Source organism: Peromyscus leucopus, chromosome 22 (genome assembly GCF_004664715.2).
Source record: "Peromyscus leucopus breed LL Stock chromosome 22, UCI_PerLeu_2.1, whole genome shotgun sequence".
In the NCBI taxonomy this organism is placed as follows: domain Eukaryota; kingdom Metazoa; phylum Chordata; class Mammalia; order Rodentia; family Cricetidae; genus Peromyscus; species Peromyscus leucopus.
In genome coordinates this window covers 26,490,775-26,773,295 of record NC_051081.1, presented here as the reverse complement: position 1 = coordinate 26,773,295, position 282,521 = coordinate 26,490,775, and the positions used below count along the sequence as shown (strand labels likewise).

General features: G+C 42.5%; 6 protein-coding genes, 2 long non-coding RNA genes and 1 pseudogene across 13 annotated transcripts in view; 6 read left to right on the top strand and 3 right to left on the bottom strand.

Annotated features, from left to right (window-relative positions):
• The window catches only part of LOC114683570 (sulfotransferase 6B1-like), a 25,023-nt gene extending 2,344 nt beyond the window's left edge, over nucleotides 1–22,679 (bottom strand). Inside the window, 8 exon segments of the mRNA XM_037198006.1 lie at nucleotides 1,184–1,325; nucleotides 5,095–5,205; nucleotides 5,208–5,250; nucleotides 6,288–6,382; nucleotides 10,322–10,448; nucleotides 13,775–13,864; nucleotides 21,055–21,167; nucleotides 22,481–22,679. Of these exon segments, the coding sequence (XP_037053901.1) occupies nucleotides 1,184–1,325; nucleotides 5,095–5,205; nucleotides 5,208–5,250; nucleotides 6,288–6,382; nucleotides 10,322–10,448; nucleotides 13,775–13,864; nucleotides 21,055–21,167; nucleotides 22,481–22,679 (920 nt within the window).
• Nucleotides 22,680–39,628: 16,949 nt separating this feature from the next.
• On the top strand, nucleotides 39,629–45,105 carry Cebpzos (CEBPZ opposite strand). 5 transcript variants are annotated; one of them, XM_037198035.1, is made up of 6 exons: nucleotides 39,646–39,690; nucleotides 42,003–42,090; nucleotides 42,307–42,422; nucleotides 43,153–43,197; nucleotides 43,791–43,875; nucleotides 44,882–45,105. In XM_037198035.1, exons 3-5 carry the CDS (start codon nucleotides 42,308–42,310, stop codon nucleotides 43,871–43,873), a joined length of 243 nt encoding a protein of 80 aa, XP_037053930.1. In that variant the 5' UTR covers nucleotides 39,646–39,690; nucleotides 42,003–42,090; nucleotide 42,307; the 3' UTR covers nucleotides 43,874–43,875; nucleotides 44,882–45,105. The 5 variants fall into 5 exon arrangements, with proteins under 5 accessions (XP_028713733.1, XP_037053931.1, XP_037053930.1 ...); XM_037198034.1 differs by lacking the exon at nucleotides 39,646–39,690 and adding an exon at nucleotides 40,285–40,446 and having other exon boundaries at nucleotides 42,003–42,092; XM_028857900.2 differs by lacking the exon at nucleotides 42,003–42,090 and having other exon boundaries at nucleotides 39,629–39,690.
• On the bottom strand, nucleotides 43,836–60,180 carry Cebpz (CCAAT enhancer binding protein zeta). The gene is made up of 16 exons (XM_028857898.2): nucleotides 59,981–60,180; nucleotides 57,605–59,097; nucleotides 55,001–55,232; nucleotides 54,303–54,489; nucleotides 52,356–52,444; nucleotides 50,329–50,382; nucleotides 49,747–49,849; nucleotides 49,580–49,648; nucleotides 48,904–48,970; nucleotides 47,682–47,782; nucleotides 47,006–47,063; nucleotides 46,661–46,845; nucleotides 45,673–45,759; nucleotides 44,760–44,818; nucleotides 44,572–44,653; nucleotides 43,836–44,043 (listed from the first exon to the last, which is right to left on the bottom strand). The coding sequence occupies exons 1-16, from the start codon at nucleotides 60,134–60,136 to the stop codon at nucleotides 43,907–43,909; spliced, it is 3,159 nt and encodes a 1,052-aa protein (XP_028713731.1). The 5' UTR covers nucleotides 60,137–60,180; the 3' UTR covers nucleotides 43,836–43,906.
• Nucleotides 60,181–60,202: 22 nt separating this feature from the next.
• Nucleotides 60,203–69,943, top strand: Ndufaf7 (NADH:ubiquinone oxidoreductase complex assembly factor 7). The gene is made up of 10 exons (XM_028857901.2): nucleotides 60,203–60,308; nucleotides 60,584–60,747; nucleotides 62,107–62,187; nucleotides 62,459–62,569; nucleotides 63,834–64,047; nucleotides 65,066–65,124; nucleotides 65,598–65,708; nucleotides 67,695–67,838; nucleotides 68,800–68,973; nucleotides 69,574–69,943. The coding sequence occupies exons 1-10, from the start codon at nucleotides 60,272–60,274 to the stop codon at nucleotides 69,787–69,789; spliced, it is 1,311 nt and encodes a 436-aa protein (XP_028713734.1). The 5' UTR covers nucleotides 60,203–60,271; the 3' UTR covers nucleotides 69,790–69,943.
• A 2,097-nt stretch (nucleotides 69,944–72,040) lies between these two features.
• LOC114683572 (serine/threonine-protein kinase D3-like) lies at nucleotides 72,041–143,795 on the bottom strand. The gene is given in 20 exon segments (XM_028857892.2): nucleotides 72,041–74,638; nucleotides 75,406–75,491; nucleotides 77,917–78,184; nucleotides 79,681–79,779; nucleotides 80,325–80,486; nucleotides 83,359–83,465; nucleotides 85,283–85,355; nucleotides 87,330–87,382; nucleotides 90,973–91,249; nucleotides 92,871–92,948; nucleotides 96,218–96,341; nucleotides 97,321–97,504; nucleotides 99,895–99,972; nucleotides 100,716–100,908; nucleotides 106,212–106,369; nucleotides 107,970–108,101; nucleotides 110,109–110,247; nucleotides 135,450–135,506; nucleotides 135,508–136,364; nucleotides 143,684–143,795. Coding segments are annotated over 19 exon segments (2,676 nt in total). The 5' UTR covers nucleotides 135,742–136,364; nucleotides 143,684–143,795; the 3' UTR covers nucleotides 72,041–74,464.
• Nucleotides 143,796–144,051: 256 nt separating this feature from the next.
• Nucleotides 144,052–146,038, top strand: LOC114683580. Its single transcript, XR_003733175.2, has 3 exons — nucleotides 144,052–144,562; nucleotides 144,954–145,049; nucleotides 145,495–146,038. It is a non-coding gene; the product is annotated as an uncharacterized LOC114683580 (long non-coding RNA).
• Nucleotides 146,039–147,142: 1,104 nt separating this feature from the next.
• LOC119086459 lies at nucleotides 147,143–151,985 on the top strand. 2 transcript variants are annotated; one of them, XR_005089738.1, is made up of 5 exons: nucleotides 147,143–147,453; nucleotides 147,563–147,701; nucleotides 149,046–149,150; nucleotides 150,583–150,637; nucleotides 151,693–151,985. It is a non-coding gene; the product is annotated as an uncharacterized LOC119086459 (long non-coding RNA). The 2 variants fall into 2 exon arrangements; XR_005089737.1 differs by having other exon boundaries at nucleotides 149,046–150,637.
• Nucleotides 151,986–161,887: 9,902 nt separating this feature from the next.
• Nucleotides 161,888–163,164, top strand: LOC114683581 (annotated as a pseudogene).
• Nucleotides 163,165–166,124: 2,960 nt separating this feature from the next.
• Nucleotides 166,125–193,272, top strand: Qpct (glutaminyl-peptide cyclotransferase). Its single transcript, XM_028857903.2, has 7 exons — nucleotides 166,125–166,331; nucleotides 173,554–173,700; nucleotides 178,948–179,226; nucleotides 185,410–185,586; nucleotides 187,345–187,444; nucleotides 189,073–189,189; nucleotides 192,634–193,272. The coding sequence occupies exons 1-7, from the start codon at nucleotides 166,197–166,199 to the stop codon at nucleotides 192,777–192,779; spliced, it is 1,101 nt and encodes a 366-aa protein (XP_028713736.1). The 5' UTR covers nucleotides 166,125–166,196; the 3' UTR covers nucleotides 192,780–193,272.
• The last annotated feature ends 89,249 nt before the right edge of the window (nucleotides 193,273–282,521 follow it).

Sequence of the window (282,521 nt, the reverse complement as noted above, 5' to 3'; positions counted from 1 at the left end):
TTGCTCTCATTCTTGTTATACATCTTCTCTTCATATACTTGGAAAATCCTGATTGGATGGCAGACATGGTGCTGAGGGCTTTATTTTGATCTTTTCATTTTGGAAACATTGAGGATTTTTGGTCTTACTTTGTTTTCCCTGGGATCATAGAAGAGCCATCATGCCTGACTGGCAATTTTGCTTTGTTTCTGTTTTTCTCAACTGGCAAAGAGTACATTACTTTCCTTCATTTTGAACCTAAGGCTTGCTTTGGATCTTTGTTATGGTAGAATCTAGGCTAGTTTATTTAGAGCTAATTGAGGTCTGACCATTCTGAGGGTTCGAGACCACGCCCTACTCTGGGGGGAGGGGGGATGCAAACTCTTCCCACCCCTGGGTGACGTCCAGGAAGAGTCTCTGGCTCACCGTATCCCAGCAGTCTGTTTTCTGTTGGCTTTGTCTGACGGTTTGAGTCAGGGTCTGACGGGAGCCCCGGCTGCCTAGAACTTGTCTGGACTAGACCAACAACACTTGTAGTGAGCCTCCTGCCTCTACCTCCCAAGTACTAGGATGATTGAGAAGTGCCAGATAGGATGATCTTTCTAGAATATTCTCTACATTCTCCTGTTAGTTGCACATGACTATTTTATGGCCCCGCAGCAGAAAAATCTGTATGGAACAAAAAACATAAACTTAGCTTTGACTTAAAGAGTGTATTAAGTAGAACTATAAAGACCCTTGAGGGAAGCACTTCCAGAAACCTATAGACATGGAATGCCCACAGTAGATGAAGATGCATTTACCTTGAGTCAATTTCAAGTTTACTAACCTTACATCACTGTGGAGTCAGAATTGAATATCACCCACCAGAACATCTGAGATAACTAAACAAAATATTTGATCTTGGGGAGAAGTGTCCTAAGAGAAAAGCTTAAGAAACTGTAGAGCATTTGGAAGCCCATTTTGTGTGAGTTCAACTCTAGTATAACACATTGACAACAGTGTTCCATTCTTCACAAAGAGGAAAACTTTAATTTGAGCTCAAAAATGACAGCTGTTACCATCTGCACTTTTCAGAATTACATGTTACCTGATTTCCGTTATGTGACTATTTGATTGAATTATTATATAATTATATGAATTATTATCTAATTATATAAACCCAGTTATTATTAGGAAAAAGAAAGTGTGTAGGCCAGCCGACCTGACCAGAGAATCAAGCCAGCAATGTGATTCATACTTCAGCTTGGCCCCGAGGGACGTGCCTGCTAAACACTCTTTGAATCTTTCATCCATTTCCTGGTTCTGAGTTTCATTAAACAAATTTTTCCAGTCACCAACTTCACCTACAACACAGAGAACACAAAAGACTCAGATATCTGTTAGGATAATTTTTTAATTTTATCCTGTATTCTACCCGATTCTGCCTTTTTTTTTTGTAACTACAGTGCTTCACTTTGAAAGGCTAAAACAACATAGTTGTGGTGATTTGAATAAGAATAGCCCCCATAGGTTTATATATGTGACTGCTTAGGGAGTGGCACTAGTTGAAAGGAGAGGAGGTGTGGCCTTGTTGGAGTGGGTGTGGCCTTGTTGGGGTGGGTGTGGCCTTGTTGGGGTGGGTGTGGCCTTGTTGGAGTGGGTGTGGCCTTGTTGGAGTGGGTGTGGCCTTGTTGGAGTGGGTGTGGTCTTGTTGGAGTGGGTGTGGTCTTGTTGGAGGGAATGTGTCACTGGTGGTGGGCTTTCAGGTTTCAGAAGCCCAAGCCAGGCTCAGCGGCTCTCTCTACCTGCTGCCTGCAGATCCAGATGTAGAACTCTCAGCTACCACGTCTGCCTGCATGCCACCATGCTTCCTACCTTGCTGATAATAGACTAAACCTCTGGAACTGTAAGCAAGTCCCAATTAAATGCTTTATTTTATGACTTGCCATGGTCATGATATCTCTTCACAGCAATTGAACACACTGACTAAAACAATAATATTAAAAAAAAAAAAAAAAAAAAAAAAAAAAAAGAGCTGCCGGGCAGTGGTGGCACACGCCTTTAGTCCCAGCACTCGGGAGGCAGAGCCAGGTGGATCTCTGTGAGTTCAAGGCCAGCCTGGTCTACAGAGCGAGATCCAGGACACCAAAACAACACAGAGAAACGCTGTCCCGAAGGAAGAAAAAAAAAACTAACATAACAAACACACTTTTAAAAGTTAACATTTTACCTCAGGTTTTTGTTAAAATGTCAGACATTGAACACTTTTTAGAAATTTACTACTTTGGCTAGTTGTAATCCCAGCACTCAGGAGGTCGAGGCAGGAAGATCATACTTTTGAGTTAATCCTGGGCCACATAGCAAGTTCCAGGTCAGCCCGGGCTACATGGTAAAACTTTGCCTCAATAAAATTTTAAATGTTTTCTTGACATATAGTAAATTATTTCATTGGCTGGTGAGATGGTTCAGCACATTAATGTGCCATATCGCTTGATCTCTGGGTAGTGTTGATCTTACAAAAAAAAAATCATGTTATTTCTTTTTTCAATTCTATTGTTTTAGTCAGTGTATTCAATTGCTGTGAAGAGACATCATAATCATGACAACTCTTATAAAATAAAGCATTTAATTGGGACTGGCTTACAGTTCCATGTTATCAGCGTGGTAGGAAGCATGGTGGCATGCAGGCAGACGTGGTAGCTGAGAGTTCTACATCTGGATCTGCAGGCAGCAGGAAGAGAGAGCCACGGGACCTGGTGTGGGCTTCTGACACCTGAAAGCTCGCCACCAGTGACACACTCCTCCAACAAGACCACACCCACTCCAACAAGACCACACCCACTCCAACAAGGCCACACCCACTCCAACAAGACCACACCCACTCCAACAAGGCCACACCCACCCCAACAAGGCCACACCCACCCCAACAAGGCCACACCCACTCCAACAAGGCCACACCTACTCCAACACGATGCACCCTTAATGACCTCCTCATGTACACCTTGATATGCACATGTGATATGATGTACCACATACACACACACAGAAATGTACATACACACACGTACATACACAGAGGATAAATAAATGCATAAAAAAATAAATTATTTCTTTCTGTGGGATTTTTGAATGCTCTTTAGGTGAAACTGCCAGTTCTGCTGCACAACCATCGAAACACGGGCTGACGAAACGAAACGGGCTGACCAGCGAGAGAAAATAGTTAACAATGAATTAAGGAAATGAAATAAGACGTAAAACTGTCCCCAAATGTCATCAACTATACCAAACAGAAAATGGCTAGGAGGAAACACGTCAAAAAGTAAAATCTGCCGGGCAGTGGTGGCGCACGCCTTTAATCTCAGCACTTGGGAGGCAGAGGCAGGCGGATCTCTGTGAGTTCGAGGCCAGCCTGGACTACCAAGTGAGTCCCAGGAAAGGCGCAAAGCTACACAGAGAAACCCTGTCTCGAAAAACCAAAATAAAATAAAATAAAATAAAATAAATTTAAAAAAGTAAAATCTGACTTAGGTGAGAGAAATTTAATTTTTTTTTTCTGGAGCTGAGGACCGATCCCAGGGCCTTGCACTTGCCTATAGCAAGTGCTCTAGCACTGAGCTAAATTCCCAACCCCTTGAAATTTATATTTTTTGATGACATCTATAAATGACTTGTGTTATCTTTCCATATTTTCTGCCTTCTGGACTTTCTACAAGGAACATCAGATTTACATTATTGTAGGAGTTTTCTATTCTGAATAACACTTGATGAACAATGTGTAGAGAGGTTCTAGTCTCTCCTCCTTAAAGCTAATGAGATCAAGCATAAGAATCAGGGTTTTTGCAGGAATCTAGCTACAACCAGGTTCCTATTCCACCTTGCATTCATACTGGATATTTTAAATAGGTAAGTTGAAAAATTAGCAGGAGAAAATAGACTCAGCTCAAACCCTGAACTTCGACAATGAAAATGCAAGATCCTGGGCTTCAGCTGTTTTCCCCACACACACACATTGCAAAATTAAATCTGTTGTGTCCTTTTGTTAGAAACATTGACCCCAACACAATATTCCAGTCAGGACACAATCAGTTCCCATGTTAGCTGTGGTCATCCTCGCTGTTCTGTACACTGCTTGAAATTTTGTTACAGGGCTGATGAGAAGATGACTTGGTGGATCCAGGTGCTAGCCGCACGCCTAAGAGCCTGAGTTCTAGCCCCAGGTCCACATGGTGGAAGAGGGAACTGACTTCCATAATTTGTCCTTTAACTGCCTCATACATTTCATCACACACACACACACACACACACACACACACACACACACAGAGTAATAAATATTTTAAACATTGTTATATTTTCATTAAATATGCAACAAAATGAAAGTGGAGAGCCCTAACCTACCGAATTGTAAATTTGATAAGAACTTAGAATACTTCAATGAAATTAAGTAAAATCTTCTGTGAAGTACCTGATTACCTACCTAAGGACGGTTTTTCTCTTTTGTTCTGTATTGACAAATTCTGATTTGAAGTAACAGTGCACCTAGCTTGGATAAGAAAACTACATTTCCTGTTGGTGGCGCACGCCTTTAATCCAGCACTCGGGAGGCAGAGCCAGGCGGATCTCTGTGAGTTCGAGGCCAGCCTGGGCTACCAAGTGAGCTCCAGGAAGGCACAAAGCTACACAGAGAAACCCTGTCTCGAAAAACCAAAAAAAAAAAAAAAAAAAAAAAAAAAAAAAAAAAAAAAAAAAGAAAAGAAAAAGAAAGCTACATTTCCAAGTCCTGCTACATAGAGAGACGACGAACGGATGCAGGCAGCCACTGAATGGGGCTTGCGGGAAAGCTCTAGAAGGGCCAGGTGAGCTAATGTGCAGGATTCCTTCCTTTGCTGTTTCCCTCTTCCTACCGGGACTAGAATATTGGAGCTCCGGCTGCTCTTCTGCGGTCACTGGGCGCTTGTCGCATAAGGACAGTGCGCAGCTGCCAATTACAGGCTCCAGGCTCCCTGAATTCACATTAAAGGGGGGAAAAGGCTAAAACCCTGTGGCGTTTCAGACTCAGTGGTTTGACTTTCCTGCTAAGTGCAAAGTCACTGTGAGGCGGATCCAGCATCCCACACATGAAGGCCGCTTTACCTTTGCGGAACAGGAAGGGGCCAATAGCGCCATGGCTCTCCTGAGAATTTTCCCGCATGGCTTGGAAGGTGCTCTGGGCTGAGATCGCTCGGATTTGTTCATCAGCTAAGAGAAGCCAAGGAATTCAGAGATCTCTTTTATCCCAACAACCAGATTCTGAAAAAAAATTTTTTTGAAAGATAAACACCTTTCAGTGGGATTTGCTGAGGCAACAGTTTTCTTTAAATCAGCTTTCTTTCTTTCTTTCTTTCTTCTTTCTTCTTTCTTTCTTTCTTTCTTTCTTTCTTTCTTTTCTCTTTTTCTTCCTTCCTTCTTCTTCTTCTCTTTTTTCTTTCTTTCTTTCTTTCTTTCTTTTCTTTTTTTTTCTTTCTTTCTTTCTTTCTTTCTTTCTTTCCTCATTTAGTTTTTGAGAAAGGGGTATTATGTAACACCAACTGGCTTTGAAGTCTGATCCTTTTACTCCTTCCTGGGCTGACCAAACTTCTCCTCCAGCCTGAATGAAGGAAGTAGGTCTCCCTACTTATGTTCACAATCAATACACGTTCAGTTAAATTAACTGAGACCTACTAACATGAACTGTCCATCACAAATGGGAAAAAGGCAGTTATTAAGCTTCAATCATTATTTTATTTGCTAATCAAACAAACTAAGCTTTATGTATTGCTGTGGGATGGTCTGTATGTCAATTGCTCTGATTGGTCAATAAACACTGATTGGCCAGTGGCCAGGCAGGAGTAGGTGGGACAAAGAGAGAGGAGAATTCTGGGAAGCGGAAGGCTGAGGCAGAGAGACACTGCCAGCTGCCCCCATGACAGCAGCATGTGAAGATGCCGTAACCACCAGCCACATGGCAAGGTATAGATTTATGGAAATGGATTAATTTAAGCTATAAGAACAGTTAGCAAGAAGCCTGCCATGGCATACAGTTTGTAAGCATATAAGTCTCTGTGTTACTTGGTTGGGTCTGAGCGACTGTGGGACTGGCAGGTGAGAGAGATTTGTCCTGACTGTGGGCAGGCAGGAAAACTCTAGCTACAATGTATAGCAGGCTTTTTCTAGTTTTGTATTACGTATCCAGAATTTTTAAAAATTGAATAATCTATCTGTTCACACAATCAGACATCCCAAGTATGTGCTCTGTGTTGTAGTCACTAATAAATATTGCCCTTGAATATCGATGACCACAATCTTACCTCTTTCAGGTCTTCATATAATATGAACTTAACATTTTCATTATCAATATACTTGTTCCAGTTAATTGCAAAATCAAAATAGCTTCCCCAAGAAACTAAAAAACACAGGAGGAAAAAAAATTTGTAAGTAACTACATCACCGAGGAAAACAGATACACACATATGGGTGTATGTGAGAGAGATTGCGCCTATTACAAATCTGGTGGCATACACCTGTCTCACCGTCCATTTCCATCCATGTCTTCCTTTCTTGAACTTTTCTGTTAATAATACAACTGTGAAAATGATCTGGTCAGAGCTATAAGACATTCACGAGAACGGGGGAACAAGATAATTCAGAAACAGTGCATGTGCCTGAGATTTTTTTTCTGTTGCTGTGATAAAATACTCCAACCAAAGCAACTTATGCAAACAACAACAACAACAAAGTTTACTTCAGCTTGCAGTTCAAGATTCCAGTCCATCATTGCCAGAAGTTACAGTGGAGAGGAGCTGGGACAGTCCATCACATTGCATCCACAGTACGCTCAGCTGCCTCTAGAAGTGGAAGAGCTCTGCAGAGAAGAAATCCTGTCCAAGTTATCTCTGCCACATCTATTGCCAGTCGACTAAGCAGGCAGAAAGAATGGATGCAGTGGAGAAGATTCTTGATATTGTCCCACGAACAACAAACATCGTCATCGAATGTTCCCTCATATGATGTACGTATGGAGCAGTATGGTGGATTTACCGCACCGGACTCCACACAGTCTCCATGAAGTGTTTCTAGATAAACAGAGGCATGCTTTGTGGTGCTTCACGAGCGTCTCCTAATGAGTTTCCCTTGCTGTTATGACTCAATCCGATACTAATCTTTTCTAGAGAACCAGTACAGTATGTTGATGGGAGCATTCCCGCCGAGCTATACCTGGTCTGGCTCCAGAGTGCGAGCACCCAGCCTTAACTTTCGTTTCTCGGTTACCTTTGTTTCTCTTAGGTCCTCTGTGTGAATCTTGCCTGAGACTTTCCCAAGGTTACAAAGCCTATGCAAAACTTGGTTGGGAAAAATCCGGCACACGGTGATATTCCTTAATCGAGGATTTGCACTTGGCATTGTCCCTTTGGAAGCTTCCTCACGATGTTTTGGGGATATGAATCAACTTGCTAAAAGTGTAAACTGGAGAACAATAAAAATGCCCTTGGCTAATGGGGGGTGTTTCAGTCAACCAGAGGTTGAGTCCCCCTGCAGCTGGAAAGGCTAAGACATTCTTTTTAAGATTTATTTATTTATTATGTATACAGAAGAGGGCACCAGATCTCATTACAGATGGTTGTGCACCACCATGTGGTTGCTGGGAATTGAACTCAGGACCTCTGGAGAGCAGTTGGTGCTCTTAACCTCTGAATCATCTCTCCAGCCCCGGCTAAGACATTCTTAAGTGTGCTGTTTCTTCTTCCCAGGGACCCACTAGATCACAAGACTCCTAGATCTAGTGCAGCATAAGGACTGTAGTTATGAATACTGGATTATATAATGAAATACTGTTTGCTAAGGGAACAGCAAATGTATGTGATTCTTTATACACAGAGAAGCAGCTGGGTGACATGATAGATATGTTTGACTTTAGTAATCATTTCACTATGCCTATAGGTAGCAAAACATGGTGTCCACCTTAAATACAACAATTTAAAAAAAATCGATTTTTGTGTAACAAAACTTTTCCTGGAGAGATACAACACATATGTCTCCTCATCCCAGATAGGGAGCCCACGACAGACCAAAGTACGGATACCACCAAAGTCCAACTTGGTGAACCAATGAGTTTTATTGGGGTCACTTACAGAAGTATGGGTGAGAGGTCACTTACAGGAGCAGAAATGACTCAAAGACAGCTGCGTCACCCAGGCCCACCCCAGCATGGGTGACAGTTCACGAAAGCTGGGAACCTGGAGCTCACTGCACAGCCTGCAGGCAGCTCAACAGGTTGGAGAGTGTCCTTTCCCAGTGACTGTGGTCTAAACCTCTCGCGGGCAGCGCCGCTGGCTTCTGCTTCCTCTAGGCAGCTGGTAAGGTCTCGGGGTCTTTGCAGCTCAGCTTTACTCCCTCTGAGAGGGACTCTCAGATCTATTATTTTAATCTCAGAGGAAATGGTTACACAACTTGTTCTCTTAGAGAAAAGAGACAATATCGTCCCCTCTAGGGTCATTTAACCACTATTAAAAATGGGTACTTGAAGGCCTCTGGCCATTGTCCTCGTGGATTTAGACTCACCGATACTTAAACAAGGGGAGCAGTTGGCAATAGACAGAACAGTTTGTTAGTGTTCTTAGCCATACAGTAGGGCCTTACTCCGGTTGGTCTGAGTCTTAAAGGAAAGCATGCCAATTACAACCCCTAGTTTAGTATCTGAAAAAGCAGTAGCAGTTAGACATTAATAGTTATTATTTTGTCATGAAAGGAGGAAGGGCTTACAAGACCCCAAAACTCAGCAAGGGATTTAACAGTTAATGGTGGGTGGGGGGTGAAGAGTCACTTTCTTCTGTGGTATAACCACCCACGCTCCAGTATATAACCACCCACACTCCGGTATATAACCACCCACCTATGCTCATGTAAGTAACTGGTGGTTTGAATGAAATGTTCTCCATAGGCTCAGATATTTGGATACTTGGTCCCAGGTCAGTGGCACTGTTTGGGTAGATTTAGGAGGTGTGGCCTTTTGCTGAGGAAGTGTGTCACTGGGGGCGGGCCTTGAGGTTTCAAAGCCACAGGCCATTTCCTGTTTTCTTTCTCTACTTGCACTTGACGTTTTAGGTGTGAGCTCTCGGGGTTGGGGATTTAGCTCAGTGGTAGAAGCCAGGCCCTGGGTTCGATCCTCAGCTTCCAAAAAAAAAAAAGGATGTGAGACGTGAGCTCTCAGCTCCAGCCACCATGCTGCTGCTTTGCCGTCACGAACTCTTCCGGAACTGTAAGCCCAAATCAACTCCTTTATGTATTTGTTTGTTTGTTTTTTGAGACAGGGTTTCTTTGTGTAGTCCCAGCTGTCCTGGAACTCACTCTGTAGATCAGACTGGCCTCGAACTCCCAGATATCCATCTGCCTCCAGAGTGCTGAGATTAAAGGCGTGTACCACCACCACCATCTGATTTAAACTCCTTCTTCCATAAACTGTCCTGGCCATGGTGTTTTATCACAGCAACAGAAAAGAAACTAACACAGCCACCCTGTTTAAACCAGTGAGTCACACATAAATAAAAAGACAGGGAATAGGAAGGGCAATTGTTGGGGAAAGAAAGTTTCAATGGGAAAAGCAGGGGGATATGACAGAGTAATGGGGGAGAAAAGGCTAAAATTTATCATAAACATATATTAAATTATCAAAGGACAAGAATACATAAATAATTTAAAATAGTTACCGATAGAGATGCGTAAACAGTCTAACAAAAATGTCTTAGGTGTAGTTACACAACTTTATGGGTTTTTCTTTTTAACCTTCGTTGGTTTTTTGACACTGTGTAATACAGTGACTTAAGGGAACTGACTAGAAATACTTTTCTACATGACTCTTAAAAAACATCTCTCTTCTTTCTCTTCCATGACCACTCAGTGTCCACGGTCAGTAATTGAACTCTCCAGAGCAGTGTTTCTCAACCTGTGGGTTGTGGCCCATTTGGAAGTCGAAAGATCCTTTCACAGGGCTTACCTAAGACCATTCGGAAATATCAGATATGTACATTAGGATTCATAACAGTAGCAAAATTACAGTTATGAAGTAGCAATGAAAATAATTTTATGGTTGGGGGTCCCCACAACATGAGGAACTGTATTGAGGGGTCGCTGCATTAGGAAGCTGAGAACCAGTGGTCTAGAGTGTCTTTGAAACCCAAGGTGCATTGCAATTACTCGATGCATGGAACTGGTGGTGGTCCTGCTGTAACACCTCATTTAAATGCCATCTTTTGGTTCCAAATCTTCCTAAGCCTTCTTTACATTTACATTTTCATATTTGTGCGTTCACCTGTCGAAGGAAGATTTCTTTTATTAACAGCCATACCTTGTCCCTTCATGAACTGTCTGAAGAATTCATCCCAAGAGGCATAGCTTGGAATATCAGGGACATCGTTATGAAAACGGAAAAAAGACACCGCCGTATCCTTAGGGTTTCGAAATATCACCAATATCTGGGGGAGCAAAAACGAAGTTAATTCATGCAGCTTTGTATTTTGCACTTTGGAAAAGTGAAAGGGTGAACAGTGCCATCATTGTGTCAACCCGAGAGGAAGAGGGACGGTAGTAAATCACAGCTGCGGAAGTCCGGGGAAAGGGGAAGAGAACCGAAGCGTGACACTTCAGAGGACCTTTGCTAATAACGAGTTTAGACCATAAAAAGGCAGGTGTAGAAGATCCTAAGAGGCACAGCAGAGCTATTGGACTAGCAGACTCTCGGAGAGTGAAAGGTAAAACCCCAAATCATCGTAAACGATCTTCAGGCTCCTGAACACGAGGTGCAGAGGCGGGGGTGTGTCTGTGGGAATGCGGACGGAGTGGGTCCTCTCAGCCCCTCATCTCTCTTCTCCAAGGACAGTAGCAGCCTTTGGATGAAAAGTGTGAAATGAGCACTGGAAAGAGCAAACTGAATCCCAAGAGGACCGAGGGATTGTGGGAGAGTGCGCGGCTGCTCCGCGTGTGTATTCAAGACTTCAGACGCTTTCTGTTTCATTTCTAAGACACAACTGAGCTTGTGGCTGGGCATTCTAAGACCACACAGCACGAAGGGACACTAGCCCACTCGAGCCTGTGGCTCTGACATCCAGACCCCCACCCCATTCCCGACCCACCACCCCCGTTTCCTCCCTAAACCATTAAATTACATTCCTAAAGCTAGCCAGGATGGTCCATTCCCTTATTTGGTCACTTCCTCCTCCTGTGGCTGCCTACTTAAGATCCAGCTATAGGAGTATTCAAGTCCAGCAATCAAAAATCCCCTTTGTTCCACCTAATTAACACGCCCAATCAAAATATACCACTGCTACAATCTTTTTAGACTCCCCTCCTGAAAGTATGGCCAGCGTTTTCTTTCATCAGCTTGATACAGTACGAATTCTTATCCTAATAGTGAAACGTTTCACTAAAGCTTGCCCAGTGATTGGGCAAAACCAAAACTTATTATAAGCCACAGTCATCTTAGGGTCCCCCCCCACGCTCCCCCTTCGGAGGCAGGGGTTGGGTTGGATTGGGTTCAAGGTCCTCCCTGCAGAAGGTGGAAAAGGTGACTTTCTGGAAAATGGGGAAGGTGATCCTCCGCTGAGGAATTTCGTGACTAAATAGATCGGAAGCCCCAACCAGCAGGGGGCCACAGCGCGCCTCAAGGGCTTTTGAACCGTTTCCAGGGATTTTTTTCCGGGTGGGTGGGTGGGGGTCTGGTTTTCTGTGAAAATTGGATGGCTGCAGGCTGACAGCGGTAGCTCGGGTCCTCACAGGCAAAGGGACTGACTGACTCATGGAAACACGGGGGGGGGGGGGGGGGGGGCGCGAGGGCCCAACTAACCATTAGAGAGGCTGGGGAGGGCAGAGTTCCGGGTTTTATTTCATCAGATTATAGTTCTATCCCAGACGTCATCAGAGCCACCCTATGATCTCTCCAGTCAAAAGGGAGAAAATAAATAAATGGTTTCTTAGCAGCTTTTAAGATGTAAATAGTATATTTACACTATACTATATACCATATATAGTATATATGTGTATATATTAGCTATACACACACATATACTATATATGGTTTATATAGCTAATTCTAAAATACTTGGGCTCCCTCTTGAGGCAGTGCTGCACTTGGGAACATCTTATTGCCTATGGCTCTTTGAGAATCAAAATCCTACACTCATTACTCTTGGGTGTGTTTTTTCTTCCCTTCTTGAGGGTTTTTCTTTGTTGTTGTTATTGCTGCGTTGTTTTGTTTTGTTGTTTTGTTTTGCTTTGTTTTGGGGGAGCTGGTTTTGAGACAGGTTTCACTGTGTAACAGCCTCGGCTGTGCTGAAACTCGCTCTGTAGACCAGACTGGCCTTGAACTCACAGAGATCTGCCCGCCTCTGCCCTTCCTGGTGCTGGGATTAAAGGCATGCGCCATCACCGCTGGACATTGTTGTTCTTGTTTAACATGGGGCTTCACTGTTGCCTGGCCTGGAACTGCTGTGTCCTCTAATCTGCCTCTGCTTCCTGTGTGCTCTGATTTAAAGGTGCGTGCCACCATACTAAAGCATCTTTAATAAAATCTTCAACTTTGCTTCATACTGACCAATCCTAAAATACTTGACTGCATCAAAGTCACAAATCCTGGCTGCTGAAGGTGGCAGGATGGAGCAGGGTTGCTGTCCCCTTACCACTGGCAAACATACCACAGAGATATACCCGAGCATTACGGAACTGTTCACAATAGCCAAGAAATGAATGCAGCCTGGATGACCATCAACAGCCGAACGGATAGAGCACACGTGGATCAGATACACAAAGGAATTTCATTCAGTTGTAAAGAGAACTGAAATCATGGACATTTGCAGAAAAAAATAGGTGCTACTGGAAACATTATGTTAAGCAAAATAAGCCAGGCTCAGGGAATGCATGTGATATGAAGGCGGAGGAGTGCAGAAAATGGATGAATCAGAGCAAAGTATGACTTACAACCTCCTGCCCCCAGGCTCCTGAGTGGTCTACCTTGCCACTCCTGGGGCTGGATTTTTAAGCAAATGATAAGAGTAGTCAATGTAACAATCATTCTGTCACCAGACGAAATGATTGTTATTATATGGGAAATTCAGAAATAACACAGTTGCAGATGTCACCAGAAAAAAACAATGACAAATTTTTGTTCATTTTATGAGGCTATATTCTTTTGAAGCAGTGAGATTCTGAGATCTATCAGTTGTAAAACTGATGATAAGGCATTGGACTTGAATGCAGCCATAGCAAAAACATCTAAAGAAAGAAACGACAAAGGCCGGGCGGTGGTGGCGCACGCCTTTAATCCCAGCACTCGGGAGGCAGAGCCAGGTGGATCTCTGTGAGTTCGAGGCCAGCCTGGACTACCGAGTGAGTTCCAGGAAAGGCGCAAAGCTACACAGAGAAACCCTGTCTCGAAAAAAAAAAAAAAAGAAAAAGAAAAAGAAAGAAAGAAACGACAAAATACTACATCATGTGTTTCCCATACTCAAATTCCATGATTGTGAGCAAACTCATCACACCAAAAGCCAGTAACTATGGGGCTTGAATATGTAGCTCAGTGGTAGGGTTCTTGCTTAGCACGTGGGGGGCTCTGGGTTTGATCCCTAACACTACCAAAAAGCAAGGTTGAAACAAAATAAGCAAACAAACCCCCAGAGAGATAAAAGGATGGCCTGTATGAATACTTGAAAGTTTTAAATCAGCACACACATGATATACATACATACATGCAGGCAAAAGACTCATATACATGAAAATAAATCTCTTTATGTGTTTCAAATTCACTCACCTTGGCTTTGTTCTTGAAGACAGACTGAGGTAGTTTGTCATAGTGGAGGTGAGTTGTCAAAATCCTTGGTGAGGGAAACAGTTTCATTCTCTACAAAATACACACAATAAAGTGAGTGTGTGTGTGTGTCTGTGTGTGCACATGCATGTAAGACGGTGTGTGAGAAAGTATGTGAAAATGATGCACGAGAGAATGTGAGAGTATTCCGAGGGTGTGTGAATGTGTATGACCGTATGTTTGTAAGTGTGCTTATGAGAAAGTACGTGAGAGAGAATGTGTGTGTGAGAGTGTATGACTGTGTGTTTGTAAGAATGTGTATGAGTGTGTGTGAGGGTGTGTATAAGAGAATGTGTGTGTTTGTGTGTATGGGAGAAAATATATGTGAGAGTATTAAGAATGTATGTCTGAGAGTGTGTGAATGTGTGTGTGAATGTGTGGGTGCGCGTGTACGTGCATGTGTGTGTGTGTGTGTGTGTGTGTGTGTGTGTGTGTGTGTTCAGGTGCCTAGAAGTATGGTATCCAAGTGGTGGCTTCAAGCACATGTATTATTACTTTCTCTTCTGCTCCCCTACATTTTTTTTATGAAGAATCATAAGCAAGTCATTAATCTCACCTAAACTATTTTATTGGATCTTACTTTCCACACTCAATCTTTGTCACTTAACTTAATTTTTACCTTTTATAGCAATCATATATTTCCTTTTTGTTCAAGAACATTGAGAACCTGTATTTTGCTGTTTTATTTATTTATACCTCTTCTATATATAATAGAAATATCCAAGCCTTCCACAGCTCCTAAAAATTCATTTTTAGCAGTTAGATCTATTTTTAAACTTTTCTTCATGTGTGTGTGTGTGTGTGTGTGTGTGTGTCCTCTCATGCAAGCACATGTATGTCTGTAAACGTGGAATATGCATGTTTATATGCATGTGCTTGTGCATGTACTCTCAGAGGCCGGAGGGAGGCACTGGGTGGCCTGCTGTAGGAATGTTCACATTATTCCTTGGAGACAGTCTCTGGCTGAACATGGAGCTAGGTTGACAGCCCAAAACCCCCAGCAGCTCTCCTGTTCCCATCCCAACAGCAACGGAATTACGGGAGCACATGGCTTTTATGTGGAATCTGAGCTCTAAACTCAGATCCTTGTTCTTGCACAGCAAGTGCTCTTACCCACCGAGATATATTTCTAGCCTCTAGATATATTTTTTCTTTTTCTTGTTTTTTTTTTTTAAGATAGAGTTTCTCTGTGTAGCTCTGATGCTGGGGATGTCTTTCTGCATACTGTGAATGTGTTGCTCTGATTGATTGATTGATTGATTGATAAATAAAACGTTGATTGGCTAGTAGCCAGGCAGGAAGTATAGTATAGGCAGGATAAGCAGAAAAGAGAATTCTGGGAAGTGGAAGGTTGAGTCAGGAGACGCTGCCAGCCACTGCCATGAGAAGTAAGATGTAAAGTACCGGTAAGCCACAAGCCACGTGGCAACTTATAGATTAATAGAAATGGGTTAATTTAAGATGTAAGAGCTAGCTAGCAAGAAGCCTGCCACGGCCATACAGTTTATAAGTAATATAAGTCTCTGTGTGTTTACTTTGGTCTGAGCGGGACTGGAGAAAGCTCCAGTTACACTCTGGCTATCTGGGAACCTGCTTTGTAGACCAGGCTGACCTGGAACTCAGCAATCGGCCTGCCTCTGCCTCCCAAGTGTTGGGATTGAATATCCCAACAGAATCTGAAGTCCTGGGTTACCTAAATATATGAGAAATAACTTATGAAATGTTTGTCCACTTGAGGAACATAGAATAATTGGTTATTTTTCTGTTATCTATTTCTACTGGTGACTAAAAACAACAAAGTTTTATGGGTGTGGTTGTGTCTGACTATAATCAGCACTAGGAAGGATGAGGCAGGAGGGACATGAATTCAACTAACCTATGCATGTAGTGAATTCTATGTCACAGGAGACCCTGTCTAAAAAACAAATACTCTTAAGTAGTGAAGGAATTTTTAGCTAATTCTATAAAAAAAAAAAAAAAAGTTATGGAGACATTGACTCAAACAAGAGAACAAAAATCAAGTCTTTAAAAAATTTAATGGGTGGTGGTGGTGGTGGCGGCGGCGGCGGTGGTGGTGGCGGCGACGGCGGCGGTACATGCCTTTAATTCCAGCACTTTGGAGGCAGAGTCAGGCAAATATCTGTGAGTTCGAGGCCAGCCTGGTCTGCAGAGCGAGTTCCAGGACAGGCTCCAAAGCCACACAGAGAAACCCTGTCTCAAAAAAACCAAACCAAACCAAAACAACAACAAAAAACAAACAAACAAATTAATCAACCATGAGTCCAAGGGGTGACTAGTGGTGATGATGGCCGAGGTACACTAAACTGCCTTTCTTGGTGTTGGAAATAACTTCACATCCATTCTCAGCAACATCTTCAGGCAGATACTGAAGCCTTCGTTTAGGGATGAAAGTTAGACTTTGAGGTTTCAGATGCTTTGTAAATGGTCACTTTCAGATGAAGTGATACAGGAACAGATGACTGTTCCTCCTGCACCCCATGGCCCCAGGTCACACAATGACTCATATGGAATGAGATGGTTACTAGAAGGATTAGAGGCAGAGCCAAGAGTAAAACGAAATTCACTGTCTCAGAGCTAGATATACAATATTTTATTCAAACAAATGAGGACGGTAGCTGAAGTGCACGTAATATGAGGACTGACCTCACCCAGGGCTTCTTCTTCTTCTTTTTCTTTTTTCTTTTTTTTTTTTTTTTGAGACAGGGTTTCTCTGTGTATCTTTGCACCTTTCCTGGATCTCACTCTGTAGCCCAGGCTGGCCTCGAACTCACAGAGATCTGCCTGGCTCTGCCTCCCGAGTGCTGAGATTAAAGGCATGTGCCACCACCGCCAGGCTCACCCAGGGCTTCTAAGAGAAGTTTGTATGTGTCTTACAGGCAAGAAGTCTGTAAACTGAGTCACAATTAACTTAAACTTACCTTCTCACTGATTTCTGTTTAAAATAAAAGGCATATTGCATTAAAAAAAAAAAAAAAAGCAGACATAGTTGGAGGCTGGAGAGATGACTCAGAGGTTAAGAGCATTGGCTACTCTTCTAGAGGACCCAGGTTCAATCCCCAGCACCCACATGGCAGCTCACAACTGTCTGTGGCTCCAGTGCCAGAGGATCCGGCATTCTCGCAGACATATATCAGGCAAAACACCAATGCATATAAAATAAATATAAATAAATCTTTAAAAATAAAATTATGGGGGGGTTGGAGGAAAGAGGGGGTGGGATCTGTGGGTGGTATGTAGAGTGAGTAGAAAATTTCTTAATAAAGAAAAGTGAGGGGCTGGAGAGATGGCTCAGAGGTTAAGAGCACTGGCTGCTCTTCCAAAGGTTCTGAGTTCAATTCCCAGCAATCACATGGTGGCTCACTACCATCTGTAATGAGATCTGGTGTCCTCTTCTGGCCTGCAGTGATATGTGCAGGCAGAACACTATATACATGATAAATAAATAAATCTTAAAAAAAAAGAAAGAAAGAAAAATGAAAAAAAATTAAAATAAAAAAGTAGACACAATTAAATTACAGTTGAAATAGAAATTTGCCTCTAAAATATCTGAATTAAAAAATAAGCATTTCTGATACACTGAAGACATGAAAACCCAAAAGGTTATACAGAGATAAAACATTTTCTGACAATTCTGGAGCTAGTCCGTGATCTCTATATTACAAGAACACAACTATGCTTCATTCTGCAGGAAGAAATCTACGCACGTACATGCTCTCTCTCTCTCTCTCTCTCTCTCTCTCTCTCTCTCTCTCTCTCTCTCTCTCCCTCCCCCAACACACCCTCAACCTAGATGTCATCCAAACAGAGGCTCCAGAAGACCCGCTAAATCTAGGTGGCCCTGACGTTCACCAGCTCTCCCTGTGCTGCCGAGGGGAGACAAGCATCGATAAACCTCAGAGACAAGACCGAGCACCTGCCCAGGGGGACGAGACTTAACCTTGAAATGACTGACAGCCCCCCCCCCCCGTATTATCTTCAGGCTGCCGTTGAGAGGAAGGGCAGACCATTAGGATGCTAACCCACCGTCTTCTCAGATTAACGGTTCTCTTGATGAAAGCAGAGTTTAAAGATTTAAAACGGTTTTGGCTATTGTTAGGCAGCAGAGGCCTCGTACATTGGGTACTTATGCCCGATTCACTTTACTGAATTGTTTCAAATGTTATTTTATGGGACTGGGGAGATGGCTCCGTGTTTAGGGCACTTCTTGCTCTTGTGGAGGAAACAGGTTCAATTTCCAGCCCCTACATGGTGGCTTACAGCCATCCATAATTTCAGTTCCAGGGGATCTGATGCCCCCTTCTGGCTTCCACAGGCACAAGGCATGTACATGGTGCATGTATATCTGTGCACGCAAAGGACTCATACACGTAAATAAAATTAATTAATTAGAAACAAAGTGTTTACTTAATGTGTGTGAGTGTCTTGCCTGCACGTATGTACGTGCAGGCATTCACGTGTCTGGTGCCTACAGAGGCGGAAGAGGGTGTCAGATGCCCTGGAATGGTTGTGAACTACCATGTGAGTGCTGGGAACCAAACTCAGGTCCCCTTAAATAGCAGCAAGTGCCTTTAACCTCTGAGCCAATTCTCCAGCCCCACTTCAGCGGATACTTGAAAGTGAAGTTAAGATTCTTCCAGAATGCCTTGGCTGCAAAAGCCATTTAGATCCTTTCACCACAGCTAGGGTTTTCTTTAACAAGAAAGTGCAACTTTCATTTCTCAACTGACACTAAGATCGAAAAGGGACAGTCCTAGAAAGAGCCAGGAACGCACGTGGCTTTACATTCACGCTAGTGTGTGTGTTGGTGGGGGTGGGGGGTGGGGAGCAGAAAGACCAGGCTGAAGAACAGGAATACCTCACCTTCCAGGTGAGGCAGGGGGGTCCCAAGGACACTCAAGTTCAGAGTCAAGTTCTGACATGTAAAAAAATCTTGATTGGCAGCTGGGCATAGTGAGACATACATGGAAGCCCAGCACCTGGAGGGCAGAGGCAAGTGGCCGGGAGCTTAGTCTCAGCCTTGGCTACAGTGAGAATTTAAGGCAAGCTTGGGCTACGTGAGGTCCTGCTTTAACAAAAAAGCTTGACAAAGAATAAAAGGTCTGTGCAGGGGGCTGGTGAGGTGGCTCAGAGGTTAAGAGCATGTTCTTCCAGAGGTCCTGAGTTTAATTCCCAGCAACACATGGTGGTGGCTCACAACCATCTGTAATGCGATCTGAGGCCTTCCTCTGGAGTGCATGCATGCATGCAGATAGAATACTGTATACGTAATAAGTAAATAAATATTTTTTTAAAAAGCTCTGTGTAGTATCACAAGGCATTCCCCACTTACAAATGGTATCTGCTATATACTTTTACTTGTGATAATTTGTTTGCAATTAAAATATATTTTCATAGAGAAACAATCCCATATGTAATGGGAAAACATACAAGTCAACAATCCAAACCCTATTTCAAACATAAAACAGGCTTGTTTGTACCAGAGGTAGGTAATAACATAGGCAAATAAAGTAAAAGAGATCCTGGCCTGTGATGTAATAGGTTTTAAAAGTACAGGTTAGCACTCGGGAGGCAGAGCCAGGCGGATCTCTGTGAGTTCAAGGCCAGCCTGGGCTCCCAAGTGAGTTCCAGGAAAGGCGCAAAGCTACACAGGAAAACCCTGTCTCGAAAAACAAAAACAAAAACAAACAAACAAACAAAAAGTACAGGTTAGAAGGCTAGGCACATGTTAGTATCACTTCTCATTAGGAGCAAGGCTATGTGGCAGCGGCTGGCTTTTCTCTAGGTGTCCCGTCTCTTCCCTCAGCAAAATCTTTTGATGTCCATTCTTCTGGCCCCGAAGCCTTAGCCTGTTCTGTCTGAGCCTCCATCAGACATACTCAAGCACTGACAACCCTCCCCAGTGTGGGATCCTGAGTCTTAATATGGCTCCCGAGCCCTCTTTTGCCTCTCAAGGTGCCCTGGATGCCAGCCTGGACCTCCCGCTCAGCATCAAGTCCTCAAACAACTGTCCCGCAAGCTCCGTTTTTCTGCTACTTTCCCGGTCCAGGGAAACGGGCTCCTCCCTTCTTTCTGCCTACGGAACTTTTAAGTTTCTATCTGTCAATCATGTGGACCGTGTGGTCAGTTCCTAGAAGGTGTTCCCGAAAGTCCCCATCCAGTGGGGTTCTTCCGTCTGCTCCGGGAGAGGCTTGGTGGTGAATACTTCCGGAAGTTTTCCTGAAATGGTGGGTCCCCTGGGGCCAGCCTCCCTTCCTTTCTGCATTCTGGCATATTTAGGGGTCAGGGGAGGACGGTCCATCTTCTTCCTGCTGTCTAAGCACAAGGCCCCAAGGCAGAGCCTCCCTCTTGCCCCTTACTCCTGGGCAGAAAGCGGAACTTCCTGAGAACTGGCGTCCCAGCCAGTTTGGCTGGGAAAGTGAGTAAGGCTAACAGCGTGCCCTGTTGGGGCTTTGAACCCTCATTCAGACTTGACCATCTTAACTACTGCTTGGCTATTCCTCGTTGCTCACATACACAGCAGCCAAAATTAAGATAAGGAATTTTAAAATGTTTTATTAGCAAAGACAGGGGACTCTGCCTTGCATCCTACCCATGACTGTATCTTTTGGCTTTAGTTCATTTCCTGGGTGTTCTCGGATTACTTGCCCCGCAAGATAAAAATATTGTTACTGCTAGTAAGGATAGCTGTACGCTAAATTCTTTCGGAGCTTGAATCAGAAAGCTTGGATCCAAATTTTGTCTCTGCCACTTACTATCTCCTCAATCTTGGGCAAGGCTGGCAGGCTCATCTTTGGTGAAACGGTAATAAGGTTACTTTGTAAAAAAAAAAAAAAAATGAGATAATACCAGACAAGGGGCTGGAGAGCTGGCTCAGAGGTTAAGAGCCCTGGCTGTTCTTCCAAAGGTCCAGAGTTCAATTCCCAGCAACCACAAGGTGGCTCACAACCATCTGTAATGAGATCTGGTGCTATCTTCTGGCCTGCAGGCATACATGCAGGCAAAACACTGTATACATAATAAATTATGTATACCAGATAAGGACTGAGGATGTGGTAAGTAAGCAATGACTGGCAATCAGGAACATTATCAGGAATATAATCAGCATTATATTAATACTTTTTGAACTCAGAAGTGAAGACTCCAGAACGGAAGACATCTCGCTGTCCTCATTCGCTGGTAGTTGAAAGACTGTTTTTACTAACCTGATATTTCTCTGCGTCACCACATTCAAGAACTGGAAATTCTGGACACGTGTATTTCTTTTTAGAAACAGCAAATACTAATTCGCTGACAATGTGGAGAATCCAGTTTGAACCTGTAAGAAAAGACAGAAGATAGAACCTCACTAAGGGGTCATAATAACAAGGATGTATGTATCACTTTAGCACATAGAAGAGGAAATTTCAAATTTTCAACCATCTCATGATATGTACATTTACTTCTTTGAAGTTTGAAAGAAATCTGACTGTGGAAAGAAATAATTTTGGAGAAAAGAGCATCTATGTATATTAACATGGAATTTAATTTTTGTTGTTGTTTTGTTTTGTTTTTCTTTTTGAGACAGGGTTTTTCTGTGTAATAGCTTTGGCTGTCCTGGAACTCACTCTGTAGACCAGGCTGACCTCAAACTCACATAGATCTGTCTGCCTCTGCCTCCCAAGTGCTGGGAAAATTTAATGTATTTTAAAATTCAAATTTTATCCTCTTTGCTCCCTCCCTTCTTTCCTCTCTTTCCTCCTTTTTGAGGTCTTGCAACGTGCCTCACATCGGCTTCTAACTCATGAACCACCTGCCTCAGCCTCCTGACTGTTCAGATTACAGATGTTTGCCACCACATCAGGCTCAGATGTCTCCTTGACATGATTTGAACATAGAATGCGCTCCTTGAAGAAGAATATCATGTTAGGGAAATATCAGTTTTATATAATAGGTTTCACCCTGAATTCATCTACAGGAGTATATAGTCTTGATTTTATGAAAGCCCAGCATTGAATAAGAGAACGGAAAGTGTTAAATCAAATGGGCTTTAATAAGCAGGAGTTGAAAGAATCAAAAGTAGACGAGTTAGCTCACACTTGCAACCCAAGCATGCTAGAATCTGAAGCGATTATTAAGTTCTAGGCCAGCCTGAACCTCAAAATTAAAACAAACCACAAAAATCCAAACAACAACAACAAAAAAGTAGATGATGTGAAAGACAGTAAGTTAGATTCCTGATCTCGTATGCTCCACTGATGATGGACCTTATAAAACTGATCTGAGGAACCGGAGGATTGATTCTGAAGAGAAGCCCAGCACATGGAAATCATTACATGCATGACAGAAATGGCATGCTTCTGTTGTCTGTCAAAAATATCCACGTTTCCTTATTCCGGCCCTGCCGATCCTCCCACCGCCCATCACTCGCCATGACTCCTTCCTCCAGGATGCTGTTTTTTGTTTGTTTGTTTCTCAAGCTGTTTCAGTGGTTGACTTGATAACCTACGTGCTTTGCTGTCTTGGTCCCCCCTCCTCGCTGATCTCCAGCGAGTTCCATGTGGAGATGAGCCTCCTCCTTCCCGCCTTCACCCTGCACCCTCCCCTGCCTGATAAATACAGAATGCATTCGTAGGAAAAGACGTTCTTTACCACACTTCGGGTAGGATGCCAGCACGACGTCATCAGCTCTGGCTTCAAAGGCATCCAAAGCTCGGAAAGTTTCGGAAGCGCACATGGTAACCGGGTAAGGAATCCCTTGGTAGGTGAAAAATAACTGGGAAAGCGCCGTTTCTTTCGATTTTTCTAAGGCGTCGTCAATGTACTCAATGAACTTGGACTGGTCGGCCATGCTGGCTCCCTGCTAACGAAGCCACTCGGTGTCACCCAGGGGCAGCGATGGTCTTTAATAGTCTTTCCCAGTCACAAGGGAAACAATCACCCACTTCTCACCGGCTCCTTCATCCTCTGTGTACCCCGCCCTGACAAAAGGTGAACTGCAGGTGCGGACAGACTTGGGATCAGGGACTGTTATCCCAGAGGCTGATTATGTTACCAGCGAGGCATCCCCCCTAGTGAAAAGAAGAACAAAATCTCCTAACAGAAGATTAATGGAATTAAATATCTAACAAATAGATATTTAATAAAACCAGGCATTCAATTTTCCTATGAGAAATTCTCAGAACGGGACTTCTGGTTTGCTTTTGATTGGCAGTTTTCCAAACATATCCCACTTAGTGTGACAGTGAAATCACAGGGTAATTTAGTTAAGTAGTTAAAGGCCCAGTTTAGGGACCATCCTGGAGACTGGCCTTGGTTTTGTTATTTGTTAATGGAAATGATTTGCTAGCTTCACCTTTACCCATTTGGCAATTCAGCGATGGTTCATAAAAGGGGGAGAACTTTGTGGGGGAGAACTCAGTGCCCAGCTATCTCCTGGCACATCTCCTCTTGATGGGCTTTATTGACTATCTTCAGACACTTCGTTTGTCCAGTGGTCTCTGAGATGCTGTCCTGGTCAGACGCACCAAGCAGGAGCCATCTGGGACTTGGTTCATTTCTGGGAAGACACAAGCACAACCTCACCCTGATGTTAGAGGAACGTCTGGCCCTTTCCAGTGATTAGTTTCTAGGTCTTTCCATTAAACACACACTTTGGGCTGTGTCTCCTTTAGTGCAAAATGCTTTTGGGCAGCAGAGGTGGCATTATCCTTTAATGTGAAAAAAAAGTTGTTTTTTTTTTTTTTTTTGTTTTTCGAGACAGGGTTTCTCTGTGTAGCTTTGCACCTTTCCTGGGCCTCGAACTCACAGAGATCCGCCTGGCTCTGCCTCCCGAGTGCTGGGATTAAAGGCATGCGCCACCACCGCCCGGCTTGTGAAAAAACAGTTTTTAAAGTTAGCAAAGCTAAATGTAGCCCAGCATGAGGGGTGTGGGTGGGTGTACACACCCCCTTTTTATTCTTAAAATTTGTCGTTTAAGTATTTAATGATGCTGTTTCACCGTAGCTTGACCCTGTGGATTGTAAAGGATTCCGGTAACACAATTAATATCCTACAAATTGCAAATTTTCCTTAAAGCCTTTGCTAGTATAAACAGGACTGTTGGGGCTGGAGAGATGGCTCAGAGGTTCAGAGCACTGACTGCTCTTCCAGAGGTCCTGAGTTCAATTCCCAGCAGCCACACGGTGGCTCACAACCATCCACAATGAGATTTGGTGCTCTCTTCTGGCCTGCAGGCCGAACACTCACTGTATACATAATAAATAAATAAATCTTTAAGCTGGGCAGTGGTGGCACATGCCTTTAATCCCAGCACTTGGGAGGCAGAGGCAGGCGGAGCTCTGTGAGTTCGAGGCCAGCCTGGTCTACAGAGCAAGATCCAGGAAAGGCGCAAAACTACACAGAGAAACCCTGTCTCAAAAAAACAAAAACATAAATAAATCTTTTAAAAAATAAAATAAACAAGACTGTTATCAGTTTTCAGTCGTAATGAGAGTCCTCAACAGGAGAAGGTGTATAATAATGGCAACCGAGGTTATTTCTCTCCTGCCAGCAGAAGCAGACCGTCATATTAGAAAATGTATCCACCTTTACATGAACATACTTTAATTGCCCCAATTCTGAGACATGAGTAATGTCTGCTTGCTGGTTGGTGTTAGATTTTGACCCTCAGTGATTACTTCTGTCAGCTAACGGCAGCAGGGTGAGGGATGAGCAAGGAGGGCGGGGCCAGAAGATTTGTCAGGTGAAGGGAAGGGCGCTTGTAACGATTTTGCATCTTTTTTTTTTTTTTTTGCTTTTCAAGACAGGGGTTTTCCGTGTAGTTTTGGTGCCTGTCCTCGATCTCACTCTGTGGACCAGGCTGGCCTCGAACTCACAGAGATCCTCCTGCCTCTGCCTCCCGAGTGCTGGGATTAAAAGCGTACACCACCACTGCCCGGCACAATTTTGCATCTTGATGAAGAAGTCCATGAGATTTTTGAGTGGTCCAAAAAGCAAGTATTAAGGGCGAGGAGTAGCCCAGCCGCTCACCTGAGCATTAGCAGATATCGACGGACCTGGCGAGTCAGAATGAGCACAAATATGTGTTGTGAAAATGTTGAGTTTGTTGTCATAGAGACGTCTGAAGGGAGGAAAACAACTATAAAATAGCATTAGTAGTGGGGTTGGGCTTGACTTTTGCAGTCCCTGAAAGAGAAACGGTTGAAGCACAATATGCTCAAGATCTCAATATGAATTAAAAAATTCAATGCTGAGAAACATCTAATAGCAGCTGGTTGGTTATGATGGTTCAGACTATTGAGTTATACAACTAGGGGTGGGGTCAGTCTTCTCTGTGGAGAAAGTGGAATTTGTATATAAAACATAAGCTCCATGCCAGGCAGCAGGGGCACACGCCTTTAATCCCAGCACTCGGGAGGCAGAGCCAGGCAGATCTCTGTGAGTTTGAGGCCAGCCTGGTCTACAGAGCTAGTCCAGGACAGGCACCAAAACTACACAGAGAAACCCTGTCTCAAAACAAAACAAAACAAAAGAACATAAGCTCCTTGTTCTTTTAAAAAGTCATCTGTAAAAGCATTAAAAGTAATCTCCATGGGATTTTAAAATGTAATTTAAGGTAGTATCCATGGGATATTTTCAAAAAAATCTTGAAAAGGGATATTTAGAATAAGGATTATCAACAGATCCCAACTAACATGCTAATGCTACCTGCCAGTCATTATCCATGTGGAATAAACAATCAACCTACATCTTATTTAACGGTGCAATGAGTTATGTAGGCTCTTTACCAGTTAAGTTGTTTAGTATGTGTCCTTCCCATTGTTATCAAGTCCATAATTTCTTGTAAATAAGGAGTTTTGTGATTGTTGTGGAACATTATGGCATACACAAATTTCTATAATACCATGTGTCTTAGTTAGGGTTTCTTTTGCTGTGAAGAGACACCATGACCACAGTAACTCTTATAAAGAAAACATTTAATTGAGGGAGCTTGCTTACAGTTTCAGAGGTTTAGTCCATTATCATCATGACAGGGAGCATGGTGGCCTGCAGGCAGACATGGTGCTGTCCTAGCTGAGAATGCTACATCTTGACCAGAAGACAATAGGAAGTCAACTGACTCACTTTGAAACCTCAAAGCCCGCCCCCACAGTGACACACTTCCTCCAACAAGGCCATACCCACTCCAACAAAGCCACACCTCCTAATAGTGCTACACCCTATGATATTTTGGGGGCCAATTACATTCAAACTATCACAATCCATTCCCTGGCCCCCATGAGCTTGTAACAATATCATAATGCAAAATATATTTAGTTCAAGTTCAAAAGTCCCAATAGTCTATCACAGTCTCAACAATGTTTAAAAGTCCAAAGTTTAAAGTCTCTTCTGAGATTCATGCAATCTCTTAACTGTAATCCCCTATGAAATCAAAATCATAAAGCAGATTACATACTTCCAACATATAATGACACAAGATATACATTACCATTCCAAAACGTAGGGAAGGGAACATAGCGAGGAAATACTGGACCAAAGCAAGACTGAAAACCAGCTGGGCAAACTCCAAACTCTGCATTTTCATGTCTGATGTCAAAACACTCTCCACATCTCTAATTCTGTTCAGCTTTGTTGACCTCAACACACTTCTTTCTGTTGGGCTGGTTCCACTCCCTGTTAGCAGCAATCCTCAGCAGGTATCCTGTGGTTCTGGCATCTCTAACATCTTGGAGTCTCCAAGGCAGTCCAGGCATCAACCTCACAGCTTCACACAATGGCCTCTCTACTAGGCCTCCATTCAGGGACAACCCTGACACATGCCTGGGCTCAGTAGCTTTATTCCATAACTCCTTTCTTCTATCCTTAACTCTAAAGGCAGAACCACATGGCTGAAGCTGCAAGTTCTGCTGCCTACTGGACCTGGAACATGGTTCCCTCATCAATTACATCTTCACCAGCTTTCTGTCTTTCACCGCCTAAGCCTGTCTGTCCTGAAACTTGCTCTGTAGACCAGGCTGGCCACAAACTCAGGGGTCCACCAGTCTCTGCCTTCCCAGTGCTGGGATTAAAGGTATGCCCCACCACACCTGGCTCTAAGTTTTTCTTTAGTTCCTTTTCACAAGTTAGAAACTTAGCTGGGTGGGATCTTGACCTGAGGTCACCACTCCTTATATTTTCTGTTTATAGCCTTGAACACAGGATCCATTCCACTTCCTGGTGTTCCTGTTCTCAAAATTTACATTTTGTAATTTACCCTGTTCAATTTTCTCCTTTTCATTATGAATCTTTATAAGTATAAACACTACTAACCACATGACAGGTTCCATACTAGGCTGTTTGAGATTTCCTCTGCCAATGAAATTAATCTAAAACTCTTCACTTTAGCCTCAAGCACACTCTTTGGACAAGGGCAAAAGGCAGCCACTTTCTTGACCAAAATATCACAAGAACAATCTCTAAGCAACATAATAAAAATTTTCTCCTCTGAAAACTTTTGAGTGAGCCCCCAACAGTTCAAATAACTCTTAGTGTTATGAATTTACACAGGGGACCCTGAGGGTATCCTGTGTGTGTAGGGAAACATGCTGGATTGCTGGGCAGATGCAGCGGCGGACGAGGCACAGTCACTCACATGAGACACAGTCACTCACACCCAAGAGCTGCATCCATGTGGAGAGAGTTCATTAGAGAGACAGAAAGAGGAAGAGAGGAAGAGAAAAAGAAGAGAAGGAAATCGGAGGTGAGCACACCTCATGTTGGGGAAAGGGGGAAAGGTGGAAGAGAGAGAGGAAAGGGAGGAGTTTTTTCTTAAAATGAGGCTTTTACGTCAGGATGCAGGGCGGTGCCAAGGAGTGGGTCAGAATACTAACACTTAGCGCCTCTGCCTTCCATGCTCCTACCAGTATGGCCCATTAAGCAGTACTTAAAGCATTCCAACGCTTTTCTAACCCAAAGTCACAAAGTCCACATTACTCCAAACAAAAGCATGATCAGGCCTATCACAGCAATACCCCAGTCCCTGGTACCAACTTCTGTCTTAATTAGGTTTTTATTGCTATGAAGAGACATCATGACCACAGCAACTCTTATGAAGGAATACATTTAATTGAGGGGGCTCTCTTATAGTTTCAGTGGTTTAGTCCATTATCATCATGGCTGGGAGCCTGGTAGCAGGTGCGTGGCGGCAAGCAGGCAGACATGGTGTTGGAGCTAAGAGTCCTTACATCTTGATAGGCTGGCAACAAGAAGTTGACTGACTCACTGGGCAGTATCCTGAGCATGGGAAACCTTAAAACCTGCCCCCACAGAGACACACTTTCTCCAAAAGGCCACACCCACTCCAACAAAGCCCCACCTCCTAATAGTGCCACACACCCCCATGAGATTATGGGGACCAATTACATTCAAACTACCACAACCTGGTTGATACATAATTCCAGTAGGTGATGAAGGATAAGTAATTAATAAGGAAGTAAGGGATTAATTCTGAGATACTGCTTTAGCAGCAACATTATTTAATAAACTAATAACTCGATCCACCTCAGGTACAGTGTTTCTTATAGAGTTTAACCAAGAGTCTCCAGAAAGCAACTTAAAGAGCAGAGCCAAATCCTTAGCAGTAATAGACAGATAAGGATGTACCCGATTGACATGGCCTACCATTGTTTGTAAGTAACTGAGGGTACATTGTTTGAAAAGTTTTAAACTTAGAGGATGATAGTGAATTCATTGTTGAGTAATAATGTATCTAAATAATTATAAGGTCACTGATTTTGTATTTTATCCAGAGCTATATTTAAATTTTGCCTTTTTAGTTTATTTACCTTGAAAGGTAAACACTCATTTAAGTATTGATTAGATGAGCAGGAGAGGAGAATATCATCTATTTTACAAAGGGCAAAGAACTGACCTCAAAGAATTCCTAGCTAGGAATGGGGACTCTGGGTTTGATAACATTTCTGAGTTTATTTTAGAAGTTTGTGAGAAGGTACAATCAGAGTTATGAGTATCTCAGTGTTCTTACATTTTTTCCTATGTGATTGCCACTTGAAGTCATTATATTACCTAATAACAGGATGAGTTTTCACTGTGGTTGGGAAAGTGTAATTGAGAATCTGTCTCTCAAGAAGGAAAAGAGGAACTGGCTGAATGCCCTACCCATCTGCTCAGTGGGATTAGCCCTCACATTACAAACAATCTTTGTTCCCCGTGGGTTAGAATTTAAGAGTGACTTAAACATGGTCTCATTTGCTTGTTTCTTGGTAAATAAGACACGTAGGGAGACAATGGTCCTGAGCCCACTGACACTAATATGTGTGGTTACGGGAGGATTGGAGTGTGTAGGAGGGGGGATGGGGGAAGGGTGGGCCTCAGGCAGGCAATGTGTAAAGTAAGCTAATTCTTAATTCTTAGTTTCTCCAGGCTCAGGTTAACCTGAGAATCCTACATGCTCAGCTCTGAATTTCCAGGCGTGTGGTAGGAAGGGGAACAGTATATGTAACTGTAGACTGAATTTTTTTTTCTTTTTTTTTTCTGGAGCTGAGGACCGAACCCAGGGCCTTGTGCTTGCTAGGCAAGCGCTCTACCGCTGAGCTACATCCCCAACCCCTAAAATTTATTTCTTTATTTGCATTGGTCTTTTGCCTGTATGTGTGTCTGTGTGAGGGTGTCAGAGCTTGGAGTTAGAGACAGTTGTGAGCTGCCACGTGGATGCTGGGAGTTGAACCCGGTTCCTCTGGAAGAGTAGTCAGCGCTCTTACCACTGAGCCATCCATCTCTCCAGCCCTGAGACCAACCTATTTTGTATGACCCCTTGTCACTGTCAAGAGGCAGGGCTGTGTGTGTCCCTGTGTGTATTTCATGTTTTGTGAAATACCACCTTCTCATTCAGCTTCTTGTATCTTATCAGTGTCAGGGGTTGGTGGCCACAGACCCCCCTGGACTGTCTCTTGTATCTGGACTCAGGTTCTGGAACATAGATACACTGATGACATATTGAAAGGTCCCTCTTGTTTTCCAAAAACATTCCCTGTTGCTTCCAACTTCTCTTTCTTGTCTTCATCTAGACTATAGACGTATATTCCCCAAGTGAGAAAAATGAGAAAAGAATAGGTGATTGAAATAAGGGTGAATAAGTAAAGCAGGGATGGAATAGTATGGGGCTGTTGCAAGCAGGCTGGCCTCATGGCTGTCTTTTAAGACAGGTATCCTGTGGGATGTTCTGTATGTCCTGTGGGAGCCCATTCTCAGGTTCTTCGTGGCTTTACCCAGGAAGTCCGCATAGAGGATGATTAGGACCACCGGCCTGAGTGCAGGTGTCTGAGATGGTGTGCACTTGGCTGTGCTGGGGGATGGTCTGTATGGCAAATGTTGCTCTGATTGTTCAATAAATAAAACACTGGCCCGTGGCTAGGCAGGAAGTATAGGCGGGACTAACAGAGAGGAGAAAAGAAAGAACAGGAAGACAGAAGGAGTCACTGCCAGCCGCCGCCAGGACAAGCAGCATGTGAAAATGCCGGTAAGCCATGAGCCACGTGGCAGGGTATATATTTATAGAAATGGATTAATTTAAGCTATAAGAACAGTTAGCAAGAAGCCTGCCACGGTCATACAGTTTGTAAGCAATATAAGTCTCTGTGTTTACTTGGTTGGGTCTGAGCGGCTGTCGGACTGGCGGGTGACAAAGATTTGTCCTGACTGTGGGCAAGGCAGGAAAACTCTAGCTACACAGGTAAGTAGGACTCACCTCTTCTCTTGTCCTTTCTAAGACTAGGGCTGCTTTCTGATGAAGGATTTTTAGTTTGTTACTGTTACTTCTTTTCCTTTCTTTATTTTGCAAGGGAAGAACTATTTTCTGATGTAGTCTAGGCTTGAATCTCAAATTGAGACTCTTGATGTCCATCTTCCATTTGTAGAGTTCGCTAAGAGTTGGCCCACCCTTTAGAGCAGGGGTGTGCCCATTCTTTAGAGTAGGAATGTCTAATCCTTTGGCTTCTCTGGGTCACATTAGACAAATAATTGTCACGGGCCACACGAATAGGCAAACACTAATGAAAGCTAGTGAGCTTTAAACAATTATTGTGTATAATTTTCATGGTATCGGTCGCCACAGATAATCAATATCCTCGTAAAATGATTCGAATTATGTTCAGAGAGTCTCAAAATTGTTTGGTAGGAACCATATGTGATCACCAATAAAGGAAATGAACATATCTAAGTAATAAAATATCATTGATTTTTTTAAAAAATTATAATTAAAGAGGGTGACACAGAGCAGTCAGATATCGGGCCATCTGATGCTGCTTTTGGGATCCTCTGGCATGGCTATGTGTGGACGGAAGTGGTTACAATGCTCAGTGAGTTCTCAAAGTGCTCCTTCGCTGTTTCACAATCTCACTGAGTTGTTTCGTTTTTGAAAACAGTTGCTCACAGTTGTAGGTGTGGTAAAAGCGAAGAGAAGAGTGCGGTGTGACTAGGAAGTGAGAGATCCTTGTTTCTTGGAAGACAAGACCTGTAAAAATCTAGGCAAGAAACAATCAAAATTTTCATTAAGTTGGATGTCTGCCTGCAGATCTAGCATATCTACATTGACTGAAAATAGAGTCGGAAATTGACCAAAGTATTATTTTCCTGGGAATCTTGAAATCTACTTCACGTTCTTGACTTTTTTGGATTTATTTTACTTAGTGTGTGTGAATGCTTTGACAGCCTGCATCCATGTGCACCTCGTGTGTGCCTGGTGCCCTTGGAGGTCAGAAGAGAGCAGAGGGTCACCTGGAAATAGAGTTACAGATGGTTGTGAGCTACCATGTGGGTGCTGGGAATTGAACCCAGGTCCTCCACAAGAAAAACAAGTACTTCTAAACTGCTTAGCCTTCTCTCCAGCCCCTCAAATTCTTCTATGAAATAAATAAGCTACATAGTTTCTGCGGTTCCCAAAGGCCATGTTAAGTCAATGTCTCAAAAGGCACAAAATTGCTTGCCTTAATTTGAAGGCGCCATAATTGCACTACCATTTGAAATCTTGTTATGATTTGAAACATTGTATTAATAAGTTGGTCTTTACTTTAAAGACAATATAACCCATTTAAGTGATGGGTGAAATTCACTAAGAATACTATATCTGCATGGTAGCTTCCATCATCGAGTTCTGGCATAAATTCCATTTCCAGACCATAAACAACTTGATAACATGTCTCAAGTAATAAAATACTGTTTATCATTTGGCCTTAACTTAGTTATCTTAGTTCTGAAAAGTAAATGATGTTGCTCTGGTCAGCACCCATGATTTAAAAGAATTCCCTGGACTGGTAGTGATTTTAATTCCCCATCCCGTATAAAACCCATGGTTTTGATGATCTGCATAGCATACATTTGTAATGCCTTTCTACAAACAATTTCTTGATGTGCTGCCTAATGAGACTTCATTAAATGTGAATTCAGAGTGGCATTTGCAATGCCTTCTATTAATGTTAAAAATATGCCTTTGTCTTTTACCTCCCATTAATGGGGAGTCAGCTATAACATATATGTTGACAATGGACAAAGAAAATGGGTTTAATATATGTCTTACTGGGGGCTGGAGAGATGGCTCAGAGGTTAAGAGCACTGCCTTCTCTTCCAGAGGTCCTGAATTAAATTCCCAGCAACCACATGGTGGCTCACAACCATCTGTAATGAGATCTGCTGCCCTCTTCTGGCCTGCAGGGATACATGCAGGCAGAACACTGTATACATAATAATAAATAAATCTTAAAATATATATGTTTTACTGCTTCATGTAAGGTTCTTGATTTAGTTGTGCCTTTTTAGGACACCAAATAAGCTATTTTTTGAATGACATTGCATTTTTTCATCAAGGCCACTAATAAAAATGGCAAGTTGAGCCATGTCTTAGTCACTGAAGAGACACCATGACCAAAGCAACTCTTATCAAAGAGAGCATTTAATTGGGGGCTGGTTTACAGTTTCAGAACTTAGTCCATTATTATCATGGCGGGGAGCGTGGTGGCACACAGACGGAGATGGTGTTGGGCAAGCAGCCGAGAGTTCCACATCCTGATCCATAGGTAGACAGAAAGAGACTGGGCCTGGTGTAGGCTTTTGAAACCTCAAATCCCACCCCCGTGACACACTTCCTCCAGCAAGGGCACACCTCTGAATCCTTGTAGTCCTTTCAGACAATTCCACTCCCTGATGACTAAGCATACAAATATATGAGCCTATGGAGGCCATTCTCCCCCCCACCCCACCCCCAGACAGAGTTTCTCTGTGTAGCTTTAGTGCCTGTCCTGGATCTTTCTCTGTAGACCAGGCTGGCTTCGAACTCACAGAGATCTGCCTGGCTCTGCCTCCGGAGTGCTGGGATTAAAGGCATGTGCCACCGCAGCCTGGTTTATGGGGGCCATTCTTATTCAAACCACCACAAACACACTTGTAGCATCAGCAATGTTGTCCATTGCCAAAGATTAAATTTAAAACCAGCATCTCTATTCTTCAGACTTCCTCGGATAGATTTTCCAATTTCTTTAACTTGCCTGACTGTATTCTAGGGAGACAAACAGGTTTTAGAAACATCACCCCCCACTCTCAGGGTGTGTATTTGCAGCATTCTGCAAACATTGCTCAAGAAATTATTGTGAGGAAGTGGTTTTTTGCTATATGTCATTACACTATTAGATTTTTACTATAGAATCTGAGTCGTAACTTTTAAAAACATTTCTTGTTGAGAAAGCAGACCATTTCCAGTGATGCTCTTGGTCCTCATGCCATTGTCCTTGATACACACTAAATGTGGGAGCATTTGTTGATGCATGATGCCTTTTCCAATGGTCACCATGGAAACCGTAACATGTTCTCTACAAATGAAGCAGGAAGCTTTTCTTCTTTTCATGGAACACTCTTCCTTCATAATTTTTGTTTAGGTTGTTTTCTTTTGAGATATTGTAGAAGCCACGCTGGAGTTTAAAATAATAATGGGAGCTGGAGAGGTGGCTCAGTGGTTAAGAGTGATTGCCGCTCTTCTGGAGGATACAAGTTCAGTTCTCAGTACCTATGTTTGGCCTCCGTGGGTACTGGCCACTGGCCACTTACATACACATACACACACACACACACACACAAATGAAAATAATCCTTATTTTTTATTTACTATTACATGAAGTGTGTGTGTGTGTGTGTGTGTGTGTGTGTGTGTGTGTATGTGTGTGTGCGCGCGCGAGTGTATGTGTGAATGCAGGTGTCTGCAGTGGCCAGAAGAGAGCTACAGATCTCCTGGAGCTAGAGTTACAGGTGGTTGTGAGAATCCTTATGCATGTGCCAAGAACCAAATTCCAACCCTCTGGAAGAGCTGGCGGCACTCTTTTTTAAGACAGGGTTTCTTGTTAGGCGGTGGCACACACCTTTAATCACAGCACTCGGGAGCATCTCTGTGAGTTCAAGGCCAGCCTGGTCTACAGAGTGAGATCCAGGACAGACACAAATACTACATAGAGAAACCCTGTCTCGAAAAACCAAAAAAAAAAAAAAAAAAAAAGGACAAGGTTTCTGTGTATAACAGCCCTGGTTGTTTGGGAATTCAATTCAGAGATCTGCCTGCCTCTGCCTCCCAAGTGCTGTGACTAAAGGCATGCACCACCACTACCTGGCAGCTGGGGGTGCTCTTAACCACAAAATCATCTCTCCATCACAATCAATAATATTAATAATAACAATAATAGCAGCTAAGGGACTATATTTACTTTTTTTTTTTTTTAAAAAATTGAAAGTAGGTTCTTCTCTCAGACAATACATCCCGATCACGGTCTCCTTTCCCTCCACCCTCCCAGCTCCTTCTCCTCCTCACCTCCCCCCTCCCCTTGATCCACTCCCCCCAAGTCTCTTTCCAGAAAAGAGCAGACCTCCAAGAGACAGCAACCAAACACAACAAAACAAAACACAATAAGACAGTGCAAAATCCTTCACACCAAGGCTGGACATGGCAACCCAACAGGAGGAAAAGAGACCCAAGAGCAGGCAACAGAGTCAAGGAGGCACCTGCCCCCACTGTTAGGAGTTCCACAAGAACACTGAGCTAACAGTCACAACACCCCTGCAGGCCTCCATGTTTGCTACTTTGGTCTCTGTGAGCCCGTGTGAGCCCTGCTGAGCTGACTCAGTGGACCACTTCTCCTGGTGTCCTCCATCCCCTCTGCCTGCCACAATCTTTCCTCCCTCTCTTCCCCGAGGTTCCCCGATCGCTGAGAGGAGGAACCCAATAGAGACCACCAATTTAGATTCCCTCTCCACATAATGGCTGGCTCTTATGCATCCCCTCCTATCTGCTACTTAAGGAAGCCTTGCTAATGACTACGGGACAAAGCAGTGATCTATAAGTATAGAATAATATCATTATGAATCATTTCATTGATTTTTTTTTTTTTTGGCCAATCATGTTTGGTTTGACTCTAGGTCTCTGGGGTACCCATTCTCTGGTTCCTGACCATCCAAGTCATGTCAGTCATGGTTTCCCTCTTGTGGAGTGGGTCTTAAGTTAAATCAAATGTTGGTTGCTTACTCCCACAAGTTCTGCACCTCAATTGCCCCGGCACATCTTATAGGTAGGATAGATTGTAGGTCAAAGGTTTTTGTGGCTGCATTGGTGTCCATGTTTCTCTTTTGGTAACCTGCAGAGTACTTTCCCACACTAAAGAGACTAGGACGCAATAATAATGGCTAAAGGACTATATTTACTTTTATTATGAAAGTTGGCAAAAAAAAAAAAAGAAAAAGAAAGCAAAGTTTGGATTTATCTACATTTCAGACGTCTATGTAGAGAGGAAAGAGCTGAATAAGGCACTATGGGTGATGAATGAGGTGTCTCTGAGGTATGGGGGTACTTAAAAATTAATTAAGAATACTACCTAGGAGTGGAAAGATGGCTCAGAGGTTAAGATCACTGGCTGCTCTTCCAGAGGTGCTGAGTTTAATTCCCAATAACCACATGGTGGCTCACAAACATCTGTAATGAGATCTGGTGCCCTCTTCTGGTGGGTAGGGATACATGCAGGCAGAACACTGCATACATAACAAATAAATAAATCTTTTTTTTTTTTTGTGATATATATTTTTTATTTTACAATACCATTCAATTCTACATATCAGCCATGGGTTCCCCTATTCTCCCCCCTCCCACGCCCTCCCTTACCCCAGCCCACCCTCCATTCCCACCTCCTCCAGGACAAGTCCTCCCCGAGGACTGTGATCAACTTGGTAGACTCAGTCCAGGGAGGTCCAGTCCCTTCCTCCCAGACTAAGCAAGTGTCCCTGCATAAGTTCCTGGTTTCAAACAGCCAATTCATGCATTGAGCACAGGACTTGGTCCCACTGCCTAGATGCCTCCCAAACTGATCAAGCCAATCAACTGTCTCACCTATTCAGAGGGCCTGATCCAGCTGGGAGCCCCTCAGCCTTTGGTTCATAGTTCATGTGTTTCTATTCATTTGGCTATTTTTTTTCAATAATTGAGTAAAACTGAAATTTATTATAAGCCACAGTCGTCCTAGGGACCTCCATGCTATATATATATATATATATATATATATATATATATATATATATAGCCTTTATGGTTCTATGGGTTGTGGTCTGATTGTTCATTTTATATCTAGAATCCACCAATAAGTGAGTACATACCATAACTGTCTTTCTGGGTTTGGGTTACCTCACTCAGGATGATTTTTTCTAGTTCCATCCATTTGCCTGCAAATTTCATGCTTTCATTGTTTTTCTCTGCTGAGTAGTACTCCATTGTGTATATGTACCACATTTTTTCCATCCATTCTTCCGTTGATGGGCATCTAGGCTGTTTCCAGGTTCTGGCTATTACAAATAGTGCTGCTATGAACATAGATGAGCATGTATCTTTATGGTATGTATCAGCATTCCTTGGGTGTATGCGCAAGAGTGGGATGGCTGGGTCTTGAGGTAGTTCGATTCCTAATTTTCTGAGAAACCGCCATACTGATTTCCACAGTGGTTGTACAAGTTTACATTCCCACCAACAGTGGAGGAGTGTTCCCTTTGCTCCACATCCTCTCCAACATTGGTTGTCATTGGTGTTTTTGATCTTAGCCATTCTAACAGGTGTAAGGTGGTATCTCAGAGTCGTTTTGATTTGCATTTCTCTGATGATTAAGGATGTTGAGCATTTCTTTAAATGTCTTTCAGCCATTTGTGGTTCTTGTTTTGTGAATTCTCTGTTTAGCTCTTTAGCCCATTTTTTAATTGGACTGTTCAGTGCTTTGATGTCTAGTTTCTTGAGTTCTTTATATATTGTGGAGATCAATCCTCTGTCAGATGTGGGATTGGTGAAGATCTTTTCCCAATCTGTTGGCTGTCTTTTGTCTTATTGACTGTGTCTTTTGCCCTGCAAAAGCTTCTCAGTTTTGAGAGGTCCCATTTATTAATGGTTGTGCTCAGGGTCTGTGCTGTCGGTGTTTTATTTAGGAAATGGTCTCCAGTGCCAATGCGTTCAAGAGTGCTTCCTATTTTCTTTTCTATTAAGTTTAGTGTAACTGGATTTATGTTTAGGTCTTTGATCCACTTGGACTTGAGTTTTGTGCATGGTGACAGATATGGATCTATTTGTAATCTTTTACATGTTGACATCCAGTTATGCCAGCACCATTTGTTGAAGATACTTTCTTTGTTCCATTGTATAGTTTTGGCTCCTTTGTCAAAAACCAGGTGTTCATATGTGCATGGATTAATGTCAGGGTCTTCAATTCGATTCCATTGGTCCGTATGTCTGTTTTTATACCAGTACCAAGCTGTTTTTATTACTATGGCTCTATAGTAGAGTTTGAGGTCTGGGATGGTGATGCCTCCAAGGTTGCTTTATCATATAGGATTCTTTTAGCTATCCTGGGTCTTTTGTTTTTCCATATAAAGTTGAGTATTTTTCTTTCCAAGTCTGTGAAGAATTGTGTTGGGATTTTGATGGGGATTGCATTGAATCTGTAGATTGCTTTTGGTAAGATTGCCATTTTTACTATGTTAATCCTACCTACCCATGAAAATAAATAAATCTTAAAAAGGAATATTTACCTGTCTTCTAAATAATTTAAACCGCTAACAACACACACACACACACACACACACACACACACACACACACACTTCTCATCTTAAAGGGAATAAGAGATAATTTATTCTGGAGCAATGCTGAATGGCCTTGGAACACAGATTTAGGTTACCCCCAATTCTATGTTCCAACATGGAAGCAGTTTCATAGTTTTACAGAACAAAGAAAGTCATGAATCAAGGCAAGCTTAAAATACATTTGGTGGGTACACCAGAGAGGTGGTTACAAGATGAGGGGAACTTTTCTGCAGGCCCAAGATGTTATCTGGCGACATTCTTTGCTTTCGGGCTGGTGGAAGCTAGTGGTGTGCTAGTTATAGAATCCAAAGTTCTCTATATATTAGTCACAGGATGTTATTTCAGATAAAGGGCAAAAGCTAGCTCAAGACAAGGTAATTAACCTTTGGAGAGATTACTCCAGTCTCTACTCAGTACTTCAGTTCTAACCTACCAACCTCTGCTGACACAGCTTCTTTCCAGGAGTTCTTGCTCACACACCTATCACGTGCAATAAAACACCACTGGTAATTGCATTTCACTTTAAGCACAGGTCACGCTAGATGTTGCCAAAGCAACTGTCTGTGCTTGGAAGGTAGCACCCTGGAAACTGGACATTCAGTGACACTGAAGTCACACATGTGTACAAATACTGAGATCACTGAAAAGTTTAAATCCCTTGGTAGTAACGCCACCGCCGATTGTAATAAGACAGATCAGGCAGAATTAGTAGGTCCAGGTTTAATCTGAGCAGAGCATTCCAGGATGGCCCCAGAGGAAGAGAAGCCATAAAAGGGAACCATGAGGAGAAGTCTTGGGCTTGTAGACCTTAAATACCCTCTGGGGGTGGGGGCGCAGAGCTGTGTTTGGCAGGCTTTCTGAGATAAGGCAGGGTTTGAGGAAAGAGAGATGTGGGAGAGGGTTGAGGTGAAGCTTCCTCCAGAACATTCCAGACTCTTTGGGTATATGGATGCTGGGGGAGGGGGGGGCCTGAGGTGGAGCGTCCACCAGAACACACACACATGCTTATTTTGTGTGTCATTGCGACATGACATTGTCATCTACCAAGTTTACACTCCAGAACCTAGCAATTAAGTTTAAAAAAAAAAAAAAAAAACACCGTGAAAGTTCTCACCATGTTTTACACTGAGGATTTTGTTGGGCCGCATTCATTGCTTCCTAGGATGGACAGCCTGGCCTAAGAGCACATTTTCATGAAAGCAGATGTAGTTTGGCGTTCCAGACTTTGTCCTGCACGTGGTCCCTCATGGGCATTTCTCTTCTCTTTCTCTTCTCTCTCCTTCCCTTGGGTCAGTCCTCTTCTTGCCTATTGGGCAGTACCTAGGGGCAGCGCTTCTCAACTTTATCCTGCAAAGGGATTGTCTAGGGATCTGGCCGAAGGGCAGGTCCTGATTCAGGGTCCCACACTTCTGGCCGGTCCCAGGGGGTGGGTTGTTGCTGTTCCTGCGATACACTTTGGGTTTAGAGTGTGCAGGATTTGGAGGCGGTGTCCTGGGTTCAGATGTGAATTCTTTCTTTTATTCGAGTGTGCCCGAGGGCAGGATAACCTTGTCTGTAAAGTGAACAGCTTCCCACCGCTACTAAGCCAGAGTCAAGGAGTGTAGCCGGGTCAGGATCCACTGTGGGGCGGGGCGGGGCTAGAACTGAGGTGGGGCGGGGCTAGAGCTGGGGGCGGGGCGCGGCGGCCGTGCGCGTGCGCCGTCGGGGTGAGCAGGCCTCAGGTAAGGACCTGGCTGTGTGTGCAGCGCCGTCGGGTCCCCAGCGTGGGGCGCGTGGGGTCTTGTGATATTCTTGGGTCAGGGGGAGAGCACCCCAACGAGACTGTCCCGCTGGCACGGGGGCGCGGGGCAGGCGCGAGCGTTTCCGGGTCCCCGAGCGCCGCGGCGCCTGCTGGGACCTGCACCCCGGGTAAAGCCGGGCGCTCGCTGTTGGACCCGTCCCGGGCAGCAGCCCCAGGTCGCAGCGCCGCCCGGCGGACCGGCTTCCCTTACCCGAGGATCTACCCTGGAGGACGCGCAGGGCTGCATCACAGGCGCTCGGCCGCCTTCCCTTCCCCGCGATCTACCCTAGATAGAGGACGCGCAGGGCAGTTTCACCTGCACCCAGCCGGCTTCCCTTACCCTGCGTCCCCCACCGGAGGACGCGCAGGGCTGCATCTCCTGCACCCAGCCGGCTACCCTTACCCCGGGCCGTCCGCTGGAGGACACGCAGGGCAGTTTCACCTGCACCCAGCCGGGTTCCCTTACCCCGGGTCCCCCTCTGGAGGACGCGCAGGGCTGCATCAACTTCGCCCGGCTGGCTTCCCTTACCCCGGGTCCACCCTGGAGGAGGACATGCAGGGCTGCATCACCTGCATCCGGCCAGCTTCCGTTACTCCTGGTCAACTATGGAGGACACGTAGGGCAGCTTCACCTGCGTTTCAGCTTGTGCAAGAAGGCCGCATAGTCTTTGGTCTCCCTGGGACCTTGTCTGGACAGGTATGCCCCTAGTGACTAATGGGCTTTATTATTAAGTAGAACTCTCCCGAAGTGCAGGGCCTTGGAATGTAACATGTCCACCTGTTTTTTTGTTTTGTTTTTGTTTGTTTTTTTGAGACAGAGTTTCTCTGTGTAGCTTTCGCTGGCCTGGAACTCACTCTGTAGCCCATGCTGGCCTCGAACTCATTGAGATCCGCCTGGCTCTGCCTCCCAAGTGCTGGGCTTAAAGGCGTGGGCCACCAGCTATTTGAACTGCTTGAAACTTTAGCATCGCTCTCTTCCAAAAACCAAACAAAGATTTTGCTCAGATTAATCTATGGGATAGGCTGCAGGCAGATGTGTCTGTCTCTCCTTGCCCCAGCCCTGGAATCTTAAAAACAGCCCTCAGAACTTGGTGCTGAATATGACTGTCAGTGATGCAGAGGACTGGGAATAGAGGAAGACAGCTGTCCTTCCTGCCCTACCCCCAGTTATATGTGAGTTTTGCTTCGTTTTTAAAATGAGAGCAATAAAGTTTAAGTCTTTTGGTGCCCTAGTGATCCCATTATTAAAATGAAAAAGTAACATTGGAGGAGGGACACTTGGTAACATAGTCCAAGGCTAATCCTGACAGTATTTAATTACCTTCACGCTTAGGTACCTTGAAAGGGAGGTAAAGGCAGATGGAGGGATTGGCTGACCATGAACTTTATACAACAGCATTGAGGACAGAGCAGTGGGAAAATATCAGAATGAGATCAAAAGATTAGTGGTTCTTCTTTTGATTTGAGGTTATAGGGAAGCAGAGTGAAAACTGGACTACCTTTCATATACTCAGCAAGTCAAAATTTTTTTAAAATAATTTTTTAAGATTATTTATTTAGAAGAGGACATCAGATCTCACTACAGATGGTTGTGAGCCACCATGTGGGTGCTGGGAATTGAACTCAGGACCTCTGGAAGAGCAGCCAATGCTTTTAACCTCTGAGCCATCTCTCCAGCCTGCAACTCAAATTCTTATTTGCTATATAACCTTTCCTCCAAGACGCCTCCCCCCTGAGTGTTGGAAACTGAACTCAGGACTCATGTTAAAAGCTCAACACTAACACCCCTTTCTCCATTCATTTTTCCACACGGGAGGGAGGATTTCTGTCACTGTAGTTTTGCCATTTACTGGGGCACCACCCAGTCAGCAACCACCTCATGGGCTAGGGTCTTGTATAAAGACTGGAGCCGGGCGGTGGTGGCGCAAGCCTTTAATCCCAGCACTGGGGAGGCAGAGGCAGGCGGAACTCTGTGAGTTCGAGGCCAGCCTGGTCTCCAAATCAAGTTCCAGGAAAGGCGCAAAGCTACACAGAGAAACCCTGTCTCGAAAAACCAAAAAAAGAAAAAAAAAAAAAAGTGCAGTTGAAGTGTCCCAATACTCAGAAGAGACCAGATTATTGTCTAGTTTCACATCCATCTACGAAGGGCATGAACTGTGGCACCACTTACAAAATAGCCTTCCTCTTGTAGGGCAGTTTCCAAAAGGGCCTGCAAATGCAGTTCCTATAATTAGGTTGTCTTTTAATTCCTAGGTCAGCTAAGAAGTTCGTCTAACCGGCTTCCCCATTCTGTATCAGACACTAAAAAGCCTTGGTTCCTCCATTTTTGCTTTGCAAAAAGGTGTAAGTCTCCTCAGAATTTCTACGCTTTATCCTGTCACGGGTCCTTGTTTTATCACACTCCGAAGGCATGGAGATTGGAGCCTGTATGTAGGAATGTCTAAAGCAAATACTGGTAACTTTTGGGGCTCATACTAAAAGCACTGAACTGGGAATGGAGGCCTTTAGCGATGTGGCCATGGAAGTTCCGACAGCTCATGCGTGCTGTTAATTTTAGGATGGCTCGGACCATGGAACCGCTGGCTAGGAAGATCTTCAAAGGCGTTCTGGCAGCTGAACTTGTGGGGGTTTTTGGAGCTTATGTTTTGTTTAGAAAGATGAACTCCAGCCAAGGTAAACACAGTTCAGTAGTTAACTTTTTTTTTTTTTTTTTTTTTTTTTTCTTCAGCTGTTTTTGTACTAAATGCTAGTTGCATTTTTGGGCAAAATGTTTCTTCAGATTGAAGCTATTAGACCTTCTTATGGGTGGGGTGGGGGGAGAGGAAGGTGGTTGTTATTGTGGAGTGGGTGGCTCATACCTGACTTGCAGACTGGGAGCCTGGGTTTTCCTGGGGGAGTAGAGCTCAAAACTGAACGGCCTTGCAGAATCGAACTACCTTTTGGTATTCCTGGGAAGAGCTAACACCACCATGAGCTCAGCCCCACCTCAGGCCACAGCGTTCTCAGCATTAGCACCAGGCACTGAGATCATTACCCCTGCTGTTGCTGAATACAGTGCAATGGTTTGTTAAATTTTATTACATCACAGCCCTCAGCTTTTAAGATTAGTAATTCCTATCTGTGACTTCCTTCTCCAGCTGAAGCAGGGAGCAGCCCTGGGGCGGTGACTTCTCTTTAAAGCTGGTCACTTGTCTTCCTCAGGGTACTTCACTAGGACACTGTTCCAGGGCGCTACTGCATGTCCATAATCTTTAAAGGCTGTATTTTAAGATTAATGTAATTCATATCCTATCCTGTAAGATATAGTTCTTGGATTAGCAGAGGGATCTTAATATAAAATTCTAATAGCACTAATATAAATTGTGGCTTAATATATTAATACAATTTTTTTTTTAAATACCAGATTTCAGGCAAACAATGAGCAAGAAATTTCCCTTCGCTTTGGAAGGTATGTTTTTCTTCAAGTAAAAATTCAAGTGCAAAATATTCTGTAAACTTTGTGGTACTTTTACAATTTTGGACTCAATGACTTCGTTATCGGTTTGAGAGCACACACCGAGGACTCACCTAGTTACTTAGATGAGAACAGTTAGCTCTTGGTTTAATTCTTATTCTTCTGTTGATCAAACCCTAGGCTTTACAGATGATCTACCACTGAGTTATTCCCCCCAACCTTCACGCAGGAGCCTTAATTCTTTCAGTGGTTAAGACTATAGATTTCGGAATGAGAGCTAAGGCGGTGATGGACACACCATGGCTTAGGTGACCGCTAGAACAGACTTTCCTCAGGCATACTGTTTCTCCGTGGAAAGAGCTAATGTCTACCTCCTGACAGTTAACTGTTGAACAAGACGACACCACACCTGCCTAAGCCTAGCCCACCAGGTCCCGAACATCAGTGGTCAGCTCCTCAGTGTTAGGAGCTTGCACGTGAACATGGGGCCTGCTGTCCTTTTTGTCATGTAGCAGTACGGAAGGAGTGTTTCGATGTAAGTTCAACCTCTGCACGATTTTATAAATGACAGCATTTTGTTTCTATAGTTTACTACAAATGCATTGAACAGTCTGGAATATATGGAGTTAGAGAGGGCGATCAAGAAAAGTGGTTGCAGAGCAAAAATTAAGGGTGAGTAGAATCTTAATTCACTTGGAAGCTCTCATTTCCTTTGCCGTCTGGGTTTTTGAGGGATTTTCATCTTCTTCTTGAAATTTTTCTTCTTCTTGATGATACTTTTCACGTCTCTGTTGTGCAGCCAATCATCACGCTCAGCTTCCCACTTCAGCTGTTTGAAACCTTTAAGGGGAAAAGAAAGACGAGTCCATGTCACTGTAGACTGGACTCCCACAGAAAGTCCTGAGTGTAACTCAACTTGAGGGCACATGGCCTGTGGTTTCCCACCCACCGTGAAAACCCACTGTGGGTTCTCTCCTATATTTTCTGAGTATTTTACAAATGTAAGAATAGAAACTAGGAACATTAGAAATGATGAAAAAGATCTTCAATCATAGAAGAGCAAACCTTTAGACAAGTCAGAATAAAACAGACTGACTCTTCAAGAAAAAAAAACCATTTGAGTTTGTAGTTTGTTTGTGTGGTTAAACATCTTGCTATGTGACTAGCAAGTTTTCTGCCATTTAAGGACATCTACAGGGAAATGCCATTTAAAAAACTTGACTGACAAATTTAAGGCAACCGGGTAGCACACATTTGTAATCCTTCTGCTTGGGAGGTGGAAGATCAAGACCTCAAGGCCAGCCTGGGCTATATAGGAAGTTTAAGGAAGCCTGGGCTACACAAGACAGGAAAAAGCAGCTTACTTACTTGCATTATCTCTGTTAGCCATGGCGTTCATGCTGGTATTATCAAACTTGGATCCCATGTTTTCATCCAACAGATGGCCAAACTTAAAAGAAAAAACAAAAGCAAGGAAGGGTGAGGAAGCTTATCAGAAAACTTGACAAGAATGTAAACAGCTGCTCTCTTAAGACAGTGGATTAGCTTAGTGTTACCTCCTCAGCAGAGACAAACAGGCTGGAGTCATCAAAACTTTTCTTTTTTTTCTTTGATCCTTAAAAAAAGAAGGAAAAAAAAATTGTGTCTAGGTTATTCAAAGTGCATCCCTATTTTTCAGATTTTGTTGCTGTTCAGAATTTATCTACACAAGAAACCAACAGTATCAATCAGGATTAAAATTCCACATCAACATGGATGGAGTTTGTAGTATGTGAAGCAAAATATAAATTGTAATTCAGGTCTTATTCTTTGGGCTTGAAAAAGCTGACTGCAGTATGTTTATTGTGTTATCAATAAACTTTGTTTAATATTTGTGAAAATAAAATGTCTATTAAAAACTCACCTATAGTTTCGAATCTATTAACATTCGAAGAAAGTGGTAAAATGGTTAGAGTTCACATGTAATTGGACTCTATAAACATGACTGAAAAGATCATCTAGAGACATGTAAATGTGAGAGGAAGGAACTTGGACAAAACTAAGGATGCATGTGAGAAATATCTTTTTACGTTAAAAAAACCGCATTATCTACCTTTCTTAGCTGGGGTTTAGATGGTTTAATCGGCACACTAGTCTTACAAGTGTGACAGCAGGGTCTAGATCTCCAGAACCCTTGTAAAAACCTAGTGCAGTGGCTGTAATCTCGGTGATGGTGAGACAGGAAGAGAGACAGGTGCGGGCCTAGGATCTCATGGAGCAGTTAGCCTGGCCTACGTGATAAAATTCCAAGCCTATGAGAGACCCTTGTCTCAAACAGAAGGTACCTGAAGACTGATACTTTGAGAAAAAAAAAAAACTTCTAAATGGTATCAAACCAACTTTTAAACATGTATTTCCCAAAATAGTAACCAATAATACTTCTTATATGGCAGCTGCTATGGTCTGAAGAGATGAAATGCATTTTCTTACCTTGAAACGACCCAGCAAAGTCAAAACTGTCTTCACCCTTTCTCTTGCTTTTCTTAGTACTGGCTTTGGAGCTGACTTCATCAAATTCTGTTACCCAAAAAAGTTTACTGTTAAGTCATTTAAAAACAAGCCTGGAAAACACCAATTCAGTGTATGCTCTAGTCTAGTGCAACAGTAAGGCTGGTGTGTCTGTTCCATGTGGGTTCACAGTCCTCCAATCCCAACAGAATGGGCCTGGAGGGAACAGGACGCTCCAGTCTCGGAGAGTCCCTGGTTTAGTTTGCAAGAACGTCATTTACTCAATGACCATTAACAAGACCAAATACTTAAACACTTGTAAATAAGAAGCACCTGCTGCTGAGCTCCAGCAGAAGCAAGATGCAAAGCCAGGTGTAACTAGAGGTACGTGAAAGGACAAGAGGCAGGAGACAGCGCAGACAACCGTGGTGGCTCCCTGTCACCTGCAGTTTACATTCTCTTCCCTGTGCTGGAGGACTAGATGACTAGTCACTTCCTGGGTAAACAGCTCATCACCCTCTCTTCTTCTCTGCTCATCACCCTCTCTTCTTCTCTGGTAGTGCTGAGGCTCCAAACAGAACCCCACACACTCTAGGAAGCACTCTACTACCAGGCCACAGCACTGGCCCTTCTACTAATGTTAACGAGCGGCTCAACTGAAACTTAGAGAAACGCTGTTGATTACAATTAAAACCCAACACTGACGTGTGTTTTACTTTAGATATAGAAACCTGTATTTAAAAACTAGTCTAGGAATTATCAAGAAAGCTATGTAATTTGTGGTTTATTTTTATTTTACTTATTTTTGGTTTTTTGAGACAGGGTTTCTCTGTGTAGTCCTGGCTGTCCTGGATCTCACTCTGTAGACCAGACTGTCCTCGAAGTCACAGAGATCCGCCTGCCTCCACCTCCCATGTGCTGGGATTAAAGGCGTGCGCCGCCATGCCTGGTGGTTATTTTAAATGTGTACCTGGAACATCTTCATTTTCGTCGTCTGACACATCCATGAATGTTCCTCCATCTTCATCAATTTCAAAGTCTTCATCATTCATACTTCCTAGAGAAACTTCGTCATCATCCAGGTCCCCAAGCTCATCGTCACTACTCTCTGAATCTTCCAAGTTCTCCTTAGCTCCTTTTGTTTTCTTCATATTGCTGGAAACAAACACACAAACTTCAAAACTTGTAAAGGAAGGCAGTGTTTTCTAAAGTGTGCTCAGGACACTAAGATCACATGATTTCTCTGGTCTCCTGTTCTGATGAACAATAATTTGGGAAATACCAGGAAAACAGGAAAGAGAAGGTTGAGTTTTACCTGGCAAAGTCAATATCATCCTTTCCAGGAGTGAAGCAGTTATCATCTTCCAGTGTGTCTGCCCGAGAATGATACAAAATTGTAAGAGACAGCAGAGGACAAGAGCGATATACATTATACCCCGACAACTGTAACGCAGAATCAGGATTTCACCACAGCAGAATGATGTCATTAGGACTACTGCTTGGTGTGACTTATACAGACCTATGAGCTCAATGAAATCTCGAAAATAAAGAACAGCTTTATTTTTTACTAAGTGTAGGCTGTGACAGTGACATCAAACTAAGCCCTTCCATTTCATGTATTGTTCATCTGATGACATTCGGTTAAAGAGTCCCAAGCTCTATGGATAGTGAAGACGGAAACCATCAAAAGGCAGAGCGTTGCCACTGACAGAAGTACGAGATTATGAGCAATAAACAGTCTCTGTCTCATCAGAGACTTGGTCTTAGGAATGAAACACTCTTGCAAATAGAATTTTCTCCCACATTGTTCAAAGCATAATAATGTATTCTTCTAGAACAGATATGAGCAAGTTACTACGTGTTATTTCTCAATCTTCCACTATAATCTGCAGAGCAGTGATTTCTAAAAACTAAATTCACTTTTTCCACTAATGTTCTAAATTCTATTAATAGTAATAATTTTACAAATTGAGTCAAGAAAAACAAATTACCAATCATATTTTCAAATTCTTCATCATCAACATCTTCTATACTATCTTCACCTGCATTGCGTTTCTGTTTCTCTTTAACAACAGCAACTTTCTTATAATACCTAAAGTAAAATGCACATTACATATCTGCATAATTTATGACTAAAGGCAAATTATAACTCTAAAAGTGTGTTATTGGATATTCACATGAGTAAAATTTGTATTTAATAAAGGAGTGTTTTGAGTTAAAACAGCTATCAAGTTTTGAAATGTGAAGCATAATAGTTTACTTTTTAAAGGGTCTCACCATGTAGCCTAGGCTGGCTTTGTACATATAATCCTCCTGCCTTTGCCTCCCGAGTGCTGGGATTACAGGTATAAGCCACCATGAATGAAGTAGGAAACACTTTCAAGATTTTAGTGTCTTACAAGTTCATTGTTCAAACTCATCTTAATGTGGCAGAGAGGGCTAAAGGTGTTTGCAGAATGTTGCCTAGCATGAACAAGGCCCTGAATTTGATCCCTCACAACTCACAAACAATGAAAGAATTGCATAGGAAAAGGCTGGTCCAACCTCATCACTAATTATCTAAGGATGAGAACATAGTGGTTCCATATGGCTTCAGATCACAACAACTTACCAGTTCACCCAAAGTCACAGTGAAACTTCCCACTTTCCAGACGGCATCAACCCACAAAATTATTCACAGTAAGTTCTTTTTAAAGCAATTTAAATTAAATTAAGTAGTCAACGAGGCACTAATAGCATTAGTAGTAATTTTCGAGCACTACAGCTTCACAATGACCTTCTCTGGTTCTGCTTGAGGGGTCACGGCCTAGACAAATTATTCCAGTTACTACTATAGGAAACCAACACAAATAAAGACGGAAAGAATCACTACCTAATAATAAGAAGAATTCAGGTGTGGTAGCACATGGGAGGTGGAGGTAGGAGGATCCCAAGTTGGAGGCCAGCTTGGACAACATACAGTTTCCAAACAAAAGCCTAAAGTTCCACAAAGTCAGATTCAGAAACCAAAATTTACACACTACATTATTAAAATACTCAAGCTGACCAATTTCACTAAAATTTCGAGGAGCAGAATTAATAATTTAAATTTCCTTCAAAAAAAAGAAATGGACACATACCCTGGTCTTTTCAAAACAGTTCAATATCAATAAAGCGCTGTATCAAATATAAACATTTAAATAGCCCCCAAGGATACTGTATTAAGTATCTTACCTGTAGAAAAAAACTTCATCCACTGGGATCTGGCTTTCTTCTTTCGCAAGGAACTCTTTACTATTCACTGCAGAAATGAAGCATTTTATTATGACCATTCCCCTGTGCCACTCAAGCGCTCACACTCTATCTAACGCACTGGCAGTTCTGAAATCTTAAACAAGACAGTGGAGGAGAGGGGTCCAGCAGGGCAGAGCGCGTGTGTGGACGAGTCTCCACCCCCAGACTCTGGGCTGTCTGTAGAGAACAGGCAGGACACAGGCACCGTGGAGGAACAGGCTCTCTCACTGTTCTCCAACTGCACTCAAGACACACGTTTCAAGAGAAAGAAAAACTATTTTAAGAGATTTACTTTTATTTGGATGTATGGGCATCGGGCATGTGATTGCAGGTGACTGCAGCAGCCACAGGTGTCCCAGGTGGTTGTGAGACACCTAGTGTGGGTGCTGAGGACCAACCTGGCTCCTTCCTTTCCCAGCGCAGTGCGTGCTCTTAACCACTGAGCTCACCACGGAGCCCTCAGAGTTCTTCTGAAGTTGCCACCCTAACCCCACTTCTTGTTTTGTTTTTGAGACAGGGTCTTCTTTTTATTAGGATAGAATAGGTCAAGAATATAATTTGTGCAGCATTGTCTTTTGCTATCCTTTGGTTTCAACTGTGCAGACTCCGTGCTTACCAGCGAGATTACGGACATCCGTTATACAGTGTTTCCTCTTGGGCTGCATCACAACACTGTCGGTGTTTTCTGAAAGGTAAATCATGACAGTCTAATGCAGTTGTCTGTTCATTCACTCACGAAACCCCAGCAACGGAAACCAAAGTTACTAACTGGAAGCCGCATACCTTTGCCTTTGTGGAGCTTTGGATTTCGGTAAACAAATCTATCCAAGAATCTCATGAGTGTGAAATCCTGCAGCGGGTCGCCTGAATACTGAATAAAATTGCCCTGAAAGGTGGGAAAATGGTGGAGGATTTATGGATTTCATAAAAACATAAGCTGTTGTTACACTGCATCTGAGGCACACGTGAACAATGAACACCCTTCAAATAGTCTTCTCATGTGTACCACGCTAACAAACTAAACACACAAACACGCACGCTTTATTATGCACTGGTAATTTCATAGGCAGTATTTATACGGAGACTATGTAACCATTCTGGGAACCAAACACTGAAAAAGTAATCCCAGGAGTGGAGGTGAGCGCCACCTTCCCCCGAAGAGCCTGCTCTAATAAGCAGCTGCTGTGTGCTGATGTGCCGTATTTCCATCATTCTGGAGAAGGACTATTTGTTCTCTGTATGACAAGTCACTGGTCCTCAACAACGGCAGCAAATACAGCTTCTACATGTCGGAAAACTGTGCCATCAACTACTGATGATCAAAACCACAATGTTTACATATTCTTAAGAGTGTTCTAGACTCACCTCAAGGATAGTCTTCGCAAAAAGGGCCACAGAAGGGTGGAAATGCTCAGATAACTATAGAAGAAAAATGTGAATGTCATTATTTCTAAGGTCAATTTTTAGCAAAATTACAGGTTATCTGAGAAAACTTGAGAGCTAATACATAAGAAAATGATCCTCAAACATTTTGGTTTCCAAGCCACGTGTACACTGAAAAAATCTGTGATATAAGAGCTTCCACATAAGTGGGATATTTTGAAATTTATTTATTAGAAATTACAGCAGGAACATTTTAAATGCTTATAGTTCATTTAAATTAATAAATCCAGGGGCTGGAGAGATGGCTCCTGATATATAGTTCAGAGCACCTGATGCATTTGCAGAGGTCCTGGGTTCAGGTCCCAGCACCTACATGGTGGTTCGTAACTGCCTATAACTCCAATTCCAGGAGATCTGACACCCTCTCTGGCCTCCTTGGGAACTAGGCATGCATGTGGGTAGACTTACATACATGGAAGCAAAATACTCATCTGCATAAAATGAAAAAAATAAATATGTACCCACTAGATATTTATGTAAACATGTTCATGAAAAATAAGTATTTTTTCAGAACAAAAAATTACAAATTAAGAAGCATTAACTCATTTTGCAAATATTAGTTAATTAATATTTTTGTGTTTGGTGAGTAGAACATAATGCATTTTTAAATCTTTTCCTGTATTCCATACTATTTGAACATATACAAAAAGAATCTAGCCTCAAACAGATCTGTGGTTGAAAAAAGGATTTAAGGATTTAACAAGTCTTTCACCTACATGGGGATTTTCTTCTGTGATGGTATACGGAAAGGGAAATTAACTGCAGGGTAGAATCAACCACACCAATTGGCCTTAGGCATCTGTTTAACTTAGAGTTAACTGGTCTACCAAGAATGTAGACCTTACCTACAAGTGAATATGCAACACTGTACATTGGTCATTTAAAAAACACTGGATGAGTTGGGCAGTTTCTCCAAATTGCACAAAATTGCACTGTTGGTGTGATCACTAATTTTATCAGCAAACTTTGTATAGAGGTCTGACCCTCTGTACAAAGGCACTGCTTATGAGAGCCCAATGGTCATCCTCCTTTTGAGAGTAAATTCTGTCACTGACAACAAATATTATTAGTTGTTTTGCCTGAAACAAAAGAATCCATTACTTTATTTACAAGCAAACGTGTCTCAGAGTAAACAGCATGCCAGTCAGTCTATCAGGAAGCAGCTATATGGGACAGGAACAGCTAACCAAGTTCTACCTTGAGACAGTTTGACCCTCACACTTTGGTGCACAGCAGGAATGGGTATGTACACTCGCCATATACTCAGGGAACACTGGCATGTATTTAAGGTCAAGACAATGAAAGCAATACTTGCTTTACCATTGCAGGGGATACTGGCTTCCCCTTCCCTTATTTATTCTACAAGTACAAGCAGAGAAGACTCGAACAGAATTTAATGGCTACAAACACAGCTAGGTGTCACCATCTTTAACTGTAGCAGGGCATTAGCAGTTCACTGCATTTTCTTTTTATATCACATGTGCTATAGTGAGCACAAGTTACCAAGAAAATGATACCCTGGTACCACCAGGCCATTAGCTGTGATCTTGGAGATTCAATGAAGTGGTGTGAGGATCTGTGGTCACATTGCAAGAATTAAGTACATAGGAAGAAACTTAGTCTTTTGATCACAAGAAGGCTGTTAGAAACCCAATTCCTCTTCTTCATTTACAGAACAACTTAGTAAAAGATTTCTATTCTCATACAACTGCAGCACACATTATAGAGAACTACATGCAACAATCTACATTCTTATTTGTAAGCCAGGCATGGTATTTTTATTTATATGCACAAAAGTTTCTGTAAAATAAACACACCACACTATATTTTGCCCATGTGTAATTTCATATTAACTTCATCATTTACAAGTAAAGTTTCAATGTGTTATAAGCCATGAAAGGAAGATTATGTACCACTAACAAATTAAAACATAGATGAAATTATTTTACCTTTCTGAGCTCCCAAAGACTTGTATTTTCAGCTCCACAGAACAAAGGATTTCTACTGAATGGATCGTATGTCTTTAACTGCTTGCCACCTAAGGACAGGATATTTTTGAAACGCTTTATTCCTAACTGAAGAAGACACTTAAAACTATCACAACCTATGTTCTCACAGACAATCTTCACAATTGCTAGTAGTTTAGTAATCCAATACCAGATTAAAAATGCAGAGTCCCTTGAACAATTTATCTTGATGTCTATTCTTTACATTTTTTTCCTGAAAAAATCTTTGCAACATACTGGTCTCAGTGCAGAATGATCGATCTCTCTGGTAGTTTTCAAGAGAAAGTGCTAAGAAAACAAATCACAAATGGTAAGATGGGAACAAGAAACCTAAAGGAGTAAGTCTAGTGTATTTTGGAGTGGTAGTTTTCCAAATCCTTGCTATTAAATTACATTCAGGAACTTTGTTCTTGAAACAGATCTGCATGTTTGCAGAAATAAGACTAAAAATCCCTTTTTCATTCCACTTTTACTTATTAAGTGTGTACGCGTGGGTGTGAGTGTGCAAGTGCCACATTGCTGCATGCGGAGATCAGAGAACAATTTCTAGGAGCCAGGTCTCCTTCCAGTCCAAAATGTGGGTCCCAGGAATTGAACTCGGGCCCTGAGGCTCAGGAGCAAATGCCTTCCTCTTTCCTTGTGAGTTACCTAACTGGTCCCATAATTAACATTTTAAGCAAGGTTTTTTAAATACACTATTAACTGTGCAGCCCTAACACATGCTCGCCATCCTCCTAAAGGATGACAATTTGTGCTCCGGATAGGTAAATCCTTTCAAGAACCTTCTTGACAAATACCAGCATTCTCATTAATATATCTGGCATGGAAATTGAAAGCTGAATTACTTCAGCTGTGAGTCAGAAAAGCAATGTGCAGAAATGGGTCTAGCACTGTCTTCCTTAGTCCAAGGCTAGTGTTCTTTTTTCCTTCTGGCCTCAGACAGAAAGAATTCATCCCTGAGCTTTCTCTTGGCTCTAATGTTCTATTCACAAACAGACTTGTCTTCCTCTGGTGTGTGTGTATAGATAGAAGTCACTTAAGGGTTCTATTTCCCAGAAAGTCTTCTATCTTAAAAACTTGCTTTAAGGGGCTTGAGAAGTGGCTCAGCAGTTAAGAGCACTGGCTGCACTTCCAGAGGACCTGGGTTCAATTCTCAGCATCCACATGGTGGCTCACAACTGCCTGTAACTCCAGTACAAGGGATCTAATGCTCTCTTCTCACTTCCTGGCCACCAGGCATGTGTGCATAGACACATGTATATAGACTAAACATACAGACACATAAAATAAAACATTAAAAACAAAAGCTTGCTTTAAGAAACTGCAAAGAGTGAATTCAGTGGACACAAAAACTGAGAAGGGTCACAGAGACAGGATCAAAGACAGTTCCGTTCAGAATCAAACTTCATGTGTGCCACCCTTGGGTGTCTGCATGTGCTCTGACGAAAGTGCCTCAGTGAGGCAATAAACTCCTATTTATAACACAAAGAAATGACTCACAGTGCAGCTAGCATTTCATTGTTTTCTCATGGCGTTCCACAGGTCTACAAGGCATCTGCTTTGATTTCCAAGACATGTAGTTTTGTTAATAAAGATAATCTGTGATTCCCTACCATTAAAACTTTAGTCTTATGCTGCAAATATAGTTCAGTCATATAATGCTTGCTCAGCACACACAAAGGCTACGGGTTCCACCCTCAGCACTGACACACACACACACACACACACACACACACTCTCTCTCTCTCTCTCTCACTCTCTCTCACACACACACACACATACTCTCTCACACACTCTCTGTCTCTCTCTCTCTCTCTCTCTCTCTCATGAAGATGAAAGAGGAAACTTCTTCCTTCGTTTGAAAGCTCAAGGCCAAGTCAAAGCCCTCACCCTTCAGGTTGTCAAAGTGCACCCAGGAAGCAGCCTTCGGTTTCTCGGCTTCTGTGACGCTCACAGTCCCAGTGTCTTCCGCCCCGACTTCCTTCACCGCATCAACCTCTGTTTCTTTGTCTGCATCAGTGAACTTTTCTACGTCACTGTCATCGCCCACGTCAACAAAGTTTTCTTCATCCGAATCCTAACGAAAACAGATCAAGGACTGTTAACCAATGGGAGCCGGTATTCACTTAAGTGATGCAGAGAAGACTCACTCACTGCAATTCTGGTAAAAAGTGAAAATACCGATCAAGCAAAACCAAGTGCCTAACGCTACTCACAGTGGAAAGGAAGACTACATTCTTTATTCCTGAACATAAGAGATTTTAGAACTGAGCCCTCGAACATTTGCTGTGTTGTAAATTCCAGGGGCAGGTGTTATTACTGTTTATTTCCATCTCATAACTGAGGAAACAGGCTGAAAAGGTCTACTCACTCTATCACCACCCATAGCTACCTCATGTGACTGCGATTTCTACTGTAGTGCCCTGCCCACCTAGCTAGCCATACACCAAGCGGTGAAATCTAGCTCTGTCCAACTCCAGAACTCACACTCTAACGCTCCAGAGAAATTAAGTTACTGTCAGTAAAGCAAAGAAAAACCGCCCCACGCGCTGGCACCCACTAGGGTCAGGAGGCAGGGAAAACCATACCGGATGATCATCTAGTTGGCTTCTTAAATCTGGTTTTGCTTTAAGGATCTCCGACACAAGATACAATGCTCCACAGATGAATGGTGGCATCTGTGTGCAAGTAATCTGAAGTAACCGCTTCACAAAAGCCTTCACCCGGCGCAACATGACGTCCGCTTTCAGAGATTTGTAGACAAGGTTAAGAAACATCGCATGCTTCGAACATGTCATCAATCCTGGATCCAACATCTTTCTGTAACAAGAAACCAAGGTCAGATGTTCATCCATAAGATCATCTTCACATCCAGGAGTCATAGTTTAGAGACTCACAACCCATTATAACAATCTCATCTTTGTTAGGGATAAATTTCTTGCATATGTTAGAATAAGATACTGGGCTGGAGAGATGGCTCAGAGGTTAAGAGCACTGACTGTACTTCCGGAGGTCTTGAGTTCAATTCCCAGCACCCACATGGTGGCTTACAACCATCTATATTGAGATCTGGCGCCCTCTTCTGGCCTGCAGGCAGAACACTGTATACATAATAAATAAATCTTAAAAAAAAAAAGGATACTATTTCTGCCTTCTCAGATAAAATGTGAATCAATGATCCCAAGAGGAAGAACACAAAAGTAAAGAAGTCATCATATAAGAACCATTTTGTTTTGTGACTTTTCTCTCTTCTAATTGTTTTATAAAACAATAGTGTTTTATAATTTATAATTATAGATTATAATCTATAACAATAGGGTATAACCTAACAGTGTAGTTTTTATATAGACATAGAGCCTCACCTGAAAGGCTACACAGAAGCCAAATAATAAAATCTGACACCCATTCAATCTGCTTTTAATCAGTTCCTGGAAGGCAGAGGCAGGCAACTCTCCCGGAATTCTAAGGCCAGCCTGAATTCCACAGTAAATTCAAGGCCAGCCAGGCCTACACAGTGAACGGCTAACAAAACCACACAAACCGACACCTATAAAGCAGCAGGTAAGAGAGTCTGAGTTTCTGTCTTTGCTGACTCTGCTCTCTAGATGACCAGAGGCAGCCTCCCCTATGGCTGCAGTGAAGACCTCCTACAGGAGTGAAAACGGACGCTGGAGTCCTTAAGAGAACGTAATCCAACGGAACACAAGCATCCCATACACACACCCCATCCACACACTGCCCAGACTATTCTCTGCATGTCCACAAGTACCTACAATCCGTTCTTCTGGTATTCCCTCAGCCTTATGTTTACACTTTTCAGTTTCCTAAACTCTGACTTCTAAGGTTTCCTGCCTTTTCTCCCAAGGTCCAACGGACCTGGGATTGCTCTGCCCAGGCTTCCACACACTGTCTTCCTAAGTGAATGGTCCAATCAATCAGGGACTAAGCCTTCATAACTATCCCATATAAGGCTTTATTTTGTGTGTGAACGCCTGTGGAGGTCAGAGGACAACCCGGGAGCTGCTTCTCTCTTTCCACCATGTGGGTCTCGGGGACTGAACTCAAGTTGGCAGGATTGTTGCCAAGTCCCTTTATCACACTGCGCCATCTCACTGGCCCAAAAGCTCTTCTCTAAGGTTCTGGCTCTGTCATTCACTAGCTATAATTTTGGGAACGCTTTCTAAGCTGAGTAACAGGCCACAAGATAGGTGCACAGCTCTGCACTTAACTAATAAAATTTAAAAAAAAAATGAAATTAATCAAGTTACCAAGAGGATTTTTACTGAGAATTAAACAATTTGCCCAATCTTACACGGTAAACTACTGGCTGAGCTTTAAATCCCGGTAAGTGTGGCTTAAGTCTAAACTATTAACCACTACTTTACATTTTCCTTCATAAGTTAGATACATATGTGCAACTATAAAAAACAAATTAGAGGCCACGTGTGGTAGAACACGCCTTTAATCCTAGCACTCAGGAGGCAGAGGCAGGTGGATCTCTATGAATTCCAGAGCAGGCAAGGTACACAGTGAGAACCTGTCTCAAAAAATAAAAAAGAAATAAAGAAAAAGAAAAGGAAGGAAGGATAGGTAAGTTCTTCAACACAGCTCACTGGCATATATAAGGCAGTTCCAAGGTACTTACAGTGTTAGAAATACCTGCCTCAATGAATTACAGGACAGTTACATGATCCACCAAACAAAATCTAAAAAAGCCTAACCAAACCCAACCCAACCCCCTGCAATCTGAACCTCCATAACGCCCACTCTCTAGCATGCATCTAGTAAGGGACTCCGGCTGGGATTTCTGTTCACAGTGCCATATCTTACACACCTAGAACACGGCAGATGAAGCGTTCAAAACACCTGCTGAATGAATTACCAACAGTATGAAGAACAGGAGGGGAAAGGGATTTCAATCACACCTCTGCTCTAGTTCCTTACGATCCCAAAAGACTGAAAATGAAGGAAGCAAAGGTAATTTTGAAAATACGCGTCAGGATGTCATTTGCTCAGTTGGTGAATACTGTTTCTGAGGGGTGCCTATGTGAGATACATGTGTGTACACACACACACACACACACACACACACACACACACACACACACTCTCTTCCTTTTGCCTATATGGCACATGTTACAGCAGAGCAAGGTTTTTTGCCACATTCATTCACTAAAACGCCATGCACTTACCTGTATAATGCTGTATAATACCGGTCAGATATTGTCTGTTGAGAATTCATCACTTGGAAAAGCAGCATTAAAGCCTGCACACTAGTATTAAAATTTACAACATGCAGCACTTTGAATAAAGTGTCCACCTGCTCCCTCACTTTGTCGTCGCCTATCTGGGAATAAGGATACGCTCTGTTCACTCCTGTTAAAATGGCGCTGAGCATTTTTGATTCAATGTCTTTTTTCTTGATACAAGTCCGAAAGAAACAAAAATAAAGAGTTATTAATTTGTTAGCCAACTCACTTTCTTCATGGGAGAGGACCATCTGGTTTAAAAAGCAAATTGCATAATACTGAGCTTTGGAGCTGATATTTGAGCGAAAGAGTAGCCTTTCTATTTCTCCACACACGACTCCTTTCATATTGGGATGCTTCCGCAGCAACACCTCTAACAGATGGGAAGCTTTTGTGGCGATTCTGTTCTGAGGATCTCCTAGCTTATTGACCACCTGTACAAGAAGAGCCTTTTCCTCCTCGGGCTTATCACAGAGAAGCTCGTGAGCAGCTACCAGGGCTCGGGTTTTAGTGGCTACCAAGGAATCGTGACTTAGTGTTTCGAGGACCTGCACGAACTCTGCCACTAGGTGCTTCAGCTGGTGTTCATAATACCACAGTATGAGTCTTCTGTCTCTCGAGTCCCTGTTGCCGCTGGACAGCTCTTCCAGTTGGTGGAAAGGGTGCTGGCTGAAGACGCGGAGCTTCCGGCTGTCCGGCAGAAGGTCTGTAATGAGTAACTCCTTGAACGTATCCAAAGCCATGAGGCACTGCTGCTTGCTGCCCTTCTTCTTCACCAGGTTCAAGAGGGTTTCTACAAACTGGAGCGTGTGAACAGCGTCGTCTTGGATCAGAAGGATCATGGCTGCTAGCCTGTCACCCAGTGTCCCCGACGACACAATTGCCTTCATCCAGGTGGAAGAACCTCCCTTTTGGTTATTTGTCTTATTTTTGAATAAGCTGACTTCATGCTCATAAAGCTTCTGAGCCAGGGCTTTGTATTCAGACACTACCTCCCGAGCCTGGGGTTCCAAGGAATATTCGTTGCTGTACTCCATGTCATACCACTTGCCTCCAGGCTTGAGTAACAGCGTTGGTCTCTCAAGAAACTCGAACACATCAGGTTGTTTATTTTTCTTTGTTTTGGGGATGGTACTGCTATCTGAATGCTGTTCTGGTACACTCTTATTTTTCACCTTTTTTTCTGATGCAGTTTTACTTTCTGTTGCTTTTTGTTTTTTACCTTCTGCCTTCAGTATTTTTGCTTCTTTTTTGCTAGCATTTTCTTTTTTATCTGGTTCATCCTCTTCAATCAAAGACTTTGCATATTTGGCCAAATTAAGATTTTGAATGAATGCCTCCAATTCGCCTTGCTGAAGGTCGTCAATTGTTCCTTTTTTGCCTCCGTCCACCACCTCCTCGTTTTCATCCAAAGTAGCCAGCATGAGATAATCTTGCTGCACAGACATAAAAAAAGTTAGAACTGTATTACGAACCCAGAACTTCAGGAAGAACTTCATATCACATCTAAATTATTACACTATTGCCTGAGGAAGTCACAGATATTCAATGAGAAAATGTGCCAAGGATTATGTACCCTAAAGGGAAAAGAAGGTTCTCAAAGAAACTTCTTCAAGGTATGAAAAGATGCTCAAGCTGACAGCCCCAGAAATCCAGTGAAAATCGCAACGACATATGCATTTGTAAAGTATCAGGTGAGCAAAGATAAAAGTTTATATGAGTGGGCAGGGGGGTGGCTCAGCGGGTCAAGCCCTTGCCAAGCAAGCCTGGCGATCTGGGTTTGATCTCCGGAACCCATGTAAAGGAGAGAAACAGACTCCACAAAGTTGTCCTCTGACTTCCACACACGTGTACCAACATACAGCACCCCCTTCCCATAATAAGCAAGTAAGTAAATAAATAAGCACTTTATGAGGTAGTGTAGGTAGGAAAAGGCACTTTCATAAAGGGCTAATGTAAACCTGCAGGTCCCTTTTGGCGACTTCAATCCAACCTACAAGGCATTTGCCTCTTAACCCAGCAGATTCAGATTTGACACACACTAGCGTTCAAAACAGATGCCCACGAGGTAGGGACCAGTTAAGTTAGTTTTCTCCGACCTGATGGGCGTTGACGGTCGCGCCACGCTAATAACAAGCTCGCCTACATCTTAAGGGAGCATAAACCCAGGAGAAAACGTGCCATCCGAGTATCTTTATTCCACCCAAGAGCGGCTAAGAGCGTGGGAGGCGCTCAGGACAGGTCGGAGGCCGGGCTGCGGGTCCCACACTCCCGGCGGCCGTGCGCAGCACCCCCTTGCCCGGCGCCTGCGGCCGTTACCTTGGTGCCTCCGAGGCGTAACACCTCCTCCAGGGAGAAGCCATTCTTGGTCTCGTCGCTCTCCTCCTCGTCTTCCTCCTCCGGATCTCCTGTCACCTCTTTGGGACGCCAGTGCCGCTTGGCATGGAACTCCAAAGGTTGCTGGTCCGCCGACATTGCTGGCGGGACACGCGCGCGGCCCGCGACTCACTTCCCCCTTCCGGCGGCGCACTTCCGTTCAGGGGGCGTGTCCGGAAATACCCTTTCTCTCCGCCCCCCCCAGGGCGGAGCCTGGCCCCGACGTGGTTGGGAATGAATGCTTTAGTGAGACGTGGAGTGGCCCGTGCGGGTAAGAGTCCTCGCCGCCGCCGCCGCCGCAGAACCCTGTTTCCATGGAGACCGCTTGATTCCTCGGTTGTTTCCTGGGGGCTGGAGTTGGAAGCCGGTCCCCCGGAGAGGCTTGGCCGTGTGGCAGTCGTGGGCTCCGTGCATCGGGTTCTCTGACCCTGGGGCGAAGTTAAGTGAGGAGCAAGCAAGGCTGTGCTTTCCTTGCAAGCTCTGGCAGGCTTGCGCGTGTCAAGGAAACGGAGATTTCTAAGGCGGGTGCTTCCCCGTGCTTTTCAGGCATTCCCTGTCTTTGGAGAGGGAAGTGCTTCAGCTCCGGGAATGAGCCGGCGGAAAGCAACCGGGTGACGCCGATGCTGCGGCATCTTATGTATAAAATAAAGTCCACAGGTCCCATCACCGTGGCCGAGTACATGAAGGAGGTTTTGACCAACCCAGCCAAGGTAAACACAGGGGAGCGCGAGCCACGAAGGGTGTGCACACAGAGGAGCCCGAAGGTCCCGGTGCCCGCAGACGATGAGCGGCTCTCCGAAGTCCTTGGGATGTAGTTTAACCTGTCAGTTATCAGGCCGCGTTGATTCAAGGGCAGTGCCAATAAAGAGGTCAGGGCAAATTTCTGTGGTGTTTAGGTGTGGCCGACTGTAGTTGGAATTTCGTGAGTTAAAGGGAAGATTGTTTTCTAACTGGGTTGTGCATTTCCCTGCTGGAAGGCAACTCTGTGTATAGGAGGTTGGCCTTGAACTTGCAGGGTCTTTCTGTTTTCTCTCCTGAGTGCTGGGAATCTTGGTGATCTCCACCTGCCTGGCTGTAAGAAGCTTTGATTGAGACATTGAGTCTTTCTTGTTAAAGTTAAGCGTTATGGTCAAACTTGGGATATGAAGATAGTAATACATGGTCTTCTCCCCAAATGATTAAACCTTCTAATCAAAGTAATGATAGATACATTTAAAAAAAAAGCACTGGGTGGAGTTTTGGGTTGGAAGTCTTAGGTGAGAGAGGTCAGTGAAGATGGCATTTGAGTAGATTGAACTGATAAGGATGCCAGGGAGAGAACCTAAAAAGGGAAGAAAGGGAGACTTCGCATGGGCATGGAAGTAGACAAGCAAGGCTGATGAAACAAAAGAAAACCCATCTTTTTATTGAGATACATTTATCATATAAAAAGTACATAAGTAAGCCACTGGCATGTAATTGGATAGATTTGTCTCACGCATGCAGACGGATTTTTCATACAGAACATATTTATGTAAGTTGCACATGGTTAAGAAACAGTAATTCTAGGAGGTGGTGGCACACGCCTTTAATCCCAGCACTCAGGAGGCAGAGGCAGGCAGATCTCTGTGAGTTCCAGGCCAGCCTGGGCTACAGAGTGAGTTCCAGGAAAGGCACCAAAGCTACACAGAGAAAACCTGTCTTGAAACAAAACAAAACAAAACAAAACAAAAAACCAAACAAAAACAGTATCACCAACAGGCAAGACTAACTTGGGAGAGGAGGCTGGGGTGATTAGAGTCCTCCTATGTTGGACTGTGGGTGTGGGCAGAGGGCAGGGATGTAGAGATGAACATTGCATGGTTCCAGCCCTTCTACTTGAGGAGTAAGTGTTTTTCTGTGAGGTTTGCGAAATGCCTATTACCATGTAAAATTTGGGTAAAGACTCTGTCTTTCTCTTGGTTATTTCAGAAGAGAGAACTTCCTTGGTAAATAGTTATGTCACTGTGTGTGTTACATAACATCTTGGAGGAGTCGCTTTGAAAGCCTTATTTGAAATTTAATCTTTTCCATTTCCTCTTTTTACTCAGGGATATTACGTGCATCATGATATGCTAGGGGAAAAAGGAGACTTCATTACTTCACCCGAAATAAGTCAAATCTTTGGGGAGGTAATATGTAGACTGTAAAAGGAATGAATGCCATAAATACCTGAGAGCATAAGCTATGCGAGTCTGCCATAGTGTTTTGTGTGTGTGTGTGTGTGTGTGTGTGTGTGTGTGTGTGTGTGTGTGTGTGTGAGTGTCTGTCTGTCTGTATATATCTATGCCTGCCTAATAACACATATAGAATTTTTTTGTAAATGTTTTGCTTTTTGGTATATAGTATGTATTCACGTAGAGTTTTAGTCTATAATGCTTTCATGTTTTTTTCTCGTCATAGTTACTAGGGATATGGTTTGTCAGTGAATGGATGACCTCTGGAAAAAATCCAGCTTTCCAGCTGGTGGAACTGGGTCCAGGTCGGGGGACCCTCACTGGAGATATCTTGAGGGTAGGTAATAAAGATTGTCTCTAAGTCATGTAGGTTAATCGTTCTGTTTTTGACTGAGTTTGGAAATGTCACTGATCTCTTCTAGGTTTGCAGTCCTCCTTTTTTTTTAGATTTATTTATTATGTATACAATGTTTTGCCTGCATGTATGCCTGCATGCCAGAAGAGGGCACCAGATCTCTTTACGGATGGTTGTGAGCCACCATGTGGTTGCTGGGAATTGAATTCAGGACCTCAGGAAGAGCAGTCTTAACCTCTTAACCTCTGAGCCATCTCTCCAGCCCTGCAGTCCTCCTTTCTAAATCTTGTATTTGTCAGCTTAAATAAAATGTCAGAGTAATGTAATGGTTCATTACTTATTATTGTCTGTAAGCTTAAAAAATGGAGGGGTGATGTACAGGCTGAAAATATAAAATGCTTGGGTGATGTCATTTATGCTTTTGCCATTGAGTTGCTAAAAGATGGGTAAGATGTGTGTATTTTTCCCCCTCTGCGTTCACAACAGTAAAAGACGGTTTTGTAGCGAAGGGAAAATTGAAAATGTGTTTTAATCCCTGGGTCAGTCAAGTCACTGGTGCCATTTAATTTGTTTCTGAGGACACAGTTTCATCATGTCCCAGACATTTTATTTCCTTGGGACATTTAAAAAAAATTCAATCTGAAACATTGTGTGGTTGCCCAATCTTTTCATTTTTAATAGTGAATTATTATTAGGAAGTCATGTTGTACAGTTTATTTTGTGTATAAATGATGTTTACTAACTCTAATAGGTATGGTTCTTCTATGTTACTGGAGAATGACTGGGGTCAGGGTTAAATCTCTAAAAGTGAATGCACTTGTGATATGATTAAATGGTTGTGGTGAGGAGTCAGAAACCTGTCTATTTGTCACATTGTGTTAGCCGGGGTGTGGTGCGTTTGGCCCCCAGAGGCTCATGTATTTGAATGCTTGGTCACTAGTTGGTAGAACTGTTTTGGAAGATTCAGAGGTGGCCTTGTTAGAGCAAGTGTGCCACTTCGAGGTGGATTTGAGTTTCCAAAGCCCACACCAGGTCCAGTCTCACTCTCTGCCTCCAACTCGTGGATAAGATGTAAGCCACCGCTCCAGCATCATGTCTGCCTGCCTGCTGCTGTGATCCGCACCACAGTCATGGACTTATCCTCCGTAATCAAGCCCCGAGTTGACACTTCCTTTTCTGAGTTGTCTTGGCTATTGCCACAGCGATAGGACAGTAACAGTAACACAGTGTTCTTTTGTTGTTGTAGGTGTTCAGTCAGCTTGGGTCCGTGCTAAAAACCTGTGACATTTCAATACACCTAGTAGAGGTGAGCCAGAAATTAAGTGAGATTCAAGCACAGGCACTGACTGAGGAGAAGCTCCCTGTGGAGAGAGATGCCGAATCCCTGGTGTACATGAAAGGTGTCACTAAGTCTGGGATCCCCGTCTCCTGGTACCGAGATCTGAAGGATGTTCCTAAAGGTATAGCTTTACATTGACTCACGGCAGAACATTGCTCAGAACTCCTCACAGCCGTGACAGCTGACCGACCTACTACTGCAGTTTAACAGTTAGTTATTGCTTTCAAGTCCCTCCCTGGAAGGGAATAGCTGACTTTTCCATTTCTAGCCAAGAACATTATAATAGAAGATTGCTGAACATTACGGAGCAGTGTACTTCATTTCCTCTTACAGAAAGCAAACCAAACAAAACCCCAAACTGTCAATCTCTGAACTCTGCGGTGTTTCCCTTCAGCTAGGGTAGTACTGATGAAGTGGCCCGAAGCGGCATGGGCTGAAGAAAGAGGTAGTAGACGGGTTTGGTCATCAGTCTCTTGAAAAACCTTCACTTGCCCCAAAGCAAGCAAGGTGTCGGGGTGGAACGCCCTGTGCTAGTCTAGAGTCCTTGACAGTGTGGAGGTGAGATCTCCAGCAAGGCACCCAAAGCCGTTTCTGGCCTTAGCTTTCTCACATGAAGTTCACATTCCTCTCCAGCTAACACATTTGAGTCGCATTGTTTTTAGGAATGGAGTGATGAAGAGTTAGCTGGTCACGGGGCATTTCCGTTCTCATGGCATTATGTGGAAACTGAGGAGTAATTGTTCCTTTGAATGCGGTTCACAGTAAGCTGTCCATAGCGCTGTGGTTCTCAACATGTGGGTCGAGACCCCTTAAGGGTTGAACAACCATTTCACAGGGGTCATATATCAGAAATCCTGCATATCAAGATATTTACATCATGATTTATAACAGTAGCAAAATGACAGTTATGAAGGAGCAAAGAAAACAATGTTATGGCTGGAGGTCACCACAACATGAGGAACTGTATTAAAGGGTTGCAGTATTAGAAAGGGTGAGAACCACTGCCATAGAAAGGATAGAATGGGAGCATCCCAGGTTCCGGAGCTGAAGAATTGGGTACTTTCTTTTTTTATGGCTACTGTTCGATAGAATTGTTTTGAACTGCTGAATCACTAACTTTTTCTTTTATTTTAAAATAGGATACAGCTTTTATCTTGCACACGAGTTTTTTGATGTTCTTCCCGTGCATAAATTTCAGGTATTGATGGGAAAGTCACGTTTCTGATTAACCAGAGCTGTGAACTAGTGAACTGATAGTGCTCACCCACTGCTTGCTCACGTTAGTATTATGTGGGATTGTCATAAATATGAATGATTGAGAACCAAAGATGAAATACGATCCAGAATCTTTATTCTCCTGGGAAAATGACTATGACTTCTTAGTTTTGGGATGAAGACACAAGAGAGCATACAGTGGTGGATGGCTGTGTCCTGAGGATGTATTTGGGCCAGTCTTTCAGCTCCACCTATGGCAACATCTAAGGCTAAGAGTAAGCCGCACGCAATGTAGTCCTTTGTCACAGATCACTCGCTCACTCGCTCACACTGTTTGCCTTCCTGTGCAGCCCGGCTTGCTTTCTTCTACAGCTCTGTTTGTCACGGCTTCTTTAGGACATCTCGCTTTAAGAGCTTGCAAATACTTGGTTTTTTTTTTTAATGTGTTCTGTCTAGAAAACACCACAAGGATGGAGAGAAGTGCTTGTTGATATCGACCCCCAAGTTTCTGATAAACTGAGGTTCGTCTTGGCGCCTTGTGCGACGCCAGCAGAAGCCTTCATACAAGTATGGATCTGAGTTTTCCTTTGGTCGCTGCGGAGTGCTCTAGCCTGTTTCCTTAGCTTTTTCTCAGTGGGAGTGCTGGTGGCATGTGAATGCTTTGTCCTACCTGTCACAGTGGCAGTCCAGACCTAGAATCAGGAGGGTGGGCTGAAGTCATTTACTCAGCCAGGTGCCTCTGATAATAAATGATGCCATGTGATCACTCTATAGAGAAGATTCCCTATCTGAAGGCAGGGTGGTATAGTAACAGCTGACTCACTGAGCATCATGGTTTGCTCTGTGTGTTCTCACTGGGAACATTTTACTGTCATCCCTGGGCAAGAGCACAGCGATTCGGTCACATGTGAACCCAGACCCACCTTAGATCCCACACTGTGGACGGATTAACTGCTGCTTTCTGTTGTCCCTAAGGAATGCTGCTGATACCCATACCACCTCAGACTGATCTTCACGACAGGTGGCATCCCATGGCCCCATTCAAATGAAAGGAGTCCAACCCTCTCTAGAGAATTCCCAGAAAGTTCCCAGAGCTTTCTATCTTTGGACTGTGCACAACTTTTTAAATACATTTATTTTCTATATGGTGTTTCTCCTGCATATCTGTATGAGGGTGTTGGTTTCCACCGAATGGGAACTATAGATGGTTGTTAGCTGCCATGTGGGTGCTGGGAATCAAACCGAGGTCCTCTGGAAGACCATCCAGTGCTCTTAACTGCTTAGCCATTCCTTTTTCCCCAGGGCTCTTTAAAGGTCCCCAAACAGCACATTCTTCTCAGGAATATCTGAGCTTCACAGTACCTTTTTATTCCCTCTTCTCTACCCCAGAAAAATGTTTTTACTTTCCAGCTCTTAAGAATTGCCTAAAGTTTTAAAAACATACCTACTCATTTGTTTTTTTCACAAACTCTAAGTTGTAACATCAGACTAAATACTTGTGAGCAGTTTTTCATATTCTATGTAATTCTGCCTGAATGACAAACTATTTATAAGCTACCAAAGTGCCACCTCCTCCCTGAAGTCACCCTGTCCCTGAGAGTAGTTTGACTATTCAGTTCTTGACTTGACTAGCATTCTCCAGAGAGGGTTGGGACTCCCTTTCATTTGAATGGGGCCATGGGATGCCACCTGTCGTGAAGATCAGTCTGAGGTGGTATGGGTATCAGCGGGGTTACCTGAGGCTTGCTGGCAGATGTCTGAAGAGGCTGGCTTTGTGATTTTCGTAGCTACACTGGTTTCTCTAATATCATCAGGGCTGAACGTTTGTTATTTTACTGAATCCGCACTATAGACCCAGAGTATGTCTTATCAGAACAGACAAAAATCTCATTTCCCATTGAGCAGTAGGAGGTCTAACCCAACACTAAGTCTGTGACTCGACATCTCTTGTGCCTGCCCCATCATAGGCAGAGACATCACCGTGGGTCATTACTGTTTTCAGGGTATCAGGAGGGAGTAAACGATGGTGGGTTTCCATGGTGAAGATGATAAAATTTCACAGATCATCACTAGGTCACAAGCTGATGCTTGTAGATGCAGGACACCGCTGGCTATGCTTTCTGCCTTCACAGAGGGCAACACAGGGCTGAATCTGATTTAATCGGATTCTTCTAAGTGGTACTTTTGACCATATCTTTTGAGTCCCTGTTAATGTTAGGTGGCATTTTCTTATGCATACAACCCAGTGAACTATGTTTTCACATATTAATATAGGAAAGTGCTTTTATAATAAAACGATACTGTGCTTGACCGTAAGGGAGGTTCAGAGTACTTATGCCTTTTAAAAAATATAAAATATTGAAGTCTCTACAAACTTAAATTGTCCAGCATGAAAGAACCATGTTCTGTACAATGCGAGGGACGCCATCTGAGACACTGTCTAGACCATATTCACATCAAATTCATTATAACTAAGAAATGTTCAACTTGTAGAAATGTGAAAGACTCTTAAGGAAGCAGTTCTTTCAAGTGGTGTCCTGATTCCCTCACCAGCACGATGAAAGAAGGGACCATGTGGAAGTGTGTCCCGACGCTGGGATTATTATACAGGAACTTTCTCAACGCATTGCATCAAGCGGAGGTGCTGCTCTGATTGCTGATTACGGTCACGATGGGACAAAGACAGACACCTTCAGAGTATGTATCACACAGGGGCGTGCTTTATCAGAACTTCATTGCTAGATCTGAAGTTCACCGAGGAGCTGTCCTAGCTTGGTTTTTATGGTGTCTAACTTTGTTGTATTCATTTTAGAATTAATGTGAATGATGCTGATATCATTACTCATAATTCTGAATCTTACAGCCATTCTTCCTTAAGTGAAAAGCCTAAATATGCATAGAGCCTAGGAAACTGGAATAACACACATTTTGGGAAAGATTTTCTTCATGTTAATGTTTCAGCTCTGCCTTCATAAAAAAAAAAAAAGAAAAGAAAAGAAAGCAAAAGTTACTTTGCACATTTAACCTAGTCATTGCGATCAAACTCTTTTAACATCTTTTTCTTCTCAGGTATCATCCTTCACCCTTTCCAAACATTCTTTCTAAATGTTCTTTAAATATGACAGTATGTTGAAATATGTTGAATATTCTTTAATAGAAATATATTTAACTAAAGGCTATTACTCATTTTCTAGATCAGTGGTTCTTCATTTCTGACTTCATTATTGTTAAGAATTCTTAGCTGGGAGAACATATTAAAAATGATACTCTCTAGCCTCCTTCCAGGATTATAGTAGAACAGGCCTGGATGGAGCACACTCCCATATTCTCAGGGTTTTGACACTGTGATTGACAGTTAAGTATTGTAAACTACTACCTAGGTTCTGGTTACTGGAACTTGCCACAGTATTAATGGGAATGTTAAATAGCTTTAAGTTAAAGGTAACATCTTCAGGATTCCAACTTTGTATTTTCTATTGAGTTTTTCATGTATCACCTTGTTTGGAGAAAGGATGTAATTACCTAGAGTTTAAATTACAGATCTAGGCCATACTTTTCTTTTTAACATTGACAATGTAAACAATATATTTGTATCATATCCTTTCTTTAATCTCGATAATATTAACTAAGATAGACAAAACTCTTCTTCATATTCAAGGGGTTTTGTGGACACCAGCTTCATGATGTCTTAACTGCTCCTGGAACAGCAGATCTGACAGCTGATGTGGACTTCAGTTACCTGCGCAGAATGGTACAAGGAAAAGTAGCATCTCTGGGTCCAGTAGAGCAGCGAACGTTTTTAAAAAACATGGGCATTGATGTCCGGCTGAAGGTAATGGTTTATCTCACTACCATTAAATATCTTCATTTAAAGAATTATTTAAAGAACCTCTGCTGACTTAATGCTGTTGTAGTAGCAGGCCCTGGTGCAGTCTTTGCAGGGGTAAGAGCTGGGATGTGGCACAGCTTGTTAAGTTTCTATATGAGGTTGAGGCTCCCAAGAAAACCATGTTCATGGGTATGAATTTTATAACTCCTCTTCCGAGGATACTTAAATGTTCTTACGGGGCAAATCACCCAGGGTATCTGCTGAAGATGCAGATATATACGTTTGGGCCATAGCAACCTAGTTATAACCCTGTGATCACCTTTGGGGCACTGCTGTACTGGGTCACTGAAGTCACTGTTAGTGATGCCGCGGGGATTTCTTTCTTCCAGTGACTTTTCTTTTTCTTTTTTTTTTTTTTTTTGGTTTTTCGAGACAGGGTTTCTCTGTGTAGCTTTGCGCCTTTCCTGGAGCTCACTTGGTAGCCCAGGCTGGCCTCGAACTCACAGAGATCCGGCTGGCTCTGCCTCCCAAGTGCTGGGATTAAAGGCATGCGCCACCACCACCTGGCCCAGTGACTTTTCTTAAAGACCTTTCCCCCTTCAGGTTCTTTTAGATAAAGCAGACGAGCCATCCACGAAGCGGCAGTTACTTCAGGGGTATGACATGTTAATGAACCCTCAGAAGATGGGAGAGAGATTCAACTTCTTTGCCTTGCTGCCTCATCAGAGACTTCATGGTGCAGGTCAAGAAAGGAATGCCTGTCAGTCAAAGACCCCTGCATCATCTGTAGCTGGGTTTGATGACCTTGTTTGGCAGTGATATTTCAGCTTGGACTGTTTATTCTTCAGTGTGCTTTAAAAATCAAAATAAAAGAAACTCATTTTGTATATTGAAGGTAATGACAGTGTTCAAACTGTCTCTTTGCAGTCAATAAACATAGCCTTTTATATAAAATACAATCAAAATAGTTGGATGTTCATGGCTATATGTAACTAACTCCTGGTATAATTGTTTTTAACCTAGTGAGGTAGTTTATTGTGATATCAAGTTTCCTTTAGTCAAGCTAGTTGTTGTATTTCTATTTACTTTTTTTTTTTTTTTTTTCCCCGAGACAGGGTTTCTCTGTGTAGCTTTGTGCCTTTCCTGGAACTCACTCTGTAGCTCAGGCTGGCCTTGAACTCAGAGATCTGCCTGCCTCTGCCTCCCAAGTGCTGGGATTAAAGGCGTGCGCCACCATCACCCGGCCTCTATTTACTTTTTAAAAACACATGAGCACTGGTTGGTTTGTTGGAAACTGCAAATACGGTAAATGGCTATTTCCAGGGATCTGAGTCATCAGCTCTGGATATTATTTTTAAAAAAGGGAAAAGCCGTATATTCTGATAGAAGAATCTCTAAGGTTTAGTAAATAGAAGAAGTCAGACGTGAGTTTCTACAGTTATGATCCTGGTTTTGCTGAAGGAGACAGTTAAATGAATATGCTAGTATGACTTTTAGTTTTCTGTTCTCGGTGTGCACAGGCTGAGAACAGATGAAGGACTGAACAGCTGGCAGGGAATCAGCAGTGAATTCCCCAATCTGGAAGCAGGGATCAGAAGGTTTACACATGCTTCTGTGGATTTAAGTAAAGATTCATTCTAAAATTGTGAAGAAGTAATAAAAACCATAGTTAAAATAAAACAAAACAAAACCTCTGCAGCAATCTGACTTGTACTGAAATGAGAGTTGAGAACAATACAGACCAGCCAGGGATAATTTCCTAAGCCGAGTTCATTCTGCTGTATTCTCAGATCAAGACAAATTTCAGTTCTGTAATACACTGTCACCAGCTGGGTCCATGGAACTTTTATATTACTATTGTAAATAGGTTGTCTTGGGAAGTATTTACCAGCAACACAACCCTCTGAGGCCAGAGGAAGCAGTGTTGGCCGTTCTGACCTCATGGTTGAACTGGACTGGAGATTCACTGGCAGGGTGGTGTGTCACTTGTTTTTATTCCCGCAGCTCAACTGAGAACACTCTGTATCTTAAGTCTATAAAGGAAAAAATGACTGGGGCTTCATTTAATTCGTGTGTGTGGGATATGCACATTTTGGCTACAGCACCTACCCCGTACTCACATTTTGGGCATTGCATGTATGTACATGTGGAGGTTGGCAGACGGTGTCTTTTCTTCTGTGGCTCCCCACCTTAGTTTCTGAGGCAGACAGCATCTCTTTCTCTGAACTCATCACTCTTTAATTTGGCCAAAGCTTTCTCATCTCTGCCCTTCCCTGGCAATGTCCTGCTGGGGTTCCGGGCACGCTGTGGTGCCTGGCTGTGTGTGTGTGTGCCGGGATCCAATCTGAGGCGTTCCGGGCACGCTGTGGTGCCTGGCTGTGTATGTGTGTGTGTGCCGGGATCCAATCTGAGGCCCTCTGTTTGTGCAGCAGGCGCTCACCTTCCAAGCCCTCTCCCCAGCCCGATGTCCTAGTGTTTAGGTGCTGTGCAGCCTTAGGCCATTATTCCTAACTGCTCTGTTCCATGTAATTCCATTCCTACAGCCAGTTTTGTTTTTTGTTTTCAAGGACTAGACTAAAACATTTGTAAGATGAAAATACCCACAGTTGGCTCCTCCCAAATACACAATTGTTTTTAGCTTTTAGAATTACGAGGGAAGAGTCTGGTAGTGCCTTCTATCTCATTCTATCTCTACTTCTTCTATCTCATAAAATTCTAGAAATTTATTTTCTATATTAGACATTTAATTTTTCCAAGTCTTCTGGTAGTTGCAATAGTTCAATATCTGGAGTAGTCACTGAAAAAAAGTTGAATTATCATTATTCTTCACACCTGCATTCCAATAAATGAACCCTCTAGATAATTCTCTCAAATGCAGTATGCAATTGAAATGACTTTTTGAGAGGTTTTCTTTGAAGGGGAGGTAGTTAAACACAATCAGTGTTCATGCAGCGTTGGCCCTATTTACAAAACTGTCCTATTACCCGGGCCCAGGGAAAATATTGCAAGCCAATAAAACTCTCTTGGGAAACTTGTACTAGAGACTAGCTAAGGTTTTCACATAGGAAAGTATAGTGATATAGAAATACATTTTATTATCAAGTTTTAAGAATATTTACAAAAAGTGGGATGTAACAAAAAATATAAAATGTACTAAACAGTGTCATTATACACTACTTTGAAAATTATCACATGTTTCTAAGAAACAGTTAACTTTTTATGCAAACACAACTTGGCTTTAAGACAAAGACAAAGGTTATGCAGGTTACACAGTGGAGTAGTTACTCAATGCCACACTATCTGACAGTCTCTCTCTTTAGACAGCACAGGCCTTCAACAAAAACAGAGTGCAATTAATCTCACGGCTTGTAAAGCCTGATTATAGCAGGACAGCAACCCAACAGTCACTCCAGGAAGCTTCCACCTCACACAGTAAAGCCACAGTGGGATGCAGAGTGACACGAGACTGTCCCATCGTGTACATGTTGGTCAAGCAGACCTTCCGGAAATGGAGTGAAATCACCACCTATCACAGGGACAATCCATTCATAGTTTCTTAAAATTACTCTTCACAACTGCTGGATAAGAACAATTACCGAGATATGTGCAAAGTCTCCTGGAGATACTTACAGATGTACAGTACATCATCAATGGCTGGGACAGGTAAAAGGGACTGGGGACATAGGCCTGGTTCAAATCCATATTCAAACTCTATGAACTTTTAGCAGCCAACCTTGTGCCTCAACTTCCTTACATGTATGTAGTCATGTGGCTTGGCTACTGTGAGGACAGTTTAAAGCATAAAGACTTACAACACAGGCAGCCTGTAATGTCTCTGTTTCTTCAAGGATGTTTTTAATTTTCGGTAGATTCCGAGGCTGCTTTCTCATCCGCAAAGGCACTCTCAGTCTTGGTCCTACTCACACACAAGACCGCTCTCCTTCGCCACCTCAGACTCAGTGTAACTGACAACACCGAGTTCCAGACTGTCAGAGACCTTCACACATGCCCATCTTCATGGCCACACCGAGGAAGGCAGAGGCAGCAATTTATGTTCTCCATTTACAGACTGGGAAACTAAATGCTTAGACAAACTGTCTCCTGCCCAGCCCAGCAGATCTAAAAACCAAGAAGCTAAGACTCACACCCAGGTTCTCTGACTCCAAATCTTTGCTCTCAGCACAGAAAAGGAACAACAACAAAAACCCTATTCTTGGTGACCAGTGAGGATGAAGAGACAAACGCTACTGTATTTCCTGCAAGAGGATGGTCCTGGACCCTTTTCTTTGGGCAAAGCACAGATTGGAACATCACTAATGTGAAAATCTCAAAGTGCCTCAGAACCCCAAAGTTTCTAGATTTTGGAGGATTTCAGATTTATAATTAGGGATGCTCAACCAGTGGAGGGTGCAGATCTTTCAGTGTCTGGAAAGCTGAAACCTTTCTGGTGTACAGGTTAGGGATACTGAACCTATATTAAGAACCATTATAAAAAGCTGGCTGTGGGAGCTGAAGTGTAAGAAATTCTTACTCTTCCTTCATCTGCTGTACTGGTACTATGGTTCCACCCCAGTGATGTCTGACTTCAAACCACCTCCCCAAACTGCTCAAAATAAAACGCCAATTTAAAACTTCTAGATATTTGGAGGCCCCACCCAAAGGCTAAGGGAGAGGGAAAAGATACTGCTTGCTGTATAGCGACATTTACTGACCCTGTACCAGCTCTCCTTTGAGTCTGTATTTAGTTTTGTCTCTATTCAACTCCATGTGAGGATCAGCTGCAGAGCTGTGCCCACTGACTGCTGGCATACAACCTCCATCACGACGGTGTCACCTGAGAACATATATGTGTGTTGAGCGGCAGAGCTGAGTGGTGACCAGCTCTACCCACACTTGTCACACCAACTGTCCAATTATCCCAGTGGCTACTGCAACAGAGAAAAGGTGACAACTTTTATGTCATACAGACCAGGTTTAAAGATACAGCCCCCACCAGGATCCATTTATAGGGCTCCAGGAAGGATCAATGCCCCCAGCAGTAGACAGATATTAGAAGTCCTTACAGAAAACCATATATTGTTAGCCTCAGAGTCACTGCCTAACACAAACCTGTTGAGTAATCAACCTTATAAACAAGAACTAGACAGTCATAGGCTTTTAAAACAAATGATGTAACGACAGCAAAGGAGAGATAAATTAAGTGCTAATTCACATTGTCCTAATGTGAGGATTAAGAAAAATTACAGAACCAGTTATTGCTTAGGCTACAAAAATTTCTAACAAGTTTCATTCTGATTTTCTTATGTGATTTTATTACTCAGTTTCCCTTCATGTACCTACTTGTTATGAGCTACAGTATTGGTGCCACCAAGCTGTTCTAGTCCCTCATGACTCTGCCTCCTCACCATGACAGCCTGCAGAGAGCAACAGTTAGGCAGCAGAGTATCTGGTCATGAAATGAAACCCTTCCGTACTGAAGTCCGCTCGCTGATCACTAAGGATCTTCTTCCATATCATCTGGATTGGGGGCCATAATGAAATGCTTTGGGTATTCGAGGTTGTGTGTGTACGCGTGGATTTCCCAGCGAGCGTCATCACTTTCGTGGGTAATGTAACGTTCTCCAATGCGAGTTTCAAATTCTCTGAGGTCAAGCCAAGTCTGGTAATCCTAGGAAAAGAAAATGATTACGACAAAATACTGACAGACCCGTTTTGTTTACAACCTTAGAGCCACAACTGACAACTCCTCAGTTCCAAGTGTATTTCACATTAGCAATGTTAAAGATAAATCTTAAAATCTAATGTCTCTATAAAGGAAAGGAACTAGTTTCTGGAAAATTCTCTTAAGGTTTTTGAATTAGCTAATAGTAATCACGAAGACATTTGTTCTATACTGCTTGAGGCATACAACTTACTGTTCAAAACAGGGGAAAGTGCTTGAATCTATCAACAGGCTAACTTACTAAACGGTGAGCCCAGAGGTGTGCTTGTTTAATGCTAAGTCTACGCTCCTGTTTCCTATAAAATCGTTGCACAGCTTCTCTGCTCACTCTCAAGTGTGGATTTTTGTCTTGAGACAAATCTCTGAAATAACTCATGGAGGAATCAAGCCAAACATAAACCTTTTAGTAGATGTTTAAAATAAAATATATTGAATAGTATGCCATGTTAACCTTTAAAAAAAGAAAAAGGAAAGAAAAAAGATATGAATGCGCCAAGTCCTTAGAAAAGGCTCAGTGTTTCAGTTCATGGATGTTTAACTGACTTCAATGACAGGCTGCACAACTTCCAGAGGCCCGAGCCATGGCACAGGTAAGGACTAAAGAGGGCCTAGATTATCCCAAGCAGTGTGCTGAACCTGCTGCTCTTTGAGTGGTTTCATTAGTGAAGACAAACGCACAGGAGGCTAAGATGCAGAACCCTTTTTTCCTTTACCTGTAGCCAAGGATGACTAAGAGATTTGTCAACACTGAAGCGTTTTCTCATCTTCACTTGAAGCAAGTTGTTTATCAAATCAATTGCTAGATGAAAAGGCAAAATTAGATACATGAGTTTGTATACACAGATACAAAGCTGTGATTCTGCCTGCAGGAGGGCATGGAGAAACTTTTGCTTCTCTATTATACAAAATTTAACACAGGGAAGTGACCCATAAATGCTTCCTGCAGTAAGTATGAACACCAACTTCTTAGGTTAAGGCTGCAGAACAGAGTATAGGTTACAAGAATACACTGAAGCCAGATGGGTAAGGCTGATAGGTACTAGTGACATGGTCTATTTCTAAACTATGCTGTACCTTGATTTCCTCATCTGTACAATGGAACTGTTGAGAAGAGGAAATCAGTTTAATATAAGTCTTAGACTGTGTTTGGCACACAGGTGCTAAGTATTCATTACTGTTATTTGAGGATGAACAAAACAGATTCTGATTCCAGATGACCATTCTTCCAATGATACCACAATGCTCTCTCTTCCCTGACCGGTCTGAAAAGTGGCATACGTCACTCTTCTACAGCTACATTGAGAAGGAAGAGGCAACAATAACAGAAGTTCAGGTTTTAGCAATCAGGTTAGGGGTGACTTTGTATTCTTGGTGAAAACTTAGCACATTTTACTCAGTTATTTGGAGAAATTGAACCACTACAAAATCAAGGCAACCATAAAACTACACACTGACCACAGACTATATAATGACACGTTTGGAATATTGAGAAAGAAAGCCTACTCCCAACTTGCAAAGGTTTTCCCCAAGTACTTCATTAACTTCCGTGTTTCAAATTCCCCCCACCCCTTGTCTATCTTGTCAACTGGGTTCACTGTCTGCATTAATTTCAGGAAGTGCTGAGTCTGAATCTAGGCTGCGGCCAAGTGAATGACAGGAGAGGTCTGTGGCCAGACTGCCTTTAGAGCTCTATGACAGCTTTGAAGACCAAAATCTCCCAGTGGACTTCAGCTTTTTTGTTACAAAGTGAACCTGGCAGGCTGCTGTCTTTTCTGTTGTTCACAACACTCCTTCCACGTCAGTGGGGTATTTATCAAACTGTCATCCGGCCCAGTACGTTTGGAAAGGTAAGAAAGACCCTATTCATTCAATAGCTGGCTAAACTTGGGTGGGGATATTCCTTAGCACTACGAGGGGACTGTTTCCTAAGGATGGCATACTCCATCAGTAAACTAAAGAGGACCAACCTCATTCCCCTTCCCTGTCTTTCTCCCTGCCCCTTCCCCAAGAAAAGGTCTTGTATAAGGCTCTGAAACCTCCACAATACTGGAATTACTGGCATCCGCCAACAGTCCTGGCTGATTCTTGACATGTTCAGAAGCAGGCATTACAAATTAAAAAGCTTTCACTAGTCATGAACACTATAGCATGAAGCTTCCTGGTAAAAGATCGGAAGGACGGAAAACATGAACCGCAGATAACAAAAGCTCATTCTAGGTATAAAGCACAAGAGCTAAAAATGTCTAATCAATCTGTACTGAGGACTGGAATAACTAATTACCAAAACATATACTTAAGAAAAAATGCCCAGGGGGCTGGAGAGATGGCTCAGAGGTTAGGAGCACTGACTGCTCTTCCAGAGGTCCTGAGTTCTATTCCCAGCACCCACTTGGTGACTCACAACCATCTGCAATGAGATCTGATGCCCTCTTCTGGCCTGCAGTCATACATGCTGTATACATTATAAATAAATAAATCTTAAAAAAAAAAAAGAAAAGAAAAGAAAAAATGCCCAACTGTTAGCCTATGTAGACCTTACATAGCTTGGAGGAGGGGAGGGCAGGATGACCCACAAGTCAGGAGGTCTCTGAAGAACTGCAGTGGTGAGGGGGAGACCTTGTTGGCAGGAGGAAAGACCTAAGCGAGATTCGGAAGAGTTTAGAAGAGAGTATACATCAGTTTTGTGTAAGAAGTAGGGGTGAGGCTCAAAGGCGCTCCAAGGGCCATATCAGAAACCGATAGCGGCAGTGTCGTTAAAGGGAAGCCAGAGGATGAAATAACTTCCCCACAGATGGCTCGGGCCGCAGCCCCCGAGGAGCCAGGGGCAGGCTAGTGAGCAGCACAGGTAAAAGATATTATAGTCGTTTCTGGATGAGGCTGCTGGAGCCGGGGTGACTGCTGTGCCTAAAAACTATGAGAAAAACAGAGACAAAGAAAACAGCTTAAAAGTAGAGTACTTGGCCTTGCATAGTGGTGCACAGAGCTCTGTCAGTTCAAGGCCATCCTGGTCTACATGGTAAGTTCTAGGCCAGCCAGAGCTACAAAGTAAGCCCCTATCTCAAAAATAAAAAGTAAATAATAATAATAATTAAAATAATAAATACAAGTAGAGTTCTCAAAGACTGGTAACAGATTAGGGAAATGAAGAGGCAGGGTGACTTGTGATCACAAAGATTTTAGGCTATTTGCGAAACTGAAACGTAATTCTTTTTTTTTTTTTTTACCTTCACTGGAAATTTCTCGCCATGGATTTGGTGGGTACATAAACGCAGCATTTTGGATTTGGTCATTTATATCTTCATCTTCATTGAACGGAAATGTGCCGCTGAGGCTCACGTAGACGATGACTCCCACTGACCACATGTCTAGAGAACGGTTGTAGCCTTTGCTCCTGAGAACCTCGGGGGCTAAGTAGGCTGGCGTCCCCACCACTGACCGCCGGAAGGACTTCTCACCAATGATGCGTGCAAACCCAAAGTCACACAACTTCACCTGGAAATGGACATATCAATACTTGTCCCTAGATACTCTCAATGCACTTAACCAAGGTACTAATTCTACACAAAGCAGTTACAGACAGGGAAACGGAAATACCATTTCCCCAGAGACGGACAAATACAACTACAGCTCTTTGATACTCCAGTAGTAGGAAGAGCTATCGTAGTGCACAGTTTAAAAACAATTTGTACTCTATCTTCCAGACTCACAGAGCAAAGGTTCAGTTTGGTTGTTTTGATGAGATGGATGGAGGGTGCTGATCTTTGATCCCTCGTAAGGGAATCCCTTTTCTATCCTCTGTAAGTAGGAATTTTATTTCAGTTTTGAATCCTCAGTGGACTCTCAGTGTCTGGGCATATAGAAGTACTCAATAAATGTTTTGCTGCATGAAAAATAAGCTACAGTATTTTGAAGCATTATTTTACTGAATCTTAGAACAGTGGTTCTCAACCTGTGGGTTGTAACCCCTTTGGGGGGTCAAAGGATCCTTTCACAGGGGTCACCTAAAACTATCAGAAAACACAGATACTTACATTACAATTTGTAAGAGTAGCAAAATTACAGTTATGAAGTAGCAACAGAAATAATGTTATGATTTGGGGTCACCACTACATGAGGAACTGTAGTAAAGGATCACAGCATCAGGAAGGCTGAGAACCACTGTCTTAAGATTCTGTTGCCAAGGATGCTACCTATCGGCAGGTAAGGACAACAAGGCTCACAGATGACAATGTGGACAGGAGGAAGGCTCTGAGGAGTAAGTGCTCTCTACACTGATGGAACTAGAGACTCCAGCTGGTTCAGTTGAATGAGGTTACGCGGGAAGGTGCCCACAACCATCGCCATGTTCTCCTCAGGAAGTGTTCTGAAAGTAGGATGGGCTTGGCAGAGCTCAGGACACATTTTAGACGATGTTAGATTCTGGTTATTACTGACTGCAGCTATCCTGAAATGCCAAGCACTTCCCAGAGGAAGTGCCATGATTGACACCTGACTTAGGAAAAGCATTACCGTCAAGTGAGAGAGAAGGGATCCGATGTCTACAAGAGCACAGTACACACAGACACTGGAGGACACAGGGGGAGACACATTCAAATGCTGCTTGCCGTTTCTAGTACATGTCATACGGCACATGTCTCATGAATAATATTTTCTGCATCATAACTGCATTTGGTGACTCTTCGACTCAGATATTTGAAGTGCACAGATCTTAAGTGTGTGGTTGTGGGCCATTTATACATAATTAGAACCCACTCCCCCAAAAAGCCCCAAATTTTATTTCTTCAGACCTATTTATGTCTAAAAATGTTTTAACGGGCAAGAGCAATACACTAATAAAGCCTGACTTTAAATGATGTGGCTACCGATTCAAACTGGCAGTTACAGACTCCAAGGGTATGTACTTGGTGCTCTGTTTTGTATTAGGAGGGTGGTTTGTAAATGTCACCAACTCAAAATAGTTCTTAATCAGGTTCTGGAGAATGTCTCACCTGAGGAAATGGCTCTGCTGATGCAAGCAGCACGTTTTCGGGCTTTAAATCACAGTGCACGATATTCTTAAAGTGGAGATTCCTCAAGGCAACGAGTATCTGTTAGGACAGAGGTCGTGAGAGGAGAGACTGAGCGCAATCGGAGCAGAGCGGCAGGCAAGCGTGAAAGGGCTGCGATGAACCCAGTGCTTTACATGCCAGCCCAAGACAAGCTGCTCCTGCAGAGCACCCACATGGCCGCTCCCAACTGTTTGTAACTCTAGATCCGTACGATCTGATGCCTTCCTGACCTCCAAAGGCAACACACACACACACACACACACACACACACACACACACACACACACACACACACGGTAGACATATATACATACAGGCAAAACACTCATACACATAACAAAATTTAAAACTGAGTCTACCCTGGTAAAGGGCTTTTTAAAAAATGCCTAGAAAATCTACTAAACTCCAATATGGCTTCTTGAATTGTATGATAATTTCAAAACTCCACTATATTTAATCAAGATGTAGCTAAAAGTATTATTGTTCTCTTTTATTATGATTACTAATGCTTAATCTCCCAATACGTACACTTGGTGCCATTTAATTCTCTTAGTTTTACTGGCTTTAAGGTAGAGTTAAAATACCTGTGTGACCATGAATTTAGTAATTCGTTCTGGAAGTCGACTTTTTTCACTGGACAGAATCATCTCCAACATATCTCCATGAAGTTTTTCCATCACTACGAAGACTCGTTCTGGGGTTTCAAACATACACTCCAGATTTACGATCCCAGGGTGGTGTAGATTCTGAAGAGAAGTGGCAGGGTGTTTGGATGATCAACTTGAGTAGAGAACTAATCTTACCATGAAACCACCTCAAATCCTGCGATGATTATATGAATATACACAACAGAAAGAGAAAGAGTTTACTCTCACCCTCCTTAAAGAAGCTTCTTTTTGCATTAGACGGAGACCATTACAGAACAGGTCCAAATGCAGAGACCACGGAGTACCCAACACCAGACGACACACCCACAACCAACCCTATGCTGGAGGCTCAGAACACCGTGGCGGGGCCAGAAGACCAGGAAGCCTGTTGTAAGATAGTTTCTGCTATACATGACAGGGAGGCTGCATCCACGGAATTTCAATAGTACAGTTGTCTAAGCAAGACCCACAAAATGACACTACCGGGTGACAGGCCAACACGGATGGGAGCCATCTCAGAGGGCCACCCCTACAGGAAGAGCTCCAGACAAATAATGACTGCCGGGAGAGGGAGAATCAGTCTGCCACAGGGGTGAGCCCGAGAGAGCCAATCCCAAGCAGTGAGCCCTAAACACACATACACATGAAACCAGCAGATTTATTTATAAATTTGCAAGCAATAATAGTGAATAAAAAATTTAGAAGGTAAACTAAAAGCATATAAAATAAAAACTACAAGACTCAGGTATGCTCCCCAATTGTGGGCTGTTTTCAAAGTCTTCTTTTCAACAAGAATGTCTCTGTATTTTAAATAACCAGCTTAGGCTGGCTACTTTACTTTTACACACTCACCTACCTCACACCCACAGAATTGACACCTGGATTTACCGCAGTATTTTCTTTACTAATCCCATTTCTAATACTTAAAAATTTCTTCTGCTTTCCTTAGCCATTCTTTTTATACACATTTATTTGTGTGTGTGTGTGTGTGTGTGTGCGCGCGCGTGCGTCTCAGGGTACATATGGAAGGGTGGCTAGAGTATAATTATAATAGGGATTCCTTCAATCGATGTGAAAAGTTTATGTGGAATGCTCACTGACTAAATCTTATAGAACCAATTTCAGTACGTAAAGTATGATTTGAAAATTTTGTTTTACAAAGTATTTGTGGTATAAGTTCACATTATACTCTATCTTACATTCAAAGAACATTAAAGTTCATCTTTAAACTATATATTTATATACATAGAGGTTTTGTTAAATTTACACACTGCCAAGAAAGACCTAAAGTCACAATTTTGCACACACACACTCCTTCCCTCAAATAAATAAGTTCATATGAAAGCAGTGTATCTGGAGACATCCTAAGATCACCTAATATGTAACATTGTTATAAACAACCAGAATTCACTATGTGTGTTAAATGAAAATTCCTAAATTCAATACTGTCTGTCATCAAAGTCAAAGTGAAATCAATCCATTGATATAGATCCTTATTTTTATTGTTTTACATATTAGTTGAACAGCAAGATTTCAAAATTAAATAGGAAAAGACATCAACAACACACTCTCATACCGAGCTTATATAAATGTTACTAATATTCTACCTAAAGTTAGCTTTGTTGGAAGCAGGGCTTGAGATGAGCTTAGTTACTAACTGACCAGAAACTCTGATTATCATTCCTCTGAAAACACGAAGTGATGACAACATCAGAAATGTATCATTGATCATTTGCTTAAACACTCTTTCCTTCAAGGAAGCCTAAGTACACGGGTGTTTCCTTTTTTTTTTTTTTTTTGTTTTGAGACAGGGTTTCCCTGTGTAGCTTTGGGCCTTTCCTGGATCTCGCCCTGTAGACCAGGCTGGCCTTGAACTCACAGAGATCCACCTGGCTCTGCCTCCCGAGTGCTGAGATTAAAGGCATGTGCCACCACTGCCCCGCAGTTATTTCTTAAATAACATGCAAAAGCCACACAATGAACTAATGGGTATTTGCATATTATTATTATTCACAACATTTAGCAGATACAACAATCAAGCTAAATTTCTATCTTCTAGATAACTCCCAAAGGAGATAAAGACATTAGGTTAAAAGAAAAACACAAGTACTTTATTTTATGTGATTTACATTCTTGCTACCGAATCTTTCAAATATATTTTAACAAGTTGAGCATGGTGGTACGTATTTGTAATCCAGCACTCAGGAGACTTCAAGCTGGAGAAGCACCGTGAGAATGAGGCTATCCTGGGCCATACAGCAAGCCATGGTGTTAATAAAACCAAAACAACAAAAATTCCAGATAAATAAAAAATAAACATCACCAAACTTGTAATGAAATAGTGCAATACAAATAACTTTGAATTAATAGAGCAACATAATTAATAGAACAACTTTTAAATCAGTGTTTATTTTAATGGTCATTAGTATATTCATGTCATTTCTGAGACTTTTTTTTTTTTTTTTGAGATTTATTTATTATGTATACAGTATTCTGCCTGCATGTGTCCCTGCAAGCCAGAAGAGGGCACCAGATCTCATTACAAGTGAGCCATCATGTGGTTGCTGGGAATTGAACTCAGGACCTCTGGAAGAGCAGTTGGTGCTCTTAACCACTGAACCATCTCTCCAGCCCCATTTCTGAGACTTTGATGAATAAAATAATGACATGATAAAAAATACAGCAGAAGCATCAGTATCCCTGAATGAAGACTAGATATTTCCTTTATTATCTTTAGAGATTTCACTCAGAAAAAAAAGTTCTAATCAAACTAGTATTACAGAATAAAGTAATAGCAGTTCCCTTTAAACTTTTAAACACTATGGTGATCTTACAAAAAGGACCCGTACTGTTCGGTATTCCAAAGATCAAAACCAACCCCGAAACCTGTCCTCATCTGCATCATCTACAATGCTCACTCAAAACTCATGAATCCACATGCCAGCCTGTGTCAGCCATTTTAACTGTTTACCTGTAAAATGGCCACCTCATTGCGGAGCTGACTCTCTTGCTTTGTGGGGAATCTCATCTTGTCAATGACTTTAATAGCCACGTCCCTTCCAGTCTTTCTGTGTTTTCCTGTTAGAGAACAGAAAGAATCAAACTGGCCGCTGTAACAAACAGAAAAGCTTCACAGGAAGTTGTGCAGACTGAAGTTTTAGGTATTTCCTCTTGCATTTTCTGTTGTTCATTTTCTTTTCCACAGTCTAAGAAATGAGATGCTTTCCTCTATAGTACTGCTCCATAATAAAGGCAATTTCATGACCTGAAATGGCATAACATCTTCATGAACTTGCTTGCTGAGAAGTAATAGACCATGTTAAGTAAGTGAAAGTTTTTAAATGCCCTGACCAAGTCTTCTGAGACTGTCAAGATGGAAATATTTTATTTTAGGTCCACTAAGTCAGCAGAGTGATTAAGTATGTTATACCCTTAAATTCCAGATCTCTATATTCTAGGTATAAAATAAGTAGGCAGCAGTATCTCATCCAGTAATTAAGATGAATTAGTTACCTTTGTTTATTAAGTGGGGTCAATGTCTAAATGCTATAGTTTAAGGGGTGAAAGCAGCAGGTACATTTATTTATTAGCTCCAGTTAACAGGCATGTGACTTGTTCTCTACTAATCTATTAACTTGAAAGTTACTCACAACTCTTTCAAGGACGCAGCCCTAAAAATGTGACTAATTGAAAAGACTAGACAAACAGGGCATGTTTGGTAAGATGCCACCAGTACTTCAGACCATTTTCTTTTCTCTCAGTGAGGTCTTCTGGATATATCACTAGTCTAAAATGGACAAATTTGAAGTTGTGAACCAGTGTTGGGCCTATGTGTACAACCCACACATTTTCTGTGTGAAACGTAATGGCAGATACTGGGAATACAAGGAAAACACAGACATCTCTAAGCCTACCCCAAAGTTCTGTAGGAAGATGAGAGAAACCCAAATGTCACAGGCACTACGGCAGGAGGATGCCCCTTATGTGGCAGGAGGACCAAGGAAGCACAATGCAGTGGAGAGGTGGGATGGGGAGAAAACACAGTAGAGGAAGCCCTTCAGAAGAGGCACACAGGATGGAGAAGGTGCAGAGGTGAAGGACAGAGGCATGCAAACACGACTGGAAGAAATCAAAAGGAACTGCAGTTAGAACAGACGTTACACAAGCAAGGAGAGAACCTCACAGCTTGCATACTCTAAGAACAACGGACAGGACCCACAGACAGTGGGCTTCTGTATGCACGAATGCTTCTCTGTATGCACGAATGCTAGTATCAGATGTTGATTTTCTGAAAGGTTCACTCCAAGAGTGGTGGGAAAGAAGGGTCCGACTAAAGGAAGTAAGGAATGGCGAAGGTTTGACGGTCCATCTTGAATTATAGCTTATGAGGACTTTCATGGACACATTCGTTTTAATTAATTCCAGTAAGTCTACGAGCAGTGCAATTCAGTCTACTACTAGCTTCACCAGCAGCTGTCAAGATATTGAGGCACACTAAGCAGTTTCATTAGCATCCTTAAACACAGAGCAGAGTGAGTCTGGACACCTGAGAGAAGTCAGGTCAACAGAAAATGAATGCCGTCTTTGCAGTGAATGAGTGGGGTACACACTTCAGTGAACAGTCCACACAACCCAACACCAACACATCTTTATGAACGATCTTCAAGAAGAGATAAAGACTATTATAGAAATAATTTCCTGATTCTGTTACTTTAAGAATCTTGCAACTGAAATGAAGGGACACTCTGTTTCACCACGAAGGACTTGTTTGAGAGGATGCAAACCAGCCTTTGGGGAAAAAGGAACGTAAACAAAACTATGAGCTACAAGAGTAACAGCCATCTTAATATTTTACAATTCAGAAACTACACATATAAAAGGCTGTAATTGCTTACCTCCATAAACAATGCCAAACTGGCCAGAGCCAAGGACCTCATCTGCAAAGATCTGGTAAACACTGCTGATGTCCTATCAAGAAAGAAAGCCAATACCACCAATGTCACTGACTCAAATACTTAATTAAACACATTTTAATTTTTATGTTACAGCAAAAGTTTTCTATGCTGATTCCTAGAGGTTGCTGGTCAACCAGTTTGCCTAATCAGTGAGCCCCAAGCTAGTGAGAGAGAAAACACACACACACACACACACACACACACACACACACACACAAGGTGGAAGGCGCTCGACAGGAAAGAGGCTCGAGTTTGCCTAGGCCCCTACATGTACACGTACACCTAGACCCATATCCAAAGTAAACACCTAAATTCATGCTGGGATTGAGATGTGTGTGGAATTCTCACAGAAATCCACTCAATGCTCCTCCATCCAGCCATCCATTTTTTTTTGGAGGGGGGGGCGCTTACTGTTTGCTGCTCTCAGAACATTCACTGACTTGGAGTGGGTAGTGCCAGAACTGCATTATGGGTATGACTGGTGAAAGACGAACATTAGCCCATTTGGCATATCCAAAGTGTCAACCTCGAAACAAACACCACTGGATGTGTACATACAGATATGTTACGTTGTAATGAAGGTTTTAAAGGTTGTAAGGATCATTTTGTATAGGCTTATCAGCCTCAATTCAATTTTTAAGTGATCGAATTTTGGCTCTAATCAAATTAGACAAGGGACATTAAAGGAAAGGAGGCCCAAGTCGAGTCTTTTCTCCTGAGCCGTGCATGCGCAGATCTTTAGGCTCCTGTTTTCTCTCACGTTCCCGCGGTTCCCCTTTCTTTCCTCAATATGGCATCTATTCTGGTCATCACCAGGACATGAGACACAGGGGTTGTTACTCCTGATGCTTACGATCTCTTACTGACTAGAAATTCATTCTCAACTTCAGTCTCAGAAAGCTGCAGACTTATGTCAGAAAACTGTAACAGCTTACACTCCAGGTGAAAGAGATCTTTACAGAGGACAACACAGATCAGTTTTCTAGCATCTTTCTTTGTTTCTTTCAGTCTGATCCAAGAGGTGGCAAAGTATGGCTCCTGGCTCTTTCTCTATGGCTTAATCCATGGTTAAGTTTTTAAAATGACTGGACAAATCAAAGTAATAATTTGTGATATGTGAATATTACATGAGATTCATATTTTAGTGGCCACAAATTTATTAAAATAGTCATACTCGTTCCTGTTATATATTTGCTACAGTGGACAAGTTGGGTAGACTCTACCATGTAATTGTTTACTACCTGGTCCTTTACTGAAAAAGGCTGCCACATTACCACAAAAGCAGTTTACACACAGCAGTCAAACTTAATCTCCTCACCGAAGGCCCTCCTTTTCCTGTTGCCTTCCATTTGCTCATCCTGTTCCTGTCCCTGTGTGAATGGCCCCCAGCTGACCCCTCAAGACTGTGTCAAACCGCATTCCATCCTCTGAGGGGCACTCAGGTCGCACTTGTCCTTAGGAAGCCTTCTCTGTGGACCAGGATGAAGTAGCCTTACCTAACAACAGAGCTTATCACTGTGTAGTATTCTCATGTCATTTTTTTTTTTTTTTTTTGGTTCTTAGAGATAGGGTTTCTCTGTGTAGTTTTGCTCCTTTCCTGGATTTCACTCTGGCCTCGAACTCACAGAGATCCTCCTGGCTCTGGCTCCTGATTGCTGGGATTAAAGGCATGCGCCACCGCTGTCTGGCTTCATGTCATCTTTTAAGTGAAGAAATTCTTATTTTTATGATAAAAAAAAAATCTACTCCAGTTTCTTACCTAAAGCAGGGACAGCATCCCCATGAAGTTTAGCCTAGGGACAGCATCATTACTAAGTTTAGTTCAGGGACAGTTGAACTTTAGGGACAGCATCACTACAAAGTTGAGTTTAGTATCTTAGCAACTGCTCAGTACTTGGGGGCATGACTTATACCTGGTAAGTCTTTCACATTAATTTCATTATTTTAATTAACCAGTCTGCACATATTGGATATAATTATTGCTTACCACATTCTCCTGGACCTGACAGTTAGATACGGAGATACTGGTAGCCAGATCTTCTGTAAAACATAAGAATGAAATATGAGAAAAGCATGAAATCATTAGTATATGACTTAATATTACTTACTGGCATGAAAACCAATAGCTTATCAAACTTTAAAAATATATCAATACAGATAATATAGTCACTAAAATGTTATATATAATACTAATCCATCAACAAGAAACTTGGTAAAATAAAACATGACACATTTATACAAAATAATCGTCTAAGTATGTAACAAACAACACAGATCCATAACTATCCAGTCAGAAAACTAGTCATGATGTCCTATTAAGGACGGTTGTTGGCATGGCTCCGTGACAGAGCATTGTGTGTGAAGTGTGAGGCCCCGGGTTCAATCACCAGCACTCCTAGGAGCGAAAGATGAAAAAACAAGTCATATGGTAGCAGGGTCTGAGTTCAAACTAAGAATGTTACTTCTGGGGAGCGAGTGATGTAGGCCTGGGGATGAGGACTGTAATGTTTGTGTCTCTACACTGCTTATGTTGTTTTAAAACAGGAAAAGCATGAATCAGGAGATGGCTCAGTGGTTAAGAACACTGGCTGTTCTTTCAGAGGACCTGGGTTGGAGTCCCAGCACCTACAGGGTGGGCTCCCAACAACATGTAGCTCCAGTCCTAGGGGATCTGATATCCTCTTCTGGCCTCTGAGGGCATCAGTCACACATGTAGTACACAGACATACACGCAGGCAAAACAGCCATGCACATTTTTTTTTTAAAGCTCTCATAACTTTCATTAGAAAGTTTAAATTAGATAAATTTACACAGTGGTATTGAAATATGCCTTTTTATGTATTAGAGAGTAGGTAAAAGAAATTTATGAAAAAGATGCCATCGTGTATGACCTTAATTTTGTAAAAGGAAAACTAAAACAATGTATCCTCCCAAGTCCTTCCCCAATTACAAAATCTATAGTTACTGACAACAGTCTGCTGAGGACAGAGGCAGGACTGAGATGGGATGGATCTTTCATGTGTCCCGAGGACTCTCTCAACTCAAATGACATATTTCTACAAAGTTTCCATGAGTCACTATGGTAAACAAAGAAGGTAATAAAAACAGGGAAACATGTAAACAAGCAAAAGAACATTATTCAAGACCGAACTCCTCTAGACAACCCAAGAAACAAAATACCAAGTTTCTTTCACAGGTCTACATATTAAAAATAAGACGTCACTAATATAAGCAAATTCTTCATCATAAATAAGAAACATGGGTCGGGGGATGGCTTAGTGGGCAAGGGCATTTGCTGGGCAAGCAAGGGAATCTGAGTTCAATCCCCAGCACCTATTTGGAAAGGCCAAGGGTGGCCTTAGGAAGCTCTGTGAGGAGCAGAGACAGGAGGATTATGGGAGCTCGCTGGCCATTCAGTCCATTGGAGAGGCTAGCCCTTGTTTCAGTGAGAGATCCTGTCTCAAGGGAATAAGCAGAGAATAAAAGAAGAAAAGACTTGATACTCTCTAGTTTCCATAGGTGCACCCAGGTACATATGTACATACGTGTACACACACACACACACACACACACACACACACACACACACACACACACACCCTATGAAAAGCCCTATTTAAAAATACTAAGCCAATTCAAAACTGTTTAAATTCATATTTCCTATACTTTTTAGAGACTCACTATGTAACCCAGACTAGCCTGGAATTGAGATCTTTAAACAATGATCAAGAGAAGGCCCATCGACAGAATTAGTGTGCCTGCCATTGCTTTTCTAGCGGTCTGCTCCCTAGTTTCATTGTTCTCTCTCAATGGCCTCTCCATCTACAGTTTCCGACTGGTTGTTACACAGGTCGCCAGAGCAGCAGAACAGGGCCACTATAACTTAAGTGTTGGGCACTATGTCATGTGCATTATGTGCACTTATTATTCATCCCACTTTAGATGACAGAACTCAGAGCCCAAGATCACAGAGCAAAGGAAGAAACAGCACTGAGTCTACGTTCCCCGTGATCTTCACCCTACCTCTCCCCCAACCCCCTCCGCCCTGAGACAGGGTTTCTCTGTAGCTTTAGAACCTGTCCTGGATCTCCCTCTGTAGACCAAGCTGGCCTCGAACTCACAGAGATCCGCCTGCCTCTGCCTCCCGAGTGCTGGGATTAAAGGCATGTGCCACCACCACCTGGCTACATCCTTCACTTTTAACTCCTATGATTCTGCCATAGAGACTTTTAACTAAGCCTTTGGATATTAAAAAGAAAATGTGTGTGTATATGTCTCTATTATTCTAGGGGAAGGGTTCTTAGTTTTGATTAAATGTTAATTTTGTTTAAATCTCCCCCAGAATTTAAACACTGTTAACTATCTCCATTTATCTATCCTTCCTCAAGTCACACTGAACACCAAAGATGTACATGATTACAACCTTCATCTTTTTGATTATACCTATCTCCCCCGTGAAAGGAAGACTACTTCCTCCATCTCTTCATTTACCTCTGCCTACCCTACTCTTGACTACAGTCCAAATCCCAAACCTAATTTTCTATTAAGAAGCCTCTACTTTTCCTATTCAGATCTGTTTCTATAGTGAAGCATTCCTTATTTTGGTTCTGTACTGTATTTTGCTACTACCTAACACCCATATATATCATATTCCCTTAAATAGCTTTTATTATTTCTTTTTTGAATTTCAGTTCAAGGCCTAACACAATGCACAAAACAGCTACATAAAATAATACAGGTAAACTGAGATAAACTTTATTTGGTAAGGAGTTGTCCCTTATTTCAATATAATGAATGAATATTTCTTTATAATTCTTTATAGACATAATTACAACAAGGTAAAAGTGGTATTATACTATAATTTATTTACTATTAACTATTCATTCAACCATTATTAAATTTGGGTTAATTTATAAGTTTTGTTGGTATAATACACTTTCTTTCTTTTTCTGGGACAGAATCTCATTATGGTCCTGGCTGGCACTTGCTTTACAGACCAGATTGGCCTCTAATTCACAGATCCACCTGCCTCTGCCTCCCCAGGGCTGAGATTAAAGGTGTGTGCCACCTTGGCCGCCTCAGTATCTTTTTAATTTCTCTCTTGATTCACTTAAAAGTAGCATCATTCTGACTTAACAGATTTTATGTGTATAACATAAACACAGTACTTTATTACTGGTTTCTATGCCACCATGAAATAAAATACTAATGCTTAATGTCACGAGACTTCATGGATGCTAAGCACTGTAGCACTGTTCTTTGTCTGAAGTCTGGCTCCACTTAACATTAACAACCCTACAAAGTAGCTACTGTTATGGAGAGGCAAGAGTCCCTGTCTCGGGTTGGACAGACAGCAGGCTGGTAGATGCAGACTTTAAATGTGAAGAGACTAATTCTGTAGCTAGCTGTGGATATACACTGGAGCCATCATTCATGTATGTATTCATGTATATGTATATATGAACAATATCCAGTTAACTTCATGAAAGTATTAACTAGCGGTATTGGCTATTAAAGACAAAACTTAAATATTAAAGATGGAAAACAGAAAATGATTTAAAGAAAAAAAGCAGTCACACAAGTATATCTACAAATGCTTAAGACAGGAACCAGCAAGGTGTCTCACTCACTGTGGTCTTTCCCTTGACCTGGAGAAGTGCAAACACTTGCTTGAGGAGTTACGGGCATGAGGGCCTGGCGGATTGCTTTCTCCCAGCTTTGGGCTACGTCGAGTCCAACTCCAGTGGCCGCGAGGACAGGGTTGTGAGGGCTGCTCCCATTGTCCTCCCCAACAAAGTACACCACAGTGTCAGTGATGATCTCAAAACAGTGTGGGTTACTGCCTTGTGAGATGCTCGTGAAATCTTGTGGGGAAGATATGCGGAGAATTTCTGAAAGTGGAATTTCCTGCAATAAAAGTTAGGCATTGAAAAACTATGTAATTTATTATTACTATTATTGTTGTTGTTATTATTATTATTATTATTATTTTTGAGACAGGGTTTCTCTGTGTAGTTTTGGAGCCTGTCCTGGATCTCGCTTCTTAGACCAGGCTGGTTTCCCATTCAGAGATCTGCCTGGCTCTGCCTCCTGAGTGCTGGGATTAAAGGCGTGCACCAATGCCACCCGGCTTGTTTTTATTTTTTAAATATATTAAAGCATCAAAGATAAGCATTTTTATGAATGACACTAAGACCAACACAGAATATGGCATATGGATTACATTATGGTATGTCTGCCCTTTTTTTTTTTTGGTTTTTCGAGACAGGGTTTCTCTGTGTAGCTTTGTGCCTTTCCTGGATCTCACTCTGTAGCCCAGGCTGGCCTCGAACTCACTGAGATCCGCCTGGCTCTGCCTCCCTAGTGCTGGGATTAAAGGCATGCGCCACCCCCGCCTGGCTGGTACGTCTGTCTTCAGTGACTTGACTGTCTAGTAACGCTAGAGGCAGGTCACAGGGTACTAGACTCAGGGCATGGGAGATGGTAAAGCGTTAGCCGGGCAAGCGTGAGGACTGGTCTGATCCCCAGGGCTGGAGGGTGGCAGGCAGGGACAGAGGGGTCTCAAGGAGACCACTGGGTGGCTAGTCCATCCCAAACAGTGAGCCCCAGGCTTAGTGAAACCCCATCTTAAAAAATAAGGTGGCGGGGCTAGAGAGATGGCTCAGTGGTTAAGAGTACTTTCTACTCTTGCAGGAACCCGGGTTCAGTTCCTAGAACTCACATGGTATCTCACAATTACCTATAATTCTAGTTCCAGAGAACGCAATGCCCTCTTCTGGCCACTATGGGCACCAGGCATGCACATAGTGCACATACATACATTCAGGCAAAACACTCATACACATTAAAAAAAAAAAAAAAAAAAAAAGTCTTACACTTCAAAAAAAAAAGGTGGACAAGAGAGGAAGACATCTGATATCCACTTCTGGTCTCGCATATGTACCTTAATATGCACTGTGTGTACACAGGTATACATGTATGCGCGCGCGCGCACGCACACACACACACACACACACACACCAAAGGAAGAGGGATTTGGGCTATAGCAGATCATTAAAATGCAGGCAGAGAAGCATTTAGGAAAGGCAGTTTGCCTCCATACCCGACACTTGTCAACATCAATTAGCCAGTGCTACTCAACAACTGTGTCTGGAGACTGTTCTTCTGCAAGCAGGACCCTGAAGCTGAGCAAGAAAAAAATGACGGCAGAAAGAGAATCTTGGGCAGTAAGGTTGCTTAAGCATTCCTTCTAGTCTATGTGTTGCCCTCAATTACTAATTATTTAACACTTAGTCCAAATATTAGGTCAGAAAACATACATAATTCCTCTTTTTTGGTGTGTATGTGAAATGGAGGCCAAGGGCAGCGGCTTCAACAAGGACCTAACAAAGACCTCTGTAAACTCTAGTAGGCAGATGTAATAAGTATAGTCACATAAAAATGAAGTTAGCCATATACAACTTTACTGAACCCAGAAAATACAATTATCACAATATTTTAACATTTTATAACAATGCAAAACCCCTACCTTATAATACTTTGATCCGGATTCATTTTGAAACAATGTCAGACATTTGCTGTCGAGTCTCCAATAATGCCTCTTTCTCTATTAAAAACAGAAGTTAGGAAATGTGGTTCAAAGATTTTTCCTTCTAAAATACTTGCACTTTTCCTTTAATACCCATTCCTGTATTTTGAGTAGTTTTGAATAATGGGGCTTAAAAATTTCAAAATATAAAAAGGAAATCTAGTGAAAAGTATGACTCTCAGTGACTCCTATCCCATTCCTTACGTGGTTACATTTTGAGGGATCCTTTGATAGACATTTCTGTATGCACACATTAATGTCTGTTATTCACATGCATAGATTTATGTAATTTACTTAGATGCTAAATTTCTAGACGTTGTCCAAAGATACACAGAGAGCTGGTCCCCCGAGCACCAGCAGGCAAGGGGTTCTCAGGCCCCAACCATCCCTGTTCACCCAGCTCCTGGTGCCTACAGGGAAGGGCTTCCTGGATGCAGAGTCCCAGACCCACACTTCTGTAGCGCCAGCTTAGAGAACTGGGCTGCATTCAAGCTAGGTCAGAGGTTTTTTTAATCGTGGACAGCAGCCAGTGGAAAGCCACAGAACGAGTCAATGTGCTGAGAATAAAGACTCAGTCCTAAACGGAAGACTGGTATTTACCCCAGCACCACTAGGGCTCAGGCAACATCCTACAGGAGGCAGAAAGAGCCCGAGGATGGGGAGGAGTGTTGTGGAACGCCATCTTCAGGGATTGACACACTCAAAGCAGCTGTGGCTCCCTGCACGAGACTGTACCAGATCAAGCCTGACAAATTCCTGGCACAGGTGGAGTAGAGGATCTTCAGGTCTCGCCCATTAAGGAGGAGCCATTAACAGTGGATAGTTGCTCTGAGAGGGAGAAATCATTCATTTTTTTTTTTTTTTGAGGATGTGAACACTGGTAGGTTTACATCCTTCAGTGAGTGGCCAAATACCCAGGCATATATGGGTAGTACTCATTAACTTGACTTAATGGTTATCTCACACACACATACACACACACACACACACACACACACACACACACACACACACAGACATGAAGTTGAAAGGGTGATGTGTTGGGGGCACATGGGGAGAAATGGAGTAGATAAATTTCACTGTATACATATATGAAATTCTCAAAAATATGGAAAAAATTGTAAGAGATATAAAGAGACTGTTTTGATAGTGTTATCTTACATAAGACTCGACCTAATTTATAGTCATATCCCCAACACATGGGTGATTCCTTAGATCAGTGGTCCTCAACCTTCCTAATGTGTGCGACCCTTTAATACAGTTCCTCATGTTGTGGTGACCCCCAACCATGAAATCACTGTCATTGCTACTTCATAACTGTACTTTTGCTTCTATTATGAATCATGATATAAATATCTGTGTTTTCTGATGGTTTTAGGCCTCCAAAAGGGTTGTGTCCCACAAGTTGAGAACCACGGACATAGACCCTAACTGCACAGTATTGTGAAGTTTTGATCTCTGACACACCAGATTAAAAAAAAGAGAAAATTGTTTTGTCAATGCATGTTGAAGTTGATTATTTCTTTTATTATAAATGAAACCACACTTTATGTATATGGGTAATTTTATTTCCTCTTCTGTAATCTCTCTTTTCATATTAATTTGATTTTATTGGGATGCGATATTTTTTATTATCAATTTGTTGGCTTTATTCACACATTCCGGATTAGCTCCTATTTAAAGCATAAGTTGAAATATTTTTTCCAGTCTGTCCTGTGTCTTGTTTGTTCAGGTTGCCATACAGAATTTCTTTCATGAGACTGGTTCACTGATACCCCCTCCCCAACGCTGAGTCTTTATAAAACTACTCTTCCAATGTCTCTTCTCCTGGTTTAACTGGAAACCATTCCTGTCTTTGATCCATTTAGTTTTGTTACATGTGAAGTGTGATTTATGTTATGGTCATTCCCCCCCCCCCCAAAGGGCCACTTGGTTATCCCGATACTATTTATTGATTACCCATCATTAGACACTCCACTGAACTCTCAAATGTGTGTGTATTTCAGATCCAGTTGAAAGGACGTGGATTATAAACAAATGAGAAAGTGTTCACTGCGGTGCTGCTACCACTGAAGCCAGCTAAATATATTCAACATTTCACATGGTTTTAAATATTTTTATTCTTTGAGCACTTTATAGATGCACACAATGTATTTTGGTCATCCTTACCCCCACTCTTCCCAGATCTCATACCCACCCCCCAATTTTGTATCTCTCCTTAAAAAATAACCTAGAGTTCAACTGCTGCCGCCCATAAATCCCTGGGTCTGTGTGTGGCCATCGGTGGTGCATGGCTGACCTACTGGGAGCCATAACCTTAAAGACCATCAAGTCCCCCCCACTGAAGCCCTCCCCCCTGGAATGGTGACCGGCTTGATCTTGTGCAGGTAGTCACAGCTGCAGAGTTCAGGAGCACAGCAGTTCCGTCCACGTCCAGAAGACACTGTTCACCCTGGCCCCCCACCTCTGGCTCTTACACTCTCTCTGCCTCTCGTCTGCCATGGTCCCTGAGCCCCGGGGAGAAGAGCAGGTGCCATCCGGCCGTCTCATTTGTGGCTGGACACTCCACAGCAACTTACTCTCTCCTTGGACCAGTGGTGAATTTCCACGTGAACTGCCCCTCCTCCACTTCTCCGGGGAGCTCTGAACACTGCAGCCATCTGACTTCCTAGTACTCTTAAGACTTACGAGAAAATGTCCAGCAGGTTTCTATGGCCGCTGATATTTACTGACCGCTTACTGCATGCCGAACACTGCCCCAAGCTCTTCTCACATCTATCAGCTCATCTGGATGTCTGAGAAATTACTACTGTGCGGCCCTTAGAGACGGAGAAGCTGAGGCATACAGAAGAAGTAGTCACCGCACCACGTTTACAGCTTCGGGACAGACTCGTGAGCACCAGCTCTGAAGCCAGTGTTCTGAGCTACTGCACGACGCTGCCTTCCCCTTCCGCTCTCAAACTTTCCGACTCCTCCTCTTTGGTACAGCGATCCAAAGAGAACCATGTCCATTCACACTGTTTATACACACAAAAGCAACTGCTTCCTACCCGACTAAAGACGGCTATTCAAATGCAGTCCCAATTTCTTCCATCTTTAGCTATAATCATGTTTTGAGTCATTACTCTGGTGATCCTTTTGAATCTTGATGATCATTCAAGTATAACTTTTACACATTACTGTAGTCTGTATGTCTTAATAGAGAGTTCATTCTTAATTTGACAAGTGCACAGAGCGACAATCACGACCGAGTGTTACTAGCGCATTGAAATGATGGGATTACTGACCAGGTTGTCCCTGCTGGTGTAATGGACCATCCACCCTTCCTTCACCATTGTGCTGCTTTTCCTCTTTGTGTGCTTGATGGACTGGACAACCCTCATCAGTGGGATATTATTGCTTGTGGATGGACTAAAAAATATTTAAAATGGATGGTCAGTATTTTCAATATCTATTTGATAAAGAATCATACATACTGCATAAAGCCTCATCAAAAATTTAAAAGATAACTGAGCTAATATTTTTCCAAAATATTGTAAGGAGACAATGACTTAAAAGGAAACTAAATTAGCCCTGTTATACTGATACACAGTTAACATATCAAACTTCTATAATACTGTAACTAATAGTCTGTCATGATCTTTTCTGGAAGGTCGTGGACACACACGAGAGGGTGGGGAGGGGAGGGGGCCACGAGGGACGGAGCAGAAGGATCTTCTGACCAGGTGACCTGGAGCCTGGGGGGTTCATTTGGGTTTGCTGTTGAGGAATTTTCTTGCCCTAGGCAGAAGAATAAATTCATAAGGCAAAACATGTTTACTCAACTTTACAGGGCTCAAATTTTAGAATCAGCAGATCATATTAAAGAAAAAACACTGTTAAGGGAAATTTCTTATAGGTATTAAGAAAATTAAACACTGTAGCAAGTAAAATCAGGTCGGGGAAAATTCTGGAGAAAGATGCAATCTGGTGCATGTGTACGGAAGCATCTCAGGAATGCAACCTGGTGCACGTGTCTGGCAGCATCTCAGGAATGTGCTCTTCACTGCTCCTTTGACCACTTGGTAACCCGCATGTGTGAAGACGCCGCTGCTTCAGTTAACGGTTTAACACTGGCACCTGGTGGTAACGGCTCCACAGCTAGCTATTTTATCCAGCCTCTATTAAATAAAGTCCTTTTCCCTTTAAGAAAGTAAAGATTCCTGTACTTTCTCTCTCGAGTAGATGGCAAAGGTAACAGAATTTATTTCAGAAATACTGTGGTGCATGCAAAAAAGACCTAGCTCTGATTTAATTAGATTTTAAATTACATTGAAAAAAAAAAAATGCCACCTTTCCTTAATGGAGACCCTGACCTGCCTTTGCCTTCGGCAGCAGCTCGGTGCATTACCTGATTGTCTTCACAGTCTCCTCATCTCGCTCCACATCAAGATCAGTCGGGTCCAGGAAGAACATTTTGTCTTCGGGTGGGGATGGCTCCTCCGAGTCATCCAAGCCCCTCCCGCCGTCACTGTTCATATCGCTGCTGTCAATATCCATAGGTATATCTGTATCAGTTCCCAGACTGGAAGGTTCTAGGAGAGTTTCAAAAGAACAGCTGCAGTTTAATATTAACAACGTATCAATGCAGCTAATTGCATCAGGCTTAAAACTAACTAGGAAAAAAAGTTTTTTTTTTTTTTTTTTTGGTTTTTTCGAGACAGGGTTTCTCTGTGTAGCTTTGCGCCTTTCCTGGAGCTCACTTGGTAGCCCAGGCTGGCCTCGAACTCACAGAGATCCGCCTGGCTCTGCCTCCCGAGTGCTGGGATTAAAGGCGTGCGCCACTACGCCCGGCAGGAAAAAAAGTTTTAAAACTTGAGAAGAATATCCTGAAGATTCAAGGTGAGGTGATTCAAGGTGATTGTTTCTTACTCTGTGTGTGTGTGTGTGTGTGTGTGTGTGTGTGTGTGTGTGTGCGCGTGCGCACGCGCGCGCGCGTGTGCTGGGGATCAAATGCAGGGTTTTACAAATTCTAGAAAGCATATGTAAAAAAGTCAGATAAGAGAGTTGCATTTCAGAATATGTAAAGAAATCCTACAATTCAATAATAAAAGACAAAACATTTATTTAAATGCTGATGGGATGTAAGCCTGTACAGTGGCTTTGGAAGGCTGGCAGCTCTTCAAAATGTTAAACATAGCTACCAAGTCCCTCAACCACCTACTATACCAGGTATCTGCCCAAGTGAAATGTGCATCCACAGAGAAGTAATACCAAAGTGTACATAGCAACAGTATTCCTAAGAACCCCAAAGGAGGTACACCTCAAACACCTTCTGACTGGTAATTGCACAAATAAACTGCAATCGTTTCTCTGGGAGCAGTATCATTTGTCCATGAGAAGAACTAAATACTGGCATAGTTACAATATGTATGAACTCTGAAAACCTTACGCTAAGTAAAAGGAAACCGCCACTAGCCTACTTATTTATTGTCTCACTGTATTTCTACACAGTCTGTCTATCTAAACTAGACAAACATGAAAGCAGACAGCGGTCGTCCACTGGCTGCCAGAGGCTACTGGAGAGGGAAGGATAGGGCAGGACTATGAATTTTGGAGGGAAATGAAAATTCCTATAGTGATGGCCACACAACCCTGTGAATATATCAAACGGGTAAACTATAAAACAAACAAACTAGATCTCAGCAAAGCTGCTAAAAAATATCCCAGCAAGTCATTATGCCATCTGTAAATGAAAAAAGGGTTAGTCTGCCAAATTATCACAAAAATAAAGCATTTGAACAGGTAGTGCAGTGTGGGGGCGGGGGGGGGGCATAAAGAACCAGGAAAACACTTGAAAGATGTTCAAACTCATAAGGAACCAGAGAAATGCAGATTAAAACGAATATATGGCATTTCATATCCATTTATCAAAAGGTAGGAAGGCAAAAAAAATGTGTAAACTCTAAAGCTGGACAAGACTTCAGGTATGGAATAAACCAACTATACTCTACTAATGATGTCAACTAGCTGTGGTGCAACTGATAGGTTTACCCAAAACCTGTGTATCAAATCTACCTTCTAAGGTAAGGGTATCAGAAGTGGACCTTTGGGAGGTGATCCGTTGTGAAGGATCTGCTACGATTTGCATTAGTGCCCCAAAGAGCTTATTCGAACATTCCAGCATGTAAAATGGAGCTAAATGGTATCTTCCATGAACCAGGAGGTAAGATTCTCATCAAACTCAGAAACTGCTGGCTCCCTGGACTTCTCAGCCTTCAGAACTATGGGGAAATTAATTTCTCTTGCATATAAACTATCCCATCTATGGTATTTAATACCAGCCTAAACAGACTCAAGACAACTGACAGCCAAGAAAAATATGCAGAAAATGTTAATTAGATTCTCAAGGAGTTGGATTTTCAATCCTTAGCCTATTCCTAGAAGTTTTCTTACATTTACTGTTATCTCTTGTACAAATCGTTAAAGGGAAATTATATTAGAAGCCTAAAGCATGTACTCTCTATCTCTCCCTTCCAAAATCAGGAAGAGAGTCATAGATTACATGAGAGAAAGACCAAAGAGCCAGATATAGGTTCAAATTCTAGCTCTGCATTTCTTAGCCCTACTTCTTAGGCAAATTAGTTAATGTATTTGTGTTTTCGATATTGATTAGGGTTACCTCAGAGGGTTGTTCTTACATTTAAAAGTCAACAAATAAAGAATAAAGACAACATTTTAAAATGGAAGTCATTATGCCGCACCACTGGATGCTGGAGGCCACAGGGTAGCAGGGTGGCTAAGAGAAAGATGGGAAGGCAGTAACTACTGCTGAGTAGCGTCCGGCCTCTGCTCAGTTAATACGTCAGAAGAAAACCTTGAACAAAGCCAGTAAAATGAAATCTGCAGCCATCCTTACCCAGACAATACAGAGTCATGACCTTTTCTATCTTTTACAAAGGCTATGAAAGATAGAGAATTTTACCTCCGTTGAATGTCACCTCGCCGAGGCAGTCTCTTGGGACTTTGGATGCGCAGCGCTTATGGCAGTTGAATTTGCAATCTAAAATAAAAATATTCAGCTCATCATTTAAACAGGTAAGATGAGATATGATTACACTTCCTCGAAATCACTCCAAGATAGTGTCTTCCTCCCTCTAGGAACTCAAGTCTTGGAAGACAGTCTGGTCTCAACTCCTGACAGCATTTACTAGTTTTTCGACCCGACAGGGGTGGGTTTCTTTGTCTGTGTAATGAAGCTAATGCCCTTTGTAGGATGCAAACGTGCCGGCAGCTCCATCTCTCCTCCTCTTACTTCTTGAAGAATCTACTGGCATGCACAGATTTCCTCCTCACCAGCCACGTGATCTTATGCTTATTTCAATGAGAATGAGCGCCATTGTTTCTCATACAGTTGCTTTGATGGTTTTTTTCTTTTTGTTTTTTTGAGACAGGGTTTCTCTGTGTAGTTTTGGAGCCTGTCCTGGATCTCACTTTGTAGACCAGGCTGGCCTCGAACTTGCAGGGATCCGCCTGCCTCTGCCTCCCGAGTGCTGGGATTAAAGGCGTGCGCCACCGCCTCCTGGCTGATGGTTTCTTTTCTAACAATATAAAATACTGGAGATAAAAGTAATTTGGTACTCATGTGATGGGTGTGTGTGCGTGTGTGAGTGTGTGTAGTTTTGCTTTTTTAAGCTAACTATAAAGAACAATTTAGACAGTAAAAGTTTCTGAAGCTTAGATATTTGACACTTGTATCTATTATAAAAAACACACGAGTTGTACCGAGAGTGTAACCAGTCCTACCTTTACACTGCATCCCTTGGCGAAAGAGGCCTTTCAGTAGCCGCTTGCAGTACTGACATATTGTCGGGCGGCCGTAAGAGTGGACAGCAAACGTGTGTGGAACTTTGACTCTGCACATCACCATCTTTTCCATCCAGATCGGGCGACCACTCCACGACGGAATTCTCTTACTTGGTTCTTGGTGAGTATGTGGCTAAAACAAGTCATTTCTATCAGTGTAAGTTAATATTAAAGACAAAGTGTTGGGAGCGAAGCTTAAGCATGAGTTTATTTATTGGGAACACTAAAGTCAACATTTAAAAGATGGGGACCTCGGCAGTTTCCTCTGGACTTAATTATCAACATTTGTACAAGGAAAAGTGCAGACTTCTGAAGAATCTGAGTCATTCTTAAGACACGAACCAAGTGTGGAAATGACTTTATCTGGATCAGGCTAAGAGTAGAGAAACCAGCAGATTTCAGTTTCTAGCTCCGTTGAAAAGAATACAGAGTTGAGACGGCGGCAAGGCCGGCTCCAGTTCCGTCATTTGGTTTATTTCTCTACATTGTCAGAGTGCCTGCCACAAAACACACCCTTGAAGAAGAGAGAGGTCCTTGACAAAACTCGCAGCAGGTGTTGAGAAGATGGGATTACAGGGCTGAGCACGGGGAGGACCCAGGGCCCCATAAATAAGGAGTCCAGAGCACGATGATGACGCCGGGGTCTCGCCCTCCCACTCCTAGGGAAGCTCCGACAGACTCCACCGACAGACTCCACCACGTGACGTGGCCTACCGTTTGTTCTCCTTGGGACCCACGGACTGACTGACTCTGCTGTTGAGGCAGGGACTGCCAGTGGTACTTCCTATAGCTTCCTTTACAATGGAGCTCTTTCTACCACCACCACCAGCAGATTCCTCAGCCAGCCTGACAGCTTTCTATCATTTCCATCCCCCAATCCCTCACATAGACACACACACACACAGACACACACACACACAGACACACATGCACACACAATCAGTCTTTGCCAGGCACATTTAGCATTTTACAATAAAAACCAAAACCTGACAAGGAATTTGTAACAGATGTTAATACCCACTCAAAGCTGACCAAGCAGTTAATCCCAGGAAATAATGAACTGAGGAATCCTGGTCCCTGCTCACACTGTATTACTGGAAACAGCCTCAAACAAAATTTAGCTTCAAAATTTCCCAATGATACTAGAATATGTTTGTAGGAATTTGAACTAAATGATGGCAGGCAAAAAACAAACTAAACAGCGTTGGTGATGTAATTAGATTTTTTTAAGCCATTCCTTGATACTGCAAATATTTTCCAGTTTTTTAGAGTTTTTTTTTTTTCTCCTCCAAATGAAACTAAAAAATTAAAGAACAATTAAAAATGTTTATGGAGCTTAAGAGATAAGTAGATTTTTGTAACCACGGCTCTCTCTAAACAAAGGGAATAATCAAACTAAATTATATTCCAGTTCAGCACTGCTCATTCCGTTCACTGAATACACACCCACTGATTAGTATATGCTAAGTGCTATGTTATCTATTCGAAACACAAAATGATCTAAACATAATCCCGTTTGTAGGCACACAGGCTGAATACCCCCTTGCACAGGACTGGAAAGATCACACTGAAGTCCTTATCTCCACCGTCGGAACGGTGTTCGAGCTTGTTCTGATGCTCCCCACCCAGCAATGTTCAAATAGCAGACTGTCAGTCCACTCTGCACCTCCTGCTCCTTCACCTACTACTTTCGGTTTGTCTCAAGTTCAAATCATACAAGACATAGCAAGACTGATTTAGCTATTGTCATCAAACCCATAAGGCACGCCCGTAAAGAAGAGCTTTCCCCAGCAGGTCTTTTCATATGCCAATGGCCAGTTAGTGCCTCTGTCCAGGTCCAGCTGGAATCAGGGCATTAGGGACGTAGTACAGGGCACACACACCAGGCACAATTCTGGGTGTGGGGCTGTCGCAGTCACCTGTCACTACATGGGGTTACTTAAATTCTATCTCATCGAAATATCGAACTGGACTCAGATGTGGGTAGGTCTCCTGCACTGAACTCTAGAAATAAACCTTTTTCTTCCGACGTCAGTCTGCTGACTCACAACGTGATGCCATCAGTCACAGTGACTGCCTCTGTCGGTGAGGATGGCAGGAAAGGCATGGCAGACTTAATGAAGGGAGGAGGATGTCTGGAGATTTAGCAAGAGAACTGGCTGAAAACTGGACGACTGAGAACACCACACTGAGGACCGAGTGAAAGTGCTGGCCTGCTTTTAAAGTTCTCTGTTTGCAAGTTAATTGTACTTTCCCCATTCATGTGGAGCTGGAAAATTTCTCAAAGCAATTTATTTCCACAGCTTAACTGTACGCTAATATTTGTCAAAGTTAATCCCTCACAAAAACTTTGTAACATCATTGCAAATTATCATTTTATATATATAATTGGTGGGTTAATGGTTTTGAAAATGCTTTTTTCCTTTTATTATTATATATATGCTATATATAATATTTATTATATTATTATATAATAAAAGGAAATAAAGCATAATATCATATAATTATTAAAATTAAACAATATCATGTAATATGCATATTATATATAGCATATATAATGATAAAGGAATAAAAGCAATTTTAAAACCATTACACACACTTAATTAGCACTGGAGATTCGGGGAGAGACGGACCTCCGTTTTTGTGCACTTGCTCAGACCTGACCTTGTCTTTCTAGTGTCACTCTATTCTGGTCTGGTTCCTCAGCAATGTACTAGGAGTTTCACCTTCAAATAGCCAGTCTGAGTTGTGGATCTCAGATCTTACTGCTCTTACCTTAACCAAATTCAATGAAAATCCTGTTCTTTCACCTCTTTATACTGTCTTCTCTGACCATGATAGAAATAGCCTTGTGCTGCAGACAAAGGCAATCTCAGGGTTAGACTTAAAGGCTTTGCTCTCAACATGCCTGTTTCCAAGCTTATTTCCTTATTCAGCAAGGCTTCGTATCTTGGCTTTTATTTATTTTTAGAAACGTATTCCTCACTTTCCCTAAGAAAACTGGGATGACAGCATGCCTCTGACGATTGTAATGAGGGTTTTATAAGTAAGGGTAGGGCTCTGAGCTCCAAAGCTGGTACACGGGGGCTGGAGAGGCTCTTTACCACCCTTGGGTCAGCTTCAGGGCTGCTTTCACCTCCTAACTGCTCCTCTTCCTACATTCTCCACCCACAGAGGTTCGTCTTTCTCTATCAGAGAAGTTTCAGGAAGGACACGTGTGGTGAAGGAAGAAGGGATACCTGCCTCATGAGCCAGATCAGCTAGGATCGGAACTAGTATCAACAGAGCACAAATGTTATCGCCAGATGACCCTCATACTTGGGAAAATAATTGTATTTTTCAGTATATTGGGTATCACCATCAACATCATCATCATCTAGTGCTGATTTAAAATGTACAAGAGGATGTATATAGGTCATATGCAAATACTGTGTCGATGTCTATAAAGGAGCTGAACACAAATGGCTTTCACTGTCCACTGAACCAATGTCCTGGAACCAATGCCCCGTGAATACTCCAGGATGGCGGCTGTACTTCTCCCTTTCCTCTGCCCTGCCGCTCTCCCCTAGGCTCCTAACAATCCACTGTGGGTAGCTGCCGTCAGAGCATCGCTTGTGAGGCTTTTAAAGCAATACACTTCTCTGTACCAGACAGCTTCCCTGGGTGGTTCAGTGTGTAAGGCATACTAACTTTCTACTATCAATTTCCTCCCAGGGCCTCACATACGGCTATACGCGGCTTCTCATTCTCAGTCTCTATGCCCCAGCACTCCTCTCCTACTTCATTTTATTACAGGTGTTTGCTGTGGTGGTGGTGGTGGCGGGTCTGACCGGCCTAGAACTCAGGATCCTTGCTCCAGTGCTGGGATTACCTTTCTCTACCTCAAAAACCTCCTCTTGTGGCTAAGCCGTATGGAAACATGAGAGGTTTTCACAAGAGGGTTACATACATTTCTACGTTGGTATCTCTGTTTGTAAAGATTTTGTTAAACCAACAACAGCCTGAAGCCTGGCACTGGACCAGTCTACAGAAGTCCTGATAGTACCGATATATGAACGACAGGGCATAGAAACAACCAATGACAAGATTACGATCGACAGATGTAAGCCGCTTCAAGGACTACCAAGCACACAAATCTTCATTAAACTACTGTATTTATCCTCGAAAGGGGGAAAGTAACTAATGAGATCTGAACTTAATTTGAGTTTTCCTATTCATGTGTCCTATGACTTTGGAAAGTCACCTAACTATTCTGTGTCTCCAGAGTCATGCAGGTAATAGATCTAGCGGTATATCTCACATTTTGAAAAGCAACAAGTTCCTTCATTCACTTGTATCTATTAGGTACTAAGTAATGTGCTAAGTAAAGGGAGGCACATAAAGACAGAACTCTGACTTCCTGAACCTCTTTACACTGTCTTCTATGATCATGTTGGAAATAGCCTTGTACGTGCAGACAAAGGCAATCTCAGGGTTACACTTAATATGTTCCCGATATACCTGTTTCCAAGCTTAATTCCTTGTTCAGTGAAGCTTTACATCTTGGCTTTTATTATCTGTTTATTTAGTTTCGGGAACTTATTCTTCATTTTCTACAATCTAGTACACAAACACTAGGCAGAATGTTAGACTCACAGACAGGAAGGTTTCGAAAGTGTGATGGCATTCAGAAGACAAGCTACATCACAGGTCTAGGTAAGTGCTTTCTTCAGACCGCAGCCATGTGGGTCAGCAAACTGACTGGAAATACCCGAGGGGGAGAGACATCCTATCAGTGTGGGTGGTGTCCCTGAAGAGGCCGGGGGTCCAGATGCAGGAAAAAGCAGAAGCAATGCACACCTCATAGACTATGCCAGTCAGCGGAGAGTTGACTGCGCCTACCATCACTGCGTTTGGGAGACTCAGAGGCATCAACCTCTGAAGGCAGCAGACTCGGACCAGCAACTCTCCAGTGGCCTTCGACTCAGCAGTCCCTCCTAATCTGAGGCTTCCAGTTTCTAAGTAGCTGTTAGTTTCTCCTGCTTCCCAGTCTTACAAATCTGGTCATTTAAACACACACACACACACACACACACACACACACACACACACACACACACCCCGTTACCTAGTGGAGAGAAACATACTCAGAGTTGTCTATTAGGAAACCCGACCTGAGGGTTGGTTACATGTAAGATGGAGTGAAGTGTGGAGACTGGGTGCCAGGATAATGAAAAGGAGGCTCGCACAGTGGTCTAACTGATAATGCCATCCCACGGGGGGGCACAGAATACAGTCTATTGCTACTGGCAGGCCCAGTCATCACTATTCCATTTCAAGTGCCTGAAGTGTAGCAACATCACTACAGTCTCCATCACCTGTCTTAGGAGGTCCTATGTGTCGTAAAATCACCAGGACTAACTAGTGAGAGTCCTTCCCTGACCTGAGAATACAGACCTCTTCACTGAGGAGGGGCACACATTCAGGCTGCAGGGGTCTTGGAACTGAGAGGCCGGGTCCCGGCAGAGATACATTGGACAGACGTCTCTTCCTTACTCCGCTGCAGTTATTTGGAATCTTGAAGGCACATCGTTTATGATAATTTAATCCACAGCCTAAATAGATATTAAGAGTAAAAAAGAAAAATTTAAAATGTAACTATCTGAAATGTGACACATAAAAACCAGTACTTCTTTTTAATTTATTTTCTCTGGCGACAATACCAACCTTAATTAAGAACTTAGGTGACAGACTATGTGGAAGGTGACAAATTCAAGAATGGTGAATGTGTAGAAAGGTTAATTCAGAAAAAGTTAAATCAATTAGAGCAGTGAATTTTGACTTATGATAGCTAAGACACCTGGAAATGTATGTGAAATATAAATTGCTAGACTCATCCCCAAATCTACAGAATCAGAAACTCTGGGGGTGGAGCCTAGCAAAGTATGTTTCATGATACTTGGCAAAAGTTCAAGAGCTTCTGGCTTCAGGCACTATCCAGCGGCAAACCATGGCCTGTGTGCAACAAACCTTCAACGATGAGACAGTATATGGAACTCAAACCCCAGTGTTCATGAACATAAAATAATAGTACATAATAACATAGAGTAACAGTATATTATAATATATATAGTTACATAACACAAAATGTGTGCACAGGTATATATGTCTGAGTGTGGAGACCAGAGACGGATCTCAGCTATCATTCCTTATCCACCCTGTTTTGGGGGCAGGTCTCTCACTGGGACCTGCCTGGAACTGTAAGAAAACCCTAGGAGTTCTCGTCTCCAAACTTCCCAAACATACGTCGTCACCACACTCACCTTTTTTGTCCTTCAGTCCTGCAGAATGACCTCAAGTCCTCATACCTGTGTGGCAAATTCCTTACCAACCAAGACATCTCCCCTAGTCTATAAATGTTTTGTAGGAACAGTCTCTGTTTATTTTCATATTATCTATGGTGAACTGCTGAGTGTTTAACAATTTAAAACATTTTTTTTTTGTGTATGAATGTTTTGTCTTCACGTGTATGTATGCACCACATACGTGCCTGGTGCCCTTGGGCACCAGATCCTCTGGAACTGGAGTTACATAGGACTGTGAGGCACACTATGTGGGTGATGGGAATTGAACCCAGGTCCTCTGAAAGAGCAGCAAGTGTTCTCAGGTGATGAGCCATCTCTCCGGTTCCCAAGGTTAGTTTTATATTACAACAGCAGAGGTAAGTCACAATAGAGAACACACAGTCTGCAAGATCTAAATAAAGTATTTGCCCGCCATTACTTTACAAAAGAGTTAACTGACGCTCCACAGTAGAAGACTGTTTCTCAGTCAGACTTAAGCACCTGTGGTCTACTCCCCAGCAATTCCATCTCACAACAGTTTGACAATCTTACCACTGTGCAGAAAAAACTAGAATAAAGACCTGTAATCATAAGCGGCCAATAGTTAGTAAGATACTGTTTTGTGTCACATACTTTATGCACATTCCTTTCTTTAACCATTTATGACTCTGGCGGAGTAGACGACTTTCACAGAGGTCTAGCAAGTCAGCTGTGCGAAGGAACCAGTAGGTGGAGGCAGAGCAAAGACCAGAGTTCTCAGCTCTGCAGTTCTAAATCCTTACCACCTATGATCTTAGTCTTTCCACGGTAACTCAAAAATGGGAATGTAAAATCCTCTTTCAAATTAATACGCAAATCTAAAAGCACTTACCTTCACATTTTAATCCTTGACGTACCAATCCCCAGAGCATTTCACCACAATAATCACAAAAAGTAGGTGCTTTATAAGAATGTACATAGAGAGTATGAGGGCGAATCTGGAAGTCTTCTACTGTGGCCAAGGCTTTTTTGAAAGAAATATGAACAAAAACAAAGTGTTAGATTTTATAATTGCAAAGATGTTAGAAATGGTTACCATATCTATTTATATCGAAACACAGGGTGACTCTGAAAGTTTCATCTGATCACAAAATAAATTATTTTTAGCATTTAAAACTTCGATCTAGAAGCTGGGCGGTGGTGGCGCACACCTTTAAGCCCAACACTTGGGAGGCAGAGGCAGGCGGATCTCTGTGAGTTCGAGGCCAGCCTGGTCTGCAGAGCCAGATCCAGGACACCACCAAAACTACACAGAGAAACCCTGTCTCAAAACAAAAACAAAAACAACCCCCCCCAAAAAACCCAAAAATACAAAAAAAAAAAAAAAAAAAAAAAACCAACAAAAAACAAAAAAAAACCCGTGATCTAGAATATTTTACTACATTTATTTATTATGTGTGTTGGGGGAGGAGCATGTGCCATGGCTCGCTCGTGTGGAGTTCAGAGGACAACTTATAGGCACGAGTTCTTTCCTCCTACCATGTGTGTCCCAGGGTCAACATCAGGCTGTAAGATTTGGTGGCAGAGGCCTTTATCTGCTGGGCCATCCTTCTGGCCCAATACTGTGAATTTTAAGCAGTACTTTTAGAAGTCCAACAGCTTTAAATGAGTTAAGCTCCAAATAAGCCAAGTTGGAAGTCTGTAGGGTAGATATAACAAAGACATTGTCTCATAATGACAAGATGGCAAATAGCTCTTACATCTTCTTTAGCCCATTAAAAACGGTGTAGCTTAGGATATACCGAAAAGAATATAACAATGAAGCAAAAGGTAAAAATCAAAGTACTGTGGAACATAGCCTCATTGACACAACGTCTCTGTGAGAATAGACACTGAGTTCAAACCGGTTGCCAGGACTCCTTTCTCCTCCATGAGCAATGGAGAAGTAGATACAAACACATTTCTTTGACTTCCACCTGAAAGTCAGTCACTAGTGATGTCCCTGGGGTTTGACGAAAGGTCCAGAGCCAAGAGGGAAGGAATGTGAAAAGGAGACCAACGTCTTTAATCCCAGCACTCGGGAGGCAGAGGCAGGTGGATCTCTGTGAGTTTGAGGCCAGCCTGGTCTACCAAGTGAGTTCCTGGAAAGGCGCAAAGCTACACAGAGAAACCCTGTCTCGAAAAACCAAAAAGAAAAAAAAAAAAAAAAGAAAGAAAAAAAAGAAAAGAGAAGAAAAGAAAGAGCGCGCACACACACACACACACACACACACACACACACACACACACACAACCCCTTGTGAGTGAGGAGGCAGACAGGCGGGGCTGTGGTGTGAGGTCAAGGTCAGTGCCGGGGGACTAGGTAGATGGGAGAGTCAGGACCAATAAGGAAAGGCGATGGTCAGAGAAGATCTCGGGATGGGGCTGAGGGGCGAGCGTGTGAGGGTGGCTGGCCACTCGCTGCCTTTCTCCTCTGATCGCACTCTCCTCCCCTCGCCCTGTCCACTGGCTGGGTGAGATTGGAACGGTGGGACTTAGGGAAGGGAGTGGCGAGAAGAGGTCGGGCAGGAAGAGAAGTGGAAACATCCACTGGGACCAGGAGGGAAGAGACATTTGCAGTCACATAAGAACCAACGCTGTCGCTTTCTCTTCCAGGTCTTTATGTTTTCTCCTTCATCCAGATTCTCTTTTTGGACCCCCAGGTCTCTTCATCTATGCTTTTAACAGAAATGGAAAGGGAGACACCTTGAACCTTAGTTTTATTTTTTTCCGACCCACAGAAAGAGAATTTCTTTTCAGTTGAACTGGTAATTCCCTTAGCTTCAAAACACTTCAGTAATTGAGTTTGTGCTCCTATTTTCTCATAGTGATAGAACCTTCCTGAAAGTGAAAGGCACGCAGAAACCATGACCACACATTAAAGCAGGCAATTATACAGGACCAAAGCCAAGTGCAGCAGAACAGAGAACTGGCATAGTAAATACTTCTTATGGGAGAAAAGCAAAAGGGGGGTAAAGGAGCACCTGCTTACCGGACAGGACAACTTCTACAAGATCTCCTTCATGGATTTCATCGGCTGAGGTAATCAGCTGCAAAATGTTTTCCGAGTTCATGTCGTGGCGAAAGAGAAGAATTTTATCATACATGCCAAAGAATCCACACTCTGGAAACTGTAGGAAAACAGCCCTGGATCAACATCCCATAGCTTTCTACGGTTGTAAGCATGCTATAAAGACTTTTAAAAGTGTTCTAGCTTAATGCTGTTATTAACGACTCTTTTAATATCTAAAAGGTGAACCCTGTACTCAAATATCCTGGTTAATTTTAAAGCTCAAAAACAGAAAAGTAAATTTGCAGATAAATAATCATTACCTAAAAACACAGGTCTCTTACAAAATTCAGACTTCTAATTGCTATAAGAGAACATGATCTTCCACTCAGTATTCTTAGCCCGCAAGGCAAATAGTTGCTTCTATTCATTAGAGCAGGACTGTTCAACACATGATCAGCTATTTGCTAGTCTTTGGATATGACATGTAAAATGTGTTAAAGACTTGTTCCTTGTCTCTATTGGTAGTAACTGAAAAACTTAAAACCCCCAAAACACCAGTTAAAGAAGGAAAGCAACATTCAAATTAATTTACAGCCTAGAGAAGATACTAAACAATACTGCACCAGACACATGACCTAATAGATAATGGGAGCATGAGCTGGGGATGGGAGTGGTCCAGTGTTTATCCAGAATGTGCACTGCCCAGACCCAGCCTCAGCCCTGCACAGATAAATGAATACACAAATACCCAAGCACAGGTAGAAGAAAGTGCAGAAAATACTACAAATAACTGTTGAGATGTTGGGGTTGACAATAAAAAGTCATTTTCTAGATAAGCAAGTATTTCCACAAAATATTCACCTATAAATAAGATAAATTACTGAGTGACTAGAGGAAAGGTCTAATGGCTTGTGAAACCCCTGCTGTTAATTATAATATTTTATAAGTGTGCTTCTTAAGATAGGAATTATCTGAAAGCAGATATCAGAACCAAAATAACAGAAAACAGACTGAAAAGAAAATCGAGTAAAGATCAAATATTGTCACTGACACTCAGGGAATCACTGTGGCCAATCTTTAAAAACATCCGAGCTTTAGAGGCGTGGCTATATTAAAGATAAACAGCTATAGAGAAACAGGAAATAAACCACAAACACATAGTTTTAAAATGTCCAAACAACATACAAAATAAACAGAAACAACTTGCTGAGGAAAGGAATACACAGATATTTGCTATTCATGAGTTTTAAAAATTCAGAAATCAGGCCTTCACAAATGAGAATGTGACTTAACCCTGCCCACACAGGAAATCATATTACAATTTTAAAGAAATTCACTTCCCCTTGATACCCACAAGGCTCAGGAAACATCACGGAAGAGGGCCTGACAGACTGCAAGAGCCAGAGGCTGGGGTGGACTGGACACGACAGGACCTCTGCACCCATGAACCCTCAGCAGCTATGGGTGCCTGGGCAAGACCTGCATGGGAACAAGCCAGTCAGCGCTCCAGCACGAGGTGGGAAGGATGGAGCCTGCGACCCTAACTGAGGAGCTACGGACAGGTGATGGAGGGTTCGTCTTGGAGGGTGTGGCTCCTAGGAAGGTTGGCCATGCCCCTCCAGTGGATGCCTCCACATCCAGGAGGATATGAGTAACACAAATGGACTCAAGAAACTGAAAGAAAAACTGGACACAGTGCTGGGGGTGTAGGGAGGTGGGGGTGGGCGGATCTGAAAGGAGTTGGGGGAGGAAGGAGGTGAGTACGATCAACATAAACTGCACGAACTTCTTAAACAATTAATAAACCATACTTAAAATATTATACACAATTATGTTCAGGCTTTCCTCTCAAATGGATGCCTAAATTTTAAATTTACTTTTAAAATATTACTCATTATATTTACTAGTCTTTTTCTTTTTAAAGTTTTGGATGTACAGAAAAATTCACACAAAAAAATCATACAGCATTCCCATTTACCCAGTTTTCCCATTATTAACACTTTATATAGTTAGTATGATACATTTATAACAAATGTTACTGTATTTTGTTTAGATTTCCTTAGTTTTTACCTCATGTCCTTTCTCCTTTCCAGGATCCCATCCATGAATCTCTATGACCTTGAGCTGCCAGGTACTATTAGGGTCTTTTTTGGACTCTCACATTTTGCAGTCTCTGGAGATTCTGACTCTGCTGCCTACCGGTCCTGTGTTTTACAGTATGCCTCCCTAGGGGAACTGCCTGACGTTTATCATCATTAGACTGAGGTTTGGGTTCTGAGGAGGCAGACCACACAGGGAAAGTGCCATCCTCACTACATTCTCTCAGTCCTGACCGTGCCCAGATTTTCATGTTCTGGGGGTCAAACTTAGGTTCACACAGCAAGCACTTTATTAAGCTATCATGCTAGGCCCTGATTCCAAATCTTATTGATTATATAATCTTAACGACAGTTTCTCTATCTGTAAAATGGAGCACACTAAATAAGTTATGTAACATACATAAAGAACTTGAATTCCTGATGTGTTTTGAACATCAGCCATTACTATTACCAATATTTTGTTATTATAAACAATAGCCAGAGAGTAGTCATGTATTCCTACCTTTACCACTTCTGCAGTATATGTAAAGAAAGAATGTCCCAGAATATTTCCTGGGTCAAAGCATACATACGTACACACGGAACTTTCAGATACTGCCTTCATGAAGGCTATACCAACTTACATGTCTACAGGGAAAATACTAAGAGTTTGTGGGGCAGGGGAAACGACTCGGTGCTCACCCCACAAGCAAGTGCGAGCACTGGAGTTCAGATCCCAGAACCCATGCCAATGGGAGGTAGGTGTGGTGGCCCTCCTGCTCCAGCCTTGGAAAGGTGAGAGAGACGTGAAGTCCCCAGAGCAAGTTGGCTAGCAAGACTACTACTCACTCACATTAGTGAGAGCTCTGGGTTTGACTGAGAGACCCTGCCTCAGCGAATCAAAGTGGTAGAGTTGACTAGGGGTGACTAGGGTTGACATCAACTTCAGGCCTTTACATGCACGTGTGTACCCATGTGCGCCACATTTGCACACACATGGGCCCAAACGTGCAGAAGGCATGTAAACACACTGATATGAACATGACACACTTGAAAATGGAATAAGAAAAACAGGGTTTGTTTTCTCATGAGCTGTTTTGTAAGTGCACTATCAACTTTGTTGCTCTTACATGAAAAGTGGTACTTAGTTTTGTGCAGTTTCAACTTGTACTCCCCTGCCTTTTTCTGTTACAAGTGTGTGTGTGTGTGTGTGTGTGTGTGTGTGTAGTGAGCACTAGCATTCATGTTATGCACGCATGTGCATTCTTCGCTTTATTTAAGGGGGCTAGGTCTTTCCTTGCACCTAGAACTCATAGTCCCCAGCTAGCCTAGCTGCTCTGCCCCAGGATCCCCCCACTGCCTCTCCAGATAGCCAACACTTTTGTGTGGCTTCTGGGGATCTGAACTCTGCTCCTCTTGCTGAAAGGGAGAGAGCTTTATCCAAGGCCACCTCCCTTGCCTTGATTTGTATTTGTCCATTATACAAGGCTGACTATTTTTCATATGCTTAAGATATGTTATAAAAACTTGTTATTTACATTTTTTTTTGCCTATTTTTAATAGTTCAATGATCTTCAAAACTTCAAATTCAACTATTCCTCAGAATGATTTTTTTTCTTCCATAATGATTCTTGGTACATAGGGGCTATGTGAAAAGTCATGAACAAGCCAAGCATTGAGGTACACACATGTAATCCCAGCTCTCTAGAGATGGACGCTGAGGATCTGAAGTTCAAAGCCACCCTTGGATAAACAGGGATTTGGAGGCTGGCCTGGACTACCCGAGGGGGCAGGGGGAAAGGCATGAACAAAATATTAAAAGACATAAACAAAAGCACTTTCTATTTCAAAATCTATCAAAATAACCTGTCAGTGACATGCACAGAAAGCTGAAGCTTTTCAAAGACAATGGCCTATTTTTCTAAGCTATCCTTCAATAAAATAAGGAATAAAGGAAAAGGTCACTTTTGTACCCAGTTTTATAATTTTGAAAGGAAAAATATTCTGGCAAAATAATGTAAATATACATATATATAGATGGAGGGCGGGCTGCTGTACTCTTGTTATTTTGTTTACCCTTAAAACATAAGACACACCCAATGAAATGGTATATATACCCTCTAAACATTCCATTCTCATGGAGAACAAGGACACCTGGGACAAGGAACAAGACTAGAAGGGCAGCACAGCTAGGAAGACATTTAGTAGCTAGCTCTCAGTAGCGAGCACTAGCTACAAGTGTATTCCTCTAGGGCTTTCAACCGAGACTAATTTGCCCCAGAAGGCACATGGTGGTGTCTTTATATATTTCTGGTTTTCAGAACTTGGGTCTGTGCTGTGGATATTGCTCTATATAAATAAAGCACTGATTGGCCAGTAGCCAGACAGGAAGTATAGACGGGACTAACAGAGAGGAGAATTGAGGGAACAGGAAGGCAGAGGGGGAGACTGCTGGAGCCGCTGCCAGGACAAGGAAGATGTAAGGTACCAATAAGCCACAAGCCACGTGGCAAAGTATAGATTAATAGAAATGGGCTAAGTATAAGAGTAAGAGCTAGACAATGATAGGCCTGAGCTATTGGCCAAGCAGTTTAAATAATGTAAGAGTCTGTGTGTTTATTTTATAAGTGGGCTCCGGGACTGGCGAGACTTGGCAGGAGCTGGAGAGAAATTCTCCAGCTACAGGTCTGTGCACATTTACTAGGTTAAGGCATTGCAGAATTCATAAGATGGCCTCCATCATAGAACCATCTGGTAAGAAAGGTATTGCAGAATTCACAGGACGGCCTCCATCACAGAACCATCTGGTAAGGAAAGCATTGCAGAATTCACAGGACGGCCTCCATCACAGAACCATCTGTTAAGGAAAGCATTGTAGAGTTCACAGGACGGCCTCCATCACAGAACCATGAGAAGCCCAGCTGTTCTAGGATAAAGGAGTCAAAGTTCTAGAGCCTGGGGAACCCCTTCTCAAAACAGACAAGCTCATGGTTCTTTCCTTCTCCTACCTCAGCCCTGATTAGAGGAGGAAATGAAGAACAGCTGAAGAACTAGGAGCCTAAAAGCAAAAAAGGCCTTTAATTTGGCCTGTTCCAACAGCACCCTCACCTTAATTTCTCGATTTACTTTCTACATCTGTGCCAGTGACTCCTCTGGATTGTGCAAAATAAAGTGTTCCCCAGTTCTAGACCAAGCGTGGCAAACACTGTAGCCCTGTCCCCTAGAAGTCTCACGTCACTAAACATGTGTCAGGAAAACGTTAGGCAAGGTGGGAGGCTTGCAAAACATATTTTACTTGGCCAGACAACACTTGTACATGTTAACAAACAACTTCAGAACTCAATATTATCTGAGTGAATTATTTACCCACCACAGGGCTTTTTTGTTTTTCTAAGGTAGTATGGTAGTCTCCTAAAAAAGGAGACATGCTTGGAGCTTTTAACACGCACACATTTTTGTTTGCATTATAGGTGAGTGAAGTACGCTCATTTCAGTTAGAGGCTTGATAACTTTATACACACGTATATATGGAATATCAAATTGATTTTTAAACTTGACGCCAGCTGTGCCTTCACAGTAAACCTTTAGAACCAACACTAAATAAATAGTAAATACATGCTAAGGATGTTTCTTTTCAGGTTTCCCCCAGACTCCCCAAGAACCCAGAACTTCTGGCATTAAAAAATTCTGTTGACGATTAGCAGTAATAAACGCTGCAGAAGCAAGACTAATATTAATTTAGCATCAATCTCCGGAAAGTGTTGAACTAAAGGGGATCATCTCAATGACAATTTCCATGTAAAGCCAAACTCGCTAGTTTAGACAAGTCAATCAGAAAGGGACTCATCAGGAACCTGGATTCAGTCTCACCTTTCACCACTGATTTCCAATTCAGAATTCTCTGGATATTACATGCCAGAAGAGTTGCTCAATTTAACACCCGCGCTTCCGACATAAACCAGAGAAATCTTTTTTTTTTCTGTTTAAATTCACGCCCCCTCACCCGCCCCCGGTTTTGTGATTAGTTCTGAATTGTCCTTAAACTTCTGAGGCCTTCTCTCTTTTAGCTATGATTGTAATCTGGATGTCCAGCAAGTTAAAAAAAAATTTTTTTTCCCTTCAGTTTGAGCTTAAGTATTTAGTAACGGCTGCCTGACACTGTTTAGCCTAGATAAAAATGTAGGGGAAAGATGAGAATGTCACCAAGTCACTGTAACACAGCTGTAGTAGAAAGAATGAGGAGAGAGAACAACACACAATGACAACTCATTCCTAGAAAACAAAAGGTACAGCTGGGGTTTTCATCTACCACGGCAGAACCTGAAAATTACACTCAATTCATGTCTACAGAGACAATGGGTTCATTCATTCAAACAGACCAAATCACTCCCTAAAGACACTGATACTCGGTCTTCAGATCTGGTATTAAAATGGTCACAACTAAAGCAAAGTGGTTTAAATCAGCTAAAAGCAGACAGTACTTCAATTTTACTAAACACCATTATAACTCAAAATGAATTGCTTTCTGCCAACTTCCTTTCCCGTTCCAATGACATCTAGGTTTTTCATTCAACAAATTAACAGAAAGAATAGCTTTAGAGGGTATCTGTTAAGCCTCTTATCAACATGAAAGCAGGAAAACAGGGGAGCTGGCGTTCACTGGGCAGTCGTTACACACCAGACACTGTGCATGTAACCTCCCATTTTAAATAAACACTTGATTTTATTCTTCTATAGATGGTCCTGTGTCAAAACTAAAATCAAAACAATGCTTTATTTATATGCTGCTATACATACTTTGATAGTCACTGAAGTTTTAAGACATGTACAGAACCAGGGATCTTTGTAAAGTTAGAGGTTTTAAGCCACTGGTACGAGTATTTTCTGAACACTCATGTCCCAGGATCGCACTAAGAGCTTTACATTTAATCACCGTAACTCTTTATGAAGTAAATATTCTAATCCTAGGCTCTCGGGAGAGAAGACAGGATTGTAAATTAAGTGACTTGAAAACAATCTATCAATACAAAACAAAGTGGTAAAATGAAAACCTACATTTCCGGTTCATCTCTTGGATTCCAAAGTTCTGAGATAATACACTTCCCTATCATAAAAAGAAAAAACCTTGCACTAAAAACATTGACAATGTAATTTCAATGTCTGGGATCCATGCACGAACAATTGCTGTAACATGAGCCAGGCTTTTTGTCAGTACTGATTTCCTCGTAATCCGACACTCTCATAAATGGCCTCCCAACTGTGATCTGATGGCACATTTCACCTGGCTCAACCTCAGGTCTACCTGCTGTTAAATCGCTTTCTGAGGTCTGACTGGCAGTTCCACTACTTTCCTGTGGCTTACTGGCCAAAACACCATCCCTTCCATTCATACAACTCTAGAAGACAGAAACTGTATTCGTGTTCATTTGGTTTATAAACTGTAACTAAATAAGGATCCAGGAGAAAGGGGGTAATTCAGTGGTAGTGTACGTGCTTAGCATGCAAAAGGCTCTGGGTTCAATTCCTAGCACCCCATATATAAGTTAAAAACTTATATTCATTCTTTAATTACATATTCCAAAAATTGTATTATTTTTTAAACAAAGATACTTATACCTAACAGGAAATCTTAATTTGAAAGACCTCAAACTCCATCTATAAAATCTGAATCAAGAAGATATTCATATTCTTTGATTTATTAAGACCCCAGAATAGCATTACCAGAAGGCTCAGGTTTTCCCAAACACAAAAGTTCTATTTCTCTATCAGTTTAACCTGGGGATTTTTAATCTCAGTATTATCAATACTTTGGGTCAGAAGACTGCTGTGGGTCTCTCTTGGGTATTGTAGTAGCATCCCTACTCTCTACCCAGCAGATGATGCCAGCAGCAGCTTTGACAGGCAAGAACATTTACAGACATTACAATGTCCACTGAGGCCCAGAGCTCCCTGGAGGTAAGAACACAAGTTGACCTTGGCCTTACACATTAGACATTAAGGTGACGAGGCTGTGTGTGTCCCCAAATAGCACAACCTAACTTAGTGGAATAAGGAACATGTTCATTATGTGCATTACCTTGTTTTTAGTATAAAAGCAAGGCAAGTGTGTCCTTTACTAAATGCTCACTGAGAGTAGGGCATTTTTGAGGAAAGACTCGAAGAAGCTAACACTGACCTCAATGTACTATGCTGGAAGACTTTCAAAGCTTTTTTTTTGCTTCTTAAAAAAAAAAAGGAAGCTAAGTTTTGGCTTATGCTAACAACAACAACAAAAGAAACTCCACCTCACTCCACCCTCAGGATGAGTCATGAAATTGGATGAAATTCAAAGAGTGACCACTTTTGGTCATATCTAAGTTTTAAAGAAATGATCTATTAGTGAAGGGGGCATTTTCTTGGGGGAAAACCGCATTGTATGGGCTGATGTAGGCTTTGTGAGTGTTTAACCAGGTCTGTGCCTACTCAAGCCTTGAATCACTGGTGCTTCTGTGAGGTTTGACCAGATTCTTTGGTATACCAGATACCAATCCTGTCTTTACTCTGGCTGAACACACGGTATCTAGTCTGTGTTCACTTAAAAACCATTTTAAACATTTTCCCGTGTGCTTGTTTACCAACTTATTGAACATCTTGTGAACTATATTTTGTATCATCTGACCAATGTCTACTGTGGTGGGTGTGTTTCTCACCAATGTGTGAGCACTTTATTGGGGGCGGGGGGGGGGGGGGGCACACTGATCTTATCATGCTTGCTGTGTTTTTCCACCCTTATTTTTCTCTTATTATTTTTATAGCTGACATTATGGTTTGTTGACCTAAAAGTGAGTTACCCTACTGCTGAGGAGTCAGTCAGTTCCATTTTGCACTGATTTGTCTTTGGCTCTGGCTTGCATATTTAACTTACTCCCTCTGGAACGTATCAGGTAGGGACAGCATAAAGTCTCCTCAGCACTTAAAACTGGTTTTCAAAATTCACTGTATGGGAAAATGACTTCCTTTAGAAGTTTTTTTTTGTTTTTCCCCCTAAACCATGGCTCCTTTAGCATATACCTAAAATAAATTACAGGCTCTTCTAATTCTTGGTTAAGTAGTACTTAACTCCAATTACTACAGCTCCCTTTGTAGGTTTCAGATTCTTTTGTATTGTTTTTGTGATGTTTTGAGACAGGGTTTCTCTGTGTAGCCCTGGCTGTCCTGGAATTCACTCTGTAGACCAGGCTGGCCTCAAACTCAGAGATCTTCTTTTCTCTGCCTCCTATGTGCTGGGATTAAAGTTATTTTTCGCCACTGCTCGGCTATTTTTTCGGGTTTTAAAATCAATGCTCTTGACAACTTTAGAACAACATCAGATAAATTTTTGACTAACACTGTCAGAACAACATCAAATCCCAGTAAGACCTTTAATTTAACACAGTAATTTGTAAAAATCATACATTATGAGTCCTTCTTTGTCAGGACAAAACTTGCATGTCACCCTTTAAAAGACTTAATTTTTTTTTAAAGTTTAAGGTTTTATTATAATTCTTGAGATAATTATCACCAAGTCCTATTAATCACTCTTTTTGTCTAATTTTTTTTAGATTCCTTATTTGTGTGTGTCTGTGCATTTAGGTGTGCACACGTGTGCGTGCCTGTATGTGTATGCCCAGACTAGCCACAAATTCAAGACACCCCCCCCCGCCTCAGGCTCCAGAGTACACAGATTGTAGTTGATCATACTCAACTAAAACTAAATGACCCTCTACATTATATAACGTAAGATTCTGACGTGTATTAAACAAAGCACAAAACAAAATCAACACGAGTCTAAGTGGTAGTAGCTTTTAGCTATTTATAGATCACTACTGACCAGTTCTACATATTGAACAGAAAGGATCTCAAAGCATAGTAGTTCCAAGTTATTTTTGTTTTAGAGTTTGGAGACCACTAAGATCAAATTAATAAGTAATATTGATAAGCTAGCATTTACTGTGTAATTACTGTGTGATAAGTAATGAGCAATGAATTTTATAAACACATCTAAGATACATAAATGTGTACACAATACAAAAACGTGTAGTATTTTAATCTCACTTTTCACATAAGAAAGCAAGGTCACACAACTCCTAAGTGGTAGAGATGAACCTCAAATTGAACCAAAACTTACGCTTTTAAGTAGGACAGCATGCTGTTTCTTAGGAGTTTCTTTCTTTATTCAACTAAAAAATATCTGAGTGTTTGTTTATTGTGGCTACATGATGTATGACCTCATGGAGCTTTAAGACTTACGGCACGTACATCCAAGATAAGGGCAATCACAACGAGCACAATGAATATTAAATACAGGTAACCTAGCATGCCGATACTTCAAGAAGAAACACAGTAGGGAAGGGTGATCCAAGCATGGAACAATGATCATGAAGTCCAAATAACGGGCCACTAGGGTGTCTGAAGCTCAGGACAGGAATTATGACCACAGACATGCCTTGGGAACCATCACCATAATGCCTTATAGAAGCAATCACATATTTCTGTCACTTGCTCATTGCTAGCAACTACAGATGTTTGTCTAGCTAATGGCTGGTGAGAAAAGGGGTGGAAGGGGCGGGGGAGAGGTCACCGTGAACTTCTTGAGTAACTCAGTCTAGCTTACATCAAATTTATAGCATGACTAGGAATCACAATCACAAAAATTATTTATTTGACCATGAGAAAGAAAGAGGAGTGTGTATGTGCATAAACGACCTGTTTCTGCTTTCCTGCCAACTGCCAAAGATGTCAATGGAAGTGGTTATCTTGCTTTAACCATGCTACAAGCTACCAGAGAACAGCAGGAAGGCATTGGGCCAGCATCTGACGTCTGTTTCTCCACGTAAAGTATTATAGTCGATGGCAGCACAAGCAAAAAAATCAGGTTTGTTGTTTTTCATAATTCTCCAATAAGATAGCAGCGATCCTTAGTCTGATAGTCTGAGTCATTTTGCCATTCTGTGTCTTCTTTCAGCTCTTAGCATGAGCTATCTTCTATTATGCTGATGTGACGACATTCACTCAACTTTTACATAACATGCTTAGGGGGAGGGAAATAGCCTTTCATTTTGGAAGTCTGCACAGGACCTAGTACTGTGACTGTACGTAAGTACACCACAAATAATCATTCAACTGAAGCAGTAATAGTAGATAATGGACTCTAAGCAAATGAAAACAGTATCATTCCTTTAGCTCTTTACAGACGGCCATAGAAAGCTGCCACCAGCTTTTATTTTCTATCCAGAGTCAACTATCTTATTAACCTGTATTTAGAAAGAGATGTCCCTGAAGTTTTGAATTAGAGTATTATAAAAAGTACTCTATTTCTGGTGTATAGAAAATGAGAGAGCAACCTCATAAGTATGTAATTTAACTATTTAAAGGCACTTCCTATTATCATTTACCTGTTTAAGTGTACTGACTTGCATTAGTCTAAAGGTTCTGAACAGTGGCTGAGTTAAACATGCATTGTTCAGACATGCATTCCAGTGCTACTGGCTGTGAGAAGAGTGCCGGGAAAGCAGCAATGCATGTGGAGCAAAGCAAGCTTAAGCAGAAACATACATAAAATCATGTATGTCTTGGCTGACGAAAGCATGGTGAAGAAAAGCTTATGGACATCTACCCTGCATTTCTGCTAGGCACACAGGACCTCACCGGCTAATTCAGGCTTTGCAGAGCTCTGCGCAGCATGGCTACCATGAATAACGAGAACTGAAAGTATGTAGAAACAAAATATCTGACAATAATAGCACAGATGAGAAGAACAGAAATGCAGGGTTCTGAGGGACACACTGCGTTATACACAAGATATTCTGCACTCACTTAAAGGATGTCTATTGTATATTGACTAGAATAAAAATTCTCAAACATCTGTACAATGCCAGATAGTGCTTCAGGCTGAGAGGGCCATACGGTTATCTGCCGCACTCGCCTTGTTGTACAGACTGTGTAAATGAACAATCACGCCGCGCTCCAACAGAACTGCAAAAGCAGGTGGACCGCGGGCCCCTGTGAGGGTTAGATTTTAACTGGCAACTTGATAAAAATCTAGATTCACCTGGGAAAGGAGTCTCAATAAGGGACTGTCTAGAATAGGTGACCTAAGGGCTTGTCCGTGAGGGGGTTATCTCGATTAAATTAATTGAGGCAGGAAGCCCAGACCACCGTCGGGGGGAACCATTCCCTGGGCAGGGCATCCTGGACTGTGGAGGAGTGGAGGGAAGAGCTGGGCACGGCAGGCAGCATTGATTGACCGCTTTCTGCTCTTGCCTGTGGATGTACCCGGACAGGCCGCTTCCAGTTCCTGCTGCTTGGCTCCTCACAATGATGGACTGTCACCTGGAACTGTGAGCCAATAAACCCTTCCTCCTTGTGTATGTCATCACAACAACAGGAAATATGAAACCAAGACAGCCAGGTTTGGTCAAAGGATGTAGATGGCTGACCCTTGCTTGTACTAGAGAAAGCGCTGAAAGGAACTTTTAGAGGAAAAAAAGCACAAATAAACAAATAAAAAAACAACCAAGGGAGGAGTGAAAACAGAAATCTAGGAAATAATTAAAAGCCCCCCCCCCCAAGGCCCTGAGAACAGAAGGATACATGTAAAAAAACAAAAACAAACAAAAAAAGCAGCAAATTCTGTCATACCGATGCTTCTGACTGATGGGATATATCCTAGTAAACTTCTAACAGGCTGGGAATATTAAGTTGAGAATGCATTTAATTCACCTAGCCCACCATAGTTTAGCAACTGAGTACACTATAGAGTGTCGGTTGTTTACCAGCACGCTCCTTAGGCTGACTAGTAGCTGCCGCCACCTAGCACTGTGAGAGTACTGTACTGTATCATAACCAGGAAAAAGCTCAAAATTTTTTTTTTTTTTTTTTTTTTTTTATTCAAGACAAGGTTTCTTGGTGTAGCTTTGGAGTCTGTTCTGGAACTCACTCTGTAGCCCAGGCTGGCCTCGAACTCAGAGATCCGCCTGGCTCTGCCTCCTGAGTGCTGGGATTAAAGGCGTGCGCCACCACTGCCCGGCTCCAAATTCAAAATATAATTTCTACTGTATGTGTACTGTTTTGGTTTTATCATGAAGTTGAAAAGTTCTAAGTAAAACCTTTATAAGTAGGAGAAATCTGTGAATTTAATGAATCTATACTGAAAATTGTATTAAATATGAGTGATGATTTTTTTTTTTTTATTTTACTTTTTATTTTTTTGAGACAGGGTTTCTCTGTATAGCTGTAGCTATCCTAGAATGCACTCTATAGAGATCAGGCTGGCCTCAAACTCCCAGAGATCTGCCTGCCTCTGCCTCTCAAGTGCTTGGATTAAAGGCGTGCGCCACCATTACCTGAATATGAGTGAGAAACATACAATCAACTATGAAGCCTACCCAAAAATTATTCATGAAGACACAGAGACATATATGTATGTACATATAGATATACACATATATGATGTAAAAAGATATCACAAACACCAATAAAGCTATATTAATACCCCAAATTCAAAATAAGATATAATTATCATTAATAAAGAAAAATATATTGAGAATTGCGCAAATATACCAAAGGCTTAACAAATTCAAAATGTGGGTTAGATCAGTGGTTCTCAACCTTCCTAGTGCGGCGACCCTTTAATACAAAATACAGTTCCTCATGTTGTGGTGACCCCCTCCCTCCCCGTCATAAGATTATTTCATTGCTACTTCCTAACTATCCTTGTGTTACTGTTATGAATCATAACATACATATCTGATTTGCAGGATATCTGACAGGCGACCCCTGTGAAAGGATCATTAGCCCCCAATGTTCACGACGCACAGGCTGAGAACCGCTGGGCTAGACTGCTGGCTCAGAGATAATGCTGCTCTTCCAGAGAACCTGAGCTTGGCGGCCAGCACCTCTGTCAGGTGCTCTCGGCTACCCCAACTCCAGCTCCAGCAACTCCACGGCCCTCTTCTGATCTCTGACAGTACCTACACACTGTGGCACACACTCACACAGACACACATACACATAAAGAAGGATAAACCTTAAAAAAAAAATAAAACTCAGAAGCGGATGTACAGAAGTAGTTTTTATGAACTGTTTTCATACAATATAATTTGATTGTGTTTTCCTCCTTCCGGATCCCCCTCATCTCCCTACCCACCCAGAGGCTCATATGTTTGCGTACTTGGTGCCAGCTGGAACTACTGGGGAAGGATTTGGAAGCATGGCCTTGTTGGAAAAGGTGTGTCCCAGGAGTGCGCTCTGAGATGATCAAAGCTTCCTGCCCTCCCCCTCCTTCCTGTGTGTGGATCTGGATGTGAGCACTCAGCTGCTGCTCCAGTGCATGCTCCGTGTCACGTGGTGACCTGGTGACGAACTCCATTCCCTCTGGAACCGTAAGACCCAAATAAACTCTTCCTTGTAGAAGTTACGTCAACTGTGGTATTTCATTAGAGCAACAGAAAAGAAACTAAGACGATATGGAATATTCACAGAGCAGCACGTGGAGAATTAGACATTATAAAACAGACATCAAGTTACACAGATCGAAATGATGCACTCTGTGTGTGTGCGTGCTTGCCTGAGTGGATGCGTGCAGAGGTGAGAGGCTGATATCAAGACTTCCTCCTCAATCACTTCACCTTATTTTTGAGACACAGTCTTTATATGAACATGGAACATGGCATTACAGCTGGCTGACTGGCCGGTGAGCCCCTGGGATCTGTCTGTCTCCACCCATCCTGCACTGATGTTGCAGGCCACAATACAGAAAAATCAATTAAACAAAAAGCTAGTCCACTGAAAGCTAAGTTGGTATACTACGCGGCAAACAAATCAAGGGAAAATAAAAAACAGAGAGGAACCGGCGATGATCCAAACCAGGAATAAGTGGTTCACTAGAGATACTACAGACCTAAAGAGACGTGAACATAATACAATGTGTAACTTTTGCTAATGATTTTGGAACAAAAATTTTTAATTTCTTTTTCTATTCAAGTTACTAAGTGTTATCAGTTGTTTTCTATTGCTGGGATAAACATCATGACTGAAAGCAACTGGGGGGTGACAGGGTTTATTAAAACTCACAGTCAGTCCATCATGAAGGGAGGTCAAGGCAGGATCATGGAGGCAGGAGCTGATGCAGAGGCCACAGGGGTGCTGCTTACTGGCCTGCTCCTCATGGCTTGCTCCCTTTGTTTTCTTATAAAACCCAGGACCCTGCCCAGGGGTAGCACTGCCCAGAGTGGACGGTGCCCTCCCCACATCAATCATTAATTAAGAAAATGTCCCACACACTAACCTATAGGCAATCTGATGGGGGCATTTTCTCAACTGAAGTACCCCTTTCCATGTAACAATGGCTTGTGACAAGTTGACAAAAAAAACTAACCAGGCCACCAAACTTTACCAAAGAGATAAGTAATCTGAATAGTTCATGTCTACTTGATGTAAAAACTGAGTTCAAAACAGCACAAAGAAAATCCTTGGCCTAGAATGGTTTCACTAGTCAAGTCTATTAACACAAATAGTATCAATTTTTATTTTATTTTATTTTTTTGGTTTTTCGAGACAGGGTTTCTCTGTGTAGCTTTGCACCTTTCCTGGAACTCGCTTTGTAGACCAGGCTGGCCTTGAACTCACAGAGATCCGCCTGCCTCTGCCTCCCGAGTGCTGGGATTAAAGGCGTGCGCCACCACCGCCCGGCTATTTTGACTTTTTTAATTTAAATTTATTTAGCAAATAGAAGAGGGAACATTTTTCAACTTGGGAAGTCAACACTAGTCTGAGGGATGGGACAGTACCTCAACAGTAAAGCATATGTGTATTTGCATCCCCCAAACTGGAGAGAGATGGCTCAGCCATTAAGAGCACTGGCAGCTCTTCCAGAGGTCCCAAGTTCAATTCCCAGCACCCACATGGTGGCTCACAACCATCTGTAATGAGATCTGGTGCCCTCTTCTGGCCTGCAGGCATACATGCAGGTAGAACACTGTATACATTAAATAAATCTGAGAGAGAGAGAGAGAGAGAGAGAGAGAGAGAGAGAGAGAGAGAGAGAGAGAGAGAAGGGGAGGAGGGGGGGAGAGAGAGGGAGAGGGAGAAAGCGGGAGGGAAGAAGGGAGGGAGGTAAAGAAAAGAGAAAAGATGAGGCACCCAAAAACCCTGGTTCAAATCCCTAGTACCCCTTCTCAAACCCACATTCTGCTGACAGCCAAATTAAAGATATGGAAAAAAGCAAAACTTTCACAAACAAAGGCAGAAAAAAGTTAAGCAAATATTAATAAATCAAATTAGACAAACTGAAAAAGATAATACATGGTGACTGGGTGGGTTTGCTCCAAAAATGCAAGGCTATTTAACATTCAAAGATTCAGCTAAGAAAACGTGCCACATTAAGAGACTAAGAGAAAAACACACGGAATGTAGCAAATACATTCAGGAGAAAAAGTCTCCACCAACTGGAACAGATGGGGACTTCTTAACCTGATGAAGGGCACTTTTAAAGATGCATGCCATACCGAATGAAGAACTGAAATGTTTTCCTTTTATAACTAGAAATAGGATGCATGTATATTTCTATTCAAAATTATGTTGGAATTCCTGCCACAAAGCAAAGAAATACAATAGCAGAAGAAAAATAAAAGCAATGAAATATTTCGTGGAGAGCAAGATATAAAACTGGTTTTTATTCCCAAAAGACAAGATAATCTACACAGAAAATCATCAAGAATTTTCAAAACAAAGTTAATAGAATAAATGTTTTTTAGCAAAATTCAGGACATACCATCAATGCATAAAAGCCTATATTCTATGTAACACATGAGAAACTACAAATGAGTACTAACAATAAAACATGAAACTTAAGAAAATAGCACCTACGAAGTTCCAAAAGGCCCTTTTCTGAGTGTAGAAACTGGAAATCTGGTTTTAAAAATTATATGGAAATGTGAAGCAAACTAGTCTGCTGGTTGTTTGTTTTTAAACTAAAGAATTCAGAACAATATGAAATTGATATAGAGACAAAGTATTCAATTTAGGAATGGCCAACATTTGTATGGTCAACTGATTTACAAGAAAAGGTACCGAGTAATTGACTGTGGAGAGGACAGCGTTTTCAACAGTCCTAGAAAAACGATGCCCACACAACACACAGACAAGGGAGCTCTGACCCTAACTTCAATTCACATAAAAATGAACTTGAAATAGACTGTTAGGTGCCAACTCCCCACGTTAGGATGCCCATCCCCAACAGCCATGAATGAATGTCACCTCTGGAAATAGATTTTTGTAGATGACCGAGTTAGGATGAGGTCATTAGTGTGACTGTGCCCACAACATGGACGACTCTAGAGACATTTTACAGCAGGCGAAATAAGACAAACGTAGAGGCGAATCCGACATGTTCTTCTTGCTTACATACAGAATCTAAGCAGTGGACCTCAGAGGCAGAGAACAGACTACCAGGGACTAGGGGAGGAGACGAGAAAGAGGACAGTCAACGTGCACAAAGCCTCAGTTGGACAGAAGTAAGTTAAATTCTTTTTCATCTGAGAGCTACTGCACAGTGCAGTGAGTGTGTGAACACAGTTGACAATAGTTCCTTGTATTTCAAAACTGCTGAGGAAATTTCAAATGCTCATAGCATAAGAAAATGTTAAATATCTGAGGCAAGAGATTTGCTATAAGCTTGATTTAATGATCTTATATTGTTTAAAAACCAAATCACTTTGTACCTAATAAATAAACAAATAGGAGTTGCTAATATATAGTCTTTATACTCAGTACTAAGATGAACAACATATTCTAGTTTGCTTCCTGGTGCGGTGATAAAACACTAACAAAAAGTAATTTGGGGGGGAAAGGGGCTATTTGGCTTACACATCCAAATCATGGTCCCCCATTAGAGAAGTCAAGGTGGGAACCGTGGAGAAAAGTTGCTGTTGCTCCCACATAAGCCTGCTCACCTTGCTTTCTTATACAACCCAGGCCCACCTCCTCAGAACAGGCTGGGCCCTCCCACTCAATTATTAATCAAGAAAATGCCTCACAGATGTGCCTGTGGGCCAATGTGAAGAAGACAATTCCTCAACTGAGCTGCTCAGGTAACTCTAGTTTGGTTAAGCTGACAAAATAACTAATCAGCACACAGTATGTACAAACTTCACCAAAGAAAACATGAACGGCAAATGTGTCCACAAGGATATACAAATTAAAATCAGGAGGAGGTATTACCATAGAGCAACCAGACTGGCGAAACTGAAAAGGCTGCTGATATCAAGTGTGGGCATTTGTAGGCAGGGAAAGTGTATAGCTACCTCTGAAAATCAGCCTGGTAAGATATCACAAACACGGGCCTGTTAAATTACCTGGCCATCATACTTCTAAGCACACACACAAAAGTCAACATATATTTATTTACATGTCATAATTGAGACTATATGGGATGGTTGACAACAGCTTTATTCACAACCACCAAAATTGCAAACACTTCTACTGTACATTAGCAAACAAGGGAATTAAAGTAACAGACTAATTCAGCAATGTAAAGAACTCTAGAAATATAATGGTAAGAATTTTAAAAACACAGCTATGTGAGAGAAAACAAAACCAAAACATTACATAGGAAATGATCTCATTTATCTTTCTGAACACCCAGAAAAGTTAGGTTACAGTGAAAGAATGCAGTGTAGTTGGTTGCTTGGGGCCGGAAGTGGGGGGAAGACACTGCAGAGGTGCAAGAAAATATCTAGGGTGACAAAAATGATTTATATCTCGAATGAGAGGAGTTATAACTGTATGCAACCATTGAAACTCATCAAACCATGAACTTAAAAGTGGTGGAGTTGATGACAGGTGAGTGTACCTCAAATCTTCTTTTAAAAAATTATCTTTAGGGAGCTAAGAAGATAGCTCTGTGGTTAAGAGCACTCGCTGCTCTTCCAAGAGAACCCAGGCTCAGTTCCTACCTTCAACAACAGGCAGCTCAAATCCACAGGCAATTCCAGTTCTCGAATCTATGCCCTCTTCTGGCTTCCAACCACACTGCATGCACGTGGTGCGCACACATACACTCAAGCACACATACACACACAGAATAAACAAATTAACAAATCTTTATAAACAGTATTTTGTGAAATAGCACGAGAGAGAAATATAATAGTATTTTGTGAAACAGTGTGGGAAAAAAACAGAAATATATGCACTTCATCCCACATTTCTGCATAAAGGTGCCAGAAAATAAGGCAATATAAAAAAATCATTGTCTCTTAAAAATATTCAATTGTCATTTACTGTGTAACACATGCATGTATGCCTGCATGTACACACACATGACAGCAGTCTGTATTACTGTATGCTTTGTTACATTATCAATGCAACTTCCCAACAAAGAAATTCTTTTCTTTTTTGATAGCTTTTGCACTTCAAATAACCTCAGATTTTGCCTTATATCACTACTGTGTAAGATCTTTCAAATTTATGAATCACATCTTTTATCTAAGATGAAATTTTAAACTTTTATTCTAAGGCTAATTATTCCGAGTATATTGGTAACCAGAAAGCAAAAACGTAGAACTGAGATAGGATCTATATTTTATGACTACTAATATTAAATATATGTTTTCAAAATTTCAAATATGCCCAAAATGAAAAAAATAATTCGGAAAGTTCTTTCCTGATTTTAAATAGAGTGGTGGCCTTGTGGGTTTATTTCACTGTTAAGAGGTTTCTTCTCAGGTCCTCCAAACTAAGAGACCTTTTCAAGGTTTCCTAACCTTGTTAGTTTTATTAACAAGAGAGCTAAGAGGTGTGAAGCTTCTCTAGAAGAAACAACTACACTCTACAGTTGGGCAGAGCACAAGGGTCCCAGCGAACACCCCCGCAAAAGCCTGAAATGCAGGAGTACTTCTTCAGCCCTCCTAGAAATTTTCAGAACACAGGAACCTTATCTTATTAGAGTTTGATGAAACTAAATTGTATTATATCCCTCCTCCCAAATTACTTTTCTGTCTGGATTTTGTATCTTAGTATCAGCCTTCACTCTTGCTTAGGTTAACTATCACTCTGTTTAACAGGATGTCAAATTTCACTCAACATACTTTTCCTGTGACCCCCAACTTCACTTCTAAACTCATCTAACATCTTAAAAATGACTTTAAAGTTTAATATATATATATAATATATATATATATATATATATATATATATATATATTTATATTTTAATGCATGCGCATGCGTGTGTTTGCAAGTCAGAGGATGACTCCTGGGAGTCGATTTTCCTTCCACCATGTGGGTTCCTGGGAGGAAACTCTGGTTATTGGCTTGGCAGCAAAAGCCTTTACCTGCTAAGCCGTTTTATCAGTCCCTTTTAAGCTCTCCAAGACAGATGTGATCATCTCACTTTGCTACACAAGCACCTCAGTGAAATCTCTACTCTTGGAAGGATCACGTCTGAATGTTTTCGTAGCTGAGGAAAGGCAGCAGGGTGCAGAGAGAAGTGTAAAAGTCTTGGAGTTAAGACAGACCTAAGTTTGATCTCTGATTTTCAGCCAATTATTCTCTTCTGAAATTTCAGTTTCCTCCTTTAGCAAACGAAGATCACCCACACCCCTGGAACTCAGTACATCTATGGGTCTGTGGTGGCTTGCATTGAGAATGGTTCCCATAGACTCATGTTTGAACACTTGGTCCCACGTTGGTGGAACTGTTTGGGAAGGATTTAGGAGGGCTGGCCTTGTTGAAAGAGGTGTCACTGGAGGTGGGCTCTGGGGGTCTCAAAAAACCATGCCATTCCTAACTAGCCCCATCTGCCTCCTGGTTATGGATCCATATGTGAAACCACAGTTGGATGCCCCAGGGTCATGCCTGCTGCCCTGGTCCTCACTATGATGGTCATAGAATCTAACCACCTGGCACCATGAGCCACAAATTAAATGTATGGTGGTATTTTATTTGTATTGAAATGTGATTTTAACTGTATGTTAATAAATAAAGTTGCCCGGGGGTCAGAGCTATTAGAGCCATAGACAGAGTGTGGCGGTGGTGGCACATGCCTTTAATCCCAGCGCTTGGTAGACAGAGCTAGGTAGATCTCTGTGTGTTCAGAGATACAGCCAGCGTTGGAGACACACGCCTTTAAGACCTGGAGGGCTGTACATACAGACAGTGACAAGGCAGTCACGTGGTTGGGTTTACAACCAATGAGAAGGCAGAACAGAAAGACTATGTAAAGACAAACACACAGGAAGTAGGTCTCTTTCGGGGAGGTAGGAGCACCGCAGGAAGGGTAAGGTTTTAGCTCTGAGCTCTGACCTCTCGGCTTTCTCCTTTACATTGGTTCTGTGTTTCTTATTTAATAAGACGGTTGGTTACATCTACATCAATGCTTTATTTTATAAGTTGTTTCGGTTCTGGTGTCTTAGCACAGTAAGAGAAAAAAGAAAGAAAGACAGGGTCTACAACAAAGGACCACCAACATCACCGTAACAGAAACGCAAACCCACACAAACCTACCGAATCAAAATAACACTCCTCAGAATTCCCAGATAAATCTCATGGACATTAAAATTTCAGATGTACTACAGACTACTGTGTGGATGAATGCATATAAATCTCCTGGCACCAAGTAGGAACTTACTAAATGTTAGCACTTATATTTCTTTTATTAAGATTTATTCTATTCTTGGGCTGGAGAGATGGCTCAGCGGTTAAGAGCACTGGCTGCTCTTCCAAAGGTCCTGAGTTCAATTCCCAGCACCCACATGGTGGCTCACAACCATCTGTAATGAGATCTGGCGCCCTCTTCTGGCCTGCAGGGACACATGCAGGCAGAATACTGTATACATAACAAATAAATAAATCTTAAAAAAAAAAGATTTATTCTATTCTTAATCATGTGCCTGTGTGGTGTATGCCACGTGGGTGCCCATGGAAGCCAGAGGCATCAGATTCCCAGAGCTGGAGTTACGGTGGTTGTGGTCCACCTGATGTGGATGCTGGGAATCAAACTTGGGTCCTTTGGAAGAACCGTATGCTCTCCTAACTGCTGAGGCATCATCCCCAACACTTACCAACTCCTTTCCCCTATCATTCCTTCCGTCTGGAATACCTTTCTCACCTCCTCCTCCTCCTTTGTTACTAGATCTCCAAGTCTAATACTATTTTCTGTATGGCTTCAGCTTTCTGCGTTGTTCATTGGCCTAGAGAGGAGTTTTTACTTCAACATCCCACACTACTTTCCATATGTGGTACTAATGAACGTGTCTCCCTCACTAGACTGTACACTTTTAGGGTCAGGGACAATGTCCATCTAATTCCTAAAATTTATCTAGCAGCCTATTTTTAGAAGGTTCTACATAAGTAAGTTTATCAAGAGTAGAAACTAGAAGAGCAAGTGTATGCCCATGAGACCAAACCACCCAAATAGCTGTAAGTGAAAATGCCAAATGACAGCCGCCTTTCCAGAGTTTTAAATGCCAGCTGTAATGGAGAACAAAATGAACCATTTCCTTTAGTTTGTTACACAGGCGGCGTCAGTGCACACAAGGGCAGCTAGCTTCAAGGCAACTGGAGTCTATGGTTACTGACTGTACAGGCTCTTTAACTGGAAGGCATTTCACAATGAGCGATGATCGATGATGGAAAAATTCCAGCAGTTGTCCAGGGCACAACAGTTAAAAATGCAAGCTCTCAACCCTTACTGTCACAGGCTTTGGAGAGTAACTTAAGTTTTCTGTGCTTCCGTTTCCTTTTTGATAACTGTGGTGACCCTACCTAGTGAAGCTGTGAAAAATCAGTATGTATAAAGACACCGAGAACAGAATCTGACAGACCAACAAATGGCAGCTCTAAGTATTATTAATGTAAGTGTCTTATTACTAAAAAAAATCTAAAGCATTCATTTACAGAGGATTATCACCTCTACTAACTCAAAAGATAATCTGGTACCCAAATTTGAGTATTAAATTCCATCTTTCCTTTTTTCTTTTTAAATTTTTATTATTCTCTCATGTATTACATGCCGACTGTAGTTTCCCCTCCCTCCACTCCTCACAGTCCCTTCTCCATCTCCCCCTTCCCCTCAGATACCACCACCCCCACCCCCCGCCACAAACCCTCATATCACAACTGGACATGGCAACCCTGTAGGAGGAAAAGGGTCCCAAGAGCAGGCAAGAGAGACAAAGACACCCCCCTCCTCCCACTTCCACTGTCAGGAGTTCCACAAGAACACCAAGCTATACCTACAACCATAAGGAAACGTTATTTTTCTTTAGAGGTTCAAAATAATGACTCAAGTATCACTCAACTAATTATTTCAGAACCTGAAACTGTACATACACAGTAAACTAGATGGATGGCTAGAGAGCAAGTTCTCTAAGACAAGACAGAGGGTAAGAAATTGAAGGAAATCCCAGCATCTAAGCTGGTGCCTTCAGATTTCTCAAGACTCTTCTCATTTCTCTGTCTCCTGCAAAGAAGACCCAAATCTCACAGCTATAATTAGAGACTGGAAATTGCCCCAACTCAGGGATTTGACTGCTCTGGAAACTTATTCAAACAAGTAAAATCACTTGCCCAAAGTTGTCCTGTAGATAAATAACAGAAAGTGAAAATTCTAAATGTTGAAAAAGGAGTAATAGATTTCACCAAAACATTGGCTATGAATTCTTATGCTCTCAAAAGAAGTTATACTTAAGTTTAAACATTACCTTTAACTTTAAAAAGTTACAAAATAGCTGCAAAAGCATTTGTGGAAAACTTATGTGGTGTGTAACCAAAGGGGAATAAAACTGAAGATGCTGAAAAGTAGTTCTGGGCAAGGTGGTCTATGTCTGTAGTCCCAGCTAAGGAGGACTGAGGCAGGAGAACCCAAGAGTCCAAAGACCAGCCTGGGCGACTATACCCCAATACATCACAGTAAATAAAAACCCAAGGAAACAAATCAACAACTCGGCAGGTCTCAAGTCACTCCTACTTTAGGCCTTATTTACACCAATAAGTCACTGCTAAAACACAAGCCCATACATAGGCCATTATCAGTAACTTTAATATTTTTGGACTGCTAATTACTTTTAAATTAGAAGCTAGTGACAAACCATGTAAATACAGGAGAAAGTCAAACAAAAGACAGAGAGCTGAAATTCAAAGTTATCAATCCCACTGAGCGACTGCATGTCTCTGTGTGTGCACACTTGGAAATGTGTATGCCTATGTGTTTCTGCAGGCCAGGGGCGGCTTTGTGTGTCCTCCTCATCTGCTCTTCACCGTACTGTTTGAGACAGGGTCTCTCACTGAACCTGGAGCTCACTGATTTCACTATCATGGCTGGTCTGTCTCCACCTCCCTAGTGCTGTGGTTGCAGGTGCATACTGTAAAGAAGCCCAGCTTTTTAAGTGGGTGTGGGGATCTGAACTCGGGTCCTCACACTTGTGAGGCAAGCATTTTATAAACTGTGCACTTTCACAGCCCCAAGAGAAAATTTTTACACACAGAGACTCTCCAAGTTTGTTTGAAGCAAGTGGTTGTCCATTAAAAATAAAACAAAACCAACTAATATAACTCATATAAATAATTTGTAAATAGAAAACGTACTAATCCACTGAGTTAAGATTCATTAAAAAGACGGCACAGAATAGGACAAGAGGTGCTTATATGATAAACGATCATCTTGCAAAACCTGTCATATATATTCAAAACTGATTTACCTGGTTAAGAGGAAGAAAGAGTGTGCTTTTCTGTATTAAACGGTAGTCTAGAGAGATTGCTGATAATTTCTCATAGAGGAAATTCAGAAAGAGAAGGCAAGGGTATAAAAGAGGGCAAAATACCGGACACCTGGAAAGCCCAAGGTGCAGGTGGGCACTGGATTCAGCAGTTCCGGTGCCCCACCTCCCTAGTAAGTACCTCAATGTCTCATGCCCTCTACCTCCTGACCTTTTTTTTTTTTCTCTGAAATCAAAGGAAATGTCATATAACCCCTTGACTATAAAATGACACTATTTGGGGCTAAGTGGTATTTTTAAATGATACAGGTTCCCGTTAACTGAAATTTCAGACTTTTTGGCTCATAGTCTTATATTAGTGCATTGCCTAAAAGGTTCATAATCAGGACATAAATTACCGATGAGTTCAAATGTTCATTTCATTGTTTCATGCATACATTATAGAGATGTGTGAGAAACACTATTAATTAGGAAAAAAAAAACTATTGAAATAAATGGCTTGCACAGTACCTTCTGGTAAACAATGGAGCAGACGAGGTCTTTGACCGCGGACAGAGACAGTTCCTGGGGCTTCGATGGTAACGCTCTCTCGCGTGAGGCCGATCTGGAGTAGAAATGAAACCGTGTGCACGGAGCCTCTGGAGTTGGTGAGTGACGGGGCGCTGAAGCTGCCATTGGAGAGCCGAGCGGAGAGCCCTGTCTTGGGACTTGAACACGGAGAAGGAGTTGGAAGCACCACAGCAGAAACAGTGGCAGGTAACACAGACTTCTGGGCTGAGGGAGGGGAGTTATTTGCAGACATCTGCCTTCCTTTAAGCTATAAAAATAGTTGTCAATGCCTTTTAAATGGTTCCGAGGACGTTTTCAAAGTAACAGGAGTAAAAAAAAAAAATGAGTGTGCTTCTGGATTTAGAGGCAAGCCGCTTGAGTTCCTCGGCGGGGCCACTCATGCCGCTGATGGCAAACTCCGTCACTGCCAGCCAAACGCACAAGAGGTCCTCCCGCTCTCACCATCCGTCCCATTAAGAAGTGTGTCTTTAGGGCCGCACCCAGATCTGTAACTCACTTCACATCACCGCTATCACCAGAAGACTAGAGCTAATCCCGACGATTTACGAAACATCTTCAGCTATCTGTCTTCGCCTTTTCATGTCAGAAAACACGAGTTAGATACGGTCGCTTTGGTCAAGATGAAATCTTCCTGGTTCGAAGCTGTGTTTGTGATACTCTACTCCTTCAGTGACTGACGGGACACCTCCAACGGTCACACCTTAAATCACCCTCTCATATGTACTCATTTCCATCCTGGGGAGCGAACTTCCCTCTGGGGAAGTAAAACGCTTTTAAAAATAGTACAAGCATATTTCTCGCGATGAATGAATGGGTCCACAGAGAAAAGCTGGTGCCTTCTGAAATGCTGTCAACCTAGAACAAAATTTTAAAAGGGTTTTAATGCTTTATATTCATTTGATATCCGTTTAAAATGTAAGAATCCCTGTATTTTTAGTGATAATCTCTGGTGGTATTTTTACAGTTCATAAATGCATCCTAATGGGTGGTCATTTTTACTTAAGTTACCAGTCATTATTATTTAAACTACAGGTATAATTTCAGAGAGGGATTCCCACTTAAAATAATACTCCGGTCCCTCACCACTAACTCCTGAGCCCTGGGGGAGGGATGGGGGCTAAATATATTCATCTTCTTTTGGGGAGATAGGATTTCCCTCACCATGTTGCCCTGACTAGTCTTAAACTCCTGGGTTCTAGAGTTCCTTCTGTCTCAGCTCCCTGAAGAGTTGAGACCAAGATCCACCCCACTGCACCCAGCTATAATTTATTGTGTTTTAAATTTATGACGATCAAACACTGTTATTCCACAATGACACAATTCAATGACGATAAGAAACTGAGAAAACCAGAAGGGATAAAACAGGAAAAGTAAAACAAACATCAGAGACTTAAAATGCTCACGATCCCAGCCACATAAAAGACACAAATTGATTTCCCAATACCAGAAAGCTCTGTGTTTTTATATATGAACACTCTAGTGAGGATACAGCAGCAGGTACAAGGCCCTCGATTCCATCCCCAGTACGCCCACCTCTCCAGAGTCAAATTCTGTCCAATAGGACAACTGGGCTGCTCTGTTGACAATTACCTTCCAGAAGCCTAAGGAAGCAAAAAAAAGGGCAAAAGGGGACAAACCAGAGTCAACAAAGAACTGTGACAGCTGATAGAGCACGAAACACAGGAGAAAGTGAACTCATCATTAAGGGATTTCCAACGTTAGGAAAAAGACCACCACCACGTAGAGTAAATTGTGCATCGTGGTTTTAAAGAAAACACAGTTTAGAAAATTAAAGAAAAAAAAAGAAAAGAAAAAGCCATGACCTTCACAGCTGAATGAAATGGCTCACAAGAGGGGAGTCCTTCTAAAGTCTTTGTAGCCATAAGAAGTTCCAACGACAAGAACGGGAAGTACCCAAAGTGTGTGCGGTGACTCCAAGGAGACTAGTCTATGGAGCTAAGTAAAAGTGGATGACAGAAGACACATACAGATACAGGAATGCAAATGAGAAAATTCAGAATAAGTGAGTCTAAAAATAACCTAGAGACACAGGCACTGATCCTGACATTTAGGCAAAGGGCTAGAATTCAATCTCATACTTCACAGCACTTGACATCGTGTTCCACTAATGTGTCTCGCGATACCTTTTAAAATTAACAGGGAAACAGCAATTTTGCTGATGAGAAGACCGAAGCCCAAAGTGATCATGCAATCTGCCCAGTATCACATGGCTATGAACAAGCAGCGTGGGATCAGAACCCACGTCTCACTCTTTTTTATTATTATTTTTTAACCAGTCCTGTCACCACAACAGTGACTGCCTTCTTAAAGACAACAAGGAACCGAGAATCCCTGTTCAGAGAGGATGCTGCTACGGGTGAGAGATTACACAGAAAGAATTGCTCAACTCGTATCTTGCTTATTTTCTCCCCACAGCCTTCACGCTCAAAGCAGAGAACTGAAACCTGAACTTCACGAATGGGAGAGAATTAAATGACTTTTATTTTTTAAAAAAAAAAAAATGCCTTTTCTTTTGGATCTCACTATGGTGCCCAGGACAGCTTCAAACTCACCGTGGAGTCCAGGATGGTCTCAAACTTACAATCTTTCTATCTCCACCTCTTGAGTGCTCAGATACTAAAACTTTATGTGAGTGCAAATCTCTGGGCCAAGACGCAGCTCATGCCAGAGAGCAAAAGCAGTGAGCACGTTTAACCGTGGATGCTATGCAGCGAGCCGCCGGAAAGGGTGAGAGACGCGGCCGGGAACTGGGCTGGGAGAGCTGCGTCAGGTGCTGAGCACAGAAAAGCAGGTAAGCCCAATGCAGAAATTACCAAAGAAACCTAAAAAAAAAAAGAAAAAAAAAACCCCTTAGCCAGGGGCTGGAGAGGTGGCTCAGCAGTTAAGAGCCAGAGGACTCAGGTTTAATTCCCAGCACCCACAGGGCTGCTCCCAGCTGTCTGTAATCCAGCTCTAAGTGATCTGACACCCACACACAGCCATACATGTAGGCAAAAACACCAATGCATAAAAAATAAAAATAAATCAATCACTCTTTTTAAGAAAGAAAAAAATCCTTAGCCAGACCTGAGAAGATTGTTATTCAAATGATGTGTGAACAACCAGAGAACAGTATAAGGACTCCATGTCAGCCTAGATTCAAACAGAGCCATGCCAAGTCCATCCATCACACTGATAACTTCATAGAGGAAAACACTGGATTCTCAAGTGGAGGAAGTAAGATGAGCTCTTACCACCTGACAGACACTGGTCTAGACACCTCTATTACCTCCTTAATCCTCACAAGCACTCATTCCAGAGTTGAGAAAGCAAAAGTTCAGAGGCCAAATATTTGCTCAGGACGCCGACATCCTCATGAGACTAGAGTTTAAAACGTTCCCCCCACTATCTTCGTAAATACGCTGTGTGAGTTTGAGCTGGGTATCAGTGTGGTAAGGAAATACGCTGTATGTCAACAAAGTCTTTAGGGAACTGTCTCCAAACCACTCTTAGCCCTGCATTTTCAGTAGATGTGAGATGGTAAAGACAAAGACATCCGCTTATATAATCTTCAGGGTGAACAAAGCTGAGCAGACAGAATAAAATTAAAGCGAAACTTTACAGAGATAAATTCAACGTTAAATGTTCAACACAGGGAAGGAGAAATCCTGATGTGGAAGCCAGTCCTGAGGGTGGGCTGTTTCCAAGGCTTTAGATAAGCTGTTGGTGTAATGGGCTGACCCAAAGAACTAAGGCAAAACTAAATCCTCTGGACACTGCAAAGTCATCAGTATTAATCTGCATACTCGTCAATCTATCATTAATATTATATTTATTTTAAAATCCATATGTTTAGAGTTAACAGATTTTTAGGCCTGGGAAGAAAAAAATTGCATACATCTGGGTAACAGGCGAAGACAATGGCATGCGATAAACATACGCTTAATAAAACCTGAACAGAGTGAGTGGTCTTCAAATATTGGAGGACGTGTAGAGGGAGAACTGGTGTTATTCATCATGGCGGCAAAGAAGTACAAGGAAAATGAAGCCGGCCTCTGGGCCATAAGGATTGACACCTGCACATGAACTACTGGGGACACGTGGCTAAGGGTAAGTACGCCAATCATTCCAAAGTTTTATAGCAATGAGATAAAAGATATCTTCCTACTAAGTTTACATTTTATTATACCGCTCGATATTAACTACCTAACAGTAACAGTCTAATAATACACTTGACTCATTTACTAGGATGATATGAACTCCTAATAAACTATATATAATTTTGTATAAAAGTGATTTTTTTTTTTTTTAAGTTTCAGCATGGACACAGATATAAGAACCTGTCTTAACAGCTTCCACCCACTCGCCCCATCTGTTTTCTCTCCTTGTTTTGTTTATGGAATCTTGATCTGATCTGTAAGAAATCTAACAATTCTAATTTATACAAACTTTGGTCATGCTGTGTATTTTTTTTGTATTTGTTTCAAATAGAAAATAGGGCTTATAAGTTAACAAATAGTCCATCTTGTTTATTTAGGAGCTGTGGACTAATTAGATGCTGTGTCTAATAGCAATGAGAGCCTCTGAAGCAGAACAGCATTGTCGAGTTGTCAGGAATTTCTAACAGTTTGGTTGGCAGTCTTCAAACATTCTTTTGGAGAGCTGTCACGACCTCATTCAGATGAACTTACAAATTCTGTCACCAGTGAATGGAATCAAAAGATAGCCTACGAGAGGAATTTTGAGCCCAGCGTGCCTGATCACTAGAGACAGGGTGAAGAAAGACCTCCGAGGTTAGGGGACTTGGCTGTGTGACACTTCATGGTAATGTCACCAGCTGATCTACCTTCCTCCCCCTACCCCAGTCAATTCATCACAATACAGTATGCTCCAACCTTAACCACGTCTCTCACTAGAAGCCCTGAAAGCCGGGGTTTCCTTCACCGTGCACTTACACAGCACCCGGGGTTCGCCAGACCGTTCTGAGAGACGCTGAAGTTACACAGCAGTAGCTGACCGAGACAGACATGGCCACTGCTCTCCGTGGCACTCACAGACATCAAACCCACATTTGCCTAAGGGGCCGGGTAATGACAAACGATGAGATGCAGCAGGGTCTCTGCCAGGGAAACAATGTCAGCTGGGGTCTCAGGGAAGGTCTCTCTAAAGGAACAAGAGGGTTCCAGAAAACAGGCCAAATCAAATCCTTCAAAGGGAAGCTCTCGTGATTAAGATAGCTAGCCAGCATTCACTGTGCACCCAGCAAATGTTAAAGCAAAGAGGAAGAAATGCTCTTCCTTTGTAATAGCATATTTACCTGACTCCTACCAGTAAAGAATCGCCCAGGTTTAATTTAGCTTTGTGTGTGAGGGATGTTAATGAAGTGCAAGGTTTTATCCCAACTCTCGTGCAGATATGTATTGTTTTAGCATGTCAAAAGCGTGTGAACTTTTTCAGTGACATAACTCACCAGTACACTGAAGTCAATATCCATGTATTTACCTCAACAAACACCTGACTTTGCTTAATGCTTATATATTGTGCAAAAACTCAAGCATTTTTGTAGATTAAAAAAAAAAAAAAGATCACATTCTGTGGCAGTCTCTACATCCGACTGCATATTTCAGAAACATGACTATCCCCTCAGATTAATATAATACTGTCTAAGAGCTCTGCACTCTACTAAATTGTTCCCTCGACATGTCAGGGAGAACCTCCATCCCTCCACTGTCAGGGAGAACACCGAAGGGGTACACGAGGCAGGTCCTCTACGCAGGCACTGAGAGGTGTATCCAGATTTTAGAACGCCAGTCTGGCAACGCAACACGAAGCTATGATAAGCTTGATAGATCTTCATCTCTGCAGCAGTAGTTCCTAAGAGATCTGATTGGCTAATAGCCAATGAGCACTTCTCACACACGGCCACTAGAACATCGTAACCACACAAGTGGAGGAAACTTCTTAGCTACATTAAATTAAAAGTAAAACATCTCCTATAGCCCAATTTTTCCTTTTAAAATGACTGCTCCAAAGAGGCAGGTTCAGTATGAATTACATAACCGAGAGACTCAAAGAAGAGATGTGATCATTAAATCCAATTATGTGTCTAATCAAATTAGATATAATTATTATCATATACCAAGTTCTGAACAAGTTTCTTTTAAAAAGCAAGCAATTAACTCCACTATGGTTAATTTTTTTTTTTTTTTGCCAACTTTATTATTTTGTAGAAAACACTTTGAGAAAAGGTCCCTGTTGTTTGAATCTTAGATGGTCTTTTAATAAAAAAAAACCCAGAGCCAGGTATCAGGGTGAAAGCTGAAAGATCAGAGAAGCAGAGCAGCCAGCTACTAGTTCTTACATCTATGAAATCCTCAGCCTAAAGAGTTCCTGTTTCCTCCCGCCTTAGATCCCTTCTGTGAAAAATGTACTTCCATAACTATCTACCCCGCCCCCTTTTTACTGTATGGGGTGTTTCCAACTCATCCAATTTTTAAAATTTAACTTATTGTAGTTTTAGGTGTTGTGTAGCAATGCTTAGATGAGAACATGCAAACAGAAACAGGTCATTCGATAAAACAGAAAGCTTACAAAATGTGCAAGATTAAAAGCTCATCACTTTAAGGGGCTGGTAAGGGGGTAGGAAGGGGGTATAAGAGAGAACAGGCTGGGGTGTGAGTGTGATCAGTGTGTATGAAACTGTCAAACACATTTAAGAATAAGTTCCTTTAATCTTAGCACTCCTGAAATGTGAACTGCCCTGGATTATCAAAAAGGACTCCAAACTCATGTTCTCGGGCCCATATCATTTATAACAGTATCCTATGAAGCAAAACCTATAGTGATTTTTTTCCTGTGAGACATTTTAAAATAATACTTTTACAAAGACTTGCAACAACTTTTATGGCTAAAGTGCTGTTTTATCTCACTCCAGATTATAACTGGGGGGAGGGGAGGCGGGGGTGGGGTGGGGTGGGGTGGTGGTGTTGAAAGTGTTCCTATATAGAGCAAATCTGACTTAGGTCTGAGTCTGGGAACTTCACGGAAGCCTTCTTGAAGCAAATCTGTAGGCTTGTCGGCCCTCTTGGCATTAAAAGTTTAAGCGTAAGGCGAACAAAATCACAATTGCTAAAACTGCAACATGAGTTATAAAGTAAAAGTATTTTTTTTTCTAGCGTTAACTACAGGATACAGACGAAGACATTTTAAAGTTTTTGTTTCATTTGTGCTTACAGGTTTTTAAAGGCCCTGTCCTACAAAGCAGTACTTCGAGTTGTAACTTATCCTCTTTAATCAAAGATGACACCGATAGTCTTATTTCCTGTGGGACGGGCGTGGTTGAAGGGACAGTTACGTCCATGCCATCAATCTGTGTACGGAAAAGTCTGCAGGTCGCGCCTGTCGCCGGATTTATACTCGTGCTCACAAACAGCACGGCCTAGACTTCTGACTTCGATGGTGTGAAATAAAATATCCGACACGCAATCGAGCAGTGTCGTGTATGCTTATGATCATCATCATCATCATCATCATCATTTTTAAATTGCTCCACATTCGCGAGTGTTTCACTTTAGGGCAAAACTCCCCGGGGAGCGAGAACGCCTTGGAGCGAGGCTGCATGCAACTCGCAAGCCTAAGAGGCGGCCAGGAAACTGGGGGGTCACCATCCTCCAAACCCCCCCCCGATACTCGTCCCTCTTCCAGCCCCCCGGGACCGACCACACGGGGAAAAAAGTGCAGCCAAAGAAACGGGGAAGGCTCCCCGGGCACGGCGCCGCTAGAAACTAGTTTGCGGGGAGCTGGGAGCGGCGGGTGCCCTCCACCCCGAGGGGCAGGGCGCGGTGGGTCACCGCAGCCGAGCGACTCCAACTTGGCCTCGGCGGCGGCGAGGACCGCGGAACTTGGCCGCGCCGGCGCCCCCGGCTGCTCGCCCGCCCGCCGGCCCGCCGAGCGCCGCCCCGACTTCCCGCCTAGCCAGGCGCGGCCGCCGCCCAGCCCCGCGCGGGTCCGAGTCCCGCCGCCGCCGCCGCCGCCGCGTGCAGTGGGGGAGGGCCGCGCCACCTCAGCCCGACGGGTCGGGAGAACAAAGCGGCGGCAGCGGCGGCGACGGCGGCGGCGCGAACTTTTTTTTTTTTTCCGGTGTCTGCTCCGCGCTCCCTCCGGCGACTACTTACAGAGTCCGGGGCGTCCGTCCGTGTCCGTCCGCGTCCCGGAGCAGGAGCCAGCAGCGAGGCTTGCACGGACTCGCACGATCCCGCCCGCTTGCTTGCTCGCTCGCTCGCTCGCTCACCCGCCGCCCGCCCGCGCCCCTTCCTCCCGCCCGCCCGCCCGCGCCCCTCCCTCCCTCCCCGTCCCGTCTCCAGGCCGGAGGCGGGGGCCGGGGCGCGCGGGCGGGGGCGCGCGGCCCGCGCGGGGCCTGCCGGGAGCTGTAGTTTCCCCGCCGCCGCCGCCGCGCGCCGCGGTGGGTCTGGCTCCCCCTCCCCCGGGGGAGGGGGTGAAGGATGAGAGGGGAGAGAGGGACGGGGTTGGGGGGCATCGCGGAGGCTCGGCGCCCCTGGGAAGTCGCGACCTCCTCCTCCTCCTCCTTCTTCTCCTCCCGGCTCCCGCGCCGGGGACCGTCGAGCGCGGAGCCGCGCGGGTCCCGGAGCGTCTCGAGGGAGGGACGCGCTGGACTCGAACTCCGCTTTGCTCTCCGCTAGGCAGGCGATGGCGGTCGGGGGCGAGAGAGAGCAGAGCGGGGAGGGTGGAAATCACCTGAAACGCGGTGTCCCGGAGTGGAGGACCGTGTCTGTGCTGTCTCACTCTTCTTCCTCCAAAGTTCTTCCTCCGGCGTTCCTCCCCGGTGGCCGCCGTCACCCCGCACACCGAGCGGACGTAGCCAGCCAGAGCCCTTCACCTGCGGCACAGTAAAACTGGAGACGCTGCTTGCACGTGCCCGGCGTTTCCTCTTGATCGCCTTGCAAACACTTGCGTGTGGCCCGCCCTCCCAAAAGTTCCAGCCGGCAGTCACGCAACCCAGGGTTCCTCCTGCGCTGCGTGGAAATGAATGCAGGGTAAGTGTGTGTGTGTGTGTGTGTGGGGGGGGGACCTGGGTGACAGTCACATAAAGATCAGAGGGGAGAAGACCCCGTGTGTTAAATTATAAATACTTGATGCGAGAGAAACTGTCTGCGCAGTTGACAGTCATTGTCACCAAAGCTACACGGTTTGCCCTCGTCGACTTTTTTATCCCTTCAAAGTAAAACATATACAGTTAGAGGGGGCAAAAGCCAGTTTGTCCGGATGCAGAAAGCTAGGGGTGGAGGGTGCGGGCCGGGGGAGGGGGGGTTAGCTTTTGAGAACGGAGGGAGAATAAACCTAAGCGGACCGCCCATTGTGATACAGAATCAACAATATTAATGGATGCACAGTCCTGGGTTTGAAGTGAGACTTTTTTTCCCCTAGGGATAGAAGTGGAGACTGAACCCCCATGCTGACACCCACAAAGTCACCAATGAGCTAAACCATTGGCTGTGCTACTAGCTACACCCCATCTCTTAGGTAGGGAGACTTTTAAAATAAAAAATGTGTATGATCCTTTTCTACGGGGGGGGGGGACGGGACGGGGGAGGGAGCATGTTTCTGACGTTGCTCTGGAACTGGAAGCTGCCAAGATCCACCAGCATCTAAGTTGGTCAGGTTACATCTTTGTACTTAAAGCCTTACCCACACATCACTCAGGATCATGCAAGCAACCCTAATGAAACTCAGTGGGTCACAAAAAAAAGACAAGGGCCTAATTCAGAAGAAGAAGAGGTTCAAATGAGGAGGTGATGGGGTGTGAATACGATCAGAATGTGTGTGTGTGTGTGTGTGTGTGTAACTGTTTAAAGATCTTCTGCCATTCTCTTACTTTAAGATTAAAAGCAGATTCTTTCCAGGGTACCTTCTTTTGAAGCATGCCCTTGCCCAATTGTGTTCTTTTTTTCTTTCCACTTCCCAACAGATGTTTTAGTCTAGCCGGGGATATCTTCTCCTAGCAAGATTCCCAGAATGTCCCTGGGGCCGTGTGGATCCAGTTTTCATCTCACTCCTGACTTCCATTTTCTGTTGTGGTCCTTAAAGAAACAGTTCCTTTCCGTAGGAGTGACTTTCTCAGAGTTCGACTGCTGCTCTGCGGAGGTTGAAGTGTTTATGTGAAAATATGTACTCGACTACCTGACGTATAAATATTTCATGGACCTGCCTTCTCGCTGTTCTGCTTTTTAATTGCTTTCTCCAGTTAAATCTTTCAGCAGGTCGTTTGGGGCTGGGACTGACTTTGTACCTGAAATTTTATCTTTGTTGGACATAGACCACCCTTCTCCTATGTGTTCTCTTCCTGTCCTAAGAGATGAAGAATGGTTTTCAAGAGGAATGTTCATGATCCCTAAGAGAACTTAAAATCTGAATGTTAAAGACTTCTCAGTAATTAAAAAAAAAAAAATGAAAACAGGAGCTTGTAACCACCCCCTTCTTTGGCTTTGGCTATAAATCTTCCTGTTCCCACATTTAATGTCTCCTCTTGTCCTTAATGACATAATCATTTACACGTGTTACTTAATACTAGTTAAGAGGGTCAATCAACATGGTTGTGACTTGAGGGGGGCAGAGCTCCTTGATTTAGAATCTTAAATTCAGAAAAACACGGTTTGCTAAGGATCTGCCAGAGGAAGTTGTCATTAAAAAAAACAAAAAACACAAACAAACAAACAAAAAACAAAAAAAAAGCAAAAACAGCTGGGTTTCATTTATAGAACGTGGTTACTGGAAACTCACTTTGTGTCTTTTTTTCCGTGACCTTAGAACACAGCTGAAAAAGGTACGCACCATCCACATGTCAACACAGAGTTAGTCAAGTGTTGATGGGGAGGGGGTGGCTGCAGGCCCTTGATCAGTGGGGACACACTAGTTAACCATCTCAAGCACCCCACCTGATTCCTTCGCAGTTACCCTAGCCACAGTCTCACTCTAGGTTACTCCAATAGACTTTTAATCAGCCTCTCCCGGACTGGCTCCAACTGTTACATTCTTGGTAACACATGCATGATGGTTACAGCCACCATCATCCTCTCTGATTTTGCAGGCTGTGGTGGTTCTGTATTCTGAATGCCCTTGATAGACAACTCTTGGGTCACTTACCACATTTCCTTGTGTCTTTACTGTGGACCAGATCCTCCTGGGTTCCCTGTCTGCCCTGATATCTCCCTGAACTTAGGGAAAAACATGTCTTAACTTTTATTCATTCATCACTTAGCACGAGACTTAGTAAATTGTTTGTTTTTGAGGCAGGGTCTCTCTCCATAGCTCTGGATGCCCTGGAATTCACTATGTAGACCAGGCCCCAAATTCAGAAACCCACCTGCTTCTGCTGGGATTAGACATGAGCCATTTTCAAGGGTTTAGTAATTGAATTTTTTAATTGAATTGTCAAACTTTTTTCCCCCTTTGTCATGATTTGGTTAACCAATAGTCCTAAAATATCACATGATAAACTTCTCAGCATTTTCCTACTGCCTTTTAACCAGGCCCAAATTAATAATATCATTAATTGCATACAGCCCTGAGTCAGATGCATTCATTCTTTTTTATATAGAAAAATTCTTCTCTGTTTATCCCACATAACTTCTTTATTTCCATTATTCATTAGCTTTACATGCATTTTTCACTTAATTTTATATATAATAACATTGATAACATAGTATATATATTTAGAAGAGCACATAGTAAAAAAGATGATCATTTGACCAAGAGGAAGACTATGAAAACCTAATAACTAAAGAGAGAGATAATCAATCACACATGTTTCATCTCGGTTCTCTATTGTTTCCTTATAAGTCAATATTTAGGTAATTGGAAAAAAAAATTCTTGTACATCCCAGTGGTTTCTGCTTGTCCTTGTGGTTTTCCCCAAGAAGAAGAGAAGGTATAAATGCTTATGAATTTCTTAAAAATGGATTTAGCGTCAAGTTCCCTCAGACTATAGAGAATTGAGTTTTAATTTAAATCTCTGTTCTTGAAATGATGTCAACTAGCCACAGCCCAAAAGCCAATGGAAAAGAACAAAGGTATTACAGACATCAACATATCTGGATTGACCAAAACAAAGACATCTGGGCTCTCTCACCACATGGAAGCAGCTGAGAATATTCTCATTAGAAAAAAGGAGTTGGGGTGAGATTTTTTTTTTTTTTTTTTTTTTTTTTTTGGTTTTTTGAGACAGGGTTTCTCTATGTAGCTTTGAGCCTTTCCTGGAACTCACTTGGTAGCCCAGGCTGGCCTCGAACTCACAGAAATCCACCTCCTCTGCCTCCCAAGTGCTGGGATTAAAGCCGTGTGCCACCACCGCCCGGCTTGGGGTGAGATTTTTAATACAGCCCACTCTCAGCTTTATTATTTAGAAACCTGGTGCTCTTTAATCTCATGAAGAATTAATTTTCCCCAATATGGGGGGTAATAATTTTATACATCATAGGATTCTTGTGAGAACTGACTGAAGAAACCAGGACACATGTGATTAGTGTGCCTTGGTATGTATCACACAACCAAGTGACAGTTAACTGGTGGGACTGATGTCTCTAACCTGTAAGTTGACACAAGGATTAATTGGAATAATGCACAGAAAGCATTTTTAATAGAAATAGAAATATTATAATAGAAAATGCCAGATAATAGAAAATGCACAATAAGTACTACTTATGATACCAGTATTATTCATGTTAGAGGATATATATGTATATGTATATATTTGTGTGTGCATGTGATATATATATATAAACATATACATATGATAAAGATATTATATTCCTTTATCTCCTCAAAGAAATAAGTTGCTGAACTTGATTCTGTGGGTGCCAATTTTTTTAAATTTATTTATTTTTATTTTATGTGCATTGGTGTTTTGCCATGGATGTCGGGTCCCCTGGCACTGGAATTACAGACAGCTGTGAGCTGCCCTATGGATGCTGGGAATTGAACCAGGGTCCTCTGGAAGAGCAGTCAGTGTTCTCAACCACTGAGCCTTCTCTCCAGCCTCATGGATGCCAATTTAAAAAGACAACAAAAAGCTTAAGAGGCACAGGAATCTGGCTGTAGGAAGACTTCTTTCTGCTTCACCAAAGAAGGGTCCTACTGCTATCCTCAAGTGACCAGAACTGTCATTTATTTTCTGTGCTACTGGATGACAGTGTTTTGGTGTACTATAAAATCACTGAGTAAATAACTAAATAAACCCATTGGTTTTATTTTTACTGTAGTTAGACTGTAGTGACTTGAATATTTTACTGTAACTTATACCCTGATTATGATTCCTCGGATCTAAAAACTTTCAAACATGCTTCTGATCATAACTAGATGTTAAACTGTCCCAGTTCCTTTAATGGTGGTGGCTGACTTAGCTGAAGACTAGTTGATTTTAATTTAGCTTGTTTGGTTTTGTTTCTCTGGAGACTTTATAGTCTTTGATTTATTGATTTACTGAGCATCTTCAAGAACCACTTGTGCATCTCAAACGTTTAGGAAAGGCGTTTGATCTAGAGGGGAACTAACTCCTGGTGGAGTTCATGGCTGAGAGATGGACAAACCTATAACACGGAGAAGAGGGTCGGAAAGTACAAGCAGAAGGTAAAATACAGGGGTAGAAACTGAGAGAGAAGTTCATCTCGTGTGTTTGTAACCATGCTGATGGAAACAAACCTGGGCTGCCAGTTGCATAAAAGCAAAGCATATATAGCCATGTATAGTGCATAATACTTAAAGTACGTTAAATAATAACAGTAAGCTCTGTGCTACTGCTTGTGTGCTCACTGTTTATGTTTACTGGTTTAGCAATCCATTGGTGATGAAGATTGAACCCGAGGATGCATGCATGCTACGTGCAAACCACTGAGCTACATTTCTAGCACCATCAATATTGCTTGTGATTTTAGAGTGTAATACTTCTACTTACATTTTTAAAAAGCTTACTGTAAAATGCTATATTGTGTTTTGTTGATGGCAACCTCATTCCATTTCATAGTTACAGTATTTCTTGATCTCTCTGTTTGTTTGGTTCACCATGGCCCTAGGAGCTATATGCCACATCAAACATACCATACATATAAACTTACATGTGAGGAGCTGGAGATGGAGAGATGGCTCGGTGGTTAAGAGCACTGGCTGCTCTTCCAGAGGACCTGAGTTCAGTTCCCAGCACCCACATGGTAGCTCACACTGTCTGTATTTCTAGTTCCAGGGATATCTGACACTGTCACATAGACACACATGCAGGCAAAATACCAATGCACGTAAAAATAATGGTAAATCATAAAAAAATAAAAAAAAACTTACATGTGTCTTTTGTAGTACCAATTACATTTGTGAAATCTGATGTTTGTACAGTGATGAAATCACATAACTATATACTTCTTAGAATGTTTTCTTGTCTCTAAGGGTCACATAACTATATTTATATGGTAAAGATATGCATACATTATAAATTAATAATACTTTATGCTAACTGTATAATTTGATAAACACAATAACCCACAGAAATGTGAGTAATCATGCTGCTTATCTACTATTCTGAGTTTCCCTCCGCCTGTAAAAATCTTGAATAATAACTTTCACTGTATCCTATATATAGCGTATGCAGAATGGCATCCACTTCCTGTCTGAGACATTGCCTTATTTTCTTTTCTTAAAACCACAGTATTTATTCGTGTGTGTGTGTGTGTGTGTGTGTGTGTGTGTGTGTGTGTGTGTGTGTAGTATACATGCATGCCTGCATGTAGAGGCCAGAGGAAGATGTTGGATGCCCTGTTGCATCCTTCTCTGCCTTACTTCCTTGACACAGACTCTCTCTCATTATACCTGGGGTTACACTGGTGGCCAGGTCCTCCATTCCCCACTCTCCACAGCACTGCGGTTCTCGCAGCCATGCCTGACTTTTTATGTGGGTGCTGGGGATTTGAACTGAGGTCCTCATACTCGTGAAGCAAAACTTCCTACTTGGTAAGTTCTCCCCAAGCCCCTTGTCTTAATTTCTGATCGATGTTATTTTTCTCTATTCTAAAAGCAATACTGAAAGGAGACCATTTTGCCTCAGCGTAGAATGAAGATGTCCAGTCCTGGTATGGCCCCTCCTTTTTTGTAATTCAGATTTTTTATGACAAAATAAACACATATATTGTGAAAAAGTTATTCAAACCCATTTGTCTTTTTTTTTTTTTTCAAGACAGGGTTTCTCTGTGTAGCTTTGTGCCTTTCCTGGAGCTCACTCTGTAGCCCAGGCTGGCCTCAAACTCACAGAGATCCTCCTGGCTCTTCCTCCCGAGTGCTGGGATTAAAGGTGTGCACCGCCTGGCTTTTTTTTTTTTTTTTTAAAGATAGGATCTTACTATGTATCTCTGGCTGTCTTAGAACTCACTATGTAACCAGGCTGGTCTGGAACTCACAGAGATCCACTTGCCGCTGCCTCCCAAGGGCTGGCTATTCAAATTATTTTGCTTTGTCCAGATCTCTGAGTTGAAGCTATAATGTTCTCTGTAATAGGTATCTAACTTATTAAGTGGCAAGCTAAAAGACCAAGCCTTGGCCGTGACAGAAGGGGATTAGTCTTGCTAAAATTGTATCCTGGAATTTAAGCTTCTTTTTCGGTAGGGGCAGAAATTTAGGTATACTCTGGCTGATGACCAGCTCTGTGGAAATGCTTTTTCAAACATTAAAACTGAAAATGGATTAGTTCGTCTAATTTATAAAATGAATCATGTAGTATAACTGCTATAGACTTCTAAAATAGCATAGGTTGTGATCATAATTTTTTTTGAATTACAAACACACTCAAAATCCTTTACTCATGTTCATAGATACATAAATAAGACGAAATCGCACGGTTAGTCTAAATTTAAACCAAAGTCTAGACAAAATTAAATACATAGTATATCTGTGAATATATGTGGCTTAAAGGCAGAATTTGAGTTGTGTTGTTATGTTGCAACTTCCTGTTAGTATTGGTAGTAATAGCTGTATATGGTACCAACCAAGGTTATTTTTAAAGACTATTGCTATTTCTGTGACTTTGTGTCGTTTTAATTGGTTTGTGTTGTTCTGGGATTGAATGCAGGGTTCCATGCTAAGCATTTGTTATACAACTAGCCACACTCTTAGCACCTATTTACTTTTTCAGGATTCTATTTTGGGGCCCTCTTGGAAGTGATCTTCGAGTATTTCTTCCTCTTTCATCGGAGACTTCTAGACTTAACCTGCGTCTTAAATACAAGCTTTTAAAAAAATATATATTCCTTGAAGAAGGACATGTGGGTACGGGGCGACAAGGGGAAGGGAGTGTCCCTTGATCTTTCTGTTCCTCTTCCCAGTGGGGCCACCTTGAGTAAAACCTCCTTCTCCTTTCCATTTTTAGTTTGGCTCTTTTAATTGTTTATCGAAGATGAGAGGTCAGAACTCACTCGGCACCTGATGTGACCCCAGCATTTGATAACTCACCCCTCTTCAGCTGGAAACACCAGTGCAGCACTCTTTGACAATAATTTTTCTCTTTTTGTTTGTCCCCAAGAGCTCATATTAATATATATCACAATAAAAACATATTAAAAACTCAAACACTTTAAAAATTCGATCACTTTAAGACTCCAAAGTTTCTTTAAAACTTCAAAATCTTTTTAAAAGTTGTCTCTCAACTGTGGACTCCTGTAAAATCAAAATAAATACTTCCTTATTCCAAGAGGGAAGAACCCGGTCACAATTACAATCTGAACAAAGCAAAACCAACTCCAACGGTATAAATAACTCGCTGTCCACTGTCTGGAATTCACTTACAGTCTTCTGGACTCCTCCAAAGGGTTTGCCACAGCACAGATGGTCTGTCTCTCAGGCTCAGGCCTCTTCTACTCCATGACTTCTGCTGTCCTTGGCCATAGTTTCGCGGTATTGGCATCTCTAAAATCCTAGCGTTTTCTGCAGCAACTGGGCTGTACTTTCACCAGTAGCCTCTCCTGGGTGCTCTTCAAGGTGCCAAGCCTCATCTCTCCATGACGACGCCTTCAATGCTGGGGCTTCACCTGCTACTGAGGCTTTACCCTCTCCCGGTCTCTCATCTGGTCTCATGACCTCTTCGTCCTTCAAAACTAGAACCACCTGGGAGATTCTTACACAAAATCAAGTTTGGCTGCCAGGAAAGGTACAACCTGGGCCCCCTCTGGCACCCAGCTTCTGTGTGCTGCCCTGGAGGAAATACTTCCCAGAAGATTTCACCTCAAGGGTGCTGGTCTCTTCTTACCGCTAATTTCCCAACCTTAGCTAACCAACATCAATTGTCCTAGTTAAGCAAAGGTTTCATGTCAGTGATCCTGATCTCTTCTTAATCACAGCCAGTTCTTCAGCCCCAGCTACCCAGAACCAACTACAGATTCTTAATTTAAAATAGCAAAGGCCCTGATAGAGTCTTCAACAGACTCTCAAACTTCCCTCCAAAACTTCACAGGCAAGGCCTCTATGGTCTGCGTTGTTCTCAATCAACATCATTATTTTCCAAGCTCTTACAGAACAGCCTACTGAGCTCTTAATACTTGATGGCTTTTCTAGCCCAAAGTTTAGATGTTCTTCCTCCCACAGTCCTTCTCAAAGCAACGTGTTTAGGTTTTCACAGCAATCCATCTACTCCTGGTAGCAATTTCTGACTGACTTAGGGTTACCATGGCTGTTACACCATAATCAAAAGCAACTTGAGGAGGAAAGGGTTTGTTTCATTCACACTTGCATACAGTTCTTTACTGAAAACAATTAGGCAGGAACTCACACAAGGCAGGAACCTGGAGGCAGGAGTGGATGCAGAGGCCATGGAGGGGTGCTGCTTACTGGCTTGCTCCTCATGGCTTGCTCAGCCTGCTTTCTTATGGAACCTAGGACCTCCCTCCCAAGAATGACCCTACCTACAGTAGGCTGGGCCCTCCCACATTAATCACTCCTGAAGGAAATGCCCTACAGGCTTGCTTACAGCCTGATTTATGGGGTCAATTTCTCAACTGTGGGAGTCAGTTTCTCAACTGCGGTTCCTTCCTCTCAGATGACTTCAGCTTGTGTCAAGTTGACACAAAACTAGCCAGCACGATAACAAAATGATGACCATGAAGGAGCAAAGATACATTTTTTTGGGGGGGAGGGGAAGGAGTGTGCCACTCAACAGTGAGCAGACCTTGGGTAGACAGGAAAGATGGAAGTTCCCAGGAGCTGCTGCAGTCATTTTATTCCAGGGACGTTTTCCTGTCTTAACACTTCAACTCAGCTGTTTTGATCTCTACTTGGGAAACAGAGAAATGAGTCTGGACTTTGGTTTGGAGTTCTCAAGGTCTGACCCTTGAAGTACCGCTTCTGAGAAAGGTACCTGAACACCATTTCTGAAATGCTAGGACATTACCTAGAGGAGAAATAGGGCATAGTTAGAATATGTTTGGCCTAAGAGCCATGTCTATAAAGTTGCTTAAATTGGGATTAAATGGTCTGTCGGCACTAACTTCTTGACATCTGTTGCTTACACACACACACACACACACACACACACACACACACACACACACACAATGTGGGATCAAATCCGACCAACCAGGACAAATCTTTCTGTCATCATGGGTCCACGGAGGACAAACCAGCAGATGGCCAATCAGCAGAGTCATCAGAAAATGTTGTTCATAGACATAGGAGAAGTTGTCAGAGCTAGACGTCATGCTGGGCATGGGAGTGCTTGCCTGAAATCCATGCACTTGGGAAGCTGAAACAGGAGGATATGAAGTTTGAGGCCAGTCTAGGTTTCCTAATGAGATCCTGTATCAAACCAACAAGACATGGCAAGTGTCAGCTCTTCCAAAAGTAACTCAAAGCCCAGAACCGTCATGAAAATACAGTTCTTAGGCAAGGCTGTCGGGCATTAACTAAAGGGTTCACATTGGTCCCTCTTTGTATTCTATTTATTGTATTTCTTTCAGACATAGACATCCTCCACATCAAGATTAAGTCGCTAAAACAGAAAGTGGGGGATTATAACAGCCCCAGAAGAAATGAAGGTATTCTAAAGAGACACTTAAAACAATGGATCCCAAAGAACTGGGAAGTTCCCTGGGAATCTCGTGATGAGAAAGGAAAAGGTACCAGCCAGAGGAGTATCTTGTCTCCTGGAAAGAGATTTCCCAGAGTTCTAACAAGTTGTCAGACCACATTACATGATGAGACTGAATCCCAGACAGGGATGATGGGTTAATAGTAAACAAGAACACACATCGACCAGGACTGTTAGATACACAAACCCTTGGCCTTCTGTTTAAACTTAAACTCACTAGAGGACCCTTGAAGGAACTGTGTATGTTGGGGGATGGCGGGGTAAGGGGACTCATTAGGACTCTTCCCAATGTAACCATATGGAATAAATCTCTTTCTGCTTTCCTACATATACCTTGAAAATTACTCAAGGAAAGATTGTTCTTTGAAAAGTTAGAAGGGGATAATTAATAATCACAGTTAAAATTATTCCAACAAAATAAGATTAAGAGAGCATTTTTTTCAGTGAAGACTCATTATATTCTTTGTACTCTGATCAGTAGAAAAACTTCACAATTTCATAGTGTTACAACACAGACAAATTCCTTAGAAAATTCACAAACCGTTCCAAAGCAGAAGAGAACTGAAAGCCTCAGCCCTGACTTGATTAAGTTATATTTTGATATGAACTGAAAAAATATTTTGTAACCCCTCTTCTAACTGATGTTAATAGATATTTGATCAAAAGAGTCAAGACAACACAAAACAAACCCTGCTTAAAACCTGGAAATCAAACCATTTCAAAGATGTCTGGCAGTCAAGGCTTAATTTAACAAATTGAAGATTGTATTTGAATGACTTTAAGTTTTCTCATTTGGAGCGACAGCTGCCTGCAGGGTGGCTTTGTTTGGGATGTCATTTGTCCCCACAAGGACTCATGTGTTGAAGATCTGCTGTCAGTGTGAAGGCAGGAGAGGGAGGTGGACCTTTAAGGAAGGGGCAAGTCCAAGGTGATTGAAGTTGGTGGGGGCAGTAGCCTGGGAAGGAACTGCTGTAGTCTTGGGTGAGTTTCTTGCTTTGTTTTTGTTTTGTGTGCGATGCTGGAGATCCAACACAAGGCCCTGCACATGTTGGGCAAGTTGGACTACACCACCAAACCCCAAATCCCAATATCATTCTTAGGGGTCCCTGGTGAGTTCTCAAGAGAAAGAGGTGTAATAATTGATATGTAAGGGCAAGATGGGGCCCTTGCCATGCTCTGGGTTTCTGGGTTTTATGTATTTATGTATTTATTTATTTATTTATTTTGAGACAGGGGTTCTCTGTGTAGTTTTGGTGCCTGTCCTGGATCTCGCTCTGTAGGCTAGGCTGGCCTCGAACTCATAGAGATCTGCCTGGCTCTGCCTCCTGAGTGCTGGGATTAAAGGCATATGCCACCACCGCCCAGCCATACTTTCAATTTATATCATAAAACTGAATGGAAGTTTTATTTTACAGATCTGGCCGGCCTAGAACTTTTTAGGTAGCCCAAGTTGGCCTTGAACTTACGGCATCCTCACACCTCTGGGATTACAGATGTGTACCACCATTCTGGCTAGAGGTAAGTTCTTACAATAGAACCTCCATGTCTTCCATGTCTTATCTCCAACATGTGGTAGAAATTGGTGCTTTGCCATCCTGTTGTTCTTGCAAGATGCCAAAAAAAAAAATATAGCATATTTTTTAAAATTACAAGTCAACATATGTGTACTTGTGAACATACATACATGCACCAGATATGTAAAAACACCGTATGATGAACTCCTCCCATGACAACCACTTGATGATAACTTCACTTGATAATCTTGACAATGTGCAATTCCGAGCTGTCTGTTCCGTGAGAAATAGATATGCGTTTCTCTTTAGTTCTTTGTTCTCTCTACTCTCGTTTCTTCGGGTATAGAAAAATTCCTTATTAGAGATGAATTTCTTTGAATCTTGAACATTTTTTAGTTTTCAGAACCCTCAGAGAAAATTTAACTAAAAAAAAAAAAAGCAACAGTTATAAAAGGATGCAGGGAAGTTTGTTGGAAATGCAAGATTAGTGTCTGTGAAGTCAGGCATGCTGGTACATGCCTTTAGTCCCAGAACTCAGGAAGCAGAGACTGGCCAATGGGAGTCTGAGGCCAGCCCGGCCTATCTTGCAGGTTCCAGGTCAGTTAGCCGGGCTGCATGGTGAGACCCTGTCTCCAAACAGAAACGAAAGGAATGGAGGATTCTGGGTCGGACTCTCCCCTTCTTTGAGAGAGGAGTGAATGTTGTTCTAAGAGATTGGAGAGAGGAGATCAGGAAAGCAGAGAAGAGTCTGTTTTCCCGCCTTCAGTCTCCATCTTGGCCCGATCTCTGATTTTGCAAATGGCATTGGGAAGGTTGACATGAAACCTGGATTCTAAGATAAGGTTTCAGAGAAATAGCAAGAAATTGACTGGACTGTAGGAGGAAATATTTTAATTTCCCTTTCATGATTGAAAACCATGGCGGACAGATTTGGGCAGAGATATGATGTAGGCTTCTTTAATTCTCCATGACTATTAAAGAAACAAAGGGAGGCATACCTTAGTTTCAGGTTTGAGCAGGATCCACCAAAAAGTAGGGGAATGCAGAGTCCCAGTGTCTCAGGAATTTCAAATCTAAATTGCTCCTTTCATAGTTTGTCTATGAATGGCCCATTCCCAATCATTTTACTTTTACCATCAGGGCCTTATTGAATAACTACTATGCGCCATGATTTCTAATGTTAATAATAATGTGATAGGATTTCTGCTAATGTCTTTCTCAAAGCATGTGGCTCAATGCCAGCGCTTCTAAGTCCTGGCTGTACTTCGAATCACCTGGGGAGCTTTTAGACAAGCCCATGCCAAGACCACACACAAGAAACCACTCTAATGTGTACGTACAGTTAGAACGGTTGGCTTAATTTATAATCTCTCTGAAGTAAAATAGCTCTGAGAACAATGATTCTTAAATATTTTGGTCTCAAGAGCCCTCACATTAATAAAAATTGTGGAGGACCACAAGTAGCTTCTACTTATGTGCATTATGTCCGTCAATAGTTGTATCAAAAAGTGAAACAAGTACTTTATAAATATTATGGATTTATTAAAGATAATGAAAGCATTACATGTTACATAGCACTTTTATGAAAAAAAAAACCCTCTACATTTCCAAAACAAAAAAGATTTTCGTAAGAGCACTGACATTGTTGAATATGTTTTTTTAAAAAAATCTGTAATGTCTGACTTCTTAGAAGTCAGCTAGATTCTGGTATTTACATTCAACCTATTATTGGTTGATAGATAAAGAAAACTTGGCTCCACACACAGTAGTGAGAAGAGGGAAAAATTTTAATAGAACTTTCAGATAACTGTTGAAAATCTGCATTATTCAACTGAAAAATGACAAATATGGCCTAAAAATCAGTTGTTTTAGCCTCTCAAGCCAAATGGATAAACGTCTTTACTCCATTAAAGGTAAACCCTCCTGGTCTCATTTGCTTTGGATGTATCTTTTCTTCGTGACTTTATAACATGTTGACTGGGAATCTGCTAAATATTGATTCTCTGAATTATACAAGCATTGCAAAGGTTGAGCATTTCATATTATAGTTATGCTTTTAAAAAACACCACTGATTTCATCAGGGAAAGTTGCTGTGAAAAAAAAAGAAAACTATGGAGGTTAGGGTGGCAGAAACAAAACAAAAAGCTCTCCAAATCGCACTTTTGCTTGCAAGATCCAATGTTATCATTGGCAACAGATACTGTCAGTCATTGTCCTGGGGGTAGAGGTGCCCTTTGTTCGTTTTAAAACAAATGCCTGCCAAATGCCCAAGTGTGAGTACTCCTAATTTATCGGCCATTGTTCTTTCAATTAGAAAGTGGTTTTTCGTGAAAAAAGCAAATAGTTCATAACGCATCTCAAACAATGGCATAACTCCTTTCCCCTGAGATAACAATTGCCCTTCAGCGTGTCCCAGAAATGCTTTATTTATACTTCCCGTTTGTCATGCAGCATAAAAAAGTTCCAGTCAGGATGTAACTGGATTTATCATCTCATCTTGAAAAAGCTGTCCAGAAATGATGCTTAAATTCTAGAAGATAAGCATAGGGAAGCGATAGGAAAAACAACAACAACAAAAAACCAAATGACATGAAATGAACCGGATGCTTTCCCTAGGTGACTGTATTGAAACTGTCTAGGAGATTGTGCAGTTAGGGGATTCTACACAGAGCCAAATGGTCTCCCCAAAGTGTAAAGACAGAGGTGAGCACATGGAAACATGGTCAGATTTGCAAAAGAAACTTTGGGAGAAGAGAAAGCTTCATGGAAATCAGCAAGGATTTTTTCTTTTCTTTTCTTTTTTTTCCTGCAAGGGTTCAGAGCAAGAGAAAGAACTCTGAAGATGGAGCAGGAAGAACAAGTCCTGAGATATTGGTGGAGTCAGGAATATTTCATGTTTCTGCCAGTCAGTGGGAAAACCTCCAAATACAAAGGCAGAGTTAGGATGTTGAAGAAAGCATTGGCCCAGTGATGGTTCAAATCAGTCCTGGATGGCTGCCTGCGCTCCTAATGACGAGCCAAAGTTCAAAGCAGTTCTCCAAAGGATCCAAATGTTTCCACCTTAATCAACCAAGGATGAAAACTACTTAAAGAAGTACAAAATCAATTCCCAGCATTAAATTTTACTATGTCTATTATTTATTAAAATTCTTAGGAATGCATAGGAATAGGCATATTCAATCCGTAATAAGGAGAAAAAACTATCAATAGAAAAAGACACTATTGATACGTGAGCAGATGAGGATAAACAGTTCTTATAACTAGATCCCATGTATCTAAGAAGGCAGAAGAAAATATATGAACATACAGGGAAAGATATGATGGCATGAGAAGGATCTAAACCAATCATATAAAGGAATGTCTGAGATGACAAAAAAAATTAATGAGACTAGGAGCAGATTAAATACTGCAGAAGAAAAGGGTGGTAAACTTGGAGAGAAATAAAAGAAAAGTAAAAGAGACAAAAACCAATAATAACAATAACAACAACAAAACCAAATAGCAACCAGCACCCCATAACCCACTGGAAAACTTTAAACAAATGTCTGCATGTGCGAGTGGAGATCCCAAAGGAGTGTGTAAATATGGACAGGAACAGGGAGAGACCAGACGTACTTGAAGAGGCTATAGCTAAAAAAGTTCCAAACTTGACATAAACTTAAAACCCCTTGACCAATGAAACACAGTATGTCAGAAACACAAGGACATAAAGAGAATTCTACTAATGAGTTACACAATTAGAGATAAAACTCATGATTAAAAAGGCAGTCATAGGGCCGGGGAGGTGTCTCAGCGGTTGAGAATGCTTGCTGCTCTTTCAGGGCATTGGGGTTAGGTTCCCCGCAACCTACTACATAGGTACCACCCGTAACTCCAGCTCCAGTGGGATCTAGCGCCCTCTTCTGACTTCCTTGGGCACCTGCATGCTCTTGTATACACATGCATGCAGACACACAGACATACACGTACATAAATTTAAAAATATCTGTTTTAAAAAGAGAGGATTACAAGCTGCACATGGTGGTGCACATCTGTCCTTGAATTCCAGAATTCAGGAGGCCGACACAGAGGGATTTCTCGGCATACAAGGCCAACCTGGTTTACAGAGAGTTGCAGGGTTCCAGGTCAACCAGATCTATATAGAGAGGCCCTGTCACAACAGTAATAAAAACAAAAACAAAAACAAAAAATCACCACCAGTAGCATCAGCATCAACGTAAAAAAATCAAAAGAGCCGAATGGTGTTTTTAAAAGACATTATATACAGAGGCAGAAAAATAAGGATGATAGCAGACTTCTCAGAAGTAAAACTACCAAGATGACATATTTAAGGCACTGAAAAGTGTCTGTCAACATAGATGCTATAAAAATAACTAAAAAGTAATGATGATAAAGAAGATGTTTTCTGCACACAGAAATAGAGAGAACAAGCCTCTACCATACCTAAAACACAAGAAATACTAAAAATATATTTCAGGCACAAAGAAAACTGTACCAGATGACTATGTATATCTACACAAAGAGAAGAAGAAAACCAGAAATTGTCAATATGTTTATAAGAGAGTTAGATATACTCATTGTAACACTTCTTTAATAGTCATTGTTTAGTGAAAAGACAACCTGTTGTGGGTTACCTAACATATGGCTAAAATAATGCAAAGACCCAAGAAAGGAACAGCAGAAGTCTGTTGTGGTCCACATATAACCGGTAAGTGATTCTTTAAGATTTTGATACAGTAAAAAATGTATACTATAAATCCTAAGACAAACATATATATCCAAATGCCAATAAACATCTCCAACTCCGCCAAAACAAAAGCCACAAACCCTGAGTGGGCAAATCCACAAAAGAGATAAAAACACGAAATATTCTTAAAAAGTCAGTTGACCGTGGTAATCATAAAAAGTAGTAAAAATGAACCAAAACCCAATAGAATACATAAAAATAAGTAGTAAAGTAATATATAGATCTGATTGTATCAATAACTACATTAAAGATAAACACCTCTTTTAAAAACCGTCTGTAGTCCAATTATATAAAAAAGTAAGACTTAAGCCGGGCAGTGGTGGCACACGCCTTTAATCCCAGCACTTGGGAGGCAGAGGCAGGAGGATCTCTGTGAGTTCGAGGCCAGCTTAGCGTCTCCAAACGCTAGAGTTCCAGGAAAAGGGCGCAAACAAGCTATAGCAGAGAAAACCCTGGTCTTAAATAATAAAAAAAAAAAAAAAAAAAAAAAAAAAAGATGGCTCCGTGGATACTGGTGCTAGTTGCCGAATTTGATGACCTTAGTTTGTGGTGAAAAGGCAAGAACTGATTCCAGGAGATAGTCCCTTGACCTTCACACAAGGAACATGATATGAGTCTCTCCTATTCATGTGAGGAATTGTCTCTCTCTGAACAAACCCTAACAATCCTCCTGACTCCACTCCCCCAGATGTAGGATTAAAACACTTGGGGGTACCTGCTTGTTACGTGGTTGCTGGGATTCGATCTCTGGTCCTCATGATTGTAGAGCAAGCACTCTTAACCACTGAGCTATCTCTTTAGGCTCTATTGGTGAATCCTTAAGTGATACCAGCTATTTTTTCTTCTCTTTTCTCTTCCTTTTATGTTTTCTACTCTGTGCACTGCAGTAAAAAAATACAACTACAAGCATCTCTTTTCATCTTCATTTATATATTCAAATATTTATGCATTTTTAATTTTATTTTTATTCCTTTTTTTCAGACAAGGTACCATTATGTACAGCATCTTCAACATCTAAAATGTGGAGTTTATTAATTATTTTCCATGGGAAGAATTTGCAAACAGGAAAAGTTGCGAGAGAAAAAAAAAAGCAAATATCAAGAATTTTCAGAAGGTTCTAGAATGAAGGAGGTATGGAAGAATGAGTGAAAGAAGGGTATTTTGGGTGTGTAAGAGTCAAGAGAGGCTCCCTGCTCCCCATCCCTCCATTCCGGAGACAGACACATCCTTGTGCAGAGCCAGACTCCTCCCTGATATGTGGTGGTGAAGGTAGGAGTGGATGGATTGGGCTGTACTGGCTGCCTGGTCACCAGGACACCTTCAGCTCTTTCAGAATGGATGCTGTTGCCATCAGTAACCCCTTCACTGACCTCAACTATATGGTCTATATGTTCCTGTATGATTCCACCTACAGCAAGATCCACAGCACAGTCAAGGCTTCGAACAGGATCCTTGCCATCAACAGGAAGACCATCCCCGTCTTCTAGGAGTGAGATACCACCAACGTCAGATAGGGGTAATGGTGGCATCTTCACCACCACAGAGAAGGCCAAGGTCCACTTCAAGGGGTAGAGCCAAAAGGGTCATCGTCTGTGCCCCCTCTGCCGATGGATGCCCCCATGTTTGTGATGGATGTGTGACAAGAGGCGTGGCAGATCACTCACTCACTCAAGATTATCAGCATTGCCTCCTGCCCTACCAACAATTTAGCAACCCCCCCCCCCACCAAGGTCGTTCTTGACTTCGGCATCAGGGAGGGACTCATGACCCTAGACCTTGAGATCACTGCCACCCCAGAAGTGACCCCTCTGGGAAGCTGTGGCATGATGGCTCTGGGGCTACATCCACTGACTCTGTGCAAGCTGTGGGTACTGCCATCCAAGATCTGAACAGGAAGCTCACTGGCATGGCCTTCCATGTTCCTGTCCCCAATGTGTCCATGATGGATATGACGTGCCGTGTGGAGAAAGCCGTTAAAGATGAAGATATCAAGGTGGTGAAACAGAGGGCCCACTAAAGGGCATCCTGGGCTACAGTGAGGACCAGCTTGTCTCCTTTGTCTCCTATGAGTGATTCCTACTCTTCCAAGGTCTTTGTTGCTGGGGCTGGTATTGCTCTCCACGACAACGTTTTAAAGTTCATTTCCTGATAATGGCAGTGAATATGGCTACAGCAACAGGGTGATGGACCTCATGGCCCACATGATTTCCAAGGAGCAAGAAGTCCCGGGTCACCCTGTCCCAACTCAGCCCCTAACACACTGAGCATCCCCCTCACAGTGTCCATCCCAGATTCCAGGAGAAGGGGGGGGGCTTAGGGAGCCATCAATAAACTTCACCGCCCCTCCCCCACCCCCACAAAAGAATCAGAGATGTGAATGAGGAAGGTAGGGGATTTGTAGATTTGTGGGAGGTTGCAAGGAAAGTTTTTAAAGGAGCGAAAACTCACAACTGATCGAAATCAGTCACTACATGAAATATCTAAAGCATGTACAAGTTCCGACATTTGTTTCCAACGCGCCTGAGTACATTTGGCTGTATAGACATGCACTGCTTCAGGGAAGGGCTGCTCCAGCTGTTGGGAGTGCTGCTGGCTGCAGCTCTCTTGGCAGCGAGGCCCTTGCAGAATTCCCTCCGCGGAGGTGGGGCGATAAAGCCCCAGCCATTTTGGCCCATCACAGGACCACCACGACTGCTATTGCAGCCCTGTGGCTCCCTAACGGTGCCAGGGTCCCACTTGGACTTCTCCCCCTGCCCTCTCCTGTTCCTCCCAGGAGGGTTTGTCCCAAGGGCACTCCCTAAACACATCCCGCTTTCTAAACTGCTTCAGAGTCTGCTTCCTGGGGATGCCAAACTGCAAGAGCACTTGACTGAAAAAAATAGAACCCAAATCAGAGAACTCCAGGGAGAAGGGACCATTGCCAAGAGATGTGTTAACGTTTTAGCTGAAGTCATTCCACAGTTTTATTTTGAATGGCTTTTCCTTAGCATGCCATGGTGGTTCACATTTTCTTTCATATAGAGGCTTGGCATTTCTCCATTCTCTCTCTCAAAGGAGTCATATTGTGAAAACAGAAGGCAATAAGGTAGGCAAGACTGTTTCTTCACTCCTCCACCATTTAGGAAACCTACTATTTCTCAGTTGGCTTAGTCACGGAGAGGAAATAAACTAGGAGCTGTTGGTAGTGGTAGTGTTCCGAAAACTCAACCAAAAGAAGCTTCTAAGGTGGTCTGATTATGAGAACTGTCCTTGGAGGTCCCAAGGAAATTGCCTCCCATTAGTCAGGCCTGGGTATTTAAACTGCCGCTCAAACCCCAGGCTGGAATATAGTTACAGCAATCTTGTAGATGAGCAAAGAGACACCTTCACCCTGTTTTCCCCTGCAGCTCCAGACAGTGGCAGGACTGTGTCCCTAGCTCGTCCTCTTCTTAAAAACACCCTACAGCCAAGGAGGGTGTGTGTGTGTGTGTGCCTGTGTCCTGTGTGTGTGTGTGTGTGTGTGTGTGTGTGTGTGTGTCTGTCTGTCCCTATGTCTGTCTGTCTGTCTGTCTGTCTGTCTGTCTGTCTCTCTCTCTCTCTCTCTCTCTCTCTCTCTCTCTCTCTCTCTCTGTGCATGTGTGTGCTTCTGACAGATTTCATTACCATCAACTTTGATCACTAGGAAATACTTCCTCATGCCTTTGTTCTGGTTTTTCTAGGATCTCTGTGTAGCTGGGAGCCAGGTAGGGACAGAAGGGACTCTTATCCTCACTGTGGAAGAAGAAACCACCCTCACACTTTAGGCCAGAAACTTACAGACTACATACACCCCACCCCTGTCTTTCTTTTCTGCAGGCCTGCGAATTGAGCCAAGGTTCAAAGTACTCTCCCACTAAACTGTTCTGCCAGTCCTGTTCCCCTTCTCCCGTGTATTGGGGACTGAACACATGTGCTTTACACTGAAACCATAGCCAGCCAGGGTGCTTGTTTGTTTTTATATTTAAAATGGGAGTATCTGGATAATAATGACTTATGAAGAAAAAAAATCACCCCCCCAACAGTGTCTGCAGGCGATTGCTTCTAGAATTACTCTCTATATATCCTAATCCACAGATGTGCAATCCCTTGCATTCAAATGGCATAACCTTTGCATATAAAACGGAATCCTTCCATAGACTTTAAATCAGCCAAAGCTTGCTCATAACAGTTAATGCCAGGCAAATAAGTATTACATTCTTTAAGGAATATGGGGGGCTGTTCACATACAGTGCAGATACAAACCCCCGATATTTGCTGGGGTGAGGGGGTGGGGTGGTAGTGGTGGTGGCCACAGCCGCAGCACTCAGGAGGAAGAGGCAGATGGCTCTTTGTAAGTTTGAGGCCAGCCTGGTCTACAGCGTGACTTCCAGAACAGTCAGAGCTGTTACACAGAGAAACCTTGTCTCAAAAACAAAACAAACAATAACACCCCCCCCAAAAAAAAAAACCCCATTATTTTCGAATTGTGGTTAGTTGAATGCCCGATGTAGACCCTGCGGAAGTAGAGGGCCACCTAAAATTTGACTTAGGCCTTTTCTTTTGGAGACAGTCATTAGAAGTAATTGCCTTCGGAGCCACTATAATATTTTAAATCTCTTGTATTTCAGTAGTTACTTCAGCCTTGCTTGTCAATTTGGGGATACAGTGGTCTGTCTCTTAAAGGAACGGTTCCTATTTGCGGGGAAAAGACACACAAGATGGAAATGGTAGTAGCTTCTGGAGGAAACACGTTTCCTGGGGGCTTCCACCCCAGGCTTTCTCCAGGGAGGTCCCAGTTTCCACAAGTGTTGAATGGGGCGAGCAGATCAGATAGGGGCGCCTAGAAGGAACCTGGGACGGTGCCTGGTACAGAGCATTGCACAAATACCGACTCTGTGAAGAGATGCCCCAAACCACTGACAGCCCCCAGGGCCCGTTAAAACTCCTTTCCTTTCTATTACTCCCTCATATGGCGCTGGGGAATCACAGAAAAGGCTTTCCTATGCTCTTCCTTCCTTTCATCCTCTCCAAGATAAGGAAGTGGCCTTCTTTGTTCCTTGGATTCCGAAGCTCGTGTCACCCGGGGCAGCCCTGTCCCCTGGCCTGCTGGCGTCTGGGGGGTGGGGGGCGGAGGGCTGCTGCTGGCTTCTGCCGGCGCAGCGCAGCGGGAGGCCACCGGAGGCGATGGGGAGGCGGGCACAGTCAACCCAAGGGTGGAGAAGGGGGAAGGCGACCGGCGCGCGTTCCCGGGCTCGTGACCGCCGGCGGCCCGGGGAATCCGCGCCCACACACTCTTGCAGAGATGGCAGGCGGCGACAGCCGGCGCGTCGTGGGCACCCTCCACCTGCTGCTGCTGCTGCTGCTGCTGCTGGCGGCTGTCTTGTCTCTGACAGCCGGGACCCAGAGTCCCGACACCCATCCCTGGACGGAGGAGAAGGTGAGGGGCCGCTTCAGCATGCCGTACTTGAGTGGCTCTTGGAGGGTGCCAAGACCCGGGACTGGGCCATCTCTTCCTGCACTATGGGGAGGGCGGGGGTCAGGGATGCTGTCCCCCTGCCTAGGGTCCAGTCCCCACTCGGCACCTGGGAGCTAGCGCTCTTTCCCAACCCCCCAGAGCAGGTCTCGGGGCTGCGCTGGAGACGCCTGGGGGCTGGGTGATGTCACCCGCCTCCCTTTGGCAGCGCTCTGATGGGGTGCTGATAAGCATAGGAAGTGTGTCTCGCCGGCTGTGCAAGAACAGGGGCGCGGGGGCGCCACCACCCGCTCGAGACCCTGGAGGCCAGCGATCCCTGCGCTCACTCGCTGAGTTCCTGGGTGCCTAGACTAGTGAGGGGTGTGCCCGCGAATCCCCAACTGCTGCATTCATGGATGCTCCGTGGGGATGGACTTTCCTTGTGGACTCAGCGCCAACGTATTGTTAGATATTTAAATTTAAAAGAGGCGCATGGTGTTTTCGGATAAATGGATGGAGTTGTGGAAATCTCATTTAAGGGATTCAGAATACAAATGATTTGCCAAGTCTCCTCTGTGTGTAGAAAATAGATTCACAATTACTTCCTTTTCTTGCTCAACAGTTTTGAAGTCATGAAATTGCTAAGGGCTGTGCCAATGTTGATGGTTTGGGAGTGAAATGGTATGCCTTTAAAGAAACCATGAGCGGCAGCAGTCTAGGGATAGAAACTTTCGACAACATTACTTAAATGACTGTTTTAAAAGCGCTCAGTGTTTCTGAACGTCTGAAATGTTCACTCCCAGTTAGTCTCATGCACATGTATATGAATGGTCCACTTCAGGTGAGCTCGGGCTTAGCCAGCTTCCCTTCAGGACTCCCAACAGACCCCCATTTACACCAGTCACTCCAGGATGAGCAAAAAACAATTTCCCACAGAGGCTCCAAAGGGCTGCCCCAGCAATTGAGCAAAATCCTCTTCTTCAGCCGTTTTGGAGTACTTGGGAGGTCAAGCATTGGGAAGGGGATATTAAAACCAGAATATGGCATCAGGCCAAATGTGTCTTTAAGACAGATCTAAATGGGTTAGAAGGAGCCGAGCCACACCCAGGGTCTGTCTGTGGACACGAGTAGTAGCCTGGGGTGTTTCTAGGTGGGAGACTCTTCTGTGATTCTTAAAATATTTTGAACTAATGAGAGTTGAACTTTTGAGAAATGTCTCTTGAAATGTGAATTTCCATTTCCTTTATTTTAAGAAGCTTCTAGGGACGGTTTCACTGGGAAAGTAAACACTCGAAAGACACAAGTGACAGTCAGCCATGACATTTCTCGGTTAATAGCTCCTCCTGCTCCTGTTCATAAAGTCTTCCGGGCAGCCAGCCACACTCCGTAGCGTGGGAGATGAGTCAGGCCACACTAGAATACATGCCTTCCTGCCTTTTATGACAGTCGACTGTTTTAATCAGGTGAGGTGTGCTCTTGGTGCACAGGTCTGCTAACAGGAGACCTGTGATAAGGAAAGCATCCGTTTCAAAATCCATTGCCTTTGTTTGGAAATAAAGGTGTGTCTCTTTTAGTGGGCATCTAATGGTCAAAAGCAGATCAACCCTAGTTTATGGCTGGGTTTAGAATCATGATTTAATGATTTGAAGCCTGGAAACCTTCCATAGAGACATTATAAATGATTACACCCCCAGCTGGGGCCATATGTGTATGTATGTGTATTAAAGGGTATTGAGGGTACCCCTAACCCTACCTCTCTGGGCCAAGTGGACCCCAAGTGGCATTCTGAATCCGGAAGCACATTTGGGGCATCTTTTCTTCTCCCACCCCTAGACTCCAGTTCCTGGACCTCCCTCCTCCAGTTTTAAAGTCATCTTGATGCCGAAGGCTGATGCATATCTAGAAGGACTGTTCCTGTTCCCACCCCTCCCCCACGCCCAGCCCTGTTTTAATATCAACTCCAGACCCATTTTTTTGGCTTAGTTGTCAAAAAAGATAATCTCATCGAATCAGTTCTCCTTCAGACGGGAACTGCTGGCTATTGAAGGGCTTCCTATGTTTTAAAAGGAACGTTAGGTTCAAGGAGCTAAGCCGTGGCGCTTCCCTTGAAGTGTCCCTAGTTGTGAACGTAACACACGCTCATACTAGAAAACTTCAAAAATACAAGAAAAAGTATTCTAAAAAGAAAACAAACATCACCCACAATCTCATTCTTTAGATAATTCCTTTTAATCTTTTGGGTGTTTTTATTGCCCCTTTATGTATGTACACACACACACACACACACACACACACACACACACACAGATACATTTTTAGAGATGAGTAACAATGTTACATTTCAGGTTGTTATAAGGATTGAATGAATATGCTATACAACAGCACAGTGGCTAGCTTACCTTAAAGGCTCAACATATTTTAATTGTTTTAAAATAAGTATACCTAAGTATTTTGCTGCAGAGTTCCTAATTGTACACACGGCTTAATATGATTAATAGCATGTCCTGAATCTTGCGGTAAGCTGATAAAATTCGAGGAAAGCATAACTTGATGATGGCGAAACCATCCTCAGTTGATAATTTATTTCTTTGCCTTGAACGCTGAGGTTGCTTGCAAATCTCTGTCAAATCAAGCTGAGATGCAATGTATTTTAACTGGGAGAATCGTCCTGTATTTTGACAAAGGTGAGGCAGGAACATTCAAGCCATGTTAGAGGTGGAGAGGTAAAGGTTTTGAAGTACCCAGAGTAGGCTCTCGAAAACTGAACTGCTCTCTGAAACATTTCCCATGCTTCTGCTTCTGCACCACATCTTATTCTAAAAGGAGTTCCCCTTCTCCATGGTTCTAAGCTCTTTTACCCATCCACCTTTCCATCTATGTGACTTTTCTGGAAGCAGGAGACTTCAAGGCAGGGACAGAGGGGTCAGTGAGGACCTGGGTGTTAGCAGATGAGAAAAACAAACAACTGTCGTCTTGGAGTCTCTACTGTCTGGTGGATAAGGACTGTGGTGTCCGTTTTACACACTAGGAAACTTTTCTTAGTCATAACAACTAAAGGAGGAGCTGGGACTGGTCCCTCGGTTGTTGTAGTTCCCTCTCTGTTCTGATTTTAAGAACACTGGACAAGAAGGCAGTATCTTGATCAGTGTCCAACTCCTTTCCTTTCCTTCTGCATTTTCACCATCTGTGGCTCCCACACACATTTCCTAAGTGCTGGCTGAACTTACAGGTAGCAAAAGTTTAATCTGAAGACTGTCTGGAATGCTCATAAAAGCAGAAGCCTGAATTGGCTGTACTTCGGTAACGATCTCCTTCACATTCAGTGTTTTAAAACTTTCATTCCCTCCTCGAGCTAGGCCACCTCTCCAAATTATGTAACGAAACCCTCTGGCCTGGGACCGTGTGATTAGACAGGAGATGTTTCTGGCTATCGGCTTCACAGTTTTGTTTTCAGCTGAAAGACTCTTGTCACCTAGAGCAGACTTCATTGTCCTTTCTGCCTGGATGAAAAGACAAGGCCAGGGCTGTAACAGAGCCTGGCCCCTCTGAGAATGTTGGCACCAACAGAAACTGCCAAAGTACCTTTCCATTGAAATAAACCTAGGATAAGCTCGGAGTTTGTATTTGCCATTGGGCTTAATGCTGTTTGGTTTTGGTTGTTTGGTTGGGGGCAGAGTTATCACTGTACAGCCCTGCCATAGGCCTGGAATTCACCGGTGTTGATCAGGCTGGCTTCAGACTTGTAGTGATTCTCCTGTCTCTGGCATGCGAGTCCTGGGGTCACAGGTGTGCACCTCCACACCTAGCTTCAGCATGGCATTGGGCTCAGCTTCTGTCCTCTGAGTCTACCCTTTCTTCCCACTTTCCTCTTCTTACTTATTCTTGTTTCCAAACAAGTTTTTGTAGCTAGTGAGTTCTCAGAGTAAGATTCCTTTAGTCCAGTGGTTCTCCACCTTCCTAATGCTGTGACCCTTTAATACAGTTCCTCATGTGGTGGTGACCCCCAAACATAAAATTTATTTTTTGTTGCTACTTCATAACTGTAATTTTTGCTACGGTTATGAACCGTAATGTAAGTGCTTTCTGATGGTTTTAGGCGGACCCCCCCTGCCCCCCCCCAGTGAAGGGGTCATTCGAGCCCCAAAGGTTGAGAATCGCTACTTAGGTCGGAGGTGCACTGTTTAGCATGGGCCAGCTGCATGGTTTTCCTGAGGCGGCTTTTTGTGAATCGAGGTGGTCATTTTGCTTTAAGTGTCCTTCAAGAGCTAGGAAGTTTGTTATTTCTGTGATTCTGCAGATGCATCTGGTCCCAGAAAAAAATGGGGAAAAAAAGAGTTCTTTGTTGAAGCGCACTTAAGAAAATCAACCATTTTTGCGTTGAAGAGCCGATGAGTACTTGAAAGTCTCCGTATTCAGGAGCATCCGTGGGTCTGTCTGCTGACCTTACTATCAGCTACTAAGAGTTACTTGTCAGGTAGCATTCATACACAGTTTCTTCTGCAGTGCGAGGGTGTGATGCTTAAATGGGGATCAACAATTTGACAGAGCGTAGATCCACGTAGGAGACAAGCCTCCGTGCCGGTCTGTGGAGGAGTTCCTAGATTGGGTTAGCCAAGGTGGGAAGATACAGCCTAAATGTGAGTGGCACCATTCCACAGGCTGGAGTCCTAGACTGGACGAAAAGATAAAAACAAGCGAAGTAGCAGCCTTCACCTCCCTCTGCTTCCTGACTGCGGATATGTGACCCGCTGTCCCATGGGCCAGCCAGCCGCCATGTTTTCTCTGAATCGAGGGCCGTCAGACTGAGCAAACGGAACCCTTCGTTTCTTAAATTGCTTTTGTTCGGTTTTGTGCCACAGCGTTGTGAATAGGAACCAATATAGAGATGCTGGAGGGATGTTTATTTTATTCTTGTTTTTCTTGTCTTTCGAGATTTTTTTTTTCTCCAAGCGTCTATAAAGCATGCATTTAAACGTAACTTTGATTTCTTTTCATTGTGGACATGACGTGAAGAACTCTGGCCACAGTGACTAGGTTGGCTCTGGGGTGGAGCAATGTACAATGACTAGAAAAGGAGCCACTGATAAAATAGTTGTGTGAATAAGAATGCCTATCCATTTATTTATGTAGTGTGTGTGTGTGTGTGTGTGTGTGTGTGTAAGGACAACTTGCTGGAATCAGTTCTCTCCTATAATATAGAATCTGGGGATTGGACTCAGGTCGTCAGGCTTGGCAGCAAACACCTTTAACCACGGGCACATCTTGCTGGACCCTGACACAGAATTTGACATGGAGTTCTCATTTGTCATGGTGACTGCCCCGGGCCAATGAGCTGTGAATTGCCGGAAGCATCGAGCAGAAACTAAAAAGAGAATAAAGCTCACAAACACGGAACTAGGACATGTCTTGTCCCTTTGAACAGGTAACCACCGGAACTGGGACATAGCCACATGCCTCTTTGGACTTCTGTAGCTGCATATGCATTCAGCTGGCTTAGTATTTATGAAGACAGAGATGTGAATTTTACTTTTCTACTATGTAAACGTGTTTATAGCCAAGATAGTTAAAAAAAAATGCTTAGTTTATATGTCCATGACTTGAAATTACCCAGCAGTTACTGGATGCTCCATGTGAACCACGCCCCTGTGACACTTGGGAGAGATGGATTACTAGGAGGCAATTCTAGCCCTCCTAGAGCTTGTGACTTATGGGAAATGCAGACATGAAATACAACCCCTGAGAAATGGCCTTCAGGCTAAAGGAGTTTTGAAGGTGAAGAGAAAGGGAAACAGTCTGAAGGGCAGATTGCCTTGCTGGGATGCCACGACCCTAAGAGATACGACCTCAAAGTACCCGGATGCTAGGTACTGGATGCTTGGTACTTTGGATGCTAGATGACCAAAGCATGATGAGTGGGAGCCAGCAGCACACCATGGAGCTTGCAAGGCAGCCGGAGCGATAGACAGGTTTTTCTTGGATGGTTAAGGAACAGCCATGGTGATGGAGTTCACTTCACATTTCAGTTGTTTTCGTCTTTTAGCTTCAGCCGCCTTCTTCCTCTTCCTCCTCCTCCTCTTCCTTCCTTCTCCTCCTCCTCCTCCTCCTCCTCCTTCCAGTGCTGTTTAAGGTCTACCATGAGGACTTAGATCCTGCGGGTGCTAAGGGATTTAAAGGCTTCAATAACAAACTTGCTTAGGGAATACACTTGTCTGTCGTGTAGGGCTCCATAAGGCCGTTTTCACCCAAGTGTGTAATGTGCTTTAGACATAGTCGGTCTCCTGTGCTCTGCAGCCTTGCCTTCTATACACACTCATTAGTTCCCCTTGTATCCTGGGTTTGTTTCTACTTTCATGGCATCATGAGTTTATGTGACTGTAGAGTCTCCAGTTGAATCATTTATCCCTCAATTTCTGTTTTGAATTCCAAACAAATAACAAACTTCCCAGCTCTTGAAGAACACTTAAAGCAAAATGACCACAGTCAATTAGGCAGCTTCTTAAGTTTTACATTTTCTTCAGATAATAGTGTCATAATGGTTGGTTTTGTTGTGTTGGTGTTTTAACATAAGGGTCGTCTGTATAGCCTAGGCTAGCCTTGAATTTATGATCTTCATGCTTCTGACTCCTAAGTGTTGGTACTACATATAGCTGCTATTAACTTTTTTAAAATTACAATTATTTATGTGTATATGTACATGTATACCATGGTGTGTGTGTATATATAAACCATGGTGTGTGTGTGTATGTGTGTGTGTGTGTATGTGTATACCATGGTGTGTATGTGTAGCTCAGAAGACAACTTGCTCGAGTCAGATCTCTCCATCCACCATGTGAGTCCCAGAGATAGAACTCAGGTTTCCATGCTTGTTGACAAGTGCTTATCCACTGAGTCATCTCACCAATCCATAACTGTTATTTTTAAACTTTAGTTTTACAATGAAATTAACCAAAAAAAAATCATTTTAAGTTACGCAGATTGTAAGTGTGTGAAATATTCTCACAATGAAAGCCTACTGTCAATTTTGTTTTTTAAAACAACTTGCCAAATTCTAGAAGATCCAAGGGGCCAGTTTTGTAGTTGAGTCCTTTACCTCATATGAAATAAACCTTGTTCCTTTTATTTTGAGGTTTTAGAGCTACTGATCGCAGATGTGTCATGTTGTCTTGAACACATGCAATTCAGGCTAAATAATTTTATTTAATTGCAGAACCACCACCAACCGGCACATTTGAATTCTTCATCTCTTCAGCAAGTTGCAGAAGGCACCAGTATTTCTGCAATGTGGCAAAATGACTTGAGACCATTGCTGATAGAACGCTATCCAGGGTCACCTGGAAGCTATTCTGCCCGTCAGGTAAGAACACAGCACATACGCCCAAAGGCTTTAAAAGAATGCTTTGCTTTACCGTGGGGGATGATAAGAAGATGGCTAAAGTTCGGAGATGTGTAATATCTGGATACATCATCTAGATATCAGATGTAATCAAGAAAGTTGAACATCTGAGAGTAAGTGTCTATTCTGGATTGAGTGATACCCATGGACTGAAGATCAGTTTGTGTGTGAAAACCACTGTCTCTGCTACAGCAGCAATAATACGGGATACTAACTCCTCCATGCTTGGTCACTTCAATAACACACTCCTGGCTTGACAAGCAACCTTGGTGGACCCTAGAATCCAAACTTCAACAGCTTTTCATAGTGCTTGCTTGGCAGTTCTGAGGCAAGAGTGAATCACTGAGCTGCTAGTTCCTTTCTTCTTGTGGGAAATTGTCTCCCCCCCCCCCGGGGGGGTATGTACAGTGATTATCTTCTGTCTAGAGTTCTCAAACCTTTGCTTTGACCCACAGTAGAAACCTATTGTGTATTTCACAGACAAGGATGTATAACAATATGTTTAGCTGTAATGAAAGTATTTGGCAAACCGCTCATGGTCATTACTTGTGCTTTGCTTGGATATTGTAAATTCTGTTTTGTGAACTGAAGGAAGTGCTCATGGTGGCCCACTAAACCGATTTCTAGGTTTGTTGCTGTTCCTGCTGCAGTTCGGATGACACTGCCACAGAGGGCAGAATAAGCTGTAAGCTGGGCTAGACGTTGAGTTTCTTTGTGTTGTGCCAATCTGCCTGAGCAACATGAAATCCTTCCTCTCCATGTCTGCTTTTTCGAACTCATCCCATTCAGGGGACAGCTTGGGAGGAATGAGTCTGGCCTCTCAAAGCCTCTCACTGAATATTCTACTTTCTCAACTTCTTAGACAAAAACCTTGGCAACTACTGCCGTGTCTAGAGAGACCTGCGTGTTTCCTCTACCCAGCTCATAGCTCTTCTTTCTCTATGGTGTAGTTTCCATCTCCCAACACTAGCCTTGACAGACATGTTTGTTGGCTTTTTAGCCTCCTGCTTCCTGTTTGAATAGCTCCTCTAATGAGACCCTAACAAACTCAGTTTTTTTAGCCTTCAGGAACACTGCGGGATGATGATGATGATGATGATGATGATGATGATGGCCAACTTCCATCCTTCCCTCCCTCAGTTCCTTCTTTCCTTTCTTTTTATTTATATATCTTTTTTGATACACAATATCAATCTGCAATCCAGGCTGGCCTAGAACCTACCATGTAGCCCAGGCTGGACTTAAACTTGAGGTAGTCCTCCTGCCTCACTCTCCCAGGATGTGTTATTTGCAGTTAAGTTGTACTAGCAATTTGAACTCAGATCTGCCTGATTTTCTGTAACTGGAGGTTTGGGAGAAATTAGATCAAAGACAAGTGACCCCCAATAGCATCAGCTGGTGGCACACTGGAGAGTGAGGTGTACATATTTACTTCACAGTCTTCTAAGGCCCAATGTCCTAAGGATTTTCCTTCTTTCTTCTCCTCCTTTCTTTTTGGCTTTTTTTTTTTTTTTTTTTTTTTTTTTTTTTTTTTTTTGAGACAAGGTTTCTCTGTGTAGTCCTGGGTGTCCGAGAACTCACTCTGTAGACCAGGCTGTCCTCCAACTCCCAGAGATTTACCTGCTTCTGCCTCCTGATGCGCCATCACCGCCTGGCAAGAATTTTCTTAAAAGGTCCAAATTCTTGTTTTCCAAAGTCCTCAGCTCCTCATTAGGAAACAACCCATGTCTATGACACTCACTTGATTCAACCTTTCCCATTTTCTCACACAATTGACTCAGAAGGCCGTCTACACTCAGATACATATATGTAGACTTGAGCCCAAGCTCCTTGTTTATGGACTCAGGGAGGCCATAAACATAATGAAAGTTGTTGAAGCTCTGTCTTGTACGCAATATATGCCATAAATATACAAGTATTGTTATGATTAAAAGACATACATTCAGGGGCTGCAGAGCTGACTCAACAGTTAAGAGAGCATACTGCTCTTGCAGAGGACCAAATACGGTTCCTAACACCCACACTGAGTGGCTTGCAACTGCTTATAACTCCAGCTCTAGGAAACGCAACCTCTCTGGCCTCACAGGCACACCCACCCACCCCCCACAGACACACTCATACACAAAATAAAAATAAAAAAAAATGTTCAAAAGTAAATATCCAGCCGGGTGGTGGTGGCGCATGCTTTTAATCCCAGCACTCAGGAGGCAGAGCCAGGCAGATCTCAGTGAGTTTTGAGGGCCAGCCTGGGCTACAGAGTGAGATCCAGGACAGGCACCAAAGCAACACAGAGAAACCCTATCTCAAAAAAACAAAAAAACAAGAGAGAGAGAGAGAGAGAGAGAGAGAGAGAGAGAGAGAGAGAGAGAGAGAGACAAGCCCAAGAAATCAGGGAGTCACAGTGAGTGTGGGAAGTCAAAACTGAACTTCAGTAAAAGGTATAGCCTGTTGCTGGTGTACCGTCTGCTTTGAGGACCCTGTGTGGAGTATCTTCAGTTTGGATCCCCAGAGCCCGCGTAGGGAGGAGGAACCTAGAGAAAAGTTAACTACATCTCTACCATGTCAGGGTCAGAACCCTGACAACTGTACATTTGCAGACTTACTGCAAGTACTGGGGAATCCACTTCCTCCAAGCTACCCTGGTCTACTAATGATGTCACAGTTCCTCAGATACTCAAAATTAGAATTTTAGTTGAATTAAATTAGACTTAGGACCATTTACTAATGTTAACCTAGAATGACTTTCCCCATTGGCTCACCCAGAATCAGAATGCCCGATAATAGACTATCCAGCCCTCACCCCTCATCACTCTTGGAGGGCCAGCCTTTGATCCCTTGGAGTCAGGGAGACACACTGATGTTTAAACCTTAGGGATATCACGATAAAAGCAGTGGTTTTGGGGAACCTCCTTCAGAGACATCTGTGGCGGACACTCAGAGACTAAATAATTTTGAAAGCTGAAAACATCGAAAGTATTGGTATCCTAATTTCATCTTAGTTACTAAGATAGCTAAAAATATTTATGTTGCATACAGAAAGGTTCCGTCAGGGACAGCTATCTGGGGCTCTTGCTGATCATTTTTGTGCATGTTAGTATGCATATAGGTGTTAGGTGGCGCGGCCAAGGGAGGGGAAACTGATAGGAGAAATGAGGTTCTGGATGAGGCTTCTGAACAATGCTAACAGATAACCTTTAATGGATGCTTTAAAATCCCAATTTGTTTCTCAGGCTACTATTGGTGTCAAGAAGCCATTTTATGGAGTGGCTTGTCATCTGGACACCAGATGTTCTGGAGTCAAACAAAGTCTAGGGATAACTCATTTTCATCTGCTTTGGAAAAACTTAGATGCTCAGGGATTTCTCTCTCTCTAGCCAGACAACTGATGTTCTATATCATGCGATTTTTACGTAGTTCGCATGACATTAACCCACATTTACCGCTACAGCCAGCCCCTATTCCGGATGATAGACCACTGTGAGCAAAGCATCGTATAGGAAACTGTGGGGCATAACAAAATCAGTGCGATCTGAAAGCTGGTTGTGAGAAGGTTTTAGACGTTTCTTTTGATGGCTTGGAGGGAAGAGAGCATGTAGAACAGTGGAGAAGAGGAAGGCGAGGGATGCACAGTGCTGTTTAGGTTAAAGACTAACTCAACGATTGCACAGACCAAAGGGATCCGGCTGTTTATTCGGCTTTTTCAAGATCGATGGTATGCCCTCGAGCCTCCGCCCCTCTGTTTAAGTTCCCCTCTCCTTGGAAGCTTCTGGCTCTACTCTGTCCAAAGCCCTTTTGCCTGTGTGTCATGTTACACATCAGCAGGCTGTCGGCCACACAAGACTTGGCCAGAATAGAAAATCCTGTATTTCCTTGGGAGGAAAAAAATTCCCTCCCATTTGTTTCCAGCTATTGTGAGTTTTTTGTTCATTACCTCAAGGTCCCTCCTTTCTAGATGTTAATTGAGGGATGAGTAGACAGTTTTTATAATGGCTAATTTGTGTTTGAGGATTAATTTTTTTTTTTTTTAATAAGGCACCTCACAAAGATGAACACAATACTGGAGGGGAATGAAGAAATACAAGAAGAGAAATGACGCCAAGGAAAAATGAGGATGGGGAAAAGGCAAGATGAACTAGTGATGAACTCAGCCGTAACTTGTCATAGTGTACATTTTAGGTTCTTAAGGAAGACACTTTGAGTCCCTGGCATGCTGTTCCTATCTCCACTTCCTGCCTCAGTCACTGTACTGCTCAGAAGGCCCAAAGTGGCCCCGAGGTGATGCTGAGAGATTCAGGTCTGGACCTACCTTGGATACAGAGAGAAAGCCTGGGTCCGAGCTGCTTATTTGACTCTTACTTTAGGCAGGGCCTGACCAGATCCCCAGCCATCCGTTGCTATGGGAACTTTCTCTACAGCCTTCAGCTGGTGGGTGCCAGTATCTTCTCCTAGTGTTCCCTACACAGGAAGCATTTGTAGGACTTGAAGCACATTCTGTGCACTCGGCGCACGCGTGCGCGCGCGCGCACACACACACACACACACACACACACACACCTGACATTTGTAATTCTTTGAGACCTTTGAGTGGAGGCAAATAGATCTGATACGCTTGATTTCTCAACAGACTACCTCAGCTTCTTACAAATATTGGAAGTAGCCTTTAGGAGTGCCAAGCTGAATTTGTCTCCTGACCTGTAGATTTGACCCCTGACCATGATAAATTGTTAAGTGGATAAAGCGAGGATAGAATATTCTGTAAAATTAGGTTGCTTTTCCTACAAAAGAACGCCCCTCCTTCTTTCAAAAATATGTGCCCGTATGGTGATGAGGTTTGTGCAGTTAAGGAGAAGTCTGTAGAAAGTTCTACATCAGCTTGCTAGTGTTGGTAAATATTGACAACCGAATGGGATGGGTAATTAGGCAAAAGGTTAGAAGCGAGGGAGCGAGGCCTCTTCTTTCAATGAGAAATTGCTATCAGCTAAAATAACAACTAGTAGCAATGTTATTACTACCAGTAAGCATGCAAAGCATGTATGCCAGTAATTCCAGTGTTTGGAATGATAAGGCAGGGGCATAAATTCAATGCCAGCCTTAGTTTCAGTCCAGCCTGGGCTACAGAGTGAGACTGTTTCCAAGAACAACCAAAGAAGGCATCACATAGGCTTTTGGAGACACAGCTAACCAGTGAAAACTGTTTGTTTTGAGCAGCACATCATGCAGCGAATTCAGAGACTTCAGGCTGAGTGGGTTGTGGAAGTCGACACCTTCTTGAGTAAGACACCCTATGGGTACCGGACCTTCTCGAATATCATCAGCACTCTTAACCCAGAAGCTAAACGACACTTGGTCCTTGCCTGCCACTACGACTCCAAGTATTTCCCTGGATGGAACAGCAGAGTGTTCGTGGGAGCCACGGATTCAGCTGTACCGTGCGCAATGATGTTGGAACTAGCTCGTGCCTTAGACAAGAAACTCCATTCCTTGAAGGTATCTGCTTTCTTTTTGTTGACTCCTAGGATTAAAAAAAAAAATCAGTAGCAACTCTGTGAATTCTAGAACCCTTGGAGGGGAAGGTCATTTGGAAATCAAAACTTTGGGGTACATTTTAAAATATTTTTTTTTAAAAAAAAATATGAGATCAAAGGAGTGGTATTTGGAAGAGGCCATGCTTTGAAATGTCTACCATGGGCAGTAATTCACAGACAGATGATAGTGTGTTCATTAACTGAAATCTTAGACTTGAATATATATTCGCTTGAGCACAACGTTTTTTTTGCAAATAACAAAGCAAAAGGAAGGATGGAGCAGGCCTAAGTGTGCGGATTGTGTTTTATAGTGAGCAATGCTTATTTCTCCTTGTTTACACAGCCGTGATACATCACACAACCTTCTGCGGGGAGAGAGGGTGGCTCTGGAGTTGGGGAGGGCTGCGGGGGATCTTCTCCAGCTTGTGGGTAATTCAGACACACCGAGATGAAAAACACAAGACAGAAATGTGTTATTGTTGCATCTGCGGATCAGGGCTTAGTTTTACACAGCATAGCAGAGCTTTTGTTACGCCCGAAGCTCGGAGTGCTTCTGGGACTCTCCGATTTTATTTCAGCCTCTGTGCTCTTAAGGGTGTCTTGGGGGGAAAGTGCTAAACTAGATGAAGACATTTTATTCTGATACTGTTCATAACAGTAAACACGGCAAAGTGAATACAAAAACTTTGTTCACAGGCAACAAATGCTTTCCCGCTTCCCTGGGCATTATGAAGGATCCAGCCTTTGATACAATGAGAGGAAAGAAATGAAAGGTTTATCTTGTAATGGAAGTAATAGAGATATTTGGTTCTGTTTTTTCTGGATATGCAGAACTTGAAGAAAGCAAGGATTGTTTATACCCTCTTAATACCCTTTCCACATTTTGTTTTGTTTTCTGAGACTTCTATAATGCCTTTGTCCTGCCCTGCCTGCTTTGAACTGGTAACTATCTCTAGCCATGAGTGAGGGAATCCATAAGCAGACATGCCATGTTAACTTTTCATATGTACATTTCTAACAGAAAGACATGGAATGAACGAGGTGTGACTTAAAGGCATAGTTCTGCTGGGCACCAACGTTTCTCTTAGTGACCCACTTGGCCTTCTTTCCACACAGCACACACCTGCTTTTGGTATGGGAAATGGACAGGGCCAAGGTGGGCGTTGTGGTATATTTCTGTAATCCCAGCTCTTGTGAGGCTGAGGTAAGAGGATTGCCGTCACTTGGAGGCCATCTTGGACTACATAATAAGTTCCAGGTGAGCTAGGGCTGCATAGTGAGACCCTGTCCGGCAAAAGTATCAATGATTATAATAGTAGTACCAGTAATAGCAAAAAGAAAGGAAATAGAAAGGACTGGGTTGTTGAATGGGAATCCTCACTAAATTATTTGAGTCAATGTATACCTTCTCTGAATTACCTTTTCTGTTAGAGGTAAGTGGTGATGTGAGCAATTTTTAGAATGGGCTGATTTTGAATGCAAACTGTATCAGATTTATTTAGGTTGATTTTAACTGATTTTGTGGGATGTACATTCTTTAGCTATCATAAATTGGGCACGTGGTGGTGGGAAGTGGTTTGGATAGTAGACGGAATTACTGTTCCAGCTCTCTGCAGCCCTTCCTGCCCATTTCCAGGTATAGGACAGTCATCAGAAGTTGGCATCTTGTACCTTTGCTGTGGCTCCCACTGTGGCCAGTTACATGTCCATGTCCCTTGACTGTGGACGTCTTTATCTTGGACAATGAGATGGTAGGGGTGTGAGGTGGGATGAGATGAACATCATGTGGAACAGTGAGGTCTTCAGGCTTTCTCCCATTTCTAGCACCAGGAAACTGGCTGCAGACAGAGGACTGGAGGATCTTTCTCCAGAGAATGCAGACGCCACAGTAAAGGATGCCAAGGGGGGACATTTGGCAATCTCACATGAGCACGTTGAATAGACACCAGATTGCTCTGAAATGACTGCAGTAGAGCCAACCAATGTGTGTCTCCAGTGAACATTTTAGTACCGTGTTCTTCAATACAAATGAACACCAGGTGTGGCCAGATGTTGCAGAACAGTTTCCACAGGGGGAAGGAAACAAGAAAAACTAATTATGCAAAATTGAAACATGAAGTTGGAGGCAATAGAAGAGAGCAGGGGGCAGGAGATAGCTAGACACTACTTAAAAATCCTTAGAGACGAGAGAATTTATATTCATGAAACAAAACAGAGTATTCGGTAACAGAGTAATCACACCATACCAAAGAGATCTTGGAAATTTTAAATTAAAAGTACTATTTTCAAAAAGACATTAAGAACACAGGATTCTGAAGTAGAGGAAATATCTTTTCTAGAAAGAAGGGGGAAAAAAAAACAAAATAAAATGATGATGAGTTCTTTTGTGGGATCATTCCAGGTCATATAAAAAGGAGTAAGAATGACTATGACACTGGACTTCTCAATAGGAATCTTGGGAGCTACAAAACAATGACATTATGCCTTAAAATTTTTAAAAAATCATTTGCCACATGAAATCACAGAATGAAGACCTTTTTTTTATTACATGTGTAAAATATCAGTTATTTTCACTCTTATGCACTGTTTCATTTTAGAAGTGTTATCTAAATTTGTTGCAGAAAACTTAACGTAAAAAAAAAAAAAACACCAGGAAACCACAGAAGATAAAGTCCTGGGGTTGTAGGTACTGGAGAAGAAGAGAGAGAGGCCAGGGGGTAAAAGGGATAAAAGGGGACCAGAGCCAGTGAGCAGCAGGCAAGTGAGCCTCAGGGCAAGCGAGCCTCAGGGCAAGCGAGCATCCAGCTCAGGCTGGATGGAACAAGCAGAGGGCCAAGGCTCTGGGAAGTGTACATCCGTACAAAATAAAACCAGCTTGACCGATGAAGATCGAAAGTATTCAAGATGTTTGAGAGTGTAACTGTTCTGCCCATCTGGCCGTCTTTGTGTAGAAACCGGGAAGACCAAAGGAGGAGCCTCCCAGTCTGGCTTTTGCTCTGAGTAACTGCTAGGGGGAGTGTTTCTGTCAATGTACCTGGGCGAAGATTATCAATAATGCAATTCCGGGAGTACAAGGAGTTGTTGACTTTTTTTTTTTTTTTTGGTTTTTCGAGACAGGGTTTCTCTGTGTAGCTTTGCGCCTTTCCTGGAACTTGTTCTGTAGCCCAGGCTGGCCTCGAACTCACAGAGATCCGCCTGCCTCTGCCTCCTGAGTGCTGGGATTAAAGGCGTGCACCACCACCACCACCACCACCACCACCACCACCACCACCACCACCACCACTACCACCCGGCCCAAGGAGTTGACTTTTGACAATTATGTCTGAGATGTCTGTGTTTAAAAACTTGTGGTATGCATTACGTGCGTGCGTGCGTGCGTGCGTGTGTGTGTGTGTGTGTGTGTGTGTGTGTGTGCGCGCACACACACACATGTGTGGGAGGTGTTGATTAAACATCTGTGTGGAGGTGTTAATTTGCCAACTGATACGTTGGTCTGGAGATGAGGTATGAGAACACACACACACACACACACACACACACACACACACACACACTATTCAGAAGAGGTATCAGATGGATAGATACTATAGTTCAGAGATGAGAAGAGAACGAGGGAGCAAGCCCCAGTGCTCTTTGATGTTAAGAGGGAAGAGACATGAAGGATGTCTGGGTCTGTTCACTCTCAGACCGAGTATTTCACACTCTTCCTTTCCCGTAACTGCACTTCCTTAGCTTGCCCATCCTCACTCCCACTCGGTGGCCTTGATTTCCCCTTACCAGTATCATTAGATGCCAGTCTCTCTACATATGCACTGAAGTCCATCTCCTGACTGAGGGAGGAAGAAGGTGGTGTCCTAGGAGGCAAATGGAAGAATTTCACCCAGGATGGAGCACACAGCCATGCTGGATGTGGTCAGTAAGTCAAGAATGGTGAAGACTGAGAGTTGACCTTTGGGTTTAGCAACGTACAGGTCCTAGGTGTTCTTGACAAGATCAGTTTCAGTAGATGGAGAATAGGAAGCCTGAAGGGATAGACTTAAGAACAGAACTCACAGAAAGCCTGGGGGACATGATTCAGTTGGTAGAGTACTTGCCTTGCAATGCATGAGGTCCTTGGTTCAATGCCCAGCATTTAAAAAAAAAAAAAAAAAAAGTGGACCTCAAGCACAGGACTCTGACACAGTGCAAATACAGAACTCTTCCAGCAAGTTTTTCTATGAATAGGGGGGAAGGTCAACAGTTAGTGGAGATAGTAAGCCCATAGCAATATCCATGAAAGACAGAAAACTTGATATAGGAGGAGTAGCGTTTGTTAAGGCAATGCCCTATAGCAGACAAGAGGAGATGGGATTTAGTCCGTATATGGAGAGATTGGTGTCTAATTGGACTGGCAAGGGGAAGTCAAGGCCATCACTTGGGAGTGAGGAACTGTAGATTAGGGAAATACTCAGTCTAAGAGTGAACGGACCCAGACAATACATATAACTTTTAGCAAACACAAAAGGCGATAGCAAAATTTCTGGTCATGGATTTTTTTTTTTTTTTTTTTTTCACCCCTGAGACAGGTTTTCACTGTATAACAGCCCTAGCTGTCCTGGAACTCGCTTTGTAGACCAGGCTGGCCTGAAACTCAAAGACAGTAACCTGCCTCTGCCTCCCAAGTGGTGGGATTAAAGGTGTACACCACCACTGTCTAGCTTCTGGTCATGGATTTTAAGCCAGCAACTAGCATGGTTGTTTATTTTGTTCTGGCCAAGTTCAGCATCTTGAGAATAGTCACAGAATAGGCAGAGACTGGTACTCCATGTGATTATTATTATTTTTCCAGGAAACGGACTATGGAGAGGCAAAGGAACGATAATTTATAATATATAAGGGAAGGATTGGAATGATTGCCAGACATTTGGCCAAACATGGAATAAATAGGGTCATTACGGGAGTGTAGCTGTGGAGAGGTGAGATTAAGCGAGTTTGGGGATTCTGGTGAGATTGAAGGACTTAGGGATTTGGATACCCAAAGGATTGATCTGTACAGGAGAGCCATGGCCAGACAATAAAAAATGTAAACCATTTTAGTTGGCTCAAACACTGTTTCTCTCACAAAGTCTTGCTTGATGACCCCAAGCAAGACTCCATCTCTCACCTCTCCCGATCTTCAGTGGATGAATGTTTTATACTTGAGTCCCTTGGCATATTACATATCATGCTTATGGATTTGTTGTCTCCCTCCTAACTCACCCCATGTATAGGCCCTGAAGAAAAATACTCTAATTATTTTGTTTCTGTCCCTACGCCATTCCTAGGGTAGACTCTTGAGCTAAAATTCAGTCACACATTTCAGACTTCAGTAAGGTGAAAAGAAGGTACCCAGTTGCTTTAGGTTGGGTATCCAGGAAGCACCTTCCCAGGCGGGACATCATCTGAGGAGCATTCAGGTCAGTGAGTAGGGAGTGGCCTTGGCTCACAAGGAGAGGGATGAAAAGGGATTAGGAAGTGAGCAATGAGCCGCCATGCAGGTTTTACTGCGCGCAGCAGCCTCAGCCAACCTCTGGGCAGCTGTGGAGGCGGTAGCCCTGTAGAGAGGCCCCTGTGCCCCAAGAAGGTAGTCATGGGATATAGGACACTCCCAGGAGGTGCAGCCCAGGAGAGGCTGCGGCTGGGGCAACGCATGCACCGGAACAGGAGGTCTGTGGCATGCCACCGTGTTCTGACTGTGTCCTACCGTGTAAGACCAAATGTAAGACATTTAGCTTTAGAAGGAGTGGGATTCGCGTGGTATGACGATGTTTGGAGCGGAAGCGGTGTGAAGTAACTTTTGGCATCTCTTCACTTGCTTGGACATCTTCGCTTCATGGAACATCCTTTTTGCTCAGTTACTAGGAAAGAATGTGGGGTTTTAATTGACTGTGGCATTTTTGCCCGTTCTCCCTCCCCCACCCCCTCCCTCCCGATGATCACCATGAACCCATCTTGAAGATAGAGTGTTCATAGATATCTCTAAGACAATCCCAGGTCAATATGTCCTCACTAAGTGATTTAAAAAAAACAAACAAACCATAGTCTGGGAGTCTGTGATTGGTCGGAGTTAGAGTTTCCATTGGTTTTGTTTTATTTTTCACATTGTTCTTTTTTTTTTTTTAACCAGGATGTCTCTGGTTCCAAGCCAGATCTCTCGCTCCGGCTCATTTTCTTTGATGGAGAAGAGGCTTTTCTTCACTGGTCTCCTCAAGATTCTCTGTACGGCTCTCGGCACTTGGCCCAGAAGATGGCTTCCACCCCACACCCTCCCGGATCGAGAGGCACTAACCAACTGCATGGCATGGTTAGTTTCAGTCACCTTGGCTCTCTAGCTCCGTCCGTGTCTCCAGAGGAAAGGCAAGGCCGAGAAGACCAAGTAAAGGCCTAAAAGTGCCACGAAATCCTCGGAGCAATGTTTATTGTAGAACATTCCTTGGCAAGCGCTGGATTTTTGAGGAATCCCAGAGCTAAAAAGAATGATTCTGTGTGAGGAGCTGTGTTCGGCCGGGCTTAATTAAAATGATGTGAGAATCAGGTTGAAGAGCCATTGGATTCAGTATGAGAGCTCACCCACTCTCCCCAATACTGTGTGGTATGGAGAGGGAAAGCCTTTTCAGGCAGAGGAGGACCGGAACCCCAGGGAAGGGAGCTCAGAGGGCGGCAGTTTTGATATGAGAGAAGAGACATTTTAAGGCTGCCTTAAAATCCCGCTGCTATTACTAAGTAGTGGGTTCAGCATCCAACCTCAATTCATCTTCATTCTGTGCTCTGCTAGTAAATCCTCTCCTGTGACTCTCTTCCCATACTTGATCTTCAACTTGTCACTAATCCTCACTGACCCCCGCTTAGGACCTTTGTTCTATGCTTGGGACCTCCTTCCTCCCAGGGTTCTCCACAAATCCCCGACACTCTCCCTGACCCCTCCGCTCTGCCGGCACGCATCCCTGTTGTTTCTCAGGTTACCGGCCTTCATCCTATGAATCAAATGAACAATCAGTGTCATCTTTGAGTTTCCCTAACACTCCTCAGGTGAACATGACTTTCTCAGGTACATTGACAGTTTGTCATGGGTCAAAGACATGCGGTCAGGACTCCACTCCTTCACTTGTGCCTGAGTGGCTCAGAAGGGTTCAGGAAAAGGAGGAGAGACCTAGATAACTAGTAGTTATTTATCCATCCAGATATATGATCCACAGTGATGGAAAGGACCATTGACTTCTCAGACAGAGACTTATCCAATCTCAAGAATATGTTCCTATTTCAAACAAGCTGTTTTTTCAAATGAATGAATATCAGTTATATGTGTGTGTAGGTATGTATCACTTGGGCATACTGTGTCTTTGGAATCGTGAAGTCTGAAAATATTTATTCAGTATATGGTAGGTTTCACTCTAGGTAGTTACCCACACATTATTTCACTTATCTAAATTGGGAGGACTTAATCTAGATGTGGTCTTCAGGGAGTCCTCAAGTTTGCTGATGTTTTACGGCTCAAATAAGCTAATGAACACTGGTTTACTATGGAAGGTTAGAATCAGGAGACCTTAGAGAGTAGCTGGGTTGAGCACCTTGTTTGCTACACAAGGAAATGGCGAACCAGCAGCATGATGTATGTATACAGTTTCCTTTGGAGGAATTTTTCTTGCATGCTGCGTGAGTCACGGCTTCTGTCCACATGCACCCCTATCATTACAGATTAAAGTTAAGATGCTTAACTATAATGGCACAGAAGACCAGACATGCTTGAACTCCCATCTGAAAGCAAAGCAAATATATCCTTTTTCAATTCATAAGATATGCGTCAAACCTGCCTTTCTGACCTGTCCTTAGTTATGTCCATTGGGTGTATAATACATCACCATTTATCCGTGTTGCACAAGCAAGATCTAAAAAGTTCTCTAAAATAGTTAGCAAATAATGTTACTAAACCCTTTGTTCATTTATATAGCTCTCCGTGTGAATCTCAGGTATTAAAATTATTTAGTTTTGACTCTTTTCCTCTATAAATGGTTCTAAAACATTCTTTGATGACCGTGATTAAGTAATATTTTTTCTTCCTTAGGATCTGCTGGTCTTACTAGATTTAATTGGAGCTGCAAATCCAACATTTCCCAATTTTTTCCCCAAAACCACCAGATGGTTTAATAGACTCCAAGCAATTGGTAAGCACCACAGTAAATAAAGAGCAAAATGTTGTTTCTTCCTACTGAAAAGCAGTAGGCTTTAAAATTCAGAATTTATGATTTAAGTGTGCTCTTTAAATATTTAACACACTTGGCTGGCTTTTGTCTTACCCTACCAATTAGTTTATTGTTCTTAATTTGTCAACAGTCCTGATTTATTTTCCTGCATGGAATTCTATTTTGAAATGCAAACATCAAAACACTACATTTCTAGATTCTTAGAAATGATGTCAAAAGATACTCTTGAATTTAATTTTCCATCTCTTTTTGTCTCCTATTTTCTTTCTTTGTCTTATTTTTGAGGACCCTGTGTGCTTCCCTTCTTTCCTTTTCCAAAGTGCACATATCAATAAATTGTACAATATTGAGACTGAAATCCACTGTGCTGTTCTCCTTCATGGGATTTGCATCTTTAACTATGTCTTTAATTGTATAAGAAAAAAATGTACCCTATGGTTAAGGAAATCTAAATATTGATAAATAGGAATATTATTTTGGATGGTAGTTGGGGCTTTCTCAATGTTCTTTTTTTTAATAGTATTTTTATTTTATAATTATCTTAATTTCACATATCAGCCACAGATTCCCCCCTCCTCCCTCCTCCCACCCCCCAGCTCTTCCCCCCAACCTACCCCCTCATTCCCACCTTCTTCAAGGCAAGGTCTCCCCTGGGGAGTCAGCCCAGCCTGGTAGACTCAGCTGAGGCAGGTTCAGAACCAAGGCTGGGCTGGCTTTTTGGAGCCTGGGGCCTATGCTGGGACACTTTGCCCAATGTTCTTAAAATCTCACTACACAGGCTTGCTTACTAGTTGGTACAGTTTTACCCTTGTAAATTTAACAATCACAAAAATGAACAGCTATCCTAGAGAGCCCTTTTTCCTTGTTTTATAATCTCATAATCTCTTATCATCTTGTAACAAACAGCACATGGGTTATGAATATGTTACAAGATAACAAGAGTGATGGGTTATGTAGGTCAGTGGTTCTCAAACTTTAGCGCAGATCAGAATCCCCCGAGGGCATGCTAAGGCATAGATTACAGGCTGTATCCCAGAAATTCTGATTCATTAAACCTGAGATAGTACGAGCTAACTTGCATCTCTCAAGTCAGTCCCAGGTGGTCACTGATCAGGAACCACACCTTGGAAATCACCGAAATAAGGTCACAGTAGCTGTCCTCAGAGTGGCCAGTTGATATACTTCATTCTACTCTCTCTGAATATTCCACTTTTAAGGCCAACATCCCTCTGTAGGTATTCCCCATGCACCATCTGGACCTGTTTGCATCTGCACGTGACTTTTCCCAACACCTTTGACTCATTTTCTCCTTCTCAATCTCTTACTGTTCTGTTGAGCTTCTACCCTTAAAGAGGTCCTCACCAGCAAAGCCAGAGTCACGTGTGACTCCTTGTCTCTAATCTCTACTCCAAAGTATACATAGGTGACGCCTAGACATTTACTGTCATAGACGTGGCTGTGTTCGCTCTTCTGTGTCTAAAGACGAATTCCATGTGTGATAAGATTTCAAGCTCCCTAAATAAGGATGTATTCTGAGACTCAATCAGATAAAACTAGATGTTCATCTACTGTCTGGTTGTTGTCTGCAGAACAAGAACTCTATGAACTGGGTTTGCTCAAGGATCATTCTTTGGAGAGGAAGTATTTCCAGAATTTTGGCTATGGAAATATTATCCAGGATGACCATATTCCATTTTTAAGAAAAGGTAAACTGTGTGTGTGTATTATTGTGCATGTGCATTTTCCCTTCTGTGCCTACCATATTTATTATATTTTATGTGCATTTTGAAATTTTAAAACATCATTTATACATTTTTTTAATCTTTTATTTTTGTTATATGTTAATTGTACATAGTGTGTTTCATTATGACATTTTCATATATGTATAGATGTAGTTTGATCATATTCGTTTCCTTTTGCCCTCTCTTGTCCCTTCCCTCTCTTGTGACTCCCTTCCCCTTTTCCAGTTAATCTCCCTTTCCCTTTCATGTATTTTTGAATGACCCAGTGGGTTTTGTTAGGGTTTCTTACAAGAGAGAGGATGAGGGGTTATTTGTAGGCATCTTACCAGTACCTACACCACTAATGTATATGTCTCTCCCTCCCCTAGCAACCACTATAAATATGTGTAAGACCTGAGAGAGGGGTGAGACCTCTTGGGATCTTCCATCTTCCATGACATGATGTTGTGGGCTCAATCTTGGGAAGATCTTGGAATGGTCACAGATGTCGTGAGCTCAAGAGTCGAGTGACCATACCGTGCTTGCATTTCATACCGTTCTCCCCATCCTCCCTGTGTCCGCCAACCTTCCCACCCCTCGTCTTTGATGGTCACTGAGCCTTAAATGATAGAGATGTCTAATCGATGGCTTAACGTTCAACAGTCATTTATTCTCCTCATCTTAACTAGTTATGGGTCTCTGCAGTTATGGTTGCCTAATGCAAAAAAGAACCTCCTTATCCCCCCAAACTTTATTTTAGCTACCTGGTGCCATTAAATAGCTTTGTTTGTTTTTGTTTGTTTTGAGACAGGGTTTCTCTGCGTAGCTTTGGATCCTTTCTTAGAACTCACTCTGTAGACCAGGCTGGCCTCAAACTCACAGAGATCCACCTGCCTCTACCTCCCGAGGGCTGGGATTAAAGGCATGGGCCACAGTCACCTGGCTAAATAGCTTTTCTTTAAAGGTGAAGGTTTCCAGGTCTCCAACTACTGCATATATTTGAGAAACAAATTAAATGTGAGTAAGATTGGTGCACTTTGAATCGCTAAGCCCATGCTTCCTCTAGGGTGATCAAATTAAGTTTATATATTAATGTTTTGACAAATATAAAAATGTTTTAAAAGATCTAAAATAGCCATTAAAATTAATTTGAGAGTTTATCTTTAAAAGGAAACATACATATTTTGCTATAAAAGATTTTTGACCAACATGTGTCTTCTGGTTATATAGCTGCAAGATAGACATTAGATAATTAAACCAAAATAAATGATAAGGAGACATCTAGACACACTTTCACCTGGTCTATATTGATGCCGGGTACTATTTAGATGCAGCTTGTAATAGTTTGACATCCCCTTATCAGGTAATTGGACACATAGTCTCACCCATAACTGAAAAGCTATTTGCAATTTTATTTATTTATTTATTTATTTATTTATTTATTTATTTATTATGTATACAGAGGAGGGCGCCAGATCTCATTACAGATGGTTGTGAGCCACCATGTGATTGCTGGGAATTGAACTCAGGATCTCTAGAAGAGCAGTCGGTGCTCTTAACCTCTGAGCCATCTCTCCAGCCCGCTATTAATTTTTACCCACTGGGAGAGGGAAAATACTTTTTTCCCTCAACAGAGTGACAGTATGTTAACTGTACTCCAGGGCAGGCACTATTGGTCAACATAAAATGGACTCCATGTTTTTTTTTTTTTTTTTTGTTGTTGTTTTGGTGTGTGTGTGTGTGTGTGTGTGTGTGTGTGTGTGTGTGTGTGTGCTTTTTGTTTGCTTGTTTTGTTTTGGTATATTTTTTGGCTTTTTGTTTATTTGTTTTGATTTTTTTTTTTAGAGAGAGGAAAGAACATGAAATTGGGAGAGCAGGGAGGTGGGGAAGATCTTGGCGATGCTGGGGAAGGGGAAAGAATATGATCAAAACATATTGTATGGAGAAAATTAAAGACAGTAAATACAGATGAAAGAAAATGAAACAAGAAGACCTTCCCTTGGCCAGTCCTCTCTCTTGGATTATCAGATGAAATGATAGAGCCCATTACTGTTCATTGACACGGAAGAATGAGTTGTATGGAATATTCTAGCCTTGCCCTTTTCAGTAAATGATCTACATTTATCCAGTTGCTCAAGTCTGAGCGCTGGAGGCTGTCCTTACTTCTGCCCTTTGTCTGAGTTTCGCCTCTCTATCTTACACACACGTGTGTTTAAATCTTCAAGACGATATCTAAGCTGACCCTTATATACAGCACTGAACTTACACACTAATTCCCATTTCCCCTGATCTGAAACAATCTAAAAGTGATTGAGTCACTAAATATAATAAATCGATTAATTCAGTCATTATGTCATTCATTCATGGCTTCTTTTTTTTTTTTCTCACGAAAGACATTCTAAGTTCTTGATGATGTCTTTGTTTCTCCCAACCCATAATATATTTAAAAAAAAAACCCAGCACCCACTGACATCCTGCCTTGTCTTGTATAAAGTTAAGCTATGTTCTTGCCCTTTGTGCAACTTTGATGTGGCCTGACTAATAAGAAAGATCTCCTGTGTCAAGAGGTGACAAAGCTAAATCAACTCAGTGACTCTTAAGTCGCCTCCCTACGGGTCTCTGAATTTCACTAATGCTTCTCAAATTTTATTTTTGCACATAAAATAGGACCATCTTTTAAAAATGTAAATCAAATTATGCTAATACTTTCTGTTTTAAAGGGCCAGTGGTTTGGTGTCTTATGAAGTAAGATGGAAAGTCTTTATCGTGGCCTAGAAGGGCTTGCATTTTCTGATTCTGTTTCCAAATCACCTCCGACTTCTCTTCTCACTTCTTTCTGTGATTTGGCCACATCGGGCGTCTTGCTGTTCCCTGCTCAGGGCAAGCCTCATGACCTTTGTTTGCACTTGGGAATATTGTTGCCCACAGTACTCATTTCTAGATCTTTGCCTGGCTTGCTTTCTCTTGGCTTTTGTGCTTCTATTTAAATATTAGCTTCTGGAGAACGTCTCTGGCTTTAAATAGCTCTTCGTTCAGTGCCCCTGCCCCCCCATCCTTAATTCCCATACCTTGATTAGTTATTGTTGAAAGGCTTTAGCCCTGCTTACGATTGCATCTTATATGTGCCTGCTTGTTTCTCCACTAGGATAGAAACTCCACATAGGCAAGGTCTTGCCTTTTCACTCCTAGAACAAGAGCTTGCAGGCAATAGGTGGCTTATCATCCCTTATTGTATCGATTGACGTTTGTTTGACAAGCCTTGAAGTATTCATAAAAGATGTCTTGAAGTAAGACATAAAGATGTGCGTGCAAGACAATGAATTATCGAGTGTCTTATAAGATACAGAGCTTTCTTCGCTTACAAATATCACTTTCTAGTTGACCCACTGGAAACTTGCACTAACTTACAAGTTGCTTCTCTTGTACTAGGTGTTCCAGTTCTTCATTTGATAGCTTCTCCTTTCCCTGAAGTCTGGCACACCATGGATGACAATGAAGAAAATCTGAATGAGTCAACCATTGACAACCTAAACAAAATCATTCAAGTCTTCGTGTTGGAATACCTTCATTTGTAAATATCTGAGTTTAGTTCGTGGTGATTGCTTCTGTATCAAATTCAAAAGTCAAGTTGGTGTTTAAATAATCTGATTCCAGATAAATGTTGTTTGTAAAACTTCCGTCCTATAGGTTCATCCTGTAGGTGTTTTTGAATATGTAATCAGTGAACCATAGAATTCTATGATGCCTTTAATTGCTCATTAGTTCTCATCTAGAGACGAGAAAGGAACATGCAAAGAAATAAAAAATAAATAACTTTTGAAACTCTTTTAGATGAAAACTTTAAAATGACACTAGATTTACTTATCAAAATCATGGACGTTTATATACTACTTAAACATGATGATGGTGTACAATATATAGCTGTAGTTTTATACGTTATGTTATATAGTGTCTTATATACTATGTTATGTAGTATAACACAGACATGTATTTTGACAGCCCTTAAATTTCTTCAAGAAAGATTTGTGGAGTTTATTTCTTGGAAATTAAAGTTTGAATTAAATGTTATATAGTGAGTTTGTTTTCCATGTCCATAAGTGAGAAAGTGTGTATTTTAACGCATGATCCAGTTTTCTAGAGTTTTACACCTTAAATTTTTTTTTTTTTTTGTAAAAGTGATATGGTCGGTAACAAAACAATTGAAAAAGGATACAAAAGTATAATCACATTATATTAACAGAATCACTATGGCCTCTTTAGTGGGTCTCAGTTTTTATTGGACATATTTCTTATATAAATATAATCAAACCATATCTCTAATTTTGGAGGGCTTTTCCATTAATGTAATTATAAGATGCATATTTGCTGTTTGGATCTTGGGTTGAGATAAAGACAGAAAAGGACCCCCAAGTGCATCCTCAAGAGCTGATGTTGAGGTATCATAACAGTAGCACATAAACTGATAATTTTCTTGCAATTAGATTTTCTGGTATTTGGGTTTGGTAGAGTATAGCATTTTTTTCTGGAGACACTTAGGCATCCTGGATTATCTCTAGAGATAGGAAACACTTGTCTATAAATAACAATCTTTTTTTTTTTTTTTTGGTTTCTCAAGACAGGGTTTCTCTGTGTAGTTTTGTGCCTTTCCTGGAGCTCACTTGGTAGCCCAGGCTGGCTCGAACTCACAGAGATCCGCCTGCCTCTGCCTCCCCAGTGCTGGGATTAAAGGCGTGCGCCACCACCGCCCGGCAATAAATAACAATCTTGATCAAATGAACACTTAGGGAAATTGATCATTCCATATAAATGAAGTTAGTTGAGGCCACTGTTTGTAGCCAGAAGTTTTCCTGTGTCCTGCCTGGTCTGCAGCTGCTCACACCCAAGCAAACACACAGAGGCTTATATTAATTAAAACAGCTTCACCATTAGCTCAGGCTAACTACTGACTAGCTCTTACACTTAAACTCAGCTCATTTCTGTGAATCTATGTGTTGCCACGTGTTCCATGGCTTTACATGTGTGCCATTGCATGCTGCTCCCTGGATGGCGGGCTGGTGTCTCCTGACTCAGCCTTCTTCTTCCCAGAATTCTTCTTGTCTGTTTATCCTGCCTATTCTTCCTCCTGCCTTGCTACTGGCCAATTAGTGTTTTGTTAAACCAGTGTACAAAAGCATTATTCCACAGCAACTGCTCTCTATAGGTTCTGTGTTCAGGGCAGACATGGAGTAAATATTCAGTTATTTTTCTGAGGGTAGGTAGAGAGTGACATAAGCCAGGCTAGTTGTAAAACATTGTTGGTTTTAAGTTTAATAACAGTGGAAGCAATGGAATGTAATTTACTTGCTAAAACATAAGTTCAAGACAGGATTAATTTTAATGATGTGATTGCATCATTATGTACAATGGTATAGTCACTGTACTATATAAAACATTGCAATGGCATATTTTATGCAGTTAGATTGTTCTAGGATTTCATCTTATTTTACAATGCTGTTTCTAAGTGTATAAGGAAGCTGTGTCTTTGGAACTTAACTTTAAGGCTTTTTTAAACACATATTTACTTTATTTTATCTGTATGACTGTTTTGCCGGTATGTATACATGTGTACCATGCATGTGCCCGATGCCCTGGGAGGTCAAAAGAAGACATCAGATCCTCTGGAACTGTGACAGAGGGTTGTGAGCCACCATGTGGGTGCTGGGAACCAAAGCTGGGTCCTCTGAAAGGACAAGTGTTCATAACCACTGAGCCATCTCACCAGCTCCACTTAACTTTTTTTTTTTTCTTTTTCGAGACATAGTCTCATTTATGCCATTCTGGCCTTGAACTCATGACGTAGGTGAGACTACTTTGAACTTCTGGTTATCCCCTTTCCATGTGAGATTACAGACATGCCATTGCCTGCAGTTTCTGAGGTCCCAGGGATGGAACACCAGGGCTTCATGCATGCTAGGCAAGTACTCTATGGTCTGAGCTACCTCTCTACCAAGAGCAAGTACTTACTGAACGATAATGCTGAGTGCAGGCAATACTAGAAGTGTCTTGTATATTTTTTTCCAGTGCAATCCTCACACCACCTCAGGAGGTAGGTGGTATTTGCTGCCCTTATTTTATGGCGTACAGAATAGTTCACTGTATTCTTCAAAATCATGTAACCAATGTAAGACGAAAGTGGAATCTGAACCCAGAATTTTAGAGTCTGGCCTTAAAGCTCACACATATTCTGTGGTCTAGAACTTTCCGTGATATTGTTAATGTTAAAAACAAAGTGACAGCTGCGTATTGAACATTTCCCAGGGCATTCCCTCAGTCTGGGTCACATTCTCGAACCTTCGTTGCTAAGATTCACTTCATGGTGTTTGGGATCAAAGGCACGTCACCTCTATGCAGATTAATTTCTCTGCTGTACCAAAGGCTCTTTTTGCATCAGGCTGAGGATGACAGAAATGAACGCAAGTGGCCCCAGGCCTAAAGAATCTAAGTCACCAAGTGGGATTAAAGGGAGCTAGGTTTTCCAGATTAATTTTTTTTTTTGTATACACAGAAAATAATTAAAACAAGTTTGTGGAAGATATACTCCTTTTAACACCAGAAAAGAAGGAGCTGTGTTGATGATGCATGGTTTAAGTGATAAGAAGTAGCAGGAAAGCAAGTTTCAGTCAGGAATCTGACTGCAGTTTGACAGTGCTGTAGACAGAATTATAAACCGAAATGATAAGCTCCTTTTGAGGGAGGGAGAGTGAAGCTAATAGGCGATCTGCTGTAATCTGTTGAGTTGGCATTCGTGGAATTATTTTTAGAGGAGGTTGGAGGATGTGTTGAAATGGGATATGGGGGGAAAGTGAAAACATAAGCAGCTTAATACAACGAAGGCTTCCTTGCTTTGCATCAGGGCACCGTTCCCTAGCATGAAGAGCCTGTGTGAACCCGAAGGAAGCAATCATGATGTCATAAGGGGAGACACTCGGGAGCAGCATGAATTTTGGTAGTAATCTCTGAAATGCGTTTTGTGTAATTCACGCCAGCCAGAAACATATTTTTATTAATTAATTAATTAATTAATTAATTAATTATTACAGCTGCAGAGGCAGAGCTCATACACATTATCCTGCACCAGGAATTTTTCATTGTGCATTTGGGAGCGTTTTACAGCCCCTAAGAGAACAATTTGTATGTTCTGCCTACGAGTGTCAACCGGGCAATGTGTAGGGCTATTTTTCTTCTTCAAGATGTGAGTTCAAAGGAAGATATTCATAAAAGAGTATTCATAACTTTGGTATCTAAAAAAAAAATGTCACGAGCCTGTTATTGGAGCTTGAGGGCTGTGGCTGGAGGAGAAAAGACAGATCCTTACAATGGAGAAATGGTTTAGGCAGGAACCAGTTCCCAGAAGAACAAAGCAGACCATGTTTGCAGCCCTAGCTCCGGCTCCTTAAACACTGTGTTTTGTGAAGCTTCTTTTGTTCACCAAAGAAACACATGGATTATGGTTCCCCAGGAAAATAAAATCATGTGAAAAGCTGAACATTTGCCCCATCTAGTCAGTCCAGCTGGAGATTACTTCAAAGGAGGTACGGCCAGGACTCTAGATTATTCCATGCTGTAAGAGCACCGAGTGAGGTGTTACTAAAGTTCACCATATTCTGCTCTGACAAATATAACATCTCAGTATCTTTGGAAGATCTAAACCTGATGAATGAAGGCGTGGGGATCCCGGAAGTAAAGAGAAGACGAGGTAGCTATTCACTTACCCAAAGCCAAGCTAATATGGGGCGTTCCTTAAATTTTCTATCCACGAAGGTATGGATATTCTTCAGAGGCACTCTTCCTGCCTACGTTAGCTTTCAAAGATGAATGTAAGAAAATCGAGGTTTCTCTCAGTTTCAGGGCTACTGTGCACGTAGCCTGAAACTCTAAAAGTAGTTTTGAAGTGGTTTGCCTTACTTCCGCCTTGAGTATTAATTCTCTGACACCCACACTTTTATCTTTTTCAGTCTTCAAAAAGCAAAATGACTGTACTGCTGTAGGGGGGCAGAAGCCACGGTAGAAAGCCACCGTCGCGGAGAGGAGTGATATTGGTTAACTAATTGAGTAGTAGGGTGGTAGCGGATACTCCTCAAGTCCTCTTATCCATGAAAATTGGCTCCAGAATCCTGGCAGTACATCCAACAGTCATAATTTATGACCGTTTTGAAGCACGCTGGATGAAAGGACTGCCTGTGTCGTGGCTGGATCTCTCAGCCTCAACTTGGTTTGCATGCTCACGCAAAGTGAAGTCATCGCATTATGCTCATATTTCAAAGGCAATGCATGGAACGCGGTCCAACCTCTCTACGTCTCCAAATTTGCCAGTGGAGGGTTTAGACTCTTTGAGAATTAATACTAAGATCACACACTTGCCAAGAAGAGAAAGCAAAGTGGCTTAAAGTGAAACACTCAACATCACAAACAGTACAAAGGTAACAAAAGTTGAAAATCAATGAAGTATAAATAACACTACTTACAAATGGCCCTGGAAATGTTTCTATCTCTCACCCACTTAGCACTGTGGCTGCAAAAGGCCCTTGGTGTGCATAGATTTAATATTTGTGGGTTTGGCTAAGCAAGACTGACATGTAGTGAATTATGTCGCTGGCGCGATCAATGTAGAAATGTGAATGAGGGGAGCTGACGCCTAGCCACCAATTTCACTGCTGTTCTGATGAGGCTTGCAGGAGCACTTGGGCCCGTTTTCTTGTTAAAACGAATTCCACATCTATCCTTCAAGCTAACTGTTCTTGCTGGAGACTTAGTTATGGCAGTCTATAAAAATAATGGACGTATGCATTAGATATGAAACTCATTTTCATCTTTTATTGATAGAACTGTGTAGGGGGCCCCCAGGCAGTGGGATCGGGACCTATCCCTAGTGCATGAACCAGCTTTTAAGAACCTAGTGCCTTTGGCGAGACACTTTGTGCAGCCTTGGTGCAGGGAGGAGTAGCTTGGACCTGCCTCAACTGAATGTACCAGGCTCTGCTGACTCCCCATGGGAGACCTTGCCTTGGAGGAGGTAGGAATGGGGGGGGGTTCAGGGGAAGGCTGGGGGGTGGAGGAGGGAGGACAGGGGAATCTGTGGTTGGTATTAAGAATATAAAATCTCTTTTTTTTTTTTTTTTTTTTTTTTTTTTTTTTTTTTTTTTTTTGATATAAAATGCTCTTAATTAAAATCACAAATAAAAAAATAAAAAAATAATAAAATGCTGATTGGCCAGTAGCCAGGCAGGAAGTATAAATAGGTGGGATAAGCAGACAAGGAGAGTTCTGGGAAGAGGAAGGCTGAGTGAGGAGATGCCAACCTGACATCTAGGGAGCAGCGTGTAATGGCACACAGGTAAAGCCATGGAACACATGACAACATATAGATTAACAGAAATGGACTGAGTTTAAATGTAAGAGCTAGTCAGTAGTTCGCCTGAGCTAATGGTGAGCAGTTTTAATTTTTTTAAAAAAAAGGAGAATTAAAGGTTCTAAAATCACTTTAAAATTTCAGATATTATTTCCCTGTCTAATTGGGCAAATTATTTAAGACAAAGGTAGTTAAGTATTTAGGATATCTCTTTTGAGAATGTTAGTGATCCATTTTAATTATGTTAGAGTTATGTCATGTCAAGTAATTTATTGACACACTTTTTGATAGACTTACCCATGATGTTGATACTATTATCCTCATTTCATAAGGAAAGGAACACAGAAATTAGATTATTCACTGTTGGTGCTAAGATAGGATTCTAAGGACTTTAATTATCAATATATGGCGTAGCTACTTTCAGGCTGGGTTTCCAGTTTATTGATTTCCATCGTGAGATAGAACTACTTGGCTAGGGAACATTTTGTGTGTGTGTGTGTGTGTGTGTGTGTGTGTGTGTGTGTGTGTGTGTTGGAACACGAGGGTACTTGATTTCAGGACAATTTACACAACAAGAAATTTTTCAGCCTTTATGCCCCCTGATGTCATCAGTGGGAAATGTTGACTAGTTTTCAATATCCTAATTTTAGATGTTTAAATATCAACATTTAGATATGAGCATTCAAGGTTCTTTTGATTCCAAGTGACGAAACCAAACCAAAACAACCTTTCAAAAAAATAAATAAATAAAACCAACCAACCAATTCTAATTTATCTGACCAAAATAGGACGCTGCAGGCAAACAAGAGAAGCCAAACCTTTTTTCTTCTTATTCACCTGCTCTGCCCTTTGCTGAGTGTGCTCCAAGTTCTTCCCATAGGCAAGACAGATGCTAGCTAGTAGCCCAGGTTCATATTCCCATAACTTCAGTTTTAATGAGAGGAGAGTCTGTCCTCTGAACAACATTTCACAAAGTCTTAGGCTTGATCACTGTAGATTCAAATGAGTTCCAGGGCCTTTGGTGATCCAGTCTTGGATGGGGGGGATGAAAGACACTGATTGAACTTGGGTACATCTCGAGGAAGGGGACTGTACCAAAGTGCAATGATAAAGGTGGGAGAAGATATGGTTCCAAAGGTGTAGTGAAATGATGCTTTATAAACAAGAGCAAAATGTCCAACAGAGCAAGCAAGTTGGGTAACTCACTGCAGATCCTAAGGTATGGGGTACCATCTTGTCCTTCTCTTATCATACAAACAATGCGGTCTTTGAGTATAAGACCATACTCGATATTTCATCAAAGCTTATAAAACATGAGGTCAGAGTGTTAGAAGAACACCACAGGAGTTGTAGGGCACACTGGCTTAAACATTGCAAATATGGATTGGAGAGTCCTAAATTCAGTTGCCTGCATTCATCATTCCGTTTCCTGGAGTGAAATGTGTTTGTTAAAGGAAAACAGTTGCATCAATGGGACTCTCATGTCTTCAAGATAATTATTTCCTTTCTCATTTCTCTTGAAAGAACTTGAAAAGCTTGAAAAGCTTCAAAAGGCAGAAGTTCTTAACCTGTGGGTCACAAATCCACTGACAAATCTCTATCTCCAAAAATATTTACCTTACAATTCTTAACACTAGCAAAATTACAGTTATGAAGTAGAAACAAAATTAATTTTATGGTTGGGGCTCACCATAACAAGAGGAACTGTATTAAAGGCTCACAGCATCAGGAAGGTTGTGTAGCAGGAATCTTAAAAGTTCTTATTAATAAAAACAAACCAGGGCCAGGTATTGGGGTGAATGCTGAAAGATCAGAGAAGCAGAACAAGCCACAGCCACCTCTCCTTGCCAATTCCTCAGCTGATTCTGTTTCCTCAGACTGGATGCCTCTCAGCTGAACTGTGCTGCTCAAAAGCCTAAAAGCTTAACCAGCCTAGTTCCTAGTGGCTGTTCTGTTCTCTGACCCCAGATAAGTTTATTAGGGTTCACAATATTTTGGGGAACACAATATCACCACAAGGTTGAGAACCACTGATCTAAGGGAAGAAGGTCAAACTTATTAACATTTCAATTTGACAGAAGATGGAGAAATCACACCATATCAGGAACCAAGAAAAATTTATGACCCTCAAGAGTGTGCCCAGAAAGGTGAACTTCCCTGCCACAGGAGACCGACAGTGATGGAGGAGACCTGGTTCATTGAGGTCGGGAAGACTGGAAAGCTGAAGACTGAGGTCAACTCGAGAGGGGAAAGGCTTATAGACTATGAGTGTTTTAGTTCAGAAGTTCTGCTCTACATCCTAGTTCAGTCACTGCTTTGCCTCTTAACCTCAAAAAACATCTACTTCTTATACCAGTCCTCAGATGTCCACAATTGTTATCAGGCCAATGTAAAGGGTGAGCTAGGTCATAAGTGTCTGTCAAGGTCATTGTCAGACCACTGCATGAACAGAGCAGAATTGAGATTGTTAGTCAAGGATTGAATCTAATTTTGTTGAAATTGAAAGCTGGCCTTAGAAATCATCAACACCATAGCCAAGCACTGGACCGAGCTCCAAGAATCAAGTTGAAGAGAGAAAGGAGGGATTATGTGAGCAAGGGAGGTCAAGATCATGACAGGGAAACCCACAGAGACAGCTGAGCTGAGCTTGTGGGAGCTCAGGGACTCTAGACCGATAGCTGGGGAGCCTGAATGGGACCGACCTAAGCCCTCTGCATGTGGGTGACAGTTGTGTAGCTTGGTTTATTTGTGGGGCTCCTAGCAGCAGGACCAGGATCTGACCCTGGTGCATGAGTTGGTTTTTTTGGAACCTATTCCCTAAAGTGAGATGCCTCGCTCAGCCTTGATGCAGGGAGGCTTGGTCCTGCCTCAACTTGGTATGCCATGTTTTGTTGACTCCCATGGGAGGCCTTACCCTTTCTGAGGAGTGGGTTGGGGGGATAGGAAGGAGGTACGAGGAGAGAATGGGATGAGAGGAGGGAGGGGAAACTGTGGTTGGTATGTAAAATAAATAAAAAAAGTTAATAAAAGAAACCCCTGAAATCATCAACACCATGAATTTTGTCTTCAGCTTTAGGCATTTTCATTTCACATTCTCAGTGACTCAGTGTGCTCCAAGTTTGACCCAGCTGGACTCAAGAAGGATCTGGTTCCTTCAGAGGCTGCCTGGAGGGTCCAGGTGACACAACTCAGAAATGCAGGCCTTGTATAAAGCACTTAAAAGGATGAGCTATACAAAGAGACCAAGGCTTAGCTACTGACCTCTCCCCCATGGTCTTCTCTGAGAAGCGGTGTCTCTAGAAGAGACAGGTTTGGAGAGCCAGGTGTCATCTGATGCAAAGCTGGTCACCTTGGAGACATCCCTTGCATTGGCCTTCCTCTCTTTCCTACCCAGCTTCCTGCTCCCTTCATTTTTACTTCCCTTAAATTGCACCCCCTCTTACAAAACGTTACCCATAAAGGTTTTTCTTAAGCTCTGGTTTCTTGGAAACCCAAACCTGTGAGCCAGTTCCTTATTTTTAAAACTAAAATACAAGGACATCACTTCCTTCTTTCCTTTCTTCCCCAATCTCTCCCGTGTCCCCCTTCATTCCCTTTCAAAGTAATGGGCCCTTTTCTTTGATTATTATATATATATATGTAGTAATTACATATGTAATGATATACATGTGTGTAAATAGATGCATACAACCCGCTGAGTCCATTTTTATTGCTCGTGTGTCTATAATTTCAGGGCTGACCACTTTGTACTGGATAACCGACTAGGGGACTCATCCCTGGGAGAGGTTAACTCTTGCTCTGTCAGGAGCCACTAACAGTTCTGTAGTTCTTTGTCTAGGGGTGGAAGCCTGTGAGATTCTCCCTTTCTTTGTTAGCATGTCTATAGATATTGCCATTGTTTAGGTCCATTTAAGGAGCCGTGTTATTGAGGTATCATGGTTATATTTTCCTTGTCATTTCTAGGAGATAAGAGCTCACAGCAGACTTCCTGGTTTTCTAGCTCTTATAGACATTCTACCACCTCACTTGCACATTCTGTGAGGGGTGGGGGGTAGAGCCTTAGGTCTAGGAGTTTGTGTTGTAGATGTCCCTACAGGCCATTGATTTTTGCTTTATGACCAGTTGTGGTTTTCTCTAGTGATTTCTGTTTGCTGTAAGGAGTAACTTCTTTGATGGGAGTGAGTTACACTTACCTGTGGGTAGAAGGTTAAGTTTTAGAATGCACTTAGGAGTAATGCTGGCCTACTAAAGTGGTAGTTGTAGATCCTCCTCTAAGACACATGCAGTTGGAAAACTTTCTAATATCTGGAATGACTTCCCTACCATTGAGTGTGTCTTAAGTCCAATTAGATAGCTGTTGGTTACCACCAAGCTACGAGTGCCCCTGTTGCACTTTTAGGGATAACTTGCTATGCTGGTCATTGTTGTGATTTCAGCGTTGTGCTGTTATGCCACAGCTGGATAGGACTATTCCCTCCCTCCCTGGGCAGCTTACACAGCATGTTCTGCTCTATGAAAGCTAGAACACAGAAAGGAGGCTTTCAGGATAAATCCAGCTTGAATCTTCGGAGTCCTAGATCTAAAGTGCATTGTGTCTTCAACAAAAGGGCCTTTTCTTTAACCTCTGAGAAGCAACTAAGGCTAACAGCAATAGCCTATATGGTTTTGGGAGTCACTTGGGCTACCCTAATCAATAATTGAAATGGAGGTTTCTCATGCCAAGTGAGTCCCTTCTTGTTCTTTAAAAAATAACACTTGTGGATGTTATCTCTTTGCTAGTTTGCATGGTATTTCTTTTTCCTTTTTCTTTTCTTTTCCTTTCTCTCTTCTTTTCTTCTTCTTTTTCTTTCTTTCTTTCTTTTCTTTTCTTCTTTTTTTTTTTTTTTTGGTTTTTCAAGACAGGGTTTCTCTGTGTAGTTTTAGTGCCTGTCCTGGATCTTGCTCTGTAGACCAGGCTGGTCTTGAACTCACTGAGATCTGCCTGGCTCTGCCTCCCAAGTGCTGGGATTAAAGGCGTGCACCACCACCCAGCGTATAGTATTTCTTTCTCCTCTAGAATGTAAGCTCACAAGAAGAGCAGGGACTTTGTTGAATTGCCTTCTGAAGCCTTGGTGAGCAGCTCGGCACTTGGCACATAATAGATACTTATTAAATACTTGTTGGATGAATTTTACATGTGAGGAAATGGGTCTTTCCCAATCCTGGACCTTTAACCAGGATGATCCACTTGTAAGTGACACACTAATCTTTGGTCTTATTAGTGTCAATCATCCTGGCATGTCTTGCTTTTGATCTGCCCTTGATCTTGTTTTCTTTCTCTGCATCTGTCACCTGCAACAAGAGCATCCTCCCAGCGGGACTTGTGGACACTCTGCCCTCCTTCGTCTGCACTCCATGCAACAATCAGAGACAACTTTCAAAGTCACCAATGCCATAGAGCCTCATCACTCTTCTGCTTGGCATTCCTGATGCCACTGGATGGCACTAAGAATTAATAGGGATTTTGTAATATAGTTTTCACTCAAAAATCACTTTCTCCCATCCTCCATCCGTTATAGCTCCACATGCTTCTTTGCTGTTCTTGAACTTGCTCAGCTCTTACCTGATGCAGTGAGGTTTATGGACATTGTTGTCCTGTATACACAATTATCCTTCACTCCCAATTCAGTTTCTTTGTCTTTTCACAGAAGTCTTCTTTCATATGTCCTTATGCATATATATCATGCATATATATGCATCTCTTGACATTTAGGCCATTTCCTTTCTTACGTTTATTTCAAATTGTCCTCACTTTTTGGGGAAATCTTTCTCAAGAATCATCATATTATAAAAGCAAGGAGGACAAATCATTTTTATATTTTTGGTTGTGAGCCTAGCCTTTAATGGCTGAGCCATCTCTCCAGCTCTGGACAAGGCCATTCTTATATTCATTATCTTATTCCTTGTGACTTATAGAAATATGAGTATATAGCAGATGTTTAATAAATATTTGGTGATTGAACAAATATTCATGTATTCATCTAGCTCCCAATTTGTTGCCTTCAGGGCTTTTAAAAATGGCCCAGCCCAGTATCAGAAGTCACCTTATAGAAAATATAACAATTTTTTCCTGGTTTTGAACTCTTGGTGAGAAATTCACAATCCTTAGCCTGGGCCTTTGATGTTCTGTTAGAAGATGTCTTGTTCTCTGCTGTTTTGGTCTACTAGCTGCCTTGGGCATCAATCCGACCCAGTTCCAATTGTCATGGTCTCTATCCTCAATGCAGTCTTGTCCTGTGCCAAGATTGAACCATAAAAACTCAACTAAATTTATATAATATGATGACTTGGGACCATACATCAGGCTTGGAGAATTGCATCCAGGTTGGTCCTTTTTCACTGTGTCTTGCATTTCCATTTCATATCAAACTGACTCACTTTGGGGCTTCAGTTATTATAAGTTATTAGAAATAACCTATAGTTGTTAGAAATAAAAAGAAACAAGATTTTGGCTTCTGGCAAGACAGACCAAGCTTGAAGCATCTAACAACAGAGGTCAAGTTCACCAACATGGTTGAAATGAGGTACCAGGGACCAGATGAGCCACAGAGCAAGGCTACCCAGCAGAGAGTGTTGGGTTGTCAGGTGACTTTGCCTGACCTCCTGACTTCAAGCTCCAGGCTTTGGATCTGGCCTTCGGTTTCGAATTGCGTTTGGGAGTCCTCCAGCAGAAACCTATCTGACTTACAGTGGTGGTCATAAGGTTTGGTAGGTGGAGGATCCCCTACGTATTCCCCTTGTCTCTTCTCAGCTCATTCTTTCAGGAGGCTGGCAGTTTAAGAAATGTCAGGGAAGAGAGATGAAAAATATCTGTGTGAAGAAATAATGTAGAATTGGGCACGGTCGTGCATACCTGTAAGCCACATACTGAGTTTGTGGCTAACCCGGGCTACATAAGAACCTGTTTAAAAAAAACAAACAACAAACAAACAAAGAAAGACAGCATGCGAAAAAGAACACAGTTCTGATTTCTGCTCAGTGCTGGAGAAGTTTCTGGATGAAACACACACTTGGGTAGGAGCCAAAGGTCAAAAGTTCGCAGAGGAGGGAGGAAGTGTGCCTGTGTGGGGGGGAGTCAAAGCATCTTCGGGCTCTGAGCAAGAATCCCGCCCTCAGTTCCCCATCAAAGGCACACTTGGCCTCCTTTTGGCTTCTGTGTATCAGCGAGGCCTTTGGGCTTAGACCGTTTCCTCCGGTGGCGAAGAACTCGGCCTAAGAAGCTTTGCGTAGGCATCTGTTAAACCTCAAGTGGAGGCTTTCTGACTCATCTCCCTCCCTCCCTCCCACAGCTAGCTCTCAGTGAGGAAACTCCCAGGGTGGAGACTACGTGGTCCGCCTTCTGATTCTGGACCATTTTCCTTCCTGTGAGTGGGATGGAAGTGGAAGTGGGTTTTCTCTGTCTTCATCATCCCCTTCCATGCCTTCCTCTTCCCTTTTCCAGAAAGATCTGTTTGGAATTGAAAGGGAAGCATCACAGGTCATATTGAAAACATCTTCCAAATGCAGGGTCTTGAGATTGGAGGGAGAAGAGTGCTTGCTGCTCTTCCGGAGGACTTGAGTTCAGTTCCTTAGCACCCACATGATGGCCCACGACAGTCTATAACTCCAGTTCCAGGGAATGTATGTGGTACACAGTCATACATACAGGCAAAACATCCATACATTTTTTTTTTTTTTAAAAAAAAATATTCCCAACTCAAAAAACAAAAAGCCAGGATCTCACTATAGAACAGAGACGAGGCCTACAGTACCCTCTGTAGTCAGTGTACCTCCACAGGGTCCTCCTTCTTTAGCCTCCTAAGAACCAGGATAGCGGGCACATGCTATCCTGCCCAATTAAAAGCCACTGTAGCTGGAGTTTTCTCCAGTCCACCCGGCTCCTGCCGCCACTCAGACCCAAGTAAACACACAGAGACCTGTATTATTTAAACTGTATGGCCGTGGCAGGCTCCTTGCTATCCAGTTCTTATATCTTAAATTAATCCATTTCTATTAATCTATAAGTTGCCACATGGCTTGTGGCTTACCAGTACTTTACATCTTACTTCTCAGGGCAGCGGCTGGCAGCATCTCCTGACTCAGCCTTCCACTTTGCAGAATTCTCTCTCCCTATCCTGCCTACACTATACTTCCTGCCTGGCTACTGGCCAATCAGCATTTTACTTATCAATCAATCAGAGCAACACATTCACAGCATACAGAGTGATTAATATCCACAGCAAGCCACTTTTTAATCAAGAGATTAAAGTTTGATAATGTTAAAATCCCAGTTTACAAGTTGAACTGTAGAGCTGAAAACTTTAAAGCTATTCCTGTGTTCTTGATTCCTACACATCGATACCCCCTTAGAGTAACTCCCATATGGAGGTAGGACGGGACCTGTCTAAGGGCAATAGGCTTCTCATCTCAAATTGGTGGATGCTCTAGATTGTGATTTGTAGGTCTCTTCCCTGAGTCGAGTGCAGGTCTCTTCATCTCTGACATGTGACGGAGCTCCTCGACACTGCTGACTCCCTTATATTTTGTCAGAGGAGCATGCCAAAGCATTCTGCCGTTCTGCATGCATTTTGATGGTGTTGCATGGGGGCACAATCTGATCAGACTCCCTCGGCTTCGAGTCTTGAAACAGCACCACCACGTGTTTACAGACAGCAGCAGCTCTCCCAACTGCCTCTAGGTTCATACATGCTCAGAGTAAATGCCAGTGTCCTTATAGTGACCTCTGTGACCCTTTGAGATCTGTCCCTTCATGGGCTCTGACTTCAAGCCTTTCTTACTGTTTCCTCTTCACTAGCTACACTGGACTGCCTGCCATTACTTACACACCTCAAGCTTGGTGCCTGCTGTTTCTATTAGGTTGCCAAGCCTGCTTCCCCTGACTGAGATAGGATAGACTTTTAGTTTGGGGGACTTCTTTACCTCATGCCTTTGGTCTGCCATTGTTTCTGTCCCATCAATCCCCCACTCTTGCTTTGACTTTTCCTTTACCTCTCAGGATTTTTGGGTTGTGTATCCCCATCTGCAGACACACACAGAGTGACTATTGATGTGTAGATCACTGGCTTCAGTCTTACAGAGATTCAGATATCTTTTGGGTATGGATAATATTGAAAAATTGTCTGTTTTAATTCACTGGAAAGCCCAGGAGAAAAGATACAATGTGCTTAAAACCAGCTAAAAGGGAAACTGTTTCCAGTAGAGACTACTATGTATCTGCTGGTATGAAGGTGTCTATAATAAAACCAGTCAGCAGGATACTGATACATGGGAAGGCTAAAAAGGACCCTCTGTCCAAATCTTTCAATAAGAACTCCAGCATCATAGTTTTAACAGAGACCTTTCAGCTAAGTTCTGTTAGATAATGTAAACATAAATTTGATGATGGTGATGTAAAAAACCCACCTCTGCATGCTATGTAAGTTATAAGTGCTATCTTATGTTTTCTATAAGGTTTACCTGGAAACTTACAAGGCCTAATGGTTTTACGGTATGTACGCAGTACACAGGTAATATTAATTTGTTGTGCCACTCTATGTGTGTAATTTGGACTCAATCCTCCCTTACTAAAGTGATGTTGCACAATACCTTCTGAGCTAAATAATCACCATCGTCAAAACTCCAGCCATACCTCATTAGAACAATCACAGCTGGACTTGTTAGATGATGATGCTCCTTCACACAAGAGGTCATTGGACCATCACCTGAGTATTCAGCCTCTCCTTGTATGCAATTAGGCCCTAATTATATGAGATGTCAAGGTTTTCTGGGAATACAGGCTAAAAACAGAAATGGAGAGGAGGTTCACCTATACAACAATAGAAAACTGTTCTGTGTATGAGTAAAGGCCCCAAATATTGCCTAAACATCACCCTTTAGAAAAATTTCTTACAACAAATAATGTTTATTTGTTACTGTTATGTCTCCTGGCATTATTTATTTATTTTTTTAGTCAAGAGAGATGTTAAAATGGCTACATATAATTATGGGTGTCTACCTCTCTAAATACTATCCCCACCTTCTTGGCTCAACAAAAGAGTTAATAGTTAAAAATCCATATATAGGCAATCTTAATTTTCTACACATGCCATGTATAAATTCCTAAAGTTATAATGGTCTATTCATGTTAACAAAATCTGACTTACAGATGTATGTCTAATCATTTATATCTTTAACTTTGTTAAGCTTTAGCTATTTAGAAAAACTAAATAATATATAAATCTGTAATAGTTTATAAAAATATACTATAAAGATAAAACAAATGAGGTTCCAAGTCTCCCCATAAACTCTATCTATGGTTTAAAGTTTATTTTGATGCTAAAAGAGCCTCAGTCCAAAATTGTTAATTTTCTTATTTGTCCTGGAATTTGTTCTGTAGACCAGGCTGGCTTCGAACTCAGAGATTTGCTTGTCTCTGCCTCCTGAGTGCTGGGATTAAAGGGGTGTGCCACCATCACTCTTCCAAAATTTTATTTTTTTCTTTGTTTTTTTGAGACAGGGTTTCTCTGTATAACAGTCCTGGCCGTCCTAGAACTCACTCTGTAGACCAGGCTGGCTCCAAACTCACAGAAATTCACCTGCCTCTGCTTCCTCAGTGTTGGGATTAAACGTGCGCACCACCATGCTTGGCTCAAGAAACAAAATTATGAAATCCTACTCTTGCAAAAATTACTTATTGTAAACTATAGAGATAGTTAAGACACACAAGTCCCCTTATAAATGATAAAAAATTTTAATGTACTGAAAACTATGTAGCCATACTAAATACAAATATGATTCATTTTCAGAGACAAGATTGGAGAGAGAGACCAATTTATATTTTGTACTCTTCTATATATGTTGTCAAAGTTAAGCCTGAAGCAAATAACTCAAAACAAGTTTAAAGTAAACTTAAAGCTTGTTTAATGTAAAATAATATTCAAAATAAGGTATATCAGAAAACTGGTATGAAAATAAATACTTGAGTAAAATGGGCTCAATTTATAATACACCTACATGGCAGGATGTCCCCAAGCTCAAGTGGTTCCCTTGAATGAAGCACAATCCAACTAGGGTAAGTTGCATGCTAGCCTCATTTCAGGATAAGAATGCATGGGAAAATAAGACTTGCCAAAGGTCTGCTGCTCCTGTTTCTGTATAGACCTGACCAGCTCTGGCTCTGTGGGCCAAACCAAGAACAAAAAATCCTCCTTATCTATAGGGGAGATAAATGAATCCTAGTGTCTCACACGACAGGAAGATGGATTCTCTTGCCTTGAGGAAGATCTTAGAGTCTACACCCACATCCTAATGTCTCAAACAACAGAGAGGCAAAGAGCAATTACTCTGCCCTCAGTGAGGATGTTGTGAACTGGAACAATTGTCCTTAAGCCTACCACCTGACTGGTGACATGCTAGTTCAGCTGGCCATGTTCTCTATCCTGCTTTCAATTCTTCCTCTTAGCAAAAGCTAATTCCAGGGTCCACACCCTAACCACTCACATTCCATAATTATAGGAGGCTAGGAGATACTCTGTCATCAAATTCACAGTTTGGGGAATTTATTCAGACCATCAAAGTGGTGTCTTTAAAAACTTTGCTAGACCACGCTATAAAAATGATTCCATTCCTCATGATGTAACACTTTGCACAAGCTATTTCTTCTGCCTAGAGAAGTCCCCTTCCCAGCAAGATAGTTTTTTGACTAATTTATTTATTTCTTTTCTTCTGATTATTAAACTGTAATCTTGCTGTGAAATCTTCATCGAGCCTTCTATTTAAAACTAAAGTCTTGATTTCACGGTGTTGTATCCTTTCTTTAATCATGCTCTAAAATGCTGTGTGATTTATTTAATTATTTCTAATTTTTATTATCTGCTTTCCTTTTTCAAAATGGAAACACAATGAAGGCAGTCTTTGCTTTGCTCATTTGAGAGCTTTGCCCAATGAATGAATTAATTGCAATGGAACCAGGGACATTCTTACAAGGGGGTCCAAATGAAAGGCGGACGACAGAGGGATGTGGACATTTGACTTGGAACTGACACTGTAGGCCATAATGGCCAGTTCAGCATCCTTCTGGGGTCTGTGGTGTTGTCATTGGTAAAAAGGCAATTGCACGGACTGACAGTCAGAAACCCTCTTAGGTAGACCTTGTGACTAGATGTGACTTAGTGTGCTTTGTTTTTCCTTGCCTTAGTTATTGAGGATAATCAGAGTTCATAATGAAAGATACTTGAATTTTCCACTGATGCAGACATTTTTTTTGAAAAATGGAAGGAAAAGTGACTAGTTCCAGGAGAAATATTTTAGCCAAGCTGAGTGGGAGGTGGAGTCAGCCTGAGTCAAGTGAAAAAAATGTGTTGGCGAATTCATTCTGGTCTTTGCCTGGTCTATAGACACACATACACATAGACACACACACTCCCACCAATGGGCAGAGACAGCAGCAGAGACAGGGCTTTTAGATATTAGTGCAGAGATTATCATCAGATGGTTTCAAGACTACAACCTTCAGGAGTGCTCAAACTTGCCTTCATCTTTCTGCTTCTGGTCTCAGACTCTTTGACTTAAATTCCGGCCACTCTATCCCCCTGCTGACTTCCCTATCTCCATGTTTCAGGTAAAATTTTGCCTTACGGATATGGGGGCTGTGGAGAAAAGGGGGATCAGGAGTTCTCATGAAGATGGTGACGTTGGGACTTCCTGTGTCTTGGGGATTTATCTCATGATCTTGTGTTCATCACACATGAGATGTCTCTGCCTCCCACATCTCTGCTCCCTGCAGTGGTGGAAACTTGATTGTGTGGACATTCACTTTCCCCAGAAGTTCAAAGGTTCACCAAGGACAGCTCAGAAGATGTAATTTGGCCATTGAATAACAGGGTGGACTTCCAGTTTCTGGATACCAGAGAAGGGGAAGTGGTGTTAAGTGGGAACAGAAACCCAGTGCCGTCCCTGGAACCAGGAACCACATTGACTTAACAAGTGGACAATGGATCTCACTGTCCTTGGAAGTGAAGTTTGTGGTGTTTCTTGCTTGTTGTCTGGGTCGATCACGGTGGTTTTCTGGGTCTCTGTCCTCAGATGCAAATGGCATAGGACTCAGCCTCAGGATCTCCAGGGCTCCTGTGAGCCTAAGAGCCATGTGGCCACTCAGAGGTATTGTTCAAGGGCTTTACCTTTGGACTTGGGGCTGAATTCAAATCTGGATCCTGCAATATAAAACACATTCGAGGGCTGAGTGTGGTGGCGCACGCCTTTAATCCCAGCACTTGGGAGGGAGTGGCAGGTGGATCTGTAGCTAGAGTTTTCCTGCTTGGCCCACAGTCAGGACAAATCTTTGTCACCTGCCAGTCCCACAGCCGCTCAGACCCAACCAAGTAAACACAGAGACTTATATTGCTTACAAATTTTATGGCTGTGGCAGGCTTCTTGCTAACTGTTCTTATAGCTTAAATTAATCCATTTCCATAAATCTATACCCTGCCACACGGCTCGTGGCTTACCAGCATCTTTTCATGCTGCTTGTCAGGGTGGCAGCTGGCAGTGACTCTTTCTGCCTTCCTGTTCTTTCTTTTCTCCTCTCTGTTAGTCCCGCCTATACTTCCTGCCTAGCCACTGACCAATCAGGTTTTATTTATTGACCAATCAGAGCAACTTGACATACAGACCATCCCACAGCACAGCCAAGTGCAGACCATCTCAGACACCTGCACTCAGGCCCATGGTCCTAATCATCCTCTATGTGGACCTGCTGGGTAAAGCCACGAGGAACCCAAGAATGGGCTCCCACAGGACATACAGAACATTCCACAGCATGGATCTCTGTGAGTTCGAGGCCAGCCTGGTATACAGAGTGAGTTCCAGAACAGTTAGGGCTATACAGAGAAACCCTGTCTGGAACATGAAGAAACAAAAATAAAACTACCACCACCACCAAACACACACACACACACACACACACACACACGCGCACGCACGCACGCACGCACGCACGCACGCACGTGCGCACGCACACACTCACCAACCATGTTGAAATTTGAGCATGCTATATTTTATTTTTCTTGTGTGGCTATTTGGGGAATTTACTCTCAGGAATCTTATTAATTAAGTGAAGTAACATTTTTAAAAACAGCTTGTGTAAGCACCTGCCCCTTCATCATGTAGGAAGGATGCTTGTTGCTATGACCTTGCACGAGGCTACTTTCTTTTCTTTTTTGTTAATTTTCATGTCATAACAAAGCAAGAGGTTTCAATGTGAATTTTATAAGTATATCACATCCCTTGCTGTTATTCATCCACCACTGTCTTCTTTATCTCTTGCCTTCCCTCTCCTGGCCTTTTCTCTTTTTCTCCCCCCTTTCCTGCCACACATACAAATTCTGAATATGATAGAGAACATGCAACATTTATCACGATTCTGCAACTGACTTATTTCACTTAATATAACGATCTCTAGTTCCACCCATTCTTTCTGAAAATGTCAAGACTGCATTCTTTATGGCTGAATAAAACTGTATATATGTATGGCATCTATTTTTTTTTAAACATTCACCTATTGGTGAACAGGTAGACTGGTTCTATAACTTGGCTGTACTAAATACTGTTGCAATAAACACTGATGAATAAGTGTTTCTGTAGTATGCTAATTTATATTTCTTTGGGTGTATTCCTAGCAAAAGCACAGCTGGGATCATACAGTAATTCTGTATTAGGAATTATGGAGGAACCACCACCCTGACTTCTACATTAGCCACACCACTTAACATTCCCCCTACTGATGTACAAGGGTCCCCTGTCCGCCATGTTTCCCAGGTTCTACAGTTATTTTAATGATAACCATTATTAAGACAGGGGTGACATAGAATCTCAGTGTTGTAGCTGAAAGTGTTCCTGTGCCCACCTGGCTCCCGCGTCCTCCCAGTCCCGCTGCCACTCAGACTCAAATGAACACACAGAGGCTTATATTAATTATGAACTATATGGCCTGTTGGCTCAGGATTCTCGCTAGCTAGAGCTTACATCTTAAATTAACCCATTTCTATAAATTCATACTTTGCCACGTGGCTTGTGGCTTACTGGTATCTTTACATCTTGCTTCTCATGGCAGCGTCTCCTCAGCTCTCTGTCTTTCTCCTTCCTCCTCTCTAGTTAGAATGCCCCACCTAACCCTGTTCTGCTTCACCATTGGCCAAACAGCTTTATTTATTAACCAATCAGAGCAACATATTTTTACAGCGTACAAAAAGACATTCCCCCATCACTTCCTTTTTTTTCTAAACAAAAGGAAGGTTTTAACTTTAACCTAGTAAAATTACATACATCAAGCAAGAATTACAGTTACAATATCTACTCTATTTGTTGTATTTTGTAAAATTAAAGAAAATATTTTATCTATCTTATATTTGGCGCCATTTATAGCTGGAAGTTTTCCTGCGTCCCAGCCTGCCGGTGGCCGGTGGTCAGAACAAATCTCTCCCACTCGCGTCCCCTAAGTAAACACACCGAGGCTTATATTAATTACAACTACATGGTCATGGCTCAAGCCTTTGGCTAGTTAGCGCTTATATCTTAAATAGCCCACAACTATTAATCTATGTATTGCTGCCGCCGCAGGTGGTGGCGCACGCCTTTAATCCCAGCACTCAGGAGGCAGAGGCAGGTGGATCTCTGTGAGTTCGAGGCCAGCCTGGTCTACAGAGTGAGCTCCAGGAAAGGCGCAAAGCTACACAGAGAAACCCTGTCTTGGGGGGGAAAAAGAAATCTATGTATCTCCCACCACATGTTCCGTGGCTTTACCTGTGTCCCATTACACTTTGCTCCTTGAGCCGCTCACTGGTGTCTCCCCCGCCTTCTTCCTGTCTCTCTCTTTGAATTTCTTGCCTGCCTCTAAGCTGCCTTGCCATAGGCCAAACGGCTTTATTTATCAACCAATCAGATCAACATATTTTCACAGCCCACAGGAAGATATTCCCCCATCACAGTGTAGTTCGGGATGGGGTTACTTTCAAGGGACGGTATCTCACGTCAAAGTGGCAGAATGTCAGCTGCAAAGCTCTTGTCACATTTAACAGCAAGAAGAGAAAAGCTCAGAGGAGGAGTCGAGTGATCTCCCGGTGTGTGAAATAACCAGAACCTGGACACACTCCCCGAGGGAAACGATTCTATCACTCAGGAAATAAGCCAAGAGATAGCTACTCAGTGGAGCAGGCTTTGGAACCACAGCCACGCACAGAAGAAAACCCTCCACGCGGATGGCACAGTAGAGAGGCGGTTGTCTGCATCTGAGGACATCACCAGGGCATGCTTACACAGCCGCCTGCTTCCTAGGAACGATGCCACCCCATCCTTCTGTTCTTGGTGCTGTTCTTTCGTTCCTCCTGGCCTGCAGCTTTGGGTGCTGATGCTGTTAACGTCACCATGAGGACCAGATTCTGCTGCTCATGGGCCTCTCTGATGTGCTTCCTGAGTTGCGGCAGTCGGCGCCGATCTCCAATACATTCTCTTTGTTGTCATTTTACGGCTACTGTTTTTTTTTTTTTTTAAGTCGTTGAAATCATTTGCTTCACAAAAGGGTCGTTTTGATTGCTTTTTAAGTTTTTCTAATGCAATGCACTTACTACAGCAGAGTTAAAAAGTACAGAAGTGCATAAATGAGCAACAGTAATATTAGAGATAGTCACTATTTCTCTCTCTCTCTCTCTCTCTCTCTCTCTCTCTCTCTCTCTCTCTCTCTCCCCTCCCTCCCTCCCTCTCTTCTCCTTCTCTTTTGTAGTGCTGGACATTGAACCCAGGCCTTGTGCATGTCAAGCAAGCAGTCTACCACTGAGCTTCTGGCCTTCTTAGACTTCTTTCTGTGACTATGTACATGCATCATTTTTCACTATTCATAGAAATCATAATATGCTTTGCTCTTTTTAATTGTTTTAAAGAACATTTTTACGTTAATAAAATGATTTGTAAACAATCTTTAATGGCTCCATGATAGTCCATTGTATGACTGTAACAAAATGTGTTTATTTGATCTCTCACTGCATTTCATAAATAAGCAATACTTGATAAAAATGTTGCCTATAAGCCTTTGTCCATATCTCTGTTTCCTTGACAGTAGGATTTCATGTGTAAGAGGGTGACATACATAAGTGGGTGACAGTTGATGTACTAGGCTTCAGGGCTTCAGAGTTTATAAGGGTCAGGGCCACTGAACGACGGGAGGAATGCCTTCTGCGTGGGACCTCAGGCTGCCAGTAGGTGGCATCTTTGTTTCATGTTTCTTCTTGCAGCTTCTTACCCATTTCGTCTCAGGATTGTGTTTGAAGGCCTGGGATAGAGTTCACTTCCAAATGTTAAAGTCTCTCCCAAGGGTCACAACTCGCAGTGCCGGAGGGCCTGGGTATTTATCTTTCCTGTGTGATGTTGATTTTATCCAACCCAGGAGCGTGTTCGCTGCTGACCTGATACTGAGAGAAATACGGTCATTCAGCACAGCTAGCATGACTCCATCATCTGAGAGTCTTTAGGAACTGTGCACATGCATGTCTCTCTCTCTCTCTCTCTCTCTCTCTCTCTCTCTCTCTCTCTCTCTCTCTCTCTCACACACACACACACACACACACACACACATACACACGCACACACAGTGGGGGAGATACAAGCTCTTGTTTATTGGGTGAGTTTTCGAAGCACCCTATGATTAAAAGTTCATAAGCACCCTAAGAGATACTTATTTTAGACAAGCCCTTTCTGGATAAGGAAACCGAGACTTGGAGAGGTTAACTTAAGATGGTACAGCTAGCGAGACAGTTAGTCATCATTGTCAATCTGACTAGGTTTAGAGTCACCAGGGAGACTGAGGCACACCTCTGAGTGTGTCTGCAAAGACATTCCCAGGGGGGGCTTAGTAGGGAGGGAGCGGCGCACCTTGAACGTGGGTGACATCATCCCATGGCCTAGGAGTAAAGGAGGAAGGAAGAGAAAGCCAGCCAAGCTGTGGCTGACATTCCTGGCCTGCCACAGTGTGTCTACTCTGCTTTTCCCATGCCCTTCCTGCCAGGGTGAACCTCCACCTCTGAAACCCCGAGTCCAACACATCTTTTCTCTCTTCACTTGTTTCTTTATGGTATTTGGTCACAGTAATGGGACAGTTAACAAGTACACACTATGTTGAAGCAGAATTCAGATCCAAGCACACTTATCTTTGAAGCCTGTGACTTTAACAATTTCCCCATGTTTTGTTAAAAAAACAAAACAAAACAACAACAGCAACAACAAAACTACGATACTAAGACTCTGTCTGAAGCCTCCTAACCACCTGGACATGGGTCCCAATAACTGTGTTTATAAGACCTTCCTTGGAGACTTTCGTGGGCAGTACTAACTGTGGACAAAATGCATTTCATTTGCACTGGGACCATGGCTAGAAAGGGTAGGTTGACCTGTGTGATATGAGTGTCCAAGTCACTTGTTTTTACTCATCTATGACAGCAACAAAGGTCTTCAAACCCTGGGACCAGCCTTCCAGAGACCAGGCAACATGTTTTGAAATTGTGAGCTTTGTTGCTAGGCAACCACTCTCCTTTCTTGTGCTAGAAACACTTTATTAGCCAATACCTGGTTGATTCTTTAGCCTAGCAGCAGGGGGTTCAGAGCCAACTCTGGGCTTTAGGGTGAGTCAGACCTGGGATTGACTTCTACTTTGAGATTGACCAGGTTGCTTAAGCTCCATGCCTCAGTTTTTCTTCCAAAAGCTGGGTATAACTACACCTCCTTCACAGAACTGAATATGTGAGGTGTTAACAGTAGGCTATATATCCTGTGTCATAATTGGTGTCAGACAGAAAAAAAAATAACAATCAATTAAATAGCAAGGAGACAATGTTATTATAAACCTAGATGTCTTTCTAACTATTTGTAAATAATCTATTTACATACATAGCCGAAGTTCGCCCATTGCAGCTGTACAGTTTATATCTTAGTGGATTTTTGTTCATTTGTGCAACTAGTGTGGTGTGGTCTGATCTTTCCTTTTTAGCCTCTCATTCCTGCCTTTAGAATGGGCATGCTTGCTCTATGCTACTGTAGATCTGAAGCATGTAACTTTCTTTTTGATTTTACAAGGACACAGAGCCCTTAACAGGCTCTAAGAGATTGCTTTGAGTCTCAGAAAAGACTCTGGATTCTCTGAACAATTTTGGGGCTGTTAATACTTTTAGAGTTAGACTGCATGCATTTTCCATTATGAGGTAGCCATGAGGTTTGGGGCCCTGGGGTGGAATGTTGTGGTTTGACTCTGAAATGGCCCCACAGGCACATGTTTTGAAGGCTGTGAAGGTAGGCGGTCGGGCCTGGCTGATGGAATCAGGCCACCAGAAGCAGCTCAATTCTTGTTTTAGGGACATTTCTATAACCTCCAAGAGTTCTCTTCTGCTGTTTGCTGTCAGTCAGTCATCACTTATGGTCATCCCTTACACAACAGATCTTTTTTTTTTTTTCTGTTTCCAAAGATATTCCATTTTTGGACATTTCATATGTACAGGATGGTAAAATATGCAGCCTTTAATGTCTGACTTCTTTACTAAGCATACGGTTGTAAGGTTTGCCCATTTTGTAGTATGGATCAGTGGCTCTTTCCTTTTTATTGTTGAACAATGCCCCCTTGTATGGATATAATACATTGTCTGTCCACTCACCAGTTGACAGACATTGGGTAATTTTTACTCTTTGTACATTATGAATAATATTGTCTTGCACATTTGCTCTGAGTTTTTCCATAATACATGTTTTCAGTTTTCTTGAACAGACCTAAAACTACTGGATAATATGGTTAATAGCTGAGAGTTTTTGAGAAATTACCAAACTGTTTTCCAAACACACAACACCTTAGTTTCTCCACACTTTTATTAACACTTGTTCTTATCTATCATTTTAGTGACAGCTGTTCTAGTGGATCAGGAATAGTATTTCCCTGTGATGTCAGGTATCTTCATATTCTTCATATGTTTGTATCTTCTTTGTAAAACTGCCTAATTTATTTGCCTGGTTCTTTCTTTTTCTTTTTCTTTTCCTTCTTCCTTCCTTTCTTTCTTCCTTCCTTCCTTCCTTCTCCTTCTCCTCCTCCTCCTCCATTTATGATACAGGGTCTTGCTATGTAGCCCTGGCTGTCCTGATACTCTCCATGTATCCACAGACTCAAACTCACAGAGATCCTCCTGCCTTTGCTTCCTGAATGATGGGATTAAAGATGCACAGCACCTATTTGCCCGTGTTTTAATTGGGCTATGTGTCTTTCTATTGTTCAGTTATGTGTTCCTTATTTACTCTGAATATATTTTCTGAAACTAATATGAGTTGCAAATACTTCCCGCATCTTTGAATTTTTTTACCCAATTATAATTAATTGTTTTTGTGTGGTGTATGTGTGTATGTGTCATGTGAATGGGGAATGGGGGCCAGAGGTTGATGGGCATGCCTTCCTTTATTATTTTTCACTGTATTTTTTGAGATAGGATCTCTCACTAACCCTGGAACTTGTGATTTGGATAGACTATCTGGTCAGCAAGTCCTAGGGATCTTCCTGTCTCTGCTTCCCCAGTACTGAGATTATAGGCATGTGTTATTGTGCCCAGCATTTTTGATGTGGGTGATGGGAATCGAACTCAGGTTTTCATGCTTGCAGGCAAAGCACTTTACCAACCAAGTCACTCCCCAGCCAATCCCCTTTCACCTTATGGCTAATACTTGAAATAAAAAAGTTTTTAAATTTGAATCTGAAGGCTAACCTACGTATTTTTCTTGTTTGCGATTTTAGTGCCTTTGGTGGTTTAAATGAGAAATGGTCCTATAGCTCCTGTATTTGAATACATGGTGCCCACCTCGTGGCACAGCTTTGAGAGGTTTAGGAGGTGAAGTCTTGCTGAAGGAAGCATGTCACTGAAATTAGGCCTTGAGAGCTTAAAGCCTTGTCCTATATCCGGTTATCTCTATCTGCTTTATGATGGCTATCGAAGACAGAAACTCTCTACTCCCTGTTCCCGCCGCCATGTCGGCCACTTGCTGGTGTGCCTTCCTGCTATGATACACTCTGGTTCCTCTTCTATCAGTTGCCTTGGGCATGGTATTTTATCACAATGGAGAAGTAACTCATACAGTGCCCTGAGAATCTACTACCAAATTCAAGGTTATAAACATTACCCCTATATTTTATTTAGAGCTTTATTATTTTAATAATTATGGTTATACAATTCAAATCCACAATAGCACAGAGCAAACATTCCCATCCCAACACCAGTTCTACAGTTCTGTCATTTGCAGCACACATGGCCTCTTTCTTGGGCCAGTTCACTTGGTAAGCAGCATTCCTCAGTCAGATGTTCCACGTTCCGGGCATCTCACACATCCCAGATCTCCTTTTCAGCTTAAGAGTCACTTCTATAGCTCAACTCACTGGCCTTTCAGAGACTCTCTGCAGAGAATCTGACCCTGCTACATATTGTCTGGCTCATTGGCTTTTCCCCTGTGAGTCTTGGTGTAACTCTCCATGAACCTGTAGCTCTTGCATTCTGCGTCTCTGCAAAACTTGCATCCGTGCAGATGATAATAAGTTCTGGTGACAGTTTGAGCAGTTCCCAGGCCCTCTTTTGCCATGGCTTTGCTTGCCTCTGAATGCCTAGTTAGTGGAACACAACAAAATACTCCCCAAAGTAGTCTTGTTACAACAGGGCATGATGAAGGCTCTCTTGAGCCGGCATTTTTTTTTAAGGCACTTTCTTTTCAAATGAAAGTCTTATATGTGAGCTTGCATTTTTGCATCCTTCAACCTTTGATAGAGAGGGTCTTACTCTTTACTATTATCTCAGTGCACAGTGTTGGGTTACCCTCTAATAGCACCGGTCTCTTTAACAAGTAACCCTGCTTTGTTTTTAGCACTCACTCTACACCTTATGTTTTTAATGAAAAAAAAAAAAAGGAGATTTTGAGTTCTGGGGTTTGAACCAAGGGCTTCATGCACACTGTGTAAGCATTCAAATGTTGCCTTCCAAGTATCTGGGGTGACAGCCTTGGGCCACTTGATTTAGGACTTTATCTACACCTTTAACTATGTTCGTATCTCAACCTCCCTTCACATTCTCTCTTCTGGCTAACTTTTTGCTCTGAATTCTTGTTATAAATCTGGCTAAAAGCAGCGAGCAATAACCAGACATCACAAGTCAGTGCTATGCTACCTGAAATTCCCTCTGCCAAAAAAGGCAACTACTTTCATTTCAGGCTTATGCAAAATTTCAGGACATGGACAAAGTGTAGCTAGATTCTTGGCCAGTAGGCAACACAAATGTCCCCCATCAAGTCCAGTTCTTTCTGGAATTCTTGCTTCTCTTTAAAATCTCAAGAGCATAGTCTTTACTGTCCTTATTATTCTCTTCCAGCCTCTCAGAAGAATGGCCCTTCAAGCTCTGCTAACGACATTCTATAGCTTTGTTCATCAATGTCTCCAAACTCTTCTGCAATCCTTCCACAAACCAGTTCCCCCAAAGCCCAAGAACCACATAGGTCTGTCCTTTTCTCTGACACAAACGTTTTGACTAGTTTACTTTTGCATTGTTGTGATAGAATACCTAATAGACAACATATGGAGAAAAGATGGATCATAACTCATAGTTTCAGAGGGATTTCAGCCATTATAGTGGACAAGACAAGGTGACTGGCAGAAGGAACTTGTGGCAGAAGCATAACCTTTGAAGGCCTGTCCTTGGGGAGTTACTATCACCTAGACCACATCTCCTAAAGACTCTGCAGCCTTCAAAACATTGGCACAAGCTGGGGAATGAATGTTCAAAATAGGAATATGTAGGGAACTTCCAACTCAAATTGTTGGTAGTTCCTTAGCACTTTCTATACATAAAATATAGTTTTGCCTCCCAGTGCCAAGAAAGAGAACCTCCTTCTGAGCTGTTGGTTGAGAGGATCTAGGAGACCTCTAAAATAATACAGGCTGTTGCTGTTGCCCTTGGCTACCTCCTGGATCTTGAAGGTAAGACCCTATTGCATAAGACAGTGCACACTTAGGAAACAGGACCTGGAGGAATCTGACTATATCTGACTCAGAAGCCTTCTTCCTAAGGACAAACTCTCATAGCACTGGAAGGAGATAACTAAGGAAAGCAATCAGTAGTTCTACCCAGCTGAAAAGCATAAAACCATAACAGTGACAAGATATCAAGATGTCCCCAGTGATGAAATAGTAGCACTTGTATCTAGGGGTAACTAATAGGTACCTAATTAAATTTAAGACCTGCTTAATAGGTGGAATCATGCCTGGTACTGTGGTTGGAGAGGTCAGAGGCCCTAGAAACAGCTGCTTTCCTAAATTAATATACCCTCTAACTGTATTATAAATATGTATCCTTTTAGCTACAGATAGATGCATGTAAATGTAACCAACTGTCTTATTAAATAAGAAACACAGAACCAATGCAAAGAAGAAAAAACCAAGAGATCAGAGCTGAGCTAAAAACCTTACCCTTCTTCTCGCGGTGGTCCTACCTCTCCAAAAGAGAGCTACTTCCTGTGTGCTGTCTTTATAAAGACTTTCTGTTCTGCCTTCTCATTGGTTGTAAACCCAACCACTGCCTGTCTGTACAGACCTCCAGGTCTTCTATGGTTGGTATTGAGATTAAAGGCATGTGTCTCCAATGCTGGCTGAATCCTTGAACACACAGAGATCTACCTACCTCTGCCTACCAAGTGCTGGGATTAAAGGTGTGTACCACCTATGGCTTACTAATAGCTCTGACTCCCGGGCAACTTTATTTATTAACATACAAATAAAATCACATTTCAGTACAAATAAAATATCACCATAGATGCAGCTTTCTGTTCTCAAAGGAGCTTCTTGTTTCCAACCCATTAAAGGAATAAAATTCTATTCTAAATTATAGTCTTAAGCATTCTTTACCACAACCATACTTGTAACGCCACCGTCTTTTCTACAATAGTAGACCAGTTGTTTGCGATGCCTGTCATCTTTTTGTTAGGTATATCCCTTACCTCTCATAGTTTTTAAAATAATGACACTTTCTTTTTTTGGTTTTTTTGAGACAAGGTTTCTTTGTGTAGCCCTAGCTGTCCTGGACCTCGCTTTGTAGATCAGGCTGGCCTCGAACTCACAGAGATCCACCTGTCTTTGCCTCCCGATTGCTGGGATTAAAGGCGTGGGCCGCTGCCGCCGCCGCTGCCGCCGCCTCCGCCGCCGCCTCCACCACCATCACCACCCAGGAAAATAATGGTGTTTTATTTAACAATTTCATACATGTGTACAATGTATATTGATCATATCCATTCCTTCCTCCTCCAGTTCCCTCTTCCCACCCTGTCTAGACCCCCACCAAGCATTTCTGTCCCATCTTCATGTCCTTCTCTCCTCCCTCCCTCCCTCCCTCCCTCCCTCCCTCCTCCCTCCTCCCTCCCTCCCTCCCTCCCTTATTCTCTCCTTCTCTTCTCTCTCTCTCTTCTCTTCTCTTCTCTTCTTTCTCTTCTTTCTTTCTTTCTTTCTTTCTTTCTTTCTTTCTTTCTTTCTTTCTTTCTTTCTTTCTTTCTTTCTTTCTTTCTTTCTTTTAGACAGGGTTTCACTATGTAGCCCTGGCTCTTCTGGAATTTTCTATGTAGACCATGCTGACATCAAACTCACAAGGATCCACTTACCTCTGAAACTAAAGGTGTGCACTATTATGCCATCAATGTCCTTTTTCTTTTAAAAAGTTCTTATAACACAGAGTCCAATTAGTTCTGCCCATATGCACCTGAGTGGGGGGCCATCAGAACATAGGTGATCTGCCGTGGCCACACTTCCCTGCGAAAAATGACTTCTCCCTCGGCAACCCATCACTTGTCAATAGTTCCTCAGCTGGTGATAGGGCCTTGCGAGTCCCTCCATCAGTCATGCTGGGATGTTAATGGATCCAGTCTTGGTCAGCTCTTGTGCAGGTAACCATCGCTGCTGGGAGCTCATGAGTCCAGTGGCCCACACTGTATCTGGAAAACAGTCTTTCACCAAGCACGCTCCTCTCCTTCGGCTCCTCCATTCTTTCTGTCTACTCTTCTGTAGTGTCCCCTGAGTCTTGGGGGAACCCTTGCACAAATTTTGCCACAACCTTAAAAATGCCTTCCGCTATTTCTAGCACGTTCTATAATAAAGGCTTTCTCCTTCAATGTGATGCATATTCCTGAAGGTCTTGAACATCATAGCCATTACACACTAAAACGTTACGTACCAAATACTAGAGCTTATGGGAAAAACAAGTTTAGGGTAGATCTCTCAATACTTAGACAACTTTCTGAAGTGCACTTACCCAATCAATAACTGGTATTGACTGTATACTACCAGCAAGGCAAGCTGATACAGGACATATAAATATGTATGATAAAAAAGGATGACAATATCAGCAAGCCTTTAATTAAGGCATGACTGGCTCCAGATGTGAGGAGTGTGTGGGTCAGTGGGGCTGAGGCTGAAGTAATGGGGGGCTTGGGTGTAACCTTCTACTAACCAAGAACCATGGGAGCCTAGGAGTTTACTTCACAGCAGAGGAGATCTTCTATAGTTTATTTTTAAAATGTTTAGACTATGGGATTGCCAATACCACAGTGAAACTGAGGGCCTTTTCTTTTTCACTGAAGGTTCTAATTTTATTCCCACTACTGTAAGTTTACTTGCCTAGAAAAAACCCCATATAAACCAACAAAGCTAACACATGTCAAGAAAAATGATCTGGAACTTAGCAATAAGACGAGCAAAGGAAGCATGCTCTCTTTATACCATAGCACAGCAATTGTCTAACGGTCAGGGACTATCGGATCATCTAGAGTAGTGGTTCTCAACCTGTGGGTCATGACCCCTTTGGGTCAAATGACCCTTTCACAGGAGTTACCTATGACCATCAGAAAGCACAGATAATTTATATTATGATTCATAATAGCAGTGAAATTACAGTGATGAAGTAGCAGCAGAAATAATTTTATGGTCCACAACATGAGGAACTGTAGCAAAGGGTCTCAGCGTTAGGAAGGTTGAGAACCACTGGTCTAGAGGAACACATCTGTATTTAACTTCCTGTTTTCTCTTGGTCAAAAGCACACATATCATTGTTTTTTGTTTTTTATTTAAATTTTTTTTGTTCATTTTACATATCAACCACAGATTCCCCTCTCATCCCTCCTCCTGCTCCCCCACCCCCACCTAATTCCCTCAACCCATCCCTCATCCCCTCCTCCAAGAGGGTAAGTTTTCCCATGGGGGAACAGCAGAGCCTGGTACATTCAGTTGAGGCAAGACCAAGTCCTTCCCCTCTGCCTCAAGAGTGAGCAAAATGTCCGTCCATAGGTAATGGGATCCAGAAAACTAGCTCATGCACCAGAGATAGATCCTGACCACACTGCCAGGGGCCCCTCAAACAGACCCAGCTACACAACTGTCTCCCATATGCAGAGGGTCTAGTCCAGTCCCATGCAGGTTCCACAGCTGTTCATCTAAAGTTCGTAAGTTCCTATGAGGTTGGTTCAGTTGTCTCAGTAGATTTCCTCATCATGGTCTTGACCCCCACCCCCCCAGTGCTCTACCCTCTCTTTGACTGAACTCCCAGAGCTTGGCCTGGTGTGGATCTCTGCATCTGCTTCCATCGGTTACTGGATGAAGGCTCTATGATGACAGTTAGGGTATTCACCAATATGATTACCAGGGTAGGCCAGCTCAGGCACCCTCTCCACTATTGCTAGTAGTCTAATCTGGGGTCATCATTGTGGATTCCTGGGAATTTTCCTGGCACCAGGTTTCTCCCTATCCCCATAATGTCTCCCTCTACCAAGACATCTCTTTCATTGCTCTCCCACTCCTTCCCTCCCCAGCTCGACCATTCCATTCCCTCATGTTCTCATGCCCCATCCCTATCCCTCTATTGCCCACCCCCTTCATTCCCAGTTTACTCATGGAGATCTCCTCTGTTTTTCCTTCCCAAGGTGATCCATAAGTCCCTCTTAGAGTCCTCCTTGTTTCCTAGCTTCTCTGGAGCTGGGGATTGTAGTCTGATTACATCTAGTAATCACTTATAATCACTTTACATCTGGTATCCACTTATGAGTGAGTACATGTCATGTTTGTCTTTCTGGTGTGGATTACCTCACTCAGGATATTTTCTAGTTCCATCCATTTGCCTGCAAATTTCATGATGTCATTGTTTTTGACATCTGAGTAATACTCCATTGTGTATATGTACCACATTTTCTTTATTTATTCTTCAGTTGAGGGGCATCTAGGTTGTTTCCAGGTTCTGGCTATTATGGATAATGCTGCTATGAACATATTTGAGCAAGTGTCTTTGTTGTATGACTGAGCATCCCTTGGGTATATGCCCAAAAGTGATATCATTGGGTCTTGAGTTAGATTGATTCCCAATTTTCTGAGAAACTGCCATACTAATTTTGAAAGTGGCTGTACAAGTTTGCACTCCCACCAACAGTGGAGGAGTGTTCCCTTGTTCCTCGTCCTCTCCAACATAAGCTGTCATAGTGGTTTTTATATCTTAGCCATTCTGACAGGTGTAAGATGATATCTCAGAGTTATTTTGATTTGCATTTCCCTGATGACTAATGATGTTGGGGAATTTCTTAAATGTCTTTTGGCCATTTGGGATTCTTCTGTTGAGAATTCTCTGTTTAGATCTGTAGCCCATTTTTTAATTGGATTGTTTGGTAGTTTGCTGTCTAGTTTTTTGAGTTCTTTATATATTTTGGATATCAACCCTCTGTCAGATGTGGGGTTGGTGAAGATCTTGTCCCATTCTGTAGGCTGCTGTTTTGTCTTATTTACTGTGTCTTTGCTTTACAGAAGCTTCTCAGTTTCAGGAGGTCCCGTTTATTAATTGTTGCCCTCAGTGTCTATGCTTCTGGTGCTATATTTAGGAAGTGGTCTCCTGTGCCAATGCTTCCTAGGCTGTTTCCTACTTTCTCCTCTATTAGGTTCAGTGTAGCTGCATTTATATTGAGGTCTTTGATCCACTTGGATTTGAGTTTTGTGCATGGTGATAGATATGGATCTATTTGTAATCTACATGTCAACATCCAGTTATGCCAACACCATTTGTTGAAGATCCTTTCTTTTTTCAATGGTACAGTTTTGGCTTCTTTGTCAAAAATCAGGTGTTCATAGGTATTTGGATTAATGTCAGGGTCTTCAATTCAATTCCATTGGCACACATGTCGTTTTTTATGCCAATATCAAGCTGTTTTTATTACTATAGCTCTATAGTAGAGCTTGAGGTCAGGGATGGTGATGCCTCCTAAAGTTGCTTTATTGTAAAGGATTGTTTTAGATATCCTAGGTTTTCTGTTTTTCCTTATGAAGTTGAGTATTCTTTCAAGGTCTATGAAGAATTGTGTTGGGATTTTGGAGTTCGCATTGAATCTGTAGGTTGCTTTTTGGTAAGATTGCCATTTTTATTATGTTGGTTCTACCTACCCATGAGCATGGGAGATCTTTCCATTTTCTGACATCCTTTTCAGTTTCTTTCTTCAAGGACTTAAAGTTCTTGCCATACAGGTCTTTCACTTGTTTAGTTATTTTATATTGTTTGTGGCTATTGTAAAGGGTGATGTTTCTCTGATTTCTTTCTCAGACCATTTATCATTCATATATAGGAGGGCTACTGATTTTTTTTTTAGTTATCTTGTATCCTGACATATTACTGAAGGTGTTTATCAGCTGTAGGAGTTCCCTGGTAGAATTTTTGATGTCACTTATATATATATACTATCGTATCATCTGCAAACAGTGAAAGTTCTTCCTTTCCAATTTGTATCCTCTTTATTTCCTTTTGTTGTCTTGTTGCTCTAGTTAGAACTTCAAGTACTATATTTAATAGATATGGGGAGAGTGGACAGTCTTGTCTTGTTCCTGGTTTTAGTGGAATCGCTTCACGTTTCTCTCCATTTAATTTGATGTTGGCTGTTGGCTTGCTCTAAATTGCCTTTATTAGTTTAGGCATGTTCCTTGTATTCCTGATCTCTACAAGACCTTTATTATGAAGGGGTGTTGGATTTTTTCAAAGGCTTTTTCAGCATCTGATGAGATGATCATGTTTTTTTTTTCAGTTTGTTTATATGATGGGTTGCATTAATAGATTTTTATATGTGGAACCATCCCTGCATCTCTGAGATGAAGCCTACTTGATCATGGTGGATGATTTTTTTGATGTGTTCTTGGATTCAGTTTGCCAGTATTTTATTGAGTATTTTTGCATCAATGTTCATGAGGGAGATTGGTCTGTAATTCTTTTTTTTTTTTAAAGCACACACATCATTATTATGTGCTAATTTATATATATTATTCAGCAGCAAAGAAAATGGAAAAAGTTATAGTTTTATCACTCTATAGGTCATTCATGATTTTTGCATCTAATCCAGCAATCCCATTATAACATTCTCTTAAGAAATGATTGTTAATACCCAGTTTCTGAATGCTTTAAGAGTCAACTTTACCATTTTACATGTTGCCATTTTAACTCATGTTCATTCTACATTTTTATGAGTCATATTTTTAAATTTTTGGAAAATTATACTTTTATATACTGGCATACAGAGAATATATATGGAATCTTGGGAATTTGTTAAGGTTTGCTTTACATAGCAAAGTTTCAGTCATACTTAAAAAATTATAGAGAGCTGGCTACATAATAAGATCTTACTTCTGAAGACACTATATTCTATCTGCAGGAGGCAGAGAAATCAACCTCAAACTGATTAGGAAACTTCTTCCCTCTGGCTAGCTTTCATAGTGCTAGAGGGCTCTATGTAGGCTGCTGGGGGGTGGGGGTGGGGGTATAAAAATACAATAATGGTTCCACCCAGAGTTTGACTATGCTTTCCACAGAACTCAACTGCCAGGTAAGATATATCCATCAGTACAACAGGAGTGTGTTTGTTATGAAGGATACTAGTTTCTATTTCTGTGATAAAACATGGCCAAGAAACTAACAGAAGGAAGAGTTTATTTTAGCTTACAGTTCCAGAGAGTTAGAGTTCGTAACGACAGAGCAAAGACAGCAGGCAGCCGAGCATGGTGGCTGGAGCAGGAAGCTGAAGGCTCACATCTGGAGCATGAATATGGAGCAGAGAGAGCCCACTGGAAGTAATGGGAGAATTTTAACTTTCAAACCATGTAACATGTTGCCCCCAGCAAGGCTGAACCACCTAAATGTCGCCAAACAGCAATGCTAACTGGGAACTAGGTGTTGAAATGCCCACTACTATGAGGGACATTTCTCATTCAAAACACCACATGGGGTAACTATCCACTTTCTGACTGAATTTGAGGCCTTTTCTACAAGGAGGAGTTTCATTCCTGTTATTGAAATCCTGGGCAAAAGCCCATGGTTAGGGAGCTCATAGGACCCAGAATAGAATCTGGCATTGTTATTTTCCTAAGTGGTTGTGTTGTCAAATTGTTAAAAGGTAAGGTTTGGAGGGCTCCTTTGTATTTTTAGTATGTAGAGTGAAATAAATTGGTTTTAGTCTGGAATCTCTTTGGACTTTTCACTTTTTAAGACTTGCATTTATAAAGGAATTCAATTGGAGGACTTCAGTTTTTCTTTAGAAACTCATAGTGAGTGGACTTAAATTTATGCATAGGACATCTAGCCTACCATAAGTGCCTTTATTGTATTGTTATTGTTATTTGCAGAATCACTGATATTTGGAATAATGTAAATAGACTCATTTCCTGGAAACCAGAGTAGGTAGCAATTTTCAGTGCTAGGTGAAGAGTGGTGTTGGGATAAATTTACCTAATGAATTCTTGGGTTCCAGAGGCTTCTTTATGGTGGCCAAACTGTCACTACTCATCACAGACTTATTAAGAACAGAAATGCTAATGTACATTTAATCTGCTTTGCTCTTCTCTCTCTCTCTCTCTCCTCTCTCTCTCTCTCTCTCTCTCTCTCTCTCCTCTCTCTCTCAATTCCAAATTCTGCCAGAAGAATGAGTATGATTTATTGGATCCTTTCAACCCCCAATAAAGAACAACTGAGGATCTTAAGAGAAAAGGAGCAGGAATAGAGTAGCTCCTGGCTCAGCACCTTTTCTTCCTATCTGACATGCCAAGATGGAAGAAGACTTATGAAAACAGAGCTGTTGAGAAGGCAAATGGATGTCATTTCTGTATTCAAGTGGAACAGGACATCTCTGTCCTGACGGTACAGGAGTGGTGGAGTCCATAGGAGTTTGATCGCCTCGTCTCTGATACCCAACTCCTCCTGAAGGATCCCCGGTGAGCCGCTTGATGGTAATCACCATTCTGTGGGGGCAGTTCTTATAATTACGGCTCATGGATGAGGACACACAAACCTGGGAACTCGGGTGAGATAATGTCTGCAAGGTACTTATCAAGCGCTCAGTAAGCGAGAGCTGCAATAAAGGCCTATAATCCTAGCGTGCAAACTGTCATCATGAGAGTCTCTAATCAAAGGTCTTACTAATATCTGGAAGAGATCCATAGTAAACGCAGAAAGCTAGACAGAGAGGTAATTTACATAAGGTTTATATGACATATCCCAAACAAATGAAGCCACTGTTTGTGTGTATAAGCTAAGAAATGACTCAACTCCCCTATATGTGTGTAGACTGCAAATGACCTTGTGGAATTTACATAGGTATGCATGACATATGTCCAATTATGTGAGCTCTCTGTTTGTGTGTGTATATTAAGAATGACTCAACCTTCTTGTCTCACCCCTCTTGTCTCAAGCTAGGCTAACACCATAATCTGACCTACTCTTCTGCATTTCCTCCAACCTTGAACTCGTTTACTGCTATTTCTGTTTGTTGAAAATCCAAAGGGTTTTTGAAATTTAAAGCTCGATGGTGTTCTACCTATATCTGATTGAAAGTATTGTCTGTTGGTTGTATAAAGTGAGGACATGACTGCTCCAAGGTATGGCTAAGGGGAAGGTTTTTTATTGTGAATATGAGGAAGAGCACAGGTAGAGGCATCTAGAAGAGTCCAGAGCAGGGAGAGAAAATAGCACACTGAATATGACCAATGTTATGCCCAGATCATGGGGACACCTCAAAGACCACTATGGAGACACCGAATCTGTATGCAAAAGCAAAGAGCCTTTATTTCAAGCTCGAGCTTGGACTCTCCATCTGTCTGATGCAGCAGAGAGAGCAGGGAGCAGGGGTAGGGTTTTTTTTTTTTTTTTTTTTTATCATAGAAGAAGTTGAGGGTGAGGGGATTTCCAGAGTTCAGGACTGACATTGTCTAGAGGTATCTTGGCAAAAGGGGAATAGATGTGTGCTAAGCTCAGGGACATCTGTCGATCTTATCTAATCTTATCTAATGGCTAGGATGTTTGGAATGTCAGGCACCTCCCCTAGATGTTGGTCCATCCCTGGGCGGTGTCCACTTATGGCTTTTCCTGGAACCTGGTACTGCTTTCCAGTGAACTGACAAGACCTACTCTTTAGCTGGTTTTTATTAAGCCTGTCATGGCAGCTGCGTGGCAAAGCTGCTGCTTGGGTCCCATAACCAGCAGACTAAACTGGGCCTTGAGAGGAGAGAGGGACTGGGGGAGAGTGAGAGAGGAAGATCAAGAGTGGAAGACAAAAAAGATCGCCAAGAGAGTGTACATGGCTGAAATGGAAGGACAATAGAGGAATGAGAAGCTGGGGGAAGGAAGCCCAGGAGCCGGAGAAGTTTAGGGTTGGGGCCAGGGGGAGAAGAGCCAGGGTGCCAGCATGGATTCTCTAACAGCTCTTAGTGATGCTGAGAGAGCACAGAGACCAGTGTGTGCTTTGGTATGCTAATAACATCACAGTTAGCCACTTGATGGTTTTTTTTTTTTTGAACTGATATTGGTGAGATCTCTATTTTGTCCACTTCTGTAATTTGGAGATGAGTGAACACAAGCAGTGGTGGTAGAAGAATGTATTTCTTATTGAGAGAAGAGTCATAGGGCTTGAAGGGCCTGAAGAGATTCCCTACAGACATGTCCTTCAACAGCTATTTATCTTTATATGCATATGTTATCATCAGTGCATAAATGCACGTAGTACTGGGTTACATACGGACACATCCATACCAGTCTACTGCGTACTATTCTTCCACCATACCTGTCTGCTCTCTCCTTTCTCCATGTCTTTTAGTCCAGGGTTCCCCCAGTTTCACTGCTACTTTGATGGGCTGTATACATGATGTTCTATACTATTACATTTTTTTTTGAATAATTCCATGTGTTCTGGCTAACTGCTGAAGTAACTCAGTATTTTATTCTTTATATAAGTGCAGTATTATGTCAGCTAGTGATATCTAAAGTGGGGCTCTCAAAATGGTCCTTGAGAAAACAAAAGAGCTATTATTTACACTTAGTTTCAGTTTCGTTCATTAAAATTCTAAGTTTAGTAGACTTTAATGTTCAACATGTATGCATATACTTTATAAATACACAGTATGAGAACATGCATTCTTTTTTTCCTTGCTAATAAGAGAGTAAACAAATTAATCCAGAGGTCACTGGAATAGGCCCCATGTGCAGACTAAAATTTCAGGCTTAGCATACTGTGAACAAGCGTACAAACTAAACTTTAGTAGTGATATTGTCTATAAATTAGGTGTCACTCACACAAAGCGATTGTTGAAGCTCCACTAGATACAAATTTTAATTTTGTAAAATTATGTCTGGAACGTGTCTAAATGGTGTGAAGTGCTGAGTAGAGCTTAGATAGGGCTAACATTTCCAGAAATGTTAGTTACTGTTGAGCGTCTGTAGTAGAATTACGGCATTTGGCTTGTTAAGACTTGTTCCCTCAAGTAAACTTGATCCCAAAGAAAGATGCAATGTTATTTCTAGGAGGCCCACCTGGAGCTGTCAAATGTGTCAAATTTTAATAAAACACAAACCAGATTTTCATTTTTAGGTCTGTATCAGTTACTTCTTGTCGCTGTAATAAAACACCCTGACCCAAAGTGAATTATGGAGGAGTTTATTTTCACTTGCAATTCAGGAAGGGGAGCGCGGAGATCAGGGGATGCCTGGCAGCGGGCAGCTGGATCAGTGAGGTTAGCTACAACGTTTTCACCATGTGCTGAAAACGGAGCGAGTGAACTCGAAGAGGCCTGAGACTGTAAACTCTCAAAACCGTGACTAGTGATGTGTTTGTGCTTCCTTCTGCACCGATCTACCTCCTAAAGGTTCCATGACTCCCCAGATAGCACCCCCAAATGGGGACCAGGTTTTCAAACACCCAAACCCGTCGAGATATTTGTCATTAAACCCACTGTGATCTGGGTGGTGGTGGCGCACGCCTTTAATCCAGCACTCAGGAGGCAGAGCCAGGCGGATCTCTGTGAGTTCAAGGCCAGCCTGGTCTACGGAGCGAGATCCAGGACAGGCACCAATACTACACAGAGAAACTCTGTCTAGACACCACACACACACACACACACACACACACACACACACACACACACACTCAAGTAGCTTAATGGGAGTGAAATGCTAAGAAAAGCATTTTCTTCTTTCTCTTTTGTTTTTAAGTGTAGGTGTGACTTGAATGCATTTACTGTCAAACAGGAGAGCTCAATGTCCTTCTGTGGTGTCAGGAGAGTTTGGGCCCAGGCACGCTGGTGCTAGGTCAATATTCCAAGGGAGCCAAAGTATTTCTACTGGAAACGATTTCAGTCCAGGTGACCTTTCTCACAAATGTCCTCTAAACTCGAGTCAGAGCAGCTGGGATGAGTGTCCTAAATCCTGGTTGCTTTCTTAGTTTGGATTTTGTCCTGGCCATCTGGCAGGGGGCTAGCTGTTTCCTTCTCATGGGGACTGTGGCACTTGGGCACACATATACATACCATTGCCAGAGGCAAGTGACTCAGGAGAGGTCTGAGCCAGTTTTCATTTCTGCCTCTTTTTTTCCACCTTCTACGTGTTCGTGGCCAACTGACCTAGTTTCTGAGGAAACAAAGATCCATTCATGTGCTTTAATAATGTTTTTACCAGTAAAGTTCCATCTAAGATCTGTGTGTTTCTCAGTTCATATAAGTGATTTAAAAATTATACTTATGAGACAAGTGTATAAGTGCGAGCTAGAGTCGGCTTAACAGGGAACTTCTGTATTATGGGCATCTTAAAAATTTAATGCAATGACCTGAATTAAACAGCTAATATTGTTGAATTTCCCTTATCTTCAGTGCATCACAGAATATTGAATTAGACAACTCCTTGATAACTATCAATGCAGATGAAAGATTAGATATATAGAACGGAACTTCTGAGAGTGGCTCCGTAAGGCCCGCCTGCTTTTTAGAATAAACCTTATGAAATTGTTAACCAGTCTTAGAGTGTTGCTGCTAGACTCCTGGGAGAAGATGGATCAGACATTGTCTTTCTCCTTGCAGAGTCCACAGCCAAACGGAGAAAGCAGAGGAGGCTACTAATGCTGCCCCAGGAGCCCTGGAAGATACGAAACAGGTGATATTGAAGAAGAAAATTTTGAAAAGGAGAACTGAAGTGGAGATGGAGCAATGGGTTTCACAGGAGATGGGGAAATGTGTTGGCTTGCACAGACAGACACTCACAGACGTATAGAAATGGCGGGCACATTGCTCACTTCTTGGTATGAATGGAAGTTCTTGGAAGGAAGCTAGCTGCGCCTTCCAGTGAACTTTCTGCAAAGCTGGTTGGTTGATTAGAACTTAGATGGTTATGGAGAGTTTGGAATGTTAAGAGTGCAGAGCCAAATGGTACATCTTTAGCCCTCCTCATAGTCATTTATTGACCTCCTCTGTGTGGGAGACAATGTCTTTGGGACCTTGATAAATCCTTTGGGTTGTATGAACAGCTAGCTAGTCCCACTAACCAAAAGGCTAAAAGTGTCATTAAAGACTGATTAATAGAGACTTTTATGCATTGCTTTAACTTACCCACTTAATGTCTCCACCAGTGTGTTTTATGTGTTTGATTCATGACTTTCTTTGTTCTATTCTATAACATTTTAATGAAACTGTTTCCACATTGGAATATGGAAATTAGCATAGCCTAAATTTTGAATTCCCTCATCACAGCCACTCATATTTGGCTTTGGAAATAACCTATCCTTTTGCCCTTTGAGGTGAGCTGTGTGGGTAATTTTTTGTTTGTTTATTTTGTTTTTTGTTGTTGTTGACAGTGGACAGGGGTGGTGGGAGGCTTAGCAGGAGATGACGTTGCATGGGAAGGGACAGGGATAGCTTGAAAAGGTCTTGTGTGCCTTGCTAAATTGTTTAGGTATTATTTTTATGGGCTGTAATTTTTAGGTACCCAAAATAACTCTTAACTGATATTTAGAAGGAGTTTTAAAATGGTCTACCAAACTCTTATTAGTCAAACATTTTTCCAGGTCCTAAGCCTGACATTGTTAGGCTTTTTATCAATGCTCACTGAAACTTATGATCTAAAAGTCGTGTGTGTGTGTGTGTGTGTGTGTGTGTGTGTGTGTATGTGTGTGTGTGTGTGTAGGTGCATATATGTATTCCATCCCTGGATGACATTTATTGACTTCAATTGCTGGCCTTCAGTTTCAAATGCTGAAGACTTTGGAACTGAATTAAAGATTTGGAAAAACGTGCTCTATCACAGATAGTTTTTGTGTTTGTTTGTTTTTACTAAACCTTCTCTACTTCCTACCCATTTCACCAACTGAATAAAGATTGTATAAACTAAGAGGAGATGAGAGATGGAATATGAGGGATGGTGGATACTGGGTAATTCTCAAAGAAGGCAAGATAGAACTCCCAGGTGGCCTTCGTGAAGTTGAGACAGTAGGGAACCTGCATCCTTAGCCTTAAGACAAACCCAGGTTGGTGGTAAGTTTCCTGTGACTCACTCCAAGTATGACAGAGAGGATTTGAGTCAGCTCTCAGGCCTTCTCAGTCATCTGGAGAGAAGAGCAATTGGTTAAGTGTACAAGGTAGAGATGGTAGCCTGAGTGAGTGTGCTTGTGCTGGGATGGGAGTCTTTGGGCTAAGACTTACTATAAAACTGTCTGAACTTAGTAACCAGAATTGGGGTTTTCCTATCACTGAGAGTGGAATTTTAGTTCCACATAGATGGGGGAGGGACTCAGGAAGCCTTACTCCTAAATGAGGAGCTTTGGCAGTTGAAGGCTGCTGGAGGAGAGGAAGAGTAATTTTTTTTTTTTTCAGGGAAGCATGGCCCATGCTCACCCATGCTCTAGCGGACATCCCTATACTGTGCACACCCAGAGAGCACTGACTGTATTCACTGGGTCATGAAAAGATGACCTGAAGTTGGGGGTGAACTCTGTGGGGTGAGGCTCTGGGAAGAGTTGGAGGAAGGAAGTGGGGAATTTAAAATGATCAAAATATACATTTAGGAAATCTTTAAAGAATGAATTAAAACCCAAAACATACTAAAAGTGGAGTTTTAGAAGACATTTTGGCTCAGTCCTTAAGATGGAAGAAGTAGATAATAGGTTTTACAAGGTATTAGTCTTAACTCTCTGAGCCTCCAGAGACAGGAGACCCTGTTCTGGGAGCTTTCTACCATCTACACCCTGCCCATTATAAAGAATAGATTCCAAATCAAAGTGACATTTACAGAATGGGAAAGTTTGCTTCTCCCATGATGCCTTTCCCTCCTAGCCTCAAACCATGTGAGCCATCTACACTCTATGGGAGTCACCCAAAAATCACTGGTGAGCTGGAATACCTATTTGAAAGCAAGATCAACATGGCCTTACCCACTTGGATCTCTCTTAGGCAGCAAATTGGTGTCCTTCCTATGGCTTCTGTTTGAGAAAGGAGAAGACAATGTCAAGAGATTGTGCGATGAAGAGAGATGATGGGCTACTAGGACTGCCTGGGTATCTAAACTTTACTGGTCAAGGATTCCTGGCTCTCCTGTAGGCAAATCTATGTTAAGCCTGAGTATGGGCATTTACCCAATGGATGCTTCTGGACAGCATGCTCCAAGAGTAAAAATTCACAGTGTGTAGTCAAGATGGGGCGAGAGATGATTCCCTGGGAGTTTCTCACTTGGAGTGAGCTTGGGTTCCACAAGGGAAGCAGCTTGCACATACCAGCTTTCAGGAAGGTGCAGTCCAGCAAGGCAGCCAGGAGAGTTAAGCAGAGCAAAGGCACCTACCTCTGGTCTCCTCACCATGGCAACAAGGGAGGAAAACAGGTGAGGATAAGCCCTCTATTGAAGGAGGTTTACCTATGAAGCCCAAGTTTTTTTTTTTTTTGGGGGGGGGGCAGAGATTTGGTATGAGTTGTGGGGTGTGGGGAGGGAAAGTCTTTGAATTAGTCATGAGAGTTGAAATTTTGCATTGGAAAAAACCTTTTTTGTATCTTGAAGAAACTAGGAAGGTGAAGAGTGTCAAGGTATCAATAGACAGGTTCAACAGGATGTGAATGAAAACAATGAATAGAGAAGAAAAAAATTTATCATTGTACCCTACTAAGTACTGTGAGTATTGGTGGTGGTGGTGGTGGTGGTGGTGGTGGTGGTGGTGGTGGTGTGTGTGTGTGAAAGAGAGAGAAAGAGAGAGAGAGAGAGAGAGAGAGAGAGAGAGGAGAGAGAGAGAGAGAGAAGAGAACTGAGAAACACTGGTAAAACACAGGTAACCTTGTGGCTGAGGGAGGCCATCGGGCCCACTCTCTGTGGGTCTCTATGGGCAGATGCCTTAAGCAGGACAACGTGGCTATGAGCCCAGCTGAGAACGGGTTCCTATTCTTGCTCTGGACCCTTCTGTCCTTCCAAGCACTGCTCTGGCATCATTTAAGTCTCTTATAATTTAGATGAAAGCAAGGAGAAGAAGCGTGAGGGGACACTTAACTGACAGATGTGCCTTCTCCTGCTTGGCTTGGTCAGAAGATGGTGATTTGAATTCCTTACAGAATCACCCTGACTACTTTCTGGGCACGCAATATTCTTTAGTAAGTCTTTGATGTGAATTCTCCGAAGATGGCCACTAGATCTCTGCATTTTCTTTTCTTTTCTTTTCCTTTTCTTTCCTTTCTTTTCTTTTCTTTTCTTTTCTCTTCTCCCCCCCCAATCATTGGTCCTGCTATTTCAGCAAAGTATTGAAAAGATGAATAAATGTCTGGTATGTTTTAGATCTGAAATGTTCCCTTGAAGGCTCATGATGGAGGTTCATTCCCAGTGCCGCTGCGTTAAGGGGAGGTTTCTGGAGAGTGAATGGTCATGAGCACTCCGACCACATTAATAGGATGAACCCATTGATGGAATTTGATAACATTACTGAGATGTGCCGGAGACTTCTGGAGGTGGACCTTGTTGGAGAGGTGGGCTCCTGGGGATATGGCCTGAAAGGACGCGCCTTGTCTCCAGTGCCTTCTTTGCTTACTCTCTCCATGGACATCATGAAGTGCAGAGCTTGGCTCTGCCAAACACTTTCTGCCACGATGCCCTGCCTTACCGTAGATAGACCTATAAGCAAAGGAGCCAAGTGACCCAAAATAAATCTTTCTATATTATTATTATATTATTATTTGGTTTTTCGAGACAGGGTCTCCCTGTGTAGCTTTGGAGCCTTTCCTGGAACTCACTCTGTAGACCAGGCTGGCCTCGAACTCACAGAGATCCACCTGCCTCCCGAGTGCTGGGATTAAAGGCGTGCGCCACCACCGCCCGGCCTCCCCCATTCATTATTTTTAAATGTATGTGTTTATGTGGTGTTGTGTATGTGTGTGGTGTGTGCAGCCTGGTGCCTATGTGATGTGTAGGTGTGTGTATGGAGGTCTGAGGTTAAGAGCGGGTATCTGTCTCTGATCTCTCTCTCCTTTTATTATTTGAGATAGGGTCTCTCACTGAACCTGAAGTTCATTTATTCATCTAGGCTGGCTGGCCAATGAGATTCAGGGATCCACCCATCTCTGAACTTGTCTGCTTAAGGCTGGGATGACAGGTACCCATCATCACGTGCATCTTTTTATGCAGGCTCTAGGGATCCAAACTCATGTCTTGATGCTTGAAGGCAGGCATTTTACAGCCTAAGCCATATCTTTTAGCTCTCTTCCCTTTCAGCTTATCTTAAATATTTAGGAACATTAGTGGCTACTCGACTAGCATACTTGTTAGAAGAGAAATACTTGAAAATTAAAAAATATGTAGTAATCATCTCCCCGTGAGGAATACATAGTACCCACTGAGAGAAAATCACAGCTCATACTTTGGAATGTTTCTTGTCAGGTGTGGTAGTGCCTGACTTTGATACCAGCATTTGGGAGGCAGAGGCAGGCAGAGCTCTGATTTCCAGGCCAGCCTGGTCTACAGAGCAAGTTCCAGATGCCCAGAGCAACAGAGAGAAACCCTATCTTGAAAACAAACAAACAAACAAACAAACAAACAAACAAACAGATGAACAGACAAACAAACAAACCAACAACCCAACAACAACAGCAACAAAGTTGTCATATTTCTTGCCAGAAATCTTTTCTTTGTGTTGTTGGCATCATTGTGATCATACCGTGTGCATATGATACTCCTGCTTTTCAGATTTTGTAACAGTTTTCACTTTATAGACAGCTCTTCATAAACATGTTGATGGTGGCATGATATCACATTATTTGAATTTATAGTAATGTATGCAACCACACGCTTACATTTTGTTTTTGGGACAGGGTCCCACTCTGTAGCCTAAGCTGGCCCAGAGCTCATTCTGAGACCTCAGACTCACAGGGGTCCTCTCCCTTTATTCTCCCAAATTCCGGGATTACAGGTGTGAATGGGGCCAGCTTTGCCCATAGCAGTCAAATGAAGGTGTGACAAGGACATCCTGTGCAGTAGGGATGAGACAGAGAAATTGAAGACACTTTATGCTCTCCCTCTCTGTCCCTCCCCCAGATCAACCATCCCATTCCCTCATGTTCTCTTGCCACCTCCTCCCACCTCTCCCCCCCCTCCCAATTTACTCAGGAGATCTCATCTATTTCCTTTTCCTAGGGGAAATCCATGCATGTCTCTTTTAGGGTCCTCCTTGTCACCAAGCCTCTCTGGGGTTTTGGGTTGTAGCCTGGTTATCCTTTGCTTTATGTCTAATATCCACTTATGAATGAGTATATACTGTGATTGTCTTTCTGGGTACCTCACTCAGGATGATTTTTTTTCTAGCTCTATCCATTTGCAAGGCCAGTTTCTTAGCTCTCCCAGCATTAACATCTTACAGGGTTCTGGTCGTGGGTGGGAAGGATGAAGAAAGAAGAGATCCACTGAGAGCCTTCTCTGCCATCTACCAAGTGAGTAGTGTGCCCATTTAGAAAGGATCTGGGGCTTACAAACACAGGACGAGTATTTCTTATCAAGAAGGCTTGGGAGTGTAAGGGCTTTGAACTATGAACCCCCCCACCCAGACTTTGGAATTTTTGCATATACAGGAGACACCTTAGGAATGTAACAAAAGTCTAAACACAAAGTGATTTATGCTGCATATGTGCCTTATTATATACATACACAGGGGTGATTTTTGCAATATTTTTAGCATGCCTGTGTGTCATTTGAGGTCAAGCATAGAACTTTTCTCTTGAAGCAAAATTTCAGTACCCCCAAAATTGGAGCATTTGTGGGGTTTAGGTTAGGGATGTCTAATCTGTCTTAAAGGACTTTGTAAAGTCATAACTAGTGGGTGGCAGAGTCTGGAATCCTCTAGGTGTCTGATCCTCAAGTTCAAGTTCTTTGCACGATCCTCCTTTGTTTCAGTTACCTTTTCTTCTTTGCGGACACATTTTAAAGGCTAAAGAGTCCTGGAGGATCATGGGATAGATTCGGTCCCGTCTGCTGCCTCCTCTTCGTCAGGCTGGGGAGAAGGCAGAATAGGACAGGAGACAGCCAAGGCCGCTCAAGACAGTTGCTAATTAATGACATTTTCTTTTAGGTTTGCTTGGGACCTGCTCTTGTTTAGATCTTGGATCTACTGACCCCACGCACTAAAGGCTTGGTTTCCAGAGTGGTGTCATTAGCCCTCAGTGGAAAGTCTAAGCGAAGTTTTGGATTTCTGGAGACATGTCTTTAAAATGAGATTGTGGGACTCCTGTTCCCTCTTCCTCTGTTTATGCACAGCAATGAACGGCTCTTCTGACGATGGTGTAGAGAGTCATCACAGGTCCACAGCACTGGGGCCAGCTTGTCAGGAACTAAAGCCTCTATAAATGTGAGCTAAAATAAAAATTTCCCCCTATGTAAGTCAACTCAGACATTTTGTTGTAGTTCAGAACTAATATAGGACCACCAAAAAACATGTATCTTGTGGGCTCTTCCAACTAAAGACTGGGGGTGAGAATTTGTTTGCTCTCAATTTCCCTAATGATGCTTTAGAGATAGTAGAAACAGAACAATCTTGATATCACACAAAGAAACACATGAACAAAGTGTAAGTAGCCCAGCTAGGTGATTCTTTTTGCAAAACGGTGCTCCAGGACCCAGAATGGGCTAGCAAGCACACAGGGCCAAGATGGCTTCTGTCTTTTGTCCTTAATGTAGGTGATAATGTTAATATTACTGGTTGAGAATAAGACCACAACCACAGTTTAAAGCCAAATTTGAAGCAAGCTTTAATTAAATACTGGCCAGGTAGATGGGCTCTGGCCAGGTCCATACCCAGGTTCTCAGGAAATGGCCCTGAGTCATGTTTTGTGGGGGCTTAAAAAGGCAAAACCCATAATTCACTGCATTTCCCATGAGGTCCAATCAGGGGCAAGCATACATCTTGATGTACTTCCTACCTACCTACCTCCTGCCTACATCCAATCAGGGGCAAGGGTACATCCTGACATATTTCCTGCCCACATACCTCCCACTCACATGTGATCAAGCACACCCAGTGCAGATGGGTCAAACAAACCTGTTTAGGGGAGCGAAAACATGTGGCTTGTTATCTCCCAGTTTCAGGAACTATCTGTCCTTGGGCAAGGGCCTTGCAGATCAGAGGCATTTTTGTTTCATGGACCTCTTAGGAATAGTAACGAAAACTTAAAATGTAACTTTGACTTCACATTGACTGTCTCTCATCTCAGTGGTGGGAGTTTGACTTCATGACCTGACATGATTGACTAAATGCAGCAAAGGAGAAAGCACAGGAAATATAAGACCTTGCAATGGTAGTCCCTGTCAACCTTTGCTAGAAAAATAAATGCTTCTCACGGGGAGACATGAGCTGACTCTCCACTGCTTTATTAGAGAGGTGTCTTGGGTGTTGCACCCAGACCACTTCTGAATGACTCCTTGCCACACGGTTTCTTCACTTTTCATTCTTTTAAGAATTCTGATCTCTTTTCCTTCACTCTTAAGAATGAACTTTCAGTTATTTTGAAAAATCGCCACTAGGAGATGCACAAGCTTCAAGCACCTTCAATCAGTACTTGGTGATTTTTTTCCCCTCCCATATTTACTTTAGCTTTGCGTGTTTCTTTTGTTCTAATCCATTGAGAACTGAAGGAAGGCAAGGTTTTCCCCAAAGCTCCTCCCCCGCCAGTGATGAAAGGACAGCTTTGCCTTTTTAGCCAATGACAGAAGCTGAAGGAAGAGCTAAGCCAGACTCACGTGATCAGGATAGCACACAGTGAAGGTCAATGCTACGTTAGCATGTTGGTAAAAGCGGTAATATAGCAATGCTGAGGGACTCCCTTACGGTGCTGTGCTTTGGACCAAACACTGTGGTGGGATGGTAGGTTGCTCTTTTATCTCAGTTCATTGATACAACTATTATTCCTGCTCTGCAGAGGCTGAGGCATAGAGAGGTTAAGAATCTTACCCAAGCCTGCCTACCCAGGATGCGGATGAGCTGCTGTGTAAACTCAAGACTGGAGTTCTCTAGTAAGTCACCTACTCAATCAGTTAGGTATACCGCTTCCTGGCTATCACCTCAACTCAACAGATAAGAATCCATGGAGCAGAGAGCAGACTAGCTCAAGGACTTGTCCTGAGTCTTAGCTGGCCAGGGGAGAAGTGTAGACCAGATGTTTCTTCTCCTTCTTCATCATGAAGGTGTGGCATCTGCAAACCGCTGAGAGGGAAAGAGAGGGGGGTGGATTGAGTCTGGGGATGCCAACACAGAAGAAACACTAGAAGGCTGCTAGCAGGCACACTGCCTCCGCTGGGCTCTTGGAGGCTGTACCTACCTTCACCCAATCTTTAGTCGTCAGGTTCATCTGTATTGTGGGGGCTTGAACGGAAATACTCTGTAACCTTCTTTACCTTATTTCGGCTGTGGAGCCATCTGGCAGCTGTACGCTCCTCCCAGGGCAGACAGGTGCATTCAGGTCCTTGCTTCTCCCATCCTGAATCATTTTGTCCAGGGCAGAGTCCTAATAGAAAGTTAATTGATTCTTCAGTCTTAGTCTTATGCTCGTATGGTTTTGATTCCCCATGCTTCATCCAGGATTCTATATACTTGCTGTTTATATCATCGAGAGAGGGTCACAGTCATCACCCAGGTGGCCTTTATGCCTGTGCACACCCCCCCCCCCCCCCCCATCCTTCTCACCATTGACAGCTGCCTTTAAGATTTCTGAGTTCGGCAGAGCATCAGAGGTCCCACTCTGCCGTGGGTTAAGACCTGGTCCTCAGGAGTGCTGAATGACAGGTAGGGTAGTATGTTCATCTGGAGAGGGTAAGGGGAGAGACAAGACAGGTGAAGCCCTCAGGATTATTTTGGATGAATCGATGCTCCCTGATGGACAGGAGGAAGTTCTTGGGGGGAGAAGGAAATCCTTCCCATCATCAAAAGACATACTATAAATGATGAATGAATGTCAGGTTCTAAATCAATTCTCCATTCTCCCTGGTCTCTCTCTTTGCTTTTCATCCATCTCTCATTTCTCTAATTTTTTTTTTTTTAAATTCCTGCTCCCCCATAGGTTTGTGCAGCCATTTTGGTGAAAGCATAGTGGACCGAAAGGAGACTGTAAAGTTAGAATCAGAATACAGTTCTCCATGTGAACCCCTCTGGGCAACCGTTCTCTTCCAACAATCAGATTTAGATAAAAAGAACCTTGAGAAGTCTTACTGATTCTAATATTTTACTGGGGAGGGGGTGGAAATTTCAAATGGAAGTTTTGAGGAGGAGGAAGAAGATTTAAATCATTAAGGGCACAACGTGGAGGAGAGGGCTGGATGGGTTTTTAGCTTCTTGGGTTGTCATGGATACAGTGAGCAAGGCTCTTGCTGGGCCACCTAGGTGGTGTGATCCAAGATAAGGTCTTTAAACTTCATGTACCTAGAATACACTCCAGACTTGTGTGGTAATAAGTGTACAAAGCCAACCATTTATGGCCTGACGGGGCTTGCTTGTGTGTCTTAAACACTTTTAAGACAAATAAATTGTCCCAAGAGTCTATATTTGGTGCCCCCCCCCCGCCCTGTTTTTCATCTCTGTGTACACAACTGAATTGAGCTGGCTGCTTGCTCTTCGTACAAATATAATGGTCTAATTGTCCCATATGCCAGGGAGTGGGTATGGAGCACACCCAGGCCCCTGTGGGAACCCATTGAAGGGAGGTGACTATTTGGACTGTAGTCTGTAGTGGAGACAAGTTAACGACCTTGCCTGGGGCATTCCAGAGTTTATTTAACGATAAAATTGGCCTCAAGTTCTCCACCGGGGCTTGTAAGTCCTGTGCAGTGTGGGATCGGGTGAGAATGCAGTTAAACATACATCCTAGAGGCATTTTAACTGGGGAGGAAACGGCAAATCCCCTCTGTGATTTGAAAATGCTATTTAAAACATTGTGCCGGAGATTCTTTCTTCTAACCCAGCTCCTATGCATCAGGAAAGCGAAACGATAGTTTAGTATAGAAGCACACTTGTCAAAGCTTGAACCAGGGGGTGCCTGAAAAGTTCATCTCCACTGTCATGTAAATGAGCAAAATGTCGTTATCGAATTGGGTTCTATACACGTGTATTTTACTAAAACCAGTCAAACTGATTCATAATGATATAGCCCAAATGTGTCGTTGGCCTGAAACTCACAGCCAGCAAATTGGATGTGAAACTCTTTCATAAAGCAGCACGTATTCCCAGAATATCAGCTTTCTACCATCATGACCTTGGCAGGCCTTAGGTTCCCAGTTTTGTTGGTGTTAGTGGCCAATCCAAGTCAAGGCAGTGGGAAGGGGGTGGGCGATTGCTTGGAGGACAACTCTGGGCTGAGGCTCCTGGAATATGAATCGAATGCATGACAGGGGAATAGGAAAGAATGGAATGTCACCTTCTGATGGTGACACTTCCGTTGTCCCCTTGATGATGACACTTCCGTTGTCACCTTCTGATGATGACACTTCCGTTGTCACCTTCTGATGGGGACACATCTGCTGTCAACTTGATGATGACACTTCCATTGTCATCTTGTTTTTGTTTTTTTTTTTGTTTTTGTTTTTGTTTTTTTCAAGACAGAGTTTCTCTGTGTAGCTTTGCGCCTTTCCTGGATCTCGCTCTGTAGACCAGGCTGGCCTCGAACTCACAGAGATCCACCTGCCTCTGCCTCCCGAGTGCTGGGATTAAAAGCTTGCGTCACTACCGCCCGGCTCCGTTGTCATCTCGATGATGACACTTCCATCGTCCCCTTGCACTGATCGGCTTTCTTTCCCCACTTAGCCCCTTTGCAGATGTTCTATTATTGACTGACGGCTAATCTAATGAATGGAGGTCTTGGGAAGCAGGGAGACCATGGGAGTCACAGGATCTTAGTTTCTCCTCCTTTGGATATGTTAGGCCAAGAGTGACAGTGACTAATGAGTCAGGTTCTCAGAACAGGTCGAGAAAGGCAGGACAACTTGCTTTCCTTCTGAACTCTCCTCTCGGCTAGATTTGTTCAGAAGCATATATTGGCTGGATGGCTCTGCCGTCCTGAGAGGGCGTGGGACACCGTGGCTCTTAGAGAGAGAGATAGCGCAGGTCTAGCCAGGGAAGTAATGTGCTAAATATACATGTGAGGACTGTATTGTTTTAAAGTATGGAGAGGGCCTTGAGAACACACTGTACCGTGAGGCTAGTTGGGGGACTATGCACAGGCTTAATGACTTGGATGGAACATGAGCAAATAATAGAAGGAAGGGCCTTCAAATGAAAGGGGTGCTAAGGGAGGAAGGAGGGAGATCCATGGAAAGAATGGAACAAAATAGGCATGAAGGAATGTTCAACAAAACAGCTGTAATATAAACAATGTGTTAGCATTGGTACATCAGTTACAGCAGATGCCCTCCAGTGGTATTAGACGTTAATAATGGTCCAGTAGTATAAGAAGTTAATAATGGTGAAGCTGGAAAGGGGGGTTTCAGAGGATGTGTGGAGATTCTCTATTCTTTCTACTTATGTTTTCTCTAATGTCCCCCCGCACCCCGACAAAGATTATTTATTAAAAAAAAAGTGAGGGAAAAATGTGGTTAAACTGAGCAAAAAACCCTGATGCTAGAGATAACAAGTTTGGCCCACAGATGAGTTTAAGGCAGAATAAAAGGAGACAACAGTCAGAATCCACTGGAGAGAAAAGTGCCCACCCTTCAAGTCAAGAGAGAAGATGCAACGTTCTAGAATTTGCTTAGGGTCAGCGAAGGCACAAGGTTAACAGATACTCTTAGAGAGGAGACTGTCGCCGTTTGGCATGGAAGATGGCGACACTCCCAGCTTAGACAGGAGCTAGACCTGGGGCAAAGACTATGGTAGATGCAGGAAGGCTTGATTAACAAAGAGAAGGCAATAGAGAGACAAACAAACAGATATGTGCGCCATAATGCTCAGTCCAGCTGCTGAGCTCTTACAGCACTCTGGCACTCATTATAGTATGCTCATTATAGATGTTATTTCATTTGCTCTTGGTATAACAAGCCATGACTGTAGGCACCATTTTTATTTCTACTTGAGGGATAAAGAAACTGGGACTCAGGGGGGTGAAATCACTCGGTCTGGGACACTAAGTGCACAGCATCAGGGCCAGGATTTGGAACGCAGCCTATTGCCAGAGGCTGACCTTTCACCACTGTGCATCATTCCCCAAGACTCAGTTGCTCAATAGTTTCCTGTAACTTTCAAATTATGCAATGTTAAAATTCTTACTTAAGCACTATGATGCTGTGTCTTTAATGTTTTGTCTTTATGATTAATTTCTATCATATTTCTCTCTCTCTCTCTCTCTCTCTTTTATCTAAAGAGACTTGGGTTGTCTGGGGATATTTGTTTGACATACACAGGTGAAAGCCAGAAGCTGAGCTGTGAGCTATGCTATTGGAGAACCTGAGTGAGAAAAGGCAAGGTAATAGCCTCCCTCTTCCTGCGTCAATACAAAAGAATCTACTCACCATAACTTATTCATAAAGCATATGCATAAATAAAATCCACACCTTTATGATTCAGTTTCAAAAAGGGAACAGGAATCCCTCCAAGAGCTGTCTGAAGGAGAGTGATGAGCAACAGGCTTTCTGAGCAGAGCCCTGTTCCCTGGATCAGATACTGGAGAAGGAAGGGGGAAGCGATGTAGTCCTTGCTGTGAAGGAGATTGTGACTACGCAAACAGATAGCTGTGGCACGTGTGAGAAACAAATCATAAACTCTGCTTAAGGCACACATCCCCTCCAGATTTCTCCAGAGAACTCACAAGGCTGCAGATAACACGTCCTCTAGAACACACTGAAATACCCAATCTCAGGGCCTGAGTCTTCATCTTAGCCAATATCCTGCCAGTGTTTATTCACGGTGTGAAGACGGTTCATTGAGGAAATCAAAGCTGTGTGTGAGAACAAACTCCTGTACTCTCCTAGCATCCCACGAGGCTAGCAGCACATTCTTGGCGACCTCTAGTCTTGGAGAGACATGGACAAGGAAGGTGCTCAATTACTGATGGATTCAACCTCAAGGAAATCTGGCTCCTGAGTTTTTGTTTTGTGCCAGGTAGGATGATGACAGGCTGGGACCCCAGGGTGCTGAGAGGATGTGGCTTACTCGTTATAGAATCCCCAAACTGCTTAAGATTGGTTTATCCATCATGCCTTCCAGAGAAGCTCAAATGCATTCCCATAAACTTTTGGTGTCCCAAAGACATTGTACCTCACGGACTCCATAGAATAAATGCAATCGTCCCTTTAAAGTTTACAGCAACTGTCTCCTGAGGAGCCCAACTATGTGTAATCTATCACCATGCACCTAGTTGATAGTCATATAGGTGTGAAAACAGGATGCTAGTAGTGCACACTGAGCATATCTATTGTGATCAGTTTTCTTCCAAGTTTTCAACAATAACTCACAAATATGATCTCAACTGAGATAATTCATTGGTTTGTTTATTGGGCAAGTATTATGTGATTACTATGTGCTTAGCACAAATCTAGGTACTGGGAATATAGCAATGAGCAAACAAGTCATCTAGAATTTAGGGTGTGTGTGTGTGTGTGTGTGTGTGTGTGTGTGTGTGTGTGTGTGTTAAAGAGAGACAAAGAGACAGAGACAGGGAGACAGACAGAATAAACAAATAATCACAATAGGTCTCTATTCTCCATAGGGGATACATACATGTCAAGACCTCTTCAGTGAGACACCTAAAATCGTGGATAACATCAAGCCTTGCACATACTGTGTTTTTTCCTATACAAACATACTTGCGATAAAAGTCTAATTTATAAATTTGTCACAAGACAATAACAATACCAATACTGAAACAGAACAACCCTTGCAATCTATTATAATAAAAGTCAAGTGAATGCGGTTTCTTCCTTGTGGGGCGTTTACCCACCAACCCCACAGTTCCTCTGAGTTTTCTTGAGTGCGAGCAGTAGGAAATATTAAATAGAAGGATTAGATTGTGGAGATAAACAGATAGAAAATAAAGGATAGCCTCGAGAGGGCCTGGAACCTATTCCAACGGGCCCTGACTGTCTCTGCCCCAGGGTTGTTATAGAGACGCCAAGGGGTGGAGCAAAAGACCTCCCCCCCAACCCCAGCACAGCCAAGTGCAGACCATCTCAGACACCTGCACTCAGGCCCATGGTCCTAATCATCCTCTCTATGTGAACCTGCTGGATAAAGCCACGAGGAACCTGAAAACGGGCTCCCACAATTCCTCTCTTCTCTTCTCACTCCCTTTCTTATTGTCCTGTACTGAGCTATCATTTCTTTGGAATATCTGAACTGCCATCACCCCTACTGTCGTACGTTGGGGCCATGGTTGACTAAAGTCAGGGCTTCCTGCTACGGCACTGCAGGGCTGTGACAACTTGATCCAATAAGTGAGGTGGAAGCTTGGAGAGGAACGGACAGGTAGGGAGACCACGGCAGCAGAGACAGAGTGGACAACGGGATAATTCACATCCCAAGGGGGACAGAGAGGATGACAGGAGCCTTTACCAACTACTCAAGCCGGTGTGCAATTTGAAACGTATGAGCCTTTGCTTCTGGAATTTTCCATTCATTATTTTTGGTCTGTGGTTGACTCAGGTAATTAAAGTTATGGAAAACAAAACTGTAGATAAGGGGACACTATTGTAAATAAATAAGTGTATATATAGTATATTAAATGATTCTGCATGCTGAAGAAAATCAAGGGCAAGGAGATAAGAGGATTTCTAGGGGCTAGGAGCTGCAATTTTCTTTCTACAAATTGTTTTCTCTCTCTCTCTCTCTCTCTTTTTCTTCTCTCCTTCTTCTCGTGTGTGTGTGTGTGTGTTGTGTGTGTGTATGTTGTTGTGATGTTGCTGTGTAGAACGAGCTGCATGTGATTTCTTTGTTTTTAGAAGAGTTTGATTTTTTTATTGCTGTGCCTTACAAGAAACACACTCTGCTTTTGAGAAACAGGCACTCTTGCACTCTACTGTGTTTCCTATAGGGCCAGTACAGTGAGCTGGCTCAGAACAAAAGAACTGTGCTTCCGACACACACGGGCCATATCACACATATGTGTGAGTGCAAGAGTACATACATACCATGGTGTGCATGTGGAGGTCAAAAAGGACAACTCTTGGGAGCTGGGTCTCTCAGGACACCTTGTCGAGGCAGGGTCTTCCTCGTTTCTGCTCTGCTCTTGCATTGTGCTGTGTGAACTAAACTGTGAGCTTCCGGCTGAACTTCCTGTCTCTGCCTTGAATTTTGCCGTAGGAGTTTTGGAGTTACAGATGCACCATCCCATCCAGCTTTACCATGGAGTTTGGGGGATCAAACTCAGGTTCTCTGGTTTGCAGGGTAAACGTTTTGCCCTGCCGTGCCATCCCACTGGTTTTGATGGTGTCTAAAGTGGATGACGGAGGGAGGAATGTGGCTATTTGGGGAAGATTGTTTGAGACAACAGGAAGAGGCAAGTGTCAAGTCTCTGAGGCCAAGCATGCTTAATATGTTCACAAAGCATCCAGGAGGTGTGGTGATATATTGTGTTCCCTAATAAACTTGCCTCAGAATCAGAGGTCAGAGCCAGCCACTAGATTAGACATAGAGGTCAAGCATTGGTGGCACACACCTTTAATCCAAGTACTAGGAAGCACACACGCCTTTAATCCTAGGAAGTGATGTCTGGGCAGAGAAAGGTATATAAGGCGTGAGGAAACAGGAACGCACTCTCTTTAGACTGAGGACTTCGTAGAGGTCAGAACTAGTGGCTGGCTGCTCTGCTTCTCTGATCTTTCAGCTTTCCCCCTGATATCTGGCTCTGGGTTTCTTCTTAAAAGACCATCTAGGATTCGAACAACAAGGAGGGTACTGTGTTGGGACCCAGCGAGAGAAGAAACAATGTTGAGAAAAGAGGTGAAGGGTGATGCAAGGTTAGACTGGCCACGGCTTTTCCTCTGAGGGAGACATAAGAGGGATCAAGTGAGAAAATCTTACAGCCATAAGGCCTGGGCATGTGGGAAACATGACCTGACTTTTATTTACAAGGACAGTTCTGGCTGTTTCGCTGAGAGTAGACTCCAGGGTGGTGAGGGCAGAGGACAAGGAGAGGTGACTGTATGTAACAGCTTGGATGGTAGAGGATGGTGACGTGGATACAGGCGGCAGCAGCGGAAGTGACGATGCTCCGTACACACTGGAAGTAGTGCCAGCGAGATTTTATGGGAGACAGGATGTAAGATATTAGAGAATTTGAGGGAAGGGTGAAATTGCCTTTAACTGAGATGGCAACAGATGGAGGGAGAATACCAGATTACATTGAGGACATTGAAGCGTGAGAGGTCTATTAGACACACAAGTGGAGCTGGCTGTTTTGTACAAGCCTGGAGTTCAAGGGGCAGGGCTGAACTAAAGATAAACTAGGCTTTGACAACCCGCAGACTTAGGGTCAGCAAGTTGGTGAGTACCAGCAGAGAAAGGGACTATAGCATTGGTTAGAGGCCCTTACCTTGACTCCAGCCTGTGGAGGGCTGTGAGTGGGGACACATGGAGTAGTTTTACTATCAACCTGAAAGGCTGGATAGTCAAGTTCAGAATGCCTAAACTGAACAGGGCATTAGACACCATTCCAAATGGAACCATGCTATTTTGGGGATGAAGTGAAAGCCAAGAGAAGTGAATTGCAGATGAATTTTTTGGTGACTCCTACATATAGAAGTGGCAGGTGTGTATGTGAGTGTGCCTGTGCGTGTGTGTTTCTGTCTGTGATTCATAAAGGATGGAAGTGCTACTCATATTTGACTGGGATCTCTCACTGATTAAAGAATTCTTTTGCATGTTCTCAGCTGGGAATCCCTCCAGAGCCATAATATCTGAAAATAGTGATTAGGTATGGGGCCGAAAAGGAATTAAGTTTTATAATTTCTTCTTCTTCTCTTTCTTTGTTCCTCTGTGATGTTAGTACTGCTAGAGTCTACAGAGAGTTCCTCTTCAAAGATGAGAATTTAAAGCTTGAGTCTCATGTGCGATAGTTGCATTTTCTACGCCGGTTCTCTCAAGGGTGTTTACACTTGAGGCTGTGTGCATTCTGTAATGGAATAAAAGGCTTTACAGTGGAGCAAGACGGTGGTAGATTTGTAAAAAGCAACCAGATCATTGAATTTCCTGAAATTTAAGCATGGAAACTCATAGCTCACCTTCTCTTTTTATTGAATCTGGAACTGAAACCTACAGGGCAGTATCATTCACATTTAGGGTGAGTCATCCCAGCTCAGTTAGTCTAATCTAGAAATGCCTTCACAGATACCCCCAGGAGTATGTCTTCTGGATAATTCTCGATCTTACCAAATTAAGAATCCATAGTAACCATTATAGAAATGTAAGCAGTCTTTACTTTTTCTTCCTCTGAGTCCGTGCTGAGACTGGGAAGATACGCTCAGGACCTCCAAAGAACAGATCTGAAGGCTATTTGGTGGCATTAGGCCAAAGGAAAGAATGTTGGGTTTATTAAGGGGCAGTCCTTTGAGCTCTATCCCCTTGCCATGTCTGTATTTATATGCTAGAGGTATGTTTGTATCCTTTGAGATAACTGGAGATGGCCAGTAGGATCAGAGCTCTCTTGCTCTTGGACAGAGACCTGCTGAGAAATTCGCTGTGTGTCATAAGACAGTTCTTGCTACTTCCAAATAAAATACAACTACCTTCAACTTTCTCTTGACCGGCTGATGAAATGTATCAGCTCACCCAGATGATGGCTTGAGAGTCATTGCTAACTCACCCGTTTGCTTCTGCCCATTTGTTAAGTCAACTGCAGTTGGTCAGTAAGTTTCTAACCAGTATCAAGATACGTGGATTAGATTAAAACAACAACAACAACAACAACAACAACAACAACAACAACAAACCAGTGTTAGAACTGAATGAAAGGAGAGCTGACTATGGACTAGCATGATCTGAAAGCCCAGGAAAGTTGTGAGTCTTAACTAGGGCCTTCAAAGATGGTGGAATCATTTTGTTTCCCACCAAGAGTCAGCAACCTGTACGACATCTAAAGAGCGCCCTTCACATCCCAGCCATCAATTCATCTTGAAAAATTTGAATTAGCAAGAAAATGAACTAGAAAATAGTTCTTCCAACTAATCAGCTCTTCTGTGTGGATGAATCTCTCAGCAGAAAATATTTGGATTCTATTTTTAACAGAGCTGTAAAAGCGTGAGCCATTAACTTTGCCTGTCACCGACAGGGTTTCAGGAGGGAGAACCGTGCCTGATGTACAGTTTTATGCGACTTTAGTTCAAGAATAAAAATGGGCTTTTGATCTTTTTTATTTTCTGGCCTCTTTAGAATTTTTAGCCCAGAGAAATTTCATGAGAAATTTATTTGCCTAGTTTTTATCAAGCAGTTGTAAAACAAAAATATTTGACTAGTGAAAGGTTCCTGAACCCAGTAAACCCATCAGGCTGATGGGTTCACGACTGAGACACTGGAATGAAATATGTACAGATGGTTGTGACACAAAGTGAGTTTTGTCCTCTTGAGAGCTCACAGCTGGTTTTTTTTTTTTTCAAGTTTACTGAGGATTCAAACATTCTGTTAAATTATATTTCAATCGCTCTCCTTTGTTTTCCTAAGTGGGCACGTTCATGGGTTTGTCTTTGTAGTTATCGTCAGTGCTAAAATTCACGGCCTCTCCCTCTGCCAGCGTCGCTGGAGTCCGCAGCTCGGTGTCTTTGGGGTCACTGCAAAGGCTAAGTTTGTGGTTGCCACGTCGCTGCACTAAACACTGCAGTGAAGGGCACCCATAGTCAGAAAGGAGAGAGAGCCGAGTCTCAACTCCACATGGTGAAAAGAAAAGCCACTGGGACAAAAAGTTGTACATCGCTTGAAACGATATTGACAGGGTGAGAAATACCATGAGCGGCAGCACACGGGGGCTCGTGTGGACTTTCCTGGTACCAAATATATAACACACTTCGAGTTTCTACTACTCTAATTCTATGCAAATAAGGTTGGTTAATAAACAAATGTCTACCAGCAAGAACAAGAAGACATCAGCAGAGTGTAGATGGTAGATCATTGAGCTTATGAGGAACAAACGAATGTGTCTATGTGATAACCCTTTAAATAATACTCCGGCTACACTTTTACTATGGGCACAGTGGAGTGTTGTGTTGGAACAGTTTATTACACTCTGAGGTGGTATCGCTGCCAACAGGATAATAGAAACCCAAGCATTACTTTTTTATATTTTATTTTTTTGGTTTTTTGAGACAGGGTTTCTTTGCGTAGCTTTGTGCCTTTCCTGGAACTTACTCTGTAGACTAGGCTGGCCTCGAACTCACAGATATCCGCCTGGCTCTGCCTCCCGAGTGCCCAAGCATTAGTTTTATAACTCTAGTGTTAAAAAGTACATATTGACGATTACAAGGAACTAACTTTTCATATATTTGGATATATAAAGATTAAAGACCATGAAATGGATTATTTGTAGAGAAACATTTCCAAACAGCAGAAAAAACCCTTCTCCTTTAATTTTTTAAATTATAAAAGCACAACTATAATTTCTTTAACTAAAATATTTTGTTGTTTTAATTTTTTATTTTATGTGCATTGATTTTTTTTTTTTTGTGTGTGTGTGTCTGCATTCAAGTCTTTGTAAGGGTGTTGGATCCCCTGGGACTGTAGTTACAGACCGTTGTGAGCTGCCACGTGGGTGCTGGGAATTGAACCCTCATCCTCTGGAAGAGCAGCCAGTGCTTTTATCTGCTGAGCTATCTTGAGGATCACTTCTTTAATTTTTTAAATATAAAATGTAAGGATTTTTAACACTGAGTTGCAACAGCTTAAAAAAAAAAACCCAACACACCAGGACATTCAGTTAAATGTACTGTACTTGGACCTTATTCAAATATGATATAAGTCATTTAAGAGTTCATTTGTTAAGAGAGTGTATTTTCTGTTTTATAGATAGTCTAAAATAAATTAAACATTTTATGTTACTTGTTAAATAGAGAAGAGATGGATGATTTCATAGAGTATAAATATTAAAGATTACAATAAAATAATTAATGTGTACAATTTTTGTAGTATACTGATATAATAATTTATATGTGTAATAAAGAGTTTGGCTACATTTCATCCCTAGTTACTGGAAGGCAATCTTTAAATCCTAGGAATTTCCCAAGTGGTGGACATGTCTGTTGTTATTACTCATGCAAACCCCTCTGGCCACATGTGACTGTGTATGCTAATGAGATAACTAGGATGAGGGCCTGACTGTGTATGTTAATGAGGTAACTTAGGATGGGGGCTGGTCCTCTATGCTAATGAGGTAACTTAGGATGGGGGCTTGCTACACCAAACAGACCAACCACATGATTAGAGAGTTGGTCTTTGCCACCTGATACTAGCCCAACCTCCATCTCATTCCAATCTTGGGGATGAGAGGGCTAGATATTGAGTCACAGGGACAATAAGTCAATCATTGCTGTTGGATGGTCTGTATGTCAAATTGCTCTGATTGGTCAATAAATAAAACACTGATTGGCCAGTGGCCATGCAGGAAGTGTAGGCGGGACTAACAGAGAGACGAATTGAGAGAACAGGAATGCGGAAGGAGACACTGCCAGCCACCACCATGACAAGCAGCATGTGAAGATGCTGGTAAGCCACAAGCCACATGGCAAGGTATAGATTTATAGAAATGAATAAATTTAAGATATAAGAACAGTTAGCAAGAAGCATGCCATGGCTATACAGTTTGTAAGCAATATAAGTCTCTGTGTTTACTTGGTTGGGTCTGAGCGGCTGTGGGACTGGCGGGTGACAGAGATATTTGTCCTGACTGTGGGCCAGGCAGGAAAACTCTAGCTACAAATCATTCATGCCTATGCAATGAAACCTCAATAAAAACCCTGGACACATAAGTGAGTATGAGATTCCCTGGTTGACAATATGCTTCCAATGTTGCTCTTCAAGGCCAAGAAGCTAATGCATCCCCCAGGATGACAGAAGCCTCAAATTAGGAACCTTTCCAGACTTAGCCCTATGCATCTCTTCTTTGGCTGGCTGGAAATTGTCTTCTTTGCTATAATAAAACTCTAACTATAGTAATTCCTAAGTTCTGTGAATCATTCAGAGAAATAAGAGAGTGTTTTTGGAAACTGGAAATATGTTTGCTAAACTCAAAATTTAATGGAAGCAGTAAGTGAAAGAGTGAGTTCAACTCAGAACTGAAGCCGTGGTTCCAGGATGACAATGGGATTAGCTAGGAATAATTTTCTTTTTATTCCATTTAATTGTAGACTGAATTTTTATAAAGTATTAATTGAGCAAAAAAGAGAGAAAACTAGAAAATTACTTCAGACATCATAATTCTACTTTTGTTCATTTTTTATTGATTAATCAATTAGTTATTTTTTTTCCTAGCCCAATCAAAGTTTCCCATCCCTTCTTCTCCTCCTCCCAGTCTCTCCTCCCAACCTCCTATCAACTCCCGGTTCCTTCCCTTCAGAAAAGTGCAGGCCTTCCCTGTATATCAGCCAGCCATGGGAAATGAGGTTACAGCAAGACTAGGTACCCCCTCTCCTATTAACACTGGATGAGGCCAATCCAGCAGGAGGAAAGGGTTCCAAGAGCAGGCAACAGAGTCAGAGACAGCCCACCCCTGTTCCAGGAGTCCCACAGGAAGACCAAGCCACACAACCGCAACACAGGTGCAGGGGGCCCAGGTCAGTCCCATGCAAGTTCTATGCATTAATGGATCCATCTCCATGAGTCCCCATGAGTTCAGGCCAGTTGACACTGTGTGTTTTCCTGTGGTGGCCTTGACTCCCCTGGCTCCCACAATTCTTCCTCCCCATCTTCCACAGGATTTCCCGACATCCACCCCGCTAATGTTTGGCTATGGGTCTCTGCATCTATTCCCATCAGTTGCTGATGGTAATTGGAGTAGGCAATGATCTATCATTAGGAATCATTTCATTGACTTTTTTATTTCTTTTTTGCCAGTCATGTTTAATTCTACTCTAGGTTTCAGGGATGTACAGCCTCTGGGTCCTGGCCCTCCACGTATTGTCCGGGGTGGGTTTCCTCTCATAGTATGGGTCTCAAGCTGGATCAGTCATTGGTTGGCCACTCCTATAACTTTTAAGCCACCTTTGTCCCCAGCATATCTTGTGGACAGGGAAAATTGGAGGTCAAAGGTTAAGTGGCTGGTCTGGGGTCCTAATTCTTTCCCTTGAAGTCTTGCCTGGTTACAGGAGATGGCTGATTCAAGTTCTGTATCTGTCATTGCTAAGTCTTGTATCTGTCATTGCTAAGTCTTAGCTAGGGTCACCCTCATAGATTCCTGGGAGTTTCCATGGCACTATGTGTCTTGCTCATCCCAGAGATGCCCCTGATTCTAGTTGTCTTTCCCAGTACTCTCTCCCTCCATCTTTCCCCAACTTGATCCCTCCTGTTCCCCTGAGCATCTCCCTCCCCCGCATCTAGACTTCTTCCCCACATGCAGCAGGGATGTCTATGCTATTTCCCCTTCACAGTGAGATCCATGTGTTTCCCACCCCTCCCCCTCTTGAGCCTTCTTCTTTAGCTTCTTTGGGTCTGTGGATTGTGGCATTGTTCTCCTTTACTTTACGGATAGTACCCGCTTAGAAGTGAGTACGTACCGTGTTTATCTTTCTGGGTCTGGGTTACCTCACTCAAGAAACTGCTGTATCGATTTCCAAAGTGTCTGTACAAGTTTGCACTCCCACCAGCAATAGAGGCGTGTTCCCCTTTGGAGAGGGAGAGGTGGCTCAGTGGTTAAGAGCAACAGGCATGGCGGCGCATCCCTGCAATCTCAGCACTTAGGAGGCTGAGGCAGGAGGATTGACAAAGTTCAAGAATGGCTTGGGCTATATAGTGAGACTATATTTTAGGGGGGAAAAAGCCAAGGAACCAAGGAACCAACCAACCAACCAACCAACCAAAGAGCAAACAAACAAACAAACAAACACCCAAATTCTTAGGGACAAAAAAACTTAGTGATTTAAAAAAAAAACATGAGAAAATACAGTTACTAAATTTAAAAAATAAGCTGTATTTAATGTATTTAAACTAGAAACTACAATCAAATGTTTGCCATGGTTATCCCTGAACGATACAATACTGGTTTTCACTCTTGTATTCTTCAACTCTTTATTTTTAAGAACTGGAAAAAAAATTGTTCCTAGGAGGAAAAGGGAAGAAACCTTGAAAGATTTTCTTGTCCACTATTTTGTAGTTCTTAATTTTATTCTAAAAAACTCAGAACAAATCTTATGTATTTCAACTGAGTAAAAAAAAATTGTTCAGTCATGTCTGGTGACACGCACAATCTCTTGCCATATATAAACACAGGACTGTAAATCTATCCATGTGTTTCCTGGCCAAAATGTATTGGAAAAATCTCAAACTTTTCTCCGTTGATGAATATTGAAGCCTACGCCCGGCACATTGCAGAGTACCAGTACCACAGTGTTTTTGCAAAGTGTCTTATCTTTTAATAGTCTATGTAAGAGTTGAATTGATCTCTTTCTTCGATTTTTGTCTCCAGGAATCAAAGGAGATTATTTGTCTATTGAATAAAAAGGTGGCTTATTCATCCTTCTTTAGGATTTGCTGTTTGGTATTTGAAATGATCTTGCTACTCATAGGCATATTACATTTTCCTCCAAAGTTACCCAGTTAAAATCATGTTCCTACTTCCTAGGTGCTGTGTGGTTACTTTGCTCTTCATGGTGAGAGGACCCTTAGTGAAAGCATCCTGAGGGAGGAGGTGCTTTGGCTTACGGTTTTAGGAAACGCAGTCTATCAGGGCAGTGATAGCACGGTATTGAGATTGGATTGGTGTTCATGGGAGCTCATGGATTATTCACATCATGGTCGGCCAAGAGCTGGCTGAGCCATCACCATCAAGGCCTGCCCTCAGACGACTGTCTCCCACCCTAAAGGTTCCACGATTTCCCTGAATGGCGCCACCAGTGGGGACCAAGTGTTCAAACAAACACTTCTGTGGCAAACATTTGCATTGAAACTGTGACGGGAGCGCTCCTCTATCATCCTTCTACGTCATTGATGAAGCATTGTAGCTGTTTTGAGAAGTCAGAGCATTGCTTTATTTGGGATCATTTTTAATATGAGGATTCTGGACCTCCTTTTTTATCCATTCCAGGACCCACTTCCCGTTAAAATGGACTTGTCCAAATTTAGGATGAGTCTTCCCACATCAATTAATCTGTATTAATAATCCCTCACAGGCACACCCAGAGGTTTGTCTTCTAGGTGATTCTAGAGCCTATCAAGTTGATGGTATTAACCACTACACCCGTGTTCAAACTTTGTGATTCGAGAAAAGTTATTTAGTTTTAAATTAGATGAAAATACTTGTGTGGGTGTGGTGTGTGGTGTGTGGTATGTGGTATGTGTGTGTGTGTGTGTGTGTGTGTGTGTGTGTGTGTTATATGTGTGTACTGGTGCACATACCTGCACATACATGCATAGAGGCTAGAGGTTGATCTTGCGTACCTTCCTCTATCGCTCTATATCTTATTTTTGAGAAAGACCATCACACTGAACCTGTAATCCACTGATTGGATAGACTGGTTGATGACAAAGTCCCCAGGAACCTTCTGTCTCTGCCCCCCGAAATTTGGGATTTCAGGTGTGTGTGGCCCCCCACATTTTCACATGGATGCGTGGAATCCGAGCTCAGATCCTCCTCGTGTTTTCCCAGCAGCCCTTTCCCCGTGAATCGTCTCTCCAGGCCCCGGATGGCTGGTTCTCTGAGCCTCGGTTCATTTATCTGTGCAGCGTGGAGACCAGTGGGAACTAAAGTGAGTGGCGGCATTCGTAAAAGAAAAAAGACAGAAAGAAAACCCCGATTAGAGCTTAGACCTCGGCTGGTCAGCTCTCTCTAATGAGGTTTACTATGCTGTCACTCTTGGTCCATTGCGGTGTTAAGGTTTGGCCTCCCGTTTGACTGAATTAAAAGTCAGAGGTTGAGAAGTCAGCTTCAGTGGTGTGGTTTTGTGGCTAAGTGGAGTGACCATGGGCCTGTTTCTTCACCTGTGGTGTGTGTGTGTGTGTGTGTGTGTGTGTGTGTGTGTGTGTGTACTAAAGGAGATTACTAAGGTTTCTCCTAATCTCCAGCGGCAATTTTGGGCAAAAATCTCACTTGGACTTTGTGGCAGGGATTTTTGTCTCTGTCAGAGCTGAGATGAGGTCAGAATTAGGAACACTTTCCCCCATGTCTGTGTCCAACGCTGCTGACACTTCGGCCATCGGAAGTGGGATGCGTTTGTACACCTTCAGGGAACAGGATTTAACAATACTTTTTGTTTTACTTGGAATCTGAGGGTCTTGTGGGAAAAACATGTGAATGCTGTCTATTTTTTTTTTTTTTTTGGAATTTTGATATGTATTGTGCTTTCTGAGATACTTTGTGGGGGGTCTGAAGGAAAACACAGTGAGAAAAACCTGATTTAAAAAATCATTTTGTGTGAAGAATTTTGGCATGTTGGGCCCTGTTGAGCAGTTGAGCATAATATTAGAAGTCAGATAATGCGGGCCTGTCTTCCTTAATATAGACGAGACTTTGCTTTCCAAGTCCCTTTGCAGCACCACGGGGCTTTCTTTCTAAGCCCTTGGTCTCTGATACCCTCCAACTCCATCTTCTCACTGCCAAAGAGGGCTGTGTCACAGGGTGAGAACCAGAGGAACTCACTGGCTTGCCTCTGCTGTGGGGTAAGAAGTAGAAAGAGAAGGGGAAGATGTTTTGCAAATGGCCAGTGGTTGGAGTGGGGTGAGGATAAACTGAGTGATTTGGGTGACTTGGGGGAATAATGGCTTATGAGTGATGAAGAGAAAGTGTTCATCCAGGCAGGACAGTAGAGGGCAAGAGGAGGCCTTCATCATGTATGTGACTCTCAGTGGGGAGTCAAGGAAGCCCTGACTGAATTTGTAAGGAGTGGATGAAGTCCTGAGGCAATGTGTGTGGCTGACATGGACACAGTCACGTCAAGAGCATCGCCGCTTCAGACCCAGGAAGAGTGGCAAAGTCTTCCCTGGGTGAATTTCAGAGGGATGGAAACGTCTTCCTCTAGTCTGAGTGTCAGTGTTGACAGCGTGTGCCCAAACTAGCAACCACTGCTTCCTCTGCCCCATGACTGCAACCTAAGACTGCTCCCATAACAGAGACCTTCTCCTGAGACTAGATACCCACCCATCCCCCAACAACAAGTCGGGATTCTGGGTCATCATGTAGTTGGCGCTGCTCCATCTGAGTGAGCACATCCCATCGGATCCCAGCTTTTCTGTACGTGTGTCTGTCTTTTCTTCATTTCCTGGTCCCCCCACTCATGTCAACTTCCAGCCAGACAGATGTGGCAACTTCCCATTTCTTTATTTATGACACCTGTAAGGAGCTCAGTCCAAAGAAATACCAAGTAGTGGACACTTGAATTACAGTCCAGGGAGTTATCTGTGCTAATTAAGAAAGGTCATTGTTAAAGAAGTCCAGGATTCCACCTGGTGAGTAGGGATGAAGGCCATGGAAATGTGGCTTTGTACTGAGTATGAAGACAAGGGAACTTATGCTGTAATTAGAGATTGTTTCTTATTAGTCCAAGCTTAGTAGAGCATACTAGTTATCTTCAGTATTTAGAATCATGACTTGATGTTGGCCCTTGTATATTATTCTGGAAACTTGTTTATCTTGTATATGGCAAATTATTGTGCACTGCTATGTATATCTTACACTAAGGGCCTTTATTCCTCCCTTCAGAACTAATGGTCCACACTGTCTGCTGTCATGATTCATCTTGTCTATGAGGAAAACGGTTTCCACCATCCTTGGATATTTTGACACAGATAACATGGGTGGCAGACTGGAACATTTAAAAAATATTGGTTTGGGGAGCTGTGGTGGATGATGTTGGATGTCAGCTTGACTGCATCTGGAATGAACTAAAACCTGTGCAGTAGGGCATGGATGTTAAGGATTTCCATGATTGGATCATTTGAGGTGGGAAGACCTACCCCTGCCCCGCTAAATCTGGGCTGCACCTTCTGGTGGCAGCCCACAGAAAAGCACATGGAAGTAGGGAGCTTTTGCCTTTTGCTAGTTCCCTTCACTCTCCCCGGCAAGTTTATCTTCGCACTGCGGAGGCATTCATTTGCTGGTATTAGAACCTACTTCTTTGGGATTCCAACAGAGGCTGAAGACCAACTGAGACATCCAGCCTCAGCTACCAGAGTCTTAGCCTTTCCTTGGAGAGATAGCTTTTGTTAGACTAGCTGGACCATAGTCTGTAAGCCACTCTAATAAATTATATGTAGATTATGATAGAATAAAATAAAAAATATATAATATATAATGTATAATATATATGTAATATAATATATATGTATGTATGTATATGTGTGTGTGTGTGTGTGTGTGTGTGTGTGTGTGTGTGTGTGTGTGTGTGTGTGTGTGTGTATTCAGTTCTGTTCCTCTAGAGAACTCTGACTAATTTGGGGCTTGGGCCCAGAACCCACAAAACAGAGCATGCTGGAGGATGGGAAGGAGGATCTGTAGAGCAAGCTGCCTAGGAAGACTGGCTGTGTTGATGATCCCTGGATTGGACTGAGAGACTCCTTCTTCAGAAGTATAAGGTGACGAGCAATCAAAGAGAATTTCTAATATCAACCTTGGGCCTCCACACATGCATGCACATACCACCACATGCACTTGCACATACACGTGTGCCCACACATATGTGAACACGTATTCATGCACACATACCACTCACACCCAGATATGAGAAAATTATTTTTATTTTGTAAATGCCGTTTTTATTTGAGAACCATTAGATGAGACAAAAAGAAAGGGAAGAGAGGAGGAGGGGGTGAGAAGGAAAAAAGATCTGTTGATTTGATTCTTGAACATTTCTTAAATATTTGTATTTTATTTGTTTGGGCATTTTGCTTGCATGGGTATCTGTGCACCACATGCATGCCTGGTGTCTGTGGAGGCCAGAAGAGGGCATTGGATCCCCTGGAACTGGAATTCCAGGTGGTTGTGAGTCAGCCTGTGTGTGTTGGAAATGGAACCAGCGTCCCTTGGAAGAGTAGCTGGTGTTCTTAACTGCCGAGTCTTTTCTCCGCCTCTTTGGTCCAAATTCTTTCATTCTCCTTTGATGCTTATTTATGCTTCCAACAAACACCGAATCTACTGCATTCACAAAAATGTTTATATTGTTTTGTGATTTGCTTCATCACTCAGCAATACACTGTGACTAATTTCCCACAGACAGACTTAGGGGCATTCCTCAGTTGGGTCTTGCAAGTTGCCTGGCATTTTTTCTTTGGGATACTCTCTTCAATTAAAACGTATTTTTTAAAAGTACAGTTCATTTCCCCTCCCATCTCTAAAAAAAATGTGCTTATTCCAAAGAGCTCATTTGTTAGAAATTACGAACAGAAGGTTTAAACATGGAGAAATCTTTCTTTCCATTGAAGAACCAAGGAAAAATGCGCTGAATGTATATCTGACCTTGTCATCTGCTTCACAGATTTCTCTGGCTGGTCTCCGTTTGAATTGTTTTGCTCTGTGCCACGAGTCTGTGTGAAGCTATTGGCTAGACTTCCCTCAGAAGATGTGGCGGGAGAGAGCTGAGAGGCAGTGGAACGTGGCCATGGGGGGGGGCAAGGAAATAGTTGAGATGTGTGACACCGATTCCCGACCCAGGGACTGAAGTGCACGGGATATCAGCCGTATTCGAGTTAGGAATCAGAGCGAGGAGGTTTTATTTGGAAGCAAAATTGTCTCTTTCTTCAGCCCAAGCAGAACTGGAAGGGCTCAATGCAGTTCTCTCTCCAGGAGATAGGGCTTTCTGTTACACATTACTTAATAGGTTTTGCACATGAACATCAACAATGGTGTCCAAACGTAGTTGAGAAGTGCTGTATTTTAAATAAAAAACCCCACTTTATTAATTATTAATTAATTATTTAATTAATTAAATGTGCATTGGTGTTTTGCCTGCATGTATGTCTGTGTGAGGATGTCAGATCCTCTGGAACTGGAGTTCCAGACAGTTGTGAGTTGCCCTGTGGGTACTGGGAATTGAACCCGGTTCTTCTGGAAGAGCAGTCAGTGTTCATAAGCGCTGAGTCATGTCTCCAGCCCAAGAGAAGTGCTATATTTTAGATCAACACATTTTTGATCCCAGGTCTTAAGGGCACTAATATGTGCTAGGACTCTCCGAGAGGAGTGGTCAATGTCTCTTCCTCACACCCTCTTTCTGTTTGGGGGAAACGCCGTCTTAGACATGTGGTCCTCTATTGATAGTGAAGTCATTTAAAAAGAAATCACAAGGGGTTCACTCCATTGTTCTGCTTAGGGTTGAGATATAGTCATCTAATTGACTTCAGTCAATCGCTCCCTTCTGATTGGGAGGGGAGTGCTAGAGAAGCCATTTTTAGGGATTTTAGGTGATAGGCTTCTCCTCTTCCTCTGCCAGCGAGGTCTGCAGCAGAACAGGTGCGGGCTGACAGATGACAAGTGTATTTATAAGTCTTGGGATCCTCTCCTTTGCATGTCTCAACCCTTTGTCATTTATAGGGGCTGTCATCTTGGAAGGAGACCCACAAAGCCCTTCCGAAGCCAACTGAAGGCTCTCCGGCTACCCTCCACGCCCCACTCACCCTTCCTGGCCCAGTGATTTATTGCTACAGTCTGAGGGTTACTGAATGTCTTTAATGAGCCCAAGGATCTGGGGCTATGCTTGGAGCAGTCTCTAACCACAACTATTCCTAGAGGGGGAAAAATACCAGAAAACTAAGACCCCAGAAGAGTGAGCAACCCTAATAGAAGAGCAGTGGGTGTTTAAATAAAAGGAGGCAGGCCAGCATTCCTGGTCATCTATAAATTAAAACAAACAAAGGAAAATCACATCCAACTGCAAGTCAATTGCTCCTGTAAGAGAAGGAGTGTAATTCAAAGAGGTTTATGTGTTTTGGCAGCCGATCGAGTATGTGTGGGAGTTTAAAAGCATAGAATAACATGACCAGGAACCAGTTCCAGTACTTGGGCAGCTTAGGCTTCCTCACTCCGTCCAGCTAATAACGCACCTTGAGCCAATTTTCTTTCTCCTTTCTTCTTTATCCCTATTTGATTTCTCCCATGGCGGAGGCACCAAGGGTTGCCGAAAGGTGGGCTGCATGTGTTCAAGATAGCATCTCACGTTATCACAACCAAGGGCCATGTTGAAGCACACCTGTACCTTGTATTCTGTCTCCTTTTATACCAAGCCTGTGAGCAGTGTAGGATTTATCCCTATTTTGAAGAGGAGGAATGGGAAAAGAAGCACTGAAGATCTTACACCTGAAACTATAAAGCAAGCAAGGGCTGAGCCAGGTAGGGACTCTTTTCCAGTCAGGAATCCAGCCCCTTATCCAGAACCTTCTGGGTTGTTGCAGTGGGTTTTTGGACTTTCACATCTTCAGTGAAAATGGACTAACCACTAGTCACAATGGTCTACTCACTGTAGGTTGAATTGAAAAACAAAAATAAAATAAAAAAAAAACAAAAACAAAGTACTGTGTATTTATGAGAAAAACTCAAGTGAGTAACATCTCAGCACTGGGGTTTGGGTTGGGATTATGGAAACACATTGATAACCACCCCACTGAGAATAAGCAGAACTTATTGATCCAGAGTTTGCTGTTACCACCTCTTGTGTGTTGTAAAATACTAAAGATGTATCACATTTTTTTTTGCTGTGGAATATTTGCTTAATGATGCAAAGATGTGTTACATTCTTTTATGTTGCATTTGTTTAACTCTGTGAAGCTGTCTTGCTTTGCCTGCCTAAAACACTTGATTGATTTAACAAAGAGCTCAATGGCCAATAGCTAGGCAGTAGAAAGGATAGGTGGGGCTGCCAGGCAGAGAGAAGAAACCTAGGCTGAGGAAGAAGAAGGAGGATTGAGAAAAGGAGGGGAGAGGATGTCAGGGGCCAGCAATCCAACCACACAGCCAGCTACGGAGTAAGAAGGAGAGAAAGGTACATAGAATAGAGAAAGGCAAAAGCCCAGAGACAAAAGAGAGATAGGATAATTTAAGTTAACAAAAAACTGGCTAGAAATAAGTCAAACTGAGGCTGGGCATTCAAAAGAAAGAATAAGTCTCCATATATTTATTTGGGAGCTGGGTGGCAGGCCCCCAAAGAGTTAAAAAAACAAACAAACAAACCAAAAACCAGCTGCACTTGTGTTTGACAGAAACACCCAAGTAGACAGAGGGGTGGGGAAGCGGTATGGTGGGAAAGAGTAATGCCAAAGACATCCCCAGATTGGAGGATGTAAACTGTATTGTTATACAGCAAGATGAATGAAGGGAAAACCAAAATTATTTTATCATACTGAAAAAGCCCTTAGTTACTGTTTTAAGATAATTTTAAGTTATGCTATAATTTCACTAAATTTGTGATATCTAAAAATCCTTTTCTGGGGAATAAATACATACTGTTAGCTTAAAAACCTTCTAAGTGCCAGGCAGTGGTGGCACACGCCTTTAATCTCAGCACTCAGGAGGGAGAGGCAGGCGGATCTCTGTGAGTTTGAGGTCAGCCTGGTCTACAGAGCAAGATCTGGGACAGGCTTCAAAACTATATGGAGAAACCCTGTCTTGAAAACACACACACACACACACACACACACACACACACACACACACACACACAAACAAAAAAAAAACCAAAAAACCAAAAAATGAACTTCTAAATGTTTTAAATTGCTTAATTCAAATAAGTATATAGTCTTTGATCTGGTCCATAAAATAAATTTTATTAAAACAATTAGATGAACTTAGAGAAATATGTGTTATAATGTTTTCACAACTATTTATCATGGTGAAAAAATGTACACCACAAGAAAGCAATCACATTATAATATATTTAAACACAATCATGGCATGTAGTGTTAAAAATGATAACATATTTTGATCCAGAAAAACATCCACGGAATGCTGTGAAATTTCAAAGTAAAGGAGTGTCCAAACTATGTACATGTTTCTACTTTGTACATATAAATGTCCTGATATACAAACATCTGGAAGTTCACACAGCAAAAACTAACTGTTTATATAGGTCATTTGATTATAGCCTTATCTTTACTTTTAAAATTTATCTTACTTCTGAGGCTTTCTTTTGCATCCAGAAAATAGCAATGTACTTTAAAAGTTTATTTTGTAACAACAAGTGGAATATGATGAAACAAGGATGCTTCTCTTGTATACGTCCAGCCTTGTGGCCTTGAGTTTGATCCCCAGAGCCAAGAACAAAGCAAAGCAAAGTAAAGTAAAAAGTAAAGTAAAGCAAAATGAGTTATTATGGATTTTTTGGGAATGAAAAAAATATATTTACTCTCTAATAAGTATAAATACATATGTATCAATTAGGTAGTGGATATAAAATTATCCAACTTATAAATGTTCATAAATTAGTGTTTAAGGGTCCAGTAGTTAAATACACACATTTATTTGTACAAATACTTTACATGCATATCACTTTCTGATATGGTTAAGTTTCTTTTTGCAAGAAGACCAAGGAACTGTGTAATGGCGTATTTTCCCCCTTAGAAACCATTGTCCTTTCCAGGTGGGAAAAATCACTGCCTTAGTCCTGGATCTAACAACCAAGCCTTGGAGGGTTGGTCGCATAGCAACAGCTATTAGAATAAAATGACTGGTCTTGGTTCTCTGGGGGATGATATTGATTTGTACAATGAAATGGTACATTCAGATACTTTTCTGGTTGCAATAGAATAAAAGAGCTGCATGATCTGGGACCTTTTAGGAGCCCTGTAAAAAATGACCCACTGGGATAAAGTCGTGTTCAGTTTGTTCCGCTGGAGATGGTGGGCTAAATGCAGGGCAGCTGTGAACAGTGAAATTCAACAATGTGAATTCCCAAGGAAACTAATCATTGCCTACCTTTTATAAGTTTTCACAGGATTCCTACTAGGCGTTAGTCATTGAAACAGTCAGTAGGGACGTAGTAAAGATAGTATGTAGTCTCTACCATCTGAGGGCCCACACCCTAGCAGGTTAGAAAAACACAAAAGCTAGGGAAGCCTCATGCTAAGGGATGGGAGCAGGGAAAGAAGTGTCAGAAGCTACAGAGAAAGGGTATCGAATGCCGCCTGAGGATTGCTGTGTGATCCTTTCCTGGTCAGTAGCCATGTGCCTGGGCATCGGGGTGCAAAGATCAATGAATGGGCTTTGGCCCTTGGCCACAAGGATTTTGGAGTTGAACAGTAGAGACAGACAGAACCAATTCAGTCTAAAGACAGTATTGTAAATGGTTGGTCCATTCAAGTGGGGGAATGAGAGCACAGAGGAGACTGCTGTGTGATGAATTGCCTCTTTAATGCTCTGCCATTTGCAAAGCTCTTAAAGCATACATTTACTTGACTAGGCATGGTGGCACACACCTTTCATCATGGCACTGGGGAGGCAGAGATAGGAAGATATCTCTGAGTTTGAGCCTGGTCTACATAGGGAGTTCAAGGCCAGGTACTTGGTGAGACAAGACCAACCAACCAACCAACCAACCAACCGACCGACAAACACTCCAAACAACAACCGCAAAAACAAATGCATATGTTGCCTCATTTGATATTTGTGAAGAGGTAGGGTTTATCTTTTTATTGAGGAAGATACTGAGAGTTAGGGGTATTGTGATTTCTTTCAAGCTGGTTTGTGAACCTTCTTGGGCTGTTGTGGCAACATATGCTAGACTGGTGACTTAGACAATAGATATTTGTTTTACCCCAGTTCTGGGTGATGCCAGAAGTTCCACCTTCAACTCCTGAAGCATTGATTCCTGGGGGAGGCCTCCTTGCCATTTCCTATGGCTGCCTTTCTGCTATGTCCTCGCATGGCTAGGGTAGTAGCCCAGAGGTGAGCTTGAAGACACCACTACTTTTGTCTGAACAAAACCCCAGTCTACACTCTTATTTAACCTCAATTCCCTTTTCAGATGCCTCTCATCCAAATCCAACACACCAAGTGTTTGGTTTTCAGCATATGAATTTTAGAGGAGCATAAACATTCAGTGCATAGCAAGTAGGCTGTGACCTGAGTTATCATTTGTCAACTTGACATAGCCTAGAAGTATCTGGGAAAAAAAAAAAAAAAAGAGTCTCAGTTGAGTAATGGCCTTTATCAGGTTGGTTTGTGGACACATCTGTGAGGGATTATCTTGATTGTTTATTGATCTAGAAGAGTCCAGCCCACTATGTTGGGGGTGGGAGGGTACCATTTTCCAGGCGGGAGGACCTGTGTTATATAAGGAAGCTAGTTGAGTGAGCCTGCAAAGAGTGTTTCTCCATGGTTTCTGCTTGAGTTCCTGCCCTCACATTCCTTACGATGGACTGTGACGTGGATGAGTTACATAAATATTCCCTCTAAGTTGTCTTTGGCCAGAGTATTTCATCACAGCCGGAGAAAGCAAACTCGGTCAGGGTCCTACTTTCCTTGTTGCGTCATACCGTTGAATGTGTGTTTGTGTTTGGATATATGCCCTATACCATGTTAGGTCCAAGAGACATGTTGTTTGTTTTGTTTTGCCTTGTATCCAGTGACTCTCACAACGTGGAGGATGGAACAGCTCTGATGTTTGACTCTCAGGTCACTCTCTGTTCCATTTGTCTTTAGCATTCTGAAATGCACGTTTCCACAATGCTCTTCGTGGACTTGTGGACAATCCATCAGTGCTCTTTAGGAGACTCGCTGCTTGGAATCTCCAGTTTTAAGGATTGGGGCTGGGATGGTTGGTGACTAGCATGGTCTATATTAAAAGTGTAGGGCACCCAGGGCAAGTTCCCATTACCCCACCAATAAGGAGACCTAATCTAAAGGACTCTTTAAAGAAGTAGGGAAGAGGGGGCAGAGTCTAGATAGCAGTGAGGACCCCAGGGCTGGGAAGGGCAGCATGCTTTTCCAGAGCGGGCAATCTGCTTCTTATAATCTCCTTTTAGGAGAGCAAAGTGCTTCCTCTTGCTTTGCATGCATGCTTCCTTCTTGGCATGTCCCAGACTCATACTGTTTAGCCTTGGCCATATTTTCAAATCACTAGGGAGATGTTAAATAACATGCTCCGTTCTGAGCCCTAGAAATTCAGATTTAACTTGAGTGAGATATAAAGTTAAGTTTTTTTGTTTGTTTGTTTTTTAAGCACTCCATGTGATTGGACTGTGGACAAGGATGAAACTCGGATACATTCTCTGTCCCATTTTCAAGGGCATGGGGGAACTACTGTGACGTGTCAGTTTCTGGCCATCTTACCAACTTGATCCTCTTGGGACTTGTGGGGTAGACAGATACCATGACCATACAGATGGAAACCAGAGACTACATTTGGCTCTCAGGCTGAGGGGTGTCAAGCAGTAGTCACAGGAGGTTCCGGACAAAGAAATGTATTTGAGTCCTTGCTGTTGTAGGCAGACAGACTCCAGTCACTTATTCATTGAATAAATTTGTATGGAGGAGCCACTGCACGCCAGGTGTTGTGCAGGTGTGTAACTGTTAGTGCTTGTCGTGAGGCAGGGGGTGGTCATCATACCAAAGAGAAAAGGCCTCCCATCTGGAGCTTGGCCTTGGCAAATGACTCTCTGGAAAAGTGACCATGGCAAGAACATCATGAGACTAGAAAAGGCCCAGCCAATGCTGTTTTCTTTGCCTTGTACAACTCATATACTGAAGAGATTGAAACAGGCTTGTTTTTTCCATTTAAAATTAAGCTGAGACTGGATCTGTCATACTGTTGGGAAGAGGGTTTATACACTTGGTCATGGGATAATTATGTCAGATAAAACTATGGTTGGTGAGTAGGAGGAGAGAAGACACGGCTTTTTAGACTCATGAATTCTACTATAGAGAAACTGACTGTTCTGATACCCACAGACCTCTGTCCCTCTCCGTGCAGGGGCATTCCATCAAGACAAGCAAGCCCGAAATCTCACATTCTGGGGATTTTTCAAATATTACTACTAAGGCATTTTCCACTGTTTTGTTTTCATTCAAGTGGGATTTTAAGACTTAGAGGTCATGAGTTTTATATCCCCAGGCTTGATTTAAAATCTAGCCATGACAGATAGTAAACAGTGGTCTCATTTTCTTGTAACCCTAGTTCATGACACTGTGGTAAGAAACTAAACTCAGAGCCTAAACAGGATGGAAAGCGCATGGCCTTTAGACGTGAACAGGGCCAGTAGTCCTGGTTTTGTCGTTTATCCAGTGGGGAGATCCAGTCCAAGTTACTCAACCATCCCAAGTCTCTCTTTGCCTTTCAAATGGGGATAGCATTGCGGCCCATGGCAAGCAGGTAATCAGTCTGTGATGAATAGCCCTACGTCTTTGCGTCATGCTGTGACAGCCAGTCTAAGGAAGTGGCCCAAACTCAGCTGAAATGACACCTTGGAAAAGGAGACCTTATAATGTCTGTCATGGATTGTAAATGCCTAAGGAAGAGAAACAGCGTGCTGTAGGTGTGTGTCAATCATGTCTGATTTTGTGCATCTGTGAATTGGTGAATGTAGGCGGACACATTATGGCTTTATGTTGAAGAAAAAATAAAAATAAAAACAAAACCAACACCTACCCACAAAGCCTGAGCTCTGGGCCAGGCACTTTGTATGTGACCTCGTGTTCTATCTGCACAATAGCTCGCAGAGAGGAAAGTTAATGGCTCTCTGTTGTTCCAGAGTCCCAGGCAGTGGCAGAATTGGGATTGCCAGTCAGGAGCTGTTAGTAAATTACAGATGATGGAGGCTGTTATGTTAAGAATATTGCTGGTTGTGGTGGCACACACCTTTAATCCTAGCACTTGGGAGGCAGAGACAGATGCGTCTCTGTGAGTTTGAGGTCAGCCTGGTCTATGTTTTGAGTTCCTGGTCAGCCAGAGCTATATAATAGAGGAGACCCTGTCTCAAAACAACCACAACAGAAACATCACCAGAATATTATTAATAGTCTAGCACCAATCTGCTGAATTAATGAATACTTGTCCACAGTTAACTGTGTGTGGGGGGGGGCTTTGGAATACTTCCTGAATAGGACCTTGAACCAAGAGAATGGGATAGAGTACCCTAAAATCCGAGGGTGCTTTGGGTCAGTGGAGGGTACAATGTAATTTTATAGTCATAATTAGAATGCTTGCCTTATATGTTACTGAATGGATAAATAATTGTTTCATTAATTGGTTTTGTCTTTGTTGGACATTTTGGTCAAGCACAATTTTTTCCTAATCATCTTTGGGATGGTTTCCTGGACACTGGTCTGGTTTTGCTTACGAGTCTTCACCAGTTTGGGGTTGATATGCTGTGTTTTGACACATATTCTAATGATACGTAAGGGCCTGAAGATTCATCATGGCTTTAGAAATCGTCTCTAGTAAATACACTGAGAGAAATTGGAATGTGTGCTTCACAGAATGGTAAAAATTCTTGCTAACTTTTCTCTAATTAGCTTCATGATTTCAACACCTGACCCTTAACATTTCCAAGTTACTTCCTGTGAAGAACAGGAAGATGGATTCTTTTCAGGTTCCCTTTCATCTTATCTTTAACAATTTAATTCTTTTACAAGTCTGAGTCTGTCGCTGGCCGTATGTTTCTCCATTTATATGCATTTATCCAGGTCACCATGTGGTCAGAGCAATGGCATGCAAAGGCAGTTTTGGCCTCGTGGCTCCAAGTCAGTGGCCTGTATAAACATCCCCGTGCTGGAGATTTGGAGATGGGAGAAGTCTCAAAACTAGTCCCCCTTAAAAAAAAAAAAAAAAAAAGTTAGGAGCTTACTGAATTTCCAAAAAGGAGAGTGCTTAGAAAGTGAAGGCATTCATGACGAAAAACAAAACTAGAAACATGGAGTGATCATTACATTGACATTTTAAATATCCCGGCTCTTCCAGGATAAGGTCGGTGATGTTAAAAGGTCGTGGTTTTGCTGAAGGGAAAACTTAACCAGGGCCAGTGAGGAAAACCCAATAAACGACATTTGGGAAAATACTACTGAAAGCCCCCGCAGCACAAACCTCCCAGGGCCCCACAGAAGTACAGCAGGAAAGAGCCTCAGCTCTCTGGGCTCATGTACTTTCCAGAAACGATCCGCTTAGGCTTTAAATAGTGTCCAGGGTCAAGGGGAACTAGAAGGTCAGACCGCTGGGGGGCCTCACATTTCTGGTTTCCTGTTTGATTTTTATCTCTCAAGCCAAGCAGTAGGATCTGGCCAGATTGGGACCAAAGACAACCGACGTGCTTTCCGGAAGTCAGGGGAAGAAGCAAGGCCACGTCTCTCTATTCATGCTCTGCTGCTGTGGACCAGGATGTGAGGATTTGTGGGTGTGAGGGCGCTAGGAGGCTGAAGCGGGAACGTTGGCCTGGGGATCAGTTTCAGGGAGGTTTGCGTGGAAGTGTTTACTTTTGGAAGATAATACTAGCTCAATTATTTCCTATGGAAACTGGAAAATAAACATCCACTCTAAACTGAACGCAGGCACACGCTTAGTTTTTTTTTTATTTGCACTCTTTCCTGACTAGTGAAGTAGAAAGGTGTGTGTGTGTGTGTGTGTGTGTGTGTGTGTGTGTGTTTGTGTCCACGGTGGTTGTATTTTTTGGATGGCTTTTGACCAGGGGAAAGGCACTTTGCCCATTTTCTGCCATGGAAGGGCTTATTCTTACCAGTGAGCAGGCCCCCTCTGGAACTCAGTATGCTCCATCAACATGCCAACGCAACATGATTGATGTGTTTTGCGCTGGAACTCCTTTTCGGAGTCTGGGCCAGCGCCTGGTCTAGTGCCACCTCTTACCACATGTATCACGAACCTCCGCCGAGAAAGCGAGAAGCCCACGTTTCAGACGCACCTCCAGCTTTGGTCAATATGGTTTAGCTGTATTCTTTTAGTAAAGTATTTTTTTTTTTCCCTCCAGTAGCCCCAGAAAGACACTAGGGTCCAGAAAATGAGAAATGTCTTTTACTCATGGGTCTAACCATTTATCTTTTACCGTTCCTGTAAAGGAAACAGGCTGTCTTGATGAAGATGAACGCAACGCTACGTCTCTAGGGTAACAGGGAGCCGGTGACTATGAACAACGGCTTCAAAGTAAAAGGTATGCTGAGTCCTCTCCGTGCGGCAGCCAGACCCCAGGCGGAGTGGCTCTCCATTTGTTAGGAAGAACGGTGATGATCCGCCTCCTCGCTCTGTTGATTGTGGGGCCTGCACCAAACGTGGCTTTGCATCGCGTAGGGGTATTGCTGTTCTCTTATCCTCACTGCTTGCCAAATCAGCCAATAGTTTTTATAGCTCAGACATTTGGGAAGAAGTATGGTGGCTGAGTGGTTTTTCATGGGTTGTGGTCAGGGGGTGGCTGGAGTCTAGAGAAGGAAGTGCCTGTCGCTGGTAGCATCTGGTTGGTTGGCTCTCCCTCCCGTCCCCCACCATGTAGTCTCAGGCTTCTTCATTGGGGATGTTTGAGTTTCCTTCCAGGAGGATGCTGCCTTCTAAGACTATTTGAAAGGTTGTTCGGAGCTCTGGCATTGGCCAGCAAGGCAAAGGGAAGCGGTTCTTTTTTGACTTTACTCGGCAATCATGAACTATTCAGTTTTCCGGGTCTTTCTCACGGGAGGAGTTTCAAGGTCATGTTGTGTAGTACAGATATTTTATTGTATGATAATGCTTCAATAGATGAATACATTATAATTTGTGTATCCATTCTCCTTTTGCCTGTTGACTGAAATTTAGGTTGTTCATACTTTTTTTGTGATTATGAGCAAAGCTGACATGAATATTTATGCACAAACATTTGTGCCCTGCATGACTTCAATTTTTAAAAGCTCATCAGTTCAAAAGTTCTCTTCTGACCTAGCATAGGTTGTCATGACAGCTGTTGCATTTGTTTGTGCATACAAGGCAAGTGCATTCATCCATGTTACTTGCAGGGTGCAAAACATGTCAACTGGTTGTATTACCTGATTAATATTTTCAGGTCTTTGATAATCCTACTGTTTTTTTTTTTTTTTTTTTTTTTTTTTTTTTTGACGGGGGTAAAAACTACTTGTTGCTGGTTTATAGGTTTTTATTTTCATATAGATTTATTTTTTTAATTAGATCACCTAGGATTTAAAAATATTTTATTTATCTATTTGTTTATTATTTATTTATTTGGTTTTTTTCGAGACAGGGTTTCTCTATGTAGCTTTGCGCCTTTCCTGGATCTCGCTCTGTAGATAAGGCTGGCCTCGAACTCACAAAGTTCCACCTGCCTCTGCCTCCCGAGTGCTGGGATTAAAGGCGTACACCACCATCACCTGGCTTATTTATATTTATATGTGTGTGCCTGCCATATATGTGTGGGTCATGGAGGCTAGAAAAGGGCATCTGATCCCCCAGGGTTGAGTTACAAACAGTTGTGAGCTACCTAATGCGGTAGATGGGGTGCTGGGAGCTAAACTCAGGTCCTCTCCAAGAGCACTACACACTCTTAACTGCTGGGCCATCTATGCAGCCTGCAGATTACTTGGAATTTTTATTTTATTTTTTGTAAAACTGATCCTTCTTATGCAGGAGAAAATGCATCTGTTCCAATTTGGTACTTTCAAATGTTGTTGTCCACTCTGAAGTAAATACTTCTGTATAGAAATTTTATAATTAGTATTTACATAATACTTATTTCTGCCCTTTCATTGCTAATGTCTCCATCTTAGCTTGTTTGAGGTGTATTTCTTTTTTCTTTTCTGTTCTGTTCTTTTCTTTTTCTTTCTTCCTTTTCTTTCTTTCTTCCTTCCTTCTTCCTTCCTTCCTTCCTTCTTCCTTCCTTCCTTTCTCTTTCTTTCTTCCTCCCTTCTTTCTTTCTTTCTTTCTTTCTTTCTTTCTTTCTTTCTTTCTTTCTTTCTTTCTTCTTCTCTTCCTCTCTTCTTCCTTCTCTCTCTCTCTCCTCCTCCTCCTCCTCCTCTTCTTCTTCTTCTTCTCTTCTTCTTCTTCTTCTCTCTCTCTCTCTCTCTCTCTCTCTCTCTCTCTCTCTCTCTCTCTCTGTCTCAATTTGCGTCCTGGCTGCCCCGGAACTGACTGTGTAGACCAAGCTAGCATTAAACTCATTGTGATTCACCTGTCTCTGCCTTCTGAGTACTGGTATGTGTTTCTTTTTCTTTTTCTTTTTTTTTTTTTTTACATTTTTTTTAAAGATTTATTTATTTATTACATATACAGTGTTCTGTCTGCAGCCAGAAGAGGGCACCGGATCTCATTACAGATGGTTATGAGCCACCATGTGGTTGCTGGGAATTGAACTCAGGACCTCTGGAAGAGCAGCTAGTGCTCTTAACTGCTGAGCCATCTCTCCAGCCCCCAGGATGTGTTTTTTAAGGACAGTGTATAACAGGACCTTTTACACACACACACACACACACACACACACACACACACACACACAACACACACACCACTCACACTGTGAGCTGCAGAAATATAAAGTAGGAATTCAGTCAACAATGGCAAAACTATTACTTGGAAGAGCCAAGAACTCTTCCAGAGGGAAGCCAAAACTCAAGGAGTCTTGGTGATATTGGCTTTTGAATGTCTTGGTTGTTTCTTGCAGTGAATTTCTTGTGTACTATTGTAGCCTTTGCATTTGATTCTTTTCTCAAGAACTTCTAACAGTGTGATTGATCATTTATTGGGTACAACTTCCCCTGTACAATTGGGGTACTTAGATAACATTTCCCAGCTGTGTTTGATAACAGTCACAGTCAAAATCCCCTTTCCCATTTTCAGGCCTTAGTTCCTCTTTCCAGCAGACTTAGAGCCCGCCTTTCTGTAATTATCTTCATTAGCAAACATCTGGCCAGGGCCAAATCTGGACATAAGTATTTTTATCTGAGATACTTCTCTTCATCTAAGGACAGACTGCAGATAGATAAGCTGCAGCTCATCTCGCCTAAAGATACGAGAAAATAACCACTGACATTTAATCCTTAACTCCCTGCCTTCACCCCGGTTTATTAACACAAGACTCTAATTTAAGAGATTTGCTGCTTACAATCCTGGGATGGTGTTTTGGCCATCAGCTAGTTACTGAATAAAGGTGATCTTTCCCACTGACCCAAGGAGACTACAAGAAGACCAGATGGATGATAGATGACAGGCTTTGTTTCTTGTGCAAATTAAGCTTTGATCCTCCCTCTTTTATCTCAGCCCAGGTGTTATTCCTAGTTCTAAAGATTCCCCCCTTTAACAATGAACTTTACCAACCAAATACTACACATTGTGACTAGGTTGCGAGTAAACGTCCCCTGCCCTACCAGAAAGCAGTGCAGCTGAGATCAGCTGAGACAGAAATGGGGCCAAAGGGAAAAGAGACAGTTTTACTTTGCTGGTGACTTATACTGACATACAGACTCCTAACCTATTTAACCAGCCATTCCTAAGTTCATAGTCTGAACACATAAATTCCTTTTTAGGACCCCCTAATTTGATGTTAGCCCTTGGCTGACCCTACTAGAGAACTCCCATTTGTCACTCACATTTTGAGTTGTAAAGGAAAGCCTGATAGTCACTGCCTGGTGTAAACTCTTATCTACCTTTATGACCCTGAAAGAATTCAAGCCTTGTGACCATGCTTTGGCCAGAGAATTGCTGATTGTATGTATATGTATACTGGAAACTTCAGAGACTGGGGAGAGAACTAAGAAGAAGAACTAAGAACAATGAGAGAACATCAGAAGAAGAGACAGAGAGGAGCTAAGTACGAGAACAGAAAACAAGCTGTGTGGATAGATTTGACTTAGAAGAATAAAGTGAATGGACTAAAGAGCTCGGTGTGCTTAGATTCTTTAGATATCCCTAAGATTAGATCCTCACCTGGTTGTTAGATTCTACCATGGACCCTGGGAAAGGGCTATAGGGGCTGGACCCCAGTAGTCCTTGTTACACACACACACACACACACACACACACACACACACACACACACACACACATTGTAGTCTACCTTCAAATAATATGGACTACTTTACACATAAAATACAAGAACATTAAAATTATATGCTCCTATCTTTTCCATTTAATTTTTGTGATACTGCCATATTAATTTCATAATGCATTGTTATCACTATTGTCTTAAAACATATTTAAAAATATTTTAAGATTATGTGTTCATGTGTGTGTCTGTGTGTGGGTATATGCATGTGACTGCAGGTGCCTGTGGAGACCAGTAGAGGGAGTTGGATCCTTTGGAGCTATAGTAGTAAATGGTTATAAGACATCTGTTGTGTATTCCAGGAACTAAATGTGGATCCATAGAAAGGGCAGCAATGCATTCTTTATTCCTGAGTCATCTCTGCAGCCACCATGCATATGTTTTAAAGAAATATCTTTTGTATTGGTTCACATGCTTACCATGCTTGGAATTCTTTATTACTTTCATAGGTCTGAGGCTCCACCAGTTAATGTTCTCTTTGGGGCTGAACACTTCCCTTTATTGTAGTGGAGGTTTGGCCATCATAGATTCTCTCAACTTTTGTCTTTATTTGGCTTCTAGTTAAGAATATTTTTGACACTGATGGGCATTTATGTGTTCTCTCCTTTCATTCAGTGCTTTAGAATGTCATTTGTGTCTGCAGCTGTTGTTGTGAGTGTTATTCTGTTTCTGCTGTTTTGTCTGTGGTTTTCTTACCTTTGCTCTTCTGCATTTTACACCCCGTCCTCCCTACCACTTCATTGTTCTGTTTCTAGATCTGAGCAGTTTTGATATGGTGTGTCCGAATATTTTTCTTTATATTTACACTTCATGAGCAGTGATGTTCTCAGCTATGTAATTTTTTTTTCCATTTTCAGTAATTTTCAGCACTAGTTCATGGTGTTTCTATGTCTGTTTTATATCAAGTGTTGCCATTTCTACTATCTGTGTTTTCTTTAAGTTCTTGGATATGTATAATATCACTCTTAAAGTGCTTGTGAATCTTTGTAGTTTATGTGTATATTTCTATTGACCAACATTCTCCCAGGCTGTAGGTCCCATTTTACTATACTTTTTTTTTTTTTAATCAATTCATTTCCTTTTTGGATAAGATACATGAGAGGGAGTATCACTTTGTGAAGTCAGTTTTGGAATTTTCTTCTCGTTAGTTGAACCTTGTCTGACAGTTAACTTACATATAGATTGACTTGATCCCTTCAAGGCTGGTGTTTAGTGCAGGCCTACAACATCCTCATGTGGCACAGCCCAGCCTTCATACTTCTGGGTGTCTCCTGAATGCTCCGCTTGTTCAATACAATGTCTTCACCACTGTTGGTTAGAATTTGGATGGCTCCCAGACCTGCCGGGTTCTAGGAATTATTCAGCCCACAGCTCCTTGGTCAATTTTTTCATGTGTAGTTAGTTATTCTTTGCCTGGATCATAATGTCTTACCACACAGACGCAGAAGTAGACACTCTGCTAGAGACTCCAGGGGCCACCTATGCAGATTTCTGAAGCTCTTTCCAATATAACTCTCTCTTTTTTCTGGTACTCTGACTTGCACGTTGAAGCCGCCTCAGTTTCTCCAAGCAACATTGTCTCTTCACGTCCCAGAGATCCTGTGGTCTGCTTGCATTCCACTTTCACGGACCTTATTTAGTATCCAGGCAGAAAGAAGGATGTTGTAGGATGCGACATGATTTATTTCTTTTCTTTTGTGAATTATGTCCTGTGTAGTGTTGAAGCCCTGGTTTGAAAAGAATTCTTCTCCTTCTATTCCCTCCCTTCTTTGTCTCCTCTTTCTCTCTCTGCCCCCTTCTTTCTTACAGGGTCTGATGTAGCCCAGGTTGACCTCAGATTTTCTATGTAGCTGAGGATGAAACAGGACTCTTGAACCCCTGCCTCCATCATAACTCCTGGATTATCGGCATATGCCATCATGCCTTGCAATGATTTTTTCCTCATATACATTGCCCCTTTGGGAAAAAAAAGAAGTGGAGATTGGACTAAGAGGGCCTTTGTCCAGAGACTGATGGAGGCAGATGCAGAAATCCACAGCCAGGTGCCAGACTGAGCTCCAGGAATCCAATCAATGAGAGAGAGGAGGGATTCTGTAGGCGGGGACGTCGAGATCATGATGGGAAGACATGCAGAGATGACTGGCCACACTAGTGGAAGCCCATGAACTGTGGACTGGTGGCTATGGAACCCCTATGGGACTGGACTAGGCCCTCTAGATATGGGAGATGGTTATTTGGCTTGAACTATTTGGGGGACACCCAAGCAGGGGGATTGGGATCTGTCCCTGGTGCATGGGTAGGCTTTTGGGGATCTGGTGCCTGTGGTGTAATGCCTTGCACAGCCTTGGTGCAGTGGGAGGGGCTTGGACCTGCCTAGGCTCAGTGTACTGGACTCTGCTGACTCCCCATGGGAGACTTTGATTTGGGGGATGTGGAGATGTGAGGTGGCTTGGGAGAGAGGACTGGGGGGTGGGAAGCAGGAGGAGGGGGGATCTGTGGTGGTATGTAGAGTGAGTAGAAAATTTCTTAATAAAGAAAAATGAAAAAAAGAAAAAAAAAAAGCAGTGTATAGCAAGAACAAAAGTCTGGTACATGCCACTGTATCATATGCTGAGTAGACATTATGAAACTATATTTTCAGTTCAACTAGAACAATCTTTTTCTGTTACTCTTCTTAGTCATGTGTGGTCTGATGAATGATGACCTAAAATAACCATTTTTAACTCAGTGCTGAGAAATGAAGAATTTTCAAGAAGAGAATTAAATTCCTAGAGTGACTTTGATGTATCCATTCTTCACAAGTCAGGACTCCAAAATGATTTGGGAAGAAACTTGGCTGAAGTATTTTTTAACAAATATCAAAATAACCTTCGTGTCCACATCTACTCTGTCCCTGTCTACAGAGTGAACCCGAAACAGCTGTGGGAGAGACATGTCTGGTCAGAAGGGATCATGCTGCTCTGAACTGCCAGCTACAGCTCTGTGCAGAGCCACTCATGTGGCGCAGAAGAAGAGTCTCTTAGCGCTGTCTTGGCCAGCACTGTGGTTTTATGTTCCCATGGTTTGGAAGCTTGGGCTGAGAAAAAGCTATGGTACCTGGCCGCCAAACCAGCCAACATAAATGTGCTAACCATATCCTGGCAGATGGCCTGCTCTGCTGGCTGGCTTCTGAGAAATGATACATACAGAGGCCTCACAGACAGATCACCACTATCTACAGCCTCTGAAAGTTCTGGAATCTGAATCTGGAGCAAGTTCATCACTTCCTATTTTTACTGGAAATAGACCAAAGAACACGCTAAAGTCTCTTGCTTAACTCCCATCATGCAATGCAATATTGTTTGTCAAGCTATTAGCTTCTTTAGTTGGGTGGGTTTAGGAAGAGCTATTAATCTACCATCTACTTACCATCTATCTTCCATACACACACACACACACATACATAAACACACATATAACTTATGATTTATATGATGTCTTAATATAGAGATGAAACTAGTGAAACAATGTTTTATAACATTTTTATTTATCCTTTGACAATTTCATGCATGTATACACAATCAATCTTGATAAAATCCAACCCAAATTCTCCCTCTCAAACTTCCTATCTTCTTCTTTATAATAAAAAAACAACAATTCACTGAGTCCAATTAGTGCTTCTTGAATGTGTGTGGATGTGAGGCCATCCACCAGAGCATGGACAAGCGACAAGTAGTCATATCCCAGAGAAAAATAATTACTCCTACCCTGGTAGCAATCAATTACCAATAGTTTCTCAACTAGGGGTAGAGCCTCATGAGACCATCCTCCATCATGCTGGAATGGTGTCTCACCTGATCTTGTGTTGGTACTATGCACGTAACCATAGCTACTGTAAATTCACAAGTGTAATATTGTGTCACATCCAGAAGGCAGCACTCCTCTTCTACCCCCCCCCCCCCGAGACTTAAATTCTTTCTGCCACCTCTTCTCTGACATCTCCTGAGCCATCAGAGTTGATATGAATGTCAAATTTAGGGCCGAGCACAGTCACTAATTCTTAGCACTTAGGCTACTTACAAGTCTTTTTGGTGCTTGTTGCAAACAGAAGTTTCTCTGGCTAGGGGTTTTAAGCTCTGTTTTAGAATCTTCTTTCTCAGATTTTAGGTGGAAATTCTTGCCCCATGTTGGATGCCATTTGTAGCTGGTGTTATCTCTAGTCCTGGCCAGGCCCACAGCTACTCAGATCCAAATAAACACACAGATGCTTATATTATTTAAACTGTTTGGCCTAATGGCTCAGGCTTCTTGCTAGCTAGATCCTATATCTTAAATTAACCCATTTCTATAAATCTATACCTTGCCACGTGGCTCGTGGGTTACCGGTATCTTAATGTTGCTTCTCATGGAGGTGGCTGGCAGCGTCTCCGAATTCTCCTCTCTCTTTGTCCCACCTATACTTTCTGCCTGGCTACTGGCCAATCAGCACTTTATTTATTAACCAATCAGAGCAACACATTCAGAACATACAGAACATCCCACAGCAAAGGTAAAGGGTGTCACTACTCTATGGGTATAAATATAAACATTTAGATGGCAGTGTAACATGTCAATTTAGCAAAAAAAAAAAAAAAATAACAGTAGGAGGTTTCTCCCATAAGGCTTCTAAAGCCTGCCCCAGCCATGGGCTTTTGAACAGGAATGAATTCCCTTCTGTAGACCAGGCCATCTCTGAATTCAATCAGAGAGCAGTTGGCTGCCCTCCTAATGGTCATACCACTATTGTACCAGTAGACATTTCTTGCCTGGTAGATCAGTATGTAGTATATAGGGTCTACTATTAGGTAACACCACTGATGGCTTCTCTAATCCAGTAGTCTACAGATCTTCCCGCACTGTGACAGCTAGCCAGCCTGAAAGACATTTCCAGGCAATTTCTAGCTTGACTTCTCTTTATTGCTCAAGCAAAGTATGTTGTGTCTTCAGCAGTAGAGTATGGTGATATTTTATTTTGTACTAAAATGTTATTTGT

What these genes read in the sequence shown, in the direction of transcription:
- Cebpz (XM_028857898.2), bottom strand. Translation starts at nt 60,136, where the DNA reads ATGTCGGCGGACCAGCAACCTTTGGAGTTCCATGCCAAGCGGCACTGG. An exon ending in AAAGCTCCACAAAGGCAAAG is followed by an intron (nt 49,649 to 49,746) that starts GTATGCGGCTTC and finishes TTTACCTTTCAG; the next exon opens with AAAACACCGACAGTGTTGTG. An exon ending in GGATGTCCGTAATCTCGCTG is followed by an intron (nt 48,971 to 49,579) that starts GTAAGCACGGAG and finishes TCATTTCTGCAG; the next exon opens with TGAATAGTAAAGAGTTCCTT.
- Qpct (XM_028857903.2), top strand. Translation starts at nt 166,197, where the DNA reads ATGGCAGGCGGCGACAGCCGGCGCGTCGTGGGCACCCTCCACCTGCTG. An exon ending in AGAAACTCCATTCCTTGAAG is followed by an intron (nt 179,227 to 185,409) that starts GTATCTGCTTTC and finishes TTTTTTAACCAG; the next exon opens with GATGTCTCTGGTTCCAAGCC. An exon ending in CTAACCAACTGCATGGCATG is followed by an intron (nt 185,587 to 187,344) that starts GTTAGTTTCAGT and finishes TTTCTTCCTTAG; the next exon opens with GATCTGCTGGTCTTACTAGA.
- Ndufaf7 (XM_028857901.2), top strand. Translation starts at nt 60,272, where the DNA reads ATGAATGCTTTAGTGAGACGTGGAGTGGCCCGTGCGG. An exon ending in CAGCAGAAGCCTTCATACAA is followed by an intron (nt 65,709 to 67,694) that starts GTATGGATCTGA and finishes TTCCCTCACCAG; the next exon opens with CACGATGAAAGAAGGGACCA. An exon ending in GCATTGATGTCCGGCTGAAG is followed by an intron (nt 68,974 to 69,573) that starts GTAATGGTTTAT and finishes TTCCCCCTTCAG; the next exon opens with GTTCTTTTAGATAAAGCAGA.
- Cebpzos (XM_028857900.2), top strand. Translation starts at nt 42,308, where the DNA reads ATGGCTCGGACCATGGAACCGCTGGCTAGGAAGATCTTCAAAGGCGTT. An exon ending in AAAGATGAACTCCAGCCAAG is followed by an intron (nt 42,423 to 43,152) that starts GTAAACACAGTT and finishes TTTAAATACCAG; the next exon opens with ATTTCAGGCAAACAATGAGC. An exon ending in ATTTCCCTTCGCTTTGGAAG is followed by an intron (nt 43,198 to 43,790) that starts GTATGTTTTTCT and finishes TTGTTTCTATAG; the next exon opens with TTTACTACAAATGCATTGAA.